At 43.8% G+C, this 288358-nt stretch overlaps 2 long non-coding RNA genes and 1 pseudogene across 18 annotated transcripts; 1 reads left to right on the top strand and 2 right to left on the bottom strand.

Moving 5' to 3' along the window:
* Window positions 1–73855: 73855 nt before the first annotated feature.
* Window positions 73856–278581, top strand: LOC138844427 (uncharacterized). 17 transcript variants are annotated; one of them, XR_016216316.1, is made up of 8 exons: window positions 73856–74190; window positions 97339–97398; window positions 185751–185932; window positions 193209–193360; window positions 195875–195985; window positions 238603–238812; window positions 239142–239267; window positions 247474–247776. It is a non-coding gene; the product is annotated as an uncharacterized LOC138844427 (long non-coding RNA). The 17 variants fall into 17 exon arrangements; XR_016216312.1 differs by lacking the exon at window positions 193209–193360 and adding an exon at window positions 243676–243708 and having other exon boundaries at window positions 73859–74190; XR_016216309.1 differs by lacking the exon at window positions 193209–193360 and adding an exon at window positions 182926–183046 and having other exon boundaries at window positions 73859–74190.
* On the bottom strand, window positions 208921–212200 carry LOC149123620 (uncharacterized). The gene is made up of 3 exons (XR_016216322.1): window positions 212115–212200; window positions 211272–211371; window positions 208921–209407 (listed from the first exon to the last, which is right to left on the bottom strand). It is a non-coding gene; the product is annotated as an uncharacterized LOC149123620 (long non-coding RNA).
* Window positions 241558–242963, bottom strand: LOC149123619 (signal recognition particle 19 kDa protein-like; annotated as a pseudogene).
* Window positions 278582–288358: the final 9777 nt, after the last annotated feature.

Raw genomic sequence — 288358 nt, 5'->3', positions numbered from 1 at the left:
CTCCTGAAGTGAAATGGACACTATGAGAAATGGTGACTTGATCAGCATAGCCCTGACTGCTAATGGACAACTTAATACATTATCCCTCATAGTATTTTTTTTTTGTCTGTTCTACTTAATATGACTGGTTTAATTCTGTAATTATCACACAGTTACTCTTAAGTGTTAAAAATTAACTGAAATGTGATCCCTGTTAAACATAAAAGTGGGAATAAGAGAGGGAAGAGATGTATAATTTGGGGCATGCTCGGGCTGACTTGCCCCAATTGGTAGAGTTGGAAACATACTAGGGGATTCCAATTCAATCCCATCAAGGTGGCATGTGCCAATGCCATCTCACTATTCCAAGTGATCAATTTCAGTTCACAATTGATCATAATGAAAGGACTAAGAGTCAAAGGGAGCACATAAACAAGTCTAGTATCTGCTAACACTAACCGATAGAATAAATAAAGGGGAGAGTGATCCAACATGGGAAGTGAGATACTCAGCAGACTCATAGAATGGCGGATGTCCTAAATAGCACTCTGGCCTCAGAATCAGCCCTAAAGGCATTCGGATCTGGCTGAAAAGCTCATGAGAGTATTTCAGGCATGGAAAGCCAAGACACTCTGGCAAAAAGATCTCTGTGAGTGAGATCCCAGTGGAAAGAACAGGTCTTCAAAGAGGGAGGTGCCTTTCTCTGAAGGGAGGAGAGAACCTCCACTTTGACTATGACCTTGTCTAAACAAGATAAGAGTCGGAGAACTCAAGGGGCTTCCATAGCCTTGGAAACTCATGACTGGTGCATAGGGAGATTACTGATGCCATAAACAGGAGTGTCAATTTGTAAAGTCAACAACAGGAGTCACTGTGCACTTACTCCTCATGTAGGATCTCTGTCCTTAATGTGCTGTACACTGAGGCTTAATGCTATAACGAGTACTCAAACAGTATATTTCACTTTGTGTTTCTATGGGGGTGCAAACTGTTGAAATCTTTACTTAATGTACACTAAACTGATCTTCTGTTAAAAAAAAAAAAAAAAGAAACTATCAATTCCCAACTTGACTCTCACTGGGATTAAACATGACAATAGGTCTGATCTGATTTCATCATCATTTAAAAAAAAATCATCTATTATTTTTCACTTTATGTTTCTGTGTGGGAACAAACTGTTGAAATCCTTACTTAAGGTATACTAAGCTGATCTTCTGTATATTAAGATAATCGAAAATGAATCTTGATGTGAATGGAAGGGGAGAGGGAGTGGGAAAGGGGAGGGTGGTGGGTGGGAGGGACGGTATGGGGGGGAAAGCCATTGTAACCCATGAGACGTACTTTGGAAATTTATATTCATTAAATAAAAGATAAAAAAAAAAATCTCTCTGCTCTTGTTCGCTTGGAAATTCTCCAGCCATAGCGACATGGAGAGGGGCTTCCAAGAGAGGGAAAAACCTGAAGCAGTCCATGGCAGTCGAGTTTTTAAGCACAATTTTGATTGCCAGTCAGTTACTAGGCGAGCACAAAACCCTTTTTGGAATCCTTTATCCTGTCTGGCTTGCTCCTGATAAAACAAAAAGCCATCACAGGTTTTGGATACCTAATTTGTTTTCATAATAAACTGGGAGCTCAGAGGGGTGGAGTCACAACTCCTCCGCAATTTGCAGGATAAGACTGGAAGCTCCCAAGGAGTGGGCAGGCAGGAACTTCTGACCTTGCTAAGGATAACTTCTGGGGGAAAACAAGCCATCTACACCCCAAATTTCCGCTGGGACTACCCTGACTTCCTGTTAACCCATCTCACTCTTTACACTGCCACAAGGTCTCCCTCCTGTTCCCTCTTTATAGCCATCTCAACCTTGGAAACCACTAATCCGTTTTCCATCTCTAATTTTATCATTTTTAATGGAAATGGTATTTCACAGTATGTGACTTTGAAATATGCCTTTTTTCATTAAGTATAATGCCCTTGAGATTCATCCAAGTTGTGTGTATCAATAGTTCTTTTGTTTTTTATTTCTGAGGTTATTAATCTATAAAATGGATGCGCCATGGTTTGTTTAACTGTCTTATTTGAGGACATTCTGGTTGTTTGCAGTTTTAGGCTGTTACAAAGCTGCAATGAACACTTGTGTATAAGTTTTTGTGTGGGCATATATTTTCATTTATCCTGGGATAAAGTTCCCATGAGTATAATTGCTGGGCTGTGTGGTTAAGTGAATGTTTACTACTTAAAAGAAACTGCCAAATTGATTTCTAAAGTGGCTGTACCATTTTAAATTCCAGCTAGCATTGCATGAAAGATCCAATTTGAGCATTTATTTGCTAGCATTTAGTACTATTATGATTTTTTTATTTAGCTGTGGCTAGTGATATTGAACGTGTGTTTTCTTTCCTTCCATGTTGGTTTTCATCTTTTTCTCATTTTCTAATTGGATTTCTGTTTTTGCTGTTGAGAGTTACTGCATTTTAAAATATATTCTAGATATTAATCCTTTGCCAGGCATGTGGTTTGTAAATGTTCTTCTTATTCCATGATTTATCCTTTCATCTTTTAAAAAATATTTTATTTATTTATTTGAGAGGTAGAGTTAGAAAGAGAGGGAGAGACAGAGAGAAAGGTCTTCCATCTGCTGGTTCACTCCCTAAATGGCCACAGCGGATCTGAAGCCAGGAGCCAGAAGCTTCTTCCAGGTCTCCCACATGGGTGCAGGGGCCCAAGCACTCAGGCCACACTTTACTGCTTTCCCAGGCCATAAGCAGAGAGCTGGATCAGAAGAGGAGCAGCTGGTACTCGATACTCGATGCCACAGTGCTGGCCTCCTTCATCTTTTTAATGGGTACACTTCAGAGTGAAAAATTATTTTGGTGAAGTCACATTTATCAATTTTTCATTATATGGATTGTGCTTTGATGTTATGTTTAAGAACTTAAAATTTTTAAAAAATGTTATTTGAAAAGCAGAGGGTGGTAGAGACAGTGAGAAATCTTTCATCCACTGAACTGATTCATTCACCAAGGGCCAGGATCCCAGAAGTCCATCCAGATCCTCTACTTGAGCGATCACCTGCTGCCTCCCAGAATCCACATTAACAGCAAGTTGGGTCAGAAATACAGGATCCTGGACTCCACCCAGGCACTCCAATGTCAGATACAGGCATCCGAAGGGAAGCCTTTTTTTTTTTTTTTTTTAAAGATTTATTTATTTATTTGAGAGGAAGAGTTATAGGCACAGAGAGGGAGAGACAGGTCTTCATCTACTGGTTCATGTCCCAAATGGCCACAAGGCCAGAGCTGAGCCGATCTGAAGCCAGGAGCTTCTTCCAGGTCTCCTACGTGGGTGAAGGGGCCCACGTAGCAAGCTAGACCAGAAGAGGAGCAACCAGGACGTCCATGTAGGATGCAGGTGCCCCAGGCAGAGGCTTAGCCTCTGCACCACAGTGCAGGCCCCGCAAGGAAAGTCTTAATTGGTAAATTAAATGCCCTCCCCTTGTTTGAGGGCTTTTAACCAAGCTCTAGATTCTAAAGACTTTCCCCTTTGTTTTCATCTCTAAGTTTTCCTAAGTTTTTCTTCTCTAAGTTTGTTAAGTCTATCTTAAGCTTATTTTTGTAGATGATATGACATTTTATTTTGTTATCATTGAACTACTTTTGCATCATTGTCAAAAATCAATTTGCTTTCTTTGTGTAGTCAGAACTTTAAATATGTGGGAATATTTAAATATATTTCATTCATCTATATGTCTTTCAAGTACTACACAACTTTGTTTACTGTAGCAATATAATCCTTCTTGAAACTGGGTCATGTGAATCCTCTCACTTTATTTTTTTTAAATTTGTCAACTCTTGTTTCCTTTGTTTTTCCAATTCAACAAATGGTGCTGGGACAATTGGATATGCACAGGCAAAAAAAAAAAAAAAAAAAAAAAAGCTAGAGCTAAATCTCATACTTTACACAAAGGTCAGCTCAAAACAGATCTTAGACATAAGTGTAGAACTACAAAAATTTGAGAAGAAAACATAGGAGAAAATCTTCAGAACCTAGGCATCATGATAAAGACTTTTGAATTGACACCCAAACCATGATCCATAAACAGCAAGATTAATACATTGGACTTCATTAAAATTAAGGACTCTTGTTCTGAACACATCTGTTAAGAGGATGAAAGACAAGTTGTGGAATAGGAAAAACTATTTACAAGTCAATTAATTAACCAACAAAGGACTGGCATCAAGACGATGTGGAAGCTCTCAAAAACTGGCAGTGAATTAAGCCATTCAATTAGAAAATGGACAAAAGATATGAGTGGACATTTCATAAACAATTAGAAAATAAGCATATGAAAAGATGTTCAATCTCATTAGCCACTAAGAAATGGGAATTAAAATGACAATAAGATTCACTACATACTTTTCAGAATAGCTAAAATAAAAGCTAGTGATAAACTCAAATGCTGGCCTGGATGCAGGGAAAGTGGATCACATAGACCTTGTTGATGTAAAATGATACAGCTACTTTAGAAAGTATCTTCGTAGTTTCTTACAAAACTAAAAACGGGAACTATTCTTTGGACGTTTATCTGATGATCAGCAGTGTTGCAGAACTAAAATTAGCTGTAATAATATGCCTATGTATTATCTTGGCTTTTCTAGGTAGAAAATGATTTCTTTTTTTTGTCATTTTATTTTATTTTTTTAAAACTTTTATTGAGTAAATATAATTTTCCAAAGTACAGTTTATGGATTACAATGGCTCCCCCCCATAACTTCCCTCCAACCCACACCCCTCCCATCTCCCACTCCCTCTCCCATTCCCTTAACATCAAGATTCATTTTCAATTATCTTTATATAAAGAAGATCAATTTAGTATGTATTAAGTAAAGATTTTATCAGTTTGCACCCACACAGAAACACAAAGTGTAAAATACTGTTTCAGTACTAGTTATAGCATTACTTCACATTGGACAACACATTAAGGACAGAGATCCCACATGAGGAGTAAGTACACAGTGACTCCTGTTGTTGACTTAACAATTTGACACTCTTGTTTATGGCATCAGAAATCTCCCTAGTCTCTAGTCTTGAGTTTCTAAGGCTATGGAAGCCTTTTGAGTTCGCTATGACAAGGTCATAGTCAAAGTGGAAGTTCTCTCCTCCCTTCAGAGAAAGGTACCTCCTTCTTTGATGGCCTGTTCTTTCTACTGGGATCTCACTTGCAGAGATCTTTTATTTAGTTTTTTTTTTTTTTTTTTTTTTTTTTTTTTTGCCAGAGTGTCTTGGCTTTCCATGCCTAAAATACTCTCATGGGCTCTTCAGCCATATCCAAATGCCTTAAGGGCTGATTCTGAGGCCAGAGTGCTGTTTAGGACATCTGCCATTCTATGAGTCTGCTGTGTATCCCACTTCCCATGTTGGATTGTTCTCTCCCTTTTTGATTCTATCAGTTAGTATTAGCAGACACTAGTCTTGTTTGTGTGATCCTTTTGACTCTTAGACCTATCAGTGTGATCAGTTGTGAACTGAAATTGATCACTGGGACTAGTGAGATGGCATTGGTGCATGCCACCTTGATGGGATTGTATTGGAATCCCCTGGCACATTTCTAACTCCACCATTTGGGGCAAGTCCGATTGAGCATGTCCCAAATTGTACATCTCTTCCCTCTCTTATTCCCACTCTTATATTTAACAGGGATCACTTTTCAGTTAAATTTCAACACCTAAGAATAATTGTGTGTTAATTACAGAGTTCAACCAATAGTATTAACTAGAACAAAAAAAATACTAAAAGGGATAAAGTATTAAATTGTGCATCAACAGTCAGGACAAGGGCTTCTTTGAATTATCTTTTGTCTATTTCTTTATCACCCTTTCCTATTTCTTTACTATCCTTTGCTTATTCTTTTCCAGATCTTGTATCAGCTACCCTTCTTATTGTGTGGGGGTGAGACCTCATATCAGCCTGTGGAATCAACTTGTACTTCACACTCCAGAGGAGATTCCCTGGTTTTTCAGTCAGATGCTCAGGTAGAAGATGATCTTCCTGGCTGCTGCCTGGGGCTTGTTCTAAGCCCCATCCCCCAGCCTGTGGTGGTTATTTTTAGGCTTCATTCTGAGTCCCACTTCTGGACTGGATGCGGCTGGACCACTGTGGCATCAACTCAAACTCTCAATATTTTGACTTTGAGGTATCTATTTCCACCATAGGGGGAAAGTGACTATTCTCTTCCTCAACTTTTTGGCCAGTGTCTGTTAAATTATTTTTATTGTTCTATATCATATCCCCAAGATTAGGGAGTTGGAGGAAGAGCTAACTCAGCTCAGTGTACTGTAGTCATAGAAATCCTCTTTTTTTCTGTTGTTTTATTTTTTAATAGAAAGCTTTTATTTAATATAAATTTCATAAGTACAACATTTTTTTTTTGACAGGCAGAGTTAGACAGTGAGAGAGAGAGAGAGAGAGAGAAAGGTCTTCCTTTTCTGTTGGTTCACCCCCCCACGGCCACTGAGGCCTGCGCACCATGCTGATCCGAAGCCAGGAGCCAGGTGCTTCCTCCTGGTCTCCCATGCGAGTGCAGGGCCCTAGCACTCGGGCCATCCTCCACTGCACTCCTGGTCCAACTCAGAGAGCTGGCCTGGAAGAGGAGCAACTGGGACAGAATCTGGCACCCCGACTGGGACTAGAACCCGGTGTGCTGACGCCGCAGGCGGAGGATTAGCCTAGTGAGCCGCGGCACCAGCCAAGTAGAACTTTTAGATTATAGTGATTCTTCTCCTCATACCTGCCCTCCCACCCCCAAACCATCCCACCTCCTACTCCCTCTCCCATCCCATTCTTCAATAAGATTCATTTTTAATTATATACAGAAGATCAACTCTGTACTGAGTAAAGATTTCAATAGTTTGCACCCTACAGTACCTTTTCCAGGAGAAAATATTTTTGGTTTCGAAAGTTCTGTAATATTGTAAGAAAATGTCATGCCAGTCTAAAGTGAATACCCTCGTTAGAGGTCCTGCCAGCTGAATTCCTGGACTCTTAGTGCCGCTCATGGGGTTATCAGGATGATTAAATAAAATAAAGGCAAGTAATAAGCTTACTCCAGTTCCTGGGCTGTGGTGGTACTCAGTAATTATTAATAATTATTATAGAGATGTAAATTATTAACTTCATCTAGAAGCACCTACTTCTCCATAACTGTTTATTGAAATAAACTGTTTTAGAATAGTTTGAGATTTCCAAGTGTGCAAACACACTACACAGAGTTCCCCAGGAACACTCAGCTGGCTTTTCCTATTGTTAACACCTTACAGATGTGTATTTGTTACGATGAAGGAAGCACACTGGTACTATTAACTGCATTCTACATTTCACTTGGCCTTTGCTAGTTTTTGCCTAATACCTTGTTGACTTCCATCTCCAGGGTAGTAGCTTAGGGTGGTCATCTGTTGCATTTTTCAAGCGCATAAACAGCCATAGCTACCACAGATTGAACCTCTTCCAAGTGATATGATACAGTAGATAAATCAACATATCAAAATTCATATCTAGATATTTCAAAAAGTTTGTGGAAAAGTGGAAATTAAGAGATCAGTTTGTTTTGATGCAAAGATAATTCTATCATAATGCATATTTTCACAAGCTCTTTGAAGTCTCTCATATGTATGTGTAAATGGTTGTAAATCCTGGAAAACACCTCATCCTGACAGGCTCTATTTTATCAAAAACAAAATGAGGTTTGGGAGCACTGGGTGAGGTGCCTGACAGGTGGGGTCCAGCTGGCCCCAGAGCTGGGCTTCTCGAGCTGTGCTATACTGCCCCCTACTGGCTCCATCCTCTGGTCATCCCTGACTAAGAGCCCCAGGGGTAGCAATGCAGGTAATGCTTATTAAACTCTCATACTTGCCCCAAGTTTGTTATTTTAATCTCATCTCCATTTTTTCTCTCTTGGGACAATTCACAGTTAAAATCCCAAAACACACAAGGGACACATGGCCGGCTTTCAGGGCAGCCTGCAGGAGGTTCTCTGGGGAGCTCACTCCTGCTCTGCACCCCAGACCTTGGAAGAGTGACAGCCTCCTGGGGAAAGAGCAGGGGCAGGGCTGGGAGGGAGGAAAAATAGCTGATACCCTAGAGACCAGCAGAGGTCTAGCCCAGGCCTGGGAAAGGACCTGGGAACCTCTGTCAATCATCTAGCAAAGGGCTTTTGGAATACATCTCTCTCCTTACGAATGCAGGATTGAACAGTAATTATGAAGATAATATTATCACTCACAGAGAACATAATTTCGCCCATGCCTCCGCATTCATCCCACTCTCCTTTCGTCGTCGCTTTGTTTACCCTCGTGGCGCTTGCTCCCAATTCAGCCGCTCTTTGCTGACAGCGCCTGCTCATTTCAGTGGCTGCAGTGCTGGGCATGACCGAGACAGTCAAGATTATCCACTTATTGATCAGCGTCTGTAAAATTCGCCCGTGGTCTTCTAAAGTTTGCTGCAATCTCATGTCCTGATCACTCCCTTATTACGTTTTCTTTGGACAGAATTACTAAGTCAAATTGAAATTCATGGTTGTTATGAACCATTTCCAAGACATCACTCAAAAGCAAATCAAGTGATGCTTCTCGCCTGCTTCTGCCCGTTAGATTTTGGATCAAGATTCGCACCCCATGCTGTGCCCATTAACGTGAGGTTGTTGCCGTATTTGTGTCTTTTTACTTTGGTTTGTTGTAGTCTATTTCTGTGGGTGCATTTTCACCGACTCATATACAGTTCTGCCTCTCACTCTGCACAGTGGTTATGCATCTCTGTGGTGTTTTATTTAGCAGATGCTTGGGCCAATTACAATTCCTTTGCTTTTTTTCCTTATCCCTCGGACAAGGTGGAGGAGAGTGAGTAAAATCAGGACTCTGTGTTTATTTTTAAACAAAAGCTCCTTAAAACTCAGAAACTATCTTCTTCCTGGAGAAGCTGGCAGCTGTGTGGCCCAGAGCCCACAATTACAGCTTTGTCATTAAGACTGGAAGTCAGCGATGGGTACCTCCTTTTCTTCTACAGTCTATGCTGATGGAAACTCATTTGCCAGAGCAGTGTGGAGTCAGGTGTCACCTCTTCTTTGGGGAGCAACTCGGACTAGACTGAGTTACTGGAATTAAGACTTATTCTATGCATCTGCTCTCCCACAATATGGCGCTGGGAGAGGAGGAAACAGCTTCTACGCAGCTGCCTCTTGCCAACTTGAGTGATGACCTCCAGGAGCTGATCCTGCTCCTGATTGGAGGAGAGCAGCATACTCGGCATGTGGGTAGCAGAGTTGGGATTGGTGGAAGAGGACTATAAAGGAGGAGAGAGACAACATGCACCAGGAACATCTAAGGGGAACATCTAAGAGGAACACCTGTGCAGCCCCCGAGAGAGCCGGCCGGCGGTGTGCCGCTCCCCTGCGGAAGTGGGGAAAGTGGCCAGGGGGAACCGCCCTTCCACGGAGGTGGAAGGGACGGCAGCCAACCCGGGAAGAACCAGCAGCAAACCCGGGGAGGGCCGAGCAGATGAAAGAACAGCGCAGGGTCCTGTGTCGTTCCTCCACGAAGATGGGGAGCGACACTTCTGTGTACAATGAGAAGGGGGAGTTTAGAAATGTGTCATGTTCATCCATGGGGAACCCCGCCTGTATGGGCTTCCTGACTTTGCCACCTTGCTTGTCACCTGCACAGAATTCAGCTCTCCATGGCCCCTTTGTTCTGTGGGTGTCAGGTGGTGCGGCTTGCTTTGTAGCAATGAGGAGACAATTCTCCAAAAGGAAAACAACACAGGGGCTGAGATCAGATCATCCTGAGTGCCGGGCCCAGCACCGTTGCGTCCCAGCAAGGTCCTTGTATCCTTGGGGGAGGTCCTTCGTATCCTGGAAACTGCATTTCCTCATCTATAAGCTAGGAGTTGAGACATTCAGTTCACGGTGTTTTGGGGGAAGGATCAAGCATGTTGATAAAAGTTCTCAGTACAGGGCAAGCCCCATTGCTATCCTAATATTTACAACAAAACCGGGGCTGATTAAGATGCCCGTATCCCATTTCAGAGTGCCTGGGCTTGAGTTCTGGCTTCTCTCCTGACTCCAGCTTCCTGCTAATATGTATCCTGAGAGGCAGCGGCTGATGATTCAAATAATTGGGTCCCCATCGCTCATGCGGGAGACCTAGCTTGGGATCAGTAAGCCAGTGGATGAGCGTTCTTTGTCTTTCTGTCTCTCTCGATGTCTTTCAAAATAAATGAGTTAAATTCAGAAATCTAAGCAAAAACAGACGAAAGCTTTGGGCTGCATGGAGGTACAGGCCCTTGGGGAGAGGGCCTAGACCTTGACATGGTTTGCTGGAGGTGACGTCTGTGAGTTCAGACCCTCGACGGTAAAGTCGCTTAAAATCCAGGAAGAGATGGAAACAGCTGGAAGTGAACCTGCATCCTAGAGCCGGGTCCTTCTGCTCTGTTGGGTGCGTTCCTGGAGTTGGGGAAGTCCCTGTGCCGTGAACACAGGGCCCTTCAGATCTCTTTCTATGGCTAGCAGAGACTCAGCGAGTCTCCTAGTCTTCATGGTTTTCATGGTTTCTTCACTCACATCCATCACCTGCCAGGTCAGTGGGACCCACATGCGTCTATTAGACCTCTTTGTATGCTTTCACCGAGCAGGAGTGTGCTAGTCCGTGGGCCTCACATTCCAAGTGTCGGGCCTCCTGGTTGTTGCCTCCCTGCCACATCTCAGCCCGAGAATGCCAAGCTGGTTTGCCCAGCAGCGCTCACCTCCCTGCTCTTCTGGCTAGTTTTACTGGCAGAAGTTGATAACTTAGTCCCCAAGCCTAGGCACTGCCATCTGTCACTGTATCTTGTACCCCAGAAGGGGGCTGAATAGCTCGCTGGCTCACAACAGAAATTAGGCAAATAGAGAGCCCTGGGCGGATGAGACAGAACGTGGTTGGCCACGCTGAACTGTGCTATTGGTGGGGGCATTTCAAGTGCGTGTGAGGCCCGTGGACACGTGACAGCTGTGCTGTCTGTCTGTCCTCACTGGGTGTGTCCTTGCTCCCAATTGTCCTTTTTCCACCTCCTTTTCCAGAATGTTCCATGGCCTGAGTCAGGGCATATGGATTCCTTAATGTGACATGACATCTGTTGTAAACTTTGGCACTAGGAAGATATGATCTTCCATCATGCCTCCCCACTTCAGGGGAAAGTGATGTGTGGTCTGTGGGCTGGATAAGGTATGTGAAATCATTTGGTCTGGCCCTGCCAAGGCAGCTGCAGGAGTAGAGTCGACAGGAATCAGTGTTGCTGATGGGGAAATGAAGCCTTATTTGGATGTCCTGCCCAGAACACCAGCTAGTAAGTAGCACAGTCTCATCAGGGCTGATTTATCCATTAGCGTTTTCCTCAGTGCTGGGGACCAATGGGGCATGGGACACAGTTTTTGCCCGGATAGACCACAGAGCCCGAAGAGGCGCAGTCCTGGTACAAGTAAACTGAGTACAGTCACTCGCATACGTGAGGGTGCTGGTTCTGTCCTCATTCAGAGCAGGCATTGGTCGCTTCCCAGGCTCTACCAGGACATCATGCTGTGCTTTTTCTTAATCTTCACACTTTTGGATTTTGCTTCTGCCATTAGCCCTTCATCTGTAGAGTCTCTCTGCCTACTGAAGTCTTATTCAGTCTTCAAGACCTATTCAAATGGACCCCTGTGAGGCTGTTTCTAAATTGAATGCACTTGGAAGTCCTGTCACAGAGTTCAAAGAGCGCAGGCTTTGCACTCAGGCCCGCCAATCACAACCCAGCTCTCCCACCTGGTGGGGCCCTCACTTTCCCACTTATCTCTCTGGTCTCCAGCTTCACTTTTTATTATAACGCTGACCTCATAGGGCTTTTGGGAAGAATAAATAGAATAAGGCACATTATGGTCTGGCATATGGAAGACATATGTAAATATTGCACTCATCTTTTCCTCCCCTTCTTTAATGCATATTTATTTTATTCTTCCTTGATTTAGAATGCCATCAGAATTTCTCTTTTTACTTCCAACTAGGGGGACGGAGGTCGATCCTCAATTTAAGGTGAAGTGTGAAAGTCAGAAGGCATGCACAGTCTTCTTTCTCTCTCTTTTTTATTTACAGCAAAAAGGCAGAAAAAAAAAGATGAAGATTGAGGTTGGAGTTTGATTGTAAGAAAAACAGAGCCCCAGAGAAGATTGTATTCGCCATCCAGGTAAGTGTGTTTTGGCAACGCCAGGCCCTGGTTGGGGAGGACTGGGACCCCTGGCACGTGGATGGGGGTGTCTGCACAACATCGCATGGATCCACTGTGTCAGGAACCCATTGTCAATCAGAGTGAGTGAGCAACAGGACAGGTGTGTGGCAAGACGGAGGCACCCCTGGGGGTAAGACTGTCCAACTCAATGTCAGGGGCCCCTCCCTGCAGGGACCTCCTTAGGACTTTAATGGTCTGAAGCCCGGAGGAGGCCTCTCCAAGACCAGGGACCATCTGTGGCATGTGTCCTTCCTGCACCTGGAGAAGACACACTGCTCCTGCCGGGGCTCTCTGGGTTCTGGAGGCAGCAAATCTTGCTCTTGGGCAAACTTCCTTGACTTACTAACCTGATGGCATGCAACTGTTCATCCTGTCTTGAATGAAGAAGCCACCAGTCACTGCCAGGCCGCCAGCCACATACACTAGATGATTTGGACTGATGAGTCCAACCAGGCTGTCATGGCTGCATCAATGCTGGCCTAACAATGGAGAACAGCAATGGAGAACCCAAGGTGCTGCCGTGGAGGCCATAAGTGGGCTCCGACCCCTACATCAAAGCTGACCTAGCCCTTGTGACAGCCAACATTTGCTCCATCAGAATCAGCGCAGCTCATCTGATTTGGTAGTTTCTAGAAGAGACCGACCGGCAACTTGGTGCCAAGTTCATGACATTGAACTCCTTCCACATTGGGAAGGGTTCATTTTTACTGGAATTCGCACCTGTGTGAGTTTGCCTTTCCAGCTTGTGTGCTGTCACCCGAGAGCTCATAGAGCACTTTATTTGTTGTTAAGAGTTCCCTGCATAATACTGCTTTGAATCAGGGAACACATTTATAGCAATGGCAGAGCAGCAATGGGCAGATGATCATGCGGTAATCTGGCTATGTGACTTGTGCACCGCCTGGCATGTCAGTGCTGAAATGGCCTTTTGAAAGAATAATGAGTAGAATACCTGGGGATGATATCATGCGAGGATGGATCCTCCAGTGTGCACTGCCTACCTACCCAAATAATAGTTTTTTTTTTGTGTGTGTATGTGCTATGTCTTCAGTAGGTTGCCTCAGCTACGTGAATCTGGTAACCAAGGGGTGGAAGTAGGAATGGCCCCGCTCACCACCAGTCCCAGTGACCCACCTGGGGGTTCGTGTCTCCCATTCCCCTAACTTGGCATCTGTAGTTCAGAGGTCCAGACTCAAAGAGGGGGAATGTTTCCACCAAGGCACTGAGAAAGATCTCATTCAATTTAAAATTTTGGCTGTCGCTTGGTCATTTCAGCCTCACCATACCAAGGGATGAACAGAAAAGTAAAGTTACCACCATCCTAGATTAAAGCAGATCACTCTCCCTAATGCGAGTGGGCCTCATCCAATCAACCAAAGACCTGAATGGAGAAAAAACACCGAGTTAGAAGGAACACTCCTGCCTGCCTGCTGGCTGGAGCTGGGGTCCTTTTGCTTTGCTCCTGGGCTTGAACTGAAGTGCCAGCTCCTCTTGAGTTTAGAGCCTGATGAGTCCATGTGGTCAGATCTCCTGAGTCTCCAGCTTGCTGACTCTTTGATTTTGGGTCATCTTAGTTTCTGCAGTTAGGTGAGTCCAATCCTTATTGTAAATCTCTTTATATACGCACACATATGTATTTATTACACATGTGTGTTTATGAGCTAGTTATCTCTATGTCTGTCTAAGGGGTCTTTAACAATTTCTTGGAGGAGCAGGCATTGAACATAGCAGTTAAGATGCCCTGTCTCATATGGGGGTACCTAGATTTGGTCACTGGATCCGGCTCCTGACTCCAGCTTCCTGCCAGTGCAGGCCCTGAGAGGCAGCAGGGATGGCTAGAATGATTGGATTCCTGCCACCTACTCAAGAGACCTCGATTGTATTCCTGGCTCCCAGCCTTGACCATTTGGGGAGTGAACTAGTGGATGGGATCTCTATGTCAGATAAGATAAAATAGTTCATGGAAAAACATGCATGACTGGTACGTGTAGGGGTACAAAGACTCAGTCCCCTTGCCGCAAGGCAGGGCAGCTCTGAAGGTGGCCCCAGCACCAGCGCTCCCTGAGGGATGGGCTGACACCTCCCTTGTGATGGTGTCACAACTCAGCATCTCCCTCTGGCTCTTCTACTTCCTTTGGTCCTGCACAGGGACCAACACACTTCCTTTATACCGACTCCCATCTCAGAGCCTGTTTCCCGAGAAACCAGACCCCAAGATATTTTTGTATTACAAATTTATAGATAATATGCCTACCTGAACACAAAATTAGAAAAGAAATAACTATGCTCCCTGACTCCAACATGAGGGAGAAATAAAAGTAAAGCTGTAGCCAATAAAATAATAATGCCTTTAATACTTAATATAGAAACAATGTATCAGGTGAAGCTGTCTCAGAAGATCAGAAGCAGTGAGATGCTGGGCCATAAAATTGCCATGAACTTGAGGGACACACGATTCAGGGATATTTTTCTGCTGATACCCCTTGAATGCAGCCAGCGGTCCTGCTGTTGGGGATATTTTTGTGAATTAGCTATTGACTCTTGGTAATTTCTGAACGAAAGTAATACGATATTCTCTTGATTTACATGGCAATTGTATCCCTGCATAGTTCTCTGTAAAAATAAGGCAAACATTGCTTCATGTTTTTTTTTTTTAATATGAAACAGAGAAGTTTCTCAACTCGGATAATTATAAACTTTTTTTTTTCACCCATACAGCAGGCTATGAGGGCTGCAGGATGGTTCTTGCTGTGTGGAGCTGATGGGAGCCTTGTCGTGCACCCAGCACAGCCATCGACACGGGAGCCCCCATCACTGGGACACGCAGACACTTCCTGTCTTCAGGTGGGTAAAAGGAAAAGAGATGAATGTTGAGAAGGAGCCCCCCACACGCTACTACAGCCTCCCGCTGGTCAGTGGGAGGACCCAGGTCTGAACCCAGGCCTGGGAGACCACACCCCATGCGTCTCCTCCCACGCCAATCCGCTTTCCTGGCTGGCTTGTTCCCATCTTCTGGTCCTCACTTAATTCAAGAATGCTGAAATGTAAAGGCTTTTATTTATTTAATTTTAAAAATGTACTTGAGAGGCAGAGGAAGGGAGGGAAGGAGAAAGGGACAAGGCTGGGCTGGACTAGGGCTGCAGCTAGGAGCCAGAAGCTCAATCCAGGTGTCCCATGTGGATGGTAGGACACCAGCTGCTCGAGCCCTCACTACTGTCTCCCAGGGACAGCACCAGCAGGAAGTTAGAATCAGGAGCCAGAGCCAGGATTCAAATCCAGGCACTCTGATGTGGAATCTGCTAGGCCAAAACCCTTCCCAGCAGGGAGCCTTGTAAAGAGGACCGTCCCCATTCAGTTTCAGGGGTCATCCCAAGGCTGTTTCAGGGACTGCCACGTACTCTCTGCTAAATTAGTAGCTTCTATTTTGAGCACCTTGATGGAGGGGCTTGGGCACCAGCCCTTCATAACTGCTTTGGCAGATGGGCCGCCAGGGCAGGCAAGCTTAGCGTTCGTGGCTGGACAGCCTGGTAATTGGTAATTAGTGGGCTCTTGCTGCATCTTTATAGTTGCAGAGGCCATTTGTGGGGCGATTACGGTGGAACAGCATACAATCCCCTTGGCTCTCTTTTCTTTCTTCTTCTGTTTCTCCTTCTGAGGCTCCCGTCTTTCTTTCTGCATGTTTCTGGATTAGACTGCTCCTCTCCTCTTTTGAAGTAGATCACAGGAGAGAGACAGTGAGAGAGAGAGAGAGTGTGTGTGTGCACGCACATGCCTGTGTGTGCCTGGGGAGAATGCTTGCTGAGGCTGTGCCTCCACGCCTTCCTGTTGACTGTGGTGATGCCTGAGAAAGCTGATGGTGCCCTTTGTCCTGTGGCATCTCTTTGGTAGAGGACCAGAGGACACCATGAGGCTATGGGAGGCAGAACTGGCCATAGAACTAACACACGAACCCTCTCTGCAAGGGTACATTCTTTGCAAGCAGCAGAGACGGAGCCACTAGTGCAGAACTGGTGGGAGCTTACTCACAGGCTATTGGGTGAGTCACGAAAGCGACGTGTTTGCTGAACAGTCAGCTGCAGAAAGGAACGAGACAGAACCGGGGTAACCCAGGATACCTCCAACATCAGCAGTAGGAATCCATGAACCGGTTGCATGGATCACTACATTTTAGGTGACCAACGACAAGTGCTTTCGCACACCAGGGGAAGCAAACCACTGTCTCTCGAAGCTCTGCTCACTACATAATGGACAAGATGGGTCTTTTCAAGCCCAGGTCGGATCACGTGGCTCCTTCTGCTCCAAGCCCTCTGCGGATCATCCTCTTAATGGGATGACGGTGGCCCCCTGAGCTGAGGCAGACTCTGTAGGCCCAGTCCCGTGCCATGTCACATGTCACATGTCACATGTCACACGTCTAGCCTCATGCTCATCCCACACCACCTCTTCCCTCTCACCACCCTGTTCCAGCCTGTCTACTCTCCCCGCTGCTCCTCCATGTGCCAGCTGGGCTCCTGCCCCTTACATGTCCGCATCTCGGCTGCCTTGCTCTTTCTCTTCCTTCTGCTTGGGACCTTGTCCCCAGATAGCCCATGGTGTGTGCCTCTCACCTTCACGTCTGCACTCAACTGTGCTCATCTTAACTAGACCTTCTTAGACTGCCATATTTTAAACTTGACCCCTCCCATGCACCCTTCCACTCCCCTACCCCATTGTCTTCTTGTTTTCTTTTCCTCCTTTCCCTGTATAAATAAGTTCTTTATTTGCTTGTGGTTCTCTCATCCTTCCCTGCTGTCTCCCCAGCATACACACTGAATGTGAGCTCTGTGAAGGCAGCCACATTCATGCCTGACCAGTTGGCCAGCACACAACAGGTGTAGAGTGTTTGTGGGATGAAACAACAGGGCGACAGGTTTAGTGTGGTTATTCAATAACCACACTAAATAACTGAATAACTTGGCCTGTGTCACCCAGTTATTGAACAAGGGTACAGGGTTCTAACCCACAGGTGTCCAAACGAGGGCCAGTGCCCTTCGTCCTCTGCAACGCTGGGTCTGAATCTCCTTGTGGGCAAAAGTACAGAAAAGATTCAGGGCTTGGACACGTTCAGCTGCAGGGTGGAGCGTTTTCATCTACTGAGTAAGAAAACACAGTGGTGAAGCCAGAGCCGGGTGTGGGTCCTGACCGCAACTCCATTTTCTCATCTGCGAAATGAGGAGGAGCCTGGTCCTTGGAAAATGAGGTCACGATGAGAATGCGGTCCCCACGGCACGGGGGCGTCTGGGGGAGAGTGGCAGGGATTTAGGGGCTACACTGTGAAATGGTACAAGTTGCTACTGCTTGGGTGTGCTCAGATTCTCTACCCCCTCCTTGTTGTTGAGATGAGTTCTGACTTAGTCATTTCAGTCTGTCTGTTCTCCCTGTCCCACCTAATGGAAGAGACACCCAGTGCATGTATTGAAGTTGTGTGAACTCTGCATGGAGCTCAAGACCTTACAAGTAAGAGCTACTTGGAGTTATTTCTAGCTGTTTGAGCCCTGCTCTTTGCTGCTACATTACTCCAGGAGCTAACCCCAGAGGTCTTAGCGCCATAAGAAGTGCACTAATATTATTGAATTTGTTCACTGCAATCCTCCCCTCCCATGGAGCCTGGTCTCCCTTATCCCTAACATATCCCTAATTCTCCGCTAAGACTCTGCTAGGCTTCACCTTCCATCACTGCTGTAAATAATTCACCACTTCCCTGCACAGCTAGCTCACTGCCTATTACTGTGAATTATTTACAGAAGAAATTCTGACTTGAGAAACTAAGATAATGGCACAAGTTATTTATGCAAAAGGATGTGAGCTTTGTCAGACTTCACTCCTGCTTCCCGACTTCCCTTATTACGATTCTTAGTACTTGCACAGCACTTTGGAAGCATTAACCTAGTTGATTTCACAGCCAATCTCCCATACAAATGGGAGAAGTTACTGTTCCCATTGAGCAGGGGGATAAAGGGATTAGCTCAGATGTGGAGTCTTGGGATGATGCCCCCGGAGGGGGAGGCTGATGTTTACAAGTGAAAGTGTAATGCAAACATGGCTTTTATTTCAATTTCTTTATCTCTTAGGATAGCAGAAAAGATAGCAAGGACTTTCCTTCTTGCCTTATACAAGCTCCTCACAATGTGAAGAAGAGTTTACCCTTTCCGAAAGTAGTTCTTGATCCCTCTTAAGGTTTTAGAAAGATATACTACCCTTAACATTTCTCTGTCAACCTGCGGAGGTGAGGAGTTTTATAAGGACCATAAATGACTTCCGGGTGGCATGTTCCTAAGTATTGTTCTCCGTGCTCCATCCCTGCCCCCTGGTCCTGTGCCCGAGATTTGAGAGGTGGGAATTAATCACACTTCTTTCTCTCAATGTTGAGTTCAGAACTGGATGAGATGGAGAAGTCAGACGACGGAAGGGCAAACTACCACTTTTACAGCGGATCCTGCGGAACTGGAGAGTGCGTTTTGGAGCCACAGGACAATCAGGAATCCCAGTTTTTAACCCTGTGTTGAGACTTTAGAATGGTGTATCCGAGGGAAAGCTGGGTTTCTGAAGCTGTCACCCAGAATAAGTAGCTTATGCTCCCATGGCCAAAGAATGAGACCAGAGTTGGGTGAGCTTTGAGACCTTCCAGTGGGATGTTAGCATGGGCCCCGACCCTTGGGTGCATGCCCATGGTAGCAGCACTGGAATGGGAATGCATTTGGTTTGTGGGTAAGTACATAAAAAGGGGCGGCCCAGGTGGGATGTATCCACATGTGTTTTTCTCTTTCCTGACATCACCTATCAGATATCCACTTCTATACCAAGAAAAGGTGGTAGAGAGATACTGAAATTCCAGTTCAGCAGAGGGGCGAAAGTTTCCGTGTGGAAACACAGAGGCAAGGGAAAGTCTGACCCTGATGTCTTTGTTATAGATTCTGGCCCCAGGCCCACTTTATCCCAGACCCACTTGTTGGGTAATATTCTTGTGGTTGTAATTGATTAAAGCTTCAACTAAAACGTGCTTAAGCAAGAGGAACTATAGTGGCTCATCAAAATGCCCAGTCCAGGGCTGCTCTTCACTTTGAACTTGGTGCCTTGGGAGTTCAAAGGCTATCCTGGGAACTCTGGATCCCTCATTCCCTCAACTCTGTTTCCCTCTGAGCTGGCCTCGTTCTTCTGGGAGATGTGGCACTTTTGGCAATGAGATGCCTGCTAGCTTCTCTCCTCTCCCTGATCCAGGTGGAGTAGGGAGGGATAAATTCTTCCTTCCTTAATAATTCTAACAGACATGCTGTGGGTGAGTCTTGTGGTCCTGGTCTGGGTCATGCACCCATCACCATAGCCATGGAGATCCAATGCTTTGACTGTCCAGGTGTGGGTCTCTCACTGGAGTTCCGCATTGGAATAAGGATGTGAGGAGGAGTTTTACCTAAACCACGTTGTGGACTAAGACTGGGTGATGTGCAGATACTTCAGGAAATATGGAGTGATATGACCAGGGAGGCACCCAGAAATAAAATCAATCTTTTTATCTTTTTGCTGATTCCTTTGGATTCTTAAAAAGTATGCTTGGTATTTTGATATAGTCTTAGGCTTACAGACAGATGGTGAAGATGTACTCCACACACAATTTCTTCTCCTATTAACATCTTCCACGACCACTGTACATTTGTCACAATTAATGAGCCAGCATTGATACATTATTATTCACTGAAGTCTGTACTTTATTCAGATTTCCTTAGTTTTTAGCAAATGCCCCCTTCTTTTGTGTTCCGGGATTTCATCTAGGATGTCATTTTACACGGAGCCATCAAATCGCCTTAGATTCATCTCAGCTGTCACAACTTATCAGAATTTTCCTTTCTTTTGATGACCTTGGTGGTTTTGCGGAAAGCTGGTCAAGTATATTATAGAATCTCCCTCTCTTGGGACTTGTCTGATGTTTTTCTCATAGTTAGGCTAGTGTGATGGTGTCAGGGAGGGAGAGAGCCGTTCTCACACATCATGTCAAGGTCACTGCTACTGATGTGACTTGCTCTGCTAAGTTTACCTTGATCTCACCTGAGGTAGCTTTTCTACTGGTCACTTACCCGTACCCCCCCCCCCCCCCCGGCCCGGCCTCTTTGGCAAAGAGCCACCATACACAAGCTGTACATGAGTGTTTGACATTCTTCTGTGCGGGAGATGTGTCTGTTCCCCCTCATTTACCTGATTATCCGGTCACTCATTTATATCAGTGTGGATCAGTGGCTACGGTCACCAGTGGCTCCTTTGGCTCCTGCATCGTCTTGGCTCATCCCTTCAATGTGTGTGTGTGTGTGTGTGTGTGTGTGTGTCTGTTTCCACAATTCCTGGCTTTTTGTTACTATGTGACGCTCCGGGCTCATCCTTTAGAATAGGCCATTTCTCTAAGAAGTCTTGATTCCTTTTATCATAAACTGATATTAGAGACCAACGTATGGGTGTTAGATGTACTTGCTGCTACTGAGTGTCAATGTTTCTAGGCCCTCACATCTGACAGAATAAGGCAATGCATGTTCATATACTCGTGTATATTATATGTGTATGCACATATGGATACACACATACATAAACATAGACAAACACATGTAGTCCATAAATATTTCTATATGTAGCCATCTGTATATCAACTTAAACATGAGTCCACACTCTCGTGTGAGACTCTGACATTCTAGCCTTGTCCCCTTGCTGGTGTGCAACCTTCTTGTCCAGTGGTTAGAAACCTGGTTTTCACCGTCTGCCGTCCACTTATGCAGTTGTTCAGTTTCACTATAAATGTATAGTTGTTTCAGAATTAGTAACCCAGCTGCCCACTGGATTTGATGTTTTGCTAGCAATACCATTTACCTTCGTTTTCCACTAGCTACACTATATCCAACCAAGTAGCCACCAATCACCTGTGGCTATTTAAATACACATTCAAAATAGTTTAAAGCCAATGAAATTAACAGTTGAGTTCTTCAGGTACATTAACTACATTTCAAGCTCTTTATTTCCACCTGTGACTACTGGACCGTGTAGCTAGATCCCATGCTCATTATCACATAAAGTTGTGTTGTAAGCCAGATCTTGTCTTTTTCTACTATGTGTGCTCGCTGCCACAGGCCAGTCTGTCTTCCTACCCTTGAATCTCAGAGATAACCTTGGCTCAGGTCAGATCTGAGAGCCCCTACTCACCCTAGGAGAAGTGTTGGGATGCTGTGTGCTGCGAGCTGGGAGACAACGATGCAGGCTCTGCCTCAGAGAGCAAGTTCTGTATACCAGAGGAGTATACAAGTTGTGATGATTTACAGAGGAATGCAGGACTGAGGCTGGGCGTTGATCAGAGCAGGCATCGCAAGAGGTTCAAGCTTGGTCTTAGGGATTGCTGCAGGAAACTCAAGATGGCCAAGGGCAGTCCCAGGGCATAGACTGGCGTGTGCGGGGTGTGAGGGCCTGCAAGTCCTGGTAGCGCTGTATTTGCTGAACAGCGCAGCAAAGAGTCAGTGTGTTTGGAACCATGTGTTTTGGAGCACAAAGTGGCAGGGCATACTCCTGGAGATTTGTCTGTGGCTAGATTGTATCTTGCAAGCAGCTTTCGATTTGATTACGAAGGTCGGGGGAAGTTAGTAGAGAATTTTAAGCTGGAGAGTGCTGTGATTTTATCTCTAGGTTGGAAATACCACTCTGGTGGCTGTTGGATGTTGTTATGGGTTGGGGGCAGGGCTGGAAATAGAAGATCTGGGATTTTTTTCCCCCAATTCTCATATCCTTTGACTTCCCTTTAACTCTTGCACCTCCTACTTCTTGAAACCCTAACCTCCAGGGATTTTCTCTCGTCTCTCCTAGTCTTCCCTTCCTGCCTATTTTTCTTGAGTGTGTGAGTTTTCTATTACTGCCGCCAATTTACGGGCTTAAAAACGGTATGTGTTTATCAGATTGACGTTCTGCCATTTAGGAGTTTGAGCCAGAGCTGGGCTGCACTCGGAGTCCAGCAGGGCTGTGTGGTCCTGGGGGTTCTGGGGCAGGATCTCTGCCAGTGCGCACTTAGTAGAGGCTGCTCACATTCCATGGCTCCCGACTCCTGCTGCCTTCTGCAACGCCGCCAGTGATGGGTCAGGTCTCAGGCTGCAGCACTCTGACTTCTCATCTGCCTCCATCTTCCACTACCACATGGGCTCACTGCTTTATCCCAGTCTCTCCCTTCAGCAGTCCCCAAGCTAATCACAACCTCGAAGTCCCTTTTGCCGTGGAAGGGAAGAAATTCCTAGGCTCCAGGAATGCGTGGATGCCCATCTTCGGGAGCCTTTTTTTTCTGCCCAATACACTGTGTGTTTCCTAGGTGTTTCTGGATTTCCATTCATCCTTGGCTCTTTACTTTGGTCCAGTCACTGGACTTAGCATTTGGAACCTTTTTTTTTTTTTAATCTCCGTGTTAAGTATCTGGGAAAAATCCTCATGTGAAGAAGGAAATGTGTGTTTTATAGAGCTGGTTACCAAGGAAAAGGGAGCAGAGAAATGGAGCTGAGGTTGGTCTCTGGCATGTGAGAGCCCCCGTAGTGCCCTGGCTGTGCAACACTGTCAGGTGTGTGATCCAGCCATGCTGGGGGCGGAGTGAAATATCCAAGTCCAGAGCCAGGCAGAGCCCACTGAGCGGCTTGCAGGAGCCAGGAGGGTAAGAGGTGGTTGAAGGAAAGATGCCAGTATCTGAGAAATGGGTGCCCGAGGAGAATGGGTGCAGAGAGCGCCACGTAACCTGGGGGACAGCGTGGCATTGGATTCAGGCATCTGCTGGGGGCAAATCAGGGCCCAGTTTTCCCCCAGAGAAATAGACTATTTTTATAGGAATAGACACAGGGAATTTTGGCAAAGGCTTATGCTTGCTTTGCAGACAAATTTTCCTGGGATACCAGACTTCATTACCTAGAACGACTAAGAGGAACGACTATGTATTCCTGTTTGTGTGTGTGAGCTCTTCCAGTTATCATCTCCAGTTCTCACTGCCATCTTGCAGGCTTTATTTACAGTTGAGAAAACTAAGGCTCAGGGAGATGGAAAACAGGAGCCAGGATTTATTTGAAGGTCTACATTGAAGATATAGCCTTGTTTATGTAGATCAGGAGACAACAGTATACTCTTCTGGGAAGGAATGTGTAGTAAATGCTTTAGGCTTTGAGACCCAAATGGTTTCTGTGTCAATTACTCAACTCTGCCTTTGTAGTGAGACAGAAGCCATAGATAAGACAGCAGTGGAGTAGCTGTGTTCAATAGAGTGCATTTATAAAATTGGGTAATAGGCCAGATTTGGCTCTGGGTAATTATTTGCTGACCTTTTATCTGGAATACTTATTTGATGAAAAACAATGCTTTCTAGTGACGTATTATCACTTAAACTTTTAATTACTCCATTTTTAAAATGTGGTGTGGGACCTATTTTCATCATTAGATTGGAAAGAACTTTAGGGCCAAGGAATATCTCCCTCTTTTTTTTTTTAATATTTTTATTTATTTCTTTAAGAAGTAGAGTTACAGACAATGAGAGGGAGAGACAGAGAGAGAGGTCTTGCATCCTCTGGTTCACTCCCCAAATGACTACAAGGGTCAGAGCTGAGCTGATCCAAAGCCAGGAGCCAGGAACTTCTTCCAGGTTTGCCATGCAGGTGAGGGGCCCAAGCTCTTGGGCCATCTTCCACTGCTTTCCCAGGCCATAGCAGAGAGCTGGATTGGAAGAGGAGCTGCCGGGTCTCGAACTGGTGTCCATTATGGGATACCGGCATTGCAGGTGGAGGATTAACCTACTGCGCCACAGTGCCAGCCCCGGAATATCTCCCTCTTTAAATGGCTTCATGAATCCAGCATGATGACTCACTCCAGTGCAATTAAACAAAATTTGTGGCTTTGAACAAAAAGTCACAGAATCACTGGTGTTCATGTTGGCCAGCAGGAGCTTTACCGATCAACTGGCTCAAACCCCCTTTCTCAGATAAGAACTCTGAAGCCCAGGTAAGGGTTAGGTCTTTACCAACCCTACGAGCTGCAGTCTCATTCTGCAGTGTGACATACCAGGGCCATTTGTACTGCTCGCACAGGAACTCACGCCGGGTGTGCTCTCGGCCAGGAGGAGCTGAAGTCACAGAGGAAAGGAGAACCCAGCCTCCCCTGTCAGGGAGTGTGTTGAATTGCGATAGGGGAGTCAGACACACCCACATCATGCCTCTCTGTGGACGCCTCCAGTAGTCAGCTGCAGAATACAAGACCAAGCCCAGAGACCACTTAGTATTAAACCTGCCATGTCCTGGAAGCTTCCACATACCTGACAGCATGTGAATCACCGTGGATGCATTTAATCCCCCCTGTCTTTGGATGCCCTCAAGCCCTCTTACATATTGAAATTTTATTGACGAGAACACAGCGTGGCATACACACCCCTTCCATTAAATGTGTTGCTTCATTATCTTCCTGCTCATAGGCAATGGGAGTTTCTGGGACACCTCAGTCATCAGCAAACCATTTACCCAACTAGGTGGGAAGCGGGAAGTTATTTCCAGAGTGAGGTCAAGGCCTCACTGTGTTTTCACTGCCAGGAACTCCGCTGGGCTTGCCCTCTGTAATCCTCTCAGGGAATGTCCTTTGGAGTTGCACCATCTTGCACCCACATGCACAAGGTCTCCTTTCTCAGTCCCGGGAGCCACATGCACCTGCTCATCCTTGCTATTCCCATAGCTCCATCTTCCAATGAGATTGTTTTGTATTAGTGTACTAGTGATGTGACTTTAGCCATTGCTAAACCAAATGCCCATCATAAATGGTTGATGAAGAAAGAAAGGCTAAGTAAACTCCTTTAAACCGTCAGCTACGCGTATGTGGTCTGGAACGTGTCATGAGTATGTAGGTATGTACTGATGGATCGTTTCTTTTCCGCTAAGTGTGTACTCTCACGGCATTTGTAACACAGTCAAATCTCTGCAAAACTACAGGAGCTTGGCCAGGTGCTCCCTTTCTGCCCCAGCTCCCTTGGGAGGATGTGTCATCTGTACCTGACCGTGAACATGCACCTTGGGGAACAATGGGATGGAGACCTTTCTCTTTTGCCCTCAGTCACCACACCTAAATTCCAGCTTGCCTTTTCCTGTCTCCATCTTGATACCCATCTATTGGCATTGGAGCCGAACAGACAGAGGAGGGAGAACCAGCGACATCACTGAGAGTCTGTTCTATGAAAGCTGTGTTCAAAACCAAGTTGAAGTTCACTGCAATGCAAGTTCCAGAGAAAAGGTGACATTCACCCAGTGTGACAGCATGGTGCAGTTTCTAAAAGCATAATCATTGTGCTGGCTGGAGCTGACCTAATCAGAACAGGCAGGGGCGGGGGAGGCAGAAAATTGCAGGTGGTCTGCTGCACCAGGGAGAGTAGTGGAGAGATGTAAGGATAGGGCTGGACTGGGACGACCAGATTGGTGACTCACAGCTGCTGCTCCGAGTGGGGCAAATCGCTGGGCTTCTCCCAGGACAAAGGAAAGAGCAGTGGAGAGGCAGCCATTAAATCTTCCTAATGTCCCGTCTTGCTCTGGTGTTGAGGGGTTCTCTGGAGCCAGAAAACGTCACTTTGATTCTGAATTGGACAAGGAGCCATCCTGTGGCAGATGAAATAGTCCTGCTCACTCCACCCTCCCTCTCTTAACCCCTGCAATCTATGAATGTGAACTTATTGGGGCACAGGTGTAATTCAGTTGTTTTGTTGGTTTTTGTAGTGTAATTAAAGTGCAGGAGATAGGGAGGTCTTCTGGGATTATCTGGGTAGACCCTAAATCCAATGACAAGTGTCCTTGTAGGAGAGACACACACAGACGAAAAGGCTGTGTGAAGAGATGGGCAGAAGTTGAAGTGTGGCCCTTGCCCGGGAATGCCAGGGCAGCCACTAGGAGCCAGACGAGGCGAGGGACAGCTTGTCCCCGAGAAAGTCCCACTGCTGGACGCTTCTGCTGACGCCTGGGCTTGGGACTTCAGGCTTCCAGAACTGGGGGAATGCATGTGTGCTTTCGTGAAGACGAAATTGGAGACGAATGGGGCACCTGGGCCAGGAATCAGCCAGGGCAGTGGTCTTTGAAGTTCTGTTTTTTCAGAATCAAAACCTTTGCACTTTTCTCCTGTTGGAACTTTCTGCCCAGTTACCTTTGTTCATGAGCATGGGAGCTCCTGGAATGTTGGAACAAGAGGGAGGCTGTGCTGAATCTGCCCATTCCCCACCCCTGGAAAGGTAGAAGAGCTTTACCTACCGAGGGCCAGGCGTCCAGAGGGCTCGGCACTCACAGGCTCCTGCGCTGTGCCAGGTTGGCAGAGGAGATGAGAGTGTTGTTAAAGCCGCCGAGACCAAGAGTGGTCCCTGACCCAGGTAAGAGCTCTGATGATGATCCCTGTGGCTTTGCAGGACATGCAGTGGCAGGCCTGGTGCCCATGCTTTGGCACTGGGTGTCCTGTCCTCCTGATCATACTTGCTGTCCCCTGTGAGTCCTGTCTTTGGCATTTCCTTTCCTCCTACAGAGGGGTGGAATAAGAAAGAGCTTTAGGGGCTGGTGTTGTGGAGTAGTGGGTATGGCTACCACCTGTCACTGGCATCCCGTATGGCCACTGGTTCGAGTCCTGACTGTTCTGCTTCTGACCCACTTCCCTGCTGATGTGCCGGGTAAAGCAGTGGAGGGTAGCCCAGGTCCTCAATCCCCTGCACTCTTGTGGGAGACCTGGAAGAAGCTCCTGGCTTCGGTCTGGCCCAGCCCTGGCCATTGTGGCCATTTGGAAAGTGAGCCAGCAGATGGAAGACTCTCTGTGTCTCTGTACTCAGCCTTTCAAATAAAGAGAAAAGGGCTTTAGACTCACTGAGATGTCAGTTCCTGAACCTGCCACCAGAGAAAAGGCCATGGAAGCCTTGGGGTACTTGTCTTCATGCAAGAAAGAATTCAGGCATGAGACAGCGGAGTGATAAGGCTTTATTGGGAATAGGGCATCCATCAGAATGGAAGGGACAGAGAGAGGGAGTGCCTAGTCACTCGGACTGGGGGAGAGCAAGGTTACATGGTTGAATGGAGAGAATACACCTGGCAGGCCAGGAGTGTGGCTCAGCAGAGGGGCAGAGGGCTGAGCGTGCAGTCTGTTTGGACTCCCTGGGTTTTAATGGAGTCTGTCTACCCACCTCCCCCTCTCCTCCAGGACAAAGGATGGGGAGTCCTGGCAGAAGGGTTTGTTGGGTGAAAATTAGCAAATTCCTCCCCAGATTGCTGGCACTGGGCAGTGTAGAGGGGCTTCCCTTAGGGCGTCTGAGAAGGTTTTATTGACCCATGTTATCAGCTCAGGTAGCCCATTTGGTCCCGAGGAGAGAATTTTCCTGGGAGCTTTCCTTGGGGGAAGGGCGGAGACCACCTGGGAGGTTATGAGGGTCTGGGCAGGACTTTGAAGTGCAAGATGCTGGGCTTCTGGAGCTCTGGTGGTAGGTGCTGGTCTTCAGGCCTGTCTCACGCACACATGGGCTCAATTTCTGACTTCCTACCTAACAATCCCACTCTGACCCTTTCCCCTGTGTGAGTCCTTGACCCTGTGGACACTTTGTGTCTTCAGCCACACTATGCAGGTGACAAGAGCCACCTTTCAGGGCCATCCCTGGTCAGGTGTCTGCTGAAATAATTGCGGCTAATCTTTGCTGAATATCTGTTATATGTTAAGGTCTATGCCAAGGACATTACAAGAATGGTCTTGTTTAATTCTTACCAGGATACTGGGGTAGATTTGGCCATTAACTGTATTTAATAAAAGAAAAGCAAGGACTGGAAAAGGTTAAATAATTTGCCCCAAATTATCTAACCCAATGTAGGGACAGAGTCAGCCTGGAACTCAGGACTCTTCCATAAAACCTGTTCTGTAACCTGTAAGCCACATTGCCAGCTGCTCAGTACATTTGTTGTGTAGTTGCTTTTGTTGCAGTCTTTTATTTATTTATTTATTTTTTAAAAGCTGATCTTATTACACTTCCCTCCCCCTATTGCTTTTTTTTTTTTTTTTTTTTTTTTGGACAGGCAGAGTGGATAGTGAGAGAGGGAGACAGAGAGAAAGGTCTTCCTTTTGCCATTGGTTCAACCCACAATGGCCACTGTGGCCGGCGCATTGTGCAGATCCGAAGCCAGGAGCCAGGTGCTTCTCCTGGTCTCCCATGCGGGTGCAGGGCCAAGGACTTGGGCCATCCTCCACTGCACTCCCTGGCCACAGCAGAGAGCTGGCCTGGAAGAGGGGCAACCGGGACAGAATCCAGTGCCCCAACCGGGACTAGAACCCGGTGAGCCGGCGCCGCTAGGTGGAGGATTAGCCTAGTGAGCCACGGCGCCGGCTTGTTGCAGTCTTAAGATTACTTTTCCCCCATGAGTCTCTGCAGCATCCTTTGCATTTTTTAATGAGCATAGGGAAGGTAATCAGCAAATTATGGCCAATGAACCCGATCATTGCTTTGTCTGCTTTTGTCAATAAGGTTTCACTGGAACACAACCCTGGTGCATGCTATCTGTGGCTCCAGGCTGCTTTTGCTTTACAACAGGCTGGAGTTGAGTGCAACAGAGATTTGCTGGTCCGCAAAAAGAGACAGTGTCAGCCTTGGAGTAGATGAGAGCCTGAGCTTCACAATGAGGAAGCACTGGGTTCAAATCCTCCTTTCGTCTGTTCTCGGCTCCATGGGTGCTGGACGGCCACCGGGGAGCTCTCCGGTTCTCCTCTTGGAAGCAGGCAGGCTGGTGGCTGACTCAGAGTTGAATGAGAGTGCTCAGCAGAGAGCCTGGAAGGAGGAGGGCTGCTCCCTTGTGTCCCCTCCCTACTTTCCATGATAAATCTCACCACAAGCAATTCCGGGAGGCAGCCTCTCCAGACTTCTCACTGTTTGCCTTTTCACTTCAGGGCTTCCTGGTCCTGGGTGGGCTGGAGGCTGCCCCACCTGCACCTGCCCCCACAGGGACAGGTCCAGCCCTGTCTGCAGGCTTCCTGGTCTCTTGTAGGCCCTGGGCCCTCCTCCAATGGAGAACTGGACCCGTCCAGCTGGTCCAGGTGCCCCTCCTTCCAGGCTGTGCACAGATCTGGCTTCCCCACAGTGAGCAGCCTTTAGATTCTTTGAAACACACTGTGGCTTGGCCACTGTTTTCTTTGACTCTCCGCCAAACCTATTACACGTGTCAGAGCAGTGAGGGACTGGAAGAATTATGATTTCCATTTGGCTTCTGCGGCCGCTTAGTCTAATTTGTACTGGCTTTGAAATACAGCGATTGCTGTTCTGTTATTTGGAGTTAGGGGCTGCTTCAAGTCTTGTCTCTTGCCTCTCCACCACTTCAGCTTTTATCCTTTCTGGGGTGAGGGTGGGACAGGAAGAACAAAAAGTGAAAGCCACGGAAGCTGAGCTGCCACCATCCGCACCCCCTCTCCTACGTGGACTCACTTGTTCCAGCACCAGGTTTCATTATCTGAAGGGCTACATTGCAAGGTGAAGCATGATAATGAGGTTGTAGCTAATCAGAACATACGGAAGGTTTTCACCATTAGCTCTGATGCCTGACTTGGGAGGGGGTGGGGTCTGGTGGTTTAAGGAGGAGTCTATCACCCACGTGGGGGTGCACCAACAGTCTCCAGGAGCTGTTGCTTGTGCCCATTGCCTCCCGCTCCTGTTTCCACCCCCGCCCTGTAGCCCCTGCAGGCTCTCCCACGGAGATGAATTCAAGTTCATGGAATCAAAGACTGCTTTAGACTCCCTGAGATGCCAGCTCTCCGTCCCACTCTGACCCTTTCCAGCTGTGTGAGTCCTTGACCCTGTGGACACTTTGTGTCTCCAGCCACCCATGCAGGTGACAAGAGCCGCCTTTCAGGGCCATCTGTGGTCAGGTGGCTGTTGAAATAATTGCGGCTAATCTTTGCTGGATATTTGTTATGTGTTAAGATCTATGCCAAGGACATTGCAAGAATGGTCTTGTTTAATTCTTACTGGGATACTGAATTGCCCATCACTCCTTGTTGCCGAATCCATTGGGATCACGTCCACCCTCTCCTGTTTGACTTCCTGGCAGCGTTTAACACCGTGGACGTTTGACATCAAATAGATTCTGAGACACTGGCCTCTTGCTTTTTTCTCCTGTTTCTCTGGCAGATTCTTCCCCCATCCATTTTCTCCAGGTTCACGTGTACATATTTAGAAGCAATCCCACTGCTCCCTACAATGAGGAAGTTGTAGGGATCAGAATTCCTTCCAGATGCTTGTCCAACTGTTCTGTTCCCTGGATCCCTCCTTTTCTCTCTCTCTCTCTCTCTCTTCGAAGAGACTTCACATGCCAGTTGCTGGTTGGGTTCTGGAGGGACAATGCTGCTGGCCTGGAGGACCTCAGCATCCATGTCCCGTGGTCCCAGTCCACGTGGTCCCAGTCCTCTCTACACTCCACTCTGAGTTCTCCACCAAGTGCATATTTATGGGCTGTAAGATGGCAGAGACTAAAGCATCATCCGAGGTTTAGTCTAATTAGAGAGACTCCCAATGAGTCTAACTTAATGGGAGTCTAAGACGCACGTCACAGAATGTGTACACTGGAAGGATGTTGTCAGCAATCAGCTTCCCTGACCACCATCCCCACCACAAATGTGTAATTTAAGAAATGTCATGGACTCAGCAGTGTTTGCTCCTGGTAGCCCTTTCCTATACGAGGCCCACTGCTTGGCCAGTGTACCCACCCTCCACTAGCCATCCCTTTCCAGCTACTGAGGGTATTGATTGCTAATAGCTCCCACTTGCCCTCTTGTGTAAGGATGCTTGCCCTTGGTTGACTCAGCCACCTGCCCAGAGATGCCTGGAAGATTAAGCTCCCTAGCCAGCTCAGGAGACAGCTGTGACCAACGCCTTTGTGTGGGAAGAAGGGACTAGCTCTCTTGCATTTGGGCAGCAGAATCTCCGTGCTACAATTTACACCCAGGGTTCCTAGAGAAATCAGCCCAAGTCTGGACTTCTACGAAGCCATGTTGTTGTCTAACTTCTTCCCTATCCCTATCCCATCCCACTCCCCTTTCTCCCTCCCTCCCCACCCCTCTCTCCTGTGGGGCCCTGGTTTTAGGAAACTTGCCCTGTGCCACGTGCCACTGCTGTTTGGCATGGGCCTCAGTGTCTTCATCTCTGCGATGAGACAGTTGGCTTACACAAACATGCTGAGGCTGTGCAGGCAGAAGGCATGCCATCAACACTTCTGCATGGTCTAATGAATGCACCTCACACAAAGAGGGGGCCTCTCGCACGGCCTTCTGGCCTGCTCTGAGAGCACCACAGACCCTTGAAAATGCCGGATGAGGAGGTATGGGGAGAGCGCTTCTCTGGGAGCCAGAAGAGGAAGAGCAGTGCTAATGGTTTGCCTGAAGTGGAAGTGGTTCTGGAAAGATTTGAAGCCAACACAAGGGCAGGCAGCCCTGTCTCTTCCGCCAAGTGCGGAGTGGCATGGACACGGCCATTTGGTTTCCTGGAGGCAGATGTGGTTTGGATGGTGGGAGGCAAGAGAAGTTGTCTCCATCTGAGGATCACTCAGAATTAAGTGATGAGAGGGGCCTGCATTTAAGAAGAGGAAGAACAGTCTGGATTGCATTCCAGCATTTTTCTGTTCTGTACTTCTGAACCCACATCCATCCTAGAATGGGGTAGGGGATGCTCACTGATAGTGCGTTATGTCCACAGAATCAGCACAAAGAAGTGAGTATTTTTGGAGAGCTTCTCTGTATGCCAGGGACATGGCAAGGGCGCAGGGAAGGACGGTCTGATGGGATGGTTGCACTCACATGCGCACACCAGATGATGGAATGGATCCCAGCATTGTTGTTTTATTTTTATTATTTTGACAGGCAGAGTTAGTGAGAAAGAGAGACAGAGAGAAAGGTCTTCCTTCCGTTGGTTCACCCCCCAGATGGCCGCCATGGCCGGTGCTGCGCCAATCCGAAGCCAGGAGCCGAGTGCTTCCTCCTGGTCTCCCATGCAGGTGCAGGGCCCAAGCACTTGGGCCATCCTCCACTGCACTCCCGGGCCACAGCAGAGAGCTGGACTAGAAGAGGAGCAACCGGGACTAGAACCTGGAGTGCTGGTGCCGCAGGTGGAGGATTAGCCTAGTGAGCCGAGGCGCTGGCTGGATTCCAGCATTGTTAAATGGGAAAGGTTTATAACTGGGAAGCTCTTGTGTTTCTCTCACATCTGCCCTTGGAGGGGCTCCATCTCCGTCTTCATTGCCAACTTCCCTATCGGAGCTCCGCGCCTTTCTTCCTGGACCAGAGTGGTATCCTCCTGTGGGTCTTGCCACGTCCCATCCTGCCTCTTCTCCATCAAGTCCCAGCGTGACACCATCTCACAGGCATAAATCAGATGGAGGCTGCTCCACTCTGAACCCTTCCTGGCTCCGCATTGTCTGTGTCCATCCCGCCACTGACCTCTGTCCGTGCTTGCCTTTGCCCTCCTGACCCCTGCTGTGTTGGCCTGTCGTAGCATGCAGCTTCCTGCCTCAGGGCCTTCCTCACATGCTCTTCTCTCTGCCTGGAGCTCCTGTTCCACCAGGGGAACCTTCCCTGCCCTTCGAGAGCAGGTCAGCCCACCCCTCCCTTTATGATCCCTCACGGTCCCCAAGCTCCTCCTTTGTAACATTTTGCATTGACTAAGGGACGTGAGCTTGGTGGTTTTCCTGCTGGGTTCCTTGCTGTATCCTCACAGTGCCATGCACATAGTAGGCCCTCAATATATTTTTATTGATTATTGATTTAACATAGATGTGAAATCAGACAGACCGATCCTATTGCACCTGCATGTTGATCTATCTCGCTATCTCCTTGATCTCTCTCACTATCTCCTCTTTTTCCTTTCAAATCCTTGGGCTGGTGTATTATGGCCTGGTAATAACTGTCACAGTAGCTTCAGCATCCACTGAGTTCTTTAAATTCCACATGATGATTTCATTTGCATCCTCTAATGTGACACTTGCCACAAGCTGATGAGGCAGTTAGCATTGTTCCTCTTTTACAGATGGGGACACTGAGAACAGAGTGTGTAGTAGTTGGCAAATGCTAGTGGCAGCTCTGCCACATGTTAACCGTGTGACCTTGGACAAGTCGGGAGAGTTCTCTGAGCCTCCCTTCCTTCGAAGGCAAATCAAGGTGTGGCTGTTCCCCCGGCACCTCTGCCTTCCCCATCGTGGTGCATTTCATTTCACAGTTTGAGTTTTTAAAAAGTACTTCTTGGCCGGCGCCGTGGCTCACTAGGCTAATCCTCTGCCTTGCGGCGCCGGCACACCGGGTTCTAGTCCCGGTAGGGGTGCTGGATTCTGTCCCGGTTGCCCCTCTTCCAGGCCAGCTCTCTGCTGTGGCCTGGGAGTGGAGTGGAGGATGGCCCAAGTGCTTGGGCCCTGCACCCCATGGGAGACCAGGAGAAGCACCTGGCTCCTGCCATTGGATCAGTGCGGTGCGCCGGCCGTGGCGGCCATTGGAGGGTGAACCAACGGCAAAGGAAGACCTTTCCCTCTGTCTCTCCCTCTCGTGTGTCCACTCTGCCGTCAAAAAAAAAAAAAAAAAGTACTTCTCTCTCCTATACCAGACCCAAAGCACAGTGAGGGCAAAGATTACATATTATTTATGGTTGCATCCTGGGTTCCAAGCTCCGTGCCTGGCACATCGTAGAACCTAAAAATGAACACTGAGTGGAAATCTCACGGGCCCACCCGTGGGGAATGCACCACGCATTGTGATGCTCACATGGTGACTGGCACATGGCACATGGTGACGCGGGTCTGCAGTGACGACCAGCCCCGCCCCGACTACAGCCAGGGCTGCTCTGCAGGGGAGCCTCCTGGCTGGCACGTGGAAGCCTATCATTTCAGGTCGCCACTCAAACTCTTCTTGCAAGCGCCAGAGGTACACTGTTTCTTGATTTGTACGAACCGCCCAAGTCTCTGATTCATTAAGAATCATTGAGAGTTGAGTGGGGCTGAGGCTGCCTTTGGAGCCCGTGATTGCAAGCTGGAGTCACTCAATCATGTCCCAGTTGGGTTTTCTCTTGATTTTGATTGTGTGTGTCTGGTCCTTCTCCATTTCCACCGAGTAACCCCATTAAACTCCCATTTTCCACACCCAAGAAAATGAGCAGAGATAGGAACGCTGGCGCCAAGCCCTTAGGTCTCTTTTGTCCTCAGGTGGCTCCCAGTGAAGTCTTCATCAGATCTGAAGAATTGTTTAAAGAAAATGTTAATTGTTTCTCAGCAATTGGGTATCTGCCAGCGTCTTTCTCCATTCCCTCCTATTTCATTAGAAAAGACTCTATCAGGCCTTTTGTCTTTAAAAAACGTGCTCTGTGTGTGTGTGTACATGTGTATGTCTCTGCATGTTCATGTGTGTATATATGTGTGTAGGTATGTGTGTAGATTTGAGGGCCACAAAGACTCCGTGACTTTGTGGCGTGACATCCATGAGAATCAAGGAACTGCACCAGGTTCTCTGTGTTTTTCAGAAGTCTAATTTCAGTTGGCTCATGTGTCTGGGTGACACTTGTTTACACAGCTCTGCTTATTTATGGCACATGGTGAAACTGGGCTAAGAAATGAATTTACAGCCTGGAATGAGCCAAATAAATCTCAGGAACAACATCTCCCCTAACAGCCCCATTAGGGGCACTCACATCTATGGCTTCGCTGCGATGGGCTCCAAGCACGTTCCTGGGCCTTAAAAAGCCCGTGCTTCCAGGAAAGCACTTTCCAGCGCCCACAAACCCTCCCTTCAGATGGACTCCATCTCCCAGGCTGCTCTCGGCTTCCCCCTCCGCACACGCTGTCCAGAACTTGGAAATCAGATGGGTGAAATGTAGGAAGCAGTACCCATGTAGGAGGAAATGCAAGTAGAAATTAAATACATGAGAAGACGTTCGGCCTCACTGGTTACTGGAAGAAAATACAGACGTCCCATTCTATCTCTATTATGTAATAAAAAATAGTGGCCATTCAGACAACCAGTGCTGGCTGGATAGTTATGTTAATGGCACAGTTATAGACTGTGTGTGGCAGTGCAAATTAGTAAAGCGTTTTTTGCAAGGCAATTTGGCAGGACACAGCCAGAACTATACGCTACCTCAAACCTGGTGGTGCAGAAATTGTCATCAATACAGAGAATGAAGAAATGGTCCCCTGAAACGGGAAGAATCCCTGACACATCAGATACTTTCCATCAGCATGGTCTATACTGCGTAAAATCAGGAATGCACTCCAGCAATGTGTGTGTGTGTGTGTGTGGGGGGGGTCATTAAGTGAGTGTACTTAGTCATTGAAGTCGCTCACTGAAACATTGCATGGTGATTAAAAATCATTATAAGGATTGCACAAACAATGCAAGGATGTGTACGACACACTATGAAGAGCAAGAAGAGGCTACAGATCTAATCTGTGATCACAAAATCAATAGGTAAATGGATATGACCTACCTAGAGGAGATCATTCAAAATGAGAATTGTTGCCAAAAGAACATGATATAGATCCATGGTTCCTGTGTAAGTGTGCACTGATAGGTATGTATGTCTGTGTTGACAAAATAGCAGGCATATTTTCTTTCTTTTTTTCTAGAAAATTTTTATTTAATATAAATTTTGAAAGTACAACTTTTAGATTATAGCAGTTTTTCCCCCCATAACCATCCTTCCACCCGCAACCATCCCATCTCCTACTCCCTCTCCCATCCCATTCTAGATCAAGGTTCATTTTTAATTATATACAGAAGATCAACTTAGTATATACTAAGTTGCAGCCACACAGACAGTTAAAGTATAAAGTACTGTTTGAATACTAGTTTTACCATTAATTCACATAGTACAGCACATTAAGGACAGAGATCCTACATGGGGAATAAGTGCACAGTGGTTCCTGTTGATTTAACAATTGACACTCTTGTTTATGGCATCAGTCATCACCCGAGGCTCTTGTCATGAGTTGCAAAGGCTATGGAAGCCTCTTGAGTTCGCTGACTCTGATCTTATTTAGACAAGGCCATAGTCAAAGTGGAAGTTCTCTCCTCCCTTCAAAGAAAGGTACCTCCTCCTTTGATGGCCCATTCTTTCCACTGGGATCTCACGGAGATCTTTCATTTAGGTCATTTTTTGCCACAGTGTCCCTAAAATACTTTCAATGCTAAAAATAATGGGTGAATTCTGGGAAATGTGATTTACATAATTACTAGTTTTAGAATTAAACAAGTGGTGAAATCTCAGCCACTTATTTTGTGCCCTTAAATTATTTGACCTCTCTGAGTCTGTTTTCACATCAGTGAAATGGGAGTAAAACATAATTTATTATTTTGGATAGTGATGGGAATTGAATAAGGCAGTGAATGCGGAGAACTTTTTACAATACTTGACGTCATTGACTTTCAGTGATAGCTTTTTGTTATTGTGTGTGTGATTATTGTCATCTATCTATCATCTATATCTATCTATCTCCATCTATCTATCTCCTTCTATCTATCTCCATCTATTTACCTACTTTTGAAAGACATAGGAGTTGACCACATGACATCCATTTTGTTTCCGATCATTAGCCAAAGCCAATCCTGGTATCCCATCCCCTTGCCAGTGCTGATCTAGACAGTGGTATGTGAACTCATCCCAACCAGAGGGACTTGAGGGGCAGAAGCACAGAAAGAATTAGTCTCTTTCTTCTGGGGTCAACGTCAGGTCTGAATGTGGCCTGGGGCAGCCTTCACTGTCCAAGGATGAAGACAACACTAGAACAGTGCAGTGAAGGGAAGAGTCTTTGCCTTCAGCTCTACCCAACCTCACTGCTTCCACATATATGAGCCTTACATTTTCCTAATTAGTTTAATGAGCTTAAATTAAGGCGCTCAGTCACATGCAATAAAAAATTATCACCTTATTTTGGAAGCTGGTGTTTGTCCTAGAGGATAAGATGTCTGCAGGTCATATCAGAGAGCTTGGGTTGTATTCCTGGCTCTGGCCCTGATTCCAAGCTACCTACTAATGAAGACCCTGGCAGCAGTGGTAACAGTTGGGTCCCTGCCACCCACATGGGAGCTTGGACTGAGTTTCCAGCTCCTGGCTCCACTCGTGGCCCAGCATCAGCCATTATGGGTGTTTGAGTGGTGAACCAGGGGATGGGAGCTCTGTTTCCTTGACTATCAAAAAATACTTTTTAAAAATTTAAGAAAAGATTCTAATACAATCAGGATATAGTCATTATCTTTCCTTGGGAATCCTGAACTTTTTAAAAAATTATTTAAGGAATACAAACTTCATGCATATCATAATACAAATTTAGGAGCATGGCGATTCTTCCCACTCCCCTCCAGTACTCTCACCTTCCTTCCTCTTCCCTCTCCCATTCCCATTCCCATTCCCATTCTTATTTTTCACAAAGACCTATTTTCAGTTAACTTTTGTGTTTTTTTTTGTTTAGATTTATTTTATTTATTTGAAAGACAGAGTTATAGAGAGAAGTAGAGACAGAGAGAGAGGCCTTCCATCCACTGGTTCACTCCCCAGATGGCCACAATGGCCAGAGCTGCACCGATCCAAAGCAGACCAGGAGCTTCTTTCAGGTCTCCCACGTGGGCACAGGGGCCCAAGGACTTGGGCCATCTTGTACTGCTTTCCCAGGCCATAGCAGAGAGCTGGATCGGAAGAGGAGCAGCCGGGACTCAAACCGGCGCCCATAGGGGATGCCGGCGCTTCAGGCCAGGGCTTTAACCTGCTGTGCCACAGTGCTGGCCCCTTCAGTTAACTTTATACTCATAAGATTAACCCTAGTTCAATAAATGCTATGAAGAAAAAAAACCAAAAAAATAAAATAAAAACACTGTTCCTCAACAGTACAGACAGGGGCTATTCAACATCATTGCATTCTATCCCTCCCCAGCCCCACCGTTTTTAGCATTTTGTTCATGTTACAGAGAGGGGGAGAGAGCTCTTCCACCCGTTCTTTCCCTCCCCAGATGCCCACAGCTGCCAGGACTGGGCCAGGCCCCCGTCCTGAACTTTTATGATCAGAAAACCAGGTGACCTCCAAACGGCGACTCGCTGCTCTGACGCCTCCCTCTCATTCTGTTCTCACTGAGATCCAGACCTTCTACGCATTGTCAACTTGACTGCTCCTCCTGAGTGTCCAGGAATACATAGCCTGGAGTAGGAAAAGCCTTCCCCTGTGGTGCCGGCATCCCATATGGGCGCCAGTTGAGTCCTGGCTGCACCATTCCCATCCAGCTCCCTGCTAATGGCCTGGGAAAGCAGTAGAAGATGGCCCAAATGGGGCCGGCGCCCCGGCTCACTAGGCTAATCCTCCACCTTGCGGCGCCGGCACACCAGGTTCTAGTCCCGGTCGGGGCGCCGGATTCTGTCCCGGTTGCCCCTCTTCCAGGCCAGCTCTCTGCTATGGCCAGGGAGTGCAGTGGAGGATGGCCCAAGTGCTTGGGCCCTGCACCCCATGGGAGACCAGGATAAGTACCTGGCTCCTGCCATTGGATCAGCGCGGTGTGCTGGCCACAGCGCACCAGCTGTGGCGGCCATTGGAGGGTGAACCAACGGCAAAGGAAGACCTTTCTCTCTGTCTCTCTCTCTCACTGTCCACTCTGCCTGTCAAAAAAAAAAAAATAAAATAAAAAACAAACAAAAAAAAGAAGATGGCCCAAATGGTTGGGCCCCTGCACCTGTGTGGGAGACCCAGAAGAAACTCCTGGCTCCTGGCTTTGGATCAGCTCAGCTCCAGCTGTTGTGGCCCTTTGGGGAGTGAACCAGTGGACAGAAGACCTTTCTCTGTCTCTCCCTCTCTCTGTCTGTAACTCTACCTCTCAAATAAATAAAACCTTTTTTTTTAAAAAAAAAAAAAACTTACCTTGAACAGGACTCGTGATCTCTCTCTTTCTCTGTGTAGTCAATTATATATATATATATATATATATTTTTTTTTTTTTGACAGGCAGAGTGGACAGTGAGAGAGAGAGACAGAGAGAAAGGTCTTCCTTTGCCGTTGGTTCACCATCCAATGGCTGCCGTGGTCGGTGCGCTGTGGCTGGTGCACCGCGCTGATCCGATGGCAGGAGCCAGGAGCCAGGTGCTTTTCCTGGTCTCCCATGGGGTGCACGGCCCAAGCACTTGGGCCATCCTCCACTGCACTCCCAAGCCATAGCAGAGAGCTGGCCTGGAAGAGGGGCAACCGGGACAGAATCTGGCGCCTCGACCAGGACTAGAACCCGGTGTGCCGGTGCCGCAAGGTGGAGGATTAGCCTAGTAAGCCACGGCGCCGGCCGTCAATTATATTTTTACTCCCATTTCACTGACGTGAAAACTGAGATGCAGAGAAGTCAAATAATTAAAGACACAAATAATTGCCTAAGATTTCACCACTTGTTTAATTCCAAAACTATTAATTCTGCACAGGTACACACACACACACACACACACACACACACACCTTTCTCCCATCATTCCTAGTCTCAGGGAGCACAACCATCATGTATCCAGATAACCAAATAGAAATCACGTTTCTTTGTCTTGAAAGATCCCATTCTTTTATCTACCATATTCACTCTGCCAATGAATATTATTGATTTTATTTCCTAAACGTTTTGGAATCTTTCGACTTTGCTCTGTCTCCCCATCACTGCCCTGGTCTCTCACTTGACCTGGGACGATAGCCTTATGATGGATTTCTCCGCATTGACTCTGTTCCCTTCTAAACTCCTTTGGAATCAGGCCGGAGATAATATTTTTGAAATGCAAATCTGTTTAGCTTACCTTTTTGTTTAAAAGACTTCAGTGTCTTCAATTTGCTTTTGGAGTAAAGACAAAAATCTTCAACATGGTCTAAGGGACACTGCATGGCCAGGGAGAGGACTCTGGTCTTCACCTTGATCCAAATGCTGGCCAGTATTGTCCAGTTTTGGTTTTTCTCTTTATGTCATGATTCTGTCTCCAGAAGGCTTTTTTTTTTCTTTTTTCTTTCTTTCTTCTTCTTCTTCTTCTTCTTTTTTTTTTTTTTTTTGAAAGGCAGAGTTAGACAGTAAGAGAGAGAGACAGAGAGAAAGGTCTTCCTTTTTCCGTTGGTTCACCCCCTAAGTGGCTGCTACTGCCAGTATGTTGCGGCTAGCGCGCTGCACTGATCTGAAGCCAGGAACCAGGTGCTTCCTCCTGGTCTCCCGTGCAGGTGCAGGACCCAAGCACTTGGGCCATCCTCCACTGCACTCCCAGGCCACAGCAGAGAGCTGGACTGGAAGAGGAGCAACCGGGACAGAACCGGCGCCCTGACCAGGACTAGAACCCGGGGTGCTGGCGCTGCAGACGGAGGATTAGCCTAGTGAGCTGCGGTGCCGGCTCCAGATCGCTTTTATGCATAGAATTTTCTGTACCATGTTGTACTGCACTGTCCCTTATATGTCAGCAGAGCTTGTGCTAATTTTTTACATTTTAGCTCAATTTTCATTTCCTTGGTGAAGAGTCCGCACCCAGGTCATCTCTTCCTGTCTTCCTGTAGCTCTCTAACAGGCGTTAACAGCAGCCGCATTAATTAGCATGACTACGGCTTCAAGGCTGTTTCTTCTCCCGTAGGTCTAAGTCTTACTACCCATAGATTCTCCCCCAGGAGGGACTCAACAGTACTTGTTGAGGAACTGATGAATGGGTGGACAGTGCCCTAATCCCGACGCTTCCTTTCCCTGAGCCGCAGCTGTAGCTGTATACAATGGCCTTTGTCTCTCCGGTTCTTCATTCTGCTCCCGTAGTACTGCCCGAGTGCATTCTGCACCGCAAGTTCCGATCGCAGTTATTTCTGCATCAAACGATCAAACGGTTCTCCACTGCATAGAGAACAAAGCGTGCTTTAGTCCCAACATAATTTCCCATGCTTGTCTCCCAACTCGTCATCCTTTCCACTGCGCTGTTTCTCTAGTTCTTTAACATGCAGTTAATTAAAGGCGCCAACTATTGCTCTGCTCTCACACTGTTGCCCTTCCTAGCATTGTCTATGCTGTTCCCTACAGCCAGGGCCTCCTAGTACCATTATGTTATCATAATTTCACTCATCTTTCTAAATTGAGAGCATGTGCCTTCTGCTTAAAGTTTTCTATAATTCCTTCACTTAGCATTAATTTCCCATTCTCAGGACTTTCATAGCCTACAAGGCAGTGCACACAAAATTGGCCAACAGTAATATGCCTTAACCACTACACCCAGGGGGCGTCGTGCACGGTGTTAAAAGTGAAGAGCCGCATGGTCCAGGTTTCTGTACCATAAATCATCCATTTTAACGTCAACCCTGTGATGGGCTGTGTTATGGTTCACAAATATTTCTTACCCTCATGAGAGCCTGAATCAGTCAATGGCCCTGGAGTTTAAAGTAGCAGAGGAGAGAGGAAGGAGAAATGGAGAGAGGGAATGTATGCACTTATACGAGTATATGCACGTGTGTGTGTGTGTGTATGTGTGTGTGTGTGAGGTCAGTGGGGTTCCATTCCCTCCCTGGGGATTATGAGCTAGGAAATCCCTCTCTCAAGGCTGTTGGGGGAGGGCCCAGCCCTGCAGGGCACCTGCATGTTCTCGTCTGCCACCTGTGTTGTGTGTCCCAGCCACTGCCTTCTCCACAGCTTTCTCTGGGTCCCTCCCCAAATATTTTTTCAACATGGAAGAAGGAGTTCTTCTTGCCTTTGACACAGTTTGAAAAAATGCATTTACCTAAGCACAAGTGAATTCACCAATGTGCAGAAAAGAATAACAGGTGATTGCTTGGCCATCGGCAGTCTGCACGTGCCTGAGGTCTAAGAAGCAGGATGGTGCCCTGTGCAGCTGTCTGCAGGTAATTCTGAATGTCAGCCCTCAAGCTGGCCTCCTCCAGGCCTCCTGGCCAGAAAGACTTTGAAAGAAAATTCAAGCAGTTACCTGCCATTTGGTTGTTCAGTCCCTTCTAATGGTTCTTGAGTTGTTGACTTTTCTCCCTTAAAAATAAGTGGGAAATGTCCTGAGCTGTCAGGTAAGACTTGATCTCCTCCTGGGAGTTCACTCTATGAGCAGGCGCTGGCTAGAGTCTTCGAAAGACAGAACAAAGGCAGAGTTTGAGAACGGGCAGGTAGAAATACTGCTGACAATGAAATTGGAAAAAGGCTTACCAAGAAAACAACGCTCTCACTTCCTCAGGCCCTCGCCTTTCTGTGGCAGAAAGAAACTCGCAGTAAATCACGCCACTGTCTTTTTAAATTAGACTTTTAGATCTTTGTTATAAAAAGAAAAATCCTGCAGCTCTCCGCTACAGAATGTAATGTGTTGGATAAAACCATTCAGCTTTGAGCCGCAAGGACTGCTCCTCCTCATTTCTGGAGGAGAGAGGGGCTGTTTGAAGACCCAGCTCTGGGCCCAGTGAGGGGGGACCACGGAGGGTCTGTTGCAAATTACTCTGTGTGGACAATCCTGTGGCACCTGGAGGTCTGGTTAATGGGCGCTGTGCCGTGGTCTTTCATTGCTTTGTGGACCTGACACAAAAGCTCCTGCCATCAATCTGGCAATTACTCCCCCACCCCATGGTGCTAACCCTTCAATTACCCTGTCCCTGTGTGCTAGCCACCAGATCATTAACTCCTGGGCTGCTCTGTGCTACATACCGCGTAAATTCTCTGTGATCCAATTCCAGCGTTTCCCCCGTGAGACCCGAGTGCTGCTTGCGTGCTGGGAGGGATGCGTCTATGGTATATTGGTGTGTCCCAGACTTCCAGTGTGCCTGACCGTCCGTCTACAATTGACTCCACTCTGTCTGTCCCAGTACCTCTCCTCTTCTTTGACGTTTCTCCTTCAGAAGTGTTTCTCACTTCAAGATACTCCCCCTTGGCAAGTGTCCCTTGTCATTGTTGTCCTACCTGTCTATGGTAAAGTCCTTGCAACAGCATCTACAGGTGACCCCTGGATGTCGGCACCTCCACGTCCTCCCCAGCACCCTGGATTCTGGCCTCTCTCCTCAGTGTTGCACTGACAACGCCCCCTCCAAGGTTCTCCATGAGCTCCCGGTGACTGAGACCAGAGGCTCATCCCATTTCTTATTGCCGCCCGAGCACTCCGAAATCCTCCCCTTCTTGAAATCTCCCTTCTCTCAGGGCTCATGACCCTGGTCTCACTTGATTTTCTTCTATCTCTTTAGCTGTTTATATATTTAGGCTTCTCTTGTTCTCTCCCCCTACAGTGTTGGTTTTCTGATAGTGCTGTTGAGATGGTAGGTGGCTGTGATTGGTACTTGATGCTGTTTAGTTGGGGCTCCTAGACAGGTCTGAAAACTGAAAATTGTTTGTTGGTCACCCCTATTCAGTGAACTTCCAGAAGAAGGGAAAGGTGGGGAAAATGTGACTTTTCTCATAGGGAGCCGGTACTTTGTTGACGACAGTGTTTGCCTTGGATGAAGCTCGTTTGAAATACTTGGCTTAGACGTGAGCCTAAGTAATGCTTCTCTTCTGTCCCCAAATCCAGTTTCACACCTTCCCTCACCCTGCTTCCCAGCCTGTACATCTAAGAGAACTGGCCTGCAATGTCACTCTGTAACCCTGTCCAGTTGGGCTCCTTCTAGGCACAGGGTGCAACTGTATTTCTTTAACCCTTGGAGGTTAGCCAAGACCACCTGGTAGGCTTTGCACAGGGAAATGTGAACCCTTTATGATCTGTTGTGCATTCTGCCACCACCCTTTCTCCTTCCCTTGGCAACTTCCAGGTTGCAAATGATTGTAGCTCCATTAGCCTGGGTCTCTGGAAGATAAGACAGGGATCAGAGCCCCCAGCTGACCCACAATGGGTGTGCAGCACAAGTATGAACTAGATCTTTGAGAGGTCATCGAGATTTTGGGGACTGTTTTCTACTGCTGCATAACTTGGTGCACCTTGATTGACGCACAGAGGAAGATGGTCAGGTCTGTAAAGGGATTGCTTTGGCTTAGTTTTCTGCCCACACAGAAGTAGGAAACTGGGTGAAGCTTGACACACGATCTTTCATCATTCAGTGATTTGTTTAATCTGTTTATTTAATGGCAAATCAGGATCCTAAAATCTTGCCAGATTGCGATTCTCTTCTCTTGGGGAAATGTCTTAATTTTCTGCTGGTAGGACTTCCAAGACTGGAGAATTTATTTTAAAATTTTAATTTTTTTAATTACTTAAGAGGCTGAGAGATGGATAGGGAGGAGGAGGGCGAAAGGGAGGGAAGGAGGTAGGGAGGGAGGGAGAGAGAAGGAGAGGAGAGGAGAGGAGAGGAGAGGAGAGGAGAGGAGAGGAGAGGAGAGGAGAGAGATCCCATATATAGGTTTACTCCTCAGATGCCTGCAATGACTGGGCCTGGGCAAGGTCAAAGCCAAGAACCAAGAATTCCCTCCAGGTCTCCCACATGGGAGGATGCGAGGCCAGACCCAAGTACTTGACCCATGACCTGCTGCCTCCAGAGTGGGCATTTGCAAGAAGCCACAGTATGGAGCAGAGCTGGCACTTGACCCCTGGTATTATGATATGGGTCATGGGTGTCCCAACCTACAGATTAACTGCTAGGCCAAATGCCACCCCAAACTGGGTAATTTGAAAGGACAGAGATTTGTTTCGGATGGTTCTGGAGGCTGAGAGTACAAGAGTTTGTGCCAGCTTTTTTTTTTTTTTTTTTTTGACAGGCAGAGTGGACAGTGAGAGAGAGAGACAGAGAGAAAGGTCTTCCTTTGCCGTTGGTTCACCCTCCAATGGCCGCCGCGGCCGGCGCGCTGCAGCCGGTGCACCGCGCTGATCCGATGGCAGGAGCCAGGAGCCAGGTGCTTTTCCTGGTCTCCCCTGGGGTGCAGGGCCCAAGCACCTGGGCCATCCTCCACTGCACTCCCTGGCCACAGCAGAGGGCTGGCCTGGAAGAGGGGCAACCAGGACAGAATCCGGTGCCCCGACCGGGACTAGAACCTGGTGTGCCGGTGCCACTAGGTGGAGGATTAGCCTAGTGAGCCGCGGCGCCGGCCTGTGCCAGCTTTGGTCAGTGCCTGCTTATGGCAGAAGGTGTTGCCTGGTGAGAGAAGGGGAGCGTGCAAACTCAGATCTTCTCTGTAACAAAACCCTTCATGCCATCATGGTCACCCCATCCTGATGGCCTCCTCTGGTCCTAATTACCCACCCCCAAGGCCCCACCTCCAAATGCCATCCACACATAGATTCGGCCATTGAGTTTCTACACCTGAACTTTTGGGAGATACATAGCAGGGAAGAGGTGAGGAAGTATGAATGTAGAGAAGTAGAATAGAGCAGCATTTTCTCCAATGTGTCTTTCCTGAGGGGTCATTTAGTTTTGTTGCTCTAGCACAATCCTTGGGTTATTCACCCCTACCCCCACCTCCAGACTAACCATCCCCTCCACCCTGACAACTTACACATCCCTGTACAGAACTCTCTTGTGAGCTCCAGACCTTTAAAATCAACTGCTTATTAATAACCACCACCTGTGAGTTTTATGGGCATCTAAAAGGCAACATGTCAAAAGTTAACATATAGCTTTCTCTCCAACCTGGCTCTGCCTTCCCAGGTTCCTCATTTCACTGATCACACCCATTTAACTGTAAACCAAGCACAAAACAGAGCAATCATTCTGAACCCATCTTCTCCTTTCATCTCCACATGCAGTTAGTCACCGTGTCCCGTGAATTCTCTGAGAATTTTGCCTTCTTCTGTTAGGACCCTCAACACTTCTGACCTTGATGATTACAATAGTTCCTGCCCCAGTTCCCTCCAGATAATCCTCAACGTGGTAGCCAGGGTCTATTTCTAAAATACACATCAAGATCTAGTGAACACGGCGCCGTGGCTCACTAGGCTAATCCTCCACCTTGCAGCGCTGGCACACCGGGTTCTAGTCCCAGTTGGGGCGCCGGATTCTGTCCTGGTTGCCCCTCTTCCAGGCCAGCTCTCTGCTATGGCCCGGGAGTGCAGCGGAGGATGGCCCAAGTGCTTGGGCCCTGCACCCCATGGGAGACCAGGAGAAGCACCTGGCTTCTGGTTTCAGATCAGCGCGGTGCGCCGGCTGCAGCGGCCATTGGAGGGTGGACCAACGGCAAAGGAAGATCTTTCTCTCTGTCTCTCTCTCTCTCACTGTCCACTCTGCCTGTCACAAAAAAAAAAAAAAAAAGATGTAGTGAACATCCCTTCCTTAAAAATCTTCAGTGGCTCCTGCTCTGCCTTCCCTGTGAAGCGTGGCCAACAATGCCATCCAGTGCCTGTCCAGCCTCCCTCTTTCAGTCCTTCTCCAGCACCATCCGTTAGCCACAAGGAGCCATGGAGTCCGCCTCTTGTCTCAGAAAAATCCCGATTCCCTTTGTTGGAATTTTCCTGCAAGCTGCATTGTGAACCAGGAGCGCTCCCCCGGTGCCTTCTTTCTTGGTTCTATGCCACTCTTCCCAGCACTCGGCTCACATGTCTCTCCTCCTAGCCACTCTTCCAGCCTAGGCTATGGGCTGTGGCCCTTGTGTAGTCCCCACAGCACCCTGTGATTCCTCTGCAACAACAATGGTCTTTTTTCGGACCAGACACCCCCTGCCGAATATGAAGTCTTTATAATGGGGTGGGGGGACTTTACACCTTATTCTATTTCTTAATCTTCATCCTAATGCAATGAGAGTGACTGAAATCCATCTGTGATTCCCTTGTTACCAGGACTTAAGAATCCATTAAAAACAGGATGTGGGGCTGGTGCTGTGGCACAGTAGGTTAAAGCCCTGGTGTGAAGCGCTGGCATCCCATATGGGCACCAGTTCTAGTCCCGGCTGCTCCTCTTCCGATCCAGCTTTCTGCTATGGCCTGGGATAGCAGTAGAAGATGGCCCAAGTCCTTGGGTCCCTGTACCCATGAGGGAGACGCAGAGGAAGCTCCTGGCTCCTGGCTTCGGATCGGTGCAGCTGCAGCTGTTGTGGCCATCTGGGGAGTGAACCAGTGGATGGAAGACTCTCTCTGTCTCTACCTCTTTCTGTAGCTCTGTCTTTCAAATAAATAGAATAAATCTATTTAAAAAAAAAAAACAGGATGTAATGGTTGTCACATCCTTACTCTCAATGGTTGGAATGGTTTCATTCATTTAATCAGTGATGCATATTGAGTATTTACTATATGTGGGCTCTTAAAAGGGGCAGGCATGGCTTCTTTTAAAAAAGATTTATGTATTTATTTTTAAAGGTTTATTTTACTTGAAAGAGTTACACACACACACACACACACACAGTGAGGGGGGGGGGGAGGGAGGTCTTCCATCTGTTGGTTCACTCCCCAGTTGGCCACAATGGCAGGAGTTGCATAAATCAGGAGCCAGGAGCTTCCTCTGGGTCTCCCACGTGGGTGCAGGGGGCCAAGGGCTTGAGCCATCTTCTACTGCTTTTCCAGGCCACAGCAGAGAACTGGATCAGAAGTGGAGTAGCCGGGACTTGAACTGGCACCCATATGGGAAGCTGACACTGCATGGGGCAGCCGTATCTGCTACACTACAGCACTGGTCCCTATTGATGTATTTTTATTCATTTGAAAGGCAGAAAGGGGAGGAGGGGAGGAGGGGAGGAGGGGAGGAGGGGAGGAGGGGAAAGGGGAGAGAGAGAGAGAGAGAGAATGAATGAATATCTTTCATCTGTTGGTTCACTCCCCAAATGGCCACAACAATTGGGTCTGATCCCGGCTGAAGCCAGGAGCCAGGAGCTCCATCTGGGTCTCCCATGTGGGTGCAGGGGCCCAAGCACTTGGGCCACTTTCTGCTGCTTTCCCAGGCACATTAGCAGGGAGCTGGATCAGAAGCAAAGTGGAGCACCTGGGACACAAACCAGCACTCACATGGGATGCAGGTGGTGGCTTAACCTGCTGTACCACAATGCCTGCCCCAGAATCATGGCTTTGTCTCATTTTTGTGCTGGTTGTGCTAATGTCTCCTGTTCTAACAATCCTTAGGTCCTGGAAGCTCTTCTCCAAAATTGGACTGCAGAAACTCCTGAGAGCTTTATTCATACATAAATTGCAAGGTCTTCCTCCTCACCACAGCACACCAATTCTTATTTTTTATTATGGAACTATTTTTGGCCACAAGAACTTGAGGAGCTTGTATCTAACAAACTGGCCTTCTAAAACTCAGTAGGGAAGAAAGGCTTTTCCAACAGGGGAAAATCTACCTTAGAACTGGGAGGGTTTGCCAAAGACACAGTTTCATTCTTGCTGAGTTGTCTCTCTGAGTAGCTTAATAATTAATACTTGCATTCATATTTTTTTTTGTTTTTGAATTGGAATTTGACTAGTAAAGATGTCTTAAGAAGAAAAAAAGTGTTTACAGTTTAGGGAAATTGAGAAACATTTTTTTGGTGAAATACATAAAAGAGAGAAAGAGAGAAAAAGGACACTCCCTTGTGATACTTTGTCAGTGCTCGGAAGAAGCGTGGAGCAAAAGCCCTGTGACCTGAGCACATCTTGACTGGTAGAGTATCATGGATGTTTTGATTCAGAGGTCCCTGGGCTCAGCACCCTTGTGTGAAAGGTTGAATGACTCGCCCAAAATTGCCTAACTGCTCAACAGTAGTGCTGCCAAGTACATCTGAAAGACTAAGAGGAAACAGTTTCCTGTGCAGAGAAGCCAGTCCCTCCTCACCTTGAAGCCCTTTCTACAAACTGCTCCACGCTGGCCTTGGAGGTGATGCAACTTCACACTCTCCAGGTCCCGTCCCCAAGGTCCCGGGATGGTGCTGGTTGGTGGGAAGCCAGTGTTGCTCCAAGACAGCACTTACTATTGGCTGGTTCTGACTGGTACACAGCACTTCTCAAAGCTTGTTCCTATGACAACCAGCACCAGGATTCCACGAGATGCTTATTGCAACTTCAGATCCTGGGCTTTGTCCCAAGTGTGAGGAATCAGAACTCTGGGGTAGACCTTGTAGTCTGTACTACGTTAGGACACCAATTTTGAGAACCTCTGCTTTGTGAACCTGCCTTTCCAACATAATCGTTTGTAATAGATTCAGGCAGACCTGGATTCTTACCTTTATTGGTTGGCAAATATCGGATATGTCATTCAATCCCTTTGAGTCTCTGTTCTCATCTGCAGAGGGAATGACAATACCTACTCTTTGGTAGTTCAGTGACACAGGAAGATACAAGATAGGACAGTGCTTGCTGCACATCAAGTGCTAAATAAGCCTCTGTGTTCAACTGAATGCAGAATTTATTTATGAATGAACCCAAGTGGTGACTTGGTCCTTGTCAAAAACAGAAAGAATTGTCAGGTTCACGGAAGTCTAATTCTCCTGATTATTCAGGAAGGGAAATCCCTAGAGAACCAATATGATATTGAGAGAAGAGAGTAAAGTTGCAACTCACTTGATTGAGGATCAAAGGAGATAGTGATATCAAGCTGCCTCCTAATGGGTCTTGCAATTCAGTAAATGATCACTACTGCCATTATTCTTTCTGTTGATCTTTGGGAAAGTTCTTCGCTTTTTTTTTTTTTTTTTTTTTTTTTTTTTACCAGAGGTTTGCTTTCTTCATTTGAAATGTGAGTTTAATAATGTATGGAACCAGGCAGATGCCTGCAATTTGGGTTCTTCTTCTTTAGTACTTCTATTCCTGAATATTTACATGCATGGTTTGTGTCTGGGGCCGTGGTCTCCTGCCCTTCGTAGTAGCTGTATGAAGGATCAGTGAGTCCCAGCAGAGGTTACCTCGAGAGGTTGAAAGATTCAAAATGATGTACAACAGATTCCATACCACTATTTTTATGGGATTTTCCATATTATGAGTGTTAATCAGAAGAGGATGCTTTTGTCAAGGTCATCTCAAACTTTTAGCTATGGAAGATTCTAGTGTTCAAGAGTGTAGGTCAGGGCTATCTGCCAGAGCTTCCCATGATGACGGAAATGTTCTGCAGTCTCTATCCCATGGGCTGACTACCAACCCAGCAAGTCTGCCACGTACACAAAATGTGGCTACTGTGACCGAGAACTGACTTCTTCACTTGATTACAATTTAATTAAAGACTGGTGAACCGCAAGTGGTTAGTGACTACTGTTTTAGGAGGGATAATATTTAAAAACTCCTATGTCCAATACCAAGATTTACTGAAAATTTCTCAAAAATTTCCATGTGTGTTTCAGATTTTTTAGAAAGAAACAAAACAGGGTAGATGCAGTTAAATTCCCCTTTAAATACTGCATGTCTCCCCACCCCCATTCTTAGTCAACCTCATTCTCAGTCTGTTGCATCCCTTCCCCCAGCAGATCCAACCACTCTTCTAAGTATAATTTACCATTTCCATGCACACTTTTATATATACTCAAACCATCGATTTATGTAAAACATATCCATAAATGAGATATTGATGTATTTTTGTTGATGTCATACTTTACATATGTCATATTTTACACATCTTTCTACAACTCATTCCATCCTATATGCTTTGGAGATCCATCTATTTTGATATAGGTAGTGCTATTTCATTTCTTTTGCCTCCTGAATTCTATTTCAATAAATGAATATATCAAGATTTATTTACTTGATCTCTTGCAAATGGACATTTCAGCGGATTGTGATTTTTCTCATTTATGAACAATGTTGCAGTTAACAGTCGTACGTGTCTCCAAGTGTGTGAGAGCCCCTCTTCGCCTAGGAGTGGGATCACTGGGTATGCATTGCTTCACCTTTGCAAGGTGTTGTCAAATTGCTCCCCAAAGTGGTTGTCCCACTGAGCCTTCCCGGAAGCAGCACGTGAAAGAGACAATTTCTCCACACCTGGTAGTTTTTAGGGAAATAAAGGGTTAGCTGGACATTTTTACATGTTGCGCCAGTGTATTCACAGATGGCTTGCGTCCAGCCTGCCTCTTACCCCAGTAACAAACTTTGCCAAACCCCGATTTGAGTGAGAAACGCAGATTAACCTGTTGCTCTTCCTTAGGGTCTGTATTCTTTTGTTAGATCAAGAAATTCTGTCTCCAGCATTGCTGAGACCCCTTCTTTACTCCCTCAAGCCCCCTCTTCCTCCCTCCCTCTCTCTTTTCCTCCCTCCCTCTCTCCCTGATTCTTTCTCGCTTCCTTATTCAGTAATCCAGTGAACACTCACAGAAACATCTAAAATATGAGGGGAGCAGCTGTGTTCTCAAGGAGCCCTTTTAGAGTTCTTATAAGACATTTGGGGAGAGATGTCAAATAGGATATTTGGAGAAATGTTCTGTCCTGTAGATACAGATTTGGGGTTATTTCCTTGATTTCTCCTCCTTTTCTCTTCCCCTACATTCCACCCAAGAGTAAGTCCTTTAAGCTTTCAGAACTCCTCCTGAACCTATTCGTATTTCTCCATTTCCACAGTTGCAACTTTAGCATGAAGCATGATGTTCTCCCACCTGGACCATTGCACTTGCCACCTGCATTGTCCATCTGTCTCTGGTCATTCCTTCCTATCGTCTTTCCTCCATGTAGAGGCATGGTCTTTTCAAAATGTAATCAATATAAAATGACTCCCCTATATATTCTTCCAGTGTTTCCCATCACAATTAGAATGAAGTTTAACTTCCCAGTATGATTGACAAGACTGCACATGTTCATGTCTCCACCTCCTTCTCTATCATGATCTTAAAGCATATTTGTCGTTTATTCATCCAACAAATATATTTTAAACAAAAAGAACATAGCAGGAGGTATTCTACTCCCTGACTTTAAAATACATTGCAAAGCTACAGTAATTAAAAAGGCATGATATTTGTATAAAAACAGGCACACAGACCAATGGAACGGAATAAAGACCCCAGAAGTAAACCCGACCATCTATAGACAACTGATTTTTGATGAAAGTCTAAGAATGAGCATGGACAAAGAGAAGTCTTTTCAATAAATGGGTATCCATGTGCAGAAGAATGAACCTAGAGACTCCTCTACCATATCTTGCCAGGAACAAAATTCAGCTCAAAATGGATAAAAGCCTAAATGTAAGACCTGAAATTTTGAAATTACTAGGAGGAAATACAGGGGAACTCTTTTAGGACAGGGGAATGGGTGAAGAGTTTTTGGATTTGACTTCAAAAGCATAGGAAACACAAGCATGAATAGATAAATTTGATTTTTTCATATTAAAAAGCTTTTGCACAGTAGAGAAAATAACCAACAGAGTGAAGAGACTATTTACAGAAAAGGAGAAAATATTTGCAATTTATACATCTGACAAGGAGTTAATAGCTGGAATATATAAAATACTCAAACAACTCCATAGCAAAAAAATCAATACTCAATTGGCAGTACATCTAAACAGATATTTTTCAAATGAAAAAAATAGAAACGGTGAACAGGTTCATGAAAAATGCCCAATCTCACTAATTATCAGGGAAATGCAAATCAAAACCACTGTAGCTAGACTGGCTATTACACAAAAGAGAAAAGTGGAGCTGGCATGGTGTAGCAGATAAACTGCTACCTGCAAAATTGGCATCCCATATGGGTGTCAGTTCAAATCTCAGATGCTCCTCTTCTGATCCAGCTCCCTGCTAATGTGTCTGGAAAAGCAGTGGAAGATGACCCAAGTGCTTGGGCTCCTGCCACTCACGTGGGAGACCTGGATGAAGCTCCTGGCTCCTGGCTTTGACTTGGTCCAGCCCTGGCCATTATAGCCATCTGGGTAGGGAACCAGCAGATGGCAGGTCTCTCTCTCTCTCTCTCTCTCTCTCTCTCTCTCATTGTCTCTCCATCTCTATCTCTGACATTCAAATAAATATATAAATAAAGCTTTAAAAATATGACAATAGATGGCAAGAGCTGATGATGGTGTGGAGAGAGGGAACCCTTGTGCACTGTTCTTGGGAATGTACATTGATACTACTGTTGTGGAAATCAGTGTAGAGATTCTTCAAGAAACTAAAAATAAAATACCAAATGATGCAGAAATCCCACTTCTGGGTATAAATCCAAAGGAAATGAAATCAATCTGTCAAAGGTATATCTGTACTCCCATGATTATTGCAGCACTGTTCATAATAGCCAAGAGACAGAAACAACAGAAATGTCTACTTACTAATGAATGGATAAGGGAATTGTGGTCCATATACACAATGGAGTACTATTCAGCCATGAAAGCAAAAAACAATCTTGCCATTTGACATCTTGTCATTTCTGTGAGTGGAACTGGAGGTCATCATGTTAGGTGAAATAATCCAGGCAGAGAAAGACGAATACTGCGTGATCTCACTCGTATGTGGAAACCTGAATAGTTGATCTCATCTAAGTTGAGAATATCCTGATGGCTCCAGAGGCTGGGGAGGGTGGTGGAGAAGGAATGGGGAGAAGCTGATTAGTGGGTAGGTACCATGTCATATTTAGATAGTAGTAAGAAATTTGGATGTTGAATAGAAGAGTGACTACAGATGATGATAATGTGTATTTCTTTTAAAAAATTCCAAAAGACAGAAGAAAGGATTTTTGATGTTTTTGTCATAAAAAGTGTCAAATGTTTGAGGAGAGAAATGCATTTACTCTGATTGAATAATACATAGTGCATACAATTATTGAACATCACATGGTGTCCCTTGAACACAGACTATTTTTGTATGTGAGAAAAAAAAATTAAAAAAAATTACCCTGCCCCAAGGTTTATTTAGCATCTACTACTTTTCTGGTGTCTACGAGACAATGGAGATGCAGTGACGAGGAAGATGCACAAGTCCTTGTTCTGATGTGGCTTACAGTTTAGGGGATAGGGACAGAAAGCAATCAATAACTGCCTACACAAGACGCTTCCAGGGATCACTGGGAAGAGAACGGAATAGAATGGCAACAATGGAGAGTAGCCAGGATTGGCTTAAGTGGTGACACAGATTGGACGGTTTTCATTCTGTTCTTAAATAGATCATTTGTTTCTGCCTCACAGTCTGCATTTGAAATGCCATCTGCTTGGATTCCTTTCCTCCCAGTTGTCCCCATGGCTGTCTCATTCTGTCATCTCCTCCATAAGGCTTTTCAGGCCACCCTCACCTGTCTTGCTTTGTTCAATGAGAGTCCCTAATAGGGGCACAGGTACCTGTGGTCCTAGAAAGAGGCTTTGCCCAATCTTCTGCCCATTTAGAGCTGTTGGGGACATCTTTAAGTCACCAAAGATGAAAGAGTGAAAAACAGAGATTAAATTAAAATCTGCAAACCAAGAGATAACCAGAGATACGGGTAATTTCTTCAAAGACCCAAATCAGGCAAAATGTCTCACTCTCTGTGTTTGGATCTCAGCGTTTTCATCTGTGAAATGAGAGCGATAGTCCAGGAGGCCTTGAGGTACCTTCTGTTTCTCTGGGTTTTGCCCGTCTGGAGCCTGGTGTTCAACGTAGTGCTTGCTATGCTTCTGGAGAGCTTGGGACCTGGAGGCCAGAGGAGGCGCCACTGCTCACCTGGGAGAGGTCCCTTCTCATTCAGTGACTTTGGGGGCTTCGGCAGAGACTCGGCAGTGAGCCCGAGGAGAACAGGAAGGCCCAGGTGCTACTTCAGTGGCCCTTTGGTCACCACAAGGAGGCCATGATGCGAGGGTGGCCCCAGGAGTTGTTTTGCATTTGAGGCTACAATTTGCTTTCTGGGCTCAGAGGAAGCTCTAATGGAAGACCTGTTGGATATGTAATGTAGCCCCTGCTGCCTTCTAGACCATTCTGTGAGGGACTCTGAGGGACTCAAGAGGAAGGCAGTGGAAGCAGGAATCATTTCTCCTGATGGGAGAGAGGTTTATAAGCATTGTCCAGACAATTCTGTATGTTGGTGGCTACTCCGTATTCTCTGTGGATCTCAAGTGCCCAGAAGGAAATACATGCTCAGTACATGTTGTGTGGGTGTTTCTCCCAGACCCCGAGTCAATCAGGAGGACTATTGCTTGCACACCTGCAGCAGATGGAGGTCAGGTCTACGATAGAATGTACCTGGGATATGAGCCCACGTATCTGGGGGACACTGGGGTGCAACCTTCTCCTCCCCTGGCTATACTAGTCTAGGCGCATGGACATGCTACCTGCCTCCATTTCCCATTCAATGCATCCTTTCAGGTACAGTTGGAGCTCTGTCCTGAATTTCAGCTTCCAGACTCTCTCTCTACCTCTTGGTAGTCCCTTGGAGTTCTGGCCATGTAGTCCGTACTCTTAGTGATGGCAGCCAGTGGATATGCCATACCATCTGAGGCTGAGAATGAGTGTCACACAGGCACACAAGTCCAGATCTATTAGACTGGGTTTTTGAGCTTCCACAAATAAGATTTATTGGATTCCATGTTGCTGGCTCCTACAGATGGGGCTACAGGATGCCAGGATGATGGGGCCATTTCCCCTGCCATCTATCCCCATTCCCTTCCCTTCCCTACTGTGGTGTGCTGCTGAAGTTCCTGTATTCGTTGTAGCCAAGCCCTCCTAAACTGGTGTCAGAGCTATGAAAGTCATTCAGCACTGAGAAAACAAGGCCCTCAACTTCACTGGGTTGTGATCCAGTGAAGAATTGATATGTTCACCATCAAGCAGAGCATGGCTTAAACCAGAGTAGCAGATAGAAAAGCAAGTGTCCTGGGGGTTGTGGAGAGGTGGCAAGCAGCAAATGGTCCATTCTGTTTGAAGACAGAAAGGGCTTTGCTTCCTCAACCATCATCTCCTCCCATCTTCCCCTTGCTTGCCTTGTTCCAGGTCTACTCCCTCCTGGTTGTTTCTTGAACACATGTGGTGGAATTCACTTTCCTAGAGCCTTCATGGGTCCTTTATTAATTTTATTAACATCTCCACTCAAGTGTGCACTGTCTCATCAAAGAAGTCTCCATTCACCTCTCTGTCTGCAGTGGTTCTGTCCTTCCCTCTACCCCATCCTGTCACTCTCTATATCACATACTGCTTGACCTCCTTCATAGTATGTGCCACCGTTTGACACAGCATGGGTGTTATTTGTCTACTTGTTTACTTCATCTTTTCCAACTAGAATATAACCTTCATCAGGGAAGGAATTGAATATGACTACTTCAAAATGTTCATGGAAAATGAAATTGAAAGATAAGTTTGGTGCAAAAGAATTTTGAAATGCATGTGTATGGGTATTGTTCACTGTTGAGTCCCCAACACCTGAAATGTCACCTATAATATTGTAGGTGCTAAGTGGAAACAGTCATGTGCTATCCAACAGTGTTGCAATCAATGACAGCACATTCAATGGTGGTCCCATGAGATTAAAATGGAACTGAAAGATCCTTGTCACCTTGTGATGCCTTAGCACAATGCATTACTCAGTTTGTGGCAAAGCTGGTGTAAACATACTGACTGCTCTACCAGTCATACAAAGAATAGCTCATACAAATATGAATAATACATAACATTGGATGATGACACTAAGTGACATTGCTGCTGGCTTGCATTTTTACTATATTTTTACCTTTATTTTAGAGCCATTTCCTTCTATATATATAAATATAAATATAAATATAAATATAAATATAAATATATATATAAAAATCTTACTGTGGAATGCTCTATCACGTGAGCAGCAAGTGCATATGAGAGATCTTTAAAAAGTTCCTGGAAAGTGTGTACTGGGAAAAAAATTATTCATGAATTTCAAAATATGCTTCTCTTTTAATTCCGTTTTTGAGAAACTTTTTGAAGCATCCTCACACATCTCATGTTTACTGTGTCTCTCGATACCGTCAAGAGGTGACATGGAGTGATTAACCTATCCCGTCTAGGTTTGCATAAATATACTCTGTGATGTTTGCACAATGACACAATTGCCCAAGGACGCATCTCTCAGAACATAGCCCTGTTGTTAAGTGACACAGGACTGTACTTGTTCAATGAATGAGTGAATGATATAAAAGGTTTCGTGCAGAGAGTAGGCCTTGAACTGACTTTGAAGGATGGATGGATGAAATCGGAAAGCGTTCCAGGAGGAGACATGAGTGTAGGCAAGTGGTGGAAAAGCTGCATGAGCAATAGAGCAGATGACGGGAAGTGGAAGGAGGAAGGACTAAGTGTTGGCGGGAAGGTGCAAGTGGGTGTGCACAGAAGCTCTCTCCTTACCCTGCAGTTGTTGTGGGTACCCACTCACCCAGCCTTCATGTTCCTTCTCCTTCCATTGCAAGCCCTACACAGTCTCGAAGCTCAACCAAAGTCTTGCCTCTGTAATAACCCATATGCTTTGCAAACTCATCTATTTTAGTCACAGCCCTGCCTTTGACACTTACCAGCTGGGTAGCTGTGCAGAGTTCTGTCTCAGAGCCCATGTGGCTCTTACAACCTGTGCAACCTATTGTAACTGTACTGTCTGGGAACTTGCCTCAGCATTTCGCATAATTTATTTCATAAATCATGACTCTTAGATTTCATAAATCATCAGTCTTGGAAAAAGCACTTAAAAACAACCCTCAGGACTGGGAGAAAAGCAGAGGAGTCCTGGTTCTACCTCCTTCACTAGTCATGCACCTGGGTGAGTCCCTTGACCTTTCTGGACCTCGGTGTCCTTGTCCTTATCCATACAGTAGGAATTAAGACACTCCCCTTGTGGGATTGTTGTGAAAATTAAATAGGACTCTATTTAAAGTGCTTAGCAAGGGGAGGCACACAGAAACAATTGGATCTTGCTTCCCTCACTGTCAGTTCCCACTTGTAACCATCTCCTCTGCCAAAGGTATCACAGCTTCCCCACGTGAATCTTCCCAGGCAGCCAACTCCTCAACTCCCCACAGGCCCTAGACCAATGCAGGCAGCCAGGGCTCTTGCTAATTAATGGATTCAATTTTCAAACAACCCTAACCTCTCAGAGGGGATCATCAGTCCCATTAATCAGAAGAGAACTTCCCAGGTCTCCTGTAAGGCAGCCTTGGGCATCCTGCAGAATTCATCACAAAAATACAAATGAGATGGCAACAGTGTGTTTCCGTTCAAAAGCCCAGAGTGCCCGTTTGCTGAGGCAGAGGTGCCATTTTTATTTGTTTATTTGTGGGTTGGTGTCTCTTCTTGAAATGGTGTTTTTATCCTTCTCCCAAAGGTTCATTGGAGCCCATCCAGCAAGTGGGGTGTATTTATTTGCTCTGAATCTAATTACATTATAGAGCACTCAGGAATGACGTCTTGTGGCTTTTCTGGTCTGCTTGTCTTCCAACACACTCGGAAAGGTGCATGGAATACAAATACAAAGGAAACAGTCATCTTCTTCCAGTTGGCAGCTAAGTGGGGACCCGAGGATATGAATGGGTCTACTTCTGAGAATGAGGAACAGCTGAGTCATCCTTTTTAGTGAGATGCCAGGGGAATAGTCCACATTCTGCTCACCTTGGTCAGTGAGTCTACAGGATCACCTTGAAGGAAGTGCTTCCTCTCCATAACTGCATAGTAGTAAATCACAATACTCCCGGAGCTCCTACTACGTGCCGGGCACTGCTCAAGGCGCCTTGGTTGCATTGCTTCATTTGATCCTCATCAAAAGCCATATTAAGCAGGTTGCTTCATTATTCTCATCTAATGGATAAGGATATTGAAGCACTTGTCCATGGTCAGCGAGTAAATTATTGAGCTCGGTGTCATAGCCAGATTGGCTCCAAAATATTACCCTTGACTGTATTGATATATTAACTCAACGCATGCATATCTGTTATTGATATTCACGCATTAGCAGTGATATGTGTTATAATTAACATATCAGTGAATTAATGCATATATCAATTGACAGATTATGATAGATAATTAAATGGATAGATGGTGACTGTGGCCAACTCTGCTGTTGGTTTCCTGATTCTGTTTCCTTCTTTCTGGCTGTCCAGCTCAGATTGTGCTTCCTAGCTTCCCTTGCAGTGAGATGTAGTCATGTGAGCAGGTGCATCAATGGAACCAGAGTGGGAGTACAACATCCATATCTCAACATCCGTATCTCTCGGCTACTAAAAGTATCTAGTCGTGTGGTCTTGCCTGTTTCTTCTCACTGATTGGCTGTTAGTGATGATGGGGTTGTTGGCTCAGGAGCCTCCCGCTGAGGGCAGAGCCACTCCAATCCTGCCCCAGCGTAGTTCCCATGATGCTCTTAGGGTGTAGAGCCTGTCCAGCTGCTCCACACTGTTGTAGGAGGAAGCTGTCATTTCTTAGCTGTTTAATGATGGACTCTTTGTTAGACCAACTGGCCTTCCTTCCAACTAGCATGGTGATTTTCCCCCCTTTCAAAGAAACCAAGAATCTCTGCCTATATGGGTAATCCACAGTAACTTTAGAATCCAGACACACTGTTGAAGACCTTTAGTCATAGATGTCTTATTTCCTCCCAAGCCAGCCCATTCTACCTTTAAAAGATCTATTATTAGAAAGACTTTTTAAAAATTTAAATTCTAAGCTAATATCATCACATTCACAGTCCCAGTGCTCTTTAAGTCCATATAAAACAATCACATTTTCTCTTCCTACACTGTGAATTTTCCATCTTCCAAAGACAATGATCATGCACCATGAGTGCTTTCCTGGGATAAATACTCTCCACTTCTTGAAACTTTCTTTTTACACCATCGTTTTGAGACCCAAGTGTCCACTTCAAAACATACTGCAGGGGATCCATCGTCCTCAGAACACACTGACACAGGACCGCTCCCAGCCTTGCACGTGGGAGTTCCTTAGCTTGGAGAGCAAGGGGAAAACTAGCTCCCTTACTCTCCTTTCCTGTTCATATCCATTCATCCCAAGCCTAAACCCAACAACCATTTATCCAGCTTTCTCTGTGTCAAAGATGCTCAGAGGCCATGAGCATGGTTTCTGGTTATGCCTAGCACGGTTGATTAACTCTGAACCCGCTGTGGGCTGCTCTGTCATATTGTCCTCCTCGTCTTGTCTAGGAGCATCTGGGTTTTGAATGCAAGTGTAGGACTTAACAAATATCCATATTTAATTCCATCCTATGACCTGGAGTCCCCACCCGGCCTAGTCAAGGTTGTCTCCTCTGATTCTTCCATCTTTTATTTGCTCCCTGGGAATAAGGTCTGTAATTGAGAGGTAGAGAGAGTTTTGACAGAGATCCTCTAAAGGCTAATAAGCTTTCATTTGTCATCCACCAACCCTAAGATTAGTAAGCCACCCGTCATGTCATTTCTCCCCAATGTAGTATTTAGTTTATGAGCATTAAAAATGACACTTTGAAAACCAGAGATGGCTTTAGATATGTGTTACTAAGATTGTTACTGTATGTGGTAATTCAAAGCTGTATACCGAGGCTGTACGTACTGACCTTTCGCCAGCGTACCTGATTAGCAGACACCCCCGCATCACAGCATGTAAATGCCTAGTTTCTCAGTATCCATCCCCTGACTGCTAAAGTCTTACCAGTTATTTCACAAATGCAGGAAAACAAGAACAAGAAGATTCAGGGCAAATCTCTTTTCATTACCAAAAAGCTGAGTGTCAATCAAGACCGGGTTCACTGGATGCCAGAAACAGTTTGTGCGGACAGTGTGGTGTGCTTACAAGAAGGCTTGTTCATTTAACACATATTTACTTAACACTGGTGTGTGCTAGATTTTCACGCTGGAGGCCGGAGAGTCCCGACACGATGAGCAACACCAAACACCACGGCTTTGTCTGTGCTCATCTCTGTCTTCAATGCCCTTCCTTTGCCCCCGTGTGTGCCTGGCAAGGGGCTACTTCAAGGTTGCTCCCATGGAATACTCTGTTGGATGCCCTCCCCGGTCTTCATAGGCGTAACAACTCTCTCCTGTGTGCTGTCCTGGTGTTTGTTGATGGGCTCCTTTCAACAACCATCACACTAGTTGTGAGAGTACTGCGGAGGGCTGTGCCTTAGTATTTGTCCCTGTGAGATCTTGTATGGGCCTCAGTAAACATAGATACAGAGTAAATGAAATGAATGAAAGAAGGTCTCTGGGACCTGCACTGTGGTGTGGCAGGGAAGCTCCTGGCTCCTGGCTTTGGCCTGGCCCAGCTCCGGCCATTGTGGCCATTCAGGGAGTGAACCAGCAGATGGAAGACTCCCCCCTCCCCGGTCTCTCCCTCTCTCTCTTTCTGTAATTCTGCCTTTCAAATAAATTAATGCATCTTTTTTTCTTTTTCTTTCTTTTTTTTTTAACAGGCAGAGTGGACAGTGAGAGAGAGAGAGACAGAGAGAAAGGTCTTCCTTTGCCGTTGGTTCACCCTCCAATGGCCTCCACTGCTGGCGCGCTGCAGCCAGCGCACCGCACTGATCCGATGGCAGGAGCCAGGTACTTATCCTGGTCTCCCATGGGGTGCAGGGCCCAAGCCCTTGGGCCATCCTCCACTGCACTCCCTGGCCACAGCAGAGAGCTGGCCTGGAAGAGGGGCAACCGGGACAGAATCCGGCGCCCTGACCGGGACTAGAACCCGGTGTGCCAGCGCTGCAAGGCGGAGGATTAGCCTAGTGAGCCGCAGCGCTGGTCAAATTAATGCATCTTTAAAAAAAAGGTCTCTGACATGGAAAACTCAGGGTCCAATAGGGAAAGGGTATTTCTTCCATCTATATCTTAGAAAAATAACAAATTGCAGATTTTATTATCCCCTTTTACAGAGCGGAAGCTGAGTCTTCCAGAAGCTCCAGGACACGTGCAAGGTCACCCAGAGAGCAGTCAGAGGCGTGGGGATTCAGAACCGAAGCCAGCATTCTTCCCATTGCTCCATGTCAATGCCCAGGGGCCATGGTAGTCTGAGGGTTCTCAGAGTCACATGAGCCATGATGGAGCCCGCACTGTGCAGGATGGAATACTGAGTGTTCTTCAGGGTCTGAGATAGATGGAGGAGCTCAGAGTGGAAATTCGGCAGGCTAGGCCTCTCGCTGATCAGATATTAAAGTGAGACTCTGATGGCGCTTGGGGCTACCTGGCAGAAGTAAGGCCATCGACCTCCTGATGCAACTCTGCCAAATGCACCTGCCCCCTCTGCCCGGGGGGCAGCCCGAGAGGCCTGGGGAGGAGCGCGGGCTGTATTAAACCCAGAATATCCATCTGGTGGATTGGAAATGCCCTGGTGTTTGATCTCATTTACTTGAGTAAGACTTTATATCCAGGCATCCCAGGTTCTAAATTACATGTCACAGGCAATTTTGTTCTCTGGATGTGACATGAGGAGTTGTCCTCTCCGGGCAGCCAGTGTAAGCTCAGCATTCAGCATCTCTGAAAGGGAAGCTCCTAGACTGCATCCATTCAGCAAACCTAGCTGAGCACCTTGGCAGGGCTGGGCCTGTGGTAAGGGCTGGGGATTCAGACAGGAATAAGACGTGGTTTGATCTTAAGGGGCTTACAACATGGCCGTGCGCATAGCTATTATTAGTTCTCTCATTTCTTCAGTACACATTGTGTTGTGTCGATTCTGTGCAAGGCACTGAGATTTGGGGTCCCTAATGGAACAGGAGAGACAAAAACCCCTGCTGCTGGAGCTATAGTCTAGCAGGGCAAGCGACTCAGTAATATTTTGAATTGCAAATGAGAAAATGAGGTAAGGTGTTCAAAGGTGATAAATGCTAAAATAGGGGGTAAGGAGGGCACAGAATTAAAGAGATGGAAAATGCTGAGATAGAGAGCGAAGGTTGAAATTGCAAATGGGGGAGCAGGGTGGACATCCTTGAGCAGGAAAGATGACAGAGGGTGTGATGAGGTGGAGAATGAACCAGGGAGATATCTGGGGAAGGTATGCTGGAAGCTGAGGGCACAGATTATGCAAAGGCCCTGAGGTAGAATATACCTTTTATGTTTTGAGGTACAGCCAGGATGGCTTTGTAGCTGCAGAGGAGTGGGTGAGCAGGGAAGAAGAGGATGAGACTGAAGAGGAAATGGGGTTGAGTAGAGCATGTGGGCCCTTGCAGGCCATTGCCAGGGCTTTGGCTTTGATCGTGAGCGACACCGGGAGCTGCTGGTGTGTTTTGCACAGAGAACAGTCACGGTCTTACTTCCAGGTAAGAGGGTCAGCCACAAACACCAACAGTGGACACAGGGAGGCCAGTGAGGAGGCTTTCATGTAATCTGTGTGTCTTCGTCGGTCTTGTGTTGCTATAACAGTGTTTCTGGGACTAAGCTGTCTATATAGAACATAAAGACTTACTTATTCCATTTCTTGAGGCTGGGAAGGCCAAGGCTATGGTCCTGGGTCTGGTGGAGGCCATCTTGCTGGCCCCATTCTACAGCACAAGGAAGAAGAACAAATGAGAGGAAGAGAGGGCTGGACTTGATTTTATAGCAAAACTAACTTTCATAAAAGTGAACCCACTCGGTGGTGACAGCATGGATGCGACCTTGACGGTGGAGCCCTCATGACCTGCTCACTCCCCGTTAGGCCACACCTCCCAACACCATTGTCTTGAGGATTAAGTTTCCAACGTGTGAACCTTGGGGATGCATCCCAATTGTAGGCCGAGTGAGTGAGGACAGGGCCTGGACCAGCCGGGGGCTGTGAAGGCAGTGAGGGGGGATCAGGTTGGGGATATGCTCTGGGGGTGGGACCAGGAGAGATCTTTATGGATCAGACAGGGATCAGCCTGGGGTCTTGGCCGCTTGCCATTGGGAGAAGGCTGTGTGGTGACAGGTTTCAGTGGGACATCACTTCATTGCATTTGGGACCCATTATGTTGGAGATGCCCTGTGGGTGTCTGTGTAAAGTCAGGCAGGAAGTGATTTGTGCAAACGGAGAGTTTGTTGGTGTGTATTTAGGCTGGGGGGATGGGGAATGGGGCTCGGAGTGGACTCACCAGTTAATGGGGCACTAATTGCCAGCAGTGCAGGAAGCATTTTATAACCATGATCTCACTGGATACTTTTTACTTCTTTAAATTTTTAAAAAAATATTTATTTATTCATTTGATGGAGTTATAGAGAGGGGGCAAGAGAGATACAGAATCTTCCATCTGCTGGTTCACTCCCCAGATGGCCACAATGGCTGGAGCTGCCCAGACTGAAGCCAGGAGCCAAGAGCTCTGTTTGGGTCTCCCACATGGGTGGCTGGGACCTAAGCAGTTGGGCCATCTTCCGTTGCTTTTCCCAAGCCATTAGCTGGGAGCTGGATCAGAAGTGGAGCAGCTGGGCCTTGAACTGGCAGCCATTTGGGATGCCAGTGTTGCAGGCAGCAGCTTTGTCTACTGTGCCATGACGCCAGCTCCATTTCTTCAAATTTTTAATTGAAAAATAATTGGGGGCTGGCGCTGTAGTGCAGTGGGTTTATGCCCTGGCCTGAAGTGCTGGCATCCCAAATGGGCGCTGGTTTGAGACCCAGCTGCTCCACTTCCTGTCCAGCTCTCTGCTATGGCCTGGGATAGCAGTAGAAGATGGCCCAAATCCTTGGGCCCCTGCACCCACGTGGGAGACCTGGAAGAAGCTCCTGGCTCCTGGCTTCGGATTGGCACAGCTCCAGCCTTTGCGGCCATCTGGGGAGTGAACCATCGGATGGAAGACCTCTCTCTCTCTCTCTCTCTCTCTGCCTCTCCTCTCTCTCTGTAGCTCTGACTTTCAAATACATAAATAAGTCTTTAAAAAAAAGAAAAATAATTGTACATATTCGTGGGGTACAGTGGGATGCTTTGGTGTAAAGTACATTGTGGCATGATTTTAAATCAAGTTAAGTACTATTACCATCAACTCACTTTTCTCTGTGTGTGGACATTTAAAATATGCTCTTTAAGTCATTTTGAAGCACACACGGATTATTATTGACTGTAGTCACCTTTCTATGCAATAGATTTCAAACCCCTTCTTTCTAAGTCAAACTTGTGGTCATGGAGCTCTAAATATGACCTTGGGAAGCAATTTTTCCCTATTGCTTGATGAGGAAACACACATAGTTCCAGGCAACTTGCCCAGGGCTATATTATTAAACAATTGTTGAGCCGGGCCTCAAAGCCAGTATCCCTCTGGGGTAAACACTGGCCATGCGTGCCATCGGTTTACCAGCCTGGGTTATGTTAAATCAACCGTTACACTGTGTTGGGCCCAAACTTTGGTTAGAGGCAAGTTTGTTGTGCTGGTGACAGTGGGTTCAAATGCAAAGAAAGCATCAAGGGCCAGCGTTGTGGTGCCGTGGGTTAAACTTGCACTGCCGGCACATCCCGTGTGAATGCTGATTTGAGTCCTGGCCGCTCCACTTCTCATCCACCTCCCTACTAATGTGCCTGGGAAGGCAGTGGATGATGGCTAGGGGTCCCTGTTATGGACCTGGGAGACCTGGATAGAGTTCCAGACTCCTGGCTTTGGCCTAGCCCAGCACTAGCTATTGCTATCATTTGGGAAATGAACGGCGTGTGAAAGACCTCTCCCTCCACCCCCTAAGAACCCTGCCTTTCAAATAAATAAATCTTGGAAGAAAAAGAAATGCATCACGTTAGATAAATAGAATGAGTTAGGTCCCCAGATGCGAAGGATTCCAAGCTGCTAAGGCACACTGAAGGAGGGCTGGCGTTGAGAGATTGACAGGCAGGACAGGACAACCAGGGGTTGTGGGATGCTTTGAGGATGGCCCAGCCTCTGCCCCACTTATGCTCCCCAGAGCCTTCTAGGTCTATGCTGGTGAGTCTGACACACAGAGGACGACATTTTATCTTAAATTATTCCCTATATAACCTCGTTGGGGAGTCAGCCGCACGACTTGGCAGGTTTGGAAAACAAAACCCAAAGGAGAGGTGTCTTCCAGGGTCTGCTGTATCTAACAGGCCGTCCGGAGGATGCCAGTGAGGCTCCGTGGCTCCCCGGAACCCCTGCCCTGGAGCAGGAAAATAATGGAAGGCAACTTAGGTGTCCTGTCCAGCTCTCCATACCTTTCTCAGCTCGGGTTTGTTTCTGTCTCCAGGAATTTCTCACTGTGGTCTTTCTTTTGAATCCTGGGAAGCGACCGGGCTGGGAATGGAACAGCCCAGAGAGCCTTCTCAGTCTGTCCTATTTATAGAATTTCAAAGGCAGAAGGACACGGGATGAGAATTTTCTACTGATGCATTAATCTCTCCCAGGATCCCTTGACACATCCCTTAATACACACTTTCAGTAATGGAGAATATTCTCAGGCCACTGATGGAGGAGAGAGTTTGTAGTGGAGCTCAAAGGGGCCTTGGGATGAGACAGATGTGGGAACAAATCCTTCTACTGTCATGCACGACCTGGGTCCCTTCATTTTTTCTTATCAAGTTCCTTAATTTTTGGAGCCTCGTGTCTCATCTACCCAACGGAAGTGGCATCCTCTTTCCAACAGGTGATTGTTGACGATCAGCTAAGGCAAGAGCAGTGGCTGGGCCGTCAGGAGGCCTGAGTTCCAACCTCTGTGCCGTGCCGTGCACTCCTGGACAGTTCCCTGAGCTCGCTTAGGCCTCATTTTGTTCAGATCTCACAGGAAAGTCAGAATAATGCCAACCCCATCAGCAGGCAAGGCTACTGCCATGCTACGTCGCTTGGATATGGGTGACAGAAAGGTTCTCCTTGCTCCTCTGCGTGGACACAGCTCCACACTTGGGCTCAAGGCTCCCTCTACTCCAGCAGGACATGCCAGCATCACAGTTCACGGTGCTGTGAGCCTCCCAGAACACGGTCTGATGCACACAATAACCACTCAGTTAACAATAGTAATTATTCTTATGCAAAACTGTTGGCTCTGCCGGAAGCCTGTTTCATTGCCGGGCAGCTTGGACTGTGTCCACTCGTGGTGTGGTGTGGACTCTGCCTTTGCGTCACTCTTGTTCCCTAGATGAGATCTGAGCCGTCCTCCGCAGCCTCAGTGCCTGGGTTGTTCTTGTCCAAGACTGATGACTAAAAGGCCTCCAGTGCTCCACCTCCCTCTACATCTGTGCCCTTTGCTCTTGGACTTGGCATCTCCTCTTGCCAAGAGATGAGGTGGAATCTGTTTTTCCACCCTTTGAACCTGCGCTGGCCTCTTGGCGCAAACTCCTGGGCTCCTGTTCACTCTTGGAACCTGGCTACCACCATCTGAATGCCTGAGCTAGCCTGCCGGATGATGGTGAAACATGGTTCCCTGAACTTCCTTGTTTTACTGAGAGCTGGCCAGCTGCCACATATGTGTGTCACCTGCCATCTAGATTCCGCTCCCCCCCACAAGCACACACGTGACCAAGCACAAAAGCAAGACCTGCGGAGATGGGCCAGGCCCGATGCCCAGGCTTGTGAGGGAAGGTCAGTGCTTATTGTTGTCTGCCTCTGAGCCAGGGCACTGCTAGTGGTGCTGCATTCGTGTGGCAGTAGATAACCGAGGCATAGCTGGGCTTCTTGTAGCTGCATCAATCTGTTCCATGTCACTCATAGCTTCCCCTGCCTCTGCCCACACAGCACTGAATATCTAAGACCTTCCCCTAGTCTCCCCTGGGCCCTGCCCCTAAGGCCAAAGTGATTTTCTGCTCCCCCGCATCCTTTGCTGTCATCCCCTGGATGAGACTGTGGGAGCAGACTTGGTCTGGGGGAACACAGTACAGCCCCCAGGCTGCTCTTCTGCTGGTCTCGATTTCAAAGGACATTTGATTCTGGCGCTGCCGCACTCAGTGCTGGGTTTAACGACACCTTAGTGCTCCCTGTAGAAAAGCCCTGGTTTTTCCAAGGGTATATAACTTAGCTATTATGACTCACTCTAGGGTAAAACTGGGCAAACAAGCCTACTGCCTGAAGGCGATTTTGATTTTTAAATTATGAAATAAATCATCCTGAGCTTTTATGTTTTCTTGGGGTTTGTTTTTGTTTTTCTCTTTGGCTTCAGACTTCCACAGTCGCTTTCTGCTTTGGGGTTATTTATCGCTTGGCTCTCTTCTCACCCAAACTCCATTTGTGCTGGAAAAATGACAAAGTGCCCCTGTGCACTCTGGGCTGCAACCTTTGCCAGGTGGAGCGTCTGGCATGGAAGGGGTTGGAGGTTAGCTTCGCCCCAGCAAAGGGGCCGGGGGCTCGGGGGTGAGAGAGCAGGGAAGTATCGTCAAACCTCACTGGTGAGAAGACAGCGTTTGAATACACATTTGCTCTATCTCTTGGTTATGACCGAGTCACTTTTCCTCATTTAACAAATCTCTTTAGAGTCATAGTTGAGACCTAATGTTTTAAACCATCTGTGGTTTCCAGATTATGGATCAGGCACTGCTCAGTAGCTGTGGCATTATTGTTTAGGGTTCTCAAATCCATGAATATTCCAGAGTTGCTGTAGAATAGCTAGATCGGGTGCCTCCAAAATTCATGTTTGTCTTTTTTGTCAAATGTGTTGAGTCATCAATGATCGTGCAGAATATTATTCGGAACATTAAGGCATCTGGAAACCCTTCCTAGATTTCGGTTGCTAGGTGCCTTTTCAGCTAGTGGATGATTCCGTATGTGACATCTAGCATGGAGGGTGGTTATGTTTTATTTTTGTAGATTATGAAGGAGTCTTTCTCTCTGGGACCTTTAGGATGAAATGTTCAGGTATGAAAAGAGTAAGGGTGCTTGGGTTGTACGGCATAGGGATGCTGGGAGGATCAGGTGTTTCTGTATTTTCCGTTTTGGGATATAGATGGGATTTATGCATAGGAATCCGGGTGCCTGCAAGGCTGGGGCAGGAACAGCAGAATGGTCAGCAGCAGGTTTCTGGTTGGCTTCGTCCACAGCCTCCAACTGAAGGTAGAAGTTCCAAAGGACAGAACAGGGAGAAGTGACCGACAGGCTGCTCCTTGGAAATTGTTAGAGACGAGCTCTCGCATGGGCGTGACTTCAGCTGCCACGTGCACAGTCCACATAGCCCTGGCCAGCCCCCTTTGGCAGTCCTGGATTCTCCCGGCCGAGCTTCTGCGATGATCTCAGCAGTTCACCCTGGTCTCTCAAATCCTCCCCCAATCAGTCCATCAGGGCCCATCGTGCCCCTTCCCTTCCCTGGAGCTGACGAATTCCCAGCCCACAGCTTCCCATCACACCCTCCGGTCCTTCCAGCCCCTCTTCACGCTCTCCTTCCAGAGCCCTCCAATCCTCAACGCTCCACCGTCTTCCTATGCACAGTCTGGTTTTGTCTCACCTGACCTCCTTTTCCAGCCTAATCCCTAAGACTCCAAGCCTGGATCCCCCTCTACCCCATATGTTTCATTCTCTTTCCTCACTCTCTTCTTTTTTTTTATTTTTAATTTATTTTTATTTTTATTTTTGACAGGCAGAGTGGACAGTGAGAGAGAGAGACAGGGAGAAAGGTTTTCCTTTTTGCTGTTGGTTCACCCTCCAATGGCCGCCGCGGCCGGCGTGCTGCGGCCAGCGCACCGCGCTGATCCGATGGCAGGAGCCAGGTGCTTCTCCTGGTCTCCCATGGGGTGCAGGGCCCAAGCACCTGGGCCATCCTCCACTGCACTCCCTGGCCACAGCAGAGAGCTGGCCTGGAAGAGGGGCAACCAGGACAGAATCCGGCGCCCTGACCGGGACTAGAACCTGGTGTGCCAGCGCTGCAGGTGGAGGATTATCCTATTGAGCTGCAGCGCCAGCCCCTCACTCTCTTCTTATCTCACCAGCTCATCCAGATCTCCACCCAGGAGCTCCCATCATGCACAGAGCTGGAGCTGGAGCTACCTTAGCCATGGCGCAACATAACGCACTAGTACTGATCTCCAAAGCTTCTGTCATGTAAGCTGGTCTCATGTCTTCATTGCTTAAGCCACTATTCTTTGTGTATTCTGTTACTTGCGATCAAAGTCTTCCTCATTGATAGTGTGGACACCCAACAAGCGCTCACTGACTATGAATCTCGGCTGCATTGTGGTCCTCGGGGGCACAGTGCTCCTCCCACAGTTGGGCTCGAAGTACGTTGGGTTGCATCCTCTCATTCTTCCCAAGTAGAAATGCTGTGCATCCAGGACTCATCCCACTGCTTCTAGCCTCTGCTCCAGACACCACACTGACAACAACTTTTCTCTAAACTCTTCCATGCTTCTCCATGGGTTTCCTGAAAAGGTAAAACATACATTTGTCAAGTAATTGAGTTTCTTGACTCCAACCTTTGTTTCCAATTTCCCCTTTCTCTGCATCCTGACCAGTCCTCTGTGCCACACCCTCTGGTTTCCTCCCTGTCCCCTCTCTAAGCAGGCACCTTCCAACGTTGTGATCCCAACATGGAAGACCAGTCTGCCTCCTTCAAGGTAAAACACAGACTCTCTAGCCACACGTGTTATACCCTAACCAGCAGGAGCAGTCTTGCTTTCTGGGGCTAAGATGGGTAGGATCGACACTGAAAGAGAACATCCGTAGGTCTGGGAGTCTGACACCTGGGCTGGAAAGACATTTCCGCTGCATCAGATACACTGGGGGCCTGTGAATTCGTCTACACAGTTGTAGGAATCTTCCAAGTCTGCTGCTAACCCTGCCTGTTCATTCAGGTGGGAGAAGACCACCAAGGACCCCCATGGACTCTTAACTTGCAAGGCCATGGAATCAGAAGCTTTTTCTGGGAAAACAGGTCTTGGATTGGTCAATGGTAACAGCTATGCTGCATTTCCACCAGGCTGGGGTCCCTCCTTCTACACAAGTACAGAAAAGCAGAATGAAGAACGGTATTATCCCTCATTGAAAGATTGTTCTGCACCTGTGAGTTGTAAACTCTCTGCTCCAGTGGGGGCCACGTGCCCTTTTACGTGAGGGCTGCTGGACATCCATGGCCACATGGGCAGCACTTGGCTCTGGCACTTGGCTGTTGACTGCTCTGGCTCAGTCGTGTGAGTGAACATATGCACATTTCTTCTCTTTTTTTGAGGGAAAGAAATCGAAGGCACTGAGTGCATAAAACTGCAATCCAAGTTCATGAGCAGAGAGTCGAGGAAAATTCACCTGAAATAATTCACGTCTCATTTGGTCAGAAATTCATTTGGAAGGGAAAATTTCATGAAAAGCCAGAGGCCAAGCACATTTCTTTGATGACCAAAAATGTGTGCAAATGGCATTAACTGTGTTAGCAATGGGAAATGGAAAGAACCAATACTCTGAGCTACTATGTTCAAGCACTGTGCATGTTTTCTTGGCTACTGTTTGTGAGACACTGAGGGGAGGGTGTCATGCACACATTTGCCATTTCACAAATTTGAAGGCTGAGACGCATGAGCTTGAAGTATTAGCCTGAGTGAGCTCATGGAGAATGGTGGAGCTGTCACTTCCATTCATTAAAACAAGACTCAACAGGTGCATCGTATGTGCCAGGCACCCGTATGTAGCACCCCAGAAATATGTCCGACTTCTTATTATGCACATCACCTAGGGAGAGGAAAGACAGGCTGCACAGGGCTTTGCCATTCAACTGTGTGATCCCTGGGATAGAATCAAGGCCCAGAGGGGTTAATTAACTTTCCCACGGTCACAGAGCTGGTAAGCGGCAGCATTGACACGGGAACTCAGTTTATTCTGGCTTCAAAGTCCATGCTGCCTTAATTGGAAGCAGGTACCAAGCTGCCAGCCCTTAGCCAGGTAGTCTGGTATCTCATTTCTGTACCCCACGATGAGTGTTCTCCTCCCCCCACCTCTCCCTTTCTCCCAGCTTTCTCAATCTAAGCTCTGCTTCCAGATGTCTCAGCCCTTCACTGCCCACCGGGTGGTTATTGAGCTGATTCAATAAATCACTCTATGCCAAGGTTTTAATGGGTACCTTAATGTCTTGTGGAGCCCAGATAGCACATTTGCATTTTAACAGCAGATTTTAATTCAGCCCCATTCACCTCAGCTTAATTCAGCAAATGCGATGAGGTTAGCTATGTACAAGGCACTTTGCTATGTGCTACGGGGAATATAAAATTTACAAAAAAGTACCAAAAAGGCTGGAGTCTCTCTTCAAAAGACTGCCAGGATCTTGGGAGGGAGGGAGAGGGGATGTAAACAGCTAACCTGCAGACACAGAAAGATCATGCGTGTACAAATTTAAAATCATGTTACAGGAACACAAAGAAGAAACGTTTTAGCTTAACCCCAATGACATGGCTAAAAGAGCAAGAAAAAAACAAAAACGAGGACCTTATCTCCTAACCCACACAAAAAGAAATCAGAATCCAAGTTCAAAAGCGTAAGACAGAGGTAATCTAGCCTCACAGAACAGAAGTTATCGGTAGATAAGGGCACGTGGTTCCAAATTAACCTCTGTTTGTAACACGATGACAGCCTTGCTACTGCCTTCCTGCCTTTATCCCTGACCTCTCTGGTCCCCTTCTCCTCTGCACAGCTGCAATGAGTTTAGGAAGTCTCGGTTCTGATCTTTATTCTCCTGCTTCAAACACGGCTGTTCCTCCAGGTGGCCGTCTGGACAACACTCACACTCCTGAAGTGGCTGTCTTGAAGCCGCAGATGGGATCGTGTTCCTGCCCCACCGTGCTCCGTGAATGTAACCACCCTGAGACCTTGCTATATGAAGGGTGAGGACAAACTCGAGGCTATGGAGAAGATGCTACAAGGATGTTGGAAGAAGTTGAACCTGTGTTATAAGAGAGAGGGAGAAAGAACCTGGAGGTGTTCGAAAAGTACAGTGGGGAGATAGGACAGTGATGGGGAGTGCAAAGACTGAGGGCTTCTGCGTGGCATTCAGGCCTCTGAAAGACTTCCATTTGGAAGACTTCATTCTGGAAGGAGGAGTCGAGCTCAGATGATAAAAAGTAGAGGGGCTAAGACAATGGCTTAACCAAAGAATACACTGCAAACAGAGCTGCTTACATGGGAGCAGAGGATCGGAAGGGGATGGCAGTTGACAGTTATTTTTCTGATACTCCACTTGCTTTGCATTACCCTGGTTTGCTTTCTCACTCTCATTACAAGTGTGGCTTGGAATCAATGGCCCAACTCCGGTTCTGAATGGGTCTGAACTTCTAAAGAGACAGTGATCTTGAGAAATAAATCATTTGTTATTATTGTTGCTTGAGAAAGGAAGTATTGCTTTTTAAAAAAATTCTGAATGCTAAGCTTGGTATTCAATATCAAGGAGAAAGTGTCTCATGTAATTGAGGTGGGAATCAATAGTTGGGATGAATGAATGTCGACTTAAGGCATCATTTTTACCACCGCTCATGCATTGATTTATTCAATAAATATCTTAGAGCCCCCCGTATTTGCTGTACTTTAGATACTTCAGAAGTAGAAATGGACAAAACAAAGGCCCCTGTTGCCATGGAACTTACATCTACTTGGTTGGACAGATGACAGAAGGAGGCTTGAAACACTGTGTTAGAAGTGAGACGACCTGCGGGGAAAATGCAGTTGGGTGCAGGGACTAGAAATGATGCCCGGAAGGGAACTGCAATGTGAGAAATGGACCTCAGGGCTGAACTTTTGGAGAAGTTGAGCTCTGGGCTGTCACATGAGGATGGGGCAGTTAGCCACTTGGGTGGGTGAAGACACAGTGCTCCAGGCAGAGGAATTGGCCGTACAAAGCTGAATTCGGGAGTGTGCTTGGCAAGTTTGTGTCAGTGGGGAGTAAGAAGGCCGCTGTGACTGGTGGGAGCTGTGGAGAGCAACTGGGAACAACTCGGACTAGACTAAGTTACTGGAATTAAGACTTATTCTATGCATCTGCTCTCCCACAATATGGCGCTGGGAGAGGAAGAAACAGCTTCTACTCAGCTGCCTCTAGTTCAACCAATAAACTGCAGGACCTGCTCCTGATTGGAGGAGAGCAGCATACTCGGCGTGTGGGTAGCGAGTTGGGATTGGTGGAAGAGGACTATAAAGGAGGAGAGAGACAACATGCACCAGGAACATCTAAGGGGAACATCGGGATAACATCTGAGCAGCCCCCGAGAGAGCCGGCCGGCGGTGTGCTGCTCCCCCGCGGAAGAGGGGAAATTGGCAGGGGGAACCGCCCTTCCACGGAGGTGGAAGCGTCGGTAGCCAACCCGGGAAGAACCAGCAGCAAACCCGGGGAGGGCTGAGCAGGCGAAAGAACAACGCAGGGTCCTGTGTCGTTCCTCCACGAAGACGGGGAGCGACAGGAGCAAACTCAGGGTGAGTAAAGGGGAGATCAGAACAGTGAGGGGGCCCTCGGGGGCTCTGTGGAGGGCCTGGTAGGCTGCTGCTCTGTCTAAATGGGAGCTCCTGGAGGGGTCAGCACAGGGGGAGTGTGACCCCACTTAGGTGTGAGTGGCAGCACTCTGTCTTCTGCTGAGTGGCAGTGGGGAGACCGGTTAGGTCCAATTGCAGTAAACCAGGCCAGAAATCCTGGTGGCCGGGAAGGGAGGATGGTATGGCGACGGAGCCAGGTGGGAAGAGTCTGGGGTAGGAACTAGTATACGTGGGCAGAAAGGAAGAGGAATTGTAGATGATAAGAGTGATAAGTATTTGACCTAGGAGTTCAGACACCAATTGGGACAACTGTGTACCAAGTCAGACCTCCTTTAAGTCCTGGCTCCAGTCCTGATTCTAGTTTCTGCTAATGCACACGGTGGGAGGGAGCTGGTGATGAACCAAGAAATCGGGTCCTTGCCCCCAGTGTGGCAGTTGGATTGCGTCCCAGATCCCAACTTCATCCTAGCTCATCCCCAGCTGTTGTGGCATCTGGGGAGTGAACGAGCAGACTTGCAAATAAATAGATTTAAAGATGGAAACAGAAGATGACTTAGGAGGTTTGGGGCTTTGAAGTCGCTCTCTGTGGAAGATTGAATGGAGCAGGTGCTGTGGGAGGAGGGGCCAGCAGGGCAGTTTCGTCCCATGGGGGTTTGAGCTGCTTGCCAGACATCCGAGCAGAGATTTGAGCAGGTGGAAGTCAGGATCTGAGAAGTCTTGTCTGGAGACAGGAATGTGGGAATCCTCTTTACGGAGAGATCTTCCGTCACCTCACCTGATCCTGGTCTTTTAAGAGAATCCAAGGTATATTAAAGCAATGTAAGAATATTTGCCTTTATTCGGAGTCAGAATCCAAGCTCAGGCGATTATAAACAGTGGCAGAGGTGCACAGGATGGAGAAGGATTCTTTGTGTGGGGTTATTTCCGATGCGGCAGGACATCTAGCAACGTGGCTCCCACAATGAAAGTCACGCGTGCTCCCAAGTGTAGTGACAGCTACAGAGAGCTTACTCACACCTCCAAGTTGTCTCCTGGAGCGGTTGTGGCATTTCCCTCTTCGAGAATCTCTGTGCATTCGACTCCAGGCTTGGATGGCCGTGTGTACACCGACGTCTCCGAAGCCCACGTTGCCAGGCTCCAACTTGTGTGCATTTTGGGCCCGATTGGCTGCTGACTGCTTCTGCTTGAAGGTCGTGCAGGTGCCTCAAGCTCAACCTACCCAGAGTTGCATTTATCTTATCATCCAGTCTCCCTACTAAGTCTGATTCTATCCCATCATTCCTGTAAGGGGCACACCCAGCCACCGTGGTGCCAAATCAGAAACCAGGACAATATGCTTGGCTACTCCTTCTTCCTTGGCACCCTGCTCCCCACTCAGCCAATCACTGAGTCTTACTCTCCCACCCTCCACACTTCCCACATCACCGCCTTTCTTCCACCCCTGCTGCCAAAATCCAGCCCAGGCCACCATCTGCAACAACTTTGAGAATCTTCAGATTCACTTCCCGTCTTTAGTCTTCACTCCTCCAATCCCTTCCACCCTCTGGAGATCTGGAGCGAGCTTTGGGAGATTCAAATCTGATCATTAGTATCCTGCTTAAAACCCTGAGTTACTCTCCATTGCCCTTAGGATAAAGCTCAAGTCTCTGGACAATTGTACATTCTTTCATCTACTCCTCTGCTCATGCTGTGTATGGGTAACTCCTGCTTAAAAAGCTGTTGTTCCCAGCTCTACGTATTTTTTTTAGAAGCAGTTATACTCCCCTGCCCAAAATCTGGGTTAAATTTCTCCTGCCTATGTCTTTAAAATGTCCCAATCTTGTGTCAGGCATTTATTCCCTTACCTTACAGTTGCTGTTTTATTTGTCCATTCTTTCATACAAACATAAATGACACGAACACAGAGAATCTCTGGCTTTTTTTTCCTGTTGTCTCTCAGTCCCTGAGTATGGAACGGTTCCTAGAACATGGAAGTTTTTTGTTGCAATGATTGGGAATGAAAAGTGGTTGGTTTGAAGAATCTATAGATGGATGAGCAAATGGGGAATGCAGGGATACTATTCAAATAAGTCAATGGGATGTGAGCACCTGCCAACCAGAATGGGGATATGCTGACTCCAAATTGACAATACAACCCCAATCATGTCCGCCTGTTGAATGGCAGCCCTTGATCGCTGGATGAATGTAGCACAGCCCTGAGAAATGGAGGGAAGTAAAAATACTGAGGAATAGGTCAAAAGTGTCATTTCTCAGGGCCCTTCAAAGAAGGCCTGGAAGGGAGGCCTTGATGTGAACATCTTGGCTATGATACTGTAGCTGGGCTTCTAGCTCAGAGGTCCGTGATGGCACTCAGAGCGCCTACAGTCCCCTGAAATTGCCTGCGATGTTTTCACTAAGCTCGTGGATTTCTGTACCATGTGACTCCCTAGCTTTCATAGGGTTTCCAGGGGGGGTCTGTGACCTAGAAAAGGTTAAGACCACTTCTTTAAAAACACCAGTGCATCAAAGGCTAGCACTGCCCTGCTCTGAAGCTTTGCCCCCCATGGGGGCTTTGAAGCTGAAAGGCCATTCTCAAAGGTTTTCAGACTCAAGCAGGGGGCCAGAGCCTCTTCTGATGAGCAGCTATTTTTGACTTCTCTGAAGCTTCCTGAGAATGAACCAAGCAGGTGTAGGGGTGAGGTGGGGGCTGCCTCTAAGTGTGAGCGATAGCTGGGGCAGGTACACAGCACCATTGGCCATGGTCCACTCCCTACTGGGAATTCTTATGAGCCCCAGAGGTGGGGAAGGCATGAGCCAGCTAGCTAGGCGTGGAAGTCTGTTAAACTGTGAATTCATTTGTAAATCCTCTAGGTTGTTTAAGAAAAGACCGTCCAGGGGTCCCCTGCTTTAGTCTAGAGAAGGCACAAAAGGCTGCCAGGCTCTGAATATGAGATTATGTTAAGCCAGTTACCAAGGACCTTAGTGTTGGTGTTGGCATGGCTCATTAGAAATGAGGTGGTCATTTGGGAAGGGGGCAGTGCCATTTCTGCTTCTGGTGCTGTGAATTAAAAACTCTGAAAATATAATGAAATGTAAAAGCAAAGTATGTGATTTGTTGAAATAGTAATATTTGTTGAAATATTGTGCTGTTGGGCTGGTGCTGTGGTATAATAGGTTAAGATTCTGCCTACAGTGCTGGCATCCCATATGGGCACCAGTTTGAGTCCTGACTGCTCCTCTTCTGATCCAGTTCCCTGCTAATGGCCTTGGAAAGCAGTGGAAGATAGCCCAAGTTCTTGGGTCCCTGAACTCACATGGGAGACTCTGAAGAAGCTCCTGACTCTTGGCTTTGGATCGGCACAGCTCTGGACATTGTGGCCATTTGGGGAGTGAACCAGTGAATGAAAGACCTCTCTCTGTGTCTCTCCCTCTGTCTGTAGCTCTGCCTGCCTTTCAAATAAATAAATAGATCTTTAAAAAAAGATGTTACCCAGGGAAACAGTACAAATATTACATGTTAATCAAAAATTTCTTTTTATTTATTTATTTATTTTTTTGACAGGCAGAGTGGACAGTGAGAGAGATAGAGAGAAAGGTCTTCCTTTTGCTGTTGGTTCACCCTCCAATGGCTGCTGTGGCTGGCGCGCCACTGCTGGTGCACCACGCTGATCTGAAGGCAGGAGCCAGGTGCTTCTCCTGATCTCCCATGGGGTGCAGGGCCCAAGGACTTGGGCCATTCTTCACTGCACTCCCTGGCCATAGCAGAGAGCTGGCCTGGAAGAGGAGCAACTGGGACAGAATCTGGCACCCCAACCGGGACTAGAACCCAGTGTGCCGGCGCGGCAGGTGGAGGATTAGCCTATTGAGCTGCAGCGCCAGCCATAATCTAAAATTTCTAAAAATCTGTGGCTGCATCCATTCTCAGCTTTCTTTCAGAAGGGTTGGTACAATATAGTTATATTTACCAGTAAGTACATTTTTCCAAGGAATTGCAAACATGATTATTGTTTTATAAATACATTTCTTTCCCTACAGTTTGAAGTGGCATCAGGCTTCTACAGTTCAACTTGACCTCAGGGGGCCTTGAAATGGCCTATCTAGGAAGGCCAGCTTGACCCTATGTAGAACAAGGTGCAGTCTTCCTTGATCCTAGGCTACGCTTCCTGCTCTCCAGCCATTTTCCTGTGTATGTGTTCACGGGCCTCCTTGGGTTAATCCATTCCATCCAGTATGCGCATGCTGACACACATGAAGAAAGTCATCCCCTCTCTTTCCTTCCAGACACTAACCCCTTTCTTTGTGAGACCCCAGGGTAGACGTCTGAAAGCAAAGCAAGCTCTTTATGAGATATTAGTTGTCTCCAGCTGGCTGGAGAGAGGGCGAGGCAGAGGTGGGGTTACCTGGATGCCTCTTCTTTGCCATGCAACCTGTGACTGCTGAGGTTCCTTCCTGAAGGCACGGGGCCAGACTTTAACTTCCTTCATTCTTCCTGGCCATAGCTAAGGAAACAACTAACCCCTTGGCAGAAGCGGCTCCTCTTGCTGTGGTCAGGAATTGTAGTGTCCCACCATTCCTGGGACTCTGCTCCTCTCTCTCAGCCTTTTGATTTGTGTGTCTCTCCGCTTTGCAGGGAGGCTGTGCCTGGCCTGACTTTCTTGAATTTTAGATTTTGTTTCTCCTTAATGTAGTCCTGGCTGGAATCTCTGATTCCAGAGCCCTTTCTTTGTGTGTGTGTGTGTGTGTGTGTGTGTGTATGTGTAGGTCCCATTTTATAGTCCTTCTGCAATGGTCTTTCTGGAATCTGTAGCATCCATGGAATGAGAGGGATATGAGAACACTGACCCAGTGTTCTTTAAGGGGTGGTGAAGGGCTCTTTTAGCTCCTAACCTTGCCCTGAATAGTGGCAGAAATTCCCGAGTTGTTTTCTAGAGCTCAGCAGTCCTCATTCCAGAGGAAGGCTTAAGGGTAAAGATGGAACTATCCCCTATCTAAGTGTACTTATGAAAGGAGGTGGCAGGGGTTGGATTATTTTCCTGGAGAAGAGTCAGTGATGTCTGGTAGAGCTCACAGAGCCATTGGGAGGCAGGGGGAGCCTTCTTATCAGTCTGTGTAGCCCTGGAGATGTGAGCTGCACAAAGCAGAGTAGGTGAAAAAAGTAATTTGCACATGGAACAGGGCTGGCACTTCCCCGAGGTGAGGTAGGAGTCTCTCGAAAGGGAAATGGAGAAGTGAGATGTTCTCCAGGCAAAGAAGGGGGCCGGCTGTCTGAGAGCCGTGGACAGCATCCCTGCTTCAGGTGGTTAGTTTGAAAAGATGATTTCTTAAAGCCCCAGAGTCTGAGATGTTATAAGAATCCCTGAGAGTGTGCTTACTTTCAAAGGATTAGGGGGAGGAAGTGAAGAGACTTGAGATTCTGCAGCCAAAGTGGGGTGCCATGAGCATGAAAGCAGGGTGCAGAAGTGTTCTTGGGAGCTGGAATTGAGCTGTTCCTGGTGTACTTCCTGAGCGGTTAAAGGGGGCCTGTGCGGACAGCGAGGGCTGGGATCAGATCTCACATTCTCCCTAGTGGAGATACAGAGAAGACTGAGGGGTAGCAGGGATGGGACACTGGGTGCAATCAGGAGAGCATGGAGGGTGTTCCAAAGAACTATAGCAGGGTGAATTCTATTTACAAGCAAACACTCCATGGTAGAGTGCCTGCATGTATGTCCTGACTCTGCTCCTAATTCTATTTCCTGCTAATGTGCACCCTGGGAGGCAGCAGGTGATGGCTCAAGAAGTTAACTCACTGTCACCCATGTGGGGGACCTGGATTGAGTTCCCAGCTCCTAGGAATTTGGGGGGTATGTTATTCAGTTATTGTTACTTTCACTAAAATATCTGAGAGTTTCTTGGGAAGGGAAAGGTTTGGAGGGTTGTAGTTCAAGAATGGGTCGTTCTACTAATCTGGCCTCTGGTAGAAGCTGGCAGTGACTGAGTGTGTGTGGAGGAATGATCTCCTGGTGTGTCAGGAAGCTGAGAGACAAGCTAGGCTGGACTCAGCTTCAATAAGCGATCCTGTCTTGAGAACTGCCTCCCAGAGGCAAGCCCCAGCTGCTTAAAGAACTCCCAGATGGCCAGCCTCCTAGCCACCATAATCAGTTCAAGTCTACCCTACCTTATCAGCCATTTGTATTAATCCATAAACTGCTAGCATGAGACTTTAGGGGTGTAAATTATTTGCATGAATTTGAGGAGCCAAGTCAAGTCCCATTCAATCTGTAACAGGGAGAGAACCAGGAGAAGGGAACTCTTTTTCTCTCTGTCTCCATAGAAACAAACAAAACTCTCTGCATGGACATTTCCCAACAGCAATGTCAGGTATTACGATTTTTGTTGTTTAGATATAAACCTATCACTTGGATTTCCCAGTAGACCATGGTAATGCGTATGTGATTTCCTCTGTGTGGAAATGGAGCATAGGACACTGGGCACCCCTGAGTATATCTCAGGGAACTTCTAATCTCCCAGTCTGCTCATCTCTAACATGCAAATGGCATATATGGTGGTTACAAGCATCAGGAGTTCAGTGTGAGCTTCAACCATCCAAAATCATGTCTCCTCCCCTCTGGGAAGAAACCCTTTAGAGAAAAAGAGCACAGTAAGACCCAAGCACTGTTGGGTTGAGCAACATTTAAATAGAGACCAGTCCCTGTGTTCAGGAGATGCAGGGTAAGACTCCTTGTGACCCAGGAGACCAGCCCTGAGCACACAGCTGGGGAACACTTCCCATATCTGTCCTCAAGGATACAAGCAAAGGATGCTCATGGAGTACTTTGTGGGACCAGGGAGATGGAAACCTCCTGGGTTTTCATCCTTGAAGGAATGGATAAGCAAGATGAATGAGTGCTAACTGTGGAACTGTAGTTGGCAGTAGTTAGTCATGTGTACACAACATGAATGGATCTTATGAATAGAGTGCTGAGTTACAAAGTCAAGAGAATCTGTTCCGTAGTACAACAGAATTCTGGTAAATTGCAGATACCCATCTTGGCCAGGGTTCACCAGAGAAGTAGAATCAGTAGGAGCTATTTATTTATATGTCTATATATGTCTATAAATGCATGCACACATCTTTTATATGTGTGTGTGTGTAAGTGTGTGTGTTATAGGAACTGGCTAACCTGATTATGGAAACTGATAAGTTGCAAAATCTGTAGCTGGCAAGTGGAGACTCAGGAGATAACAGGGCATGGTTCTCATCAGAGTCTGTAGACCTGAGGATCTGGAGAGCCAATGGTATAGCTCCAGTCTGAATACCAACAGGATCAATGAACAGGAAGCACAATGTTTCAGTTCAAATCCCAAGGTAGGAAAAACTGACCCCAGGCTATCAGGCAGGAGGAATTCCCTTTCTAGGCACGGAATGGTCATTTTTGTTGTTGTTCTGTTGAGATCTTTGATGGGTTGGGTGTATCCACACGCAGCAGGGATGGCCGTCTGCTATACTCAGTCCATTGACTTCAGTGTTAATGTCACCCAGAAACACACACACACGCCCAGAATAACGTTTGGTCACCTGTGCAGACCTTTCAGCCCAGGTAAATTGATAAAATGAACTACCATGATAGCTTTGCTTACAAAGCATAATTACATTCTTACAAAGAATCATATAAATTCAAGGACCAATAACAAACACAACACAGTGGCTGTTCAGGGAGGTGGGCAAAGTGAATTGAGAAAACAATGTTAAAAAAAAGATGGAAAATGAAGGAAATGGAAGAAATATGATAACAACAAAAGCCAGCCTAAAGGTCTTGCTAAAAATTCAGTCTCCCCTCTATGTAAGGTTACATCTGTGCTCTGTAGAGAGAACAGAAATGGGTCCTCATTGCATCCTTGATGTGAATAAAGTTCAGGTTTGTGTAGAGAATATCCTGGTAAAGATTAGGAAGAGCTGGGTCTGAGGCATGGTGCTGGAAGTTTTCTGGGTACCTCTGCAGATATGTCCTCACCCTTTCTCACAGCAATGAGCCTTAGGGGCTACCTTTTATGAACAGCATCCACCTGGCTCTCTTGGCCTTGGTTTCTTGCAGGTTTTGGCCAATGGGAGGACCTGGCAAGAGACAAGTGGGCTGGAGGAGAGGGAAGATGGGGCATCAATTTCCCTGAGTTCTTCCATACTAGGCCTCCATTTGGCAATGTCTGTGCCTTTCTCCTGAAAGTCATGGTTCCAACTGATCAGACCTCTTCTATGGCTTCAGCACCTGCCAGGACTGGGAGCTCTTCTCATCTTTTGTCCCTTCTTGACCTAGGAGCGGTTACAGCTTCCTTCTGCGTTACCCCTTCCTTCCTGGGTGCTTCACCCTTCTATGTTGTTGCTTCTGCTTTTGCCTGTGCATTTTAAATAGTCCCTTCTGTATACTGTTAGCCAGGGCCCTGGCCGATACTGTGACTGCACCAGAACCGGTCAAATGGGTTTCAGAGATTGGACTGCCGACATGTCTGATGAGTGTTCTGATAGCCTCCTTGCTGGGGGAAATGAGACACTAGCAATCCATGGCATGTGTTGGCATCAGTTGCTTACATTATTGCTGGTGGTTAGCATAGAGAGAGTGCTGGTGGAGGCTAAGATGTTGGGAGATCAAAGGACAGAGATACTTAGTCACTATGGCAACAATAGAGATTTCCAGGATGTGATATGAACAGATTGCATCTGGTGGCACTCAAGAGTGTAGACAAAGAAAAGGATGAATTGCAAGACCTGAATGTCCTTAGAGGGTGCAGGGATAAAATCAGAAAGCCCCTATGGTCACTTTAAATGAGTTCCTTATGTCTAGTTACAGCTTCTCAGGCTCAAGCTCACAGACCGACTCAGGGCTGTGGAACTGCAGAGCTAACATCTGTTGTATCTCCTATGCTAAGACAAGGGCATGGATGACCACATGAGACCCTGAGAAATTTGGGATGGGGATTTTTGGACTGATGCAGCTGCAACTGAGACATCCCCCTGAATATTCCCTGTCTGAGGAGCTGACTTCCCACGTATAAAATGTTTTCAATAATTGCTCCCTGCACAGTTGCTGGAGTCTCCTTAGCATCTACCTCCATTCTCATTGCCTCTAGACCCATAATGACAGTCAGAGTCTTGGACAGCCAGATGGAGAAGTCGAAGGGCTACTGTGGAAGGCACTAACTTGTTTTAGTTGAATGTGGAGAGGGTAACTCATTATCCTAACACTGACTAGCTTGAACTAACTACAATGGTTTATTAAGATTCTACAGGTTGGCTAGGACTCAATTAGGCAGTTCTTCTGTTAGGAGCTTTTCTGGGGCTGGAAATATCCCAGGATGGGCCTTTCTTCATGTGACCTCTTTAGTTGTGGTGGGATTTCTGACCCCGTGAGTGGATTAGAGGTGGAAGTGGTGAGCCAAGGTAAAATCTTAGGGTGCAATTTCTGAAAGACTGGCTTTGGTAGTTATACAGTGTTTATTACAAAATACAGTGTTTATTACAAAATATTCTGTTATCCAAATCGGATCACAGGGTCAGCATCAATATTTAAGATGAGGAATGACCAACCTCAGTTATTCTGTGAAAGAGGTTGTGTCAAAGACTGAATTGTATCCTTCCCAGATTCGTAAGTGGAAGTCCTAACTTCCTGCACTCCAGACTGACTGTCTTTGGAGACAGGCTCTTTACAGAGGTGATTAAGGTTAGATGAGTTTATTAATCCAAGGTGATTGGTGTCCTTCTAGGAAGAGGACATTAGGACGCAGACACACACACACATATACAAAGAAGACCAATTAGAGACAACAAGAAGATGCATGTCTACAAGCCAAGGAGAGAGGCCTCAGAAGAAAACAATACAGAAAACATCTTGATCCTTGGGCTTCTAGTATTCAGAACTTTGAGGAATAAATTTCTGTTTAATCCACCCAGTGTGTAGCAATTTCTTATGATAGCCCCAGCACACTAATACAAACAGCAAAGCATTTGTAGTTATCTTTACCATATCTATAAACAGTTATATTTTCAGTGTCTTGCTAATTATTATCAGCAGAAGTCTGGATGACAATACAATAATTGACTAGAGAGTTGTAGATAAAGAAGATCAAAATACAAGATTAGGTCAGAACAAATTTGGCAATGGGGTACAATGTTCTAGTATTTCAGATTTAATCTGTTGTCATAAGAAACCAAGCATGTCATTAACGATCTCCTGGATTTGCTGAACACTGAACACTGGATTGAACAGCACCTTCTATGTTGTCAAAGATATTCGAACACTAGAACTTTCTTGGCGAAGACGAAGGAGTCCTTTAAAAGCTCTGTGATGGTTGAGTTACTTAAGCTGTGATGATGATGATGGGAGATGCTGCAGTGAAGTTGGGCAGATTTCAGGGAATAACATGATCCAAGTATTGTAGAGGCCTGATGTCGTAGCTTAATTGTTAAAGCTGTGTGGGTTCAATCCTAAATTAAGCTATAGGAATAGAGTACCAATCAGATTGCTTTGATCTGTAGGAAACTATGGTGATGGCTGATTAATCGATGGGTCCCTAGTAATGAAATAGAAATGCAGCCCTCTAGGGTGATTCTTGACATACAAGTGGAAATGTTTTAGCTCTCATGGGTGTAAGCTTGACTTGAGTGCGTACTGGGGATTCATGACCTTATTCCCATTGCTACCCATGCTGGCTTATTCATAAGAGACCCTCACTTGAGGGGAAACCAGGCTCCTTTCAGAAAAGACCCTTAAAAAGCTTGCATATTGCATCTTCCTCCTCCCAAGCCTTCCTCTGAAGGATGCGTTGCTGTTTTCCAGGTGACTGTGAACTTGGGAAGTTATTGACTCTGAGCTTAGACCTAATCCTCAGAGATGTAAAATACCCCACTCAGAGTGGAGCTTATGGAAGTTAGGTGAGGAATTAAGTCTTAGCAGGAGTCTATCTTACAGGGCCTAGTTGTGAACTCATATTGTGGATATTTTCCTAGACCATGGATGTAATGAACACGAAAGTAGAATTCTAAGAATGATTCCCGATGACCCTTGTGCTTGTATAATGTCCTTCCCTCTGAGTGTGGAACTTGTGACTACCATGAACTGTCATTCCCCTGTTATTTTACATCGTGTGGCAACAGGGACATTACCTGGACTGACCTAATTATTCACTTGAGCCACTCAGATTCTGAGTGTGTTTTGTTCTGGCTACTTGCCAAAGAGTAACTCAAAGATTTGAGGTACAAGGGAGATTCTTTGATGGCTTTGATGATGGTTTTGATGGTGGAGGTGCCACATTTCGAGGGTCTTTAGACTCAGAGAACAGTCCTCAGACAATAAGGAAATGAAGCCCTTGGTCTTCCAGTTGCAAGGCAATGATTCCTGCCATCGACTGGAATGAGCTTGAAAGAGGATTCTTCCCCAGAACCTCCAGGAAAGAGCCCAGTGAACAGAATGGGCTTTGAATGTGGGAGACTCCAAGGAGAGAATCCAGTTTGGCCTGTCTGAAATTCTCATCTGTAGAACTGTGAAATAATAAACAGGAGTGTTTTAAGTGACTAAACTTATGGTGATTCATTATTCAGCAACAGAAATTGGGAATGCAATTGAGAATAAATAAACTTAGTAACTACTAGAATCCCTATATGACTCACTGACCCATAAGTGAAAGATATTTTTATAGTAAACAACTACCCACAATTACTTCCAAATAAAGAAGTAATTCCATACCCAAAGGGGGCATTGTGGCCATAAATGCCACCAAAACACATGAAAGAATCAGGGATGGTAATTCTGCTTAACATGACACTATGATGCAAAATCCAAATAGTCTTGAAGAGTGACCGGATTATCACACACATGTACAATGAGACAGTGACACCAAGTGTAGCTATGGTTCAGAATGAGGGATGTTTACTGGAACAAATCACTGTAACCTTTGACATCTAGAACATAGCTGTTGATATAGCAAAGATTTGATTATCTCCGATGTTCCTAGATAAAGGTAATTGGAAGCAATCTGCTTTCGTGTGGCTAGGACAGGAGTTAAAAACATTATCTTACCATGGGATTATGATAGCTCTCCTGCTTCCTGTTTTAATATTGTCATGGAGTAAATTGGGTAACTTAATAGCCTATGGACCATCGTGTTAGTCCGTTATATTAAAGAATGCTGCTAGTTGGACTCAGTGAGCCAAGTATCAAGTAATTTACATACCTTATGAGACATATGCTTGCCAGAGGATGAGGGAAAAATGGAAAACGGAAAATTCAGGAGCCTGACATATTGATAAGGTTCCTCTGGGACCAGTGGTTTGAAAAAATTCCCTTAAGAGTGAGATGCAAGTAGCTGCATCTTGTACTTCCCACAGCAAGGAAAGACACACCATCAGTTGGGAATCTATATATTTTTGAGGCTTGGCATAATAAGGACTTCGTCCTATGAAGGCTTATTTTGTTATCGTCACCACTGACTGTCCAATTTGCCAGCCACAAAGGCCATTGCTAGCCTTCTGATATGATAATTTTCCTCGGGGAACAAGCCAGTCACCTTAATATGGATTGATTACATTAGGCTTCTTTCCTAGTGGAGAAGTGGCAATTTGTCTTCAAGGGAATGTGTTTATGGGTATAGACATAGATGTGAGTATATTTGAAAGATAAATTTTACCCCCTTGTTTGCAGTGCCTCAGCTAGCACCACCAATCATGGACCCATAAATGTTTTATCTACGGCCATAGTGTCCCATACTGTATGCCTCTGATCAGGAAACTTATTTTATGATATAAGAAATATACCAATGAGTTCACATCTACCGGGATCCAACACAGAGAAGTTTGCTTAATAAGCTGCTGGAGGTGCTCTACTGCAGACTTGCCAATGGTGCCACCTGGAAGACAGCACCTTACGGAGTGAAAACTCACGTTGTGTAAGCCAGAGCCTGTGATGGTGCCGTCTCCCCTTGAGTCAGAAAACTTGAGTCCAAGGCTGGAAAACTGGAAGTAAAACTACACTTATAGAATTGTTGCTTCCTTTCCCTATAACCTTAGCCTTTGGTGATCCTTGTGCCTGAGGGTGGAATACTTCTAATAGTATTTTTCTTCATAAACGCAAGCACGAAGGATCTCTCAAGTGTACAAGTCACTGCCACAGTTCAGAAGGAATTATGGGGCTGGTCAGAACTCACTCAATCCCTTGGAGTCCTCCGATGCACAGCTTAGAATTTTCCTTAAAAGGAGAGCCTAGGCATTTGGGGCAGGGAAGTTGCCACTCAGAGCACCCACAGTCCATATGGGAGTGCCTGCTTGGATTCTCAGCTAGTCTGCTTCTAATCCAGCTTCCTGGAGGCAGCAGGTAATAGCTCAAGTGCTTGAGTCCCTGCTATGCACATGAGAGACCCAGACGAAGCCCCTGGCTCCTTGCATGGCCCTGTCCTAGCCCTGGCTACTGTGGGACCTGGGCAGTGAGTCAGCAGGTGCAGGATTTCCCTATATCTCTCTGCCTTTCAAATACAATGACAATAAAAAAAAAAGGAAAAAGGGGAACTGGCAAAATGTGTCCCTCTGCAGATCTTATGTTGGTAGTGAGAAGGGAGGGAGAAGGTGGGGATGAGGAACTCCTCTGGAGAGGTAACTTCAGGGAGGGAGGCAAAGAAGCTGGAAATGCTGAACACAGCTTTCTGCACGTAGCAGCTCTCCATCAAGGCTGCCCCTGGACTTCACCTTCAGTTTCCTTCACACAGGTGAGTGAGTGGGGCGGCTCTCTGCTCGTCCCCCCGAGAGCCATCACAGGCTGCCTTTCCACTGCCTGGAAGCTCGCAGGTGGGTTATTGTGCTCCACCTCCCCTACTTCCTGTCTGCTGAATACAGGCTGATGGTACTCAGGGCACCCAGAGCATCTCAGAAGAGACTAATTAGGTTTGCAAAATGCCTCTTGCTATTTTTAAAGCTTGACTTTCAGTCGACTTTAAAGCAAAATATTTGGATAAAATACTATCCTTGGCTTTGAGAAGCTGGCATGAGTTGGCCCGGCGAGGCACTTTTTGATCCAACTTCAGGCAAGTGGGGAGAGCTGTGGACCATAGCAAGTACAAGATTTCTTGAACGTCATTCCTAAGTCCTTTTAAGACTTGCACTCTGACCCTGGGGAAATACTTGCCAAAACACAGGCTTCCAAAACATCTATCTGTATATATGTTTTTCTCTTTTAATCTTTTCCAGAAAGACAGTCCCCTGAATTCTTTCCTCATTTTCAGTGGTCTTTGGCCTTTCCCTGAGTTTTGTAGGATTTGATGATATCTTTCTGGCTGATATCTATGATGAGCCCTATAAAGCAGTGTTAATAAAAATGCATAGAACATGATAAAAGCTTGTATAATAATGTTATGTTAAGTGTATAAAGGCATATACATGTTATAATCACAACCATTTAAAAGATGTTTAGGAGATACAATATAAAGTTTTTGGGAGGTGGGTAAAGAGAATTTTTATATGAAGGAGTATCATTTTTATAAATACTTTCATATTATACATATGCATATATTCATGTTCATATGTACAGTAGAAATATTAATTCAAAGTGAATAAAATAGGTTTGAGACCACCATTTTCACTTGTATCACTCGTAACTCACTCAGGGTATCGTCCAAAGGAGTGATCTATGGCTGAGTCTAGACCAAGCTCATCGGCAGCGTGGAAGTGTACACCTGCCCAGCTTATGACCTTTCTCTAATTTATCCCCCCGACAGAGTGTGTGTTCTTTAACTCCCAGAGAGGCTGTAAAAAGACTGCGTCTTAGGTGTGGGTGGAGCTGTTGAGTGAGTTGATCAGTCTCCTGACGGTGAGATTAGGGTCCTCGGTAACATCTCTAAGTACGACAACTGTGCTTTACATGTTCCCCATCCATTGACATCATTAGAAGCCCAGAACAACTGTTATATAATTGTGATTTGTTGGTTCCAGATAGAGCTGAGCAATTCAAATCCAATTTCCTCTGCTAGGAGGACATGCCAACTTTGCAGTCTAAAGAATAATTTCGGCAAAATGGTGTAGAGGTTTTGGATCATTCAGCCCAAGCTTATCTGGGCAAGTGTTGTTTTCAGAATGAAATTGGACCAACTCCTATCTGGTGCGAGCTAATCAGAAGTTTCTTTGCCTAGGTTCCCCAAATTGAGTTATCTGAGATGTTAATGAGGTTTATATTTACCTATGCACACGTGAATGATTTGCCAATAGTTTATTCTACATTTTATATAAAGGAGAATTAAATGAGATGCTTCCTATTTTCTTGTAGACCTCAAAGTCAAGAACAACTCAATAATCCCTGGTATTTCCACATCCTAAAGGGATGTGAGCTCCATGAGTATGAACCTGTTTATTCTCGCTCTAGTCCAGTACAATTCCAGCTTCAGTATTAGGGGAGGTAAATGGGATAAAAGACTTTGGAAAGGTTAAAGAGTGAAGATTTTCGAGAGAAACAGCTGTCCAGGAGCTGTGAGTCCTCACCGCACCCCCAAAGAGCAGGGGGATGGTTGCCCTTGTAACAAGGAGGGCTTCACAAAGACATTTGATGAGCTTGGCAGGCGTTCTCTGGAGTTGTAGAGTGTGGGACTTGGTATCTGATTCGCATTTGAAGAGGCTGAAGTTGAGAGCTTAGACTGAAGCTTCCCCAGATGACAAGAGAGCACGGAGAACTGCTACGGGAAGGGCCTGGACCCTGAGAGATGTGCAGTCAAGGGTGCAGGTGTATTGTTGGAGAGTCAAACGTGGACCGCTCTGGAGGGAGTATGCCTTGGAGGTCACAAGTTGGACCTTCCTCAAAATGACTACCAGGTGGGAGGTGGGGAGGTAACTGGAAGACAGGACCAGACAACTGGAAACCATGGAGCTGAGAGGAAGGTGTCAAGGGAATGGTGGTTGAGAAGACCCACTGACCCAGGGAGTAAATAGAGAACCTACAAAGACAGGCACAAAAGCAGTACCTTGGAGATCCCTCTTTGCTGTAGGGCTCCAATGCAAAACTCAGACAGTATGTGTCATCTCAGAGCTTCTCACCCTCTTAAAACTGCAGGGCTCTCAAACAGTAGCTGGTGAGTGGTAGAAAAAGACGTAAAAGCCAGGGAAACAGAGAAAAGGGAACTACCCTTCCTCCTCCCATTTCAGCTGCTTAACCTAAGGTTGACCTTATATGGGGGCAGAGAAAGGTTTTACACTGTTTGACAGTTGGAGATTCTATATTTTTGTTGGCTACAGTTTTTTTAATACCAGGGAAAAGGTTTTCTTTTTTTTTTCTGACAATGGAGTTAAGAAACCACGAGATCTTCTTAAGAGTTCATGACAGGCAAAAGAAGCCTGAGTCTAGAGAGAGGTTGAAGGCAAGCTGGCCTGAAAAGAACGCAGTGAGTTCAAGTCGTTGAATTGACCAGTTATGGATAGCTGAGCAGAACGTCCTGGTTAATGATGTCACCTGTTGGTAACCACAACTTGGCTTTAGGCTTTCTTTAAAACACGTTTCACTTTTTGCCTGTCATCTGTATGCCTATCAGTCATTTGTCGACATGAAAATCTGCACATGACTAATGTAGACATTGATGGGTTTGGAGATAAGCATGCACTCATGAATCCATCACTATAATCTTTATGTCATAAACCTATTCATAAATTTCCAAGTTTCCTCTCATCCCTCTTATTACTTTTGTGTGGCAAGAAAACTTAAGATCTCCCATCTAAGCAAATCCGTAAGTACATAGTGGAGCACTGGAACTATTGACATCACACTACACAGTGTATCTCCTGACTTACGCATCTTGTTTATCTGGAACCCTGTGCTCTTTGATGAGTACTTTCCCATTTCTGTTTCACGTCAGCTCCTGGTAAGTACCATTAATTCTGCACTCTGTCTCTATGAATTTTGCAGTTTCAGATTTGTCATCTACATGATCTTGTATAGTATTTGTCCTGTGTCTGATTTCACTGATCAAAGTATCTTTCAGGTTCATACATGTGATAAAAAGTTACAAAAGGATGAATAATATTTTATTGTTTGTATAAATCACATTGTCTTTATACATTTTTATGCCAGCAGACGTTTGTATTGATTCCATGTCTTGGATATTATGAATAATGTTGATTTGAAGTTGAGAATGCTAATATTTCTTTAAGATCTTGATTTCAATTCCTTTGGTTACATACCCAGAAGTGAGACTGCAGGATCATATGGTGTTATATTTTTAATTTCTTTTTTTAAAGATTTATTTATTTATTTGAGAGGCAGAGTTACACAGAGAGAGAGGGAGAGACAGAGAGGTTTTATTTTTTTTCACTTTTATTTAATAAATATAAATTTCCAAAGTACAGCTTATGGATTACAATGGCTCCCCCCCACCCCATAACTTCCCTCCCACCTGCACCCTTCCCATCTCCCGCTCCCTCTCCCATTCCATTCACATCAAGATTCATTTTCAGCTCTCTTAATTTACAGGAAATCAATTTAGTATATACTAAGTAAAGATTTCAACAGTTTGCACCCACACAGAACATAAAGTATAAAGTACTGTTTGAGTACTAGTTATAGCATTAATTCACATTGAACAACACATTAAGGACAGAGATCCTACATGAGGAGTAAGTACACAGTGACTCCTGTTTTTGACTTAACAAATTGACACTTCAGTTCTGTTAATATTGTCTTTATATATTCAGACAGTCCAGTGCTGGGTGCATATGTATTTGTAATTACAGTATCTTTTTGTTAAATTGATAAATCCTATTTATAGAAGGATCTTTGCTGTCTCTTCTAACAGTTTTTACTTAACATTTACTTTGTCTAAAGTGAATACAACTATTCTGCTCTCTTTTGGTTTCCATTTGTATGAAATACCTTTCCCCATCCCATCACCGTAAGCCTGTGTGTGTTCTATGCTAGATAGCATATAGTTGGGTCTTATTTTTATCCCTTTCAGCCACTTCGTCTTTTTATTGATGGGTTTGGTCTTACTACTGTCAATTTTTTTGCTTTGTGTTTTATAGTTCTTTTTTCTTTCTTGCTATTTTCCTTTGTAATCTTATGTATTTTTGTGGTAATAAGTTTTCACACTTTTCTTTTTATCTTTTTTGTTACAGCTATAGTTTTTGCTTTGAGGTTCCTGTGAAAGTTGCATAAAATTCCTTCTTGTGATAGCAGAATATTTTGAACTGATAACAACTTAAACTACATACAAAAATCACTATTCTTTTACTTTACCCTCTCAATACTTCATACTTCTTTTTTTTTGAAGATTTATTTATTTATTTGAAAGTCAGAGTTACACAGAGAGAGGAGAGGCAGAGAGAGAGAGAGAGGTCTTCCATTCGATGGTTTACTCCCCAATTGGCCACAACAACCAGAGCTGTGCCGATCCAAAGCCAGGAGCCAGGAGCTTCTTCCAGGTCTCCCATGTGGTGCAGGGGCCCAAGAACTTGGGCCATCTTCTACTGCTTTCCCAGGCCACAGCAGAGAGCTGGATCAGAAGAGGAGCAGATGGGACTAGAACTGGAGTCCATATGGGATGCCGGCGCTTCGGGCCAGGGTGTTAACCCACTGAGCCACAGCACTGGCCCCTACTTCATACTTCTGATACCAGAATTTATTTATTTTTATATTGTGTATCCTTGAGCCAATTTTTGTGGTTGTACTTATACTTCATACTTTTGTCTTTTAATTTAAATATTTATTTATTTACTTATTTCTATTGATAGATAACAATTGCACATCTTTATGCAGTAGAATGTATGTTTGGTACATTTGTGCATTTTGTACTCATCAACTTAGAATACTTAGGTTATGCATCATTGCAAATATTTACCATTTCTTTATGATGACAACATTCAAAATCCCCTCTTGAGCTTATTTTGAATGAAATGAAACAATACTGTTAACTATAATCACCCTTTGTAAAATAGAGTATGAGAGCATATTTCTATGATTGGCTATTGTTTTGCACCTGTTAGCTAGTCTCTCTCCATGCTACTCTTTCTCCTGCTGTCTCCAGTCTCTGGTAGCCTCTATTCTGCTCCCAACTTCCATGAGCCCAGCTTTTTTTAGATTTCACCCATGCATGAAGATATGTGGCAGCTGTTTTTCTAAGCATAGCTTATTTCATTTAATATTATGATCTTCAGATCCACTCATGTTAATCCAAATTACAGGATTTCATCCATTTTGATGACCAAATAATATTCATTGTGCACAAATCAAATTTTCTTAATTCATTTATTTGTTGATTGACAACCTCTGTTAATTGTTTATCTTGGCTATAATGAAGAGTGCTGCAATAAACATATCTCTTTGATATGCTAATTTAAATTTATCTCTATATATCCATTAATAAGATTTCTGTATCATATGGTTGTTATATTTAAAACTTGGGAGGGACTTCCATAATGTTATTCATGGCGACTGTATTAATTCATATTCCCACTGGGACTGTGTACGAGATCCCCTTTCTCCACATTCTTGCCAGCATTAGTCATTTCTTGTCTTTTTGATAGAACCATTTCACTGGGGGTGAGAGGACATCTCATGGTGGCTTTAATCTTCACATCCCTGACGAGTGGTGTTGAGCAATTTTATGAACTTTTTGGCCATTCGCATATCTTTGTTTGAGAAATGTCTATTCATATTACCTGCCTATTTTTAATTGGATCATGTCTCCTTTTGATGTCGAATTTATGTCTTTTGATCTATTGAAGATGATATATATTGGATAGAATTAAAAATGATTACATTATCTTATATTTGCCTGTATATGTATCTTCAAAAATTCATGAAAAATGGGTATTATGGAAAAACTAGGCATCGATTTTAAAAAAATATTACACCAAAATACCTCTTGTGAGAACATGTCTGAAGAAGACCTAGTTTGAGAAGAGCCTACATTAGCTTTTCATCACTTCAATGGCAGATGCTTGCTTTATAAAGAAAGATTTAGTCTGACTTGAGGTTCTGGAGGATCAGAGTCCCAGAGGAGGTGACCCCACTGGCTGGACCTGTGTGTAGACTTCTTGCTGGTCAATTCCTGCAGTGGCAAAGAGCATCATGTGTCAACAGAGAACCTGCTGGGGAGGAAGGATCACACGGTGGTCCAGGGAACAGAGAGAGAATGGCTAGGCCTGCTCAGTCCTATTTAAACAATCTCCTTATGAGAATGATATTCTCATGGTATATACCTGATGAGCTAAGGATTTCCCACTAGGCACTACCTTTAACTACTCAATTGGATTGCTTTCAACTATTCTGTACTAGTAGCTTATCACTTTGAGTCTAAAACATCTGCCTGAATTTTGGAGTCAAATTCTGCTCAAACTATAGCTGGGCCCATAGAAGAGGAACATGAATTCTGCTAAAATCCAAGCCAAAAAACTCACTGAAATTATGGTAAAGCAAGAGTAGAAGAATTGTGAAATCATTGATGCTTCCTGACAAGTTTATTGTGGGCAATTGGGATTCTACCTGATTTGGTTCCTTATAAATTCATTTGCTTCCCAATCTTCAAAAAATCTTTAAAGGACATCCATTTTTCTTCAGCTAATAATGAAAAAAGATTGTATTGTGTGGCTGAACTCTCAGAACCTTCAGTTCCATAGGGATGGACTATATAAATGGTATCATTGCTTATCAAAGTTTCTTGAACTTCATCGAGTTTATGTTGAGAAATAAAGTTTATAACTATATTTTATTTTTTATTTCCATTGTTCCATACAATTTTGGAAGTCTCCTCATATTATTTCATTCTTTCCTGGCCTGCAACACTTCTCATGAGAGGACCTCTGAGAGCCTTATGAGAGTTATCTTATATATGAGTCTTTTCATTTTTAGTGTTCATTATTTATTTTCATCTACTTGAAAGGCAAAATGACAATGAGAGAAAGAGACACAGAAGCAAAAATCTTCCATCCACTGGTTTACTCCTGAAATTCCCACACCAGCCAGAGCTGAGCCAGGTCTCCGTCTGGTCTCCCAGGGGAGGGGCAATGACCCAAGCTCTTGAGCTCCCCTCTGCTGCTTCCCAGACTGCATTAGTTGCAAATTGGATCATAAGTGGAGGTTCTGGGCCTCAGAGCGGCACCACAATATGGGATGCAGGTGGTCTGTGTGGCAGATGAACCCACTGTGCAACAATACCCACCCCCAAGACTTTTTTGTCTTTTGTTACTTTCAAAATCTCTCTTTGTCTTTTCCTTTGGTAATTTAATTATAGTGTATTCCCATGTAGACCTCATTAGACTCAACTTACCTGGGTGTCTCTGAGATTAATAATTTGTATAACCATTTCCCACCTCAGATTTGGAAACTCTTCAGTCATATCTCTTTAAATAAACATTCTGCCCCTTTTGATTTTTCTTTTGCTTCTAGGACTCCAATAACACCTACATTGATAGGGTTCCCCAAGTCTGTAGGCTTTCTTTTTTCTTTTTATTCCTTTGACTGAATACTTTTGTTTTTGTTTTTAATATTTTTTATTTGTATGTATCTCATAATTACAACATTAGGAACATAGTGATTCTTCCCACCACACCCGTGTTCCTACCCGCTCCCTCCACCCTCTTCCTCCTGCCTTTCCTGTTTGGTCCAAGAAAGAAAAAGAAACAGAAAGAAGGGAAAAAGAATAGAATAAAAATAAAACCAAGAGCTGTTCCCCAACAGTCCAGAAAAGGCTGTCCTCTGTTACTGCTTCTCAAAGGTGATTTCACTTTTCCCCTTCCTCTTCTCCCTTCCTTCCTCCTCCTCCTTTCCTTCTAGAAACTTAATTGTCATTAAAGAATCCAAAGATGATACATCTTTTGTGAGCTCTTAGACATAGCTATATCTTATGAGGCATCATAATATCCTCCATTCGATACAGTAGAAGGAAGTGATTCTCGAGAACAAGTTTACTGTTAAGTCTCATGATGCAACTCTCTGGGGACAGAGGTCCTGTATGGGGATTTAGTGCACAGTGACTTTTGTTTTTATTTAACAATTAACACTTATGTATGACATCAGTGATCACCCGAGGCTCTTGACAGGAGCTGTCTCAGCTATGGAAGCATTTTGGATCCATTAGTTTGAGAAGGCCATAAGCAAAGTGGAAATTCTCTCCTCCCTGCGGAGTAAAGTACCTCCTCCTTTGGTGGCCACTGAATGAATAATGTTGAATGAGCTGTATTTGAGTTGGCTGATTCTTTCTTCCAATTGATTATGCTGTTGAAGCTCTGAATTTCCATCATGATATTCTTCAGCTCTGGAATTACCCTTTGTTTCTTCTTCATGATATCCGTCTCTTTATTGAACTTTTTATGTATTGTTTTTCTAATATTGTTTGAAAGTTTTTCTGTGTTTTCTTAAAGCTCACTGAGTTTTTTTCCTTTTTTCTTTTTTTAGGATTTTATTTTATTTATTTTAAAGGCAGAATTACAGAGACAGAGAGAGGTCTTCCATCCTCTGGTTCACTCCCCACATGGCAGCAACAGCCAAAGCTGGGCTGATCCAAAGCCAAGAGCCAGGAGCCAGAAGCCTCCTCTTGGTCTCCCATATGGGTTCAGAGGCCCAAGCACTTGGGCCATCCTCCACTGCTTTCCCAGGCCATAAGCAGAGAGCTGGATCAGAAGAAGTGCAGCTAGGACTCAAACTGGCACCCATAAAGGATGCTGGTGCTGCAGGCAGAGGCTTAGCCTACTATGCCACAGTGCCGTCCCCCTGAGTTCCTTTAGTATTACTTTGAATTCTTTATCAGTTTTTACACCTTCAATTGTGTATGGCTGGTTGTTTGGAGCTTTTTTTTCTTCTTTCAGTAATGACATATTTCCTTTATTCATCAGGATTCTGGTAGCCTTGCCTTGGTGTCTGCATTTTTGGAAATGTAGTCACCTCTTCTAGTCTTTACAGACCAGATTCAGCAAGGAAAATCCTCCACTGGTTAGCCTTCCAGACAATCTGGGAAGGTCTACTTTTGGGGTACATGAGCAGGTGGTGGGTCCATACCGGGATCCATGAAGACAGACTTAGAGCCTGAGCCTGTGGGGGCGGGACCACAAAGCAGCCTGGGACAGGTCTGATGCCAGAATCCGTGGGGAAGTCAGATTCTCACTTTGTTTACTTTTCCCCACAGGAGAACTCCCAGCCTGGTAGATTTTTTTTCTTGAGAAAAAATCTGTACATACATGGGCAGGTAAGTTTCTCTGATCTACCAGGCCCTATTTCCTTGTAATTTTGCTTCCTTTTCTATTGTTTGTTCTTGTGACAAAGAGCTAGACCCTGTTGTTTCCATTGGGACTGATGGTGATGACTGCTCCCTGGCCTCAGGAAGAATAAACTGTTTTTCATATTCCAAAATGCCAATCTTGGCTGCTTTTCTAATTCTTTGGAGCAAGGGGTCTGATCAGCCCTTTGAAACAGGCTATACAATGGTTGTCTGTTTTGAAAACTGGTCACCTCTTTATGCTTCTGCTGATACTGCTGCCTCTAGTTCTGGTGTCACTGATGCCTAGATCTGTCCACATGTCCAGGAATCATACTTTAAGTGATCCGGACCACTCCTCTCTACAAGTGTTTCTGCTTTCAACCCCAGAGAGGAAGAATAAAACTCCTCCCCTCTCTGTTTAAAAATCCCAGTCTATTTCCTGACTTTGGATCAATTGGTTTTCCAGATTGACTGACAAGACAAATATTAATTTCCATCAGGAAAGTGCCCCATCAGCAACCACCAGGGTGTAATTTTGGTCTCCTGGATCTAGCAAGACAATAGCAAATTTTAGTTTTCCTTGGGATGAGATGATCTATGATTGCCTTTTTCACATAAGAAATTAAATATCTTTATGTACTAATAATTATGTGATAAACTATTTTTAAAATGTGTTCTGCTATACCAATCGACCACAACATTAATGTCAACTTAATATGTATAGCATCTTATCATTTTAGTACACTTTTGTGTTAGTATTCAAATTTTATTGCATTTGAAATAGTTTTGCAAGAGTACTTTAAAAATTTCTTGGAAACAGAGAATTAAGAGGTAAGTTTATTTTTATATAAAATCTTTCAAAGTCAATTTCTTCATATATGCATTTTCATAAACTTTTTGAAGACTCCTAATCTGATTCCAGCTTACTCTGCATGGCTCTATGGCAGAGGAAAGGAAGTCTGGAACCAATCATGGGGTTTCATGTTCTTCTATGTTCTTCCAACTGTGTCTGAATGAAGTGAGAAGGTATTCAGAACACAGTTCCAAGTTAAGATACACAAGTGCACAAGTGCACATTATAACATGTGAACACTTACCATTGTTGCATTTACATTCACACATGAGAGTTGTGACAATATTCAAATTATTTAATGGTTAACGTAGTTTAATAAATACTGAATGATCAAATGTATAGGGGCTGGAGGGTAGAGAGTAGGTGGAAATTGGCCAGGTTGTCTCAAAACCATGAGACCATGCACTCATGAATCTCTCCCCTACCGGGATGCCAGCGGCCGCAAGGATGAGCAACCAGGGTTTGCCTCAGTAGTTAAGAGCAGGGAGGTTTGGCAAGTGCCATGAAAGACTGTCTTTCATCTTTCTGCTTGAGAGGTACAGACAGAGCTGCAGTGACCATCAGGGAATGAGTTATGTTTGTCTTTCTGCATGAAGACTCATCGGTTATGGTTTCTATAAATGTTAACTGGGTACCCTACTGGGGAGAATGTGAAAGGTTTTAGAGATTTCTTTTTGTGTTACTTTTTTTTTTTTTTTAAAGATTTTGTTTACTTATTTGAGAGACAGAGTTATAGACAGAGAGAGGGAGAGACAGAGAGAAAGGTCTTCCATCTGGTTCACTCCCCAAATGGCTGCAATGACTGGAGCTTGGCCGATCTGAAGCCAGGAGTCAGGAGCCTTTCCCAGATCTTCCAGTTGTGTACAGGGGCCCCAGGACTTGGGCCATCTTCTGTTGCTTTCCTAGGGCATTAGCAGGAAGCTGAATCAGAAGAGGAGCAGCCAGGACATGAACGGGAGCACTGCAGGCAGAGGCTTAATCCACTACACCATAGTGCTGGGCTCTCTGTGTTACTTTTATTAGTTTTTCTGTTTTTTTTTTTCAATTATATACATATATTATATATATATTTACAAATTTCATGTATACGGATTTAGGAAAACAGTGATACCTCCCATCTTCCCCTCCCCTCCCTCCCTCCCCCCATGCTCCCACCCTTCCTCCTCCTTCCTCTCTTATCAGTAAGGATGAAGTAGTCCCTGTCTGGATGGGAGGGATAATGCACAGAGGCAGTGAGAAGAGCGAGAGGGAGGGAGGGAGAGAGAGGAAGAGGAAGGGGAGAGAGAGGAAGAGGAAGAGGGAGGGAGGGGGAAGAGGGAGGAAGAGGGGGAGAGGAAGAGGAAGGAGAGGAAGACAAAGAGAGAGACAGAGGTGAGAGAGGAAGAGGGAGGGGAGGGAAAGGGAGGGAGGGAGGGAGTGAGAGAGGGAGGGAGAGAGAGACAGAGATGTGAGAGGGAGAGGAAGAAGAGAGAGGAGAGAGAGGAAGAGGAAGAGGAAGAGAGAGATGAGAGAGAGAGATTGAGGCTGATTGATTCAGTGGAAACATAGAGTATTGAACACCAGTGTCGTGGGGCTGGCCAGAAGTGTGGAGCGGAGCAGAGCCAGGGCTGAGGAAGCCTTGAGGCTGGCGCGATGGTAGGTCGGAGGCTCTGCCTGCAAAAGGCACAGCTGCACCTCTGACACAGCTACTGCTGCTCACGCCTGCAAAGCACAGGAGTGGATCTGAGACGTCTTCCAAGGACAGGAGATAAGTGGTGTGGGTGGTCTGGGAGGCTGCTGAGCTGTGCGGGGTGGCTTTGCACACATCAGAAACAGTCTGGTGGGGAGCTGACTTCCTGCAGTGACTGAGCGCCTGCCCCAGCAGCCACTACCCACTTCTTACAGGATATGTGGGCAATTGATGTGACCTTAAACAGCTTGAATTTTTTCTCTAATAGTCATAGCTTGTTGTCTGGGAAAGAACATTGAAGGCCCTCAAGACACAAGATATTAACAATTCCTTTTTTCTCCCACTAAAGGAAAGTGATGCAGAGGGGGAAAGAAAGTGTGAGGATGGGTGGTGTAGAAAATTTGTTTGTTTTTTAAAGATTTATTTATTTACTTGAGAGGCAGAGTTACAGATGGAGAGAGGGAAAGACAGAGAGCTTTTCCATCCACTAGTTCACTCCCCAAATGGCTGCAACAGTTGGAGCTGGGCTGATCAAATGGCAGGAGCCAGGAGTTTCTTCCAGGTCTCCCATGAAAGTGCAGGGGACCTGATCGGTGACGACTGACTGAACACCAAGAGGGAAACCTGTTGGAGTGAGGTGGACACTATGGGAAATCAGCATAGCCCTGACTGTTAATGAACAACTTAATACATTATCCCTCTTAGTAGTTTTTTTATCTGTTCTACTTAATATGACTGGTTTAGATCTGTAATTGATGCACAGTTATTCTTAAGTGTTGAAAATTAACTGAAATGTGATCCCTGTTGAACATGGTGGTGGGAATGGGAGAGGGAAGAGATGTATAATTTGGGACATGCTCAGGCTGACTTGCCCCAAGTGGTGGAGTTGGAAGCATACCAGGGGATTCCAATTCAATCCCATCGAGGTGGCATGTACCAATGCCATCTCACTGTTCCAGGTGATCAGTTTCAGTTCACAGTTGGTCATGGTGAAGGGACTGGGAGTCAAAGGGAGCACATAGACAAGTCTAGTACCTGCTAACGCTAACTGATGGAGTAAATAAAGGGGAGAGTGATCCAACATGGGAAGTGAGATACTCAGCAGACTCATAGAATGGCAGATGTCCTAAATAGCACTCTGGCCTCAGAATCAGCCCTAAAGGCATTCGGAGCTGGCTGAAAAGCTCATGAGAGTATTTCAGGCATGGAAAGCCAAGACACTCTGGCAAAAGATCTCTGCGAGTGAGATCCCAGTGGAAAGAACAGGTCTTCAAAGAAGGAGGTACCTTTCTCTGAAGGGAGGAGAGAACCTCCACTTTGACTATGACCTTGTCTAAACAAGATAAGAGTCAGAGAACTCAGAGGGCTTCCATAGCCTTGGAAACTCATGACTGGAGCATAGGGAGATTACTGATGCCATAGACAGGAGTGTCAATTGGTAAAGTCAACAACAGGAGTCACTGTGCACTTACTCCTCATGTAGGATCTCTATCCTTAATGTGCTGTACATTGAGATTTAATGCTATAACGAGTACTCAAACAATATATTTCACTTTGTGTTTCTATGGGGGTGCAAACTGTTGAAATCCTTACTTAATGCATACTAAACTGATCCTCTGTAAAAAAAAAAAAAAAAAAAAGAAATTATCAATTCCCAACTTGACTCTCACTGGGTTTAAACATGACAATAGGTCTGCTCTGATTTCATCATCATTTAAAAAAAAATCATCTATTATTTTTCACTTTATGTTTCTGTGTGGGAGCAAACTGTTGAAATCCATACTTAATGTATACTAAGCTGATCTTCTGTATATTAAGATAATCGAAAATGAATCTTGATGTGAATGGAAGGGGAGAGGGAGTGGGAAAGGGGAGGGTTGTGGGTGGGAGGGACGGTATGGGGGGGAAGCCATTGTAATCCATAAGTCGTACTTTGGAAAATTATATGCATTAAATAAAAGTTTAAAAAAAAAAAAAAGAAAGTGCAGGGGACCAGCACTTGAGCCATATTCTACTGCTTTCCCAAACCATACCTGAGAGCTGGATCGGAATAGGAACAGCCGTGACACAACTGGTGCCCATGTGGGATGTTGGTGCTGCAGGCGTAGGCTTAACCTACTATGCCACAGTGCTGGCCCACATAGAGAATTTAAAAGAAATAGGTCATGATCTCCTGAACCATGTTTTGAAAAACTAGAATAATAACCTTCTACTCTAGGGGCTACTGGACAGAAAGAGTTTTTGTTAAAAGCAGACTCACCGATCAAGAGGGCTTTAAACTGAAACTTGAGAGGGATGTAAGACCGACGCAGGTGAAAATGATGCACCAGGAAACTGAAGTTTGACAAGTGTGATCCAGAACATTCCCAAATGGGAGACGCTTCAGTTCTTCATGGGGCTAATTGGGGTTCAGCTGGAAAGGGTCCTGTGGAGAAGTCAGAGTGGGAGACAGATTACACAAGGCCCGTGGGTTGCTTTGGGGAAACCTACCTCTTACACCAGTATGTCTGGTGACACTGAAAGAGAGGTTAGAGAACAAAGACCGCCATAACCTTTGTGACTATATTTCCTATGGACACCACTTACGGTGTCACAAAAAAGCTGGTGACCTATGGCACCTTGATTGGGAAACATTGATCTAGAAGAATACAGAATCCTTTTCATGTCTCTTCACAGTTCTATAAATCTCTGAGTAGATAGGCTACAGTTTGAACAACCTAAAGAAATAAAGACCTATTCTCTACTGGATTTTGGAGCCAGTTTGGAGACGAACAGCAACGTTAGAAACATGGACCTCCAACGGCACCTTTCTAATTTAACTAATCAAAGCTGAGTGGATGATGTGGATTTACATCTTTTAGTCATGTGGTTTTCTGGGCCGAGTTCTGTCCCCCAGAAATTCACCTGTAGTTGCCCCAACCCTTGGTGTGTCGTGATTGCACTTCACTCTTCTCCTGTCTCCTGAATTAGTCAACAGTACTATCTGTTTCTCTTCCCTTCCTGTCTTGGTGTGTGAGCCCCCTTTAACTTTATGTCCTGACAGATGCCAGATAAGCGGTCCCCCAAGCCGCATGCTTGATCTTGGATTCTGAACCTCCACAGCTGTGTGCAGAGAGAAACCTTCCTTCCTAGGACATTTCTATCAGATATTTTAGTTACAGTAGTGAAAGGTTGACTAATACGGGATACAAGGAGGAGAGTGAAGCGCGAGTTTGGGCCATGGAAAGAGCTGTGGACTTCAATAGTCATGGGCTGCACAAGGATGGGACCCATGACTGCATACAAGAATGAAATGTACGGATGGAACTGGCTTACGTAACACAGATCTATGACGTAGGTTTCTGGGATAGCACTCCCTTCCAGATCACCCACACCCACAGGGAAACAAGGCTTCTGTCACACTAAACCCCAGGTTTTTTTTTTTTGGACAGGCAGAGTGGACAGTGAGAGAGAGAGAGACAGAGAGAAAGGTCTTCCTTTTGCCGTTGGTTCACCTTCCAATGGCTGCCATGGCTGGTGCACTGCAGCTGGTGCACCGCGCTGATCCGAAGGCAGGAGCCAGGTGCTTATCCTGGTCTCCCATGGGGTGCAGGGCCCAAGCACTTGGGCCATCCTTCACTGCACTCCGGGCCACAGCAGAGAGCTGGCCTGGAAGAGGGGCAACCGGGACAGAATCCGGCGCCCCGACCGGGACTAGAACCCGGTGTGCCGGCGCCACTAGGTGGAGGATTAGCATATTGAGCCACGGTGCCGGCCTAAACCGCAGGTCTTTTCATACAACAGGAATCATCAAGATGCAAAATGGCTATAAAACCATTAATTAATTATACATAACTTGCATTACATAGACCTCTATCGGTTACACCACCATTGGGAATTAGTACTGCATGGTCAAAAAAAATAAGTACTGAGGTTCTCCTTTGTTATTTTAAAAAATACTACTTCTGATATTTGGATTCTAAGTTTATTTTAATTAACTTATTTATTTGAAATGTAGAGTGACAGAGAAGAGGGGAGGAGAGAGAGAGAGAGAGAGGGAGGGAGGGAGAGAGGGAGGGAGAGAGGGAGGAGGGGAGGAGAGAGAGAGAGAGAGAGTCGGTCTGCTGGTTAGTTCTCCAAATGGCTACAATGGCCAGCCAAAACCAAGAGCCAGGAACTCCATCCAGGTTTCCCATGTGGGTAGGAAAGTACTTGGGCCATCTTTTGCTGCTTTTCCAGGAACATTATCAGGGAGCTGATCAGAAGCAGAGCAGCCAGAACTCAAACCAGGGCTCTGTTATGGCACACCAGTGCTGCAAACAGCAGTTTAACCCCCGAGCCACAAGAGCAGCTCCAGGGGTTTCTTAGTTTACTCAGGTATGTATTACACGCAAAACTGCAGGACCATGGTGAAGGGCAACAGGAGAGACTACTTGTGAATTAAAGGGAAACAAGCGACTTTGAAACCTGGCTTTGAATCGTTTTTTAAGCCATTTATTATTCCTGGCTTGCAATAACATGACCAACTTTGAACTACTAAAACGCTTGTATTTCTGATTTTTTTGGAGGAAAAGCAGCTTTATAATTTTGAGTATGAATTTTTCTACTTCAAATTATATCTTCCCAAAAGAAACATTTTTTAAAGATTTATTTATGTGAAAGGCAAGTGACAGACAGAGACAGACAGACAGACATCCACTAGTTCAGCCCCTAAATGACCATAGTGGCTGGGGCTGGGCCACGCTGAAGCTCCATCTGGGTCTCCAATGTGGGTTCAGGGTGTCAAGCACTTGGGGCATCTTCTGCTGCTTTCCTAGGCACATTAGCACCTGCTGGATCAGAAGCAGAGAAGCTGGGACTCGAACCAGTGCTCTGAAATTGGCATCTCGGTATTCTAGGCTGTGGTTTCACTGCTGTATCACAATGCTGGTCCCCAAATAATTTTGTTATTATAACACAATTTTCATGTTTTACGGGAGAACAAGAGTAATCGTGTACCTCTGATATGCCAGGCTCATTCTCTACCCCCACCCCCAACCAGTATCTTACCTTAGATGTTCACTGTTCCAGGAGACCCTGTGCATCTCCATAACCATTGCTCGATTGGACTTTATCACATTGTCATCCATTTTTGTGTTCGTTGTTCCCTCTGGAAAAGATTTCACTCCCTTAATAGGCAAGGGCTTGTTTTGTTTATTGTTTATATTATGCTGAGTACAATATGGACTCTCAGTAAATACGGGTTAAATGAGCGAAATGAAAAAAGGGGTATTTTCAGTGAGATTAAAAGGGAAAATAAAAGTGTTGCAGGAGTCTGGATGAGCTCATTTGATCAAAGAAGTGACAAGGAGTAGGGACAGATGAACTGAGGAGGCATGGGGTGAGAAGGAGGAAGGGGAGGAAGAGGGGGGTGAGAAGAGCTCCAGACAGAATTAAATAGCGTGGCCAGGCCCAGAGAAAACAAAAACACAATGTGCTTCCTTCTGCCAGAACAGGAACTTAATGTTCTTGAAAAACTTCACATGATAAAAAATTCAAGTTATTAAAGTCTCATTTCAATGGAGAAAGAAGGTTAGAGGGTTAGAGATTTTCAGATCAAAATAACAGATGATGCTTTTTTCTGTGTAGATTTCAAAATATGCAGAGAATTAGGATCTTAAACCAGTGGGGATTTCAACTGGGCAGACATCTGCTAGGGGGCTAACACTGTGAAAAGACGTCAACGGGCGAAGCGCTAAAAAAGTCTAATAATCATTGCATGTTTCAGAAGCTGGACCGAACAATAATAAGAACAAACACTGCTTTCTGTGTGTTGTGTTGGAGATACAGATGAAGATCAATAACATTCCATTCATTTACGTCCCTCTTAGGCAAGGGGGAATATAGCTAACAAAATGTAACTAAAAAGTAATACAGGGAAGTATATATATTAGCTCAAACTGTGAAAATGTACATGAAGAGTTTTGTGTACACAGCCACATTGGATAGGGGGTGATTCTACTGTCAAGTTAGTCTGTTACAATGAAGAGGAACTTGCCCTTCAACTGATGAACTATAGAAAGGGCTTTTTTTTGGAATTCCAGATAGAGCAGACGGCTTTCCAAGACATATGGGACATGAAAGGGTATCATGGCATATTTGAGTGGATGATGAACTACATGGTGTATTTGATTTCAGGGGGTAAAGAAAACTCAAAAATAAGGCTGGAAATATTAAGCTTATCTGTCTTCAGACATGTTGTATGTGTTAGATGCATGTGAATTATACAATCAAAATAAATAGAATGAACAATTTTAAATGAAGGCATCCAATTATTAGATTTGCATTTCAGCTCATAGAAAATGACTGAGTGGTTTAATAGCATGAAAACGAGCCCTGAACATAATAAAATACAATTTGGTGCCTTACTTGGGCTTGAAGATAGTCGATTTGAAAGGTTTAGAAAAAGGAATAGTCTTACAGCTTCTGATGGGAAAAGAGAGAGCGTGTTAAAAGATGCCAATATATTGAGATAAAACTCTTGACACATTTATTTATGCAGCAGAGCTTTCTCAAGTAATGGCTGTGTGTCAAGGAATTATCCAAGACTCTAGGAAGAGGGGCATGAATGTGAATAAAATTGCTGTAATCTCTGCTGTTGTGGCGCTGTTAGTCTAGGACTCCCAGTAACAGCCCAGAAGTTGGCTGTGAAATGAATTTAATGGGTTCACTCCAGCAGTAAAATTAGGAGAGGAGATTGAAGAGGAGGAGGATGGGGAGGAAGAAAGACATTGGATGGCATAGAACAGAGTAGAACAAAGCGTGTCAGGGCATACTGGCATGGTGGGATAAAAACTGCTTCTTTAGGGTGCTGTTTCTATGGTACCCACACATGAATACATGTACAGCGTCATGCTGTAAGATGCATGGCTTACTGTTGGTCTCAGAGAGTTTGGAAAGCTATTGGTTTCAGGCATATCACTTTGAAGGATTCTTCTATTGCGACCGTTCAAGTCCCATTGTTTCTGAGACTTTTCTTTTCTTTTTTTTTTTTTTTTTTTTTTTTTTTTTTTTTTTTTTTTTTTTTGACAGGCAGAGTGGACAGTGAGAGAGAGAGACAGAGAGAGAAAGGTCTTCCTTTGCCGCTGGTTCACCCTCCAATGGCCGCCGCTGCAGCCGGCGCACCGCGCTGATCCTGGCAGGAGCCAGGAGCCAGGTGCTTTTCCTGGTCTCCCATGGGGTGCAGGGCCCAAGCACCTGGGCCATCCTCCACTGCACTCCCTGGCCATAGCAGAGAGCTGGCCTGGAAGAGGGGCAACCGGGACAGAATCCGGCGCCCCAACCGGGACTAGAACCCGGTTTGCCGGCGCCGCAAGGTGGAGGATTAGCCTATTGAGCCACGGCGCCGGCTTGTTTCTGAGACTTTTCTATTGATTCCATACCACCAGATTCTCTCTCTTCTGCTTCTGGTAACTTCTTTATTTTCCACTTTTTTCGGTCACTTACCCACTTCTTACAGTCATTTACCAGTTTTTAATTTTTAAAAAATATTTATTTATTTGATAAGCAGAGTTACAGAGAGAGGGAGAGACAGAGAGAGAGGTCTCTCATGTGCTGGTTCACTCCCCAAATGGCTGCAATGGACAGAGCTGGACAGATCCAAAGCCAGGAGTCAGGAGCTTCTTCCGGGTCTCCCACATGGGTGCAGGGGACTGAGTACTTGGGCCATCTTTTACTGCTTTCCCAGGCCATTAGCAGGGAGCTGGATTGGAACTGGAGCAGCTGGGACTCGAACTAGTACTCATATGGGATACTGGTGCTACAGGCAGAGGCTTAACCAACTATACCACAGCACTGGCTCCAAGTCTTTTACCTATCAGTGATATAGCTTGAGAATGATTGAATTAATAGACTCACATTTACTGAAACCCTTACATCATAATAAATGCTGATAATTTAAAGGTTATTTAAAACTAGTAAGACTCCCTAGCAGAATAGAGTTTATAATCTTATAGGGAGACAAACATCCATGAGAACATTACATAAATAAATACATAATTACAAACTGCTAAGTTCTGCCAGAGAGGAGTTGAGATGGTACACAGAGGGGCAGGGGTGGGGTGTTTCTGAATGAGCTGGGCGGGAGGGCATGGATCAAGGAAGATCCATCAGTTTTCCAGGGCTGTTGTAGCAAACTCCTACAAACTATGTGACTTCATATGTCCACAATTCATTCTCTCACAATGCTGGAAACCAGAAGTCCAAAATCAAGGTGTTGGCAGAGCCATGCTTCCTCTGAAGGGAGTCGGGAAGAGTCCTCTTCCCCATTTCTGGTAACTGCCAGAAATATTTGCTGTTCCTCGCCCGGTAGCTGCATCACTCCAACTTTTATGTTGTCACACAGTTAACATGCGACCTGTCCCTTTTTTTATCAGGACACCATTCATTGGATTTAGAGCCTTCCTTAATTCACTATGACCTCATCTAAACTTAATTACATCTATAAAGGTCCTATTTCCAAATGGGATCTAATTTCAGGATTGTAGATGGACATGAGCTTTGGATGATACTGTTGAACCCAAGAAGGCTTTCTTGAGCTAAGAGCTGAGAAGGGGAAATGGAGATTGGGCAAAGACAGGGGAGTCTACACAGAGGGAGCAGGGTGTTTTGGAAGAAGTGTGGGAGAGGAAAGCAAGCGAGATCAGAGTCTCAGAGAAGGGGAAAGCAGAATGTGGTAGAGGTTATGGTCCTCCTTATGGAGACCAGATCACACAGGGCCTGATCTGCTTGGGAAAGGGTTGAGCCTTAGGAAGAAGAGCAGGAGGAAGCCATAGGTGAGCTAGAGTGCATCTTATCTGTCCATTATTTATCTGTCTGTTTATTTGAAAGGGAGAGAGAGAGAGAGAGAGAGAGAGACAGAGAGAGAGAGAGAGAGAAAGAGAGACCTTCCATCTGCTGGTTTACTCCCCAGATGGCTACAATGGCTGGAGCTGGGCTGATCTGAAGTCAGGAACCAGGAGCTTCTTCCAGGTCTCCCAGGTGGGTGCAAGTACTTGGGCCATCCTCTGCTGCTTTCCCAGGTGCATAAACAGGGAGCTGGATTGGAAGTGGAGCAACCAGGACTTGAACTGGTGCTCATGTGGATGCTGGCATTGTAGGCAGTGGCTTAACCCACTGTGCCCCTTAGCTCTAAGTCCTGGATGAACAGAAAAAGCATTCCTAGGATTCCTGTCCCTGTGGCCCAGCAATGGATTGGATGTCCCATCCCAAGACTCCATATAACTCCCTGCTTCCTCCATCTCAGGACCTGTTAACATGGTGTGGAAAATGACTGCTGACTTGTCTCTTTCTCTGCATGAACGTGGGGACGTCCCCTAGGCAGGCAGTTGCCAAGTCCCGATGCTTGGCACTTGGTTTTAGTGAGAGAATAAATGAAGGAAGGGGTTGGAGAGGGTAAGATCATCTCGGAAGTGAGGCAAAGATTTCCCTCCCTGAAGCAGAGAATGGTTAACACACCTGTGTTTCCTTCAGTGAACTCTTATGTCTCTGTAGAACATCTTCTCTATCTTCCAGAAAAACTGTGCCCCAGTGGAGACTTGCCTCTTTCCAAGGCAACCCCTAGGTCTGTGCAATGCACTCTGTGTGTATGGGCTGAGAACTAAGTGGGGAAGGCCCTTGCTGATGGAACAACTTCTTCTGCCCTGCAGGCTGACAGAAACTGAACGCAGCTTGCGAGCAGAGTCCATTCCGTCCTAAATAGAAGCTGAAAGTGAATTGTGCTGTCACACACTGGCTTCTCATCTCTCAACCGTTCGTCTGCTTAGGGTTTCATGTTTTATCTTTCTAGATTCACTCAGAGATATGTGAGCTGGACTCACGCTCCTATCTGGGCTTTATTGATGAGTAGGACTACCGCTTCTTCCTGCACACAATCTCCCTGCTTCTCCTCTGCACTCACTTCCTTCCAGGCTGGGTGAAAACTGTTTCGTTTCTTCCATGTCTGTAAGGCAGATGCAAAGAAATCAGCTGGTCACCAATACCAATGTCATCCAGAGGTCACTAGCACAGGCCGAGGACTGCTGCTGGTTCCGTGGGTAGACAGGGAGGCAGGAAAGCAAGAAATAAGAATTCCCAGGCCCACAAGCTGTGCAAGTCCTTTGTAAGAGAAAGGCACGTAGCACGCCAGAGTTATTAGTGGAGGCAGACTCTGGCATTTTACGAAGACGATTAGAAATACCCCGTTAGCATTTGGGACTCTCAGAATTCTGCTTCTGCTCTCGTCATTCCAGCTTGGCTTCCAGGTCCCGTTAGATGTTCTCAGCTGTGGACGCAGGGAAGGTGGCTGGAGCGCTCAGAGCCAGCTCTCCTCAGGCAGTGCAAGACCCTTTTATTCCTGCCCCGTCCCCGCCCCCTTGGCAAAGCTTCCCTCAACAGCTTTTTGAGAAGGGCCCACTTATGCCATGGGCAGCTCATAGCTCTGAAGACCAAGAGCTCAGTAGCTTGAATAGGGTCATCCGTTCACTTGCCAACTACGTACTGCCATGTGATGCGTGCCAGCCTCTGTGCTGGGCGTAGGGAATCCGTGCATAACAAGACAGGCAAAATTCCTGCCAGCAAAAAGCTTCAAAATACAGATAACTGGTGTCTGTACAGAAATATGATTTTAGGGAGTCATTGGTGCCGTGGAAACTGTATATAGTGCAGGGCAGTTAGGAGCAACTCGAGGTTGATTTTAGGTGCTATGGTCAGGGAAAGCCTCATGGTAGAGAATGCTTTGTGAGCAAGAGTCAGGCATGAGGCTACCTGTGCAAGAGTGTTTCAGGCAAGGGACGTGTGTGAAATGCATAAGCTTGGCCTGCACAAGGGGTCGAGAGTGGCGGGTGTGGCTGGAGGACTGGGAGAGAGGACTTGGAAAGAGCTGTGTCTCAGGGCTTGGTCAGAGAAGCAGAACGGCGGCCAATCATACAAATGCGGCATTCGTTCTGGGATTTGACCTTGCGCAGCTGTGGGAACTAAGCACTTTGAGCTTGTTGCTTCTGCCCCTGGGTCGGGCCTGAATTGGGAACAATAGGCAGCTGGAAAGAAGCATAGGCATGTAGCTGGGGAGACCAAGGCCTTATGTGAGGAGCAGGGGGAGCTGGCACACCCTGGGTGGAGTCGCGTACACTGGTTCATGATTTGGAGTAACTGAAGGAGACCTGGGGAATGAAGAGTTGTTTCCACCTTGGCATCACAGGGAGGCAGCAGGGGAGTGACAACGTGTGAGTGACAAGGTGTGAGAGAGATGCAACAGCACCTGGACCCCTGTGGGGAGCAGGGTCCGTCTCCCGCAACATGGCGGGGCGCCCGGGAGACAAATGAGTACTGAGACTGTGGACTGAAACTAACTCTATGCATCTGATCTCCCAGCATATGGCGCTGAGAGAGAGTAAACAAATCTTACACAGCTGCTTCGTTAATTATCTGATTCCTGACCCAACCCCTGTTCGGAAGAAAGCAGCGGGCTCAGCACGTGGGCAGTGGAGCACGGATTGGTGGGAGAGGACTATAAAAGGGAGAGAGAGACAACATGCCGGGCCCCCTGAGAGAGTTGGTTGGAGAGCTCGTTGGTGCCGCTCCTCCGCGAAAACAGCGTCCGGTCCGGTCCGGTCCAGTGTCGTTCCTCCCCGAGTGGGGGAGCGACAGACCCTGTACCAGCATTCCAGCCCCCTGCCTTCTGTACCTCATGCAAGTGTCTCTTGTGCTCAGTGTACGCTAGAGTTATGCAGTGAGTTCTGGAAAGCCTTGTATCGGCTCAGTTAGGTCAGCCCAGTACAGAGCCCACAGAAGTCAGTTTTGGCATCCGTTTGAACGTTTTCCAGCCATTTAAAAATTCTCGGTAAAGATCATGGCAGACTAATGTTTCCATCTAACAGAAGCAACTGCCCTTTATATGCAACCCCAAGCACTCGTCTTCTCCTCCAAAAAATACACTTTTTGTGAAAGTATAAAAAGAATACATTTTGTAAAAGTATCCATCTTTTTGCAAAAAGTATAAAAGTATACTTTTTGTAAAAGTATGTAAAAGTATCCATCTTTTTGTAAAAGATTTTTTAAATTTAAATTTATAATTAATTGTTACAGATTCAATGTGCTTTGTAGTTACAATTCTAAGAACATAATGATTCTCTTCCTCCCTCCCTCCCCCTCTTCCTCCCACCCTCTTTCTTTTTGCCTTTCTTTTTTTTCAGTTTTTGAGAGAATATATTTTAAAATCACATTACAGTAAAAAGGCTTAATACTTCACTGAATAAGTTTAACAAGTAAAAAAGCAAAAATACCCTAGATTTGTGGGAATATAGACAATGGCCATAAACAATAAATGAATATAAGAATGACCATTTCATTTATATACAAAAGATTTTAAAGTAATCAAAGATCTTTAAAATTATAGTACTAAAATTAAAAAAAAACTATAGTAGTATGACAATCTTAACCATTGGTTTGACAAAGTTATAAAACAATGTTTTACAAAACTGTATTTGCAGAAATACTGGCACATAAATGTCTCTTTTGTTTCTTTTTTGTTTTTTTTTTTTTTTTTAAGTTTAACTCCCACAAATAAAGGAGACTATATGGTATTTGTCTTTCTGAGTCTGGCTTATGTCACTCAATTTGATTCTTTTTCATAGCTGGATAATATTGTGTATATATGTCACATTTCTTTATCCATTCATCTGATGATGGACATCTTGGTTGGTTCCAAATTTTGGCTATTGTGGACAGTGCTGCTATAAACATGGTGGTGCAGGTATCTCTTTGATACATTGTATTCAAGTCTTTTGGGTATATACCCAGTGGTGGGATTGCTGGATCATAGGGCAACAACTCTGTTTCAGTTTATTAAGAAAAATCCACACTGTTTTCCACAGTGGCTGCACTAATTTACATTCCCACCAACACTGTCTAAATGTTCCCCTTTCTCCACAACCTTGCCAGCATTTGTTATTCTCTGTGTTTTGGATTTTAGCCATTCTGACAGGGGTAAGGTGATAGATCATTGTGGTTTTGATTTGCATTTCTCTGATGGCTAGTGATATTGAGCATTTTTCATACATTTGTTAGCCATTTGTATTTTTTCTTTTGAGAACTGTCTATGGAAGTCCTTTGTCCATTTCTCAACTGGATTGGTTGTTTTTGTTGTTGAGTTTTTGAAGTTCCTGATATATACAGGTATTACTCCTTTGTCAGATAGGTGGTTTGCGAATATTTTTTCCCATTCTGTTGGATGTTTCTTCATATTGATTGCTTCTTTTGCTATGCAAAAGCTTCTGAGTTTGCTGTAGCCCCATTTGTTTAGTTTTGCTTTTGTTGCCTGTGCTTTGGAGGTCTTGTCCAAGAAGATGTCCCCTACACCAATGTCATTTTCTTATAGCAACATCATAGTCTCAGGTCTTAAATTTAGGTCTTTGATCCATCTTGAGTTAATTTTTGTATATGGTGAGAAGTATGGGTCTAATTTCGTTCTTCTACATCTATACGTCCAGTTTTGCCAGCACCATTTGTTGAAGAGATTATCCTTACTCCACTGTATGGTCTGAGCATGTTTGTCAAAAGCCAGTTGGCTATAACTATGTGGATTAATTTCTGGGTTCTCTATTGTGTTGCTTTGACCTGTTTGTGGTTTTTATTGCCAATACCAAGCTGTTTTAATTACTTTAATTTTGTAATATGCTTTGAAATCAGATATTGTGATGCCTCCAGCTTGGTTTTTCTTGTTCAGGATCGCTTTGGCTATTCAGGGTCTTTTGTAATTCCATATGAATTATAGGATTGTTTTTTTAAATGTAAAGAATGCTGTTGGTATTTTGATAGGGATTTAATGAATCTGTAAATTGCTTTAGGTAGTATAGACTTTTTTTTTAAAGATTTGTTTTATTTATTTGAAAAGCAGACTTACAGAGAGAAGTAGAGATACACAGAGAGAGAGGTCTTCCATCTGTTGGTTCACTCCCTAGATGGCCGCAACGGCCGGAGCTGCGCCGATCTGAAGCTAGGAGCCAGGAGCTTCTTCCGGGTCTCCCACATGGATGCAGGGGCCCAAGGACTTGGGCCATCTTCTACTGCTTTCCCAGGCAGAGAGCTAGATCGGAAGAAGAGCATCCAGGGCTTGAACCAGTGCCCATGTGGGATGCCGACGCTTCAGGCCAGGGCTTTAACCCACTGTGCCACAGCGCTGGCCCCAGTATAGACACTTAGATGATATGAGTTCTTCTGATTCATGAGCAAGGGCTATCTTTCTATTTTTTGTGTGTTCTTGATGATTTCTTTCATCCATGTTTGATAATATTCATTGTAGAGACTGTCACTTCTTTGGTTAAGCTTATTTCTAAATATTTTTTGTGCTATTGTGAATAGGATTTATTTCTTGATTTCTCTTTCTGTGAGTTCATCATTAGCCTACAAAAAAACTACTGTTTTTCTATGTTTATTTTATAACCTGCAACTTTACTGAATTGGTTTACCAATTCTAGCAGCTTTTTGGTGGAGTGTTTAGGTTTTTCCACATGCAATATCATGCTACCTGCAAATATGGATAGTTTGACTTCCTCTTTTCCAATTTTGATGCCTTTTATTTCTTTCTCCTCCCTAATTGCTCTTGCTAAAACTTCCAGCATGAAACTGAGTAAGAGTGATATCAATCTTTGAGTGTTGCCTGTTCTTTTCCTTCAGCTACATAGTATTCCTCTTCTGATATCCTGTATTGAAGATATAAAACTTCTTCATGCGAAACACATTTTACATTAGGTGTTATGAAAATGGGAAATGGAGAGAAACATTGGTAACATATGCATCTCAAAATAAGGAAGAAATATTTTAATGGCAATAATCCAAAATTCTAAATCTTGTTGAGTGGTTGTGGCTCATACTTAAAACTTCCTTTTACCACAGAAATTCTATATTCCTTTTGACCCCAGAAGGCAGGATGACTCCTTGTAGTTTCTGCTTGCTGAGTGACTCAGAAGTTTATTTCTGAGTGTTTTGGTCATTGGAAATCCTATACTGGGTTGTAGTTTTCCATTTGACTTTAATCACAGAACACGGAAGTACTAAGAGGCACCCCAGGATTGGTCTCATTCCAGACCCATTCTTCCTTCTCCTGACTGTATAAAGGCAACTGGGCTTTCTCCCATCTGGTACAGTAACCTCTTGTCTTTGCCCGTGGACTATGGGCATGAAAAACTGAAAGTGGCTTCATGGAAATCTCAACTTCCAGTTTTTTTTTTTTAAGATTGATTTATTTATTTGAGAGGCAGGGTTATGGAAAGAGAGAAGGAGAGATAGAGAGGGAGGCCTTCTGTCTGCTGGTTCACTCTCCATTGACTGTAATGGCCAGAGCTGGGCCAATCTGTAGCCAGGAGCCAGGAGCCAGGAGCTTCTTTCAGGTCTCCCACGTGGGTGCACGGACCCAAGGACTCGGGCCATCTTCCACTGCTTTCCCAGGCCACAGCAGAGAGCTGGATTGGAAGAGGAGCAGCTGGGACATGAACCAGGGCTGATATGGGTTGCTGGTGCCGCAGGTGGGGGCTTAGCCCACTATGCCACAGTGTCGGCCCCTCAACTCCAGTTTATTTGAGTCATTGCTGTGTCTGTGCCAGCATTCCTCCCTCTCTAAGACCTCCAGGGCAGCAGAGTTCAAAATGGCAGGAATAGAAAGCAAAAATTCCACTGGTGGCTATTAGGGCTGATAATAAAAGAAGGTTCTCTTGTTTATAAATTCTCAGTACATGTCTCCGGGCTATGGAAAACATATTGGATGTTGGTTGCTGACTGAGAACATACGCTGTGGCATGAAGGACATTTCCCCAGCCCTGCCACATGTCACCTTGCTATCATACAACATTGGCTCTAGTTATTCACTGCTGGATTGCGAATCATCATAGTAGCTTAAGGTGACTCCAATCATTTGATTGTTAGCATCTCTCAAGGTTTTGGGGGTTGATTTGCCTTAGCTGGGTAGTTCTAGTTCAGGGTTTCTCCTCTGGCTGAAGTCAGCACTGGGGATGGAATAATTTCAAAGCACTCCTCTTTCTCATGACTAGTGTTGATTCTGGCTGTTGTCTGTAAGTAAAACATGTGTTTGGGGCTTTTTCAAATGGCATGAGCTTTCTCATGGCATGGTAGCTGAGTTCAAGAATAATAAACATCCCAAGATTCATGGGAATAGAAAGTTCTAGACCTGGAACATAATCACTCCTGCCACAATCCTTTGGTCAAAGAAGTTGCCAAGCACAGAAGGAAAGCAAGGGAACCTGACCCACCTCTAATTGGGAGGATTGTCAAGAGCTTCTGGGACCATGTTTTACAACTGCCACAGAGAGTAACTGACAGTGCATTTCAAAATGCAGATCTTTCTAATTGCAAAGTTTGTTCATCTTCCACTTATTTATGTCTTCTTTGACTAAGAATTCTGGGCTTTATTCTATATGAGCTCCTGGCTAATTTTGTGATGCTGAACATGGCATTGTTTTCCAACTAATTATAAGTGGAAGTGGTGCTAGAGATAAAGAATTATGCCCCTTCAGTGTCCTGTGTACATCAATCACAGTCATGCTGATTTTTCTTCTATTCAGTCCTGCTTGGAAGCCTTTCCATTCCTTTTCATAACTGAAACACTCCAGGTGTTTATTTCCATAAGTAAAATGCCCCAGGTGAAGTCTTATCTCTTCTACTACTATGGGCTGTAATAGCGCTTTCTTATGCTGGTTAACATCTTAGAACGCAATGTCTTATCTACTGACTAATTAGTTCAATATTTCACCTTATTGCAAAGGAGATTTGGAATTTTACTCTTTAATGTCTTTGACTGTTTTGGGAAGGAGAAGAAAGCGCTAGAAAGAATTTTGGATCTGGATCCCATTCTGCCTTGGCTACAACGCACCTTTGAGAGTAGGAAAGTCCTAGCCTCTTCTCTGGACCTCTGTTTCATGGTCTCTAGGGGCTGGTGCTGCGGTGCAGCTGATTAAGTTGCTGCCTGCCATGCTGACATCCCATATGTGTGCTGAGTCAAGTCCTGGCTGCTCCACTTCTGATCCAGCTCCCTGCTAGTGCTCCTGGGAAATCAGTGCAAGATGGACCAAGCCCTTGGGCCCCCGCAAACCACATGGGAGATCCAGATGGAGCTCCTGGCTTCAAGTCTGGCCCAGCCCCAGCCACTGTGGCCATTTGTAGAGTGAATGCAGTGAACCGGCAGATGGAAGATGGATCTCTCTCTCTCTCTCTCTCTCTCCCCCCCCCCTGCCTCCCTTCTTCCCTTCCTCCCTTCCTCCCTTCCTCCCTTTCTCCCTTTCTCCCTTTCCCCCCCCTTCTCACTCTCTGTAACTCTGCCTTTCAAACAAATAAAAAATCTTTGAAAAGGATTATCTCTATGGATGCTTTTGATTAGTTTCTCAAATGTGTTTATGAGAAAACTTAGAAGGGACATGACTGACCCTTTTATATCATAGAGTTTTGCATACAGCAGGTGCTTAATGCATTTGTACCACCTACATAGTGACTTTGTTTCTCTTGTGGACATAGCTATCCTCAGTGAGATCATGGGCTCCTGAAGAAGAGGGACATGAAGAAATGCCACTTGTTGGAGACTTGCTGAGTTGACATTGAGAATTAAGAAATCAGTGGCTGGTCAGTGTAGGCTGAGATGGGTAATCATAAGAAATATAAAAAACACTGTGATTTCTCCCATTTGATTCATTACCCATTCCTGAGAGTCTCGTCCCCGCCAAACCCTGTTCTAGCAGCTCTGGGGACTCTGAGACATGGAGGAAGTGACCCTCGGCCTCTGGGACTTCTGAGACATGAGAGGCACCATGAAAGGTGCTGAAGGGTACAGCAAGGACATTTTGAACACACAATAGGCAGTATTAACCACGTGAGTGTGTCATTTGGCACACAGATGTTTATAAATGTTATCTTCACTGAATCATAACCCATAATAATACACCCTTATTTTCTCATGTTGTAATCTTTGTCTTGAATGTGATGTGATATTAACATATCCACCTCCGCCTTGTATTTATATTTCCCTGGTGTATATTTAATTCCCACATTTTGTAATTTTTGTTTGGGTGTAGCTCTTATATATAGCATATGGTTGGGTTTGCTTTGTGACCATTATGAAAATAATTTTATGTTAATATATATTTACTTTTTTAAAAAAAAACAAGTGTGATATCAAACTACTGATCTGAGGGACAGCATTGGTTCTTTTTTAAAAGATTTATTTATTTGGGAGACAGAGTTATAGGGAGACAGAGATAGACACACATGCACAGAGTGGGAGAAAGAGATCTTCCATCCACTGGCTCACTCCCCAAATGGCTGCAACAGCCAGAATGGGGTTGGTCTGAAGCCAGGATCCAAGAATTCTTCTAGGTCTCCCAAGTGGGTGCAGGGGTCCAAGCACTTGGATCATCTTCCACTGCTTTCCCAGGCCATTAGCAGGGAGCTGGATAGGAAGTGGAACAGCTGGGACTCAAACTGGCACCCATATGGGATGCTGACGTTGCAGGTAGTGGCTTTAACCTGCTATGCCACTGCAAAATCAGCCAAGCATTGGTTCTTAGAGGTGATAAAAGGTAACCATAGGTGGGGGAAGGACAAGACATCATGCTCCCAGGTGGGAAGCACCAAGAATGCTAAACCAAAAGGCAGGGTGTGCTTGATACTTGTGTGCACACAGTGGGTGAGGAGCACAGAGAACAGAAAGGGTGAATGCAGTGTTTGAGGCCCTGGTGTGCATGGCTAGGAACACCCTCTTAGGAATAGGAACCTTCACAGTGGATGTGATGGGGAGCCTTGGGTATCTCTGGGAGAGTGTGCTATGACCAGACTTGCACTGGGGGTGGTCCTCCCTACCTAGGAGTTTTCCTTGTGCCAGCCAGTGTGCTAAGACTGGAGACACAGAGGCAAATAACGCCTGGCCTCGGTCCTCAAGGAGCTCATAACATGCACACAAACAGATTTAGTAGGATAAGGATTCTCAGACTCCATGGATAAAGTGCAGGGGCTTGGAGGAATGGACCGGAACAGAAGTGGCAGGTAGGGGTCCTCTCAAGAATGTGATTCGGGGAGGGCAATGAAGGCAGAGGGAATACCTTGTACGGTTATTCTTTCCTTTCCTTAACAAGTGTCTATGAAGCACCGACTCTGTGCCAAGGTCGTTTTGTGGCTACTGGAGACAAGTGCAGAAGACAGGATCTTCTGCCCTCATAAAAATGATATCAGCATGGAAAGAAATGCACAATCTTGGAACAATGAAGTGGTAACAATAGTATCTAACACCCTTTGTTCTAAGTGCTTTCAGTGGGTCAGTTTAATCTTCTTGTCAGTGTTTTCAGGCAGGTGTGCTTATTTCCCCCTTTCACAGGTGGGAAGCTGCGGGGTAGAGTTAAGAGATCAGGTAGCTTTCCTGAGGTTTATATAGTAAAGTCATGGAACCACGACTGGAATGTGGAGGGCCTGACACCAGAGATCAAGGTCTTTGCAATAGAATCACATGATCTCTTCACTAATAAAACCGTTTCAGGGAGTGAAAGATACTTGAATACAACAACAACAACAAAAAAACACCCCAGGACAGTGGGGTGGAGAGTGGCTGGGTGGGGTGGGGGCAGTGTCACAAGAATGGGGTGCCTCTGGAAGGTCTTAGTTCAGATGGGCTGTTTGGATGACAGGGAGGGCTTGGCCTTGAAATGGTCCCAGCAGGAGGGTCTAAAGGCTTCCACTGGACCATGGAGAGTGAAGGAAGAACAAAAGCAACAAAAATGCAATTTGCCTCCAGGCTGGACTTCATAAGGGGGGGGGGTGCGCTGGAGATGCTTTAAGGAGGCCCAGCACAGACCTGCTTCCCTCGTTCACCCAGAGGCTTCAGAGTTGCCCTGAACCCCAGCCCACCATGAGCCCCCCCGCCCCGCCCCAGGTCCTGTTGCCCTGGACCCCAGCCCACCATGAGACACCTCCCCCCACCCAGGTCCTGTTGCCCTGGACCCCAGCCCACCGTGAGCCCCCCCACCCACCCCAGGTCCTGTTGCCCTGGACCCCAGCCCACCATGAGACACCTCCCCCCACCCAGGTCCTGTTGCCCTGGACCCCAGCCCACCATAAGCCCCACCCCCGCCCCAGGTCCTGTTGCCCTGGACCCCAGCCCACCATGAGCCCCCCGCCCTGCCCCAGGTCCCAGTCATTCCTGGCTGATGTTTGCTGGCCTGGTGCTCTGGCTGAAAGCTTAGTGATACACACGGGCAGCTTGGGCCGTGGGCGGGCAAATGTGTCTCTCCCCGTTCTGCCAGAGCGGAAGCCGAGTCTCAGGGGGCGAATATAAACCAGGTGTCTTTGGATGGAGCCAGACATTAAGGCTTGCAGCAAAATGCTGAGGCGTTTTCTGCTGGTCAGAAGGCCAGAGCCTCTTCTGGAAGATTCTGAGGGAGGCCAGGTCTTTGGGAAGAACTCTGGCTAAATTTCTGATAGAACAGGTGGCGAACAACGTTGTAGCTGGAGCCCTGGGTCAGGAATTTGGAGTTCTCAATATTTTCACAGTTTCAACCAGCAGATTACCGTGTGATCTGGACCAGGCCATCATCTCTCTCTGGCCCTCATTCTCTGTCAAATTAAAGGCCTGAATTAGGGCAAACTCTAAGCTTCCTGGCAGGTGCCCCGCTTCTAGGGTTCCAGCACCCAAGACCCGGGCTGAGTTTCATCCACACAGAGTGTAGAGTAGGGAGTCCCAGTTAACAACTGCTTTTCCAAATAATTTGATTTTTTTAATATTTCATCAAACGCAGCCATGTGACTGTCCTGCGGGAAAGTGTTGTTCCTTACAGAACAATGCATGTTTTATCAGCAGGCTTAACAGCAGGGCACGCGGGGGTGGTGCCCAGTAGTGTTGGGTGCTTGAGTAATCCCTGTCCATTGCTTGCTCCTGTTTCCCCCTGGAGCCGGATTTTGTACTCGACTCAGAATTCAGCTCGAAGGTGGAATCAGAAAGTGTGAATTCTGATTCCTGATGCTGAACAGCACTTGTTCTTCCACCCTATGGTGTTACACCATCCCTGTTGCAACTGAGGTGATTCTTTCCTTACAGGGGCCCATGGCCAAGTGACCACTCTGCTAACTAACCTCAGATGGAGCAGGCTGGGGAGGGACCAGGGGGTGCAACCGGCAGGTTTGTCAGCAGCACGTCCTTACTCAGGAGAATGGATATGGCTGTTTTACATTTGGAGGCTGAACAGGATGGTTTGTTTTGCTTTGTATTTAAAAAAAAAATTTAAAAAGGGTTTTTATTTGAAAGGCACAGTTAGAGAGAGAGATATTCCCCACACTTCCCCACACTGGTTCACTCCTTAAATGGCCACAATGGCTGGGGCTGGGGCAGACCAAAGCCAGGATCCTGACACTTGATCTGGGTCTCCCACATGGGTGGCAGGGGCCCAAGCACTTTCCCAGGAGAATTAGCTGGGCGCTGGATCAGAAGTAGAGCAGTGAGGACTCAAATCCGTGCTCATATGGTTTGCCAGCCTCGCAGGAGGTGGCTTTACTTGCTTTGCTGCAGTGCTGGCCCCTGGCTTGTCTTGGATGACCTGCTTCTCCGAGAGAGATGAGGACAGATTGCGATGAGTAGGGACATAGCAGAGAAGCTCACAGGCTGTCCTGGGCAGCGCTTGCCCAGTGTCCACCGTGCTCGGGCATCACAGCCCAGTCATTTCTCCCCCGGAGGGCTCGTGAGCCAGAAGGGGGCTTGCCCTGAGGTTAATGAATGAAGCTGAAAGCTCAGGCTGCTCACTCACTCACCTGCACAGGATCTCTCTGAGGCTCCTGGGGGAGCCCTTACCATGTGTGTGCATGAACTTATCCTGTTCTTAAATTTGCAAACATAAGAGGAGTCAACCATGACAGACGAAGCTCCGTGTCCCTCATGCTGGGGGACTGTTGGCCTGCAGTGGCCCCCGGGGCCCTTGGGCATCTGACAAAGGGGAAGTTGTGATGGAAAACACCCTGTTTGCTTCTGTGGAACCAAGTTGTGTGTATTTGGTTGCAACTACTTTGTGTGCAATCCCGTCATTGGGAGTCATCTTGCGGTCAGTTGCCTTCTGGGGATAACTGACCGCCTGCTCTGTCAATCCATTTTGCTTTGTGATCTGAAGACAGACCTAGGGCCTAATGTGCTATGAATCTGCCCTAGAGCACTGGGATATGGGAGGTACACGGGAAGTGGGAGAAAGACTGTCGCTCCCCCTCTTCGTGGAGGAACGACACAGGACCCTGCGCTGTTCTTTCGTCTGCTCGGCCCTCCCCGGGTTTGCTGCTGGTTCTTCCCGGATTGGCTACTATCCCTTCCACCTCCGTGGAAGGGCAGTTCCCCCAGCCACATTCCCCACTTCCGCAGGGGAGCGGCACACCGCCGGCCGGTTCTCTGGGGGGCTGCACAGGTGTTCCTTCAGCTAGATGTTCCCCTTAGATGTTCCCGGTGCATGCCGTCTCTCTCCTCCTTTATAGTCCTCCTCCGCCAATCCTAACTCGGCTGCCCACACGCCGAGTACGCTGCTCTCCAATCAGGAGCAAGTCCTACAGTTTATTGGTTGAACTGGAGGCAGCTGTGCGGAAGCTGTTTACTTCTCTCCCAGCGCCATATTGTGGGAGAGCAGATGCATAGAATAAGTCTTAATTCCAGTAACTCAGTCCAGTCCGGGCTGCTCCCCACAGATCCCCCTTTCTTTTTATTTTTTGGCGTTGATACGTGCCTGTCTTCGGTGCCCCATGGCACACACTCTGCTCTGCTTGCTAGAGTTGCCACAGGTTCTTACAAGTCCTATCAATCAGGAAAACCGAATCCGGGTCCTCTCTTCGCCATGTTGTGAGGAGGTTTTTAGGCGCTGATGCGTGCCTGTGTTCGGTGCCCTGCAGCACATGCTCTGCTCTGCCTGCAGGGGCTTACAAGCCCTAACAATCAGGCAAACCGAATCCAAGCCTTCTCATTGCCGTATTGTGGGGGAGACTTATTAGTGTTGGTTCGTGCCTGTCTTTGGTGACCTGTAGCTCATACTCTGGTCGAGCTGCTTGCTGGTGCTTACCGCCTTAATCAGGCAGACCGAATCCAAGCCTCCTAATTGTTGTGTTGTGGGGAAGCCTTACTGATGTTAATTCGTGCCTGTCTTCGGTGACCTGCGGCGCATAAGCTGATGGCCGCCGCAGGTGCTCATCGCCTCACTTAATCAGGCAGACCGAATCCAAGCTCTCACATTGCAGTTGTTGTGGGGAGGCCTTTCTCTTTCTCTATTTCTCTATCTCCGGGCATTCCTATCTCTCCCATTTTACTTCTGTCTGCCAACATTCCCATTTCTCTCATTTTACTTCTAAACTTTTGTTTCTCTTATCCCTGCGGCTTTCCGGCACCCGCCCTGCCGGCAGCTCCGCCCCGAGGCTGCTTCTCGGCGGCTTTCCGGCTGAGCCGCTTCAGCCCGCGTCTCTCTCATCTGCGCGGCTCGGCTTTGCGCGCACACTCCGCGGTCTCGCACTTAACCCTTTCGCGTCTGAACCACGGCCTCGCGCCAGCCCCGCGTTCCCTATGTACTTGAGCCCCGCACGCTCTGTCTGCGCGCGGCAGCCTCCACGAGTCACACAGCGTAGCTTACGTGTCCGCCACTAGCATTCAATCTAAGTTCCCCGGGCTAGCCTGGCGAATTCAACCCAGCTTACGTCTCCGCCCCACGGTTTGGCTTCCTGTCCTTTGCTCCCTGGGCTAATCAGACGGATCCCAATCTGGCTTACGTTTCAGCTTCTGGTTTCAACTTTTCGCCCCCTATTCCCGGGCTAACTTGAGAATCCCAAAGTGGCTTTCGTATCCGCCTCGGCCTGCCCCCCGCGGCTTCAATTTCCCTAACATTTTTCTCTACCCGGTATGTTTCCCCAACTTTCCTCCAACAATACTCCTCCCTCATTTCTCCTGGCCTCTCCCCACAGTCCGCATCCGAGTCTGTTTGTTCTAGCTTTCACTTTCGCTTTCGACCTTAGAGATTTCTCCCAGCTTCCCCCCGTAGTCCGTATCCGAATCTATGCCTAGGCTTTCAATAGCTTCTTCCGGCACCTTTTTCGTCCGGCTTTTCCCTAGGCTGTTTGCTAGTTTCTCTCTCCGATATTTTCCCAGTTCTTCCCGTTTCTTCCCTCCTAAGTTTCCTATCCATCCTAGGTTTCCTATCCGAGTCACGGCACCATTATGTCGCTCCCCCTCTTCGTGGAGGAACGACACAGGACCCTGCGCTGTTCTTTCGTCTGCTCGGCCCTCCCCGGGTTTGCTGCTGGTTCTTCCCGGGTTGGCTACTATCCCTTCCACCTCCGTGGAAGGGCAGTTCCCCCTAGCCACATTCCCCACTTCCGCAGGGGAGCGGCACACCGCCGGCCGGTTCTCTGGGGGGCTGCACAGGTGTTCCTTCAGCTAGATGTTCCCCTTAGATGTTCCCGGTGCATGCCGTCTCTCTCCTCCTTTATAGTCCTCCTCCGCCAATCCTAACTCGGCTGCCCACACGCCGAGTACGCTGCTCTCCAATCAGGAGCAAGTCCTACAGTTTATTGGTTGAACTGGAGGCAGCTGTGCGGAAGCTGTTTACTTCTCTCCCAGCGCCATATTGTGGGAGAGCAGATGCATAGAATAAGTCTTAATTCCAGTAACTCAGTCCAGTCCGGGCTGCTCCCCACAAAAGACGAAGTCGGAAATGTACAGGGCCAGAAACTCCCTCGCTGGAGGCAGAACATTTGTGAATGGAGGATGGACTCACATGTCATCAAACCCTGGCCAGCCTGACAGTTCCCTTGTTGGAAACTTGCTCGCTAAGGCAGCATGGGCAATTATAAACAATTGCATTCTACTTCAGGGAAGGAATTATGGAAAACAGAGTTTATTATAATTTCTATGCTTTGAGGGCACAAATAGTGAATATATCCATAACAATTCATAGGCAAAGCACATGCAATAAAAGATTTGCCAAATTCTGACTCTAGGTATAAACATTGATATGACATTAGCGATTTTGAGTTGTGATGCTGAAAGAACCTGTGTATTTATAGACAATTAAATTGCTTTGATTAATTAGGAAGAAGCCTAATTACCTCTCTGTTCTTTCTGTAGAGTAATACTACAAAATTCTTGTCGTATGGAGAAACCTGTCACGGAATTTGCACCAAATGATAAGGACAAAAAGAGCATTGTAGAAGGAGTCAGTTAATGAAAATATTTTATTTCTCTGATGTGGTGGTTTTTTGATGTTACTTTTCAAAAATGCTTATTTGTTTTTTCAAGTACTCGAAAAAGGGGTTGGTGAGAGGAGAGAGGGGGAATGGGAGAGGGAAGGGTGGGGAGAGGGGAGAGGGGAGAGAGAGATATTTTTATTTGCTGGTTCACTGCCCAGTTGACTGCAACAGTCCTGGCCTGGCCAGGTTGAGGCTGGATCTCTCATGTGGACAGCAGAGATCCAAGCACCTGAGCCATCATCTGTTGCCTCCAGGAGGCATAAACAGGACGCTGGAAGCAAAGCAAAGCAGCCAGGACTTTTACTAACTCTGATATGAAATGCAGCGGTTGCATACGGTAGCTTAACTTGGTGTACCGCAACACACCCCACTCCCTACAACACACACACATGCACCTTTTTTAACTCTTGAAATTCTGGTTTAAACCTAGTTTTGTCTCCTGTGTTTACAAGAGGACCCAATCATGCATGCTGCATGCCCAATAGAGCGTGTGTCCATGGCATCCTTGGCTGTGGCACGGAGTCCTGTCCAGTGGCTGGTAGCCCAGAGACACCCCTGAGCAAGCCCCTGATGTCCATCAGCCACATCCCTTCTTCATGTCTGCAGAGGCTAGGGTGCGGCCCCTCTCAAGTTTGCGCTAGACCCTGAAGTGACACCTGGAGTCTTCTGCTGCCTCTACTGTTTCCATGTATCTCAGCCAGGGTTGGCGCCAGCTTCCCAGAATTAAATCCCGAGTCCTTGAATGACAGAAGCCCCTCCCCCAGCCAGTCCTCTGCTCTATACCCTTGGCCGCCGCCAGAGTGACTCTGCTCTAGTGTCTGGTCCCCGGTCCAGGCTTGATCCAGTTCTGGCCAGTGTACCCACCAGGCTTGGGGGGAGGGTGGAATGAATAGGATGTCGCACTAGGAACCTGGGGATGAATAGCATTGAGCAAGAGCCCTGCCCTGGTACTAAGTGAAGTCACACACAGCACCATGCAGTGTGGTGTGAGCACTCCTGGAGGTCACCTTAGCCATTTGTAATAGAGATGGTGCTTCTGCTTTACCTATCACTAATACTCACCCTCAGAGGCAGCAGTGATCAGTTGTGAGTTCCATCTGTGCAGAAACCACACCGGTGTGTAACTCAACACACCTGTCGCATCTCGTCTAGAACCTGGTGTGGAGCAGGCACTCAACAGATTCCGTGAAATGACTGAAATGAGTATGTGAGTGCTTTGTGCTAGCGCCGTGAAAAATACTCTTCGTGTGCCATTTGATTTAAACCTCCAAACAATCCTCCGATAGATGGGATGAGAGCGGCCTCTTTCACAGGAGAGGAGACTGAGGTGGGTTTGTAGCTTCCGTTGCCAAAGTTCCCAAAGGAAGTTGGGCGAGTCCTGAATGGTGCTCAGTGTTCTCGCCCCAGGCTGAGCCTGGCCAATTACCTTCCTCTGTTGACTCCATTCCCAGCCAAATCTCATTTGGTTGGAGCCTTGGCACCCCAACTGCCAGTCCTAAGCCTTGCTACCTGCAGCGACAGGTGTTCTGGTGTAAGGCTAGAACTGCCAGCTCCCAGTGCCTGGGCTTGCTACCTGGCCTTGTGTCGTTGCCTGGCTGGCTGGATAAGATCAGCTTCTGCAGTTAGGGCCCAAGCAGCTGCCAAGGCTCGATCCACAGCGTGTGCTCAGGCTGTCCTGCCTAACAGTCTGGAGTCACATCTTTCTGCCACCTGCTCGAGTTGGTTTCTGCTGGGTCCAGCTTTCTCTGCCAAGCTGCCCACACACACAGCACTTTGGAAAGCTGCTTGTAGTTTGTCCTCTTAGAAGCATCCTTAGTACTTTTGTCCTGGCTCTCCCTCCATTACCGGGGCTGGCAGGGACTCCTCATTCATAGGGTGGCATCTTCTCAGGATGATCTCAAGCCTGGTTTTGCCCTTTTCTGGCCACTGATCTTAGGCAATGATCTAACCTCTGTTTGCTCACCTGTAAAGCAGGGGCTGATAACTGTGTGTATTTAGTAGACTTGTCATGAGGAATAATCTAGTCCATATACTTTATTTATTTATTTATTTATTTATTTTCCTCCAAAGAAACCTTTTATTTAAGGAATACAGACTTCATGCATTTCTTAAATACAACTTTAGGAATACAGTGATTCTTCCCACCATACCTGCCCTCCTACCCCTCCTCCTCCTCCCTCTCCCATTCCCAGTCCCATTCTCCACTAAGATCCATTTTTGATGAACTTTATACACAGAAGACCAACTCTGTACTAAGTAAAGAATTCAACAACTTGCATGGAAAAAAACAAAACAAAACTGTTCCTCAACAGTCGAGACAAGGGCTGTTCAAAGTCATTGCATCTTGAAGTTAATTTCACTTGTTTTTTTTTTTTTTTAGAAACTTGATTAACTTTAAAGAAGCACCCAAGAATGACAGATTTTTTGTGAGCACCCAGACATAGTCATCACACAACTCTTTGAGAACAGAGGTCATGCGTGGAAAGTTAGTGCACAGTGACTCCTGTGGTGTCAGTATGTTTTAAAGATATAAAGTGGTGCCTAGCACAAATAAACTCTATCAACGTGAGTCATTTTCAGTGGTAGTCATGGCCATGCAATTTCTTTCCTTCCCTTTTAGGGTGTTAATAGTCTGTGATGCATTTTAAAACCAAGTCATCTGCTAGTTGGTGTGTTCCTCTGCTTCTTGTTTTTCCTTTTTAAAAAATATTTATTTGTTTGAAAGACAGAGTTACAGAGAGAGAGAAGACACACACACACACACACACACACGTCTTCCACCTGCTAGTTAACTCCCCAAATGGCCACAACAGCCAGGGCTAGGCCAAGTTGAATGGGTGCAAGGGCCCAAGCACTTGGGTCATCCTCCGCTGCTTTCCCAGGTGCATTAGCAGGGTGCTGGATGGGAAGTAGAGCAGCTAGGACTTGAGCCAGTGCCCATTTGGGATGCTGGCGTCACAGGAGGGAGGTTAACCCACTGTGCCTCAATGTCAGTCCCTGGACAAGTTGTTGCCTCAATCACATTTTATAAATGCCTTCATGTTAACAATGATTGGGACATTTGTGATTTTTAGCGTGATTTGGGTTGCAGACCTTTTGATGAATCTGATGAGCTGAATTCTGCCTCAGCTTGCAAAGGCCCAGGGGCCTTTATATTAAGGTTTTCACAGAGAGCAAGGGCTCTCTGGTTAAGAATATTTAGCCTGTCTCTAGATATGGCTCTGTTAATAATTTGCCATGATTTACTGGACAAGTGATTGTCCCTCTCTGGATTTCTGAAAAATTAGGGAGTTCTAGGGACCTATGGATCCTCTGATAGACATTCCACACTTTTCATCCTCTGCTGTACCTAGAACTCCTTCTGCATCCCCTTAGCTCAGACAGCAAAGGGAAACACACACACACACACACACACACACGCACACACCCTGATCATATTGCAGCTAAAATCTTTCCTGTCTCTTCATAGTGTTTTAGAAATGTAATAGAAAGAGAGAAAGGTTCATAAATCCCCAGTAATCCCTGAGCTTGTCTAAAGTAACTGCAAGGAAGGATGGGAAGCGCAGCTTGGTCCCACTGGCGTGCCCAAGTCAGGTTCCTTTAGTTTTCATAAAGCAAGAGCCAAAAGAGCTCCCCAGTGTGTCAGCCTCACCCCAAAACATGTTTTAGGTCAATGACTGCTTTGTGGTAGGGCAAATCAGACCTCAGGGACCTGTTCTCCCCATCAGTGTGGGGCCCCTAGGAATTGTGGGTGCTTGGGGGGATGTTTTAAAGTTTAAGAAAGTGAAGCCAAATTCTTACAAAAAGTCACATATTGTATGTACTTCCCCAGGACAAACAGACATATAGGAGGTGGAGAAGGCAGAATGACAGATTTAGAAAATTGACGCAGAGTAAGGGGTTGGCATAGGTTGATATAGGAGCCTTCAGACTTTTCAGCTTCTGCTAAGGAATCAGCATGTCTGTGGACACAGAGCCAATATTTACCATGGCATATGCCAGCTCTGGGCTTGGCGGGCTCTCTGATAACAATAGAGCCCCAATAATAATTCCCAATGTTTACTGAGTATTTATGTGCAAAGCAATTTGTAAAATAATGGATACATCTTTAATTCTCTCAACAGTCCTGAGAAGTGGTTTTGTTATGAGCCTGACTGAGAAACTGAGGTACAGACAGAGTGAGTAGTTTGCTCAAGTCATGTAGCTAGCGGATGGTGGTCACAGAGCTTGCAGCTGGTGGTCGTAGAGCTGGCCAGAGGTAGTTGTATGGCCAGCAGTTGGTGGAACCAAATATGACCCCCATGTCTCTGATCTCAGAAGTCTTCATGGGTCATTGATATCAGCCCTTGGATTTTAAGGGTCAAAGAGGTCAACAGTGGCAGAAAAGGAAACAACATTTATTTAGAACCTACTGTGAACAGGGCCCTGTCCTTGGTGCTACTATCTGTTGTTCATAATTCCCAGAAAAACCACCGGAAGGAGGTATTTCTATTTTGACTTTATAGATGACATGCTCAAGGTTCAGAAAGGTTAAATAGATTTAACTGGGTCATAGACAAAGTGTTTGAGATAGGATTCTTACCAAGGCTAAAGTTGTCTTTCTGCAACATGCACTGGTCAAGAAGTTAAGGAAACTCAAGTTGTGAAAACAACATGAGAAGAGCAAGTGCAAGTGTGAAGCTCAGAGTTCATGGGACAGGAGCCTCAGCCAAGCAGGACAAGGGCCACGGCCAACCAGAGGGGATGTGACCCAGAAGAGGGCAGTGAAGGGCACACCATCTGGGGTGGCAGCTTCCCCACTGATAGGAGGAAGAGAGCCACTGGGTTGCAGCCTGGGGTAGGGCATTCTTTTTCCTTTTTTTTTTTTTTTGACAGGCAGAGTGGACAGTGAGAGAGAGAGACAGAGAGAAAGGTCTTCCTTTGCCGTTGGTTCACCCTCCAATGGCCGCCGCGGCCAGCGCACCGCACTGATCTGAAGGCAGGAGCCAGGTGCTTCTCCTGGTCTCCCATGGGGTGCAGGGCCCAAGCACTTGGGCCATCCTCCACTGCACTCCTTGGCCACAGCAGAGAGCTGGTCTGGAAGAGGAGCAACCGGGACAGAATCCGGCGCCCTGACCAGGACTAGAACCCGGTGTGCCGGCGCCTCAAGGCGGAGGGTTAGCCTAGTGAGCCGTGGCGCCGGCCCATGGGGTAGGGCATTCTATGGGTGGGTGGGGGTGGGAGCCACGTGCATTCTTGGTAGGCTGCACAGCTGCCACAGGGCAGCCCTGCTGTTCACTTGGCTCGGTCACTTGTTTATTCATCCACTCATTCCTCATCTCTCTTTCTTCATGGTGGTGCAATGCCCTGAGGTTGTCACAGAGAGTGAAACTGATGTTGTTCCTGTCCTCAGGACCTTGTAAGTCTAGTGGGGTTGGCAAGAATTGAATAAAACTTGCAGATTAAACACTGAATATCATAGAAGTGCATTTAGCCCCATAAACGGATGTATGCGTCATGAATAAAGGACCATGATTCCATTAGAGCAGAGAATCTCCGTGTCCTTTGGGAACTGGTGCTTAACTGGAGAGGGGAAGGGTTGACAGGTATGTCCAAAGTTGTGATTCATCTGAGGGACGAAAACATGCAAAGGCCCTGTGGTGGGTGTTATCCCAGACTTTAAAGATGACCAGAGTAACTGGACACTGAGAGGTGTGAGGTGGAATGTGGCCGAGGCCAGTTCTTATGTGTTCTTGAACTTCTGCTGTAGCGTGTTGGTGCCTAAGGGAATTCAGAAGCCTGCTGACTAGTTTCATGGAAGACTAAGGGTGGGAACAGTGGCTTGTGTTCATCGGCAGGCTACAAAGCAGGATGTCTTAGAGGAAGTGGGACGTGCCAGTTTCCCCAGGAAAGACTCCAGCCTCAGGTCATAGGTGGGGCCGGAGCTGAGACTGGGACCAAGGTTATCAGCAAAAGCAGCAGTGGTCTGCTAAGGTTGTGATTAAAATAGAGATTCCTAAAACCACTTGATGTGAATGGAAAGGGAGAGGGAGCGGGAGATGGGAGGGGTGCGAGTGGGAGGGAAGTTATGGGTAGGGGGGAAGCCATTGTAATCCATAAACTGTACTTTGGAAATTTATATTTACTAAATAAAAAAAAAAACATATCCCTTCTGCTTCCTAGCAACTGGATAAGCTGTGGCTTACGTGTAGGCAGAGATAACTGTGACTTCAGGTGGGGACACCAGGGCTGCAGGATGGGCTATGGAGGGCTGGCCGTGGAAAGCCCAGAACAGGCTAGAAACCAGGCCGTGTGTCTAACAGACCTAGGCCTGCTGTGGTCTTTGAAGACATGTGGAGGCAAAGCAAGGTGAGGAGGAGAGAGCAGTGTTGAGTAGAGGGCTGGTGATAGGTGGACAGGCTGTCCTGAGGTCACCTTGTCCACACCTAGGGCAGGCCCACTTCTCTGTCTTTAGTGTGTTCGCATTCAGAATTTTCTAGCTGAGTTCTCATTCAGATCACTATGATGGACACATTGTCTGGCCTTCAGTGGCTCTGCATTTCCCAGACTCCCTAATGGGCATCTTCTGCTTCCTTTGAAGTTGCGCCATGAGAAAGGCACAGTGGATGACAGGGTCAGGATCCTTCTTTCCATTCTAGCCCCCAAGCCCCTTCCACCCAGAGTTGCCTCTGAATTTTTCACTGTGATTTCCATTAGCTCAAGAGCGCATTAGAATTGGGGGCTTTTTCGGGTGCGTATCTTTAGCAAGTACCACTCCGTGCAAGCCATACTGGATAGGGGAATGAGATCATTAGTTTTGGGGGGAGAAGGTGTGATGTCCTATAGAGAGACAGAACCCCAGATTCGGCTTTTCATTATGCCATTTCTCATCTCTTTATTTATGTGAAAGCTTTGCTATAGTATTTCTTAAGTGCTAGACATGGACCATTCCCTTAGGATTTTTAAGGTCCAATGGTAATGATATCATCATATGGACTTATTTTAGTACCTCCATTTATTTGCTGAAACAAGCTAAGGGAGTTTAGGGAGACATAAATTTCTTTCACTTTGGGTAAAATCAAGAAATTCTTCATGGAAGAAATAGTATTTGAAATAGAACTTGAAGGATGGAAAGGGGCTGGGAAGTTCTTTTATTAATAAATTTTATTTGTTATGTTTCATATATACAGATTTAGGAACATAGTGACACTCCCCCCCCCCCTTCCCCCCAGCGCTCCAATCCTTCTTCTTCCTCCCTCTCCGGTTCCCAATCTTAATTTTTACAAAGATCTATTTTCAGTTTACTTAGTGATCGTAAAGTTAACCCTAAACTAAGTAAAAAAGTTCAACAAATAGTGTGAAGAAGAAAAAGCACTATTCCTCAATGGAAGAGACAAGGGTGTAACAATCATCAAATCTCAAAATGTCCATTTCACTCTAATATATTACATTTCAGGTATTCTACTAGTTACCTCAGATCAAGGAAAACATATGATATCTACCTTTTTGGGATTTGCTTATTTCACTAAGTATAATAGTTTCCAGTTGCATCCATCTTGTTGAAAAAGACAGGATTTCTTTTTCTTTCTTTTTTTTTTTTTTTTTTACAGCTGACTATTCCATTGTGTATATATACCATAATTTCCTTATCCAGTCTTCAGTTAACGGACATCTGAGCTGATTCCGTATCTTAGCTATTGTGAATTGTGCTGCAGTGAACATGGGGGCACAGAAAACTCTTTCATATGCTGATTTCTTTTGGTTGGGGTAAATTCCCTGGAGTGGGATGGCTGGATCGTATGGTAGGTCTATATTCAGATTTCTGAGATAGCTCCAAACCGTCTTCCACAGTGGCTGCACCAGTTTATTTTCCCACCAACAGTAAGTTACCTGTTTCCCAACATCCTCGGGGACTGGGCGGTTCTTAATGTGTTCTGGAATGTGTTGCTCATCCTTCTTTTGTCACAGTTGCTGTGCAGATTTGTAAAATGAAAAGCTCGAATCTAGGTGCATATACTGATTAACTTTTTTTAAAGATTTATTATTTATTTTGAAAGAGTTACACAGATAGAGAAGGAGACGCAGAGAGAGAAAGAGAGAGAGAAAGAGAGAGAGGGAGAGAGAGGTCTTCTACCTGCTGGTTCACTCCCCAGGTGGCTGCAACAGCAGCAGCTGCACTGATCCAAATCCGGGAGCCAGTAGCTTCCTGAGGGTCTTCCACACGGGTGCCGGGTTCAAGGACTTGGGCCATCTTCCACTGCTTTCCCAGGAAATGGCAGAGAGCCGGATTGGAAATGGAGCGGCTGGGACTTGAACTGGCACCCATATGGGATGCCAGTCCTGCAGGTGGTGGCTTTACCTGCAATACCACAGTGCCGGCCCCTGCTGATTAAGTTTTAATGAGTGCCTACTATGAGGCAAGGACTGATCTAGATACTAGGAATAAAATAAAATAGTATGAAGTATATGAGCTCCTAGTAAACAGCCCCCAAGGATAGCACAGTATGAAGCATAAGGGTGACTTGTGGAGCCCTCTACTTACCAATTTGTGACTTTCCCAGACAGGATCAAATCTTGATTTCAGGACAAAGGGTAGTGTCATCGAGTTGTTCACCTGTCACACGTTTCCAGCATGCATGCTTAGTCTTCAGATATTTTATAGACACAATAAACACCATCATGTCTGGTAAGAGCTAAAGCAGAGAGTGGAAAGTTTTAGCAAGAAAAAGATCATGATTGTGAAGGGAATAAAAATAGGAACCATAAAAAAGAGAGGGTGAAAAATGATGGATGCTGTCTATATGGGATCATTTGATTGCAAAGATAACTCTGAAGGGCAGAATGTGTACCATTAGACATGCAAGAGACTGCAGTACTCACTCACAAGGAAGAGCAGTAATAGAGACGCTATTAGAACACCCAAGATTTGGCAGGCAGTTTCTAAGTGCTCTATTTACACATTAGCATGTTTATTCCTCACAGAGATCTTTGGGATGTGAATGCTACTCTTAGCAGTATCTCCATTCTACAGGCACAACAACTGCATGACAGAGTGCTTAAGCAACTGTCCGATGTCATACAGTTAGAAAAAAAAAAAAAGTGTGTTCACACACATCCCCCAGTAAACAGACAAGATTTAACGTAAGTCGAAGCTGTACCGTGTGCCCATCATTGTTCTAAGCTCCATTCACTCATTTCCATACAACTTCCATTTCTTGACCCCACATCCCTATGGACAAGGCTCTACTTTTAGCTCTGAGCCTGAGATTGAGAGAGGCTAAGGAACATGTTCAAGGAATTGGGGGTGAGAAAAGAATCCAGCCTGCCTGGTTCCAGAACCCCTCTTCATAAAGGATAACATGAAGGCAGAGGTGATGTTTACAGAGAGGAGCGGCTCAATCTGAGACATGCTCAAGAGGTCAAACCCAGTGGTTTTGTGGCTGAAGACAGAGAACAGGGTGGAGCCGAGGTCTCTGTGGGATTTCTCTCTGCTTCCCCTCAATACTCAAAGAGGGAGGGTAGATTTGGAGCCCACACTGGCTGTCTGGTGCTTGGGAAGCAAAGACTACCCTGGCCTGTATCCTGAAGGCTGCTTCTGTTGTATGTCCAACTGCTGACTTCGGGAAAATTATTTTTACTTCAGTGAGTATGTGTCCTCATCTGGAAAATAGAGGAAATAAGATATGATTTTCACTCGCTTTGCATCAGTATTTCTCAGATAGAAGACTTCATTATCCAGAATGCCATGTCTCATCTGTCCCAGGGGAGAGCTCAAGCATGAGTAAGTAGCATCTGCAAATTCATTAATTCACTCACTCCCTCCTTCCAGGATCATAGATCATAGACTCTCGTGGCTAGAAGGAATATGGAGGCTCATCCTGCCAGCTCCCCCAAAGCAGGAATCCCATTCAAAGTTCCCCCTGGTGGGCCTCTGTGGGAACACCTTCAGTGATATCTGAATGCTGACCATCATTTAAAAAGGTGCCAATGGAGAAAGTTGCCCTTCCATTTAACTGCAAATTCCCCTCAATAGCTTTCTCCTTCTGTTTTTAGTTTGTTTTATTATTTTAAAAATCCATTTATTTATTTTTTTAAATTTTTTTATTTAGTAAATATAAATTTTCAAAGTACAGTTAATAGATTACAATGGCTTCCCCCCCATAATTTCCCTCCCACTCACACCCCTCCCATCTCCCGCTCCCTCTCCCATTCCATTCACATCAAGATTCATTTTCAATTATCTTTATATACAGAAGATCAATTCAGTATATATTAAGATTTCATCAGTATTTTAAAAGTCCATTTATTTTAACAATATTTTTATTTAAGTTATATGAGTTTCATATATTTCATATATACAGATTTAGGAACTAGGTAGCACTTTCCCCCAACCCTCCCTCCTACCCATGCTCCTCCCCCACCTTCTCCTGCCTCTCAGATTCCCACTCTTAATTTTACAAAGATCCATTTTCAGTATACTTAATGATTGTATAGATAACCCTACTCTAAGTAAAAAGAGTTCAACAAATAATATGAAGAGAAATAACATAAAAGAAAACAAAACATAAATGAAACACTGCTCCTCAATGGAAGAGACAAGGGCCATATAAACAATCGTCGATTCTCATTATGCATATTACATTTCGGGTACTCTGTTACCTTGGATTAGGGAAAACGTATGATATCTGTCTTTTTGGGACTGGCTTGCTTCACTCAGTTTAATGGTGATTCCCAGGGTATGCATTAGCAGAAAGCTAGATTTAGGAATGGAATCAGGACTGGAACTCAGACATTCTTTTTTTTTTTTTTTTACAATTTTGTTTAATGAATACAAACTTCATGCTTTCATATATACAAATTTAGGAACATAGGGATTCTTCCCACCCTTCTTTCCTCCCTCCCTCCCTCCTGTACTCCCATCCTTCCTCCTCTTCCCTCTCTCATTCCTATTCTAAATTTTACAAAGATCTAATTTTCAGTTAAGTTTATATATATAAGATTAATCCTACACTAAATAGTTCAACAAATGGTAGGAAGAAAAAATAAACATAAAAAAAATCAACCAACCACACACACAAAAATTGTTCCTCAACAGTCAAGACAAGGGCTGTTCAAAACCATTGCATCACAGTGTCAGTTTTACTCCTATAACATACCTTTTAAGTATTATATTGGTTACTGCAGATCAGAGAGAACATATGGTATTTGCCTTTTTGGAACTGGCTTATTTCACTAAGTATAATGGTTTCCCGTTGTAGCCATTTTGTTGCAAATGATAGGATTTCATTTTTTTTAACCACTGTGTAATATTCCTTGGTATACATATCTGATCATTTATCCAGTCTTCAGTTGATGGATATCTGGGTTGATTCCATATCTTAGCTATTGTGAATTAAGCTGTAATAAACAGTGGGGTACGGATCACACTTTCATATGCTGATTTTATTTCCTGTGGTTTAATTCCCAGGAGTGGGATGGCTGGATCATATGGTAGGTCTATATGTAGATTTCTAAAGTATTTCCATTTTGTATTCCGAAGTGGCTGCACCAGTTCATATTCCCACAAACCATGTTAGGGTACCCTTTTCCCCACATCCTTGCTAGCATTTATTGTTTGTTAAGTTCTGCATGAAAACCGTTCTGACTGGGGTGAGGTGAAACCTAATTGTGCTTTTAATTTTCATTTTCCTGATGGCTAGTGATCCTGAACATTTTTTCATGTGTCTGTTGGCCATTTGAATTTCTTCTCTTGAAAAATGCCTCTTCAGGTCCTTGGCCCATTTTTTCTTTCTTTTTTTAAAAGATTTATTTATTTATTTGAAAGGCAGAGTTACAGAGAGGCAGAGGCAGAGAGAGAGGGAGAGAGACAGAGACAGAGAGAGGTCTTCCATCCACTGGTTCATCCCCCAGATGGCCGTAATTGCTGGAGCTGTGCCGATCTGAAGCCAGGATCCAGTTCTTCCACACGGGTGCAGGGGCCCAAAGACTTGGACCCTCTTCCACTGCTTTCCCAGGCCACAGCAAAGAGCTGGATTGGAAGTAGAGCAGCTGTGTCTCAAACCAGCGCCCATATGGGATGCCAGCACTGCAGATGGCAGCTTTACCGACTACGCCACAGCGCCAGCCCCCATCCTTTGCCATCTCTTGACTGCATTGTTTTTGTGTGTGTGTGTTGAGTTTCTTGAGTTCTTTATAGATTCTGGAAGTTAATCCTTTATCAGTTACTTACTTTGCAAATATTTTGTCACATTCTATCAGTTGTCACTTCACTTTGCTGATTGTTTCTTTTGCAATGATTGCCTTGCTTCTGGGATCTTTTCCAAGAGGTCTTTCCCTATGCTAATGTCTTGTAGGGTTTCCTCAGTGTTCATTAGTAATTTGATGGTATCCAGTCTTAGATTTAGGTCTTTGATCCATTTTAAGTGAGATTTTTTGTAATTTGTAAGGTAGGGCTCTTGTTTCATACTTCTGCATGTGTATATCCAGTTTTCCCAGTACCATTTGTTGAAGAGAATGTCTTGGCTCCAGGGATTGATTTTAGCTCCTTTGTCAAAGATAAGTTGATTGTAGATGTTTGGATTGATTTCTGGAGTTTCTATTCAGTTCCATTGGCCTACAAATCTTTTTTTGTGCCAGTACTAGGCTGTTTTGATTATAACTTCCCTGTAGTATGTTTTGAGATCTGGTGTTGTGAAGCCCCCAGCTTTGTCTTTGTTGTTTAAGATTACTTTAGCTCTTCGGGGTCTCTTGTGTTTCCATAAAAATTTTAGCATCATTTTTTCTAGATCTGAGAAGAATGTTGGTATTTTGATTAGGATCACATTGAATCTATAAATTGCTTTTGATAGTACAGACATTTTGATGATATTGATTCTTCTAATCCATGAACATGGAAGATTTTTCCAATTTTATATGTCTTATTCTGCTTCTTTCTTTAATGTTTTGCAATTTTCATCATAGAGATCTTTGACATCCTTGATTCAATTTATTCCAGGAAATTTAATTTTTTGTAGTTATTGTGAATGGGATTGATCTTAGAAATTCTTTCTCAGCCGTGGCATTGTCTCTGAATACAAAGGCTATTGTTTTTTGTGTGTTGATTTTATATCCTGCTATTTTACCAAACTCTTTTATGAGTTCCAATAGTTTCTTACTGGCATCTTTTGGATCCCCTGTGTATCGAATCATGTCATCTGCAAATAAGGATAGTTTGACTTCTTTCTTCTCAATTTGTATTCCTTTGATATTTTTTTCTTGCCAGATGGCTCTGGCTAAAACTTCCAGGATTATTTTGAATAGCAGTGGTGAGAATGGGCATCCTTGTCTGGCTCCAGATCTTAGGGGGAATGTCTTCAATTTTCCCCTATTCAATAACATGCTGGTTTTGGGTTTGTCATAGGTTGCCTTGATTGTGTTGAGGAATGTTCCTTCTGTACCCAATTTGATTAAAGTTTTCATCATGAAAAGATGTTGTATTTTATGAAATGCTTTCTCTGCCATCTATCGAGATAATTATATAATTTTTGTTCTCCAGTTTGTTAATGTGATGCATCACATTTATTGATTCGCGAATGTTGAACCATCCCTGCATACCAGAGATAAATCCTACTTGGTCCAGGTGAATGATTTTTCTGATGTGTTGTTGGGTTCTATTGGCTAGCATTTTGTTGAGGATTTTTGCATCTATGTTCATCAGAGAAATTGGTCTATAGCTCTCTTTGTTGTTTCTTTTTTTCTCATTTAGGAATTAAGGTGATGCCGGCCTCATAGAAGGAGTTTGGGAGGATATCTTCCTTTTCAATTGCTTTGAATAGTTTGAGAAGTATTAGAATTAGTTCTTTTTTAAATGTTGGGTAGAAGTCAGCAATAAAGCCAATGGGACCTGGTCTTTGTTGGGAGGGTCTTTTTTACTGGTTCAATCTCCATCTTGGTTATTGTTCTGTTTAGTTATTCTATATCTCCAAGATTCAATTTTGGTAGATTTGTATGTGCCCAGGAATCTATCCACTTCTTCTAGGTTACCCAGTTTGTTGGCATATAGCTCTTTGTAGTAATTCCAGATGAGTCTTCTTATTTCTGTGGTATCTGTTGTTACCTTTCCTTTTTCATCTCTGATTTTATTGATTTGGGTCTTCTCCCTCTATTTCTAGTGAGTTGAGCCAGTGGTCTGCCAATTTTGTTTATTTTTTTAAGAAACCAGCTCTTCATTTCACTGATCTTATGTGTTATTATTTTTTATTTCAATTTTGTTTATTTCTTCCCTAATTTTTTTAAATATTTATTTTACTTATTTGAAAAACAGAGGTGCAGAGAGAGGAAGATAGAGAGAGAGTTCTTTCATCTGCTGGTTCACTCCCTGAATGGCTGCAGCGACCAGAGCTGAACCATTCTGAAGCCAGGAACCAGGAGCCAGGAGCATCTTCTGGGTCCCCTACGTGGGTGCAGGGGCCCAAGGACTTGCATCATATCTGCTGCTTTCCCAGGTGCATTGGCAGGGAGCTGTATTGGAAGTTGAGCAGGCAGGACTTGAACCTGTGCCCATATGAGATGCTGGCACTGCAGGCTGTGTCTTTAACCAACTGCACCACAGTGCTGGCCCCTTCTTCTCTAATTTTTTCTTTCTTCCTTCTAACTTTGGGTTTGTTTGTTGTTTTTCTAGGTCCTTGAGATGCATCATTAATTTGGTGCCTTTCCAATTTCTTGGTGTAGGAATCAATGCTATAAACTTCCCTCTTAATACTGGTTTTGCTGTATCCCAAAAGTTTTGATATGATGTATTGTCATTTTCATTCATTTCCAGAATATTTTAAATTTATCTTTTGATTTCTTCTATGACCCACTGTTCATTCAGGAGCATACTGTTCAGTCTCCACATGCTTGCATATGTTCTAGACATTCTTGAGTTGTTGACTTCCAGCTTCAATCCACTATAATCAGAGAAGGTGCATGATATGATTTCAATGTTTTTGAATTTGCTTAGACTTGTTTTATGGACTAGTATGTGGTTTTCTTACAGAAAGTTCTATTCTTCATTCTATATTCTATATTCTATATTCTTCAACTGTGGTGTGAAAAGTTTTATAGATGTCAGATAGGTTTATTTGGTTCTATAGTGTTTATTAACTGTTGTTTCTTTATTGATTTTCTGTCTGATTTATCTATCTATTGATGAAAGTGGGGTATTGAAGTCTCTCATTACTATTGTATTGTAACTTTAGATCTGTTAACATTCCTTTTGATTAGCTAGCCACCCTGTAATTGGTTGCATATACATTCATTATAGTTACATCTTCCTGTTGAATTGATCCCTTGATCATTACATAGTACCCTTCTCTGTGTCTTTTAACAGTTTGTGTGTGTGTGTGTGTGTGTGTATGTGTGTGTGTCAAAGTCCATTTTATCTGATACTAGGATGGCTACTCCAGCTCCTTTTTTGAATTCTGTTGTCATGGAATATCTTTTCCCATCCTTTCACTTTCAGTCTATGTATGTCTTTGTGGTGAGATGTGTTTCTTGTAGACAGCAAACAAATGAGTCTTGTTTTTTTTTTAATCCATTCAGCCAGTCTGTATCTTTTAACTGGAGAGTTGAGACCATTTACATTCAAGGTTACTATTGATGAGTAATGACTCGGCCCTGCCATTTTTCCATAAATATTCCTATTGTTTACCTTGGTTTTCTTTTGTACTTTTATGGAGGATTTTCTACCTTTAAATTCTTTCACAATGATGACTATCTTTTTGTGTTTCTGTGTGTAGCACATCTTTAGCCATCTTTTCTTAGGCTGGAAAATTGGTGACAAATTCTTTCAGTTTCTGTTTGTTATAGAAGCCCTTTATTTCACTTTAATTCTTAAATGAGAGCTTTGCAGGGTACAGTATTCTGGATTGACAGCTTTTTTATTTTAAGACTTGGAATATATCTCCATTCTCTCCTAGCCTGCAGGGTTTCTGATGAGGAGTCTAATTGGAGATCCTCTGAGAGTAATCTGACATTTCTCTGGTGCATATTTTAGAATCCGTTCTTTATGTTTTACTGTGGAGAGTTTGACCACAATGTATTATTGTGTAGATCTTTTCTGATCATGTCTATTAGGAGTTCTATGTGCTTCCTATACATAGGCATCCCTTTCTTTCTCCAAATTGGGGCAGTTTTCTGCAATTATTTCTCTAAATAGGCCTTTTACTCCATTCTTTCTTTCCATACCTTCAGAAACTCCTAAAACCTGCATGTTGGGTCATTCGATAGTATCTCCTAAATCCATAACATTGTTTTTAAATTTTTTCTTCTTTTTTAAAAGATTTATTTGTTTGTTGGAAAGTCAGAGTTACACAGAGAGAAGTGATGGCAGAGAGAGAGAGAGAGAGAGACAGAGATAGAGACAGAGACAGAGAGAGACTGACTTTCATCCAATGGTTCACTCCCTAATTGGCCACAATGGCCAGAGCAGTACCGATTTGAAGCCAGGAGCTAGGAGCTTCATCTGGGTCTCCCATGTGGGTGCAGGGGCCCAAGGACTTGGGCCTTCTTCTACTGCTTTCCCAGGCCACAGCAGAGACCTGGATCAGAAGTGGAGCAGCCAGGTATCTAAGTGGCGCCCATATGGGATGCTAGTACCTCAGGCCAGGACGTTAACCTGCTGCGCCACAGTGCTGGCCCGTTTTTAATTTTTCTAATTTCTTTTTTTCTTCTTCTTCTTCTTCTTTTTTTTTTTTTTGGTCTGATTGTAAAATTTCGAGAGATTTCTCTTCTAGCTCAGATATTCTTTTTTCTTTCTCACCAAGTCTGTTTTAAGACTTTCTACTGCATTTTTTATTTATTTGATCTATTGAGTTCTTAATTTCTAATTTTTCATTTTGATTTCCCTTTAAATCTTAATTTCATGGGAAAATGTTCATTTATATCCTGTATGGTTTTCTATAATTCATAGATTTGCTTCTGATTGCTTCTGAGTAATCCTATGATTAATCTTTTGAATTCTACTTTAGGTATTTCATCAATCTCTTAATCTTAACATTCTGATGTTGAAGTGTTGTTATGTTCCTTTGGGGATTTCATGTTGTCTTCCTTAACGTTGTTTCTTGAATTTATGCATTTATTTTGGGGCATTTCTGGAGATACCTGTTGGATTTTTCCTCTGTTGGTTTTTATCTTTGGACTATGCCTCTGTGGCTTAGGGGAGTGTCTGCTCTTTCAGTGAATACCCAGAGGTGTGTGCTGGGTGAACCCAGGGAGCTCTGGTCAGTGCTCTGGGGTGGGAGTGGGGCGAGTATGGAGGGTAACACCCAAGTTGGGCGTGGTAAGTCTCCTCTTGCTAACAGAAGAGGGGGTTGGTTACTTCTTTTGGCTTGACCACACCCTCACCTTCTCTCTTCCAAGGTAATTAGTGCTGAGTGTTAGTCCTTGGTGGATGTAGTACTCATCCGTGCTTCCACATGGACTGCCATGTCTGCTTTTCCTCAGTGTGCGCCTGGATTCCATTGCAGTGACCCGCCCCATCAATAGGGAGCTCTGAGCATGCGGAGCCGCTCACAGTGATTGCCAGAGACACAGCCCCCAACCCCTTTACACAGTCACAGTGTTTGCACAGTCTCTGCACTCAGAGCCCCCATGTTCAAGGAGTGCAGGAAGATCCACTCCTCCCTGCTAGCCTGTCCCATCCACAGAGAGACTGAGGGGTTCCCAGAGTCACTGTCTGTCTGTGTTCCACCCAGCTGAGTGGTCCCTGGAGCCTGTGATTTGCCAAGAGGTTGGGGGCACCCCACAGTGTATGTGGGTTCCCAGCCCCCTGTAAATAGGCCCCTCCAGACTCAAAGTCAGTGGGGAGCATGGATTTTTCCCTCTGGTAACATCCCTGGATCACACATATGCACAATACCCCCACCAGCCTCAGCCCCACTTGTTTCACAGTTGTGCTGGGCGGGTACAAGAGTCCCTGCAGGCAGCTCTTCCATTGGAATGGCTCCCTCTCTCCACCTGTTGCCGGCTGGGCACAGTGGAGATGCTGATGTTGCCCCACTGACAAGGTGGAGACCGTCACAGCCAATTGTACCTGAACTGCCATGGTTGCCCCTGCCAACAGGATGGAGACTGTCCCCACTAGTTGCTGGGTGTGCACACAAGTGTTGTAGCATCTGCAACCTGCATATGTCCAAAATGGTGCCAGCCCTCCCACAGCTGGCTGCAGGGCACTGTTTTGGAGGGAGGAGATGAGAAGAGGGAGACATGCTGTTTTTTTTCTCCTCTGGGTGAGCAGTCATCCTGTTCCTCTCAGGGTTCTGGACTGGACTCAAAGACAGTGTAGTCCACTAGGCTCTCGCTTCAGCTGTATCAACAGTGGCACAGGCCTGGTGCAGTCTGACCTCACCTTGCTCTCCAGAGCAGGTGCTTTCTCCAGACCAGGGCTGCTGGGGTTGTTTATTATCTCATGCTCATTGCTGTGTATCTGCACCTTCCACACAGATCCATGGCATCTGCACTGCTTCCACAGAGTCTCCACTGCAGTTTTCCCTGCGACTTTCCCTTGAGAGTTCACTTTCTCTACTTTTTTTCTGCTACTTTCACCTAACCTAGGGCAGACCACCCTGTCACTATTCCACCATCTTGGAACTCAACTTCAGACTTTCTCATATGAGCCATGGGCACTGTAAGCAGTATCTCAATTACTGTGCCAAATGCCCACCCCAGTTTATTCATTTTAAACATGATAATTGATGTCCCAACATAGCCATGTGCTAGACGCTGTGGAAGGCTCAAGAGAAGAAGTCATTGGCATTGCCCTTGAAGAGCTTCTAACGTGGTTGAAGATGTAGGATGCACGTTCCTAAAGATCTACAGAGGAAGTGGCAAAAAAATTAACAGTGTCAAAAGGCTGAGTCCTACAACAGCCATGTGGAAAGTCTATAGGGCAAATGCCCGAGAGAATCAGAGGAGAAAGGGAAGCCAGTGTAGATTGAGTGACTGAGCAGATGAGCTGGAGGTATACTTTCAGGGGAGTGTTAGAAGTGGAAGATTTGAACAGGTGCAGAAGGGGCAGCATCTTGGGAAGGAGATCACTGGCCCAAGGACAGAATGCAGACAGAAGGCTCATACTGTCCATCAGAGTCCCCCCTATGGCGAGGAGGAGAAAGATCAGACTCCATGTTTTCTCAAGATTTAAAGCGAGAGCAAAAGCTGAACAACCTAGATGGCAAGGAGGCTGTAATGAAGGCTCTGGGACTTCAGTGGAATCAGAAGTGTCCAGTGGTTAAAACTGCAAGCTGAGAGTCACAACAGCAGGGGTGAAGCCTTACTGTTACCTCTCATTGCCTGTGGCCCAATGCAAATCCCTCAATATCTCTAAGCCTCAGTTCTTCCATCTGTAAACTGGGTCAGTCATAGCACCAATTCACAGGGCTGTAGTGAGGCTAAAATGAGACATGTAAGCAGACAAAGTACTTAGCACAGATGGAGGCACATACAGGGGTATTCAAAAAATTCAAGAAAAATGGAATTAAAACATACATTTATTTTGTTATAAAGAAATTTAAATCCATGCAGCTTTTTTTTTCAAAATATGCTTTTCTCATGAACTTTTTTAAGATTTCTCTCAGATGCATGTTTTTCAATTTTTTGCACCAAAACAGACTTACCTTTTAAATTTTCCATGACCTTTTTGAAGTTCCGTGTTCCTGAGAAGTTAGTGAATATGAGCTGCTATTGTTGATTTCAGGGCATTTGTGGTCTTATCTATGCTCTCAGTAATGTAAAGACATCAATCTTCGGTAAACTTCAGATTAGCAAGTTTTTCTTCCTAGTCAAAGCAATTCATCTTACTAAGACCCAAACTGGCAGTAAGGCTCTTCTCTTCTGATTGCTTCAGTCCCTTTCTGGCTGGAGATGGTAATGATACGAGAAATGGCTGAGAGACCCCTTATCTTGAGGAAGGAGGATGAAACCGGAGGAGCAGAGGGAGAAATGTAGATGCTCATCTGGGCTTTGGCACTGACTGTGGGTGAGCTGCTCACCCTCTCTTGCCCAATTTTCCTCGTCTGTCGAGTGAAGATCTTTGTCCTGGCAGTTGACAAGGACCATTTCCCCATGCATTACCATGGGTGCAGCCGCAGTCCCCAGCTAGGATGCGCTGTGAATCATTGTCACTTGTCACCGTGAGAAGCATGGCTGTTACTTACATGTTCTCTTGTAGTTAGGTAGCATTTCTTACACTCCATGAGGCTTCCCCCTCAGTGATTTCATGTGTCTCTTCACAGCCCCACAGGGCAACCACGGCAGCTGCTGTTGCACATCTGCCTTTGAGAGATGAGGAGACAAAAGTCTGGAAAGGAGTAGAAGGAGCCCGAATCTCCAGACAGGACTTTCCATTGCTGGACAGATTTCATCCCTGGGGAACCTTTTCTTTCCTTTTTGTTTTTAAACGTTATTTTGTAAATGGAAATCTGTTTTCTTTTTGCCAAATGAAACAGTATTTAAGTTCTCCTGTGACAGCAATCATTATCCCTAATTCCTCTAAACCTTTTTCTTTGCACTTGCCAAAATTTTAGGTTGTTTGCTGTATAAATATTAATTTGACTAATGAGACTTGAAAATGACCTGATCACATTTTCCGGTAATTACTGCACTATAGAAGTGAAAGAAACATGCAAAGAATGTGATAACAAAGCAATAGAGATATTTCCTCTTAAAGAAAACCTTGATACAGCTGGAGACCTCTGAATGGGTGAGAAAGTTAGATTGGTATCTATACCCATCTCGGCTGAATGAAACCATACTGGGAGACTCCAGTTCAAGTATGCTTGAACTTGAAATGTTGATACTTGGAATCGCAGAGTTTAAAGGTATGATGATTGGCAAACACAAATGAGGTTTTTGTCTTTATCACCATGTGAGTGCTATGGAAAAGGTCATTCAGGTTTTCTAACTCTCAGTCTAATCTTCTTCAAAGTAGGGATTCTGTAGTCATCACACTGGGACCCTTCTTGCCCTCTAACTGAAACTCTGCATCCTTTGATCAACGTCTACCTGTTCTCTATCCCGCCTCTGATGGTAACCAACTGGCTACTCCCTGCTTTTATGAGACTGACTTTTTTAGTGCCTGGTTTATTCCACTTAGCACAGTGACCTCCAGGTTCATTCATGTTGTCATGAATGAAACAATTTCCTTCTTTGAAAAGGCTGCCTGGCTCTACATTGTGTGTACACACTATGTTTTTATGTTTTGCTTCCTTATTTTGGCTAATGCTGAAGTTAACATGGGAGTACACATATTTCTTTGACATGCTAGTTTAAATTCTTTTGGGCATATATCCACCAGTGGGAATACTGGGTCAGATGGTATTTATACTTTTAGTTTTTGCATGAACCTCTGAACTATTTCGCAAGATGACTGTACTAGTTTACCAACAGTGGTCCAGGATTTCCTTTGTTCACATCCTCATCAGCCCTGTGGTCTTTTGTTTTATTATAATAGCCATTCTGACAGGTGTGAGGCAATGTTTTATAGTGGTTTTAATTTGCATTTACCCAGTGATTACTGATGTAGATAACCTTTCATATATCATTGGCCATTTGTATGTCTTCTTTTGAGATAAGTTTAAGACCTTTGTCCAATTTTTAAAAAAAATTAATGTTTAATTAGTTTTTATAGATTCAGTGTTATTCATATATACAATTCTAAGTGCATAATGATATTTCCTTCTTCCCTCTCTGCCTCCTTCTTCAACTCTCCCTACCACTCTCTTTCCTTCTACCCCCCTTTCATTAGTTTTTTACGTATTTTAAAATTGCATTACAGTAAAAAGGCTTAATACTTCACCAAATAAGAAGTCTAACAAGTAAAAAGTAAAAAGACCCTAATTTAGTGGGAATAAAGATGACATCTATAAACAGTAATTCAATGGAAAAAATGACCATATCACCCATATATAGTAATTTTATTTTATTTCTAATATTCTATTTTAATTTTAATTAGTTTTTAACAGATTCAGTATGCTTTAAGGATACAATTCTAAGAACATAATGAAATTTCTTTCCTCTTTCCCTCATCTTTCCCCATTTCCCTCTCACTCTTTTTCCTTCTCTCTTTTTTTAAAGTTTTTGAGATAATGTATTTTAAATTTACATTAGAGTAAAAAGGCTTAATAGTTCACTGAATAAGAAGTTTAACAAGTAAAAAGCCAAAACTATATTCCCCTAGCTTAGTGGGAATATAGATAATAGCTATAAACAATAATTGAATGGAAAAATGACCATTTCACCCATATTCAATAAATTTTAAACTAATTACAGATTATTAAAACTATAGCAGCATAATTTTCTTAACCACTGGTTTCACAAAAGTATAAAACAAATGTTTATAAATTATATTTGCAAAAATACTGATATACACAAGCATTTCTTTTTTCTTTCTTTATTTTTTGCTTGTTTTTTAAATTTTAGCTCCCACTTATAAGGGAGAACATGTGGTATTTGTCTTTCCACGTCTGGATTATTTCACTCAACATATTTTCCAATTGTGTTCAGTTTGCTGCGAATGGTAGAATTTCATTCTTTTTATAGCTGAATAATATTCCATTGTGTATCTATACCCCATATTCTTTTTTATTAATATAAAGGCAATTGATTTTATGCTTCTATAGGTATAGTTCCAAGAAGACAACCACACTATCCTCACTCCCCCTTCACAACTATATACCACATTTCCTTTATCAGCTCATCTGATGACAGACACCTTGGTTGGTTCCCAATTTTGGCTATTGTGGACAGTGCTGCTATAAACATGGTGGTGCAGGTATCTCCTTGATACATTATGTGTCTTTTGAGTATACACCCAGTAGTGGGATTGCTGGATCATATAGCAAATGTGCTTCTAGTTTTTAAGCAGTTTCCACACTGTTTCCCACAGTGGCTGCACTGACATTCCCACCATCAGTGTATAAGTGTTCCCCTTTGTCCACATTCTTGCCAGCATCTCTTACTCTGTGTTTTGGATATTTAGCCATTTTGACAGGGGTGAGGAGATATCTCATTGTGGTTTTGATTTGTGTTTCCCTGTTGGCTAGTGATGCTGAACATTTTTTTTCATATTTTTTTGGCAATTTTTATTTTTTTGATATCTGTCAGTTGAAGTCCATTGCCTAATTCTCAACTGCTTTGGTTATATTGTTGTTGAGTTTTTAATATTTGGGATATGAGTCCTTTTTCAAGTATGTGTGTTGAAATATCATTTTTTCCCATTCTGTTGGATGCTTCTTCAGTTTATTGAGCATTACCTTTGCTGTGCAAAAGCTTCTGAGTTTGACATAATCCCATTTGTTTAGTTTTGTTTTGTTGCCTGTGCTTTGGGTGTCTAGTCCAAGAAGTCATTCCCTACACCAATGTCTTGGAGTATTTCCCTCACGTTTTCTTCCAGCCATGTCATAGTCTCAGGTCTCAAATTTAGGTATTGAATCCATCTTGAGTTGTTTTATGTATATGGTGATAGATGTGGATCTAATTTCATTCTTCATAAATACATACTGTTTTGCTGACACCATTTGTTGAGGAGATTATCCTTACTCCAGTGGTCTGACCATTTTTGTCAAAAATCGGTTGAGCCGGCACTGCGGCTCATTTGGCTAATCCTCTGCCTTGCGGCGCCGGCACACCGGGTTCTAGTCCCAGTCAGGGTGCCGGATTCTGTCCCGGTTGCTCCTCTTCCAGTCCAGCTCTCTGCTGTGGCCAGGGAGTGCAGTGTAGGATGGCCCAAGTGCTTGGGCCCTGCACCCCATGGGAGACCAGGATAAGTATCTGGCTCCTGGCTTCGGATCAGCGCGGTGTGCTGGCTGCGGCAGCCATTGCGGGGTGAATCAATGGAAAAGGAAGACCTTTCTCTCTATCTCTCTCTCACTGTCCACTCTGCCTGTCAAAAAAAAAAAAATCAGTTGGATGAAAGTATGTAGACTAATTTCTGGGCTCTCTATTTTGTTGCATTGACCTCTATATCAGTTTTATTGCCATCCCAAGCTGTCTTAATTACTATAACTATGTAGTGTGCTTTGAAATTGTGATACGTACAGTTTAAAACCAAGCTTGCCCAGGATTGCTTTGGCTATTCAGGGCCTTTTGTGATTCCATATGCATTTTTAGGGTTGTTTCCTAATTCTGTAAATAAGCCATTGCTTTTTTTGATAGGGATTGCATTGAATCAGTAGATTGCATTATATAGTATAGACTTTTTAATGATGTTTGTTCTTCTGATCCATGAGCAAAGAATATCTTTTCATTTTTTATGTCTTTGATGATTTCTTTTATCCGTGCTTGATAATTTTTATTGTAGAGATTTTTGACTTTGATTAAATTTATTCCTAAATATTTGATGTTTTGCGGTTATTGTGAATGGGATTTCTTTTTCTGTCAGTTCCTCATTAGCATACAGCAAAGCTACTTTTAAAAAGACAGATCGATCGATTGATCGATCGATTGATCTATCTAAGAGGCAGAGTTACAGACAGAAGGAGAGATAGAGGTCCTCTATCTGCTGGTTCACTCCCCAGAGAGTCGCAATGGCCAGTGCCATGCTGGTCTGAAGCCAGGAGCCAGGAGCTTCTTCTTGGTCTCCCATGTGGGAGCAGGGGCCCAAGCACTTGGCCATCTTCCACTGCCTTCCTAGGCCATTAGCAGGGAGCCTGATTGGAAGTGAAGCAGCTGGGATTAGAACCGGGACCCATATGGGATGCCAGTGCCACAGCTGGAGGCTTACCCTACTATGCCATGGTGCCAGCTGAGAGCTACTGGTTTTTGTATGTTTATCTTGTAACCTGCAACTTTACTGAATTTGTTTAACAATTCTAACAGCTTTTTGGTGGAGTGTTCAGGTTTTTCCATATATAATATCATATCATCTGTAAACATCTGCAGACATGGATAATTTTACTTCCTTTTTTCCAGTTTTAATGTCCTTTATTTCTTTCTCCTCCATAATTGCTCTTGCTAAAACTTCCAATATAGCATTCAATATAAAACTTATATTGAGTAAGAGTGAAATTGGACATCCTTATCTTGTTCCAAATCTGAGGGGAATTCTTTTCAGTTTTTCCTCATACAGTATGATATTGACTGTTGGTTTGTCATACAATGGCTTTATGAGGAATGTTCCTTGTATACCTATTTTTGATGTGTTTTTATTGTGAAGAGGTGTTGAATCTTACCAGATTCTTCCTATGCATCTATTGAGATGACAATATGGTTTTTGTTCTTGATTCATTGATGTGATTTATGATGTTTATTGATTTGTGAATGTTGAACAACTTGAATTTCTGGGATAAATCCCACTTGATCATGATGTATTATTTTTTATGTGGTTCCGAATTTTTTTTTTTATAGAATCTTCGCATCTATATTCAATAAGGATATAGGTCTGTTGTCTTTGTGTCATGTCTTTGCTTTGTTTTGGTATCAAAGTAATGCTGGCCTCATAAAAAGAGTTTGACAGAATTCCATCCTGTTTAATATTTTTGGAATAGTTTGAATAATATTGGAGTTACTTCCTCTTTGAATGTTTTGTAGAATTCAGCTGTAAATAAATCAGGTTCTGGACTTCTCCTTGGTGGAGGAATTTGATTAGTGCTTCAATCTCGTTGCTTGTTATGGGTTTGTTTAGATGGTCTGTATCTCCTTGATTTACTCTTGGTAGGTTATATGAATCCAGGAATTTACTCATTTTTTGAAGGCTTTCGAGTTTATTGACATATAGTTCTTTATAATAGTTTCTTATGATCCTTTATATTTCAATGGTATTGGTTTTAATGCCTCTTTTTTCATCTCTAATTTTATTTATTTGAGTTTTTTCCTCTTTTCTCTTTGTTAGTCTGGCTAGATGTTTATTTTCTCAAACAACCACGTTTTTGTTTTGTTGATCTCTTGTTATTTTTTAGTTTCAGATTCATTTATTTCTGCTTTGATCCTCCTATTTCTCACTCCGATTGATCTTGGGTTTTGTTTGTTCTTGTTTTTCTTCTTTTCCTTTAAAAAATTTCTAAAATTTTTTTATTCATTTGGAAAATTGACTTACAGAGAGAGGGAGGAGGGAGGAGAGAGGAGGCCAGAGGGAAGAAGAAGAAGGAAGGAGGAAAGAGAGAGAAGCGAAGAGAGAGTGAGAGCGAGAGAGAAAGAAATATCTTCCATTCTCTGGTTTATTTCCCAAATGACCTCAATGGCTGGGGCTGTGCCAGGCCAAAGCTAGGGTCCAGGAGCTTCTTCCAGGTCTCCCATGTGGGTGCTGCTGCTTTCTAAGGCTCACTAAAAGAAAGCTGGATTGGAAGAGGAACAGCTGGGGCCTGAACCAGCACCCATATGGGATTCTGGCATTATAGGCAGAGGCTTGTTTAACCCATTGTACCACAATGCTGGCCCCTCTTATTTTTCTAAATCTTCAAGATGTTTTATTAGATCTTTGAGACATTTTCTTTGTTAAATGTCAACACTTAGTGGTTTTGAAATGTGATGTAATTTCATTTATTTCAAGAAAGCTTTTGATTTAATTTTTTTTTTTTTGACAGGCAGAGTGGACAGTGAGAGAAAGGTCTTCCTTTTTGCCGCTGGTTCACCCTCCAATAGCCGCCGCAGCCAGCGCACTGCGCTGATCCGAAGGCAGGAGCCAGGTGCTTCTCCTGGTCTCCCATGGGGTGCAGGGCCCAAGCACTTGGGCCATCCTCCACTGCACTCCCGGGCCATAGCAGAGAGCTGGCCTGGAAGAGGGGCAACCGGGACAGAATCCGGTGCCCCGACCGGGACTAGAACTTGGTATGCCGGTGCTGCTAGGTGGAGGATTAGCCTGTTGACCCACGGTGCCGGCCTTGATTTACTTTTTAATTTCTTCAACAATCTGTTGATTATTCTGTAGCATGTTGTTTAATTTCCAAGTATTTATGAATGTCCTATAGTTCTTCTTGTTGATTTCTAGATTTATCCCTTTATGGCCTGAGATAATACAAGGTATGGTTTCAGTCTTTTTAGCTTTGCTGAGACTTGGCTTCTGTCCTAATATGTGTTCTGTTCTAGAAAATGTTCCATATGCTGGTGAGAAGAATGTGTATTCTGTAGGTGTTGGGTGAAACGTCCTATAAATGTCTGTTAGGTCTATTGCTTAACAGTGTGTTTCAACTCCCATGTATTTTTATTGATTTTTTGTCTGGATGATCTGTCCATTGATGAAAGTGGGATGTTGAAGCCACCCACTATTATTGTATTGGAGCCTATCTCTCCCATAGGGTCTAATGATATTTTGTGTGTTATCTTGGTGGTCTTGTGTTGGGTGTATGTATAATTATGATTGTTACATATTCTTGCTGAATTGAACCTTTTATCAAAATATAATGTCCTTCTTTATTCTTTTTTATAGATTTTAATTTAAAATCTGTTTTATCTGATATCAGGATAGCTAAGCCTTCTCACTTTTGGTTTCCGTTTGCCTGGTATATCTTTTTCCAACCCTTCACTTTCAGTCTGTATGTATCTTTTTTTTTTTTTTTTTTTTTTTTGTGAAGTTTCTCATAAGCAACATATAGGGGGGTCATGGTTTTTTTATCCACTCAGCCAAGCTAAGTCTTTTGGTTGGTAAATTTAATCTGTTTACATTCAAGGCTACATTCAAGGATAAGAATTAAGATCTGTCATTTTGTAGATAGGATAATGATTCTACCTGCTCTGCTAGTGAATTCGGTGATACCGTGTGTTTTCTTGATGTTTATTCCTAATCCAGGATGCCCTTCAGAACTGCCTAAGGCTCACTTTGTTTTTTCCCTTCCCTGTGCTTGAGGTCACCTATTTTTCAAGGATTCCCTAAGCTCATTTTAATGGGATAACAAGAAGAGATGCTAGATATAATGTCTCTTTAAATGTCTCTTGAGTAGACCAGGGCTAGACCACGAACATCTGGAACATGTCATTTTGAGTGCAGAGGGAGAGGCCAGGGTGTCACAAGGGAACAGCAGGTGAGCCTGTCTTGTCTTGGAGATGGCATTTGAGCTTAGACCAGACAGTTGAACCATTTAGAGAACGTGGCCCATAAGACTTGACGTGCTCTGAACAGGATATAACTTCATGATCAAATCCTTCTTTCCAGATTTCTCCAGAATTTGTTTTCTTGTGATAGTGGTTGGCTGGTGGTACTTTCTCTCGGTTTTTGCTTATCTGTAAAACACTTTATTTCTCTTTCACTTTTAAAGGATAGCTTTGCTGGATATAATATTCTTGATTGGAAATTTTTTTCCTTTTAAGGCCTTGAATATATCATCTCACTCTTTTCTGGCCTGTAGGATTTCCACTGAGACATCTGATGTTAATTTAATTGATTTTCCTTTACATGTAACTTTCTTCAGTTTTTAATAAGTTTATTTTCTTGCTATTGAGACATTTGAATGTTTTAGACGTATTTTGAGATTAATTTCTATTACATTTATGGTTTGCAAATATTTTTAGATATACTCCATTTTGAACATAGTTAATTATAGTGCATTCTATATTTAAAATTACTAAAAGAATAGATTTTAATATTCTCACTGAAAGCAATAATTTGGCAAAATGATAGATGTGCTAGATTCATTCTAAAATTTCTGTTACATATACATAGACCAAAAAATCACATTTTATTCCATAAATATACAGAAGTTTCATTCATCAATTAAAAAGACATCAGTTTTTTAGATAGTGATACCTACAGCACCTTCCTTATAGGATTGAATTTATTCCTTTTAAAGTGTAATATGCTGTGGCCTAGTAGGCTAAGCCTCCGCCTGTGGTGCTCTCATCCCATATGGGCTCCAGTTTGTGTCCTGGCTGCTGCACTTCTGATCCAGCTCTCTGGTTACGGCCTGGGAAAGCAGTAGATGATGGTCCAAGTGCTTGGGCCCCTGCATCTGCGTAGGAGACCTAGAAAAAGCTCCTCGCTCCTGGTTTTGGTCTAGCCCTGCCGTGGCCACTGTAGCCATTTAGAGAGTGAATCAGCAGATGGAAGATCTCTCTCTGTCCTCCTCCCCCTAATTCCCTCTCTCAAACAAATAAATAAAAGCTTTAAAAAATAGTGATACACAAATAACAATTTCAGTTTACAAATCACATAAAATATTTTTGTGTCATTTTTATATAATAAAGTAAAAATGCTACTTTATTAATGTGCAGCTTTGATCATACAAATCTAACTTTTTTGCAAAATAATTTTTTGGTATCAATATTTCCGCTAACAGTGTATAATAAATCTAGCAACTTACTTTTAATTAATATACTTTAAAGCAGCGGTAGTTGCTCTTGGCAAATCTGAAATCACAAATAATTTCTTAATAATTTTTAATTTTGAGAAGGATATTTCTGGAGGTGTGACTATGGAGCTTTAAAAATTTTTAAATACTGTAGCAATATTGGGATAGATTTCTTAGATACTGTTTTAAAATAGATTCTTTATGTGTTAATGGCTTATGATTCTCATGGATCAGATTATCTAAAATCTTCTATTGACACAGTAACTATGTTTTTGTATGATACATGTAATGTTTTAATATATGTAAAACATGAGTAATTGTCAAATCAGGGTAATTTCCATATCCACTTCTTTGATCATTTATCATTTCTTTGTAGTCAAAACATTAAAAATCCTTTCTTCTAGTTTTAAGACATTTAATGCATTATTACCAGCTGTAGTCACCCTACTATGAAATAAATATCAGAATCATTTCTGCTCTCTAACTGTAACATTGTACTCATTGATCAACCTTTCCTCACCTTTTGTTCCCCCATAACCTTTCCAGGTTCTGGTAACCACTATTCTATTCAACTTTTTTTTTTTTTTTGGACAGGCAGAGTGGACAGTGAGAGAGAGAGACAGAGAGAAAGGTCTTCCTTTGCTGTTGGTTCACCCTCCAATGGCCGCCATGGCCGGCGCACTGCGGCTGGCGCACCGCGCTGACCCGATGGCAGGAGCCAGGTACTTCTCCTGGTCTCCCATGGGGTGCAGGGCCCAAGTACTTGGGCCATCCTCCACTGCACTCCCTGGCCACAGCAGAGAGCTGGCCTGGAAGAGAGGCAACCGGGACAGAATCCGGTGCCCCGATCGGGACTAGAACCTGGTGTGCTGGCGCCGCAAGGCGGAGGATTAGCCTAGTGAGCCACGGCGCCGGCCTCTATTCAACTTTTATAAGAGCAACTTTTTTTTTTTAAGATTTCACATGTGAATGGGACTGTACAGTACTTGTTCTTTCCTGGCTTATTTCATTCACCAGAATGTTCTGCAGACGCATCCCTGTGGTTGAAAATGAACAGATTCACTTTCTTTTCTTAAATGGTATTCCATTCTATACATGTATATATTATATATCTATCTGTCACATTTTCTTTATTCATCCTTTGATGATCATTTATGTTGATTCCTTATCTTGACTCTTGTGAAAAATACTGCAGAAGAAAATCCTTGTATTTCTGCTTTTTTTCCAGAATGTTATAAATGTATAGTTAGAATCATACAATATGGTTTAACCTTTTCAGATTGGTTTCTTTAATTTAGTAATACATTTAAGATTAAGTAATACATGTAAGTTTCCTCTGTGTTATGTTGTGCCTTGGTAGCTCCTTTCTTTTTAAAAACTCATTCATTTTTATTATTGAATGAGATTACATTATATGGGTATACCATAATTTGTTTATTCGTTCTCCTTTTGAAAGATACTGGATTGCTTCCAGTCTTTGACAACTATGAAATAAAAATGCTGTAAACATTCACTTGCATTTTTCTCTGTGGAGGTAAGCCTCCCAAACATTTGAGGAAGTACCTAGAAGTTTATTTGCTGGATAGTATGATAGGACTGTCATACAATTTTATTATGTTTATTATTTATTTATTTAGGTTTATTGTTATGTTTATTATTAAGCACAATAACAAACTGTCTTCCTAGGTGACTGCCATTTTGCATTCCTACCAGTGAGCAATGGTTCTTGTTGCTCCTCACCCTTGCAGTGTTTGGTGTTGTCAGTGTTCCGGCTTATTCCATCCTAATAAGTATGCAGTGGCATCTCATTGTTCTAATGTACAATTGCAGGGTGACATATTATGGGGAGCATCTTTTCATATGCTCAGTTGCCATTTCTGTATCTTTTTGATGACAAATATCTTAGATATTTTGCCCATTTTTAATATGGTTGTTTATTTTCCTATTGATGAATTTTAAATTTTCCTTTTATATTTTGAACAAAAATCCTCTATCAGGTATTTATTTTGTAAATATTTTCTCCTAGCTTGTCTCCTGGCTTGCCTTTGTAATATCTTGACTCCTTTTTGCAAGTAGAAGTTTTGAATTTTCATGAAGTATAACTTGTTAATATTTTCTTCTATGGATCTTGCTATTTGTGTACTTAAAGTGTCATTGTCACATCTGAGGTCATCTAGAGTTCCCCTATGCTATCTTCTAGAATTTTCATGGCTTTATGTTTTACATTTTGGTCTGTGGTATATTTTAATCTATTTTGTTAAAGGAGTAAGGTTTACATTTAGATACATTTTTTTTTTTTGCATGTGGTTATCCAATTGTTCCAGCTGAAAAGACTATCCTTTCTCCATTGAATTGCACTTGTTCCTTTGTCAAAGATCAGTTGAAAATATTTTTATAAGTCTATTTCTGGGCTCACTATTCTGTTCCAGGGATCTTTGTGTCTGTTTTTCCGTCAATAACTTACAGTCTTGGTTACTGTGGGCTTATAGGAAGTCTTGAAGTCAGATAGTGTCAGTCTTCTGATTTTGTTATTATTTGTTCTGGGGTTTTTGACAACTCTTGGGCATACCTGCCATCCAAATGTTGACTCATAAAAGATTTTTGATAAGTAGCACACATGCAAGAGTGATGGGTGACCCTAGTTACTCATTCCACACGGAAGTGTATGACAAGTTCTGTCATACCCCATAACCAGCAAGCATAATTTTCCTCATGCTCCCACACTCACATGAAGTTGTCTAAGTCTAATGTCCTTTGATAGCAGATGGGGTAACTTATAAGAGTCTGTGACAGTGGACCAGCAGTGTGCAAGAGGGATGCGGGGTGAGAGTGGCCACATTTATATATATGGCTTACTGTGAACCTTTTCACTCTTTGTTTCTTATATTCCCCTTTTTACTGCGGATCAAGTCACCACTCTATTTTCAGGGATGGCTGGGTGGGAGCTGGTGACTCTACACATACATATTCCAGGAGTCTCCAGAGTCCTCTGCAACCCCAGATGGTAGAGTTCTGCCATCTCTACTCTAGTGGCAGAACTAGAGGCACAGATACCTGCAGCTCAGCTAAGCATCCTAACCAGAAAGTTGTCAGTTCTCTTCCCAGAGGCACACCCAGGATCTTGGTATAGTTCTCAGAGATACTATTTTACTTTCATTAGAGTAGGAGTAGTCCTCTCTCATGATGAGGGTGGGAAAATGTAACCCTGTTGGTCTGTACATGATAGCAACACCTTTTCCAAAATTTTAGTCTTCTCTGTGGGCTGGTTGGGATGATGGAGATAAGGATGAAAGCATTGGGTCTTCCATTTTTTTGAGAGGAAAGATGGCAGGTTCCAGCAGGTGAGCATCCTTTGATCCTACTGTTTTTAACTGTGAGCTGTTGGTCATGTACTAAGGTCACAGAGGAAGTGTCCATTGATATCCCGTTCCAAGAGAGCGTGCTTACCTGAGTCCCCTTCTCTGAACCCCTACATTTTAACTGTAAGTTATGAAGGGCTCTGCAAGTCAGGCTCTGACTTCCTCCCCCAACTCAGCACCCTCCAGTTCCCACTAGCATATTCTGCCCTAGCCACGCTTGTTCCACACTCTGGTCTCATGCACATCAAACTCATGCTGCCTTGCTCTCTGTCCCCTGTGTTTGGGACTCAAACTCTTACATGGCTCGGATTCTTCATGAAGAATTCTCTAATGAGTCCTCTATAGAGTGGTCTCCCCTAGCCACATCCTTCTGCTAACTCTGCACTTAGCGGAATGTGCGTTACAGTGTCTATCCCAACCTCTTTGAATATAATGTCCAGAAAGGTAGGTATGTAGATATTGTGTTTATTTCTAGGACTTCAGTGCATAGGACAATACATGGAATGCTAAAGGTAATCAACAAATATTTGTCACATATTGAATTCACTAATTACCCTGGAAGTGTTAATTAAATGCCTGTTACGGGTCTTGTCTTTTGTTCTCATCTCTGTTTTATATCTTGTATTTCCCAAATCATTTTAATTGTACAGTAGAAATTATTATTATATAATTGTTATAGGATCCAGTACAGAGCTGAGTTCTTGCTAAGAACACATGATGTTTATGGATAAAATCCTCTGTATAGGACATTTGTTTTAACATTGTGCCTTTTAGCTGAATATGATATATGAAATATGTGTATAGAGCCTATAGAATATTAGGGGTTCTAACAGCACTTATTAAGGCGCTTGCTGCTGTACTAATTCTCTCAGCTATTTGTTAAATTAATTCCAATAATGGCTTTTCTTTTACACCCTCACTGCCTTGCTTTTATTGAGCAGATGTCCTCATTTGAGCAGATGTCTTTACTGAACTTTTGGGGCTGAGTCTAAACTCTCCCTTGGGAGTCTGTCTCTAATTCAACTCATTCCAATATGCAGAGAGAGTCACTGTTTTCCTTCCAGTACACTACACCAAGCACTTGTCTATATCCAATTTTATAATCTACTCTATTGGGTAATACCAAATTTTAAAAATTCATAGGGTTTGTTAGAGTTTTCCTTTGTCACAAATCCTTTTGAACTGAATGGAAAGTGTCACCTTTACATAGGTCTGATTTAGAAACTTGGCCTAATGGGGTCCATTATTTATTTATTTATTTTTTTGATTTGCTACACATGTGTGTTTGGGAGGCGTGGACTATGTGGGAGTTCAGGGTGTCATGGCTGGGTGCTGGGTGCCTAAGGTAGGAACCAGGGTGAGGGATTCTAAACTGACTCAGCCAAAGGCACTGAGAACCAGAGAGTCATATAATATCATAGATATACTAAATTCAGACACCAAGCACATCAAGTTAAAACTCAAACCAGAGTTCTAGAGGCATGGATGAAGACAAGCTCTTAGAGCCAGAGCTGACAGCTTGGTGTTCATAAGATGAGGGAAGAGGAGCTCAGACTTCCACTCTGGATGTTTCCAAACAGAGTTTATAGACCACAAGTTTTGTAATGATAGAAATGGACCAAAACCAAGGATAATTATCACTTTTTTTTTGACAGGCAGAGTGGACAGTGAGAGAGAGAGACAGAGAGAAAAGCCTTCCTTTGCCGTTGGTTCACCCTCCAATGGCCGCTGCGGACGGCGCACCGCGCTGATCCGAAGGCAGGAGCCAGGTACTTCTCCTGGTCTCCCATGGGGTGCAGGGCCCAAGCACTTGGGCCATCCTCCACTGCACTCCCGGGCCATAGCAGAGAGCTGGCCTGGAAGAGGGGCAACTGGGACAGAATCCGGCGCCCCGACCAGGGCTAGAACCCAGTGTGCCGGCGCCGCAAGGCGGAGGATTAGCCTAGTGAGCCGCGGCGCCGGCACTTTTTAAAGCTCTATTTTATTTTCCTTTGTGGCCAAAGCAGTCACACTGACATTTGAATCTTGATGTGGGATTTATGAAGAATTGAAATACTTATTTTATGTGACTAATTCTGTAAGTTAGAAATAAGTATAATATTTTTTCATAGCTGAAAAAATTAAGACAGAAAAATTCTGTGAATGTCCAAAAGTCACATAGCCAGGAACTGGTTGATCCAGGTTTCAAGCAGAGTTATCTTCAGTTTAGAAGTTCTGCTGCCAGTATGGTACTGGGGAGAAAGTTTGTGGTGAAAGGTCACACACACACACACACACACACACACAAGCAGGTTCTGAAGATCGCACTTGACTACATCTATCCTGTAGAAGATGGAATCATGGATGCTGCCAATTTTGGGCACTTTCTCCAAGAACCAATCAAAGTGAATGGAAAAGCGGGTACCTCAGGGGAGGGGTTGTGACCATTGACAGGAGCAAGAGCAACATCATTGTGCCTTCTGAGGTGCCTTTTTCCCAAAATGTATTTGAAATATCTCACCAAACATATTTGAAGATGAGTAATCTACTTGATTGTTTGCATGGGGTTGCCAACAGCAAAGAGAGATACAAATTGTATTACTTTCAGATGAACCAGGATGAAAAAGAGGAGGAAGATGAAGATTGAAACTCATTTTGTGTGGAATATTTTGCAAAAGTTCTTAAATAAAACTTGGCAACTGAAAGAGAAGAAGAAGGAGGAGAAGAAGAAAGAGAAGGGAAGAGAGAGGGAAGGAGGAGCCAGGAGGAGGGGGAGGGGGAGGAAAAGGAGGAGGAAGTTGCTTGTCCTTTTATTTACTCCAGAGATGCTGTTTGCTTAGTCTGACCGTCTGCCATACACTGTCCTAGATGCTCAGGAAATGACAGTGACTCGGGAAGACAGGGCATTTGCTCTCTGAATCATAGACTCTCCATTATAGCTCCCACATGCAGACCTTCCTGATAAGATCTTAATCCTGTATGGTGACCAACATGCCTTCATGGAGAAGATGTTTCCAAGCACAGTTTAGAATACCAAGAGCCAGCACTTAGAGATTTATCACACGCCAGTCACTGTGAGAGGCACTTCGTATGCTATAGCTAATTTATCTTCATGGTGACTGTCTGCGGCAGGTACTATTGCCATCACTTTTCAGATGAAGAGACTGAGGCTGGAAGGCATTTTTAATTGGTTTGCACAGCTGGTTACAGTGGAGCTGGATTTGTACCTAGGAGAATTTGACTCCAAAGTCATAATATAGCCTTAGAAGCTCTCTTAGAAACTGCTATTAGAAATTGTTTATAGTAGCAAAGTTAGAAAAAGCATGGTGGAGCATTTAGTTAGGTGGTTAAGATGCCTGTGTCCCCAATGAGCGTACCTGGATTAGATTTCCAGATCTGGTTCCTGATGCCAGCTTCCTGCTAACGTACACTCCAAGAGACAGGGGTGGTGGATCTGATGATTGGATTCTGACTACCCATTTGGGAGACTCTGTATGAGTTTCTGGCTCTTGGTGTTGGCCCCAGCCCAGTCCCAGCCATGGTAGGTATTTGGGGAATGAATCAGTAGATGGTAGTTCTCTCTCTCTCTCAATAAGGTAAAATGAACAGAAAATAAATCAATCCAACAGTGGGACACCACACTGCCTTGACATCTGTGAGAACTGTGCCTGTCCTCATCCTGATGCATAAGCCTGTGGTTTCACAGGAATTTCAGAAACAACATGGTGTACCCCTCCCCCAAGAAGGTACAGTGAGATTAGAGTCAATCGAAAATCAAACTGGCCCAGTGACTTTTGTTCTATAGTTGAAAAGAGGGTTCAAATGTAAAAGTATCCACAAAATAAATAAAAACCTATCAAATATTTAATATAAACTATGGTCTTCAGAAACAGAACTCTTAAATCCTATAAGCAAAACTGGAAAGCTGGAAGAGGTATTCAGGAGGAAGGATGTATATTTATGTCTTCATTATAGAAGTAAGTAATTATGACTTAATTCTTGAAGTGACAAGAAAAACATAGATTCATTTTTATAATTTTCAAGAGATTTAACATTAAAGATGCACTTGTCTCCTTTCCTCAACATCACACTAAAGGAAGGGTGTCACACACCATGAATGGAATAGAAGGCTTACTCGCAGAGGAAGGACTTAAAGAAACCCCAGAGGAAGAAGTGGCAACTAACATAGCAAGGTGGAGGATTTGAAAGAACAGTTAATTGAAAGGAGGAGTGAAACAAAACCTGACAATTAAAAGCTTGCTCCACGTTGGCAAGAATTTAAAAAGACAGGCAATTAGGAACTCTAAGATAAAAAAGCAAAACCCCATAAAAAACCCTCTAAGATAAAAGCACAACTTCTAGAACTGTAGTGAAAAAATATTTGCAAAGTCCTAGAAATAATAAGTGCATTTACTGATTTTTCCATTTAGGATCAACTCTAGGCAAGGCATTGGAAACATACATATGGCTTAGATTTTTAAATATACTCATTTTGGCAATATAAGAGTAAAAACAGAGTTAAAACATTGGCAGTTAAAGGGGAAGAGAAGGACTGTTTAAAGAAAAGGTAGGGAATATCTGAAGCAACAAAGATTGTCAGTATGTTTCTTAGAGTTTAAGTAACCAATGAAAAATATTCTTGCCATAGTATCAATTATTGCCCTTTATCTTGGCATATGTATTAATAGCACTCTTTCCTTTTAAAAATGTGCAGATTAGGTAATATATAGCAACCCTACCAATAGAAGAACTAAAACAGAGTGATACATAGATAGGTGAGTGGGCAGATAGATTGATAAATGAGGTCTAAAATTTGATAGATCAAGAAAGGGCATTAGATACTCACCTTGTGGTTATGTGGGATTAATTAACAAACAAAAATGTTAAAGGATTTGAAGTGGTTGCCATTATAAAGTACACAACACAAGGACAGGAACTTGATTTTATTCAGCGTTCTATCCCCAGTACCCAGGTTGCCCAGAATACAATAGACACTGAGAAATATTTCTTCAATAAATAATATGGAGGTGAACATACATATTTTAGAAGAAGGTAAGGCAGAGGACAGTTCCTTTCAATCCCATGTATACATTGCTTAGACATTTTTCACTTACGGAGTAATGTATTTACCCCTAACTCACAAATATTCTCAATACATAGGATCTGGAGAGTACTGAATTATATATAAGGATATAAGAAAATTCATCTGTAATGTTAATATTCCAAATGATAGATGTTAAGTTTATATGTATTTTGTTATGATATGTAATTGTGTTTTAAGAATAATGAACAACAAAAAAGAGTACTACACTATTTTGTAGTTTGCAATTAGTTAAGTTTTTTATTAACTACTTTCCCTGCTAATGGAAAGTAAGAGACCAGAATGACTTCCAGCTTTCTTGGTCTGCCAGACAATTATATTTGAAGGAATTAAGATGCATTACATGTACATTTGTAGAGAACTTTATTACATGTTAGGCATCATTCTGGGTGTTTGGTATATTTCAGTGGTCCTAACAAAGAAACTTTGATCTCCTCAATCTACCTTCTCATTCTTAAAAGGCCTTGGTATTCCATCACTCACTGATCTTGAGTCTGTACACTATCAGGAAATGAAGGTTAAGGCAGGATTCTAACTTGCTTACCAGAGTATTGAAGACATGGTCACACACACACACACACACACACACAGCAAAATGACTGGGAGATCTATCAGTTTGAAGAAAGTAAGAAAAGTTGTGACTACTGTGCTAACTGAACAGAGATTTCAAAAGCCACAAATAACAAATACTGACTTTGCAAACTAAGTCTAAGGAAGGCATTAAGCAAACAACAGCAGCACCAGTGATGACTGTCAATAATGACAAAACTTGAAGGGGGAATCTGATTTCCAGAGTTGCTACATTATGTTTAGATGTAAACAGAGTCCTGTAAGTTGAGATGAAAGAACACTAGACAGCAATTTGAACCCACAAAAATAAACAACACTGGTAACTGTATATAAAATATATTACAAATGTATGTTAGTAACATTTTCTCCTACCTGATTTAAAATACAATAACATAAAATATATGCCATATATATAGATACAATTTTATGACAATAATAACAATACAAAGGAATGGAGATACAATGGAACTGTACTGGAGCACATTTTTGTTTTCTGTTGAAATTATGTTGGTATTAATTAATCTGAACTAGTTTCCTTCAATTTAGCATCTAATGTAGGAATGGTGGTATAGAACAGACATAATACAAGCAGAAAACAAATTGTAAATGGCAGCGGTAAATCCTGTATAATCAGTAGTTACTTCTGATATAAATGGATTAGCATATCATAAATGAAGGTATTTAGCAGAATAAAAACATATGATCCAATTCTATGCTGTCTATAAGAGACACAATTTAGATTCAAAGACACAAATTGTTGAAAATAATAGGATTGGAAAAAGTATACAATGCTAACAAAAGAGATGTGGAATGGCTATCCTAGTATCAGAAAAAATAGTTTTTAATTTGAAAATTGTTATGAGTCAAATAATAACATTAAAATTATAAAAAGTTTAATTCATAAAGATGGAAGATCAGTTATAAAAATATATGCACCTAAAATAGAGACCTCAAATACATAAAGCAAAACTTACAAGACTGAAAGGGCTCATGTGGTTGGAACTGTGTATGCTTCCTGGTTTTGCCATTGTGGTCATTTATTCAAATGCCCTTGATACCAACCCAGAGGACAGGCACTGGGAAAGACTGACTGTCACCAACTAGCTGAGTCATTTTTTCTACCTGGATATTTAGTTTCCATCCCATGGTAGATTTTGATGCTTGCCTACTTTGTCTAACCATTTGCTTCTAACTCAGATCTCCTTGTCTTTGGTTTATCAACTGTTTTTTCTTTTCTTTTTTTAAATTTTATTTATTTGAGAGGTGGAGTTACAGATAGAGGAGGAGACGGAGAAAAAGGTCTTCCATCTGCTGGTTCACTCCTCAAATGGCTGCAGTGCCTGGAGCTGGGCCTATCCAAAGCCACGAGCCTGAAGCTTCTTCCAGGTTCCCACGTGGGTGAAGGGGCCCAAGCACCTGGGCCATCTCCCACTGCTTTTCTAGGCCATAGCAGAAAGTTGAATCAGAAAGGGAGCAGCCGGGACTAGAACCAGCACCCATATGGGATGCTGGCACCTCAGATGGAGGCTTAGCCTACTACTGTGCCACAATGCTGGTCCCTATCAACTGCTTTCCTTCCAGGACCCTGAAAAGCCAACCCGTCTATTAATATGTGCTCACTGCAGGTGGGCTGCTTCTCCTTTGATGTAGCTAAATGTCCAGGTACACACCCAAGGCTATACCAATTTTGAGAATTTTCCGTTGGCTTTGCCCTTCAAGGCCGTCTCCTGAGAATGGCTGCAATGAAGCTTGTGTCTGTTTTTGGCTGATGCAAACTAGGGTGGCCCCTTTTTCTAATCATTCAGCTGGCCATGTGAGAATGTTTCATATTGCCACAGAGAGTACCTGAGGTAGAGAAGATGCTGGTTCAGCCGGAGGAGATGATGTGAGGTCTGGGCTACCTGGATGGGCAGGTGCCTTGTACTTCCTGGTCCCATTAAAGCTTGCCCCAAGTTAGGCCATTTTCACCTCATGATGAATTGATTGCTAATGGGTCCACATACCTGTTATTCAGTACTGGTTAAAATGAATAGTCATTTGCTATCCTGTGGTCAAACATTCTGTCTTTACAGTAAGAGCTCAGTAACGCAGTATGAGCTGATTTCCAGTAATCATCTGATGAAGATTGCATAACCTTGCTCCAGGAGCCTCGTAATTCTCCTACTGTTGTTTGCTGGCCATAAACTCCACATTTAACCTTCCACCACTAATATTTCCAAGTAATAAGGTCTTCTAGATCACATGGCTTCCACTCGGGGACTGATACCTGAGCTGGAGCAGTGTTTCTAGGAATAAAATGTTATCTCCGTAACATGAATAAGCCTGGCAGAAACTGTACCTCCTTATGTAACACAGGAAGCAAATGCAGACATTTGTCTTGGGGACATCACTACATGCCCCTAAGCACTGGACCTCTTAATACATTTATGAAACAGCAGTTTCTTGCTTCTTGTAGGTTTTTATCTCACTCACAGGAGTACAGGGTCTTAGCTCATCCTGCCTGAGCAGCATAATATTTTTGATGTGATGGTTTAATGTGAAAATCGCAGGATTTCTAAATGGTCCAGATCTCTTCAGACTATATTACGAAAGGCTAGGAAAGTTAACATGGTCCTAAAGCAAAACTGTGAGTAAATACCATTTCTGTTTCATGAGAATGTGAACTGTTTCTGATAGTCTTTGCTGATTGGGTTAGAAAAGAAGTCATTTGCTGAGTCAATGGCTGCCTGGCATGTGTCTGAGGCTGTGTTAAGTTATCTGCTAAAGGACCATATCTTAGAACTGTAAGCAGGCTTAATAACGCTTGCCTGCGGCTATGGAGGGCTGCAGGCGTTTCCCGGGATCCATCTGCCTTCTGCCAGACTGGCCAATTAAATGGAGTTGTATAGGGACCATTGCTTCTACATCTGCTAGGGCTTTGAGAGAGTCACAGTCTCTGGGGTGTTCCCTGGGACTCAGTGCTGCTTTTCATCTATAGTCTTACCCTGCAGTGGCAGATTCAGAGGTTCATACTTCTCCCTCCTCACTGTAGTACAAAAGGTCTTCAAAAAGTTCATGGAACATAGTGATGTTTCCTACCCTACCCTCCCTCCCTCCCATGCCCCTACCCTTCCTCCTCATTCTTCTCTTATTCCCTCTTTTACAGTGATCTACTTTCATAGTAGATGAAGGTTTAAACTCTAAAGTTTACTTTATACTTATCAGATTAACCCAATGCTAAGTAAAGAGTTCAACAGATGGAAGAAGAAGAAAAACACTGTTCCTAAACAGTAGACACAAGGGCTGTAAACAGTTGTAAGATCTCAAAATGCCAATTTCACTCCTTTACATTACATTTTTGGGATGTGTATTATAGAAAAACTGTACATGACTTCCAAAAGATTCTTGCACTAAAATATACTTACCTTTGAATTCTATTTTCCACTAGGTTTTTGAGGTACTCTTATCTCTTACTATTCAGGCAAAGAACCCAACGTGAGGGTTATTATACCTGACAATTGTCAATCCCAATTTCGCACTCAGGGGAAAAGAGCACCTTTTGTGGGTCTGCTGACTCTGTGGAAACAAAAGTTGGATTTTGGCCAGGACTATATTTATAACGTGAGAGTCGGGTACTCCCATTCTAACAGGGGAGCCATGAGGAGAGTTAGCACTTCAGGAATGAATGTCCGTTCAGAAAGTGTGTCCAGTAATCCTTAAAATGTTTGATAGTTCCTTTGCTCTTAGTACATTTTCTGTTGATGTAGCCGAATACCTGAGGCTGTGTAATTTACAATTTATTTTTACTCATAATTCTGGAGACTGGAAAGTCCAATGGTATGGCTTCTGGTGAGGGTCTTCTAATGCTTCAACTCATTTTGGAAAGCAGGAAGATAAGCGGTCATTTTAGCACAGTACAATGCGAGGGGCAGCCTCACTTTATCATAGCCTCCTTCCATGGTAACTAATCCAGTACCACAGAATGAGAACTCACTTCCACCAGCAAGGCACTAGTTTCTCTTAGCAACCTAATCACTTCTTAAAGTCCCTATCCCTGAAAAGCAAGCAAATCTCACATGAGTTTTAGAGGGGACAAAGCATGTTCAAGCTATAGCACTCTGTCTCCAGTGTCCTGTCACCAGGGTAAGTGCAACAGATCCCTTTGTGGTAGGACTAGCACAATGGTTAAAATATATACCTGATGTGGTATGTCCCCTGGACATCAACTAACTCCTCAGTGAATGGATTTGAAAACCAGGACATATCTGGATTTTGTGATTTTTTTATCTTTTTTTTGTATTGGAGTGACCATCTTGAGTCTCTCACTTTTCCATGCTTTCTTTCTTTCTTTTTTTTTTTTTGTATGTATGATATTTCAACAAGTACCTTTCTTGGCTGTCCATCTAAATCTTTTATATCTTTTTCCACTCTGGATATTGGTCTTTTGGACTTCCTATTTTTTTTTCTTGATTGACATCTCCAGATATAAGTTTTCAATTTGATTATATTTTTAAATAGATTAACCTTTGGCTTTTAAAAAATACTGTGTACTAAAAATTAAATATTTAGCAATAAATATGGTCAAAGAAGCAAAGTTTCTCTACAATAAAATTATAAAACACCAATAAAATAAATTATTAAAGACACATAGAAAAAGGGAAAGATATTCATTATTCATGTATTGGAAAAATTGATATTAAAATGTCTATACTGCCTAGAGCAAGTACAAATTTAACAAAATCTCAATAAAACACCAATTGCATTCTTTACAGAATTAGAAAAGACAATCTAACATTCATAAGTAATTGAAGACCCGGACTAGCCAAAGCCATCTTGAGTAAAAAATAAAGGAAGAAAAAGAAAGAAATAAAATTAGAGAAAAATGGCAGGAAGGGAGGAAGGAAGGGAGGGAGAAAGGAAGGAAGGAAAGGAGAGGAAGAAAGAAAGAAGCTGAAATCAATACCTAATTTTAAAGAATACAACAAAGCTATAGTAATTAAAACAGTATGGTACTGACATAAAAATGTACATACTGGTGAACAGAACAGAGAGAGAACCCAGAAATTGATCCCTGTATATCCAACCAATTTATTTCTGTTGAAGGTGTTATGAACATACATTGGACAAACAATAGTACTTTCAATAACTAATGTAGGCAGAACTGGATATACATATGTACAAGAGTGAAATTAGATCCCTTATTCTTACATACATTAAAATCAAATCAAGAAGGATTAAAGCATAAAATGTAAGACCCAAAACTAGGAAATTGTCTGAAGAAAACACTTCAAGAAATTGGTGTAAGCAGTGAGTTTTTGGATAAGGCTCCAGAGCTCAAGCAACAAAATGAAAACTAGACAAATTGGATTATATTAAACTTAGAAAATTTCACCCCAACAGGCAGATTCAAGGCTATAAATTTACTTCCTTTTTTTTTTTTTTAAAGATTTATTTATTTGAAAGGCAGATTTACAGAGAAGCAGAGGCAGAGAGAGAGAGGTCTTCCATCCGCTGGTTCACTCCCTAGATGACCACAATGGCTGGGGCTGTGCCAATCTGAAGCTAGGAGCCAGGAGCTTCCTCTAGGTCTCCCATGTGGGTGCAGGAGCTCAAGGACTTGGGCCATCTTCCACTGCCTTCCCAGGCCACAGCAGAGAGCTGGATTGGAAGTGGAGTAGCCAGGACTCAAACCAGTGCCCATATGGGATGCCGGCACTGCAAGCAGTAGCTTTACCTGCCATGCCATAGTGCCAGCCCCAAATTACTTCTAAATATAAATTTAGTGAAAAATACTTCCTAAGTCCCATTGTGAGTTTCCCTTTGATTTCAGGGTTAGGTCAGTCTGATTATTACTGGTAGCTGGCTCATTTCCACACTGGCCAGAGAACCTATTCTGTACTTTGAGTCCACCCAGCTTCGCAGAGACTTGCTTTATGATCCATTGTAGTGTCAATTTGGTCAACTTCTCTCTATGCCCTTGAAAAAAAATATAATTACAATTTTAAAATCTTTTTTATTTCTAAAATTAAGTAAGCACCTGTTAATTTCAAATTATAATGCTGGATAGTGGGGGGAAAGAGCTTCATTTAAAAGTCATAGTGTCTCACCTATTTTAAAGTTTAACTTTTTCTTATTAATATGTAATAGTTATTTTTGTGAGGCATAGTGCTGCATTTCAGCACATGTGTATAGTGTTAACTGATCAGTCCCGCAGTCAGCCTCCCCCTCTCCATCCTTAATGCATAATACATTATGTATATATATGTATATGTAGTACCTTACTGTGGTCTATAGTCGCCCCGCAGCCCTGTGCAACATTAGAACTCACTTCCACCATGCTGTATTTTGCTGTCCTTTATTCAATTGCCTTCTATTGTAAAGAGCTTACAATCCAGTTCACATGACAGTTTGCAACATAAGTTCTTTATATCCTTGTTATCATTATAGATAACAAAATCAACTGTATGTAACAAAAATATTGGTATTCTATTTAATTTGTCCCACTCCCCCACCTCTGAATATCCGCTACTAATGTTACCTGTAGCACTAGGGCAATCTCTCATGTTGCTCTTCCCACACTTTGGATACCTTCACAATGTCTGTGCACGCCCACACTCCTTAGCCCTGCTCTGTGTCCTGAGAGTCTGGCAGGTACGGATACATCAACAGTTGCCCTTACTTTGGCTTCCACTTGGCATTCGCCAATGAGGAGGCCCAGTAGGAGATCAGAAAGAAGAATTAAAATGATGGTGGGTTATTTTTCTCTCCTTAGTCCCTTCCTGCAGGTACAACACAGGCTGGCTTTGTTCCTCTGGTGAAGGTGGAGGCTTCTATCAAAGATGTCTTCTCCACAGGACATTTTCCGGTAACTTTCCTTTTCTCTTCTCTCCAGATTGAGAGCGAAGTCAGGTCTCTCCATCTTTCTCATTGTAGTCCAGAGGGGCCGTGATTGTTCTCATCACCCTGATCTGTTACACTCATGATAGTACAGTCATTGTATGGTTAGAAGGAAATAGCAGGGGCCAGCACTGAAGCCTGGTGAGTAAAGCTGCACCTGCAGCATCAGCATCTCATCCAGGCACTGGTTCAAGACCTGGCTGCTCCACTTCTGATCCAGCTTTTTTTACATCTTTTTTTTTTTTTTACATTTTTTTTACATCACATTTTTGCATCTTCTAATGTGCTTGGGAAAGCAGTGGAGGATGGCCCAAGTACTGCACCTGCTTGGGAGACCCAGAAGAAGCTCCTGATTCCTGTCTTCAGCCTGGCCCAGCCCAGGCTGTTGCAGCCATTTGGGGAGTGAACCAGCAGATGAAAGATCCTCTCTCTCTCTCTCTTTCTGTGTGTGTGTGTGTGTGTGTGTGTGTGTGTGTCTTTTCCTCTCTCTGTGTAACTCTGACTTTCAAGTAAATAAATAAATAAATTTTAAAAAGAAGGAAACAGCAATCAACCCAAGTACCTTAATGAGACACATTTATGTCAGATGGTAGAAGATAAATCCTATTAAATTTCAGATGCTTATCACATTAATAAAGTTTCCATGGCCCAACGGCCCTATGCTTCTGAGCATATGGCATTGACAAGAGAAGTTTTCTCACTTTACATCATCCACCATGAACAATGAGGCACAACACTTGCAGCCTTTTGAGGTTTGCAGGCAACATACATCAAAGGGGGGCCTGCTCCTCTGACCTACTTAACAAGTAACTTACGATGGCAATGGTTTTGAATGAGGTTCAGAGCAAAACCATGCTCTGTAACAAGTCCAATCTGCACTGCAAAATGTGATAGAGCTCTTAGATGTTGTAGCCCCATTGGTACTGGAAACACCTCCAGCAAACGGTGATGCTGTGTGGAACCTCCAGCGAGTCACAAAAGGTGCTTGGTTCCTGCGGTTTGTAATGAGGGCTTCTGTGACAGCTTTTCTCTATTTTTTTAAAAGACTTATTTATTTGAAAGACAGAGTTACAGAGAGAGGTAGAGACAGAGAGAAAAGTCTTCCATCTGCTGGTTCACTCCCGCTATAGCTGCAACGGCCGGAGCTGCGCCAATCTGAAGCCAGGAGCTTCTTCCAGGACTCCCATGTGGATGTAGGGACCCAAGGACTTGGGCCATCTGCTACTGCTATCTCAGGCCATAGCAGAAAGCTGGATGGGAAGAGGAGTAGCTGGGACTCGAACCGGCACCCATATGGGATGCCGGCGCTTCAGGCCAGGGTGTTAACCCACTGAGCCACAGAGCCGGCCCAGCTCTTCTCTAATTGAAGAGCAGCTGCTGAACCCTTGTGGAGACTGAACATCCCCCCAGCCATGACTCTGAGACCTGAGCTCTTCCTCACGAGCTTGATGTTATTTGTGGCCCCGAAACATAAAACTGGCTCAAACAGCAGTATTTCACGACAAAGAATAAATGGAAGATATAGGACTGGGTCTGAATTGTTCTGGATGCGAGGGTACTTTTAAAAGTTTGTGGGAAATGGAAAGAGAAGTTTATTTTGGTGAAAATATTTTTTATTAAATCCGTGCATACAGAGATCTTGAAAAATGTCATGGAAAATGCATGTTATAAAAACCTACGACTGGAGACAAAACATTTTTACATCAAAATAAACTTGTCTTACAATTCCATTTTCCATGAACTTTCTGAAATAATTTCATGCATGTGTACTGCACTTTGGATGGTACAGATTCTTATAGAATTTCCTCCTCTACTTTGCTGCCTCTTCCTCAGTATCTTTGGTTTCATGGGGAATTCCCTATGATCAGCTGATGGAGGAAGAAAAATTGTGTGCCCCGTTTGATGACACTTCTGCTAAGTGTGACAGCATTAGCTGGCTGTGGTGGCTGCTGTGCGTCAGCCCCCCTTGGAGACATCTCCGAAAGAGAGCGATGAAAGAAAACATCTCAATGGACAAGACCTCAGGCACCGTATCTGGTTATCCAATCAGGAGAAGGGGAAGATAGTCCAGTCACAGATCAACAATGACTGATGAGCAGTGGCTAATAGGCTAGCAAGCCGCTGAGAGGAAAAACCAAGCTGTGAAGATAAAGCAAGCCCCAGATCTTATCTTTTGAGATTCCGGTCTCACAGAATAGGAAGTTGGTCAGGATCACCATCGTCCTGAAATCCTAGCAGAATGGAAGAGAAATGGGAAAAGTGGAAGGTTGATTTGATCACTGGTGTAGACCGGTGGTTGGTGCATAGGTGCATAATAATCAGGGTTTTAAGTTAATGTGTTTTCATCTTATTCCACCCAAAGCCCAGATACCTTAATGTGAAGGGTTCTTGTTATGCTGAGTGCTGAAATAGTAACTGAAAGTGAGTTCAGGGCACTGTGCAATGATAGGATTGAGGATGGACTTTGTGTGGATCCTGGGCTGGGATAACAACTTTCCAATAACATGACAGACAACAGTGACCACTGAGCTTCAAAGACAGAGGACTGATATTTCACACTTCCTTGAATGCCTGCAGTGGGCCAGACGCTGCATCCTGTGATGAGATACAGAGGTGAAAGGAGATCTTTCCCACCTTTGGAAGATTTGAAGAAAAGGAGGATTTGCCAATAATCTTACAACTCTCATGTGAAATTGTCTAGGTAACGATACCCTAAGGACACGTCATGCACTGCTTTTCTCATGGGAGCAGAGGCCTTCACTCTGTCTCTGTCTGGCTGTGCTGTTCTTCCTCTGGCCCACACCTCAGGTGGCTGGCACAGATGTGGTACAGCAGTGGTTAAAATGCTGTTTGGAATGCCTATATCTCCCATTGGAGTGCCTGGTTTTAGTTCCAGGTCCTCTGCTTCTGATCCAGTGCCATGTGAATGCACAAAGAGCAGTGGATGATGGCTCAAGTATGTTGGTCCCTGCTACCACGTGGGAGACCTGGATTAGGTTCTGGGCTTCTGGCTTCGACCTAGCCCAGCCCTGGCTATCGCAGGCTGGAGTGAACCAGCAGGTGGAAGATCCTTCTTTCTGTATCTACTTCTCTGGGCTTCTGCCTTTCAAATAAAAATGAAAGTAAACAAAAATGTAAAAATACATTTTAGCTTAGATTCTGCAAATTGGAAATACAGCTCCAAATTATCTGAAATCTTTTCAAGTATCTTAGTACAAATGCATACTACTCCATGCATTATATAAATGTGATAGTTTCTCTGTAGTTTTATATGCATTGGATGTTCTTATTTTAAAATAATTTTTCCCATTCTATAGTTTTAAAAATTTATTCTAAATTTTAAAATTTATATTCTCTTTTTTAAAGGATTTATTTTATTATTTGAAAGACAGTTACAGAGAGAGGTAGAGACAGATAATCTTCCATCCACTGTTTCACTCCCCAGATGGCTGCAATGGCTAGAGCTGAACTGATTTGAAATCAGGGATCAGGAGTTTCTTTCAGGTCTCCCATGTGGGTGCAGGGGGCCAAGGACTTGGGCCATCCTCTGTTGCCTTTCTAGGTGCACTAGCAGAGAGCTGGATTGGAAGTGGAGCAGCCAGGACTCAAACCAGTGCCTGTATGGGATGCTGGTGCTTCAGGCCAGGACTTCAACCTGCTATGCCATAGTGTCGGCCCCTACATTCTCTTAATTAGTAGTGAGCTTAGATCTTCCCCCATGTGCTTGCTTTTCAGATATATTTTCTTATGTGAATCTCCTGTGGGTATCTTTGCCATTTATTGTTCTAGTTCTTAGCATTCTTTTATATTGATTCATAGGAGCCATTTATAGGACAGGTTAACACTTTGTTAATATTTGCTACAACTGTTATTATTTCAGTCTGACTTTAGCTTTTGTACGTTTCTGTGTTAGGATTTTAAAAATTAAGCTCTAAGTAGTTGGATCCGTTGATCTTTGTGTTTTATTCTATTGCTCTAAGCTTGGAAAGTTCTTGCTCCTCTAGAGATTGAATTCTTTTTTTTTTAACTTTTATTTAATGAATATAAATTTCCAAAGTATAGCTTATGGATTACAATGGCTTCCCCCCCCATAACTTCCCTCCCACCTGCAACCCTCCCCTTTCCCGCTCCCTCTCCCCTTCCCCGCTCCCTCTCCCCTTCCATTCACATCAAGAATCATTTTCAATTCTCTTTATATACAGATCAGTTTAGCATATATTAAGTAAAGATTTCAACAGTTTGCACCCACATAGAAACACAAAGTGAACAATATTGTTTGAGTACTCGTTATAGCATTAAATCACAATTCTTATTCACTATCCTTTTTTTGTTGAGTTTTTCTAGGGCTTGATATTTTTTATATTTAATTCTGTGGCCCATCTAGAATTGATTTCTCTGCATGATGTGAAGTGAGGGCCTAAAATTGATTTTTCCCCCTAAATTGCTATCCAGAGGTCCCAGCACCATTTGTTAAATAATCCTTCCCTTTCTCATTGATGTGTGATGTCTCCTTTATCATATATTAAATTCTCATACATACTGGGATCTATTTTTGGGCCATCTATTTTGTTCCATTGATCTGCCTGTCCACTCCTGTGCCAGCATTACACTGTCAAAAAGGACTTCTTATTTGTCATAAGAATACACACAGGAAAGAGATAGACCGACCATTTGAGGCCCATGTAAATTTTTGATATAACTAAGAGCAAACTATGCTGTTTATTTTTTCATCTTTCCCTTTGGCTTTCAAAGAAATATCTCAATTTTTAAAAAGGCAGTACCAATATAATTCAACAGAATGTTAGAAGCTAACAATGGGTGAAAAGTTTTACAAAAGAAAATAAATAATTTCATTTACTTATTGAAACTAAGTGGATGGGGCAGGCGCTGTGGCGCAGTGGGTTAACGCCCTGGCCTGAAGCGCCAACATCCCATATGGGCGCCGGTTCTAGGCCAAGCTACTCCGCTTCCGATCCAGCTCTCTGCTTTGGCCTGGGAAAGCTGTAGAAGATGGCCCAACTCCTTAGGCTCCTGCACCTATGTGGGAGACCCAGAAGAGGCTCTTGGCTCCTGGCTTCAGATCGGTGCAGCTCCAATCATTGCGGCCAATTGGGGAGTGAACCATTGGATGCAAGACTTCTCTGTCTGTCTCTCTGCCTCTCCTCTCTCTGTGTAACTCTGACTTTCAAATAAAAAATAAATAAATCTTAAAAAAAAAAAGAAACTGGCCGGCACCACAGCTCACTAGGCTAATCCTCCGCCTGCAGCACCGGCACCCTGGGTTCTAGTCCTGGTCAGGGCACCGGATTCTGTCCTAGTTGCTCCTCTTCCAGTCCAGCTCTCTGCTGTGGCCCGGGAGTGCAGTGGAGGATGGCCCAAGGGCTTGGGGCCTGCACCCACATGGGAGACCAGGACAAAGCACCTGGCTCCAGGCTTTGGATCGGCGCAGCACCAGCTGTAGTGGCCATTTAGGAGGGTGAACCAAGGGAAAAGGAAGGCCCTTCTCTCTGTCTCTCTCACTGTCTAACTCTGCCTGTCAAAAAAAAAAAAAAAAAAGTGGTATTCTCTGTGGTCCAGGAATTGCATCTGAATCTTAAATAAATTTGTGAGAATATATAATCCCTATCTGTCATATCTCCAAAATATTTCTGGCCTCTCCAGAACCAACTGCATTCAAAATAGAACTGCAAGAGCCAGAACAGAAAGTAGTGTTTCTCTGGCTCCATCCCCTAATGCAATGTAGGAGTCATAATACTCTTTACAATTTTACAAATATATGCATAAAACCCACGGTAAGGTGTGCTCCATCATCCTCCTACAGCATCTTGCAATTGACTTCTCCTGCTCCAGAAATCAGAGAGAATGCTTTACCAAGACACCACTAAATACTGTTGAAACTCGCCAATATCCAGCTTACGGCTGCTGATGCCACAGGGGATGGGAACTGATCCAGAGTTGGGGAAATGATGCTGGGGATTATCTCGGTTTGTTCCTGTTGCTGTAACGAAATACTTGGGACTGGTTAATTTATAAAGAACATAAAATCATTTCTCACAGTTCTGGAGGATGGAGGTTCAAGATCAAGTCACTGGTAGGTCTAGCATCTAGTGCTCCCCTCTTCCAAAATGATCCCTTGTTGCTGCATCCCCATTTGAAGGAAGGTGGAAGAGCAAAAGGGACAGATGCTGTGCCCTCATTGGGCAAAAGAGATGGAAGGACTGAACTCACTTTTGTAGAGTATTTATCCTGTCCACCGGAGTAGTGTTCCCATGGCCTGACTACCTCCTAAAGGTACCACCTCAATGCTGCTGCTTTGGGGATTTGGTTTCAACATGAATTTTGGAAGGACACAAACATTGAAACCATAGTATTTTTCTCCTATATTCTCAAAATGCATGTCTTTTTCACATACAAAGTGCATTCATTCCATTACGATAGCCTTAGTCTTACATCACTGTAGAGTCAGATTTAAAGCCCAAATCCAAAGACTCATCAGAGTCAGACTTGGGTGAGAGTTAGGGTACAGTGCATTCTGAATTACATTATTTCTCTTTCCAGCTGTGAGCCTCTTACATCATAGCCATGTGCTTTCTAAATGGGACACAAGTAGACTTTCTCATTCCCAAAGGGAGAAATAGGCAAGGAGAATGGAGTTTCAGAACTCAGCTGAATCCAAAATCCAGCACAGCAAACAACATTCAATCATCAGCCATGAGAATAGTTTTTGACTCCACATCTTGCCTTCCAGACACTCAGGGGCAGGGGTTGGGTCCCCAAGACTCCAGAGGCCCCACCTCCAAGGCTTTCCTGGGTATAGCCCATACTATTGCTCTCACAGGTTGGAGTCTTGGGTCTGTGGCTCTCCCAGGCTGACATGGCATGCTGAAGGCTCTATAATTCTGGGTATTCAGGAGCCTGCCTCCATGGCTCCACTAAGCATTGCTCTAGTGGGAGCTCTCTGTGATGGCTCTGATCATGTGATAGTTTACTGCTGGTCTCAAAGCTCTCAGAGGCAACTTTTGAAATCCAGGTGGAGGTGGCCAGGCCCCATAGCTTGGACACTGTGTGTAGAGTTGGCACCATGAATCTTTACTACTTGCATCCTTTGAATGGTCAGCCCATATCACAGCTGGGCCCACTGGGAGCCACCATCTAGCGGTGGAATTCAAGGATCAAGAACTTGAGGTAGCCATGGATAGTGAGCTTCAGGTTCTCATGGGTGTCCTAGGCTCCTTCCTTGAAATGGTTCTGGCTTCAAGGTCCTGGCCCTCTGTGCTTGAGGTGATAGTGGCCATCTCAAAGGTTTCTGGAATGTCTTTAGGGTCAAATAGCAGCTGACTTCCTCCTAATCAGATGGGGGCTTGGTAATATCTTTGGTGCTCTGTCTCAAGAACACATTTTCATTCTTTATTTCAATAGTCTTAGCATTTTCCAAATCTTTAAGTTCTGTTTCCATTTGGATTTTAAATTTCATCTTTAATTTCTTCCTTCCATCATGCACTTTAAGCAGCCAGGGGAAGTCATTCAGCTCCCTGAACACTTTGCTTAGAGATTTGTTTCCTGCCAAATATCCACTTAGTCCATTGCTTGTAAGTTCTACCTTCCACAAAACACAAGGATGTGGACACAATTCAGCCAAGTTCTTTGCGGCTTTGTAGTAAGGATGACCTTTCCTCCAGTTTCCAGGAAGATGCCCTACATTTCTGTCTCAGAGCCTTCAGAATGGCATTCATAGTCCATTGTTCTACCATCATTCATTCCGATAGTGAGCACTTAGTTCATCTCCAACAATGTTTTGTCTCAGAAGTTCTCCTCTCCTGGATCTACAACAGAATTGCCCTTAAAGCAACCTAGCTTTTTCTAGCAACCTAGGCTTTTTCTAGTACTCACTCCAAACTTCTGACCTTACCCACTACCAGGTTCCCAAAGCTGCTCCCAGTTGGTTACATATTTGTTAAAACAACACCCCAGACATAGCTCATCACCACGGTCTCCCTTTTACTAAGCACCACAAGGCTCTGGGCATGTCCTCCTTTATCTCCAGCTTTCCTGTTTCCCTCAAGGATCCTCTGGCTATGCAAAGCCTCGAGATTCTCCACCTCCTTCCCATTTCCTTAGCACACAGATATTAACATCATTGATTTATCATTTGGTGCCTTGCTGCATTGTGATGGTTCCCCTACAGTGTATGATTTGCGTGAGCATACTTCAAAAAATTAATGGAGGACATGTATCATGAAAAAATACATGGATTTAGAAAGGCTTTTGCACCAAAATAACCTTATCTTTCCCCAAAAAAGGTTAAAGTATCACAGGTTAATAAAAATGTAAAAAAAAAAAAAAACAAAAAAGTAGAGATTTTCATGAACTTTTTGAAGTACACTAAAATTTCTATCCCTAGTTGAATATAATCCACATGAGGTTCTTTTCTGGTTTGATCATTGCTAGCTCCCAGGCACCTAGAGTAGTTTTAAACTCATTGGAGATACCCAATACATTTTTTTTCAAATGCATGAAAAACATACAAGCTTAGATGCATTTCATGTCCGTCTTTCTCATTGTGTTGACACTATCCAAATCGAGTTCTTGTGGAGTTATGCATGACCATTTATCTTCTCCTAAATCTAAACTTTGGGGTAATCATGCAGAACATGAAACTTTGGAACCTCTCCTTTAATCCCTGTTAGTGCTGCAGCTATGGATAGGAAATACCATTTCTCTCTCTCTCTCTCTCTCTCTCTCTCTCTCTCTCTCTCTTTGACAAGCAGAGTTAGTGAGAGAGAGAGAGAGAGAGAGAGAGAGAAAGGTCTTCCTTCCGTTGGTTCACCCCCAGATGGCCGCTATGGCTGGCGTGCTGCACCAATCCAAAGCCAGGAGCCAGGTGCTTCCTCCTTGTCTCCCATGTGGGTGCAGGGCCCAAGCACTTGGGCCATCCTCCACTGCCTTCCCGGGCCACAGCAGAGAGCTGGACTGGAAGAGGAGCAACCAGGACAGAACTGGTGCCCCAACTGGGACTAGAACCCGGGGTACCGGCGCCGCAGGCGGAGGATTAGCCTAGTGAGCCGGGGGGGGGGGGCACCAATTTGTCTGTTAACTACTTTGTTCCTGGCCTTTCTTAGATATTTTGTGTATGTATATTGTCTTACTTAATCTCCACACTACCACATGAGGTAGATATTAGAGCTCCCATTCAATCAAGGAAGAAATTGAGGGTCAGAGAATCCAATGCAAGGCGACATGGTTAGTGGAGGTCTTACTGGCATTCAGATATTTCTTCCCATAACTTTCCATATATATATGGTCACTAGACGGTCAGCTCCCCGAGTTCATGGTCTTGATTTCATTTATTCCTGTATCTGTAGAGCCTAGCATTGAAGACCAATGCATACCTGTTGAATCAGTGAATTACTGCAAGAACAAATGAATGAATGAAGCATACCCCCTCTCTAGTTCTGTTTCAGAAAGAACAATTACCATTTTTCACTCAAGTCACATTGATCTGAATTTTCCTATACACGTTTTATCTCACTTTCCACTTTCTTCTTGGTTTAATAGAAGTATTAACATGGCAGAATCAGAAAGATTTTAAGATTCTATTCAGCCCCCTCACTCCGGAAATCCCTTTTTGTAGCACCCCAGACAGATGCTCAGCCAGTCTCTCTCTCTCTCTCTCTCTCTCTCTCTCTCTCTCTCTCTTTTCTTTCTTTCCTTTTAAAGATTTTATTTATTCTTTGAAAGGCAGATTTACAGAAGGGCAGAGAGAGAGAGAGGGAAGTCTTCCATCCCCTGGTTCATGCCCCAGATAGCTGAAACACTGGTGCCATGCTGATCTGAAGGCAGGAACCAGGAGCTTCTTCTGGGTCTCCCCTGTGGGTGCAGGGGCCCAAGCACTTGAGCCATCTTCTACTGCTTTCCCAGGCCATAGCAGAGAGCTGGAATGGAAGTGGAGCAGCCAGGACTCAAACCGGCGTCCATATGAGATGCTGGTACTGCAGGCGATGGCTTTACCTGCTGTGCCACAGCACTGGCCCCCAGCCATTCTCTTTCTAAATGCTTCTAGTAACAGAAGACAAAAGAGACTAGGAGATGGCCTGTTTCATTTTAGGGGCGCTTCTGATGGCTAGAAACATTTTCATCTGATTGGACTGGATTCTGCTATATCAGTAAGAATTGTTCATGTTGCAAGAAACAGAAAGCACAGCTGAAGATGGCTTTAAATATAATGAGAATTGATCAACTCAGTAATTGAGAGGTTCAGTGTTAGGGTGAGTTTCAGGTACATTTTGAGTCAGAGGTTCGCAATGTCCTCAGGGCTCTGACCCCACTGCTCGGTAATTCTTTATGCCCTGACATTCGCTGTGTGTCAGCATTCTGTTTGGGATACTTTTTCTCTGTAATAAGAAAAAAAATGACAAGAGCAACTTTAGAGCCTTCTAGCCACACACTATTCTTAGAGGAAGAGAGAAGGAGCTTTTATTTCAGTTAATCAAGCTTACTCTGATGAGGCAAAATTAAGAACTATTAATTCATGGGGCCCGGGGGAAGCAGTATAGGTGATTCACCTTAGTGGAAGGCTGCAAGGCGGTGGTGTTGTGGAAGCCCTGGAGTTCTTGTCTTCATGCAAGAAAGAATTCAGGAGTGAGACAGAGAGCAGAGTGATAGGGCTTTATTGGGAACAGGGCATCCATCAGAACTGAAGGGACAGAGAGAGAGCACCCAGTTGCTGGGACTGGGGGAGAGCGAGGTTACATGGTTAAATGGAGAGAATACGCCTGGCAGGCCAGGGGGGCAGCTCAGCAGAGAGGCAGAGTGCAGAGCGTGCAGTCTGTTTGGACTCCCTGGGTTTTTTATGGAGTCTGTCTACCCACCTCCCCCTCTCCTCCAGGACAAAGGATGGAGAGTCCTAGCAAAAGGGTTTGTTGGGTGAATATTAGCAAATTCCCCCCCAGATTTGCTGGCACTGGGCAGAGCAGAGGGGCTTCCATTAGGGTGTCTGTGAAGGTTTTATTGACCCATGTTATCAGCTCAGGTAGCCCATTTGGTCCTGAGGAGAGAGTTCTCCTGGGAGCTTTCCTTGGGGGAAGGGCTGGGACCACCTGGGAGGTTATCAGGGTCTGGGCAGGACTTTGAAGTGCAGATTCTGGGCTTCTGGAGCTTCCACAGTAGGTGCTGGTCTCCAGGCCTGTCTCACGCACACATGGGCTCAATGTCTGACTTCCTACCTAACATAATGAAGTAGAAGTGTGTTCTGTGTAGTAGAGAAGTAGACACTGTGAAGGCCCCACAGCCTTCCCAGCCCTCCAACAGAAGCCAGGGTGTGTGTGTGTGTCGACTCATTTGCCATGTGGCTTATGCAACTCAGTGGACACGCCAGCCCTGAGTAACTTCCATGGGTAACTTCTGATTCGCTTCATCCAAGCACTGCGAGAAACTCTGCTGGTGACTGCGATTGCTCTGGAGATAGACCAAACCTAAGCTGAACCAATAAGACAGAAGGGGTCGCCTCCTAGGCCTAGGAAAGAGGCTTCTTTCTCTCCCTGATAGATAGACAGCAAAGTGTGCAGTCCTGTTTGCTACCAGCAGTCACTTTGTGTCTGCATATAATGGTGTCCACCTTTGAACAAAGCTATCGCTGCTGTCATCAGAACAGAGAAGACAGGAGGAGTTGTCAGAGATGCTGTGAGTTCCTACGCACCCCATGCTTGCTCCCCTTCGCCCCCAGGGCACTTGACATCGAGGGATGTGAGATGATAATATTGTTATTGCTTAATCCCATTTGAGTTGAGTTTGTGCTTGTTGAAGGGAAGGTATCCTTATTCACACAAGTAGAATGGAGGTTGGAGAGACAGCCAACAGGCAGGCACAGCTTCGTATGACTCCTCTGCTATCCACCCGTTTGCTCAATTTATGCCACTCAAAAATCACAGGTGGGTAACAGTACTTTAGGATGGCTGACATGCTGCCCATAGAACTCTAACCTTTAGACTACTATCCCCGGGCCCTGGATAATTCCCCCTACAACACAGCATCTAGATGCCTTCTCTCTTTGGGCATTCTCTGAAAATAAAATAAGGCGTACAGATTTGAACACTCTGTTCCAAATGTGGCCTGTCTTTCTCTGGATGCCATGAAACACAAGGGTACTTCAAAAAGTTCATGGAAAAGGGAATTAAAAGTTAACTTTGGAAATCCATTGATAAGTTTTTTTTTGTAATGTGCATTTTCTATGAACTTTGCATATATATGGGTTTCAAAATTTTTGATAGGAAAATAAATTTATCTTTTAATTTCCTTTTCCATGAACTTTGTGAGCTGCTCTCATATCGTGTTCCAAAATATATGATTCACCTGGGTGTAACACAAATAAAACTGGAGTAAAAATGCCTGTAATGAATTGCAGTCCAGGATCCATCCTTGTTAAGTAGATCTTTTAGCCACACTGAGCCTCAGGTTTCTTCTGGATGAAATGGGGATAGTAATCCCTGGTTTACCTCCAGGCATTGCTATGCAAACCAGAAGAGATAATGCATGTAAAAGTTCTTCGTAAATTGTAAAACTACCCAACATGAGAAATGATGATGGATGCGTCTGAAAGTGATGTCAGCTTCCTTCAGCAGTTGTATTACACAGTTTAATTATACCCGGCCTTGTTTCAGAAGGAATTTCAGGCATCGTACAAGAGAATATAAAAAAGGCAAGATAGCATAAATTAGAAGTGGAATTTCTTCTTAAAAATGGAAATGAACGCTGCAGCCAGGCATCGAGAGAAGCTGGCCCAGGGTAGGTACTCAGTAAACATTTCTCAATGAATATTTGAGTTGATCGAAAAATTTCCTCTGAGCTTTCTAGAAGCCAGTGTGATTATAGAAATTGTGTCTGTTATGCAGTTTTCAATTCCCATGAAATAAAAATAAATGTGAGCTCTCTGGGGTGGCTTTTCTGGATTTCCCAGCTGAAGAGACACATTATCATCACATTCATTAATATCTCAGAAGTCACGTCTACAGAAGTCTCCTTTGCAATTAAGGACTTTGAACCTCTGAGACGCTGTTCTGCAGGCCCAGACAGAGCCTAGAGGCTTCTCCTGGGGCATGTCCTTGTCCAGCTTCCAGGTCAGCGTCATCCTTGATCAGCCCCCATGCTGCCTCCACAGGTCAAGGGACCAGGCAAACCCTTTCCTCCATGACAGGGTCCTTGGTCATGTCAATATTCCCAGCCCTGAGACTAAGTGCCTAGTGGCTCAGGGGGAAGATGCTTTCTGCCTTCTCAAATCAAGGCCACCTTTTGCACCCCCAGCTTCACCCCTGGATTTGCTTTGTCTCCACAAACCAGCAGTTAAATGGTCTCCTTCTTGCAGGAAAAATCAGAGCAGTGTGACTCTCTGGTGTCAACAGGACAGCTCTGTCAACATGCAGACTTTGACTGTTAGTCCGGTTCCCTGGAATAGGGTTATTCAATTCTCAGGCTGAACTTTGCTTTTCTAAGCTGACGTTCATGCTCCTTGAGGTCTCAGGGGAAGACCAGACCTGCCCCTCTAAAACACACGCATGTTGAATAAAAGTATGAATAAATGACACCCACGATTCAAAGCAACTCTCTGAGTTGCATTTGTGTCAACAAAATTCTTAAATCTGCCAAAATGAATGTGGCAACTACTGAATTCCTTTTACAGGGTTCGCTTCATTTTCAAGGAAATGTTGTAAGTAAATGTATCTGGAAGGAATCAGGATTGCTGTAGATAGCAGCCCCTCCAGGCTGGGGGAGCTAGTGAGCAGTTTATCGGAAGGCTTGAATTCAGACATGTTTAATTGGAAATTCTATCACTTCACTGGGTATTACTGCAGCTGTCTAGGCTCTCAATGACTAGAAGCCTGGATGAATTAAATCAACAAACATCTATTGAACTCGTACCATGTCCTAAGCTTTGTGTTTGATCTTTCTGAGCTATTAGTTATTTTTCATTAATGTATTCATCAATCATTCCAATAAAGACAATCTTTATTGTCATCTTCAAGGAAACTTCCTGAGACTTGGTACCAAAATGACCGATGTGGTGTGAATACAGACATGTCAAACAAAGGGGGGCGTGGTAATTCCTCCCTCCCTCCATGCTGTACCCACTCACTTTATGTATTATTTCACATTTAATTAGTCTGGGTAATTCCTTCCAACTGCTGCCGGTCCTGGGAATGATCATTCCTTGTTTTTTTCTTGGGTGGTTCTGTCATCTGTGCTTAGGGACCTCCATCTTTGATTTCTGTACAAGACAAAACAATGGCACCTGCCAAGGTTTTGCTGACTCCTGTTGGAGTCTGGGACTGACATGGTCACAGATGGGGCTATTATCTGAGTTTCCCAGAGCCAGGAGTGAGTTGGAGAGAGAGGACAAATCCCTGAAGACCCGAAAGAGTATGCACAGGGTTGTGTTTGTTGGAGGTGTGCAGCAGAGAGAGTGTAAATCTGTCAGATAGCTGAAAATGAATACAAATCAGCCCTCATTTGTATTCATTTATTCCAAAAGCAAGCGGGTCTGAGAGCTGCACAGTGCAGCACACTCCAGACGAGGGGAGAAAAGCCTGGTTTCTGGTCTTGACCGTGTCACTAATTTATAAGTGAACTTGGGCATGTTGCTTGCTGACTGAGCCTCGGAATCTCTATCTGTAAGGCAGGCTCGTTAATAACTGCCTGCCCGTGAAATAGCTGTTGTCTTAAGGTCTCCTGTGCAGCCCGGCTCCACCACCTGCTAGTTGAGAACCGCTAAACATGTTACTCAGCCCTCTGAGACTTCCCATCCTCATCTGAACAGTGGGTGTAAGGGTAAACACGGTTGGCTCTCTCTATTCCTCCAACCATCAGTTGAAATTACTTGAGAAGAAACTGCATCTGTGCCAAACATTTACCGATGACTTTTCTTGTCATTATTCCCTAAAAAATACAGTATAACAACTACTTATGTAGGGTTGACATTGTATTCGGTATTATAAGTCATCTGGAGACAAGTTGAAGTATATGGGAGAGTGTGTGTAGGTTATATGCAAATCCTATACAATTTTTTTTAAATAGAGGACTGGAGCATTCAAGCATTTTGTTATCTTTAGAAGAGTCCTGGGCCAATTCCCTGTGGACCCCAAGGTACAAGTGTACTAAATTCAGAGCAGCACTGTGGAGACTGAATGAGGTAGAGCAAGTTAAGTATTTAAGGCAGAACGCGATAAGCAGAACAATGTGAGTTGTTCTCATCTGTACTATTCTCTTAGTAGACTGTTGTAAACAGCAAATGAGACTGTAAGCATATTCCCATTTGATACAACCTCATGAAGTAATTGTAATTATATATGAACAGTAAAACTATATTATGGATTTAAAGGATCATTGGCGTTGAGTACCTTCTCTGCGCCCAGCAATATAGTAAGATAATAGACACACATATCTTTGGAGTAATAGGATTTCTGAGATTTTCTCATTCTGTTCTCTTGCTTTATAGGTGCAAACACTGTGGCACAGTGAGACAGAATTACTTGCCAATATCCAGAGCTACTTAGGGACAGATTGAAACTCGAAACCAGATTTCATCAGCCATAATATGGTTTTATTTCTGTCTGTTGCATTGTACAAACGAGGAAGTCAGAGCTGGAGAGAAAGAACGAGTTGCCCACAGTCATAAAGGTAAGGAGTGCTGGAACTAGCATTCTTATTTGTAATAGCTCACCTTTATGGCATGCTTTGTATACATCAACCACTGCTGGCACGTACAAGCATACTCTAAAAAGTTCATGGAAATGGGATTAAAAGATAAGCTTATTTTGGTGCAGAAAATTCGAGGCAGGCATTGTGGCACAGATGGTTAAGCCTCCACATGGGATGCCCAATCCTATATGAGAGTGCCAGTTAGAGCCACAGCTCCTCTACTTCCAATCTGGCTTCCTGCTCATGTACCTGGGAAGGCTGCAGATGTGGTGCGAGTGCATGGGTTGCTGGATGGAGTTTCTGGCTCCTGGCTTTGGCCTTGCCTAACTCTGGCTGTTGCTGACTTTTGAGGAGTGAACCAATGGATGAAAGACATATCTCTGTTTCTTCCTCTCCCTCCGTCACTCTTTCTTTAAAATAAATAAATAAATACTAAAAAACTTCTTTGAAATCCATTCATAGCTTTCTCATGCATACATTTTCCATGAAATTTTGAAAACTTCTTGTGTGCATGGATTTCACTTTTTTTTTTCTTTTTTGGCACCAAAAGCAGCTTATCTTTCAATTCATTTTTCCATCAACTTTGTGAAGTGTCCTCACATCCTATCCAAGTCTTTTTTTTTTCCCAAAGATTTATTTATTTGCTTGAAAGGTTACAGAGGCCAAGCAGAGAGAGAGAGAGAGAGAGAGAGGTCTTCCATCTGCTGGTTCACCCCCCAAATGGCCATAACAGCTGGAGTTGGGCTAATCCAAAGCCAGGAACTTGGAACTTCCTCCAGGTCTCTCATGCCGGTGCAGGGGCCTAAGCACTTGGGCCATCTTCTACTGCCTTTCCAGGCTACACCAAAGAGCTGAATCAGAAGTGCATCAACCAGGACTCAAACTGGTGCCCCCATAGGATGCTGGCACTGCAGGCGGCGGCTTTAACTGCTATGCCACAGCACCAGACCCTCCAACAGTCTAATGAGTTAGTATTAGTGTGGGGAGCAACCGGACTAGACTGAGTTACTGGAATTAAGACTTATTCTATGCATCTGCTCTCCCACAATATGGCGCTGGGAGAGAAGTAAACAGCTTCCGCACAGCTGCCTCCAGTTCAACTAATAAACTGTAGGACTTGCTATTGATTGGAGGAGAGCAGCGTACTCGGCGTGTGGGCAGCCGAGTTAGGATTGGCGGAGGAGGACTATAAAGGAGGAGAGAGACGGCATGCACCAGGAACATCTAAGGGGAACATCTAGCTGAAGGAACACCTGTGCAGCCCCCGAGAAGAGCCGGCCGGCGGTGTGCCGCTCCCCTGCGGAAGTGGGGAATGTGGCCAGGGGGAACTGCCCTTCCACGGAGGTGGAAGGGATAGCAGCCAACCCGGGAAGAACCAGCAGCAAACCCGGGGAGGGCCGAGCAGACGAAAGAACAGCGCAGGGTCCTGTGTCGTTCCTCCACGAAGACGGGGAGCGACAGATTAGGGCCTCCATATTACAGATACGGAGATGGAACTACAGAGAGGTCCAATAAATTGCCCAAGGATGTGCAGGAGGCATCAGGATTAAAACTCAGACAATCTGGCGCTAGAATAGCACACTTTACTGCTCTGCATGTTCCAAGATTCAAACTCATCTCTTTTTTTTTTATCTTTTATTTAATGAATATAAATTTCCAAAGTACGACTCATGTGTTACAATGGCTTCCCCCCCCATACCGTCCCTCCCACCCACAACCCTCCCCATTCCCACTCCCTCTCCCCTTCCATTCACATCAAGATTCATTTTCGATTATCTTAATATACAGAAGATCAGCTTAGTATACCTTAAGTAAGTATTTATTTTTGTTCTGCTCAAACTGATGAGTTTGCACTTCAGCGGGGGAGATAAGGTGGGATGACAAGAAGCAACGTCAGTAGCCACACAGGTCATGGGTGACGAGAAGATTATACTGTGTCTGCCCAGAGGAAGAAGGTGGGGGGTAGGGAGGAGGCTAATGTTCCCCTCGAGCCTGTTGCTTGCAAGTTCCAGTGTTATTAGACCCTTTCTAGTGAACCGAAACCAACCTGACTGGGCTGGGGTCCAATTATTGAAGGCAAAACTGCCTCCAGGGCTCACCCTGAAGAGGGAAGACCAGAATGTCCATCTGGCCTCGACCTCCAGGGCTGGATGATGATGGGGAGGGAGAAGGTGGATTCCTGGGACTGTACCAGCCAGAGACTTTCCCTCTTCCACACTCAGCCATTTGTGGGTCTGGGGACAGGCTCAGTGTGAGAATGCTGAGCAAAGAACTAAAACTTAAAAACCCAAGATTCATTAAAAAGTAATGATAGGATGGCCGGCGCCGCGGCTCACTAGGCTAATCCTCCGCCTTGCGGCGCCGGCACACCGGGTTCTAGTCCCGGTTGGGGCGCCGGATTCTGTCCCGGTTGCCCCTCTTCCAGGCCAGCTCTCTGCTGTGGCCAGGGAGTGCAGTGGAGGATGGCCCAAGTGCTTGGGCCCTGCACCCCATGGGAGACCAGGAAAAGCACCTGGCTCCTGGCTCCTGCCATCGGATCAGCGCGGTGCGCCGGCCGCAGCGCGCCGGCCGCGGCGGCCATTGGAGGGTGAACCAACGGCAAAAGGAAGACCTTTCTCTCTGTCTCTCTCTCTCACTGTCCACTCTGCCTGTCAAAAAAAAAAAAAAAGTAATGATAGGAAGAACTCAGAAGCCTGTTATACTGTGTTAGTCTATTAACCAAACAGCCCACAAATTTTACCACTTAAAGACTGCAAATTACTCCACCTCCTTCTGCCTCCGTTTCCTCACATGTGAGATGGGATTAATACTTGCAGGTGACCTGTGGACTGAATGCATGTGTCCTCTCTCAGATACACACCTGATCCCCAGTGTGAGGCTACTGGAGATGGGGCCCTTGGGAAAGTTAGATGGGGTCATGGGGGCGGGGTCCTCATAATGGGAGCAGTGGCCTTAGCAGGTGAGCTCCCTCCTTCCCTCTCAGCATGCACACTTCGGCAAGGCCAGGTGTGGGCACAAAGGGAAGGTGGCTGTCTCCAGGTCAGGAAGAGAGCCCTCACCAGGAACCAAATCCTCTGGCACCTTGAGCTTGGACTCTCATGATTTAGGGCCCCCGATCTATGGTGGTTTATTATGGCAGCCAAAGTAGATTAAGATAGTGGTTATGGGGCTGGTGTTGTGGTGCAGCTGGTTAAGCTACTGCCTATGATGCCAGCATCCCATATGGCCACCGATTCAAGTACTGGCTGTTTCGCTTCTGACCCAACTCCCTGATAATGTGCTTGGGATGGCAGCAGAAGATGGTCTGAGTGCTAGGGCCCCTGCTACCCATGTGGGAGACCTGGATGGAGCTCCTGGCTCCTGGCTTCAGCCCAGCCCAGCCCTGGCCACTGTGGTCATTTGGGTTGTGAGCCAGTGAATGGAAGATCTTTCTTTCTCTTTTTCTATAATTTTGCCTTTCAAATATATCTATATCTATTTTGTAATATATTTATATATTTTCTATAATTCTGCTTCTCAAATACACACACACATATATGTATACATGTATAAAAAGCTAGTGGTTATGTACAGATATCATCTGTGCACTAACAGATATCACCCTATGCTTGGCGTGTGTCTGTGTGCTTCAGTGTGATATGTGTGTGTTTGTAGGTACACATATAAACACACATATATAATTAAAGAGCATGGGATGCCTTTGGGAAGTCAATACCAACCACATCCCTCACAAGCATCAAGACCAGCACCTGCTGTTCAAGTGTGGCTGTGCCTGGGGCTGGGCCCTTGGTGGCATCCTGAACTATAGATGTGCATTCCACTGAGGACAGAGACTGCCTTTGCTATCCACTTCTGTGTCTTGGGCCAAGTGTTGCTGGATGAGCGTTGCACCCCTGCAGCAATAGAGGACAGTGTGTGAGGCAGGGCCAGGTTCTCCCGTCAGCCTGCGCTGAACAGCAGTGGGCAGTGGGGCCCACCTGCTCCCTGGGAAGCATCTGGAGCAGTGCAGGCTCTTTGGTGCTGCTTAAGCGTCCTTGCACCATTCAGGGGGCCATGGGGAGAGTCCCGGTAGGAAATTTTGTGCTTCTTAGCAATCTGGGCACATAAGGAAGGTTGAGAAATTAATTGCACTATTAAAAGAGATGTGACTTTATTTGTTCTGCAGCTAGCTACATGAAATAATAGTAGGGGCCTTTAACGAGCACTTAGATGCTCCAGGCACAATATTAAGTCATTTATATAACTCATCTCTCTGGATCCTCACAGCACAAGAGAGGAGGCTCTGTTATACACATTTACAAGAGAGCCCCGAGATACACATTTAAACACAAGGTAGCTGAGCCCCAGGAAAGGGAATTGCCTGTGCAAGGTTACAAGGCTGTAATGTGGCAGAGGCTGAATTCAGAGTTCAGGTTCATGCTATGACGGCCAGATCCTTCTGCCTGTGAAGTGCAACTGTGCTGTGTTAGAAACACGGTGGGCAGGAGGCTGCAGGAAACGTGTATTCTTTCAGTGGGTTCTCTGGCTGGGGATGACCTAAGCTGTGGGGAGCAACCCGGACTAGACTAAGTTACTCGAATTAAGACTTATTCTATGCATCTGCTCTCCCACAATATGGCGCTGGGAGAGAAGTAAACAGCTTCCGCACAGCTGCCTCCAGTTCAACCAATTAACTGTAGGACTTGTTCCTGATTGGAGAGCAGCGTACTCGGCGTGTGGGCAGCCGAGTTGGGATTGGCGGAGGAGGACTATAAAGGAGGAGAGAGACGGCATGCACCGGGAACATCTATGGGGAACATCTAAGGGAACATCTAAGGGGAACATCTAAGGAGAACACCTGTGCAGCCCCCGAGAGAGCCGGCCGGCGGTGTGCCGCTCCCCTGCGGAAGTGGGGAATGTGGCCAGGGGGAACTGCCCTTCCACGGAGGTGGAAGGGATAGTAGCCAACCCGGGAAGAACCAGCAGCAAACCCGGGGAGGGCCGAGCAGACGAAAGAACAGCGCAGGGTCCTGTGTTGCTCCTCCACGAAGAGGGGGAGCGACACTAAGCCTTCAGTGTAACTTGCCCTGAAGTGGTAAAGTTCAGTGGAAAAGGCTGGTGTTCAAATGTGAAGCATAGCTCTACTGAGCTTATGAGTTCACCAGGTGAACGTGGCCAAGTCAATTTTCCTTCCAGTCTAGAGATCAGCCCACCTGGAAAGGGAAGCCTTTTTCAGGCAACCCAATCTCATCACGGAGCCAGGCTTTGTCCCCGGGAAAGAAATTGCCACTAAATGAGAGGCAGGAAGGCTCCTTCCTAAGGCAGGAATTACTCCAAGGCTGTGTGAGGCCCCTGTGCCAGGAGGCGACGCAATTAGCAAATCCTGACACCAGGGCTCCTGCTCTCCTGGGCAAGGTCTGTGTCGGAGCCAACATCTGTCGGCTTACCTTGCCCAGCCAGGACGGACGCTGTGCCAAGACTGCTGCCTACCTGCTCCGTGCCAAGCACAGTTGGCAGGGCCCCGCGTTCCATGGGGCCTGCGTGGCTATCTTGAGGAAGGGACAGCCTCTAGTCCTCCAGGTGGTTCCACAATCAACACTGATGCAGCCAACAGAGCTCCTGGCCTGTACATACTGCCCGTGGCCCAGAGGATGGGGTAAGCACGATAAATATGATTGAAGTGGACACCAGACATATTCGAATGTCTTTGCTGCAGGGTGCCTGCAGAACTTGTTTGTTCAACAAAACTAATAATATTAGCTCCCTCTCACTGAGCAGGAACTCCATGCACTGTCTCTTCTAAGGGCTTTGTTAAATTTGGTGCCATTATCCCAGCCGATCCTTACAACCATAGGGAGAGCAAGGCATAATTACACCTTTCACTTTATGGATGGGGAGACCTAGGCTCAAAGAGCCTAAGTCCTTGGCCAGTGACATTTTAAGTGACAAGGCTGGGTAGAATTGTAATTAGGGTCAACTTTAAAAATTCTTCACCCACACTGCTCCCCCCAACCTGCAATTCTTTTTTTTTCTTTTTTTTTTTTTAAATTTTTGACATGCAGAGTGGACAGTGAGAGAGAGAGACAGAGAGAAAGGTCTTCCTTTGCCATTGGTTCACCCTCCAATGGCCGCTGCGGCTGGCACGCTGTGGCCGGCGCACTGTGCTGATCCGATGGCAGGAGCCAGGTGCCTCTCCTGGTCTCCCATGCGGGTGCAGGGCCCAAGCACTTGGGCCATCCTCCCCTGCACTCCCGGGCCACAGCAGAGAGCTGGCCTGGAAGAGGGGCAACCGGACAGAATCCGGTGCCCCGACCGGGACTAGAATCCTGTGTGCTGACGCCATAAGGTGGAGGATTAGCCTGTTGAGCCATGGCACCGGCCCAACCTGCAATTCTATCCTTGGTAAAATGAAGCCTGAAACACATATCCCTGGGAGTCCTGCCCTTTTAATAAGAAGACACAAACTCAAATCCATCTATGTCATAGGATTTTATGGCTTTATATATGCACACTCGCGATGAGCTAACATCTTAGTCTCTTAGAAATGATGACTAGATGGGGCCGGCACTGTGGCGCAGTGGATAAAGCCGCTGCCTGCGGTGCTGGCATCCCATAAGGGCAATGGTTTGAATCCCGGATGCTCCACTTCCAGTCTAGCTCTTTGCTGTGGCTTGGAAAAGCAGTAGAAGATGGCCCAAGTGCTTGGGCCCCTGTACCCGTGTGGGAGACCTGGAAGAAGCTCCTGGCTCCTGGCTTCAGATTGGTGCAACTCCAGCCATTGTGTCCATCTGGGGAGTGAACCAGCAGATGGAAGACCTCTTCTTTCTGTCTCTCTGTAACTCCGTCTTTCAAATAAATAAATAAATCTAAAAAAAAAAGAAGTGAAGACTAGATTGTAACTCTGGTGAAAGATGTAATTCTTGAGTAAACTAAATTTTGGAATTTTTAAAAAAAGAATGTGTGTTCTTTTCCTCTCTGGACCTTAACTCCCTGCTGCTTCCTCCACGTGGCCTTTTCCTCCTGTCCTGTCTGTCCAGATATTCTCGAGAGCACAGTCCCGTCTCGTGTATCATCTGCTGCCTGAGGCCTTCGAGAAGCACTGAACTAGAAAGGCGCTTCTTTTCCCTTGAAACCGCAGGAGCCCATCAACACATGATTCAATATTGTTCTGGAAGTTTTAGCCAGAGCCATCAGGCAAGAAAAAGAAAGGGGATACAAATTGGAAAGGAAGAAGTCAAATTATCCCCATTTGCTGATGACATGATTCTTTTTATAGGTGAACCAAGACTCCACAAAGAGGCTATTAGAGCTGATAAGAGAATTCAACAAGGTTTCAGAATACAAAATCGACCCACAAAAATCAATAGCATTCTTATACACCGACAATCATTTGGCTGAGAAAGAACTTATAAGAACAGTTCCATCAAGGTTGGTGCTGTGGGGTAGTGGACTAAGTCTCTGCCTCTGGTGTGGTCATCCCATATGGGTACCAGTTCGAGTCCCAGCTGCTCCCCTTCTGATCCAGCTCTCTGCTATGGCCTAGGAAGGCAGTGGAAGATGGCCCAAGGGCTTGGGCTGCTGCCCCCACATGGGGGACCTGGAAGAAGCTCATGGTTGCTGGTTTCAGATAGGCCCAGCACTAGCCATTGCAGCCATTTGGGGAGTGAACCAGTGGATGGAACACCTTTCTCTGTCTCCATCTCTCTATCCGTAACTCTACCTCTCAAATAAATAAAGGTCTTTAGAAAAAGAACAATTCCATTGACCATAGATGCAAAAAAATGTAAATGCCAGGGCCTGCACTATGGCAGAGTGGGCAAAGCTTCTGCCTGTGGGGCAGCATCCCGTGTGAGCACCAGTGAGAGTTCTGGCAACAGCACTTCTGATCCAGCTCCCTGCTAATGCGCCTGGAGAAAGCAACAGAGGTGCTTAGGCCCCTGCATGTATGTGGGAGATTTGGAAGAAGCTCCTAGCTCCTGGCCTGGGACCAGCTCAGTTCTGGCCATTGCATCCACTGGGGAGTGAACCAGCAGATGTGAGTCTCTCCCTCTGTTTCTGTCTCTGTCTCTCTCTCTCTGTGTCTCTCCTTATCTCACCCTCCTGTAACTCTGACTTTCAAATAAGTAAATATCTTGGGATAAACTTTACCATGGATATGAAAGAGCTCATCAATGAAAATTATAAAACATTAATGAAAGAAATAGAAGATACAAAATATGGAAAAATATTCCTTGTTCATGGATTGGAAGCATTAATATTAATAATAAAATATTATTAATAAAATGTTCATACTACCCAAAGAAATTTATTGATTCAATGCAATCTCTAACAAATTCTAATGACATCCTTCACAAAACTAGAAAAAACAGTCCTAAAATTCATATGGAAAAATAAAACACCTCAAATAGCCATAGAATTCTTAAAGAACAACAACAGCAACAATAACAGAAAAAAGCTAGAGATATTCTAGTACCAGATGTAAGACAGAGTGCAGGGCTATCATATCCAAAATAGTATGATACTGGCATAGAAACAGACATGTAGGACAATAGAAACCCCAGAAATAAATTAGCACATCTAAAATCAACTAATTTTTGACAAATGTGCTAAAAATGTTCCATGGAGAAAGGACAGTCTCTTCCACAAACTGTTCTGGGAAAACTGAATTTCCACATTCAGAAGTTTGAGCCAAGACCCCTACCTCACAGCCTATATAAAAGTAAACTCAAACTGGATTGAAAATCTAAACCTAAGACTGGAAACTCTCATATTACTAAAGGAAAACAGAGGAAATGCTGCATTGGCTAGGCAAAGAGTTTTGGGAAAAACTCAAAAGAAAAAATAGACAAATGAGATTATATCAAGCTAAGACGTTCCTGCTCAGCAAAGAAAACAATTTACAATGTGAAAAGACAACTTACAGAAAATATTTGCAAGCTATGCATCTAAAGGATTAATACTCAGAGTATATATGGAGATCAAGAAACCTAGCAACAACAAAATAAGCAATCCAGTTAAGAAATGAGCAAAGGGTATGAATAGACATTTTTCAAAGTAAGAAATACATATGTCCAATAGACATTAAAAATGCTCAGGATCACTAAAGTTCAGGAAAATGCAAATAAAAACCATAATGAGGCCTCATCTCACACCATAGTTAGAATGGCTATTATCCACAAATAAACAGAAAATGCTGGTCAGGTTGTGGAGGAAAGCATACCCAAATACACTTGTGGTGAAATTGCAAATTAGTACAACTATTATGGAAAGCAATATGGATATTCCTCAAAAACTAAAAAATTCATCTGCCATATGACCCAGCTATCCCACTACTGGGAATACAGCCAAAGGAAGTGAAGTCAGCATATGGAAGAGATACCTGCATTCCCATATTTACAGCAGCCTAATTCACAATAACAAAGGTTTGGAGTCAACCTAGATGTCCATCAGCTGATAACTGGGTTAAAAAAGATTACATATACATTGTATTTATAAAATGTATATATATATATGTAATAGAATATTAGCCATCCACAAAAAAGGATGAAATCCTTGCATTTGCAACAAAATGAATGGGACTAGAGATCACTGTGCTAAGTGAAATAAGCCAGATACAGAAAGATAAATATTCTATGCTTTCTCCTATATGTGGCAGCAAATATATATAGATAGTGTATACAAATTATGTGGATTTCATAGTATTTGGTATATAGGGAGTTATAACTAGTCTTCACTGAATTATAGCATATACATGAAAATATAGCCATCTTTCCTCACTCTATGATCATTGTCATGAATCCCACTTTATGTGATATTAATATCCCTGTTTTTAGAAAAATAGTATATATATGTGTAACATCTACATATGAAGTGAATATGGCAAAATGCTAAAAATTGTTCAATCTCAAATTTGTTATTTTTTTTTAAATATAATGCTTCTAGGATCGCAAAGAGAAGAAACCCATGTGAACTTTGCCATGAAGGAGTGCCCTGTCTACATTGTCTTGTGCACTACTGAGAACTCCGTTTCCCCCCACCTGAACATGCCAGCAGGTATGAACAAAGCATGCTCATGGAGGTGAGGCCGGGGGCAGGGATGGAGTGAAGGACTCTCATGTGGGCACCTGGGGAATACAGGGGACGGATGACTGGTGGTTTCTATACTGTGAGATGCTGGGGAGAGGGATGCCAGCTTTAAGGAATCTTAGGAATCCTTGGAGTCAGTTGCATTCCTGTTCCTTCACAGGTTTCAGTAGGAAGTCTGGGAAAACTTGCCATTGACTACCTCTTGCAGTGAGACCCTTCCTGGAATGTGACCCTGGGTAGTGAGGGGGCCGCGTGGAATGCTGTGGTTCACGTGGTATGCATCAGTGTTGGCTGACGTTGTATGTAATTGATTATGGTGATTCCTGATATGCTTGAAAGCCATCTACCTCCCACCGTGAATTTGAGACTTGCCCCGTTACCTGTGGTGCCCTTTGTGACAACTTGCTTTATTTTTTTTGCATGGAATTCCCTTTGTTTCCACTTTCTGGAAATCATCTTTTTACAGTTACCACAAATATCACTTCCTGAAGGCTTCTTGGATAGCGTAGTCAAGCAGAGCCAACCACTCAATTCCATATCTGCAGGATAGAGATGTATCGTGGCTGGGTGCCCTGGTCTGAATTCCACTGATTTTTTTTTTAATAGGTCAGTCTTTTCCATCACACAGTGAGCTCCTCGAAGGCTGAAATTACATTAGAAATATTGTATGATTTCAGTACTCGGTAAACGCAGAACTAGAAAAGGTAAGAGTGTTCAGGGCTTCTAGTACAGATTTTTGCACATGCTAAATAATAAATATTATCTTGCATTTATTCAGTCTTTGCTGTGTACCAGAGAGTATATCAATGCTTTCATAGGATTATCAGGTTTAATTTGTTTAACCATTCTATGAATAACCTTGTAAGGTAAGTATTATTACCATCATCAGTTTACTTATGAGAAAAATGAGGTTTAAGAAGGAATTAAGTGTGTAGTTCAAACCCCTGTGATTAATAAGTGGCTGAACAGGAATCAAAACTAAAATGGGCTCATGTATTAGACCCCAGGGTTATAGTGCATAAAAGGAAGAACATGAAGAAAGGAACAAATTACATATAAATGAGACGAGGCCCAAAATATTATCAATATGTAATAATTAAATATCATGCCTACATTTCATATAAACGCTTCACCTTATATATCCAGATGCTATTGATTATATTTACCATGAAGGGTTACACATGGTTGATTAGAGTCCCTTTCTCAGGCAGTCACCCAGGGAAGCTGTGGGTATACTCAAATAATAATCCATGATTCAGAACACTGCTGCTGCCTCTAAGACTGGCATGTTCTCTTGCATTTCTTCAGTAAAAGCAGCCATCTCTCTCTCTCTTTTTTTTTTTTTTTTTTGAAGATTTATTTATTTTATTTGAAAGAGGTATAGCAAGAGAGGGAGATGCAGAGAGAGATAGAAAGAAGAGAGATCTTCCAACAGCTGGTTCACTCCCCAAATGACCACAGTGACCAGGACTGGGCCAGACCAAAGCCAGGAGCCAGGAGTGTCATCTGGGTCTCTCACATGGGTATCAGGGGCCCAAGCACTTGGGCCATCCTCCGCTGTTCGCCCAGGTGCATTAACGGGGAGTTGGATCAGAAGTGGACTCAAACTGGTGCTCCTATGGGATGCCAGTGCTGCAGTTGGCAGCTTAACCTGCTGTACCACAGTGCCGGCCCCAAGAACAGCCATCTCAAATGTATCTTTGTGGCTGGCGCCACGGCTCACTAGGCTAATCCTCCGCCTTGCGGCGCCGGCACACTGGGTTCTAGTCCCCGTCAGGGTGCCGGATCCTGTCCCGGTTACCCCTCTTCCAGGCCAGCTCTCTGCTGTGGCCAGGGAGTGCAGTGGAGGATGGCCCAAGTCCTTGGGCCCTGCACCCACATGGGAGACCAGGATAAGTGCCTGGCTCCTGCCATCGGATCAGCGCGGTGCGCCAGCCGCAGCGCGCCAACCGCGGCGGCCATTGGAGGGTGAACCAACAGCAAAAGGAAGACCTTTCTCTCTGTGTCTCTCTCTCTCACTGTCCACTCTGCCTGTCCAAAAAAAAAAGTATCTTTGTGTACCAGGAGAGGACCCCCATCTTGAGTCAGTTGAAAGTCAGTGGAAACCAAGCCTGAGAGACACAGTAGACTACCAGGCAAGAAGAAAACTCTATTCCCTTACCTCATGAAAAGAATGTAACATTGTGGGAAGGGAATGATCTTTTAAGCCACAGTTTTTATTTCTTAGCTGATACTTAGAAAGCATGTTATGGGGGAAGTTACTTCTGTTTCATACAATAAAACAGAAATGAGAATAGCATCTACTTGGTAGTGTGATTTGGTGTACAGCTGAGGCAAGCTAATGTATGTGAAGACTACAGCACAGTGCCTGACACACAAGAACATGGGCTAACACCCTGACAGGTACGGCTGTAGTGTCACAAGCCTGATCTCCCAGTGTACACGTGAGTGAGTGTACACTGATGTAGAGTACACTCATGACTGTTCCTAATAGGGTGTTGAGAAAAGGCAAGATTGTACCATGTTTCCATGTGTGATCTGCAGAGGGTTCCCTTTGAAGGTGGCTATTAATCCCAGTTCATTAACTCAGATAGCTTTTGAATCCACAAACATCATACTTTAGACACACCTCATACATCTCTGTACCCTCTAAGGTGCTTTGTGCACAATAACATCTCAACAACGACTTGGCTCATTGACTCATAATTTAAGAACTTGGATGGAGAGAATGGTGGTGGGAAAGTGAATACTGTAGAATGGCTTTCTCTCTGGCAACTTCCTTCAACTATTTTGTGCTGAAGACACCGAAATACTAAAAGTGGTGTTTCCTGGGCTCTCCTATTGCTAAGATTTTGGATATAAGTTTGGTTTTGTAATCAGATACACTTGGCAAGACTTGTATCATGGCTAGGCAGGAAAGGCTATGAAACAGAAGACATTCTGTTTCTGTTAATGACCTTGCAGTCTTGCCATGACCCTGGGACTGAGTCTCTGCGGTGCTAGATGCCAGCCTTCTTGTTGTGGTAGAGGGGATAGTTCCCTTGGTGGCCACTTTTGCAGTGTTAATTAAGAAGTCATTCTTGGAGCCAATATCATAGTCTGCTCAATTCCCCTGATAATCGCCTAGATTAACTCTAAAAAAATTGTTAAAGAAGTAGCCCGGTCATGTGCAACAAGGCTCTGATGGATACAATCTGTGGTCCCAGAAATAGTGACGTGTATTAAACTCCTGGGGTGGAATTCTGGTATAGGTTGTCCAGTCTGGCTGGTTTGAAGGCAGTGAAGTCCTGGGTACTATTAGACAAGAGAAAATGGGTGACCTAGAGTACTCACTGGTAGAATGCACTCCAGTTGTCAGTACCTACCATTTCACAGAGGCGCAGTGAACTGAGCTGGTGAAAGGGCTGCTAGGTCCTTGCTCTCTGTTTTGCTTTCTGCCAAGGCAGCAGCAGCTTTCAAGATCTGCATACTCTCCCCTTAACAATGTTTGACATTTGTTTGTCATTGCTGGAGGCTCCATGTGCTATTCTTCTGAATGAATTACTGTGGATTTGGATAAGTGACCAAGCCTGTGTTTATATAGGCAAAGGGGTGTGTGTGAAAATATTTACTAACATAAGAAAAATTCATCTGGGGGGTGGCGGAAATAGAGCTGAATTTATGGGTCTTTAAAAGATATGTTATATAAATACATTTCAGTTTTTCTCACAAATTCTCTAGCTCAAACTTTGAGAAATGCCAATCTGTGAAAGGAAAAGGAATAACCTACCAGAGATCACCTCTTTTACTTTTAAAAAAATATTTATTTATTTATTTGAAGGCAGCGTTACAGAGAGGCAGAGGCAGAGGTGGAGAGAGAGAGAGAGAGAGAGAGAGAGAGAGAGAGAGAGAGAGAAACAGAGGGAGGGAGGTCTTCCATCCACTGGTTCACTCCCCAAATGGCTATAATGGCTGGAGCTACACCGATCCAAAGCCGGGAGCCAGGAGTTTCCTCCAGGTCTCCTACACAAGTAGAGGGGCCTGAGGACTTGGGCCATCTTCTACTGTGTTCCCAGGCCATAGCAGAGAGCTGGGTTGGAAGTGGAGTAGCTGGTACTAGAACTGGCACCCATATGGGATGCTGGCATTGCAGGGAGCGGCTTCACCCACTGTGCTATAGTGCCGGTCCCTGCCTCTTTTACTTTTAACCATCTTCTAACACTGGAAGATGCCTGATGTCTTTACCCCTTCCCAAGATGTTTGACAAGCCCCACTCGTTAGGCGATGGGGACTTATTGACTGTCATGCAAAACAGGATGTTGACTATATATGGACGAAGAGCCCCCAGCAGCACTTTCTTACAATATGGAATTGTGTCTACAAAAACTTGTACCGACCATCCCTATTTTTGTGCCAGATAATATTGTCTACGCAAGAACAAATGGAGCCTCTGCCGTGCAGTAATTGCCAGGCGACCCCAGAGTTGATGTGTTTCACTATGCAGTAGAGATAATGTTTCTCCAAGGACCAAGTCTCAGCATTTTTGGCAAATTTAATTTCATATTCCGAGTTTTTTTCCTGCATTACTTCTTTTAAAAACAATAAAAGTGCTGTAACCACTTTTCCTTTTGATAAGAGTCAGGCAGCCCTAGTTTGGTCTTCCCTTGGGTCCTCTGCACAGCAGTTTTATCTCCCTACCTCCTGGCCATGGGACAATTGGGAGATCAGGGCTTCTGCAGACCCTCTTGTCTTGAATGGAGGAGAGGAGTGAGAGGCTGGGCTGTTGGATATGTAAATCTTGCCCCAAAGGCAGTCTTTGTTATCTGCTCTTGGTATGGGAGGCTCATGGTCTCTAAACCCAGAGCCCAAAATGCTCAGAACAAGGTTCTGTGAGTTGTTCATGGAGAGGCTATTGAAGCTTAAAAGAAGGAAGCTCGAAAGAAGCCCAGTGAAAAGGACTTGGCTGTGGTGTTTTCATTTCTAAAGAGGAATGGAAGCCCTGTGTTGAAAGAGAGGGAAGATGCATTACTGGCAAAAAGGACCTCAGAATGTTTGGAGACTTGGGACTTCTCAACCGGCCAAACAAGCTGTCCTCTCCTTCAGGGCTTTTGGCCCATAGACCCAGGCAACATCCGCAATGACTGCAGACGGGCAGAATAAACAGAAGAGTGCTGGCTTCCAGGGCACCATCAGTGGTGTCTGGATTTGAGCTCTCTACCCTGATTTCCATTGCTCAAGGTATTCTTGTACTCTTTTCTATTCTTATTGATTCTCGCTTTCCAAAAGTTCCTTCAGTGCCTCTGCCTAGGCCCCCACCCCAACCCTCAGCCTGACTGATGGGCTTCTGAGAACCTGCCTGTCCATTTCTGTGTCTTCAGTGTGTCTTCTTCCACGTTACAGGGGCTCGTTTATATTTGCAGAAGGCACGGACTGATGGCTCTTGGCTTAGGAGATAGCCCAGTCATGCTTTAATCTAGGTTGGCAGGAGCTCCATTATTTCTACATGAGTGGCTCCAAGTTGCCGCCTCCTGAAACTTTTGCTGGGCTCCCTGCTCACCAGATTCTTCCCCAGGATTAGTGATGTCAGCTCTCATGAAACTGTCTACAAACTTCGAGTGTGATACAGCTTTATCTGAGACCAAATGACTCTCTGTCCCCCTGAATTCATGCTCTTTTTCACACTAAGGTCTTTGCCTTTTCTATCCTGTATGCCTGAAATGTTTTTTGCCCCATTCACTTGGCCTACTCCTGTCAAGTAAGACCAGTCCATGCCATGCCTCTTATTTCACTTAGTCTAAGAAGGAAGGATTTTGGGGCCGGCGCTGTGGCATAGCGGGTAAGCTGCTGCCTGCAGTGCTGGCATCCATATGGGTGCCGGTTCGAGTCCTGACTGCTCCACTTCCCATCCAGCTCTCTGCTACGAGCTGGGAAAGCAGCAGAAGATGGCCCAAGTGCTTGGGCCCCTGTACCCACATGAGAAACCCAGAAGAAGCTCCTGGCTCCTGGCTTTGGATCGGCACAGCTCCGGCTCTCTCTTTCTGCCTCTCCTCTCTCTGTGTTACTCTGACTTTCAAATACATAAATAAATCTTAAAAAGAGGAAAGATTACCTTTCTGCCTCCCCTCCATGCTGGCTCTGGGTTTGAAGCTCTTCTATTACTCCCACCTTCTGCAGTACCAATCTGTAGTCTAAGTACCCATTCATTTGCTTCCCTGTCTCCCCTCCCCCAGTAATCTTTAAATTTTTTGAGTTTGGGCTATAGCTACCTCGTTTAAAAGTATGTCCTCAATACACAAAAGAGTCTCAAAACTATGTGCTGAATTAGTGATTTTAATCCAAAAATTTCATTGAGCATATCAAAGCATTGGAATAGCCCCTCATAATTCTGTGCCCATTGTTTGAGGAGTTAGGATGTGGTAGGGAAGGAAGCATAAAAGAAGAAATGGAGGGAGACAGGAACAGAAGAGGAATTTGGAAAGAGGCAGGTTCTCCCAAGAGACAGCAGTTGTCTCTGTTCCAGAGCTAGAAATTAGAGGTTGTAGGCTTTATCTGGGTCAAGTAGTGATAGCTCCTTTCAATGGGCCATGACCCTTCTGACTGAGCAGAACCCACAGTGGCACTGTGTCTCCTTTTAGTGTAGCGCCTCCTCCACCATTTCTTGGGGGTTGTGTTATAGTCATCAAATATTCCTTCGTGCTGGGAACAGGTATTCAGAGAGTAGTAATGATATGGCCCCTGCTTTTAAGGAATTCATTTTCTGCTGGGTTAGATACACATGCAAATCAGTATTTCTAAATAGACAAATATTATAGAAAAATTTACAACATGAAATTAGGAGAACATTGTGCTAGAATACAAAGAATAAATAGGAATTTCATTGAAGGTGAAAGGAAGGACAAGTCACGTATGCTGACTGGCATGTGCCAAGACGTGGTGCTGTGAAGGAACGTGGCGTTTTCAGGCTACATGTGTGGCTGGTGCAGAGGGGTGGGATGGAGAGGTGAGCTGGGTGCTGGGGTTAACAATGAGAAAGGTCTGAGTGATTCTAACACAACGGCAGGCTATGCCATGGGCCCAAACTAGCCAACTGCCTGTTTTGGTAAATGCCAATTTTATTGCAACAATGCCAAGGCTATTCATCTACTTATTGTGTCTGGTTTATGAGCACTGCAAGGGCAAGGCTGTGTAGTTGCCACAGAAATTGTCTGGCTCACAAAATCAAAAACAGATACCAAGTGGCCTTTTACAAAAAAGTTTTTGGGCCGGCGCCGCGGCTCACTAGGCTAATCTTCCACCTTGCGGCGCCGGCACACCGGGTTCTAGTCCTGGTTGGGGTACTGGATTCTGTCCCGGTTGCCCCTCTTCCAGGCCAGCTCTCTGCTGTGGCCCGGGAGTGCAGCGGAGGATGGCCCAAGTACTTGGGCCCTGCACCCCATGGGAGACCAGGAGAAGCTCCTGGCTCCTGCCATCGGATCAGTGCGGTGCGCCGGCTGCAGTGTGCCGGCCGCGGTGGCCATTGGAGGGTGAACCAACGGCAAAGGAAGACCTTTCTTTCTGTCTCTCTCTCTCACTGTCCACTCTGCCTGTCAAAAAGAAAAAAAAGTTTTTGTACCCTTCTCCTGAGCTGGGGAGTGACATGGCCAACCTGACATTTTAGAAAGGTCACTCCAACAACTGTGTGAATCTCTACCTAAGACCTCATTTGGAAAGATAAAAGATGAAGTGTCTAGAACACTTGAAAACCTCCAGCTTGCTCAATAAAATACAAGACCCCCGTCACATGGGGTATTATTATGATTTCTTCACAACCCCTATTACCATCACCAACTTAGAAACCTGTTGATATATGAGTTTCTAAACTCTAGTAAATTCCTTTATGGCAAAGCATTTTAGTCTTCTGATTTCTTCATCTTTCTATCCAAGGCCTTTCACTGCTTGCAACTTACAGCTTAATAAATGGATTTAATTGAATCATTGAATGACTGCTCAACTGACGTAGAGACTTATCACCTCTGAGCGTCCCTGCCCGGGTGTCTATTTGTAGGTGGGAAATGCACAACAGAAAGACACGGTTCTTCACCCTGTGTGAGGCCCCATGAGTGGCTCTGGCTTGAAGACAGTTTTTACACAGATGTGTCTGGATCTCTTTTGCCATCAGATGCTTTGAAAGGGTCTTTTTTTGAGGTTTCATCCAGGATGAAGCCCCTGGTAGACATGTCCTGGGCAGCCCTGGTGAGAAGAAAGCAAGGTGAAGGTTGAGTTTGCTTCTGGCCACCAAGAGTTCTTTATGAGGCTAATGAACATTTGCAAATGAAGATTAAGGGCCAGGCAAACAACTCAGCAAGTGATAACTGCAAAGCTGAGTTAATCTTAATGAAATCTGCAACGTATATTTATATAAATCATAATGACTCTTGCTTGCTTTCTGTGTAATTTGCTCAGATGGGTTTGGAATGAGTTTGGAATGATGCAGCCAATTGTTTTGCCACTGACTTTGTCCTATTTTGAAGAGCTCCTCCACAGCCCACACTCTTCTAACAATGACATCCAGCTGCTCCCGTGGGACCTCCAGCCTGCTGAAAATGTGTTATGTTTAACTCCTCACCCTCCTAGGAGAGCCAGGAGTTGTCTTCCAAACTGAACCTCAAAGAGGATGGGTTGGAAGGAATTGTGGGTGGGATGACTATTACCAGGCCCCTATTAGCAGAGATTTCCTTTCATCCCATAACAATTCTCCATCCTGATGTCTCCAGGGATTCCAGGATCCCCCAGAATCAAGTTCCTTAGCAATCACTGCTGTCGTTATGCCTCAGCTTGCCCTTCTGAGCACAGAGATGCCAGGTCCAAGCACGACAAGGTAGAGATAGCACACTCGTGGTATGTGCTAACCTCTTCCCTCTGATTCACTCTCCAGCCTAATCCCCACCCCCTCATGCCCTTCTGTGCTCAACTGCAGCCCTCCTTTTAATTCCATGGTTCTCCAGAAATTGTTCTGAGGATGACTTGCACTAAAACAAGCTAACGTGTTTATCTAAAATGCTCCAAATCTCATAGAATGAAGCCCAAGAATGTGCATTTCAAAAAAAAAAGTATTTCAAGAGCATAATGACAGAGAGGGAGAAACAAAGTTCTTCCATCCATTGATTCACTCCCCAAGTGCCTGCAACAGCTGTGCCAGGCCAGAGTCAGGAGCCAGGACCTCCCTCTGGGTCTCCCACTCAGATGGCAGAAACCCACATACTTGAGCTATCGACTGCTGCCTTCCCAGGGGCATTAGCAGGAAGACGGGTCAAACAAGTGGGCAGGGCTTGATCCCAGGCACTCCGATTTTGGATGCCAGCATCCCAAGTGGCAGCTTAACCTGTTGCCCCACAACACCTGCCCCAAGAATGCACATTTTAACAGACTCCCTGGGTGATTCGAGTGCTATTTCAAGTTTGAGAACTGTTGAGTTTAACCTAGATATTGAGAAGACTGCTCTCAATACCTAGGATGTGATGGAGTGTGCCTTGGTCAGTTCTGATTTTTGTCTCATTCTTTTATTTCTGGACTCTTGCACTTGTCACTTTGTCTAGTTGAGCCCAGTGGCTCCCATCATTCTGCAGAGCAGGCTGCATCTCATTTTCCTGTTAGATCTCAGCAGAAATGTCCCTTCCTCAGAGATGCCATTTAAAGTACATTTGAAGCTCTTCTTACAACTTGCTTCCAGTCGCATCATACTGTGTCTTTTCTTCAGAGCGTCTGTAATTATGCAGTTGCTCAGTTACTCGTGTTTACCATGCTGTATCCCAAGGGAATGTAAGTTTTATTAAGGGCAGGAACCTCGTTTGTCTCATTCCCTGGTGAATTTCCAGAACCTAGCCCAGCACCTGACATGTTGTAGGCACTCAGTGAATATTCGCCAAATGAACATTGCTGTATTCAAGGAAGGTGGCAGATTTTGAGAGGAGAGGAATTGAGTCCCTCATGCCATTGCGAGGAAATGGCCCGGAGCTTCCAAATGACAGAACAGAGGCAGCTGTGCTATGCTGTTGCGTACCGTTGGACAGCTCTGGTTTGTAGGACTCCTACCACGTCACCCTGATCTATCTTTGTGGCCAGTCTCTCATTACTTCCCCCTATGAGCACCCTGTACTCAGCTTCACATTTCCTGTTCCTGCAACTTGCTCTCACTTTGCCTCCTAGACCTTCCTGCAACTGGTCCCTTCCCAACATGGTGTCCTAATTCTAACCTTCCACAATCTGGCTCTAAGGTGCAATCAGTAAATACAGAAGCATTTAGTGAGGGACTTATTGGTGCCTAGCATTGGGTCTAAAGGACTGAAACACTGTCAGTACTTCTGAGGAAGGCACTTCCTCTGCTGGGTCTCACTTGACTTACCATCGCTGCCCAAGGTGTTTGTATGGTTCCACAGGCTCCTCCAGTCCTGGGAATTCTCTGATGCTAGTAGTGGAGCCAGGGGCATTGTGTCAGGCCATAGGAGGGAAGGGGTATCTGGATAGACTTTCTGCAGCTCCTCCAAGGCTGCTGTCTAGAAAAACCCCACTCTGTCTTTCATGGCTCTTGTCATCTTTCGCCTCAGTGCCTCTCAGGCAGCTGGGCAATGTTTAACATTGGGCAGAAATCAATGCAGCCAATTTCTGAAAAAACACACAAACAGTCCCAGTGTCATGTTGAGGACAATAATAGATTAGCAGCACCTCGGAATCAGAGGAGTCATTAAATATTGGGTTTCCCCAGAGCCTTAGCAGGAAAGGAGCTTCCAACATCAATGTCAGCTTGCCCTCAGTGGGAAACCTGAGGCTCAGGTCTTCTCTCTACTGGAAGACAAATTTGTGTGTGTGCGAAGCTGCCAAGAGGGTCATGGCTACACACGTCCCACCCAACAGCATTCTACCTGCTCTGTGTGCCCTACCCCTGTGCAGGAGCAAAAGATGAAATTTGAATGAACTTGAATTGTCCTTAGATCCACTTCCTTTCAATGCACGTCTGAGCTGGGTAGGAATAGACCTCTAAGGACTCCCCTCTCCACCAAAATAAACAAAGGCGCACATGAGCTTTGGGGACAGACAAAGCTGAGTTGGAATCCTGAAACCTCCTTTGATTGGCTGGAGGATAATCGATCACATCGCTATCTTCTTGGGCTTCCTCTTCTGCCGAGGGACTATTGGAAAGATCATTAGCTGTCACACTTGCACGAAGGGCCTGCCAGCTTGCTGGGGATGTTGCAAGTGACCAGCAAGCAAAGCTTTTTTTTTTTTTCTTCCATTTGTCAGTCATTCAGATCAGCACTTTGGGCCTACATGGTCATCTTTAAAAATAAAAATATTACCACCATCCCCCTTCAGCCTCAGTTTGAAGTCCCAGTGCTTGGTGGAAGGTGTAATGCTGTTTGTCACAGGCCAGGTTCATCCACCTGACTTCTGATCATGCTCATCACCATGCATAGCCCTCTACTGTGGTGCTTATTAAATCGATCACAATTGCTTGAGCCGTGTCCCAGCTCCCCTCCTGAGAGAGAGAGTTATTTAAGGACCTGAGGATTGTGTTGGTTTCTGGATCCCTATCACCAGGCAAAATGCCTGCTACACCAGAGTGTTCTGATTTCCTGTGTCCTAGAGATTAGGAACCGCACACTGGAAGAAGGGGAGATGTAGTGACAGCAGCAGATAAAACAGCCAATAGTGGGGCAAAGAGGTCAAGAGGGACTCCTGGCTCTATTATTTACAGAAATCTAATATATAACAGCAGAATTTCATAGGAAAGAAATGACTTTTTATTCTCTACACACTCATCCATCTGACAAATATTTATTGAACATTAATTTTGCATGAGACACTGTGCACAGAACTAGAGTGAACTCCTCAGACAGGTTTCTTCAATGCAACCCATTCAGTTAGGAAAGGATGGGTCAGATGGCCCTGAAATAAGAGTCACTACAACACCGCAGACATCTGCTTTGTCTTCAAGAGGCTCAAAGTCTGACCAGAGAGATGAGATTAAAAAGCAAGGAATAATTACATATTTAAGATAATAACCCTATTAATCTGTTGTGGCAAATATTTTGTTAGTTCACTCTTTGCTTTTAATTCTGTTTACATAGATTTTGACATGAAGGGTCTTTAAATTTGTATGTAGCTAAATACATCACTCATTTTCTTTCAGCCTTTTGGGGGTGTATGTGTGTATGCTGTGAAGGTTCCGATTGTCTCTGTGTTGGTGGGATGTTTGTTGTTGTTAATTGGCAATTTTTACTTCTATCCATTGGCATAATATTGAATTTGCAATATGAAAATAACATTTTTAATTTTGCAAAGGAAAACATTATAAAATCAAACACAATACACAAGGATTGAACAAAGAACTTAAGTATACCCAGGAAAAGTATAACTGTTCCAACTCACCTGTTTACAAAGGCAAGGAAACGTGTATTACTTTCTTTGAGAATTAGTTCCAGGAAAAAAAATGTCAAACTGAAAAAAATCCTACTTCAGTCATATTGAAAATTAATCTCTATGGACTAGCTGTTTTACTGTTTTATTTAATTAAATATTTTTCTATTAGACAGACAGACAAGAGTGAGCTCCCCAGTGCTGGTTTACTGCCCAGGTGCCAGCAATGGCTAAGACTGAGCTGAAGTCAGAAGTCAGGGACTCATCTAACTGTTCCGTGTGGGTAGCAGGGACTTACTTAACTGACCCCTCGCAGGTGGATCCAGAACCGGGTATTGAACACAGGTTCTGTGATACGGGACACATTCATCTTAACCTCCAGGCAAAACAGCCACTCACTAACTATTTTAACATGTAAGATAGGTTGTAAAAATGAGGTGCGCATGAGGAGTGAGAAGTATCCTCCTAGGAGCTGTGCCACCATAGGACTGGCTGAGAAGGGAAAGAGTCACAGAAATGAGCCTGCAGTCAGATTCAAGGAGCATTTATTGAAATTGCTAAAATATAGCTCATTAGCCAGCACAAGTGTGTAGATGTCCGCTTTGATTCCCATTTTAAAGGTGAAAAAAACTAAGAATCAGATACCAAATTATTCTCCTAAGACGTGTGACTACTGAACAGTACATTTGAAATTCAGACCTGTAACTCCAGATCAAATCCATTGGAGACCCGTGAGGAGGTCCCCATCATGGAGCCTGAGATCTCTGGCCGTGTTTTTCCTCCTGCAGGCGGCGGCTGTGCCCCACACTGCCCTTGCCAGCTGCTTCGTGGGCAGTAGCAGCTCTGGGGCTCTGGGCACCAGCACAGTTGATGATTCCAGACTTCATGAGAAATCGGGGTGAAGATGGTTCACTGAACATACTTTTTATTTGTTTCCTCCTGTGACCCGATTCAACTCGTAGTAGGGGGACATTTTTCAAAGTTTAAACCTACCAACGGAAATAGAAAAAGAAAGCCCTGTGGGCAGCTGAGAGTCAGGAGGATCCAAGAAAGCCAAGGTGAACTGCAAACAGATCCAGCAGTCAGGAGGGCCCAGCAGGAGGGCCCCGGTCCACATAAATAGGTGGAGAGTGCAGGGCTGGAGACAGTGACTGAACATACACGGAGGAGGAGCCAGTGTTAAGCCCATATGAGCGCCGATTTGAGTCCTGGCTACTCCACTTCCAATCCAACTCCCTTGGTAACGTGCCTGGGAAAACAGTAGAAGGCGACCCAAGTACTTGGGCCCCTGCCACCTATGCAGAGACCCAAATGAAGTTTCTGGCTCCTGGCTTTGGCCTAGCCCGGCTGGGGGTGAACCAGGAGATAGAAGAACACTCTCTCTCTCTCTCTCTCTCTCTCTCTCTCTCTCATTCTCCTTTTCAAATAAATAAATATTTTTTTTTCAAAAAGAAAATATATGGAAGAAGGATTTAACCTCACCCCTCTCCCTATGGGGCAGGAGAGCTGTGTTTGCACTCTGGTGATGGCAACAGGGAGTGAAGTGGGGGCTTTTGGCCCTTTTGGTCATGAGGCTGAGCAGGAGCAGCAGGTACCGGGAGTTAACACGGGGGCTTCAGGGGGAATGGGCATGATGGGCTCTGGTCCTATTCTGACTTCTGACTCTCTCGGCACCTCGGATCCTGGATCCTGACCGCAAAGTGTTCTGCTCCTGCAAGCAGGAGATGCAACAATTCTCCTCGGGAGTGTGGGCTGCCTGAGAGAAATATGTAAATATGCCGCTGTCAAGGTCTCCTGACCAAGTGGCAAGCACATGAGCCTGGCCAATTAGCATTTGCCCTATCCAAAGGAAGCTTCCAACCAACTGTTTAATGCCTTACTGTCTTAATATGGAGTAGAAGAAAACTAAATTCTCGTGCAGGTGGTGGTGGTGGGGGATACTGTGTCCACATGAAAAAAAAATAGGAAGCTATAAAAAAGGATCATTCAGAAAGCAAAAAAAAAAAAAAGGACTCTTGGAAATGATAATGATGGCAATAGAATTAAAACTTAATGGCAAGCACAAATAATAAACTTGAAGTTAGACTTGCAAAATATCAATGGAAATGAATAGAAGTTCTAGGAAGAGAGAATATAGAATAGCACAGGAGGGAAAGCTATAATATATGGTAGAGATAGAGAGAGAGATAGAGATAGAGAGAGAGGGAGAGAGGGAGGGAGAGGGGGGGGGGAGAGAGGGAGGGAGAGAGAGAGAGAGAGAGAGAGAGAAAAGAGGAAAGTTTCCAGAACTGAGAAGGCATGAGTTTCCAGACCAAGTATGCAGCCTAATGGATGAGCAAAATGAACACAAAGGCAAATCATGGCATTTTTGAACTCTGGAGGCGAAAAGATCCTTAAATCTCCTATAAAGAAAAAAAAGTCACCCTCAAAAAAACCAAACATTGGAACATCATCAGAATTCACAACAGCAAAGGGGGATGAAAGACAAAATTACTATCCCTGTTGAAATCTGAAGGACAGTGTCATCCAATCTACAGCTCCGTGTCTACAGGAGTCGATTCCGTGTGAGCACTGATAAATGCTTAGCTCTTTACTTCCTCTACAAACTTCCTCTGGGACCCAGGAGACAGAGACAGGAGAGCTAAGAAACAGTAACCCAGGGAGGAGCAGGAGGTGGGTTCTCCAGCTCTGATGTCCCTGAGGAGCTGATGCTTAAGAACATGATGGTGTCCGAGTGTGTCCGGGGGAGGTTTACACAAGCATTAAAATTTGGGAATTTGTGATAGAACATAGGAGAGTGTGTGTCAGGATGACAAAAGGTAGCTCCACCGTGGAAGATGGGACATTAGATAAGAAAGGATATGGAGTCGGAGTAGCTTACCTGACTCAGCTGTGAACGTGTCCCACAATCTTCATTAAAACAGATGGTGCCAGACTTAGGAAGGTTCTACATTTTTTTTTTTTTTTTTTGCTTTTTGATGCTGCAAAAGTCATAGAAGCCAGGCGTTGAATTTTGACTTTGATTATTTTCCAGGGTTACTGATACACAGTGCTAGTCTCTTTCCTGATTCTGGGCAGCAGCAGTGAGCTCAGCTCCCAGTCAGCCCCCAGAGGTGAGGGAAAACAGCCAACACCAGACACCGTGCTGTATTGCTGCACTAGGCTATCCAAAATGTTAGCTGCATCCAAAGTTGATGGGTTTACCAGAACATGACCCCATGCTAAGTTCAGGAGCATCTGTGCCAATATGGGGTAGCTTCTTATCCTCTGAAAGTGAGGCACCAGTATCTGATAACCATATCTGGGAGATTATGACCTTGCAAAGATATAGGTATCCTATTTTGAGATATGAAAGTGAGTGTTCAAAACGCAGCTAGAAGAATTGCAAATGATTGCCTCTGGGGACAGGGTTGGATGAGGTTGGGGCAGGGGCAAGGACAGTGGTAAGAACTGCTGTTTTTCATAAGTCTTCAGAGTGATTTGACTTCTCCTATAATGCTCATGTATGAAATTAAAATTACATTAAAAACCAACACCTGCAGGCAGAGGGCAGGGGCCGCATGGGTCATGCAGGGTGATGGTTTTCACTGCATTTGATAGGAAATAAAGGGAACGGGAAAGGAGCAGGCATAGTCTAGCAATTTCTCTTTTGTGGAAGTAAACCAAGACTCAAAGTTTGGTTAGGAGCCCACGCTGTGGTGCAGTGGGTTAAGCCATCACTTACCATGCTGGCATTCATATCCCATATCAGAGTGCGGGTTTCAGACCTGGCTGCTTGCTTCTGATCCAGCTCCTTGCCAATGTACCTGGAAAGACAGTGGAAGGTGGCCCAAGTGCTTGCACCCCTGTCACCCACATGGGAGACCCAGATGAGGTCTCAGGCTCCTGGCTTCAGTCTGGCCTAGGCCCAGGCATTGTGGTCATTTGGGGAGTGAACCAGTGAATGCATGATTCTCTCTCTTGCTCGCTCTCTTCATTTCTCATAAATAAATAAAATCTTAAAAAAGAACCCACAAATTTTGGTTGATATCTGAAGGTAGGTGCACCAAGTTTGGAAAACGCTATTCAAAACTGCAAAGCAGAAGCACACACATCTCATTTGATTCTCCAGCGAATCTATTATCATCATAGGGAAATGAGGGTAATAATTTATCTCCATCTTGCAAATGAGGAATCTGGAACTCAAGATTAAGTGACTTGTTAAGGGCACCTGAGTTCTGAGTTGAACTGGGGCATTGGAAGCCCGACTCAGCACTTTCTCAGTTTGCAGGGCTAGTTACTCTGAAGTAACAGGTGCAGCCTGAACCTCTGTGAAGGCTGGAAGCTTGGCACAGATAGTACGCAGCCCAAGAGGGGCGTTTATCTGGGTAGTTATTGATTAGCCATCTATGTCCATTCAGTTACGCAGTGCTCAACCCGGTGGCCAGCAGTTACTGCTTTCCTTGACCTTGCCAGAGGAATTGGTAAAATGTGGCGACTCCAGCAGCAGCGGCTGTGGCTCGGAGTAAGGGCTGCCTGGGACATCTTGCTCTCCATCAAGTCTCTCCTACTTGCTTTCCATTTGTCGGCATTCCCTGTACTCCAGTCTCATGAAGTGGCTTGGAAATTGAATTCTGTGGTCCTGGTGATTGTGACCAACTTGTCCCAGCTCAGAACTGTCTTGGATTTAGTACTGGAAGTCCCACACCCAGGTGGGAAGTCCCACACTCAGCTGGAGAGTGGCGGTTTGTATCCATGGGGAGGTGATAGTTGAGCACCTTCATGAATGTGTGCTGGGTCAGTCCACACTCTCAGACAACACAGCACCTTGTGAGTAGCTCTCTGGGAGCTTGTGGCTTCTCATGTCTTGGCTTCAGCTGACTTGGAAGCAGGGGTGCTGTGTGCTATTCCCACCCCTCTTGCTTTCCATCACCTCTGCTCTTAACAAAAACCTGGCTTCAGGCTCCTGAAGTTTCTTGATGTTTTTCTGTTTACTTTATTCCCCCCAGAAACCTTTTATTTAAGGAATACAAACTTCATGTATATCATATATACAACTTTAGGAACATAGTGATTCTTAAAATTTATTTAAATTTATCTTAAATTTTAAAAAGGATAAATTTCATGTATTGTCGCTCCCCCTCTTCGTGGAGGAACGACACAGGACCCTGCGCTGTTCTTTTGTCTGCTAGGCCCTCCCCGGGTTTGCTGCTGGTTCTTCCCAGGTTGGCTACTGACCCTTCCACCTCTGTGGAAGGGCGGTTCCCCCTGCCACTTTCCCCACTTCCGCGGGGGAGCGGCACACCGCTGGCCGGCTCTCTCGGGGGCTGCTCAGGTGTTCCTTCAGATAGATGTTCCTGGTGCATGTTGTCTCTCTCCTCCTTTATAGTCCTCTTCCACCAATCCCAACTCTGCTACCCACACGCCGAGTACGCTGCTCTCCTCCAATCAGGAGCGGGATCAGCTCCTGCAGGTTACTGGTTGAACTGGAGGCAGCTGTATAAAAGTTGTTTTTACTCCTCTCCTAGCGCCATATTGTGGGAGAGCAGATGCATAGAATAAGTCTTAATTCCAGTAACTTAGTCTAGTCCGAGTTGCTCCCCACAATGTATTTCGTATATACAGTTTTAAGGGTATAATGTTAGCTGACGCCGCAGCTCACTGGGCTAATCTTCCACCTGCAGCGCCGGTACCCCAGGTTCTAGTCCCGGTTGGGGCACTGGATTCTATCCTGGTTGCTCCTCTTCCAGTCCAGCTCTCTGCTGTGGCCCAGGAAGGCAGTGTAGGATGGCTCAATACTTGGGCCCTGCACCCGCATGGGAGACCAGGAGGAAGCACCTGGCTCCTGGCTTTGGATCAGCGCAGCACCGGCCCTAGCAGCCATTTTGGGGGGTGAACCAATGGAAGGAAAGCTTTATTTCTGTCTCTTTTTCTCTCACTGTCTAACTCTGCCTGTCAAAAAAAAAAAAAAGGAGTATAATGTTATCTTCCATACCCCCACTCCCATGCTCCCTCCTTCTTTGTACTTTTAATTTTTACAGTGACAGACTTTCAATTTACTTTACAGTCACAAGTTAACCCTCCATGAAACAAAGACTCCAACAAGTAGTGAGTAGAAAAACCACTGTTTCTCAAGAGTGTAGACAAGGGCTATAAACAATAATCAAATCTCAAAATATCAGTTTCACTCCTATACATTGCATTGTTTGTATTTCAACAGCCTCAGGTGCCTCAGTGGGACTAAGAGGGTTTCATAGGGATGATAAAAACATTCTGCTATCTATCACATGTTTACTATGTGTCAGAGGTTCTATTAATTCCTGTCTACATGTTGTCACTATTTAGTTGCATAATTTTTGTCTCTCTTCCATAAAACATAAAGTCCATAAGGCAGGAATGTGAAGAAAACATTTACTACCAGTAAACGTGTGTGTGTGTGTGTGTGTTTGTATTCACCTATATCCTGCATATGTGTAAGTTCAACACATGAATGGCTTTATTTTATCTTACATGATCTTTTTAAAAAGGTTAATTTATCCATTTGAAAGGCAGAGTTAGAGGAGAGAGAGAGAGAGAGAGAGAAAGAGAGAGAGAGAGAGAGAGAAAGATCCTCCATCTGCTGGTTTACTCCTCAAATAGCCACAACAGCTGGGGCTGGACCAGGCCAAAACTAGGAGCCTGGAGCTTCATCCAAGTCTCCCATGGTGGTAGGGGTCCAGGCTCCTGTACCATCCTCCCCTGATTTCCCAGGTGCACTAGCAGCAAGTTGGATCAGAAGCAGAACAGCTGGGAGTGAATTTGTTTTACTAATAACATAGTTGTTTATTATCAAATATTATGTATTAGATGTAATCTTTTATATGACTGGCAGAGCAGGAGGCTATTTGTAAATTTTGTATTTGGTTAACATGCAATATTTGTACAGTTTATGGGAGACAGTGCAACACTTCAGCACTCGTATACAACATAGACCAATGCCATCAGGCAGTCAGCACCCCCACCTCCCTACCCCTTCTCCATGTTTGGAGCCTATTGTGACACACTGGGGTGAGTTGTCACCTCCCCACTGTGTTGTGAAGCACTACTATTAGGTCTGTCTCACTGCGTTTCAGTACCTGTTGTCCTGCCCCTCCCCCACCCTTTCTAGCCTCTAGTACTCACTAGCCTAAATTAATACTCATTTTTCTAAACATTTGCACAAGAGAGAGGACAATTTAGCATTAGTCTTTCTGTGAATGACTTATTTCATGTAATGTAATTAACTTCAGTCCTATGCATCTAGCTGCAAGTGTCAGGATTTCATTCTTTACGGCTGAATATTCCATTATGTACATACACCACACTGTTCTTTTCCATTCATTCAATAATGGACAGTGAGGTTAATTTTATAACTTGGCTATGATGAGAATGCTGCGATAAACATGGGGGTGCAAATACCCCTTTGATATGTTGATCATTTCCCCTGGATAAATGCCCAGCAGTGGGATTGTTGCATCCTATGGTAGATCTGTTTTTACTGTGCTGAGGAACCTCCTTACTGTTCTCCATAATGGTTGCACTAATTTGCATTTCCATTTACAGCATATAAGCGTTCAGTTTTTCTTCGCATCCTTATCAACATTTGTTATTTTTGTCTCTTTGGTAATAGTTATTGTAACTGGTTTTGATCTGTATTTCCCTGATGGCTAATTATATTAAACATTTCTTCATATATTTGTTGGCCATTGATGTTTCTACTTTTTAAGGTCTTATTCTATTGTGGAGGGAAGGGAAGAATAGAAGAAGGGAGGAAGGTAGGAGAAAGAGAGATGGGGAGGGAGGGAGAGAGCGAGCGAGTGCAATCCCAGTCACTGGGTCATTCCTGAAATGTTCACAGAGGCTGGTGAACTCATCTCCTAGATGGATGGCAGAAACCCAGCCACTTCAGCCGCCACCTCTGCCTCCCAGCATTTCCATTAGCAGGAGCCAGACCAGGGCATCAAACCTAAGCACTCCAGTGTTGGCGTGGAGGAGTCTTAACTGCCGTTTTAACTGCGAGGCCAAACTCCTGCCCTGTGCTTTTACCTTTTGTGAAAAGTATTTTTGGAGGTTTTTCCCATTTCTTTATTGTATTTTTATTGTTGAGTTATTTATGTTTCCTTTATATTTAAGATAGTATGTGGGGAGCCATTGCACCGCGCCCTAAAGATGGCGCCGGCTCCTTTCTCCCGGAAGGACTGGCGAGAAACAAACAACTCCTAATAAGGAGATGGCTGAGCTCCCTTCCGGCTTCCGCATTGCTGTACCTATCAATCCTTGCCACTTGGCTGCTTTTGATTGGTGTGCTGATGGCTATAAGAGGGATGGGAGAGGGAAGGAGGCGGAAGAAGAAGCTTGTTCAAGGTTCCTGAATAAACTGCTTGAAGAAGAGTTCGGGTCGCGTCTTCCTTGCTGGTCGAGGGACGCGACAATAGTAGTCCTTTGTCAGATGAATAATTTGCAAATGTTTTCTGCCATTCTATTGCTTCTCTCTTCACTCTGTTATTATTATTATTATTATTTTCTGTCATGTAGAAGCTTGATTTGATATAATCCTATTTGTCTGGTTTTGCTTTGGGGGGTTTTTATCTCAAAATGTTTGTCCAGAATTCATTTCCTTTATCAATTATCAATGTCTTGAAGCATTTCTCCTATATTTTTACTAGTAATTACATAATTTTAGGCCTTATATTTATGTATTTGATATATTTTGAGTTGATTTTTGTGTAGGGTGGAGGATGGAGGGGGTTAAACTTTCAGTCCCAGACATATGACTATCCAATCTAGCACCATTTATTGAAGAAACTGTCCCTCCACAGTGTGTATTTTGGGTACCTTTGTCAGAAATCAATTGGCTGTGGATGTGTGAATTCATTTGTTGAACTCCCATTCTATTCCATTGGCCCATGTGTTTGTTGCTATGCCAGGTTTTAGTTAAAACAGCTCCATGATATGTCTTGAAACCAGGTATTATGATGCCTCCAGCTTTGTTCTTGCTCGAGATTGCGTTGGCTGTTAAAGGTCGTTGTGCTTACATTGTGAATTTTAGGAGAGTTTTTCTAGGTCTAGGAAGAATCTCTTCGGTATTTTGGTGGGGATTGGATTAAAGTTGTAAATTACTTCGATGGAATGATATTTTAGCAATATTATTTCTTCCAATCCATGAACATAGGAGATCTTTCTATCCTTTTTTATCTTCATTTTTCATTAATATTTTATAATTTTCATTGTAAAAGTCTTTCACATCCTTTGTTAAAATTATTTCCAGATTTATTTTTGTAGTTAAAATTTCTTTTCAATGAGTTTTTATTGTTGTATAAAAATTCTACTTATTTGTATATGCTTATTCTGCAGCTACTGAATTTTTAAAATCAGTTCTAATAATATCTTGGGGAAGTCTTTGGGTTTTTTAAAAATATATGGGACTGGCTGGCACCACGGCTCAATAGGCTAATTCTTCGCCTAGTGGCGCTGGCACACCGGGTTCTAGTCCTGGTTGGGGTGCCAGATTCTGTCCCGGTTGCCCCTCTTCCAGGCCAACTCTCTGCTGTGGCCTGGGAGTGCAGTGGAGAATGGCCCAAGTGCTTGGGCCCTGCACCCCATGGGAGACCAGGATAAGCACCTGGCTCCTGCCTTCGGATCAGCGTGGTGCGCCGGCCGTGACAGCCATTGGAGGGTGAACCAATGGCAAAGGAAGACCTTTTTCTCTGTCTCTCTCTCTCTCTCACTGTCCACTCTGCCTGTAAATATATATATATATATATATATATATATATATGACCATAGCATCTGCAAACAGGGACAACATGGCTTTCTCCATTCTTTTATGTGCCTTTTTTTCTTTCTCTTGCCTAATTTCCCTGGCTAAAACTTCTGGTACTGTATTGAGTAGGAGCTGAAAGGGGCAGACATGGGAGGCAGTCGTCAAGATGCCAGTTGGGCTGCTTGCATACCATGCAGGAATGCCTGGCTTTGAGCCCCAGTTCAATTCTACTTCCAGCTAATGCACAACCTAGGGGTCAGCAATGATGGCTGTGATGACTGGGTCTCTGCCACCCCCATGGGATACCCCATTTGAGTTCCTGGTTCCTAGTATAGTCTGGCTATTGCAGACATTTGGTACGTGAGCCAGCAGACAGGAGCATCTCTCTCTCTCTCTCCCTCCCTCCCTCCCTCTCTCATTCTATCAGCTATCTATCATCTAACTCTCAAATAAAAAGCTTTTTAAAAACAGAGAAGTGGGGGTGGGCATCCTTGTTGGTTCCAGATCTTAGAGCAAACACTTTCATCTTTTATTCTACTTGGCCATATTGAATAGTCTTTTTCATGTGCTGTTGGATTCAATTTGTTAACATTTTTTGAGAATTTTTGCAGCTGTGGTCATCAGGAACATTGGTCTGTGGTTTTCTTTGTTGTTGTGTCATTTTCTGGTTTCAGTACTCAGTTACCTACAGAAAACATGAAGGTGGCTATACCCGTTTTTTTTTTTTTTTTTTTTTTTTTGACAGGCAGAGTGGACAGTGAGAGAGAGAGACAGAGAGACAGAGAGAAAGGTCTTCCTTTGCCGTTGGTTCACCCTCCAATGGCCGCCGCGGCTGGCGCGCTGCGGCCAGCGCACCGCACCGATCCGATGGCAGGAGCCAGGAGCCAGGTGCTTTTCCTGGTCTCCCATGGGGTGCAGGGCCCAAGCACCTGGGCCATCCTCCACTGCACTCCCGGGCCACAGCAGAGGGCTGGCCTGGAAGAGGGGCAACCGGGACAGAATCCGGTGCCCCGACCGGGACTAGAACCCGGTGTGCCGGGGCCGCTAGGCGGAGGATTAGCCTAGTGAGCCGCGGCGCCGGCCCCCATTTTTTTTTTTTATCATTAAGACATTGATACTCATAAAGGTTCAGTAACTTGCTCATAGGCATGAATATGTGGGAGACACAGAATTTGAACTCAGGTTTTCCCAAGCCAAAGATGAAGGCTTTGGTCACCCTCCTGAATGGAGGTAACATATATGAACCACCAACACAGTACTTGGTCCCTAGTAGGGCAGTAAATCCCCTTCCTCTGGCTCCTGTATGTCTTACTGTTTATTGCTATTTCTGCAGACAGCACAAAGACCCATGGGCTATAAATCTGAAGCCCTGGAAACTGCTTCCTCTCTGCCTGCCTGGCACATTCAGGTCTGTTCCAAGGCCAATGGAGTGGCATTAATTGCTGGTGATGAGTGTGTACATCCAAACCAAGGAAGTGGCATCTTCCATCAGCACCTGTCTCTTCATATCACACCGAGCGTAATCTGACCTGACATCCCGTCACCATTTGACAGAAATGTTGCTGCCTGGAGACACAAAAATAATACACTGGAAAGCCCAGCAGAGTGACAGCCAGAACTTCTGAGTGTGACAATTGTGAGTGGCCCGCACAAGTGAGGCTGGACACATGCTGGTGGTTGCTCACCCTGCTCCTCAGTCTAGCATGCCCAGTATCTGCATGTCAAGAGTATGAAGAAGGAGCACATGCCTCTCTAGGTTTGCATTTTGGCTGTGCTTCTGGATAGCTATTCGCTGGCACTCAAGACATCCCTGCCACTTGCCTTCTCTTAATTCTTCTCATAGCTCTCCCAAAACCCTCTGATTGTTTGGGACTTTGCAGTGGTTCCTTTGTTCTTTCTTCCATCCTTAGTACCCATTTGCTTGTGGGCATCGCCCCTTGTCTCCACATTTCTATCCTTCCCCAAATAAGTTAAAAGAATACATGTGCGTGTACGGGCAGGTGTCACAGAGCCATTGGTGCTCATATTGGACTCCTCCTGCTCCACTCTCATGCAAAGCTCCACCTTGCACTGTCTTGTCCCTTTCTCTTCTCTCTCTATTCCTTCTTTGCCCTTCAACTCCTCCCTCTGGACCCCCACATTCCCTGCCTTGAAGATGGCTTGAAGATGGTTGAGGTTAAACTAGAAAACAGCTATTGCTTTATTATTAATATTAATGTCCACATTGTCCTTTGGGACATACCCCTCTCTCCTTCATGTACCTGGAGCAAGTTGCTTCAACTCCCTCACCTCAGTCAGAGTCAGAGCTGAAGGTGCTGCCGTCTGCATTACAGAGCTCTCCTGCAGTCACTGGGCAAACATTCATCCTCTGTATCAGGCTTAGCAGAGAAGTTATGCCAGCCTTGAATGCTGTGGCTATTTAAGTTAGTTATGGTGGGGGAATGGCATTAAGTCCTCAAGTGGAATTAAGTCCATGCTCTATTGTATTGAACTCATCACGTTGTTGTCTTCCTTTGCCGTTGGTTGGTTCACCCTCCAATGGCTGCCGCGGCTGGTGTGCTGCGGCCAGCACATCGCGCTGATCCAAAGCCAGGAGCCAGGTGCTTCTTCTGGTCTCCCATGCAGGTGCAGGGCCCAAGGACTTGGGCCATCCTCCACTGCCTTCCCGGGCCACAGCAGAGAGCTGGACTGGAAGACGAGCAACCGGGACAGAATCCGGCGCCCCGACCGGAACTAGAACCGGTGTGCCGGCGCCACAGGTGGAGGATTAGCCTAGTGAGCCGCGGCGCCGGCCACCCTTTACTTCTGATGAAAACTGGCCTTCTGCCTATTGGCTGATTCCTCACGACTTCCTAGACTCTGCTCACATTCTCTGCCTGCTGGGTCTTTTGAAACCATCCCCTCCACAGTGAAGATAAAAAGTGCACATATAACAATGTGGATTCATGAGGTGTTGCACAATTTATTTGTGGAATAAGTGTTAAGTGTAATAAGGTATAGCTTATGAATTGCTAAGGATTCCCCCATGTTTCTTTCTTCCTCTTCCTCTAGCCATTTAGGAGAATTTTGTGTTTTTCTCACTCAGCTCTTTTCTCCTTTCCTATCCGTTTGGGGATTTTTATATTGTCTTCAGAGATCTCTAAGCACATTGTGTGCAGAATCAAGAATCTGCATAGATAGAAAGAGAGAACTAGGGGGAGTGGATATGGGAGTTGTTGACTGGTGGGTTCAATTCCCAGGGTCTCTTTTGTTGCAAGCAATGAGTGAATTGGATTTAAGCAAGAATTTGAAGGACTGAGGGGTGGGAGACTCTACATCTGTGCCATCTAATACAGTAGCCACCAGATACACACAACTATGAAATGCAAACCTGGAGGAGGAAGAAGGGTAGGAGTGCTGATGGGAGGGCGGGTATGGTGGGAAGAATCACTACGTTCCTAAAGTTGTATTTATGAAATGCATGAAGTTTGTATACCTTAAATTAAAGGTTTCTGGGAAAAATGTAAACCTAAAGTAAGTAGAATTAAACATGTACTTCATTTCTTCAGTTATCCGAGCCACATTTCAAGTGCTCAATAGCCACAGTGCCAGCCCCAATCCATTGAATTCTAACATAGACATTGGGAGTTGAACATCTACATCAATTTATAACGTTTAGCTACTATATGGAACCATGCAGAAGTAGAACATTTCTATCATCACAGAAAATTCTTTGGACAGTGTTGATCTAGAGCTGTTATAGGATGTGAGAAAAATTAGAGAAGAGAAGGAATATCTAAGAAGTGTTACTGTGAGGTATGAATTAAATTTTCTTTATTTTTCTGTGATATATATATATATATACACACACACATACATATATAAATGTTGGGCTCTCTGATGGCAGGGATACTTTTGATGGTTGATCTCTATTTTTTCTGTAACTTGGTGTAGAGTTGGTCTTCAAGAGTATACGGTGATGACTCTTATTACAAATGATTACAAAATGGGGCTGCCAATTGGGAGCCATAATTTTGTAGGAGAAAGGCTATTTAAGTTGGCTTCAGAAAATCTAAATACAAAGTCTAGCTCTTCCACTTTTCACTTATAGTCCACAGATGCTGGTTGATAAGAATGGCTAACTTTCCCACTGTTTGCATATTGTACAGGAATATAAATGTCAGGCAGTGATCATTTACTGAGTTTCCATCAAATGCATAGTGTCCAACAGTTCAGGTCTGATAACAAATCAAATGTGAACAAATGGCTCTTCCAGAGGAATTCTGATCATAGCAGACAAAATAGGAAAAAAACAGACCTCAATAAATCTTCACTTAAATGTATAGACATGTACGCAATCTCAATCTCAATCTCAATCTCAAAGAAATTCAGGAATGCAGATGGGACTTGGCGTGATCCAGGTCGAGAGGGGTTAATTGGCTTTGGTTCCCTTTAGCTCTGTTCCATCTCCATGAAACTATCTATCCACCTCTTAATTGTCTATTATGTGTATGCATACAGATAATTATATATATATATATATATATATATATCTGTTAAGTCATAACACGTGCTTTTTTTTTTTTTTTGACAGGCAAAGTGGACAGTGAGAGAGAGAGAGAGACAGAGAGAAAGGTCTTCCTTTGCCGTTGGTTCACCCTCCAATGGCCGCTGCAGCCTGCGCGCTGCAGCCGGCGCACCGTGCTGATCTGAAGGCAGGAGCCAGGTGCTTCTCCTGGTCTCCCATGGGGTGCAGGGCCCAAGCACTTGGGCCATCCTCCACTGCACTCCCTGGCCACAGCAGAGAGCTGGCCTGGAAGAGGAGCAACCGGGACAGAATCCGGCGCCCCCAACTGGGACTAGAACCCGGCGTGCCGGCACCGCAAGGCAGAGGATTAGCCTAGTGAGCTGCGGCACCAGCCTTTTTTTTTTTTTTGACAGGCAGAGTGGACAGTGAGAGAGAGAGGCAGAGAAAAAGGATAACACTTATTGATACTCAATCTCACAGACATTTCAGGCATTCATTGGAACAAGTAAGATGAATTCACTTTTGCAGAGACCATCGCCAGATAAAGACTTGTACCTGGAGGCTCCCCAAGTATGAAATGCTGTTTAGATTGGCTTTGTCAAATCAGGGATTTATCTGGCTTGCCTCCTGTCAGTCTTTTGAAACTTTTGTGGGTCTGCACGTTTGGAAAACGAGGGTGGTTATTTGACAGTTTCTTTTTGAGTTTGTTTGAAGACCTGGATGCTTGATAGAATGATCTTGAATTAAACCACTTAGGAAATCCTATATCCTTCCTTTGCTTTGACTATGTCATTGAATCATGTTTCCAAAGGGTAGCAGAGAAAACATACATCACGACTGCACATCTAAACTCCTCCCCAGCCCAGTGCTGGGTACAATTCTTTCTCTCTATTTTATGACTTGGAGAAATGAAAGTGTGTACACTGAGGAGATCCTGTTAGGCAGGCCCTAACAAAATATATCTATAAAATGTTTTACAGAGTCTTTGATAGTGAGCCTTAATCACTCTCAAATATCCATTGACTTTTTCCTTGCAAAGAGACCCCTCGTGTGTAAAGAAAAGCACTATGCTCAATGAATAATTCTTACTTCAAGTCTCCCATGTAGGAGGTTTAGAATATGCCATAGTTCCCCCAAACAGCCAAAATAGTAATCCTAATACAGTATATAGGATTAGCTAATTTTCATCATGTGACTCTCTACCCATGGTTGATGTCAAGTCATCAGTGGTGTAACAATTGGCACATAACATACCAAAAAAAGTTTTAAAATATACTCTTCCAAAGCAGGTACAAATCAGCTTTGGGAGTTCATTGGTTCTAGCCAATGAAGTGTTAGCTGAATTCTGCAGGGATTTCTGGAAATTTTTCTACATTTTGGGAAAAAGATAAATGCTATAAACTCATGTAGATGTTTAAGTCCCAAAGTCATGTAGTTGGTGGACTGAGGCTGGTGCTGTGATGTAGAGGGTAAACCTCTGCCTGCAGTGCCTGCTTCCCAAATGAGCACCATTTCTGGTCCCAGTTGTTTCACTTCTGATATAGATCACTGCTAATGTGTTTGGAAAGCAGCAGGAGATAGGCCAAGTGTCATGTGGGAGACACGGAAGAAGCTCCCGGCTTCAGATTGGCCCAGCTCTGGCCATTGCCATCTGGGGTGTGAACCAGTAGATGGAAGATGTTCTCTCTCTTTCTCTCTCTCTCGCCCTCTCTCGCCCTCTCTCGCTTCTCTCGCCCTCTCTCACCTCTCGCCTCTCACCTCTCACCTCTCACCTCTCACCTCCCTCTTCTCTCTGTATAAAACAAAAACAAGCCAATTTAAAAAACAACAAAAAAGTTGATGGGTTAAGGGTAGATGCTTGATCTAATTTTGGCACCTGAGAGGTGGACTTGGTGGAAAGTCTTTAGGGTCACCAAGGGCTTGTCTTTTGAAAGTAGCCTTTGTGCAAGGGTAGATTACACAGGAAGTATGTACTCCCTGTGTCTCTATGCTTCCTGGCTTACCATGTGATGGTTCTTCCATTTGATGGAGACCAGATCTCAGACTAATGGAATTGCCTAATCTTGGACTGTGAACCTCCAAACTGTTAGCCAAAATAAACTTTTCCTTCCCAAGAAACTCCTCGCAGATATTTTAGCTAAAATAATAAAAGCTGATCAAAAGAGAAGTACAGCAGAAAGAACCTGTGACCAGAATCAGAAAAGCTAGGCTTCATCTACATTTGTCACTAACTTAACTCCATGAGCTCAGGCAAACTCCCTTTCTCCTCTGACCATTTCCTATGAAGTAGAAGTGTTGGGTGGAAAGATCACTGGAATCCATTAAAACTTGGGTGTCTGTGAATCAAGTGCTACTTTTTATGATGAAGAATTATTTATTCCACAGCTGTTTATAAAGTATCAGCAGTTTGAGGCATTGAGTTAGGTACTGGGACCATAAAGCTGAACAGAAGTGGAATTTTTTGTCTTTGATAATTTTCTAGTCTGGAGAAGAAAGTCACTCAAGTACGTAGTTGTTATCAGCTTTATTTCAATTTGATAGATGCTCTGATCATACCATAGAAATATAAAGAAGGACCAAAACTGTGTGGGAAACCTGAGAGCTCTCTGCAGATGTGGTGAGAGCCAAATTAAAACTCAAACAATGAGATGTCAACCCTAAAGGTTATGCAGGGGTCACATGCTAGACAAAGAGTATAACAGATGTGAAGAATAAAATAATCAAAAATATGGAGGAATGAATCAATATAGTGGATTGAGGAAGAAAAGACAGTTCTAGGTGGCTGCAGGATGGCCATGTTGGAGAGACTGGTGGGATGGGATCTGTGCAGTTGAGCAGGGAACAAGCGAAGGAGAAACTCTACTTTCCACCGGGTTGCCATCATCCTGGGAGTCCCTGGAGGGTTTTAATAGGGAAGTGGTGTGATCGTAATTACCTGTGACACCGACATCACTTACGGGCACCAGTTCATGTCCCTGCTGCTCCACTTTGGATCCAGCTCCCTGCTAATGACCTGCAAAAGTCATAGGAAGATGGCCTCGCAAGGGAAAGCTGATGACAGCCAAAATGTGGTGGAAGCAATTAGTGGACACAAGTTACTCTCCCAGTAACTTTGTGCCTTACCGGTTCTGTGATCTTAAGAGGCCTTCCAGAATATTCACGGTGGGGCCAGTGTTGTGGTACAGCAGATTAAGCCACTGCCTGTGAGACCAACATCCTGTGTTGGTGCTGGCTAGCATCCCAGCTGCTCTGCTTTTGATCCAGTTCCCTGATGATGTGCCTGGGAAAACAGCAGAGCATAGCCCAAATCCACGGGCCCCGGCCACCTGCAAGGGAGACCAGGATAGAGTCCCTGGCCCAGCCCTGGCTATTGCTGGCATTTGAGGAGTGAACCAGTGAATGTAAGATCTCTTTCACTCTGTCTCTTCCTCTCTGTCACTCTGCTTTTTGAATAAGTAATAAATATAAAACAAAGAATAACCATGAGTTATGTTTGACTCTTGGACAGACTTTTATCAATACCTGGAGGAAGGGTTAAGAGAAAAGCAATGTCTAATTTGGTTTCCGTTGCAGACACTGGAGAGGTGATGGTGGCATTAACTGAGATGGAGAGTGTGGGAAGTTGAGCAGGTGCCTGCCTATGTGTAGAAGGAAAGGGATGGTCTGAGAATGAGTAAGTGGAGAGGGAGTGTCTGTAGGGTCACCGCATGCGCCTGTCTAGTGACTGCAATAATCACAGCCAACACTTAATAGGAGCCTGCCACTAAGGGTTTTACCTCTGTAGTGAAGCCCTTAACTCCCACAATGGCTTCCCTGGGAAATTCTATTAAGTATTTAAGGAAGAAATAATAGCAATCTGTACGATGTTTTAGAAACCAAATATAGAAATCAAAATCTTAATCTCTACCTCATAAAATAAATAAAATGGATTACAATTAAATGTAGACATTGAAACTGTAAACTTTCTAAGAAAAAATAAACACAGTAGAAAAATTGTCATGGTCTGTTTAAAGACAAATATTTCTTTGAAAAGCACTCAAAACTGCAGGAGTCATAAAAGGGAAGTATGGAAAAGTTACACTGTGGTTCTTCAAAACTCATTGGTTTGAAAAAAAGGTAACTACATGTGATGATGGATATATTAGTTTGCTTGACTGTAGTAACTTTTTGAACATCTATATCAAAACATCATCATGTATACCTTAAATATATATAATAACAATTTTAAAAGGAAAAATTAATATGTAAGCCACTAACTGGGACAATGAACCATTATGTAGATATCAGACAGAAAACTTGTATACAAATTCTTTAAATAACTTCTAGGTACTATTATTGCTCCTTCTTACAGAGAGGGAAACAGGCACAGAGGGTTTGCATAAGCAGCCCAAAGTCATTTATTTAATAAATTAAGACTTATAACTTGAACCCTGGGGGCTGGTGTTGTGATGTAGCAGGTAAAACCACTGCCTGTGATGCCAGCATCCCATAAGGGTGCTGGTTTGTGTCCCAGCAGCCCCACTTCTGAACCAGCTCTCTGATAATGCACCTGGGAAAAGCAGCAAGTTCTTGGGTCTCTGCTACCCACATGGGAGACCTGGAAGAAGCTCTGGCTTCTGGTGTTGGCCTGGCCCAGTGCTGGCCATTGCCACCATCTGGGGAGTGAACCAGTGAATGGAAGATCTCTCTCTCTCTCTCTCTCTCTCTCTCTCTCTCTTTCTGTAACTCTGACTTCTGACTTTCAAATCAATCAATCTTTTCTTACAAAAAGAATTTGACTTATGGTAGATGGACTCCAAAACAGTGCCTCTAAGCACTGGGCCATACAACCATGAGTATAGGTGGGTCTGGAGTAGAGGTCTCTGAAGTAGAAATGTGGGCTGGGCAGCATCAGCATCTTCTTCATAGCATGACGCACTATTAGACTGAATTCAGTCATTCAAGGAAGGAGATTAGAAGAGGGCTGAGTATGTCCTCTGGAAAGCATCACTCTTCAAAATTGAGTCAAGATCTCCAAAAAAAAAAAAATGCAGCAATTAATGTGGGTGATACCACATAAGGGAAGCAACTGATGACATGAAACGTAACTGAGTACTGACCAACCGGCAGGTCTGGTGCTATCTGTTATAATCCTTTTCCTTGCAGGTGTTTATTGGGGGTGAACAGACATACCAGTGTGCAATTACCCAAGATCATGTGTTCAGTAAGGAGTTTTTCTATAGCCTATCATGGAAGTCCAGAGAAAGGAGTCCTTAAATTACCCTGGAAAGTTCAGGGAAGATTTTACTTATGTGGGAGCAGTTAGGCAGAGATTTAAAAGAACAGGAGTTTTCTTGTCTGACCAGAAAATCAAAGAAATGATGTGTCTGGTTGATTAGGACTCATGTTTTTCAGCAACAACAAATTCAACAAATAATGAATTATTTAGAAGCAGGCAGAGATAAGCAATCCAATGTCAGTGTTGGTGGCTCCACAAGGCTGTAAGGATGCCAGGCTTTTTTCATCCCCTCTCTCTTTCCATTCTTAGTGTTTTGTTCTATTTGTGGTCTCCTAGTCCCAAGATGGCTGCGACACTTCCAGACTCTGATGTTTGCATTATAGGCAAAGTGGTGAGAAAGGGCCATGCAGAGTCTATACTTGCTAAAATCACTTTCCAAACACTTTGCATGATCAATGCAGGCCCCCATGGCCACACTTAGCTTCAGAAAAATATGAAGAGGAGAGTATTATTAACTGGACATGTTGTTGTTCTCATAATGTGAAGAAAGAGATAATGAACATTGGGTAGGGAATGATGTCTACCACATTACTATGGAAGAATTGTGGATCTTAAATACAGGAAGCCATGACATTAATTGTTAGTAGCCATGTTAGAAACAGACTCCATGTCTCAATTTTGCTTTATGTAAAAGCTCAGCATAGCAACATGGATCCCACTGAAGTCACACAATTACCATTAGCATCATTGTAGAAGACACATCACAAAGTGTTCAAGACAGAAAGTAAACAGATTTGTCTACATAGACAGTATTGCAGTGGTTCAGTGGTAATTTTGAGAGGGCTCAGGACATGGGCCACCATCCATTTGGAAAATGTTTTCTGAGGTACCAAGGAGTCACATATTGTGTGTTTATCTCTGCGGTAGGCAATTTTAGCATATGCACCCAATATTTTAGACTCAATTCAAATCGTTGTAGCAGATAGTCTTTTTCAGCAGTCAGAGATAAAGTATGTATTGTTGGAATGTATTGAGACCAGATTAATCTAAGGCATAACAATGAGAGAAGCAGGAGGCTGTTGTGCTGGGAGCCTGTCACTCTAGGGGGCTAAGTAAGCGGGGACAGAGGGACCGAGAGGAAGCAGATAATGCTCATATCTGATGTGGAGGATGTAGTCCGTGGGGCCGCTGCCTCCTACAATCCCAGCTTCTTTCTTCATTTCCTGAACAATTCTGTGAGTGGCAGGGAAGGAACAACTGGCTTTCTTGCTCTCTGCCTGCTGAGCAAAGCCAGGATGATTAATTTTCCTTTGCAGAAGGCTGAATTATCTCTGCCCCCCACACGCTGGCACAAAGAGTTCAGTATTCTTTTTTCCTCCAAACTCATTGCAACAGGGTCCATCTAGGACTCTGGGTCCAAGTCAGGATCACCAAATGACTGTGTCTTTTGGGAATTAGTAAATTTGCCTGAAGATGAGAGTTAACAAATATTTGTCATTAATATTAGTAACAGCTAACAATGAGCACTTACTTTGTATTGGGTTTCAGTGGGAGTGGCTAGACAAATGAGAAAACTGAGGTTACCTAGTGCCCAGTAACATGGGGGTTGGGTCAACCCCAGCTTTCTCTGATGCCTGCAACCTTGACCTCTGATACATGGTGACCAGACCAAGCATGTTCTGTAAGCCAGGCATTAGGTGAGCTTGGGGAATGCTCTTCCTGACTATGACCATGAGAAGACAGGCTTATAAATAAAAGTGGTGTAAATGCTCATTGACTTCTGAGTGGAAAACAGACACAAAGAGGAAAGTGAAAAATTCCGGCATGGAGCAAAGAGAAGATCATGAGAAAGGAATTGCTTGCAGTGTTTCTTACTGGAGCATGAACCAGGACCCTGAAAGCCATCCCTTCCTTATTCTAGTGGTTGTGTGACAACCACTAGACAACGAGCGTGTGGCAGCTAGTGGTTGGGCAAGGTTTTGTCTTTCTGAGGCTCAGTTTCCCCGTGGGTAAGATAAGGAGCAATGCCTTGACCACCAAGCTGAATGATGGTGAGGCGCTATTATGTTGTGAGTCACAGCTGATTAGAGAGTGCAGGCTCCACAGCCATGGACTTTCTTTTATTCCACTGGATGGTGGGAAAAAGTAGAAAAATATTAATTCTAAATCTGTTCCTTAACTTCCAAGCTCTTCCCTCGTGCCTTGCCCATTACCGTGTTTCACTCAGAGGAGCAGGTTGTGCTCAACTGCCTTTCCCTATACTGCAGACGGAGCAGCCTGGACACACCACTGCCCAGTAAGACGACTTCATAACAGTCCTGCTGATGTGAGTCACTCAGGCTGTTGGGTGGGTACTGGCGGGCTAGGCAATCAGCTGGTGGTGAGCCTGGATACCTCCTTCCCCTCTCATCTCAACTCGGCTTTGCTCTTTTTAAGATCTTAATAGAAAAGATATTGAAGGGGGACAAAGTGGACATTGATTGATTGATCAATTGATTGAGTCTATAAATATTTATTGAGTTCCTGCAGTGCATCAGGGGATCTTTTAGGTCCTAAGGATCCAATGGTTAAAAAGTGACAAGGAACTTGCTAATATGGGACTAATATTCCTGTGATAGGGTAATTATAATAAATAAAGTATTCAATAAATGGGGATCTGAGAAAATTTGTGTGACAGGTCCTTAAGGCACTGTTTCTTTCTCTCACTGTCTGCATCATCTTCTCCGTAACCCTCTACATGACTGCTCAGAGTGCTTTGACAGACCTGGCTTCCCCTTGTCGCTGCTGTTTGTGATGCAATCCCCTGTCTCCCCCCTCTATTTCTTCCTGCTGGATAACTCCCACTCATCTTTAACATCTAAACTTAAATGCCACCTTAAGAGAGAATTTCCTTTCTTCTTCCACATTCACTCTACACTTCTCCTAACATAGCATATCTCACGATAGATAGGATATGCTGGTGTCCTATCTCAAGAACCGGTCCAACTCATACAGACATCTGATGATAATCAAAGCATTACAAATGACAGTATTCCAATGCATTTATAACCTCAATGAAATGTTCATTCTTTTAGAAATATGCAAATTAATAGACAGAAGAGGAAATAGGAAGTGCACAATTTTTTAGAATCCAAATATAGAAATCAAAATGTTCATTCTTACATCTTAAAATAAAAAAGGGAGAGAATGATCCAACATGGGAAGCGAGATACACAGCAGACTCATAGAATGGCAGATGTCCTAAACAGCACTCTGGCCTCAGAATCAGCCCTTAAGGCATGCGGATCCGGCTGAAAAGCCCATGAGAGTATTTCAGGCATGGAGAGCCAAGACACTCTGGCAAAAAAAAAAAAAAAAAAAAAAATGACCTAAATGAAAGATCTCTGCGAGTGAGATCCCAGTGGAAAGAACGGGTCATCAAAGGAGGTACCTTTCTCTGAAGGGAGGAGAGAACTTCCACTCTGACTACTACCTTGTCTAAATATGATCAGAGTCAGTGAACTCAGGGGGCTTCTATAGCCTTGGCAGCTCATGACAAGAGCCTAGGGTGATTACTGATGCCATAAACAAGAGTGTCAATTTGTTAAGTCAACAACAGGAGTCACTGTGCACTTACTCCTCATGTAGGATCTCTGTCCTTAATGTGCTGTACATTGTGATTTAATGCTATAACTAGTACTCAAACAGTATTTTTCACTTTGTGTTTCTATGTGGGTGCAAACTGTTGAAATCTTTACTTAATGTATGCTAAACTGATCTTCTGTATATAAAGAGAATTGAAAATGAATCTTGATGTGAATGGAAGGGGAGAGGGAGCGGGAAAGGGGAGGGTTGCGGGTGGGAGGGAAGTTATGGGGGGGGGGAAGCCATTGTAATCCATAAGCTGTACTTTGGAAATTTATATTCATTAAATAAAAGTTAAAAACAAACAAACAAACAAAGAAATGCATGGAGTTTGTATACCTTAAATAAAAGTTTTCTAGAAAAATAAAGTGGTTGCTTGAGAAAAAAAAAGAAAAATATTTGTAGAATCTTTATATAAAAACATTTTTCATAACTTGATTGATTATAGCCCAGCCCTAGAACTAGCCTGTGTATCTATCATTAAGAGAATGGATAAACACACTGTGGTATGTGGATGCTATAGAATATGATTCAACAATAAAAATAGAGAAATGCTGATGAAAACACAGATATGGGGAAGTTTGAAGGCCTCCTGCTAAGTGAGAGGAGCCTTACACGAAAGAGTACATAATGTGTTACTGCATTTTGTGAAGTCCTGGAACAGACAAAACTAACTTATAGTGGAAAAAATCAGCATAGAAGATGCCTTGGTAGTGGGAATAGAGGTTGTTTCCAGGAAAAGGCATGAGAGATTTCTGGAGTGATGTACTGCTTTATATTTTGAAAGGGGTTTGGGTAACAAAGAAATAAATGTTTGTTAAAACTCAGAAATTGCATGCCAACCATTTGTCTGTTTTATTGCATGCTAATTTTACCCTCAAAGAAAATACTAGGAGGCTTCAAATAGTTTGTGGAAAAATAGAATTCAAAGATTCTTCTCATTCTTCATGAGCTTTTTTAAGGCCCCTCAAGTGTGAGCAAATATTACAGGTGGATTGGTAATATGTCCTGAAGTATTGAGGAGGATGTCTAATGATGTCTTCAGTATGCTTTGAAATGCATCAGGAAATAAGATCGATTGATGGACATATAGAGCAAGCCAAGTCAAATGTTAATGGTAGAATCTAGGCGGTGAGTAGGCCGGAATTCACCATAAAGTTCTTTTAACTTTTTTTGCATTTTTGAAAATTGTTAGTACAACATTGGAAACAATCTCAGTGGGCTGAAGAGGCCACGACCAAAGAGTATGTGCAGTATAATTGCACTGATGTGTACTTCCAGGGTAGGCAAAATTAGACTGCGGTAATAGGAATCAGATCAGTGCTTACCTGGGCTGGGAAGAAGAGGAGCTTATTGGGGGAAAGTCCAGAGGAAGCTTTTTGGGATGATGGGAATATTCTATGCCTTGATTGGGATACTGTTTACATGGGCATATGCATATGTCAAAATATTTCAGAGTGCTTGCTGAAAATGGATGCATTCATTTGTACGTGATGTCTTCCTTATTTATATTCTATGTGAACACATTTGGCTGACAATTCTAATCCTCTGTTACCAGGTGCTCATACACATGCCTTTTACAATTTTTTTTTGCACCAAAGTAATCTGATCTTTTAATTCCATTTTCTACAATCTTTTTTGAAGTCCCCTGATGTTCTTTCCAACAGTGTGTACAGTTTGGGGTGGGTGGTGGCATGTAACTCATGCCTCCCATATTAGCCTCACTCTGTGGAGATTCAAATCTCCCACATGTTCCTACCGGTAACCTCCTTCAGCACACTCATCCCTGGAGGGATGACAAGGATGCCCCATTTAACGACAGAGCATCTCAGAGGGAGTCCAGGGTGGCCCCTTCCTTCTCCTCTGCTCCCTGGGGCAGATGCAGGCGGTGAGAAGCCAGCCATGGTGGGTTGTGTCTAAGGAGCAGGTTGGGGCTTATGTGTGGCATCTGGTACAGAGAAGTAGAAGCTGACTGGAAGCCCTTGAAGGCAGGACTGGGACACAGTGTCTGAAACTGTGCTATTCATTCTGGATACAGTCATGGACTTGGAAACAATGTCCTATAATCTACCCATGCAGCAACCACATTCAAAGGAAAAAGTCAGTTCTGGGTTGACATCAAGTCAGGGCATCAGGATGAAGGTCCACTTAGTTCTCATCTCTGGATCTAGTGGGTTTTATGTTAGAACCTCAGTACACAGAGTCAGATGCCCTCCTGAGGATGGACAGAGACCCCATCCCTTGTAAGGAAGAGCACCTGCGGTGACCTCAGATTGCACTGCTGTTACCCCTCTCTACTTCTGAATGTGAGAGTCTCTGCTCTCTAACTCACGGACCTCAGCAAAAGTGTGCTGTTTCCTGACACCTTCCTTGATGAAGTGAGGAGCACAAATGTATCCTCCCATAGAAATCTACTCTATTTCTTTGAATATCTGTATTTCTCAGGAGAGTCTCAGATTTTTTAAGATTGAAATTGTGTCCTGTTTGTCTCTACCTGTATAGTGCAGCATGAACCGAGGTGATACTGCCTGGATAAGCCTTTATTTTCTGTGCACTCCCTAGATATATAAACCATCATTAGGGGCAAAATAAAGAGAAGACATATTGCTTTTTTTTTTCTCAAGGCATGTGTTTTCCTGTCACAATGATAAAACATTTTCACATAAAACAGTTAGGAAAAACACAAGTGAGTACAGACTTGGCTCCTGGCCTCCTGACAGTCAAATTCCTGCTATGGGAAGGCAGAAAGTGGGGGTGATCTGCCCAGCTGCAGTTCTGAGGAACGTTGTCATAGAGGGAGTGTAGTTTGACCTGGTACTTGGTGGATTGGAGAAACAGGGAAACCACCTGTAACAACTGCTGAGTTACTGCTCAAGTCAGTCACTCCTGGCCACCTCCTTGAAAATTAGCCCAAGGATCAACAGCAGACCATGAACCCAGAGACCATTCTAGTCTACATTCTTAGAGGAAACAGCATTGTTTATAAACACCCCACTCCACGCTATGCATCTTGTTACCATTCACCCTATCCTGTCTTTTTTTTTATTTTTTGACAGGCAGAGTGGACAGTGAGAGAGAGAGAGACAGAGAGAAAGGTCTTCCTTTGCTGTTGGTTCACTCTCCAATGGCCACCGTGGCGGCGCACTGCGGCTGGCACACCACGCTGATCCAAAGGCAGGAGCCAGGTGCTTAACCTGGTCTCCCATGGGGTGCAGGGCCCAAGTACTTGGGCCATCCTCCACTGCACTCCCTGGCCACAGCAGAGAGCTGGCCTGGAAGAGGGGCAACCAGGACTAGAACCCGGTGTGCTGGTGCTGCTAGGTGGAGGATTAGCCTAGTGAGCCGCGAGGCCGGCCCCTATCCTGTCTTGATCTCTCACCTGGCTCCCCTCAACTCACAGAAGAGCTACCTTGCTCCTGATAGTGCATAGGCACTGATGTATTCTGGTCTGAGTGCACTCCACGCTCTGCAGATCCAGGGGTTGTGGGCTTGCTTTCTTCATCATTGGATTACAGCTTTCTAGGGCATTGCTGGTGCTATAGTCAATATTTTTTGCCCAGGGATTGAACAAACTTAATCGTGTGCATGTATGATTTCCCTTACAGGAGGGTAAGCCCCTTGAGAATGAGTTCTGTGATTTATCACTGAGACCAACACCTAACACCAGGCTCAAAGCCACATAGAGATTAAAAACTCAGTAACGATTATTTTCAATGAACCAAGGTCATCAGAATGCAGTGATCAATTTTGTGGTTGTTATGGCAAAGCCTCCCGAGAGCAGTTTTTGATTTAGTAGAAAGAAAGGAAAGAGAAACCCAGGACCCCATATTCGAAAACAAAGGATGGTTCTTATCATGGTATAAAAGAGGCATAGGGAATGAACACCACGAGGCTATGAGTGGGATTACAGGGATTAGAACCCTTTACACGTTGACCAAAATCAGTCTCCCACCTCACTTATGACTTCACTGAGGTTCAGTCCTACAGACAGCAAACAGCAAAGATGCCTGGGTTCATGTGCATTAATTTTAGTGTTAAAACTAAAAAGTCACCATGCCCATAAACAAGGCCTACAGAGGCCTGGATTTGAATTCCGGATGTGTTAGTTTACCTTAACGACTAATTTCAGGCCCTTCCCTGTACCCACACTGGTTGTGATGAAACTTTGCAACTTATCTTGTTGATCCAGAGCTCGTCTCTTTGATCTTTTAGTTAGCCAGTAGAACAAGGTGCAGGTAATCATGTTTCAGTTCCAAGACTTATTTCCAACAGAATGAGACAGAAATGCCCAGGTACCAGCTCCAAGACCATGTTCCTGTTCCACTTGTTCTTTTACCTGGATAGTGGCCATGGAAGGAAATTTTCCTCTTGATTGCAGCATGAAGGATGAAAGACTCACAGAAGAAAGTTACCCTCAGCAGAAGCCAGCCTGGAAACCGATCCCTGACACAGCAGCAGATGTGTTAGAAATCACAAGTAACTAGTGCTTAAGGGGCTAAGCTGTGGAGTGGTATTTCTACAAGAAGTTCTAGGGAAAATAGAATTAAAAATGTGTTTATTTTGGTGCAAAAATTTGAAAATTTATGCACAATTTTTTCATAATGCATTTCCAATGAACTTTTTGAAAACCTCTAAAATAGCAATAGCCAACTGGTATACCAGTATTTTCATCTTAGTGTGGATGAACATACCACAGACTGGGGTTGATTTCTCACAGTTGTAGAGGCTGGAAGGCCAAGATCAAGTGGCCAGCCAGTATGGTTCCTAGTGAGGATTCTCTGGTTTTCAGATGGCTGGCTGTCCTCTGGCCTCTGTGCTCGCAGCATCTTTCCTCTTGGGGTGGGAGTGGAGAGACAGAGAAGTGGGAGAGTGCCACTGAGCAGTCTGCCTAGTGTCTCACAAGGACAATAATCCTAACATCTCAAAACCCCACCCCTGGGGTCAGCATTGTGCCATAAGGGGCTATGCCACCATCTGCAATGCTAGTGAGTGCTGGTTTGAGTCCTGGCTGCTCCACTTCCAGTCTAGCTCCCTGTTAATGCACCTGGGAAAGTAGTGGAAGATGGGCTAAGTCCTTAGGCCTCTGCACCCTCATGGGAGAACTGGAAGAAGTTCTTGGCTCCTGGCTTTGGCCCGGCCCAGTGCTAGCTATTGTGGCCATCTGGGGGAGTGAACCAGCACATGGTGGAAATCTCTCTCTCTCTCTCTCTCTCTCTCTCTCTCCCTCTCTCCCCCTCCCCCTCCCCCCATCCTCCCTCCCTCTCCTTCTCTCTCTCTCTCCCTTTCTCCCTACCTCCCTTACTCTGTTTCAGTGCCTTTCAAATAAATATAAATAAATCTTAAACCCATGGCCTCAGTTAATATTAGTTACTTCCTTAGAGGAACAGTTTTCAAATGCAGTCACACCGAGGATCCAGGTTTTCCACATACGAATTTTGGAAGGGCACAAACATTCAGTCCCTAACACGTCCCTGAGGACTTCTGTCCCCATCTGAAAGCCCAAGAGTGCCTGCGTGGTATACACATTCAATGACTACTTATCCAGCTGAGGAGACTGAACTAAATGATTTCTGAGATCATTTTTTTTCTTCTCTTTTTGCTACAATGTCATCCAGAGTTGATGTTGGAGGGAAAACATCTTTCTCCATGAATATTAAACTGCCAGGGAGTAGGGAGGAGTGTGGAGATGCCAGCATTTAAGTACATGGGAGTACACTTAAGCTTATTGAAAAAGAGACTCAAGTAGTCTATTCAATGTTTTTTTTCCTCTGGATTCTAAGTCAGTGTTGGGCATAAAATAAACACCTCAGGTAGCTATTGAATGGAAAAGAAATGATTGGTTAAGCTAATGAGTCCAGTAAGGACTGGAACTGTCCTGAAATAGTGGATGAGGCAGAATAAGGTCTGAGTCACCGGAGAAACTGGGTTCCCTGCTTGACTGATAGGACTTGCAGGATGGAAGCAGAGGAGATGCTGAGCTGTCCTGATGGCTCAAGAGTTGCTTTGGGGCAGTCAGCAATGTGGGCCTCCTTCCTGTGCCCCCGTTCCTACCCCATGTCCCACAGGTATTGCAGCTCCAACGGACTCCAAACCATTCTCGTTTTTCTCCTCCTTTCTCCAATCCTCATCGGGCTTATCCGCAGTATCCACTCAGCTGTCCACCCAGGAGCTCTGAGTCATCTTCTATGCCCACAGCTCCGTTTCTCTACTGAAATAGTGAAATGCGACTTGGCCCTACCTACCACCCCCACACTACGATCACCAGGGATTCGCCGCGGGCCAGGCACTGCTCCACATGACGCATCTGGAAGATTTGATCGAACAATCACAATATCTTCATGACGTGGGCATCCTTTTTATAATACAGAGAATAAGTAGGGGTGCAGGGAGTTTAAATGACTTTCCAAGGTCACAGAGGGAGATAATGGGTTTTGTACCTAGCCTGATGGACTTGTAACAGCCCTATCCACCTCACACAGTCACATGATCCTGGTTCAGACATCCCCCATCTTCTCTGTACTCTCCACTACAGCTCTTATCTTATGAGAAGGTGATTTTTCATCTGCTGGCGCTGTCTTATTCTTCCATCCAGTCCCGTTTTTAGCTCATTGTCAGATATATGTAGTACCTGTTCCATAAATTAATGAAATCTCTTCATGTCTAATGATTGAACATGCTCCCAATCAGGGAGTAGGGGGTTACGTCTCTTCCGCATTTGCCCTGATGTTGAACTCACTTTGCCCCCAGTTTGCCAGGGTTCTCCCCAGGTGCTCCTGCTACCCAACAAGAGCCACGTCCACCTGCTGCTCCTGAAGGAACGAGCCGACCAGGGAGCACACGGGGAACCCAGCTGGGAGGGCTGGGTGAGTCAGAGCCCCCCTCCTTCCAAAAGCCGGAAGCAGCTTCACCCTGATTTCTTACTGAATTTTACATATCTGGACGCCAACAAGACATTTGCTTTAAACAACAATGACAAAGAAAACCGTAACCTTCGGCTTACTGTATGTAAAATACAGGTTCCTCCTCTACACTTGTAACTTTACTTCCTTTTCATATCACAGTTTGACTTTTGTTGTAACCATGCTATTTTCTCTGTATTGCAGAATCCACGCCTGGGCTCTAGGCAGATTCAAGAAAAAACTTTTCAAAATTACCTACTGTTCCAAAGAGGGAAAATAAAGCAGGACAAGCCTGGTTTCCTAAACAGGGGGGAGAGACAGACATCCTGACTGCCAATTCATTCCAGCGTTCAAATAATCCCTGAATTTGTCTGGCAAAAAGAAAACCAGCAATTACCCAAGACAAGAAAAGAGGTGAGTTTTGTCCTTGCTTGCTTTTTTGCCTACGGGAGAGAAATGACTATAAGATGTTTATCTTGCTCTCAAAATAACAAACCTTGCCCCAGCTGGGGGAAAAAAAAGCACTGCTGTGTTATGTCCTGTGCTGAGAATATTTCTAGGATGTTTTTAAAGAATAAGGTACGGACTGGGAAGCTTAGGAAACTATGGAGTTGCAGCTGGCGTGAGGCGGGGAGGGCTGGAGCTTAGAGAAATTGGCTGTTTCTGTGGAGAAAGTAAGGGCTTGTTTCTCATTGTCTGAATTTCTTCAGACTCATCTCTTTCTCATTCCCGCAACACCTTAGAATCTCGGGGACATGCGCGCAATGACTTCCACAGCCACCTACCCAAATGCCATGGTGTGTCCTGAAAATTGGTGTGTTGGAAACTGATTTCCAAGTAATCGTGTGGAGTGGCGGGACTGAGAGGAGGTAATTAGGTTGCGAGGGCTATGTGCTGAAAAAGGAATTGATGCAATTATCTCATGGGTGGATTTGCTGTAAAAGTGAGTTTGGTTCCTTCTCTTGTGCACGTGTGCCCTTTGGATCCTCTTGCTTTCTGTCATGGGACGAGGCAGGGAGAAGGCTCTCAGCAGATGCTGGGAGCTTGCTAGTGGCCTGCCCAGCCTCAGAAGTTGTAAGGAATAGCTCTGTGTTCTTTATAAATTACCCAGTTTTGGGTGTTCTGTTACAGCAGCACCTGAGGTTTGAAGCCACCAGAGATGAGCCAAACATCTCAGGTCAAGGGCGATGTTGTCTGTAGGACTGTCCTGACCTTTGAAAGCAGCCAGACATCTGGAGTTTCCAGGCTCTGCTCACTTATGATCAATTGGCAGCAAACTCAGGGGTCCCCACACCCCCTTCTTGCTGCACCAAGTCAAAGAACTCACACAACAGTACCCCTTATTCACGGAGGATGTGCGCCAAGATGGCCAGTGGATGCCTGCATCCACAGGTAGTATGGATCCTATATATGCTACATTTTCTTTTTCTTTTTTTGACAGGCAGAGTGGACAGTAAGAGAGACAGAGAGAAAGGTCTCCCTTTGCCATTGGTTCACCCTCCAATGGCCGCTGCGGCTGGCGTGCTGCGGCCAGCACATCGCGCTGATCCGAAGTCAGGAGCCAGGTGCTTCTCCTGGTCTCCCATGCAGGTGCAGGGCCCAAGGACTTGGGCCATCCTCCACTGCACTCCCTGGCCACAGCAGAGAGCTGGCCTGGAAGAGGGGCAACCGGGACAGAATCCGGTGCCCCGACCGGGACTAGAACCCTAGAACCCAGTGTGCCGGCGCCGCAAGGTGGAGGATTAGCCTATTGAGCTGCAGCGCCGGCGCTACATTTTCTTCCTATGCATATTTACTTAAGATAAAGTTAAGTTTCTGAAATAGGCCCAGTTAGGGATTAGCAACAATAACTATTATTAAATAGCACAATTATTTTTGAAAGATTTATTTGCTTATTTGAAGGGCAGAGTTTCAGAGGGAAAGAGTTAGAAAGAGAGACATCTTCCATGTGCTGGTTCACTGCCCAAATGGCTGCAACAGCCGGGGCTAGGCCAGACTGAAGCCAGGAGCCCAGAGCTTCTTCCAGGTCTTCCGCATGGGTACAGGGGCCCAAGCACTTGGGCCATCTTCTGCTGCTCTCTCAGGCTTATGAGCAGGGAGCTAGATTGGTAGTGGAGCAGCCAGGTCTTGAACCAGTGCCCATTTGGGATGCTGGTGTTGCAGGCAGAGGCTTTACCCACTACACCACAACACCAGTCCCTAATAGAACAATTATAACAATATACTGTGATAGAGGTTCTGTGGTTGTAGTCTTTCTCTCCAAATTTCTTATACTGTAGATCGTAACAACCTCAGCATATGGTTTTTTCTGTCCTTTTTAAGTCAAGAACTTTCACCTTTTCACTTAAAGGAAGCACTTGACAGCTTCTCTCTGGTCTCTTCAAATTGCAGTATCACTACCCGTACTCCTTGGGACATTATTAAGTAGAATAAGGGTTGCGTGGACACAAGCACTGTGATGCTGCTGCAGCAGTCAGTCTGGCAGCGAAGACGGCTAGTAAGTGACTAACGGGAATACAGTCCATACAGCATGGGCATACGGACAGAAGGATGACTCATATGCCGGGGGGTGGGGCAGAGAGGGATAGCACAAGGTTTCCCCATACTACTCAGAATGGTGCACAATTTAAAACTTCAAGAATTGCCATTCAAGTTCTGGAACTTCCCATGCAATATTTTTGGACTATGGTTAATGACAGGTAATTGAAATCATGGATAGTGAGACAACTGTACTTATAACTACAGCGTTTCTTTAGCAAAAAATAAATAAATTATAATCAACCAAAGGGAGAGACACAGAGATTGGGGTCTGGAGGGCTTCTGGCATCCTCAAGTGTGGGCTATATTTCTGGTCCGTTGGGGAACTGCCAAACCGAAGAGTTCACAGCTTTTTGATGTAGTCTCATTGTGTGGGCATGATTGATCAAATAATTGGCCACACGTTGAACTCAATCTCCAGCCCTTCTACCTTCTGGGAGGTTAGACTGATCTCACCTGGCACAAAGTCCCAACCCTCTAATCATGTGATAGTCACTTTCTCTATGGCTAGCCCCTACCCTGGGTTTCATACTAGCATAACTGTGTTCAGGACTTGTGTGGACACAGGTCTTTCTTTTCAGTTAAAATTTTATTAAAAGATGAACAAAATGTGTATTTCAAATCTTACCATATCTGTCTGCAGCATGTTTACATAGAAGGAAAAGTAATATAGGATTTCGAGTTTCTTATAGTACAGCCCACTGTCCATTTAAAAATGTTCTTTCCCACAAAAATTGTTATTGAAGGACAAAATAATTCTTCATTGTACACTGCATAAAAGCCAGATATAACTTCTGGTGTGCATTTATTTCACTGTCAAGTCTGACGCTCACAGTTCAGTGAAACGATGCAGGCAAATGGCTTGTTCCCCTCAGCTACAAATCGGAGGCTTCCACTCGCGGCCCTTCCACTGGCATCGTCTACTCGAACCTCAGACCAGGTCTTTTCTTCTTCTTTTTCCTTTTTTCACTTCCCTCTCCTTGTTGAAGACTTGGGTCACTGCTTCCTGCTTTATGCCTCTTTCAGCTTAGGTATCATTTCTGCTACAATGTTACTGATTTACTGCACAAGACAAGGCTGCCATCTTCCTGTTTGAGATGGAGCCGGATTCTGCCTCTGTATTGAACATCAACGATTCCATTCTCTCTGTTTTTCTTGAGAAATACGTTAAATCCCACTGCTGAGCATACATCTTGAATCTTTGTATCTATAGGATTTTCAACAGCCTTTTTTTTTAATTAAATTTTTTTTCAACAGCCTTGCTGATGGAGATCCGCCTCCCCTCCATGATGGTTTTCTTATTATTTAAGAATGCAGGCTAGATGCAAATAATCCTGTTCTGGTTGGCTGGGGACTGTGTGATGGCACAGGCTATCTCCACCAAATCACAGACACCACAACTCTGTCAGGAGTACACCAACCAGTTGTGAACAAGGTCTTTGAATTGTTTAGGGAGAACACTGGATTATACACACACACACACACACACACACACACAAAACTGAGTGTTGTAAGCTACTATGAAATTGTCTTCCAAGGTGGTAGTAGCATTTTCTTTTTATTTCTATCAGCAATGAGTAAGAGTTTCTGATGCTGAACAGCCTCATGAACATTGGTGTTGTCGGGTTTGATTTTGCCATTTTAATACATGTATGGATACTGAACATCTTTCATAGCATTGTTGGACATCTGCTTTTATTCTTTGGTTAAGTCTGTTTAGATATTTTGCTCGTTTTAAAAAAAAAATATGGTTGCCCTCTTATTGTTGAGTTTTGAGATTTTTTTTGAATATTTTGGGTATATCTTGTGCAAATATTTTCTCCCAGTTTGTGGCTTGTCTTCTAATTCTCTTTGCAGTGCTTTTCACAGAGCATGCATTTTTAATTTTAATTCAGCACATCAATAATTTCTTTGATGTTATAGCTAAAAAAAAAATCTTTGTCAAATCCAAGGCCATCAAGATTTACTTCTAAGGGTTTAACAGTTTTGAATTTTATATCTAGGTCCATTAGGTCCAACATATCCATTTTTCTTTTTTTTATTTTTATTTATTTATTGACAGGCAGAGTGGACAGTGAGAGAGAGAGACAGAGAGAAAGGTCTTCCTTTGTTGTTGGTTCACCCTCCAATGGCTGCCGTAGCCGGCGCACCGCGCTGATCTGAAGCCAGAGCCAGGTACTTACCCTGGTTTCCCATGGGGTGCAGGGCCCAAGCACTTGGGCCATCCTCCACTGCTTTCCCAGGCCACAGCAGAGAGCTGGCCTGGAAGAGGGGCAACCAGGACAGAATCCGGCACCCCGATCATGACTAGAATCCAGTGTGCCGGCGCCACAAGGCAGAGGATTAGTCTAGTGAGCCGCGGCGCCAGCCCAACATATCCATTCTTCAAAGTTAACTTTAATGAATTTTGTAAGGTCTGTGTCTAGGTTTGTGTTTTTGCATGTGATATCCTGTTTTTTGTCAAGTATCAGCTGACTGATATTTGATTGGGTCTATTTCTGGGCTCTGTATCCTGTTAAATTGATAGATTTTTCTGTTCTTTTGCCCATACCACACTGTCAGGATTAATTTTATAATAGTCTTGAAGTTGGATTAACATTAGTCTTCTCACTTTTTTCTTCTCTTTTAATGTTCTTGCTTATTATGAATTTTTTTCTCTCCATATTAACTTTAAAATTAGTTTGTCAATTTTCACAAATAACTTGCTGTGATTTGACTGGAATTGTGTTGAATCCACAGATCAAGTTGGGAAGAACTGACACTTTGACAATAGTAAGTCTTCTTTTCCATGAGTATGAAACAGCTCTCTATTTATGCAGTTCTTTATTGCTTTTATAATTTTAGTTTTTCTTATATAAATTTTATGATGTTTTATGAGAATTATGCTTAAGTATTCTAATTTTTGATGCTAATACAAATGGTATTATTTTTTAAATTTCAAATTCCAATTGTTCACTGCTAATATATAGAAAAGTGATTGACTTTTGAATACTAACCTTGTATCCTACAAACCTTACTCTTATTGTCTCTTAGTTCCAAGAGTTTTTTTCTCAATTCATTTGCATTTTCTACATTGACAATCATATCGCCTGCAAACAAAGACAGTTTTATTTGTTCCTTCCTGTTCTTATATACTAATGAGATGTGTGTTCCATTTATAAAATAATCAACCGTCACGGAAGCTATAGAGCAAAAAGTAAATGTTCCCCTCCCATCTCATTCGCTACAAGTAACAATTACTATTTTGTTCTCTTCTGATCTTTTCCTATTTATATATAGGCTTAGGTATGGCTGTGTCCTTTTTTATTTTATATAGAATCTTATCTTAGATATGCAGTTTACAACTTTTACGTTTTCCCTGCTTATTCACCTTAGACTAAGGAAATTTTCCAGCTCCATAGTAATTCTTTGCACATTTATACTACAAGAAATTTAATCAGTATCCTATTGGGAAACCATTAACTGCTCACAATCTTTTAGTATTTCTGTACCTGTATTTTCTTCCCGTGTTCAAGAGTGCTTGTAGTGTAAAATTCCTTGTAGAAGAATTGCTAACCAAAGAAAGTCCTAATTTAAATTTTGATTAAAACTTGACACTTTGGCCGGCGCTGCGGCTCAGTAGGCTAATCCTCCGCCTTGCAGCGCTGGCACATCGGGTTCTAGTCCCAGTTGGGGCGCCGGATTCTGTCCTGGTTGCCCCCCTTCCAGGCCAGCTCTCTGCTGTGGCCAGGGAGTGCAGTGGAGGATGGCCCAAGTGCTTGGGCCCTGCACCCCATGGGAGACCAGGAGAAGCACCTGGCTCCTGCCTTTGGATCAGCACGGGGCGCCGGCCGCAGCGCAATGGCCACGGCGGCCATTGGAGGGTGAGCCAACGGCAAAGGAAGACCTTTCTCTCTGTCTCTCTCACTGTCCACTCTGCCTGTCAAAAAAAAAAAAAAACAAACCAAACAAACAAACAAAAAAACCTTCACACTTCATCTTTGACATGGAAAAGTCCAAATCATTTGTTTTGTGTTTTGTCCTTCAATAAAAAACTGAAACTCAATGAATTTTCTTGGAAGTTACCACCTTTCTATGGGTTTTAAGAACAGGAACTCTTTTCAGAGACTTGCTGTTTCTTGAAAGAGAAAGGGGGGATAATCGCTGTGAAACACAGCCAAAAATTCCGCTAGGAAAGCTTGATTTTCAGAGGAAAGACTGTGCCAGAGCCTCATTCTACATGGGGGAAGGGAATACCTCCCACTATAGCTCCTTCCAATCTTCCTGTCTCCTATAAGTGGAAAAATATAAAGATGGGATTAGAGTTCCAGTAAATAGATTGGGAACACCATAGCTAGAAAACAGTGTAGAAGGCAGGGTAAAAATTACAGCTCCAGTGCATAAACCCCCTGGAAGAGTGATTTGAATTAGAAGACTGTAGAGCCCATCTCTCATATCTTACCATTACCACCACAGTATTTCAATAAAATAACAGTAAACTGTATTTAAAAGAGATAGAAGTCACATATTCTCCTCTCTGAGAGGAGTGGTTAGGGCAGTCCAAATAAAGAAGAGAGATAAAAACTTGACAGAAGAATTTCAAGTCTCTGACATCTATAACTAAGGGAATTTCAATTGAAGACCAACTCCAAGCCAGATTTGTGGGTATCTTTACATTAGAGACCTATTTACCTCTATTCCTACTACTTCAATACAAATTAATGCAGTCTCAACACAGAAGTCTGACAGAGGGCCATCTAAAACCAAACAAAAACCCCAGTTTGAAAAGACCAAGCAGTCATCAGAACTAGACTTGCAACTGATTATCAGGGAGTTCAAAATAACTGATTGGCCGGCGCCGCGGCTCACTAGGCTAATCCTCCACCTTGCGGCGCTGGCACACTGGGTTCTAGTCCCGGTCAGGGCACTGGATTCTGTCCCGGTTGCCCCTCTTCCAGGCCAGCTCTCTGCTGTGGCCCGGGAGTGCAGTGGAGGATGGCCCAAGTGCTTGGGCCCTGCACCCCATGGGAGATCAGGAGAAGTACCTGGCTCCTGCCATCGGATCAGCGCGGTGCACCAGCTGCAGCGCGCCGGCCACGGTGGCAACTGGAGGGTGAACCAACGGCAAAAGGAAGACCTTTCTCTCTGTCTCGCTCTCTCTCTCTCACTGTCCACTCTGCATGTCAAAAAATTAAAAAAATAAAAAATAATTGATTAATATATTAAGAGCTGTAATGGAAAAATACACAGTTGTAAAAAGCAGATGGGAACATGCATGTAAGCAGATCCCTCTTAGTAGTTTTTTGTTCTACTTAATATGACTGGTCTAATTCTGTAATTAATACACAGTTATTCTTAAGTGTTGAAAATTAACTGAAATGTGATCCCTGTTAAACATAAGAGTGGGAATAAGAGAGGGAAGAGATGTATAATTTGGGACATGCTCAAGCTGACTTGCCCCAAATGGTAGAGTTAGAAACATACCAGGGGATTCCAATTCAATCCCATCAAGGTGGCATGTACCAATGCCATCTCACTATTCCAAGTGATCAATTTCAGTTCACAATTGATCATAATGAAAGGACTAAGAGTCAAAGGGAGCACATAAACAAGTCTAGTACCTGCTAACACTAACCGATGGAATAAATAAAGGGGAGAGTGATCCAACATGGGAAGTGAGATACTCAGCAGACTCATAGAATGGCAGATGTCCTAAATAGCACTCTGGCCTCAGAATCAGCCCTAAAGGCATTCGGATCTGGCTGAAAAGCCCATGAGAGTATTTCAGGCATGGAAAGCCAAGACACTCTGGCAAAAGATCTCTGTGAGTGAGATCCCAGTGGAAAGAACAGGTCTTCAAAGAAGGAGGTACCTTTCTCTGAAGGGAGGAGAGAACCTCCACTTTGACTATGGCCTTGTCTAAACAAGATAAGAGTCGGAGAACTCAGAGGGCTTCCATAGCCTTGGAAACTCATGACTGGTGCATAGGGAGATTACTGATGCCATAAACAGGAGTGCCAATTTGTAAAGTCAACACCAGGAGTCACTGTGCACTTACTCCTCATGTAGGATCTCTGTCCTTAATGTGCTGTGCATTGAGATTTAATGCTATAACGAGTACTCAAACAATATATTTCACTTTGTGTTTCTATGGGGGTGCAAACTGTTGAAATCTTAATGCATACTAAACTGATCCTCTGTAAAAAAAAAAAAAAAAGAAATTATCAACTCCCAACTTGACTCTCACTGGGATTAAACATGACAATAGGTCTGCTCTGATTTCATCATCATTTAAAAAAAATCATCTATTATTTTTCACTTTATGTTTCTGTGTGGGAGCAAACTGTTGAAATCCTTACTTAATGTATACTAAGCTGATCTTCTGTATATTAAGATAATCGAAAATGAATCTTGATGTGAATGGAAGGGGAGAGGGAATGGGAAAGGGGAGGGTTGTGGGTGGGAGGGATGGTATGGGGGGGAAGCCATTGTAATCCATGAGTCGTACTTTGGAAATTTATATTCATTAAATAAAAGTTTTTTTTTTTTTTTAAAAAGGAAACACTTGAGGCCAGGATTGTGGCACAGCGGTTAAGCCATCACCTGCAACACTAGATCTGTATGGGCACCACTTTGTCCTGGCTTCTCCACTTCTGATCAAACTCCCCACTCATGTGACTGGGAAAGCAGCTGAAGATGGCCAAAGTGCTTGGGCCCCTGAACCCACATGGGAGACCTGGAAGAGAGCCTCTTGGCTCCAGGCTTCTACCAGGCCCAGTCCTTGCTATTGTGGTCATTTGGGGAGTGAGCCAGCTTGTGTAAGATACCTCTCTCTGTCACTCCATCTCTGTAACTTCGCCTTTCAAATAAATAAATTTCTCAAGAATTTTTCTATGTTTTGATAAAGAAGCACTAAAAGTCAAAGGGCAAAGCTTTGTAACAGAAATGAAGGATGTCTTTGATGACTTCATCAGAATGGAAGTGGCCATTCAAAAAATAGATGAGACTGGACATGGATAAATAAAAACTTTCCAAACTGAAATTGAAAAAGCAGAAATCAGTCAAAAACAAATGAGAATAGGATAGTTGAACAGCTCTCATACAGAAATCAACAAACGACAAATGCTGGCAAGGATGTGGGGAAAAATGTACCCTGGTCCACTGTTGGTAGGAATGTAAACTGGTACAACCACTGTGGAAGACAGTATGGCATTACCTCAGAAATCTGAATATGGACCTACCATATGACCCAGCCATCGCACTCCTGTGAATTTACCCAAACCCAAAGTTATCAGTATATGAATGAGTTATCTGTATACCCATGTTCAATGCAGCACAATTCACAGTAGCTAAGATATGGATCAATCCAGATCTCCATCAACTGATGATTAGATAAAGAAATTATGGTATATATACACTATGGAAGTCTACACAGCTGTAAAAAAAAAAAAAAAATCAAGATGGACGCAACTGGAAACCGTTATACTTAGTGAAATAAGCCAGTCCCATAAAGACAGATGTCATATGTTTGCCCTGATCTGAGGTAACTAATAGAGTACCTGAAATGTAATGTATTGGAGTGAACTAGACATTTTGACATTTGATGATTGTTTACAGCCCTTATCTTTTCTGTAGAGGAACAGTGTTTTTTTCTTTTTCTTCATACTATGTGTTGAACTCTTTTACTTAGTGTAGGGTTAATTTTATGATCATTAAGTAAACTGAAAATAGATCTTTGTAAAAATTAAGAGTAGGAATGTGAGAGGGAGGAGGAAGAAGTGTTGGAGAATATGGGCAGGAGGGAAGGTGGGGGTGGAAGTGTCACTACGTTCCTAAATCTGTATATAGGAAATACATGAAACTTATTTAACTTAAAAAAATTTAAAAATAAATAAAAATTATAAGACAATTTCAAAAAGTAAGGCACATGTATAAGTGTAATACCAGAAAAAGAAGAGAGACTGGAACAGAAGAAATATTTGATAATTTTTTGGAATTGATGGAATTTACTAAATGACAGAGTGCAGATTCAGGAAGCTTAGAGAAGAGCAAGCAGGATACTTTTTTAAAACGAAAAGTGCTGAGGCCGGTGCTGTGGCATAGTGGGCAAAGCCGCCACCTGCAGTGCCAACACCCCATATGGGCTCCGGTTCAAGTCCTGGCTGCTCCACTTCCAATCCAGCTCACTGCTTTGGCCTGGGAAAGCAGTAGAAAATGGTCCAAGTCCTTGGGCTCCTGCACCCATGTGGGAGACCCTGAAGAAGCTCCTGGCTCCTGGCTTTGGATCGGCACAGCTCCGGCCATTGCGGCCATCTGGGGAGTGAACCAGTGGATGGAAGAACTCTCTGCAAGTCCTCCTCTCTCTCTGTAACTCTGACTTTCAAATAAATAAATAAATCTTTTTTTTTAAAAAAAAAGGAAAAGTACTGTGCAAAAGCATATCATTGAAACCACAGAAAACCAACGACAAAGAGAAAATCTTCAAAGAAACCAAAGGAAAAAATAATTGTACCTCTAGAGGAACAAGAATAATTACAGTAGGTTTTTTTTTTATCAGAAACCATACAAAAAGAGAAGTGCTGCATGTAAAGTTTTTCTGAAAAAAAAAAAAAGATCTACAATTCTATATCCAGCAAAATTATCCTTCAAAAATGAAGAAGAAATAGAAACTTCTTCAGACAAAAAAAAAAAATATGGAAATATATTGTCCATATATCTGCCCTTCCAGTTAAAAGAACTTCTTAGATAGAAGGTAAGTGATATAGGCAGAAATTTGAATGTATAAAGAGTATCCGAGGAAAATACGTGAAAGTAAAATGTATTTTCCTTACTCTTAGCTGCTCTAAAAGATAATTTTTAATAATACATTGGTACTATAAACGATAGTAAAGTCGCAGAAGATGGTAAGGGGTATTTGAAAATACGGTGTTTTAAGGTAACTGTGATGCATGCTCAATGGCATTGAGCTATGTGAAAGATAACTTAGATATATTGAAAATGAACATTGCAATCTCTAGGATTATCAGAAATTTTTAAAGAAGCATAACTGATATGCTGATCAAGAGGAAACATGGAATTTTATAAAAAGCACAAGAGAAAGGAAACAAAAATAACAAAAAGGTATTCCAATTTTCTGATAGCAGACTTCTCAGCAGAAAACTTGCAGACCGGGATGGTCTGGGATGAGGTAGGAATAGGTCTGAAGGAAACCACTACTAATGAGAATACTGTACCAGCAAAGCTATCCTTGAGGTACAAAGGAGAGATACAGGCATTCCCAGACAAAAGCTGAGAGAATTTGTTACCACCAAACCTATTCTGCAAGAGACAAGAAAGAGAATTCTTCAGACTAAATGAATAGATACTAATGAATAAGCAGAAAATGTTGGAAAGTATGAAATTCATTTGTAAAAGCAACTCAAGAAACAAATTAAGAATGCTCTAATACTATAAACATGGTATACAAGTAACTTGTCAGTATGAAGACTAAAAACAAATTAAGAAATTAAAATACAGACCAATTTCTCTCATTAATAGACTTTTTGGAAAATCTTCAATAAAATATTAGCAAATTGAATTCAAGAGTAGACAAAAAGAATTGTGCTAAAGGACAACTTGTAATTAATTCCAAGCATACAAGCTTGATTCAACTTTTGAAAATCAATAATTTCTTTATCCAGTCTTCTGTTGATGGGCATTTAGATTGATTCCCTATCTTAGTTATTGTATATTGAGCAGCAATAAACATTAATGTGCAGACAAGCTCTTTTATTTGCCAATTTAATTTCCTTTGAGTAAATTCCAAGGAGTGGGATGGCTGGGTTGAACGGTAGGGTTATATTCAGGTTTCTGAGGAATCTCCAGACTGACTTCCATAGTGTCTTTACCAGTTTGCATTCCCACCAACAGTGGGTTAGTATCCCTTTTTCCCCACATCCTCACCAGCATCTGTTGTTGGTAGATTTCTGAATGTTAGCCATTCTAACTGGGGTGAGGTGAAACCTCATTGTGGTTTTGATTTGCATTTCCCTGATTGCTAGTGATCCTGAACATTTTTTCATGTGCCTGTTGGCCATTTGGATTTCCTCTTTTGAAAAATGTCTATTGAGGTCCTTGGCCCATTTTTAAGTGGGTTGTTTGTTTTGTTTTTGTGGAGTTTATTGACCTCTTTGTAGATTCTGGTTACTAATCCTTTATCTGTTGCATAGTTTGAAATATATTTTCCTAATCTGTTGGTTGCCTCTTCACTTTCCTGGCTGTTTCTTTTGCAGTACAGAAACTTCTCAATTTGATGCAATCCCAGTTGTTAATTTTGGCTTTGACTGCCTGTGTCTCCAGGGTCTTTTCCAAGAAGTCTTAGCCTATGCATATATCTTGCAGGGATTCTCCGATATTCTCTAATAATTTAATGGTGTCAGGTCATAGATTTAGGTCTTTAATCCATGTTGAGTGGATTTTTGTGTAAGGTGTAAAGTAGGGGTTTTGCTTCATGCTTCTGCATGTGGAAATCCAGTTTTCCCAGAAGCATTTGTTGAATAGACTGTCCTTGCTCCAGGAATTGGTTTTAGCTCCTTGATCAAATATAAGTTGGCTGTAGATGTTTGGATTGATTTCTGGTGTTTCTATTCTGTTCCATTGGTCTATCCATCTGTTTCTGTACCAGTGCCACACTGTTTTGATTATAACTGCCCTGTAGTATGTCCTGAAATCTGGTATTGTGATGCTTCCAGCTTTGTTTTGTTGTACAAGATTGCTTTAGCTATTCGAGGTCTCCTGTGTCTCCATATGAATTTCAGCATCATTTTTTCCAGATCTGAGAAGAAGGTCTTTGGTATTTTGATTGGTATTGCATTGAATGTATAAATTGTTTTTGGGAGAATGGACATTTTGATGATGTTGATTCTTCCTGTCACTCCCCCTCTTCGTGGAGGAACGACACAGGACCCTGCGCTGTTCTTTCATCTGCTCGGCCCTCCCCAGGTTTGCTGCTGGTTCTTCCCGGGTTGGCTACTATCCCTTCCACCCCCGTGGAAGGGCAGTTCCCCCTGGCCACATTCCCCACTTCCGCAGGGGAGTGGCACACCGCCGGCCGGCTCTCTCGGGGGCTGCACAGGTGTTCCTTCAGCTAGATGTTCCCCTTAGATGTTCCTGGTGCATGCCGTCTCTCTCCTTTATAGTCCTCCTCTGCCAATCCCAACTCGGCTGCCCACACGCCGAGTACGCTGCTCTCCTCCAATCAGGAGCAAGTCCTACAGTTTATTGGCTGAACTGGAGGCAGCTGTGTAGAAGCTGTTTTCTTCTCTCCCAGCACCATATTGTGGGAGAGCAGATGCACAGAACAAGTCCTAATTCCAGCAACCTAGTCTAGTCCGGGTTGCTCCCCACAGATCCCCCTTTCTTTTTATTTTTTGGCGTTGATACGCGCCTGTCTTCGGTGTCCCGCGGCACACACTCTGCTCTGCTTGCTAGAGTTGCCACAGGTTCTTACAAGTCCTATCAATCAGGCAAACCGAATCCGGGTCCTCTCTTCGCCATGTTGTGAGGAGGTTTTTAGGCGCTGATGCGTGCCTGTGTTCGGTGCCCTGCAGCGCATGCTCTACTCTGCTAGAACTGCCTGCAGGTGCTTACAAAACCTATCAGGCAAACCGAATCCAAGCCTTCTCAGCGCCATATTGTGGGGAGGCTTATTGGTGTTGATTCGTGCCTATCTTTGGTGACCTGCAGCTCATACTCTGGTCGAGCCGCCTGTTGGTGCTTACCGCCTTACTAATCAGGCAGACCGAATCCAAGCTCTCTCATTGCTGTGTTGTGGGGAGGCCTTATTGATGTTAATTCGTGCCTGTCTTCGGTGACCTGCGGCGCATAAGCTGCTAGCCGCCCGCAGGTGCTCACCGCCTTCCTAATCGGGCAGACCGAATCCAAGCTCTCTCATTGCTGTGTTGTGGGGAGGCCTTTCTATTTCTCTATTTCTCTATCTCCAGGCATTCCTATTTCTCCCATTTTGCTTCTATCTTCCAGCATTCCTATTTCTCTCATTTTACTTCTAAACTTCCCGCGGCTTCTCCTATCCTTGCAGCTTCCCGGCGCCCGCCCCGAGGCTACTCCTCGGCACCTCGCCCCGCGGCAGCTTCACGGCTCTGCGCGGCTTCCCGGCGCCTCGCCCCACCGGCGCCCGCCCCGAGGCTGCTTCTCGGCGCCTCGCCGCCCCGCGGCGGCTTCCCGGCTTTGCGCCGCTTCAGCCCGCGCTTCTCTCATCTGCGCGGCTCGGCTTCGCGCGCACACTCCGTGGTCTCCACGCACTTCGCGCCCGCACCACGGCCTCGCGCCAGCCCCGCGTTCCCTATCTATTCACGCCCCGTGCTCTCTCTGCACGCGGTGGCTTCCGCGAATGTTTCCGCCACCACCGGCATTCAGTCCAAGTTCCCCGGACTAACCTGGCGAATTTCAACCTGGCGGCCCACGTCTCTGCCTCTGGTTCCAGATTTTCGCCTCTTGCTCCCGGGGGTGACTTGAAGAATTCCAAGGTGGCTTATGTCTCCGCCTCGGCCTGCCCCCTGCGGCTTCAATTTCCCTAACATTTTTCTCTACCCGGTATGTTTCCTTAAGTTTTCTTCCAACAATATTCCTCTCATTTCTCCTGGCTACTCCCCACAGTCCGTATCCGAGTCCAAGCATCCTCCAGGTTTCACTTTCGCTTTCAATCTCCTAGCTTCCCCGCCATAGTCCGCATCCGAGTCTATGAAAGCTTTCACTTTCACTTTCAATCCTAACTTCTTTCCCACAGTCCATATCCGAGTCTATGCCTAGGCTTTCAATAGCTTCTTTCGGCACCTTTTCCGTCCAGCTTTTCCCTAGGCTGTTTGCTAGTCTCTCTCTCCGGTATTTTCCACTTCTTCCCATTTCTTCCCTCCTAGGTTTCCTATCCGAGTCACGGCACCATTATGTCGCTCCCCCTCTTCGTGGAGGAAACGACACAGGACCCTGCGCTGTTCTTTCGTCTGCTCGGCCCTCCCCGGGTTTGCTGCTGGTTCTTCCCGGGTTGGCTACTATCCCTTCCACCTCCGTGGAAGGGCAGTTCCCCCTGGCCAGATTCCCCACTTCCGCAGGGGAGCGGCACACCGCCGGCCGGCTCTCTCGGGGGCTGCACAGGTGTTCCTTCAGCTAGATGTTCCCCTTAGATGTTCCTGGTGCATGCCGTCTCTCTCCTCCTTTATAGTCCTCCTCTGCCAATCCCAACTCGGCTGCCCACACGCCGAGTACGCTGCTCTCCTCCAATCAGGAGCAAGTCCTACAGTTTATTGGCTGAACTGGAGGCAGCTGTGTAGAAGCTGTTTTCTTCTCTCCCAGCGCCATATTGTGGGAGAGCAGATGCACAGAACAAGTCCTAATTCCAGCAACCTAGTCTAGTCCGGGTTGCTCCCCACACTTCCAATCTATGAGCATGGAAGATTTTTCCACTTTTTGGTATCCTCTTCTATTTCTTTAGGCTTTTGTAATTCTCATTGTAGAGATCTTTGACGTCCTTGGTTAAGTTTATTCCAAGGGATTTGATTGTTTTTGTAGCTATTTGAATGGGATCGATTTTAGCAGTTCTTTCTCAGCTGTGAAATTATGGGATATGTACTCTATAGAATACTATACAGCAGTAAAAAAGAAATCCAGTCATTTGCAACAAAATGGAAGAATCTGGAAAACATCATGCTGAGTGAAATAAGCCTGTCCCAAAGGGACAAATATCATATGTTCTCCCTGATCGGTGACAACTAACTGAGCACCTAAAAAGGAAACCTGTTTAAGTGAAATGGATACTATGAGAAATAATGACTTGATTAGCCCTTGTCCTGTCAAGAACAACTTATTATTTTATTCCTTTTAGTGTTTTTTTTGTTCTACTTAATACCATTGGTTGAATTCTTTAATTAACACACAATTTTTCTTAGTCATTTAAATTTAACTGAAAAGTGATCCCTGTTAAATATAAGAGTGGGAATAAGAGAGGGAAGAGATATACAGTTTGGCACATTCTTACTTGGACTTACCCCTAATGGTAGAGCTAGAAACGTGCCAGGGGATTCCAATTCAACCCCATCAAGGTGGCATGTACCAAAGCCATCTCACTAGTCAAAGTGATCAGTTTCAGTTCATAATTGATCAAAAAGATAGGATTAAGTTTCAAAGGGATTACATAAATAAGACCAGTGTCTGCAAATAATTGATAGAATTAAAAAGGAGAGAATGATCCTACATGGGAAGCAGGATACACAGCAGACTCATAGGCTGGCAGATGCCTAAATAGCACTCTGGCCTCAGAATCAGCCTTTAAGGCATTCGGATCTGGCTAAAAAGCCCATGAGAATTTCGCAGGCATGGAAAGCCAAGACACTGTGGCAAAAAAAGAAAAAAAATGATCTAAATGAAAGATTTCTGTGAATGAGATCCCAGCAGAAAGAATGGGCCATCAAGAAGGCAGTACCTATCTCTGAAGGACGGAGAGAACTCCCACTTTGAATATGGCCTTGTCTAAATAAGATCAGAGTTAGTGAACTCAAGAGGCTTCTGTAGCCTTGGCAGTTCATGACAAGAGCCTCGGATGATTACTGACGTCATAAATAAGAGTGTCGATTGTTAAATCAACAACAGGATTCACTGTGCACCTGCTCCCCTGGGAACTCTGCCCTCAATGTGTTATACTATGAGAATTAATGGTAAAACTACTACTCAAACAGTACTCTATACTTTGTGTGTCTTTGTGGGTGCAGTCTGTTGAAATCTTTAGTTAGTATATATTAAGTTGATCTTCTGTATATAAAGATAATTGAAAATAAATCATAATGAGAATGGGGTGGGAAAGGGAGAGGGAAATGGGGTGGTTGTGGTGGGAGGGAGGTTGAGGGAGAAAAGCTGCTATAATTCAAAAGTTGTACTTTGGAAATTTATATTAAATAAAATTTGAAAAGAAAAAAAATCAATGTAATTCACTATATTAACAAGTTAAAGAAAATACATGATAATATTAATTCTTATAGAAAAAAATAAAAATCTACCAACTAGTTATAATAAAATGTCTAACAAACTATAAAGGAGAATATCTTCAATGTGATAGAATTCTATCACCTGTATACTTACCTGTACACCCTACTTAATGGTGAGGGACTGGATGTTATACCAAGATTGAGGAGAAGGCAAGGATGTTATTTTTGACCACTCTTACTGTATATTGTGTTAGAACTCCTAGCTAATGTGATAAGACAGGGAAAAGAAAATATACAAATTAGAAAGGATGAACTAAGATGTTCATTTGAAGATACAATGATTGTCTATGTAGAAAATCTCAAAGTATCTATAAAAAACTCTAACAAAAGAGTATAGAAAGGTTGAAAGACACCAGGTCAACTCAAGTCAATTGTTTTCCTATTTATCAACAATGAAGAATTGGATTTTGAATTATTAAAACAAGTCTCAGTTTTTGCTGGTGGGAATGCAACATGGTACAGCCAATTTGGAAGGCAAGCAAATGTACTTAACCTTGCCAAAATATCAAGTTGTGCTCCAAGGAATTAGCAAAATTGACTTACAACAGAAGTCCTGTGCACCCTGAATGCAAATATTTATAGCAACTTTGTTTAAGCATTTTTATCTCCTCCTAAATTTTCCAGGACTCTTGTTCTAGACAATTCCACCTACCAGAAAGTAAGCAGTATTCTGACATATATCACATAGTGAAAGGCACTCAGTGTGACAAGTGTAGGGAGCAAGAGTGATGGGACAAAGGAGACTGCAGGGGTAGCAGGTCATAGATTCTGGAGACTTCCTTTTCAAAAAATATTTATTTATTTATTTATTTAGAGTCACAGTGAGAGAGAGAGGAGAGAGATCTTCCAACCACTGATTCATTCCCCAAGTGGCCACAGTGACTGTGGTTGGGCAAGACCAAGGCCAGCAGCCAGGAGCTTCTTCTGGGTCTCCCAAGCACTTGGGCCATCCTCTGCTGCCTTCCTAGGCACATAGCAGAGAGTTAAATCAAAGTGGAGGCCAGTGCTGCGGCTCAGTAGGCTAATCCTCCACCTGTGGCACCAGCACCCTAGGTTCTAGTCCTGGTTGGGGTGCAGGATTCTGTCCCGGATGCTCCTCTTCCAGTCCAGCTCTCTGCTGTGGCCAGGGAGTGCAGTGGAGGATGGCCCAAGTGCTTGGGCCCTGCCCCGGCATGGGAGACCAGGAGAAGCACCTGGCTCCTGGCTTCGGATCAGCGCAGCACTGGCCGTAGCAACATTTGGAGAGTGAACTAGTGGAAGGAAGACCTTTCTCTCTGTCTCTCTCTCTCTCTCACTGTCTAACTCTGCCTGTCAAAAAAAATTTAAAAAAAAAAAAAATCAAAGTGGAGCAGCTGGCTGTCAAACCTGCGCCCATACAGGATGCCAGCGCTGCGGGTGGCGGCCTTAATCTGCTGAGCCACTGTGCCAGGGCATTCTGCAGACTCTTGAGGAAATGGTTCAAGACAGACTAATAACGATTTTTATTACTATAAATAAAACAGATTTGATGTATTTCATAAGTGCAATTCTAAGAAGATAACCACATTTCCTTCCCTCCCTCCATCAGTCCTCCTCCTCCCTTCTTTTCTTTAAAAATTTTTACTCAAAGATAATTTTAATACATTCTATAATCACAAGCTTAATGCACCACTAACCATAAAATTCAACATGTAGAAAGTAGAAAGACCACAGTTTCATAGTAGCATAGACAAGAGCTAAAAACTGCAATCAAATAGGAAGATGTCCATTTTGTTCTATACATTTTTTTTTGTATTCTACTTGACCTAACTGAAAAGAGTTGCTCTTGAAGACCAGGAAAGAAGTTTTCATGAATGGACTATGTGCTAGCAGCTACACTAATTGAAGGGAACTGTACCTATGGAATCTGTTCTGTTTATTTTAATAAATTTAATTTAATAAATTTAATTTAATAAAAAAATAAAATTTAATAAATTAAATTTTAATAAATTAAAAATAATAATAAAGGAAATATGAAAAAAAGAGTAGAAATAAAGGATCCAGCTAGGAAGCTAATGCAATATTCCAGGAGAAAAGGAATGCTGACACGGGCCTAGGAATAGCAAGTAGATGAAGACAATTCAGCAGACTTAAGAAGTATTTTGAAATTCATGGACAATGAACATTTGCGAGCTGTATTATTTCAGCAGATGCCATCATTCAAGAGTTCTTGTTGCATTTAATGTTCATGTTGTCAGCTGCTCTAAATCTATTCCTCCAATTTTAAATGGCACTTGCTATTTTCTATGTCAGCAAGGCATATTTTCTGATTCATATTAGTTTTTCACCTACAAAAGAAATATTACTTAGAATTTTCTGTAATATTTAACCTAATATTTTTCTGTTGTTCCTTTTCAAAAATTTTATTTTGATTGACATCACATATTTATGGGTATACAGGGTGATACTTCAATACACATATACAATGCATGCTGATTAAATTAGAGTGGTTCCATTTCTAGCTCCTTACTTACAATTTCTCGTATTTGAAGCCTTCAGGCTCCTGTCTTCCAGATCCTTATACAACAAATAGTAGACAGCATCTTTACTCAGAATAACTAAAAGCTGGGGGCAACCGACAGGTGAATGGATCAGTAAATGCTGGTGCATCAGACCTTGGAATGGCATGTGACAGTAAAATGAAATGCGGTGCTGAGCCTCAGAAAGACATGTGTGAGTTTTGATGTACATTGTGACGTGGAAGAAGCCAGTGTGGAAACACTACATACTGTCTTGACTTTTGTAGAACCTTCTCGAGAAGACAAAACTGTGGAGAGGATACAGAGAACAGTGGCTGCTAGATGAGGTTGTGAGAGGCGGGTGATCAGGTGAGGAACAGATTGTGGGCACTGGTTTATATCATTCTGTGCTGCTGTCATCAGTCTGCTGTGCATTTGCCAGAACCTATGGAACATTACAGTGCCAACAGTAGACCTGAATGCAAGAAAAGATTTTCAAACACCTTTTCAAAGGTTGAGAGATCCCAGGATGGAATGCGGAATGTTACAGAAAAAATCTAATTGCATGAGAAGTGTATGCAATGACCTACTGAAGGAAGTAAGGGAAGGAAATGCTGACTTAAGTCACTTTGGAAATGAACGGAGACAAGACTGAAGACAGAGTGAACTGTGCATAAGGCTTCCACTCTAGTCGATAAGCTTGTTTTCCCGGGAGATACGGGCCAACAATTTTAAAACCACTCTACATGTAAATTGAACTGCAGCTGCACAATTAAGTACATGGCTGGCGGATGGTGGGAGTCAGTCTTCTTGCTGCAAAAGTGGGAAGTTGCAAATATTCAACAGAAGACACCTAGAGTGATTCGTGTAGTAAAGGTGTATACCTGGAGGCATCGGTATGAATTCATGTTTTGCATGCCATAGATATGACTGTTTACGTATAGAAGCATACATAGGTATTACCTGGGTACTTCAAAATGTTCTTGGAAAGTGAAATTTAAAGATTGGCTTGTTTTCAAGGAAAAAATTTTGAAATCTATGCATTTTTTTTCATAATATGTGTTTTCCATAAACTTCTTGAAGACTCCTCAAAGGAAGCTGGGAGTGTCTAGTAGTACTAAAAGGAGGAAAATGTTTATTTAAACAAAGAACAATGATGGGGCCAGTATGTGGCCCAGCAGGTTAGGCTGCCCCTTGCAGTGCTGACATCCCACTCAGAATACCAGTTCCGGTCCTGGCAACCCTGCTTCTGATCCAGCTTCCTGCTCATGTGCCTGGGAAGGCAGTGTAGGATGACTCAAGTACTTGGGCCCCTGATACCCTTATGGGAGAGCAGGATAGAGTTATTGGCTCCTGGCTTCAGCCTTTCCCAGACTTGGCTTTTGTGACCATTTGAGGAGTAAACCAGCAGATGGAAAAGCTTTTTGTCACTCCCTCTCTTGCTGTCACTCCACCTTTCATGAAAATAAATAAATCTCAAAAAAAAAAAAAACAGACAATGATAGGAATATGTCAAAGAGACCCAGAGGCCAGTTGAAAGAAAGGAAAAAAATGAAACAATTTGAGAGACAAAATTATTGAAGTATTAGATTTGTAACTTAGGCTAAAAAAAAACCTATAAGTCAATACTGATATAAGTAAATCAATTGAATGAATACATAGAGAAAATAAAAATCTCCCACGTAGTACTGCAATAATTTTCTGTCGATAACCTACAATTGAGGAGTTGGTGCATCACGCTCTGCTACTGATGTGTGGTCTGCACACACCGACTTCTTGGAAAATAACATGGCATTGAAGATGGAGAAAGGAATGCAGGAGATGAACCTCATAAGCCCTGCCTTTGCAAGGTGATCAAGAGTAATGTCGGCAATGATGAATCCTAGGGAAGGCACAAGGGTTCACCTGAGATGAATGGTGGGATGAGAAAGGTATTTTACCTCTTTGTGATCAAGAGCAGAGAACCACCACTGAGGCATGAGAAGAACATCAAACCATCTCAGTTGAGAAATATTCCACAAAATTCCAAACCAGACTTCAAAACCGTCAAGGTCAAGGCCATTCAAGGTCTTTCAAAACGAAAAATATGGAGAACTGTCGTGCCCCAGAGGATCCTAAGGGAACATAATGGCTAAACATAGTGCGGTGTCCTGAATGAATCCTGAAACACAAACAGTGCAGTAAGTAAAAACAGAAAATCTGAGTGACATAATGATGTCAACTAATCACAATGCATCATTAATTATGACCAATATGCCACAGTCATACGAGACACACATAATGGGGGACACTGCCTGTGGGATATACACTATCTCCTGAATTTTTCTTAAATCTAAAAGTATTCAAAAATTTAAGATTTATTAAATTTCAAAAATTCACCTTGACAAATTACTCCATAAAAGTTGTCAGTGCTCACTTCTGCCAGCTATGTATGAGGTTTTCTGTGCCTTTGACAAAATTGAATATTAGCAATCTTTTAATATTTGTAAATTTGAAAGCTGACAAATGACATCTGACTGTTTGAATTTGTATTTTTAAATTACAATGGAGACTGACTGACCATTTATATTGCTTTTCCTGTTGCTATCCTTTGCTCATTTTTCAAACTAGTTGTCAGTCTTATGCCTGTGTAGAAGTTTTGGTAGGATAAAAAAAATCATTTCATAGTTTTGCAAATCCCTGTTCTGTGTTCATTTGACATTCTCTAAGTTTTTAACTGTAGAAAATTTAAATGCTTTATGTAATCAGATTTCTATATTTACAGTTTCAGGGTTTAATCACCCATTTTATTTCCAAATTGAGTCCTTAGTGGCTTGATTACTGAAAGTGGGTCCCCTCAAGCTTGTCATTTTAGTTGCTCTTGAGAGGATGTGTTTGGTGGGTTCACAACCCACTGTCAGCTGAAATTCCTTCTGAGATTTGGACTCCTGCCAGGCCACTTGTTTTCTGAAAGCAGGTAGAGAAAGCAATCTGTGCCTACCTTGGAGACACAATTGCTCATCCAAGAGACACATTCTTACCATAACGGGTGTCTCCTTGTCTAAATCTCTGCACTCGTGGAATCTAATTTTAAAGATGTTTTTAATTATTTGAAAGAATTACACAGAGAGAAGGAGAGCTAGAATCTTCAATCCACGGCTCACTCCTCAAATGGCCACAATGGCCACGGTTGGGTCAGGTTGAGGCCAGGAGCTTCATCCTGGTCTCCCATGTGGGTGAAGGGGCCCAAGTACTTGGGTCATCTTCTGTTGCTTTCCCAGGCTCATTATCAGGGACTTGCCTTGGAAGTAGAGTGGCTAACCAGTGCCCATGTGGAATGCTGGCATTGCAGGTGGCAACTTTACTGGCTTTACCGCAACACTAGACTCTATTTTACTTTGTAACAATGTATTTACTTATTTGAAAGACAGTTATAGAGAAGTAAGGGGGAGAGATTTTTCCATCCACTGGCTCACTTTGCAAATGCCTGTAACAGCTGGGGGCTGGGTCAGGTCAGTTCCAGGAGCTACAAATTCCATCCAGGTTTACTAGGTGTGTGCAGGGATCCATGCACTTGGGCTGTCTTCTGATGCTTTCTGGGGTGCATTAGCAGGGATCTGGAGTGGAAGTGGAGCAGCCAGGACTCCAACTGGCACTCCTATGTGATTCTGGTACCTCAGGCACTTGCTTAACCCACAGTATTAGAATTCTCACAGGCCCTTCATGGAATCTCTATGCTGTTCTGATTCCTTTGTATATGCACAGGATGGGAAGCTCTGATTTTCAAAAGTTGTTTTAGTTAATTGATTAGAAAGACAAGAGATGGAGAGAGAGACAGTTAAAAAGACAGTTCTCCCATCCCCTGGTTAACTCCCCAAGTGCATGCATTGGCCAGGGACTAGGCACGGTACGTCAGAGCTCGGAGCCTGGAATGCAATCCAGATCTCCAATGCGGGTGACAGGAACCTAAATATTGAGCCATCATTGTGACTTCCCAGGGTCTGCAGTGGCAGGAAAGTGAAATCTGGAGCCAGAGTCGGGAATCAAATCCAGGTGCTTTGATATGGGGTGCAAGCATCTTTTTTTTTTTTTCAGATAGAGTTAGACAATGAGAGAGAGAGACAGAGAGAGAAAGGTTCTCTCTCTGTTGATTCACCCCCCAAATGGCCGCCACAGCCAGCGCCCTGCACCGATCTCCCATGTGGGTGCAGGGGTCCAAGCACCTGGGCCATCCTCCACTGCATTCCTGGGCCACAGCAGAGAGCTGGACTGGAGGAGGAGCAACCGGTACTAGAACCTGGCACCCATATGGGATGCCAGTGCCGCAGGCAGAGGATTAGCTAAGTGAGCCATAGTGCTAGCCTCACGGGCTGCAAGCATCTTAATGGCTATGTTGAATGCCAGCTCTCTAAGTAGACTCTTAGAACAAACAGGAACAAAATAGAACATGATTTAGTATTTTAATCTAGGGAAGTAGAGGACACAATTCACACACACCACATCCCGCATCCCACACGGGGCCCCTGGGGATGGAAAGGAGTGTAAATGGAAAGGAAGTGATTTCCATATCCCTGCCCCAGCACTGCTCACTACAAAAGCATGGCTCCTTAACATTTCCCCAGGAATCTCCCTAAATGCAGTCCTCGTGCTGTGGTAGTAACAGGTTCCACTGCTAGGAAGCAGCAAGGGCAGGTGAGGGTACAGAGAGGATGTAGGGGTGCATGGAACTGCCTTGAAGAAGATGCATTGGGGTATCCCCAGGAGCCCCAGTATCTGACCCACAGGAGAGAAACTGAGGCTCTAGAGCTAGGACCATGTTTGGCTCCTGGGAGGAGGGACGCTCTCAGGACCAGTAGCAGATATTCCAAGGTGACACACTTGACACCCTTAGAAAACATGGGCACCACCTCCAGAGGGTGTCTGGGCTGTGACGTCAGTTTTCCTGGGCTCCCTCCGGAGCTCCAATCTACTGTTGAGTCAATTTCACTTTGATTGACACAAAGTTGTCCCCATTGTGGCGTCCTCAGAAAGCACATCCTTTAAGCCCATAGAAATCTGAACCTGAATTCCACCTCCATCAGTTCCTAGAGGCTGGCTGACAGCTCTGAGACTCAGTTTTTTGTCTGTACATTGGGAGCAATAATACCTGTTTCCAAGAATTTAAATTATTAAATGAGAGAGCATAGGTATAACAGGAATCTACATTTGTCCATCTTTGCTCATCTAGATAGAATATTCTCGCATCAAAAAACCTCTCTTTTACAAGCTTCTGGAGAATTCCTGAAGTATAGAAACAAATATTAATTCATAGGAATGGAATCTTTATCACTTGTCATTGATACCTACACCCCCACCCCAATATGAGCCTACTTCAAAAAACTTGTGGAAAATGGAATTAAAAGGTAAGTGTGTTTTGGTGCAAAAAAAGTGAACTCAAGCACAAAGGTGATTTCTGCAGTGCCTACATCAAACCGAGATCTCCTCATTTCCTTCTCTCTTCAGCAAGGCAATCTGGCTTCTCAGGGACCACACTACTTGGCTGGTCCTCCGGGAGCCATCTCTGAATAGTCCTGTATTCCTCACCTCTGCTCACCAACCAGGGAGGCCAGAATATTCCTCTGCTTGTCAGCGAAGGCAATAGAGTGTGCCAGTCATGCTCACCGCTCTGCTTTGGAACCCTTGCCCTCCTTCAATCCATTCTCTCTCTAACCCAAAAGTGCCCCTTTAAACATCGGTGAGGATCTCCTCAGCTACAAGCTTCCAACGAACCGCACCCTTCTGAAGGGTACACGTGGAGGACCCTGCACCCACTGGCAAGGCACCCCCTTTGTTCTTCCCTCTGCCTCCTGGGTTACAGCTCCCTTCTCTGGGATGATACATAGGCAAGAGTCATATGTGATTCCTTTAATCATTGCACTACTGGGTTAGCAGAAGACTCTTCCTAAATAATCAGGCTTACTGCTTCATTCTTGTCTTCAATCCGTCTACTTATTTGTATTTGTTTATTGGAGAACACTGCAGAGAGTGACTGAATTCATGAGCTCTAGGGCCAGATGTCTGGCTTCACCTCCCAGCATCTGTGTGGCCCCTGTAAACTAAATCTCCTTTTGATTCATTTTATTTATAAAATGTGGATCATATGTAACATCTCTAGTATAATACTTATCACCTAGCAAGTAATATCTAAATGTCAGCAGTGTTTGCTGATTTGTATGGCAGAACCCAGACTCCTTATTGTATCATGCAAAAGCCTTTTTAGTATGATTTAAGCCTGTCTCACTTTTAGATTCCTCTTGTATCTCTGTCCTAATGGATAGTGTCCTCCAACTATACGTGTTGTCATTGTTGCCGAAGGGAAGCTTATTTTTCCTCTTGCCTTGATATTTAGCACACACTACTCTTGGTGTCCCTTTCTACCTGGAAAGATTCTACTCAACTTTCAAGACCCAGTTCAACAGTTGGGTTGAGCTGTTAGGCTGATTTCACGGGCTTCTTAGCCTTCTGGTGGATAAAGAAAATATAGGACATAGAAACAGTGCATGGAATTTTGTCATTTGCAACAATGTGGGTGGAAATTGAAGTCATGTTAAGTGAAATAAGCCAAGTACAAAAAAACTAGCACATGATTTCATTCATATATATGGCCTAAAAATGTTGATCTCGTAGAAGTTGAGAGTACAAAGGTGGCTACCTGGGTCTGTGGAGAAGGATGAGGAAAGAATATTGAACAAGTGCTAAGCTGCAGCAAAATAGGAATAAGAAGGGCTGCCGTTTGATTGCACAGTAGGGTGACCATAGGTGAGATACTGTATATATGTATTTTTAAAAACTGTAAGGAAAGATGTTAGATGTTTTTATCATAAAGAAATGATAAATGTTCAAGGAGATAAATATGTTTACCTTGAAGGAGCATTACACGAATATACATGCATTGAAACATTACACAGCGCCCTATAAATATGTATAATTTTTATATTTGTTTATATTTTAGTCAAAAACTTAAAAACCCCAGCTAAATGTCATTGAGCATTAAGGAAAAAATTCCTTTGAATGGTGGAAAAGACAGTGCAATAGAAAAACCAATACATACTTAATAATGCTGGAAAATGAGAGAAAAGGCCAACCATGAGCTTTAATTTTGATGTATATTTAAAATATAGAAGCAGGGGCTGGAACTGAGGCACAGCAGGTTAAGCTGTTGCTTGTAATGCCAGCATCCCATCTGCCATCTCAGTGCCTGTTTGAGTCTGAGCTGCTCTGCTTATAATCCAGTTCCTTGCTTTTGTGCCTGAAAAAGCAGTAGAAGATGGCCCAAGTACTTGGACCCTTGCCACCCACATGCGAGACCTGGACGGACTTCCTGGCTCCTGGCTTCAGCCTGCCCCAGCCCTGGATGTTGAGGCCATTTGTAGAATAAACCAGCAAAAGGAAGATCTATTTCTCTGTCATTTCTCTGTTCTCTCTCTCTCTCTCTCTCTCTCTCTCTCTCTCTCTCTCTCATTCTGCCTTTCAAATAAATAAACAAACCTTAAAAATATAGAAGCACTCAGAATATTTCTATTTTGCTCTATTGATACTTTCTGGAAGACTTATGAATAAAAATATAGAATTGACTAATAAAATGTAGCAAGCATTCTTTTAAATGCATAGCTAAGTTTCCACCTTTGAGGTTCTCAAATAGGGGCGCCTGAAGATCGAAGCTGCGGGATGTCACCTGTGTAGTGACTACCCTGGGAGCACTTGCCGTGTTTACTAACCTAGAAGTTTGAGTTTAAATGGCTGCCTGGGAAGAAATAAGTCCTTTGATCTTGGAAAGGTGGAAGCTGGACCTGAGACCCAGCATAAACCTGAAACCTTCAAGGAGCTATACTGTAGTTAAAAACAACCAGAGAAAATTTCCTCTGTTAACAAAGAGCACTAAAAGGAAACGTGTCCATCCCAGCATAGGCTTTGGGAGGGAAAAGGCATCCCTGTGCATTATGACTACAGATACCCTTTACAGTCAAGTGGGACTCTGAGAATTTCCAAGCATGCCAGGGCCCCTCTTGAAGCAAATGAAAGTCCTCTTGGGTGAGAAAGACCTACCATACTTCAGTGGGTTCCCAAAGCTACAGATGCACTGACAAAGATACCTACATTCAAAAGGAAAGCATAAAACCATGAAAAGTTAAGCCAGAGAACAGGATTCAGCAGAAAGAACAAATACCAGGATTAGACCCTTGACAACCTCAAATAACTTAATTATTGGGTGTGGAATATAAATAGGAAAAAAAAATTAGAAGTGGCACTGCAAACCTATGAAATAAATAATACACAACAAAAGACAAAACCTAGAAACAAACACAGAAAACAAATGATCCCATTTGAAAAATGGGCCACATGGCAAATAAAATATGAAAAGATGCTCTACATTACAGGACAGTAAGAAAATGCGAATTGAACCAGTGAGACACCAGCACATAGCTACTAGCAAAGCCCAGATCCAGAGCCCTGGAAAGTTAGGAAAGCTTGCTTATTCATTGCTGGTGGGAACGTAAAATGGTACAGCTACTTTACAAAACAGTGTGGCCATTTCTCAAAAACACTACGCTTACTCTTACTGTATGATAGAGTAGTTCTCTCCTTGGTATTTACCCAAAGAAGCTAAAAACTATGTTCACATACATAGATATTTATGTAGTATCAGTTTATTCACAATTGCCAAAGCTTGGAAGCAAGATATCCTTTTTTTTTTTTTTTTTGACAGGCAGCATGGACAGTGAGAGAGAGACAGAAAGAAAGGTCTTCCTTTTGCTATTGGTTCACCCTCCAATGGCCACCGCGGCTGGCGTGCTGTGGCCGGCGCATCGCGCTGATCCGAAGCCAGGAGCCAGGTGCTTATCCTGGTCTCCCATGGAGTGCAGGGCCCAAGCACTTGGGCCATCCTCCACTGCACTCCCTGGCCACAGCAGAGAGCTGAACTGGAAGAGGAGCAACCCGGAGAGAATCTGGCGCCCCGACTGGGACTGGAACCTGGGGTGCCGGCGCTGCAAGGCGGAGGATTAGCCTAGTGAGCCTCATGGCGGAGGATTAGCCTAGTGAGTCTCAGCACCAGCCTTTTTTTTTTTTTGACAGGCAGAGTTAGACAGTGAGAGAGAGACAGAGAGAAAGGTCTTCCTTCTGTTGGTTCACTCCCCAAATGGCTGCTACGGCCGGCACTGCACTGATCCAAAGCCAGGAGCCAGGTGCTTCTCCTGGTCTCCCAGGGTGGGTGCAGGGCCCAAGCACTCGGGCCATCCTCCACTGCCTTCCCAGACCACAGCAGAGAGCTGGACTGGAAGAGGAGCAACCTGGACAGAATCCGGTGCCCCAATTGGGACTAGAACCCAGTGTGCCGGTGCCACAGGCGGAGGATTAGCCTAGTGAGCCGCGGCGCCGGCCGCAAGACATCCTTGAGTAGGTGATAAATGAGCTGCAATGCACCTGAGCAATGGAATACTATTCAGTGCTAAAAAAAAAATATGCCACCAACCCATGAAAAGAAATGGGGAAAAGTTAAATTCGTGTCACCAAATGAAAGAAACCGAAAAGGCTACTTGCTGTATGGTTCCAGCACTGTGACATTCTAAGAAAGGCAAAAATGAGGGCGACGGGAAAACAGTCAGTGGTTGCCAGTAGATCTGGGGAGGAAGGTCTGAACAGGTAGGGAACAGGAGACTTTTAGGGTAGTGAAAATACTCTAATTCTCTTTCTGTTATTATTCTCTCTGTCTCTCACTCTGCCTTTCAAATAAATAAACAAACCTGTGTGTTTAAAAACTATGAAAAAAGATTGGCAAACAACCAAATAGATCTTCTGAAAGATAAACCACAATTATCAAAATAAGCAATTTAATAAATGATTTTCAAAAAAGTGGATACATTTCCAAAGTTGAATAGAAATTTGGAAATTAGAATGAAGCACAGAAGGTAAAGGAGAGCAGAATAGAATGAGGAATTTATAGCACACACCTAGTCAAATTCTGGGGAAGAAATTGAGATAATGTGAGTGTGACAACTTTGAAGATATAATGGATAAGAATTTTCTAAAATCAATGAAGAAATCTTTTCATATTTAAGAAACACATTGAACATCAAAGAGAATACTTTTTTTTTCAAAATTCCACATCTAACCATATTGTTATAATACTGAAGACCACAAAAACTAAGTAGAGAATTTGCAACAAGTGAAAAGGAAAGATAAAAACAACTTTCAAAATAAATTTATGACATTATTTTTCAGGGAAACAAAACTAGTTCACCCCCCAAAAAAAGGTCCTTATTATCTGAGTATTTGAAATACATGTCAGGAAGAAGAAATTTGGTCCAGAGGAAAGACTTGAATACCAGAAGTAGTAGTGAGAAAAGTAACAGATCAATGCAGTATAGATTTTTAAAAGTATTATTTATATGAAACATGATAGCAATAATGACTAACCTAGAAAAATGTGAAAAACAAATTAAACTTCCTCCTTTCTGATATGTATCCCTTTGATTTCATTTTCATGCTTATTGACTCTGTCTAAAACTCCCAAAATTATATTGAATAGTCATGGTGAGAATGGGCATCCTTGTCTGGTTCTGGATTTTGGACGAAATGCTTCCAGCCTTTCCCCATTCAGTATGATGCTGGCTGTGGGCTTGTCATATATTACCTTGATTGTGTTGAGGTATAATACTTCTATACAAAGTTTACTTATGGTTTTTATCATGAAAAAATGTATTTTATCAAATGCTTCCTCAGCATCTATTGAGATAATCATATGGTTTTTATTCTTCAATTTGTTAATGTGATGCATCAGGTTTATTGATTTGCATCTGTTGAACCATCCCTGCATCCCTGGAATACATCCTGATGGTCCAGGTGGATGATCTTTTTGATATGTTGTTGGGTTAATTAGCTAGTACTTTGTTGAGGATGTTTGCATCTATGTTCATCAGATATATTGGTATGTAGTTCTCTTTCTTTGTGTATTTTTTTCTGGTTTTGGAATTAAGGTGATGCTGGATTCATAGAAGGAATTTGAGATGCATTGTTAAATTTTCTATTTGATACCTTTCCAATTGCTTGATGCAGGCAATAATTGCTATAAACTTTCCTCTTAACACTGTGTTTGCTGTATCCTATGTTTTGATTTGTTGTGTTATCATCTTCATTTGTTTCTAGAAATTTTTATTTTCTCTTTTTTTCCATGACCAGTGTTCATTAAGGAGAGTATTGATTGGTGTCCATGTGTTTCCATATTTTAGAGTTTCTTATGTTGTTAATATTCAGCTTCATTCCATTGTAGTCAGAAAAGGTACATGGATAGATTTCAATCATTTTGAATTTGTCGAGACTTATTTTATGCCCTACCACATGGTCTGTCCTAGAGAATGTTCCATGAACTGATGAAAAGAATCTGCATTTTGCAGCTGTGGGGTGAAATGTTCTATAGATATCAATCAGATCCATTTGGTTGATAGTATAGATTAGATCTGTTGTATTTTTTTGATGTTTTGTTTAGTTGATCCATCTGTTTCTTAAATTGGTCTTGAACTCCCCCATTATTATTGTATTAGAGCATATGTCTCCCTTTAGATCCATTAACATTTGTTTTAAATAGCCAGGTACTCTAAAGTTTGTGCATATATGATTACTATAGTCATCTTCCTGTTGAATTGATCCCTTAATCATACATAATGATCTTCTCTGTGTCTTTTATAAGAGAATTTGGCAACATTGTAAGATATAAAATCAACACACAAAAATCAATAGTGTTTGTATATACAAATAATACCATGGCTGAGAAAGAACTTGTAAGATCAGTACTATTCACAATAGCTAAAAGAATTTTTTTAAAGCCTGGGATGAATTTAAATATGGATATGAAATATTCTAAATGAAAATTAGAAAATATTAGGAAAACATGTAGAAGACCCAGAAAACTGAAAAATCTTCCATGTTCATGGATTGGAAGAACTAATATCATCAAAATGTCCCTACTTTTCCAATTCAGTTTAAAGAGTCATTATGATCTCAATTAAAATACCAAAGGCATTTTTTATCTAGAAAAAAGATCCTAAAATTAATATTGAAACACAAGAGATTTTAAACAGCTAAAACAATATTAACCAATAAAAACAAAGCCCAAGGCATCACAATACCAGATTTCAAGACATACTATATGCAGTTATAATCAAAACAGTCTGATTTTTGTACAAAAATAGACATGTGAATCAATGGAACAGAATAGAAGCCCCAGAAATTGATCAATGCATCTACAACCAACTAAGCTTTGAGAAATGAACTAAAGTAACTCCCTGGAGAAAGGACAGTCTTCAAAAACTCATGTTGGGAAAATATGAATGCAGAAATATGAAACAAGACCCCTACCTTATACTCTAAATAAAAGTCAACTCACAGTGTATCAAGGATCTAAATCTATGACCTGAAGCCATCAAATTACTAGAGGAAAACATAGGGGAAACAGTGCAAGACATTGGCATAAGCAAAGAATTCTAGGATAAGCCTGCAGAAGCATAGAAAATTAAAGCCAAAGTAGACAAATGGGATTATATCAAGCTGAGATATAATCTTACAAAGGAAACACTCAACAAAGTGATGAGGCAACTGACATGGGAGAAAATGTTTGCAAACTATACATCTGATAAGGAATTACTATCCAGAACTCAAGGAGCTCAAGTTGGATCGTTCAAGAACTTCTAGAAGGAGCTCAAGAAACTCAGCAACAACAAAACAAACAATTTAGTTGAGAAATGGTCAAAATATATGAATAGATGTTTTTCAAAGGATGAAATACAAATGGCCAGTAGACACATGAAAAGATGATCAGGGAAATGCAAATAAGAAACATCTGAGGTTTCACCTCACTCCAGTTAGAATAGCAACCACTCAAAAATCAAAAATAACAAATGCTGGCAAGGATGTGGAGAAATAGGAACCCTAATATACTCTTGGTGGGAATGTAAACTAGTCTAACCATTATGGAAGACAGATTCCTCAGAAATCTGAAAATAGATCTACCATGTGATCCAGCCATCCCACTCTTGGAAATTTATGTGAAGGAAATTAATCAGCATGTAAAAGAGTTAATTGGACCCCATGTTTATTGAAACTCAATTCACAATAGCTAAGATCACAGAATCAATACAGATGTCCATCATCTGATGACTGGATAAAGAAAATATGTGGTATATATATGCGTTATGGAATACCACTCAGCCATAAAAACATTGAAATCCTGTCTTTTGCAACAAAACAGATCCCACTGGAGACCATTATGTTTACTGAGACAAACAAGTCACCAAAAGACAAATATACATTTTCTCTGATTTGTGATAGCTAATATACAGAGTACCCCCCCCCCAAAAAAAAAACACACTTTTGACACTTTTGAATGTTAGGAGTGAAATAGGAGTGAAATTGACATCTTGTAATTTGATTATTGTTTATAGAATTTATCTATATTCCTGAAGAACAGAGGTCTTTCTATTTTTAATTTTTGAACACTATATGTAGTGGGGCACTAATCCTATGATTATAAAGTAAAATGAAAACATGTTACTGTAGGGGCTGGCACTGTGGTGCAGCAGGTTAAAAGCCCTGGCCTGAAGCACCAGCATCCCATATGGGTGTCAGTTCTAGTCCCAGCTGCTCCTCTTCTGATCCAGCTCTCTGTTAAGGTCTGGGATTGCAGTAAAGGATGGCCCAAGTGCTTGGGCTCCTGCACCCATGTGGGAGGCCTGGAGGAGGCTCCTGGCTCCTGGCTCCTGGCTTCGAATAGGCACAACTCTAGGCTAGCTGTTGTGGCCATCTGGGGAGTGAACCAGCTGATGGAAGACCTCTCTCTCTGTCTCTACCTCTCTATGTAACTCTGTCTTTCAAATAAATAAAAAAATTTAAAAAAAAACTTTAAAAAAAAGAAAACATGTTATTGTAAACATTAACAGAAAAAAAGAAAAGGAGGGGGGTGTAAAGAATTTTTATATTCTTATAATTGTATTATGAAATATGATCTCTTTAATAAAAAAGCCTGAGTGAATTAAGCCAGTCCCAAAGGGACAAATATCATATGTTCTCCCTGATCGGCGACAACTAACTGAGCACCAAAGGGGAAACCTGTTGAAGTGAAATGGACACTATGAGAAACAGTGACTTGATCAGCTCTTGTCCTGACTGTTGATGTACAGTGTAATACTTTATCCATTTTAGTATTTTTTTTCTAGTACTATTGGTTGAATGCTGTAATTAACACACAATTATTCTTAGGTGTTTAAATTTTAACTGAAGAGTGATCCTTGTTAAATATAAGAGTGGGAATAAGAGAGGGAGGAGATGTACAATTTGGGACATGCTCAATCGGAGTTGCCCCAAATGGTGGAGTTAGAAACATGCCAGGGGATTCCAATACAATCCCATCAAGGTGGCATGTACCAATGCCATCTCACTAGTCCAAGTGATCAACTTCAGTTCACAACTGATCACACTGATAGGTCTAAGAGTCGAAGGGATCACACAAACAAGTCTAGTGTCTGCTAATACTAAGTGATAAAATCAAAAAGGGAGCGAATGATCCAACATGGGAAGCGGGATACTATGAGCAGACTCATAGAATGGCAGATGTCCTAAACAGCACTCTGGCCTCAGAATCATCCCTTAAGGCATTCAGATCTGGCTGAAGAGCCCATGAGAGTATTTTAGGCATGGAAAGCCAAGATACTCTGGAAAAAAAAAAAAAAAAAAAAAAGAAGACCTAAATGGAAGATCTCAGCGAGTGAGATCCCAGTGGAAAGAATGGGCCATCAAAGAAGGAGGTACCTTTCTCTGAAGGGAGGAAAGAACTTCCACTTTGACTATGACCTTGTCGGAATAAGATCGGAGTCAGCGAACTCAAAAGGCTTCCATAGCCTTGGCAACTCATGACTAGAGCCTAGGGAGATTACTGATGCCATAAACAAGAGTGTCAAATTGTTAAGTCAACAACAGGAGTCACTATGTACTTAGTTCTCATGTGGGATCTGTCCTTAATGTGTTGTCCAATCTGAAGTAAAGCTATAACTAGTACTGAAACAGTATTTTACACTTTGTGTTTCTGTGTGGGAGCAAACTGATGAAATCTTTACTTAATATATACTAAATCAATCTTCTGTATATAAAGATAATTGAAAATGAATCTTGATGTGAATGGAATGGGAGAGGGAGTGGGAGATGGGAGGGGTGCGAGGAAATTATGGGGAGGGAAGCCATTGTAATCCATAAACTGTACTTTGGAAATTTATATTTACTAAATAAAAAAAATTTTATAAATCATACACTAGATAATAAATTGAGTACAATATAGTAAAATAATTCTTTCTTGTATAGTTCTGAAGATTAAAACTTAATTTTAAATTTAGTATAAAAAGATTAGTATATAACTTAAAATGAAAAATAAAAATTTTAATATTTAATGAAGAGAAAATAATATAAGTAAAATAGATAGCAAAAAGCTGATAAATTCAAATCTATAAGTAATATTTGTATATTACATATACTTACATCTTTGCATAAATGTTTACAAGTCTGTATATAAGATAATAATATATATATACATACACATACACACACACATATATACATGCTGGATTGAATTTTGTACACTGAAATTAGTTTAAATGGTGATCTCAAGTACCTCAGAATGTGACCTCATTGGAAATAGTGGAGATGTAATGAATGATGATGAGATAGTATTGGAATAGAGTATGCACTCCAACATGACAGGTGCCCTCAACAAAAGGATAAATGAGGGGCCAGTGCTGTGGTGCAGGCCAAGCCTCTGCCTGTGGTGCCAGCATCCCATATGGGCACCGGTTCATGTCCTGACTGCTCCTCTTCTGATCCAGCTTTCTGCTGTGGCCTGGGAAAGCAGTGGAAGATGGCCCAGGTCCTTGGGCTCCTGCACCCACATGGGAGACCTGGAAGAAGCTCCTGGCTTCGGATTGTCCAGGCTCTGGCCATTGTGGCCATTTGGGAGTGAACAAGCAGATGGAAGGCATCTCTCTCTGTCTCTCCCTTTCTCTGTCTGTAACTCTGCCTCTCAAATAAATAAATTAATAAAAATAAATTAATTAAAAAATTAAAGCATTTAAGAAAGATAGATATTTCAAGAAAGAAAAAGGAATAGAATATTGTAAACACCTATACTACACATCATATTTTATAGACTACTACTAAAGTCTCAACTAGAATAAAACAAATGTTCTTAAAAATTATGCTCAAAATCTGAAAATTGATGATGTAAATATTAAGAATTTATAATTAAATAAAAGTTTAAACAAAATATGTAAATAAGGGGAATAACAAGACCATGCAAAGATAAAACAGAAAACAAATTTAAAAAAAGGTACCAAATAAAATCATTTCAGAAAAAAATAAAATAGGCAAACTAATAAATAAAGTGGCCTGATTTTTCAAGAAAAGAGAGATAAGATGTAGGTAAATTACATGAATGTTGAATGGAAAAAAGAGATGCAGCCATACATGAAGTGAATATTGAAAAAGTAAGTGAAAATGCTATTTTTAAAAAGTTTGGAAAACAGGTTTGAAAACTTGTATTAAAGGAAAATTTCCTAAACACAAACAAGGTAAGGCTTGTTTGTAAGAAAAAAAGTCATCATAGGCTAGCACCATTAAAGAAATCAAATATGAATTGAAAGAGTACCACTATAAACAGATTTACAGGTGGGTTTTAATGAAGCAAACAGGAAACATAGAATTCCCATGTTATAGAAGTCAAACAGGGCGTTAATGCGATACTGTCAGTCTTACTTTATGCAAATATCAGGACTTTTAAATCAATACCAACCTGTAGTACAGTGAAAAGAACATTATAGTTCTATCTAATGAGCATAGTGAGCTAAAAGTGATCAAAATTACCTAGCAAGTCAAATGATGCTTGTTCTTGCTCTCTCTCTGTATCTCTAAATATACATAATTATAATGAAGTTGAGTGTATTCTGTACATATAAGGGTTTAACTTTGTTATCTATCAGTTCAATGCATCATATTAAGAAACTACAGAGAAAAAATTAGCTGATCCTCTCATTGGAGAGTGAAAAAAACTTTTGATAAAGGTTAATACACATCAGGCCAAAATTCCTAGCAACTTTTATGGAATGAAACTGACCTACCTCCATGAAATGTTATGAAAAATCTGAGGAAAATATCAGATTGGTGGGCAAAGCGTTAGAACCCATTCCTGATCACATCAGAAATACGACAAGGCTGCCTGGTCACTCTCGGTCACTCTCTTCTGGAGGTCCTTCCCGGGGCACCCAGGACCACTGCCGTGCACATGTGCTGGGTGTAAGTGGGATTCTCTGCAGTTTCAGGACCCAGTGTTTATCTGGCATCACATAGAGGCCTTATTAGCAGAATGACTCAGGCTTACGAAACCAAAGGCTTAAGTGTTTGTCCTGATTCTCACAGGCTGTGACTGTCTGTTCCTAAAATTGAGGAGAATCAATAAACAAATTATTGAAGCTAGTAAAAGCTTAAGATCCTCAGACAAAATGCATTTCATTTCTGTATATCAACAATGAACAGCTAATTAGATGATCCCTATTTTATAAGGCAGGAAAATAATTATATATACAGAGGGGAAAAAACTAAAGATGTGTAATACATTTATGATGCATGTTCTAAATGGGTAAAGGATATTCTATAGGATGAAGGGGTGTGGGGACATTTGATTTTATATATACAGCAAAATAGATCACTAACTCATACATAAAATATGTAGTGTTATAGTTCATTTGTATATGTACAGGTGAATTAAATACTGAAATATAAAATCAGATTTTAATCTTGAAAAAAAAATTATATAAGCTCATGGAAGCAATTTTTTAATTTTATAAAATATGGAAGCTCAAGGCAAATTTATACTACATTAAAACCAATAACTTTTACAAGTCAAAAATGGATGGAAATAAGGTTAAAGGCCACGAGTCAATGAAAGATATCCACAATTCAATATAATCAATAAGAATTGCTCACCAGAATAGATAAGAAATCTTTAATCAATAACAAAGTTAACCAATGAAATATTAATCCACAGAAAGGGTAAAATGCTTATTACAAATTAAAAAGACACTGTAACTTGCCAATATTCAGGAAAATGGAGACTAAATCAATACTAAGGTCCCATGTCATGGCTTGGCAGTTGGGCAGAATTCAGAAGGTGTGATGATACTGGCATTGTGAGGATGCAGAAAATGTTAACTCTTACATACTGCTGTGGGAGTAGGGGTTGTTTCATTCTTCTTAGAACAGTGTGGAAATACCTACTCTCCTTGAAGATGAGCAGAATGAATGACCCAGAAATTACACTTATGGTTATAAATCATAGAAAAGCAAACAAAAAAAGGAAAGAAAAAGAAAGCAGGTTAGATTGTTATAAGGAGAAATAAGGACACAGAAAATCAATTTGGGGGAAAAGAAACTACTGAAGTTCATTTTCCCCAAATCTCCATAGAAATGCCAAGCTAAGAGTCAGCAAACACAAAGAGCTGGAGGGGAATGGGAGGAGGAGATGGGGAAATAATCAGAGAAATTAATTAGAGGATTAAATTGGAAACAGCTGCTATCTTGACCTTCTCGTCCTCCTCCATATTTAACATCTGGTGGCGATGGCTTTTGCCCAGGAGAAGTCTTGAGAACCAATATATAAACAAAATGAATAACTTTTCTTGAGAGGGCTCTAGCCTGAGTACTGGTACTAAAGCAACAAACATAGGAGAGCTGGAGACAAATCTGTAAGAATATATACACATCCATACAGCAAGTCTTAATTTTTGAGTTGCAATTAAAGCCTCCAACAAAGTACTCCAAAGTGTAGGCTTCACTTGCTGGACTTAAAGAATATGTTGCATATCCAGAGAAAAAAATACACTACTCTCAAGAAAAAGCGCACACAATTTTGAATCGGTGTCTTTCATGGACAAGTTTTGGTAATGTCTAGGTGTATTAGATTTAGATTAGTAACAAGTGAACATAGGTATGCATTTAGTCTAATTAAGTATGCTTCTGCTTCCTATATTGTTCCCATACTTCTACCTACAAATAAGAACAGCCAAGAATCACTAAATATTAGAAAAAACATGTACCTTGAAAGGTGCATTGGCCTAAGTAATCAGAAATATTAGCCTTCCCCCTAAAAAATGTATTTAGCCAATACCAGTAATATATAAAATAGTTCAGAATATATATCTCAGGGAGATTAAAAAATAGTCTGCTAGGAGGCGAAACCGTATTTCTGGATCCCAGAAGTAGGGTAACGAGAAGAGAGTGCACGAATCAAGAGCAGAGTGAAAATAGCTGAGTTGTCGGCTAATGAGCTGGAGATGGAACGAAGCAAATGGCTGAGAATCTGCAAGGAGACAAGGAGATGGAAGGTCTGAGAGGGGAGTTAGGAAGTGTGGAGAGGCAAACGTTCCAGGATCTGTCTATTCATGTTTCCAGAGGAAACAGACAGATGCAGAGGCGGCAGGGTAGGAGGGATCGTGAGCTCCAAACATACTCGTTTTCTAATGCCATAACCTGCACACGTGCTGTGTGACGTAAGCTGCTAGGCTGAAGAATGGCCTCTGAAACTGGTGCACGCTGCGCCTTGACACTCGCGAACATTACCTTATCTGGGGAAGGGGATTTTTGCAGATGTGACTAAGTTAAGGATCTTGAGATGGGGAGTTACTTAGGTGGGCTGTATGTTCTTCCTGTGGTCCCCAGAGCAGAAACGCAAGAGGAGTCAGAACAATGGAGAAGGAGATTTGACGAAGAAAGCAGATTTCAGTGATGGTGCCAGGAGCCAAGGGTTGCTGGAGCCTCAGAAGCTGGAAGGGGCAAGGAACAGCTCTCATGTGGAGGCTCAGAAGGAACCAGCCACGGACATCGTGACTTTTAACCCTGTGAGATTCACTGGGAGCTTCTGGCCTCCAGAAATGTAAGAGAACATAGTGTGTTGTTTTTTTAAGCCACTAAATTTGTAGTATTTTGTTATAGTGGTGAAAGGAAACTAGAACGCACCTTCACAGATTAAAGTTGAAAATCAGCTGACCTTAAACATTCGGAAATGATTATAATTCAACATATTAACAAGCTAAAAAGGAAAAACCTATGATAATCTCAAAATAAGAAAAAAACCTTGAAAATCCCCAAATTCCTGACAGAAGATCTCACTCAGCCAACTAGTAACTGTGTACTTTATCTTACCTACAAAGTAACATATGATAATGAGACTAAATTGTTTTCCTTGAAGATAAAAAAAGAGCAAAAATATCTTTAAAAGTAATAGCTGACAAAACTAAAGCATTCCCTAACACCAAGTAATTCTACTCAACAGCAATGGATACAGGATCAGGCATTTGGCCTAGCAATTGAAGACATCCATGTCCCATATCTGAGGGTCTGTGATACCCACCTCCATTCCTGCCCCCAGTGCCCTGCTCATGCAGACCCTTGGAGCAAACCGTGATTGTTCACGTGGCTGGGTCTCTGTCACCCACGTGGGGGACCTGGATTGAGTTCCTGGCTCCCAGCGTCAACTCATCACCCCATTGCAGATGTGTGGGGGAGTGAATCACTGGTTGAGAGCTCTTTGTCTCTTTCTCTGTCTTTCTGCTTCTCAAAGAAATGAATTATTTTTTTTAAAGAAATACATATGTAAAAGCAAGGATTAGCTGGAAGCTGGATTGGAAGCAGAGATCAGATGGCAGCTTTACCTGCTGTGCCACAGCGCCAGCCCCAGGGTTAATAACCAGAATCTACAAAGAGATCAAGAAACTCCACAAAAACAAAACCAACAACCCACTTAAGAGATGGGCCAAGGACTTCAATAGACATTTTTCAAAAGAGGAAATCCAAATGGCCAACAGGCACATGAAAAAATGTTCAAGGTCACTAGCAATCAGGGAAATGCAAATCAAAAGCACAATGAGGTTTCACCTCACCCCGGTTAGAATGGCTCACATACAGAAATCTACCAACAACAGATGCTGGCGAGGATGTGGGGAAAAAGGGACACTAACCCACTGTTGGTGGGATTGCAAACTGGTCAAGCCACTATGGAAATCAGTCTGGAGATTCCTCAGAAACCTGAAGATAACCCTACCGTTCGACCCAGCCATCCCACTCCTTGGAATTTACCCAAAGGAGTTTAAATTGATACACAAAAAAGCGGTCTGCACCCTAATGTTTATTGCAGCACAATTCACAATAGCCAAGACCTGGAACCAACCTAAATGCCCATCAACGGTAGACTGGATAAAGAAATTATGGGATATGTATTCTTTAGAGTACTATACCGCAGTAAGAAACAACGAAATCCAGTCATTTGCAACAAAATGGAGGAATCTGGAACACATCATGCTGAGTGAAGTAAGCCAGTCCCAAAGGGACAAATACCATATGTTCTCCCTGATCGGTGACAACTGACTGAACACCAAAGGGGAAACCTCCTGAAGTGAAGTGGACACTATGAGAAATGGTGACTTGATCAGCATAGCCCTGACTGCTGATGGACAACTTAATACATTATCCCTCATAGTATTTTTTTTTGTCTGTTCTACTTGATATGACTGGTTTAATTCTGTAATTATCACACAGTTATTCTTGAGTGTTGAAAATTAACTGAAATGTGATCCCTGTTGAACGTAAGAGTGGGAATAAGAGAGGGAAGAGATGTGTAATTTGGGGCATGCTCGGGCTGACTTGCCCCAATTGGTAGAGTTGGAAACATACCAGGGGATTCCAATTCAATCCCATCAAGGTGGCATGTACCAATGCCATCTCGCTATTCCAGGTGATCAATTTCAGTTCACAATTGATCATAATGAAAGGACTGAGAGTCAAGGGGAGCACATGGGCAAGTCTAGTATCTGCTGACACCAACCGATAGAGGGGATAAAGGGGAGAGTGGTCCAGCATGGGAAGTGAGATGCTCAGCAGACTCATAGAATGGCGGATGTCCTAAATAGCACTCTGGCCTCAGAATCAGCCCTGAAGGCACTCGGATCTGGCTGAAAAGCCCATGAGAGTATTTCAGGCATGGAAAGCCAAGACACTCTGGCAAAAAGATCTCTGTGAGTGAGATCCCAGTGGAAAGAACAGGTCTTCAAAGAGGGAGGTGCCTTTCTCTGAAGGGAGGAGAGAACCTCCACTTTGACTATGACCGTGTCTAAACAAGATAAGAGTCGGAGAACTCAGGGGGCTTCCATAGCCTTGGAAACTCATAACTGGTGCATAGGGAGATTACTGATGCCATAAACAGGAGTGTCAATTTGTGAAGTCAACGGCAGGAGTCACTGTGCACTTACTCCTCATGTAGGATCTCTGTCCTTAACGTGCTGTACACTGAGGCTTAATGCTATAACGAGTACTCAAACAGTATATTTCACTTTGTGTTTCTATGGGGGTGCAAACGATTGAAATCTTTACTTAATGTACACTAAACTGATCTTCTGTAAAAAAAAAAAAATTATCAATTCCCAACTTGACTCTCACTGGGATTAAACATGACAATAGGTCTGATCTGATTTCATCATCATTTAAAAAAAATCATCTATTATTTTTCACTTTATGTTTCTGTGTGGGAGCAAACTGTTGAAATACTTACTTAAGGTATGCTAGGCTGATCTTCTGTATATTAAGATAATCGAAAATGAATCTTGACGTGAATGGAGGGGGAGAGGGAGTGGGAAGGGGGGGGGGGTTGTGGGTGGGAGGGACGGTATGGGGGGGGAAGCCATTGTAACACATGAGTCGTACTTTGGAAATTTATATTCATTAAATAAAAGATAAAAAAAAAAAGAATTTAACACACACAACGTTTGCACGTATGGGGTCCTATGTGGTGTTTCATTACATGTATACATTGTACAGTGTTCATTTATGTAAATGCATTTACCCTTTCTAGCATCCAACATTACTGTATAATGAAAACATCCAAAATCCTGTATTCTAGCCTAGCTGTGGAGAAATATACAGTATGTAAACAGTATCTGTAGTCTCCCTACTGTGCAATAGAACTGCAGAACCTCTAACTCCTCTCTACCTATAAACTAGGATGTGTCAATCAACCTTCCCAATACCTGCTTCCCACATCTCACCTTGGCCACGGGTAAACACCATTACATATTTGACTTCTGTGGGATCACCTACCTGTTAGACTTTACATATGAAGATGATCAAGTGACTTTTCTCTTTCTGTATTTGGTTTATTTCACCTAATATAATGACCTCCAGTCCCATTCATGCTGCTACAAATGATAAGTTTTCATCCTTTTTATGGCTATTATTCCGTGTGCAGCATACCAGAGTGTTTTGGCCATTCATCAACAGATGGCCACTTAGGTTGTTTCATTTTTTTTTTGATTATTATGAATAGTGCTGCCATAAACATGGGTGTGCAGTGTTTCTTTGGCAGGTGGACCTCATTTCCCTGGAATATGTTCCCAGGAGTGGGATTGCTGGATCATATGGTAGTTCTATTTTTAGTGATTTGAGGAACCTCCATCCTGTTCTCCACAATGACTTAATAGTTTACATTCCCACCAACAGAGTGCAAGCGTTCCCTTTCTGCCACATCTTCACCAATCCTTGTTATTTTTTGTCGTTTTGATAATATCCAATCTTATTGGAGTGAGGCGATATCTCACCATGTTACTGATTTGTGTTTACCTGACAATTAGTGATGCTGAACATTTTTTCATGCACTTGTTGGGCATTTGTGTGTCTTTTTGAGAAATATCAGATCCCTGTGTATTTTAAATTAGATTGTTTGGGGCTTTTACTATTGAGTTATTTTAGTTCTTTATATATTCTGAATAAAAGCTCCTTGTATCTGTAGCTTTGCAAGTATTTTCTGCTATTCTGTAGGTTGTCTCTGTACTCTGTTATTTCCTTCGTGATGAAATCCTCCCACGTGTGTTTTTGCTCTTACTTTCTGTGTACATGGGGTCTGATCCAGAACACTTTGCCAATCCAGTGTTCTGAAGAGTTTCCCCTATTTTCTTCTAGGAATGTTTTGAGTATTGGATTTATGTCTAATCATTTTCAGTTGGTTTTTGTACATGGTGATAAGTAGGGGTCTAGTTTCATTCTTCTATACATGGATATCCAATTCTCCCAGCATGTTCTTAGCATGTTCTTACCCATGCTTGTAGCATCTTTATCAAAGATCAGTTGGTTGTAAATGTGTAAGTTTGCTTCTAGGGTCCCTATTCTGTTCCACTCATCTATAGATCTGCCTTTATGCGAAAACCATGTTGTTTTAATTACTGTAGTTTTAGTATATATTTTAAAGTCAGGTTGTGTAATGCTTTCTGCTTTTTCTTTTTGCTCAAGATCACTTTGACTATTCAGGGTTTTTGTGGTTCCATACAAATTATAGCAATGCTTTTACTACCTCTTTGAAAACTGTCAATGAAGTTTTTCTAGTTCTGTGAAAAATGTCCTGAAATTTTGATAGGGATTGCATTGAGACTGTAATTCTCTGGGTGGTATGCACATTTTAGTGATACTTATTGTTTCAGTCCATGAACACCTATGTCTTTCTATTTCTTTGTATTTTTTTTAATTTCCGTGAAGTTACAAGGGTGTATTAGCATCATAAGAATTCACTGTGTTTATGCCATACACAGTTTTCTGGGTGGATGTTATATTTAAATATAATTTATTTATAAAAGTAATGAACTTAATATAGTAATTTATATTTATTTCTAGGCTGTTTAACTTTAAAGTGAACACAATAAAGAATTGCATAAACAAGAGAGAAGGAAGAAGCCAAGTCTTTCTTAGCTTATGAATTAATACAAATTCTAGGAAAGCCTAAGTAGGGAGTCCTGTCAGGGGAGCATGAGGACAGGAACTGGATACTTTGCACGTATGATCTTTCTGAGTAGGTACTGAGAGAGGCTCTCACTGCCGTGTGTCTGCAGAAGCTGTGACGTTGTGGGCAGATCGCAGTCACGTTTCTAGCATGCTGGGCAGAGGGAGTGACTAGAAACTGGAATCCTTGGTATCCAGGCTGGATAAATGTGATACAAATTTGTAATTATTACCATTTTCTAGCTCAAAAAGGACTCTGGTTCTTTGTTGCACAAAGTTCATTAAAGATTTTCCCCTTGTAAAAAAAAAAAAGGAAATGGAACTGGATACTGAATAGATGAGAGGCAGAGCTAGAAGGCAGAATTTTTGAGATTTTGGGACAAGTGAAATAAAAAAAAAAAAAAACACCTGAAACTTGCAAAAAGAAAATACAGCTGGAAGGAAGAAAAAGAAGGAGGCATAAAGGAGGAAGAGAGCCTTCTGAAACTGTAACCAGGGGAGAGGTGTTTGCTCCTGAATGTGAACAGATTTCCAGGGGAGGATCCCAGCACTCTGTGGTGCTAAGAGCCGAGAATCATGTTCTGTGAGGGAGCAGTTTGATGGGTGTCAGGAGCAGCTGTTTCAGGTAGAAATTTCCAAGTCCAAACGAGTTGTTTGTATGCTGACAAGTGCATTTTTTCTTGCAAAGTGTGGAATCTGCAGTAGGTAGATACTGGGTGGGGTCAATGACACAGCAGTGCCTGGGCACTGTCTCTGGATTTCCTTGGCTTTCAGCCTGTGCTGTTGTCTCGTGGATTCAGGGTAGCTGCTGCACCATGGACCTGCCTGTCAACAACCACGAGGGAGAAGAGAGAGAGAAAAAAGTCTGGAGTCTATATGGTGGTCAAGTCTGTGTCTTTCAAATGCTTTTTTTGGAAGTTCTTCCCAAGAGTTGGATTAGGCTAGAACTTGGACTTGTAGCCACGCCAGGGTGTGTGGTAACCAAGGAGGTGCAGATTCGGGTTAGGAGTATGTGAGACAACCAACAACCTGCTGCTGCATGCAATGCTACTTCTAGTTGGTGGATTTGATTCTGTGTCAATCTTTTCAGACTGGACTATTTCCTTGCTTAAAAGCTTCTGTGATTCCCATAGCCTTAAAATATAATCAGTCTCCAAAAGACGACAGTGAAGGCTTTCCTGATCTGGATCCTATCTTACTCTCATCTTCTGTCACCCTCTGAGGGTACATTAAACTCTTTTGCTGAATAATTGTTATCTCCTCTACACGCTAGGCCACTTCACTTCCTGTCTCTGCTCACATGCCATTCCTTCTGCATCCAATACCTTTTACTCCTGTGTCTAATTTATGGTTATCTCTCCTGTCACCTCTTTCAGGAAGCCCTCCCTGACCCAGCACTGAATACAAAAGGCACTCATCCTCTGGGTTTCTGTATCACTCTGTACAGTGACTACCAGGGGAGCTACCACCTTAATTCAATTGTCTGCTTAAACACTCCATATCCCTTATTAAATTGGGAGTTTAAGTAGTAGAAACTATGTTGCTTATCTTTGCAATCACAGTTCCCAAGATAGTAGTTGCTAAATTATTGTTTATTGAGTGAATAAAGGAAAGACAAAGGGAGAGAACATACCAGCTCCATAATTTTACCAAACACAAACCTCAAAACACATGGAGAAGGCATTCCTCTCCCACAAGATAAAGCAACATCTGGCAGGCATCTGCAAGTCCCCCTCTGTCGAGAAGCCTCTGGGAAATCAGAAAAGCGTGTAATAAAAGGCTTGGGCTTTCTTCTTCCATAGAGTGTTCACTGAACCCCATGGAGAGCTATGGGGAGGAGCTCGAGACAGCAGCCAAGCAGAACCTGATTATAGATCAGGTGTCAGATTGCAGAAGAAATCATGCTCAGGGTGGACAGATTGCTTGCTGAGGATCATTAACCATTTAGGACACACTGTAGTTTTTTTCCCCTTGAAATTGCTTTCTAACCCAGTGATATGAAAATGAAACCCCATTATGACAAAATCATCTTTCATTCTTTATCAGAATCTCATCCTTCAAGTGTGATTAGGAAGAATTTGAGGTTATCTCCCACTCCTTGATTTAGGCCAGGATGAATAAAATGGTGATTTTCTTAGATAGGGGATGAGGGTTAATTTAGAAGGGTAGCCCCTATCTAATTATATATATATATATATATATATATATATATATATATGTATGTATCTATATACACACATATATACATATATATATATCCTACTATGTGCAGAAAATGTTACATCCCCTATTTATTTATTAACAAGATGGCATAGCTAACATCATAGTGAGGATAATGAACCTCAAGGTACATTTGAGCTCCTACTGTGTGCAGAAAATGTTACACCCTTTATTATTGTTACAACCCTTATGATATTGATTCTTAACAAGATGAAACAGTTAACATTAGAGTGAGGAAAATGAGCCTCAGAGTAAATAGGCAGTGTCAGAGCCTGGATTAGGTATTAGTTTATTCATGTAACAAATAAATAATTGTTGACTGCTAACTGTAAGTTCTATTCCAGGGAGCTAGAATTTACAAAAAAACAGTCTCATTTCATAATATCTAGTAGCACACAACCTCTGGCCCAGTAAAGAAAGAGTATGAATAGAGTATGAATGACAATGAGTTGTAGTACTGGGTACTGTAGCAACCTAGAGTCAAGGAGGTTATTCTGTGGATTAAAGGCCAACTCCCTTTGTAGGTACCTCCTACACAGGGTATAAGCACTAACACTTTAGCTGTGGTTGTCATGTCATCTGAACAATGGCACTCTTGAGAGTGAATGATGTCATTTTCATTTATTTTATTTTTAAGGCTTTTACTTGAATGATGTCATTTTTAATAACTCTTCTGGGACAACAAGCAAAAACTGGGACTTTCACCTATATTTAAAGCCCTAGAACAAACCTGTGAGGTAGATACAATTATTATCCCCCTTGTGTGGATGAGCAAACTGAGGCAAAAGGAACTTTAATTTACTCAAAAGCAGGATAAGCATGCCCCTCCAATTAGCGACATTTCAGATCTGCCTTTTTTGGAAAGTTTTGTAATTGATGAAACAAATATGATTGATTTTCCACCCTGGAGATACAGCAGTAAATACAAGAGACATGGCATCTGCCTTAATGGAGCTTCATTGTGGTGGAATGGAGCCAATGGAGTAGAAGACCTCTTACGAGTCAAGAAGACAAGCCAAGGAAAGAAATGTGTAATGGAAAGTCCAACAGCGGTTACTGCTAGGAAGGGTAATGAGACAGAGCAGTGGTCCTCAACCAGGAATGACTTGCTTCCATCTGGGTTGTTTGGCAACGTCTGAAGATGTCTCTGGTTGTCACAGGCAAAGGAGGTGGTGCTAGCTAACATCTAGTGTGTAGAGGCCAGGCATATTGCTCACCATTAGATAGTACACAGGACCAGTACCTCTGCCCCATAAGAAGTGGTATCCAGCCCAAATGACAATGGTGCTTAGACTGAGAAACATGGACACACACATGTATACACACGCACAACACACAAGTGAAAACCCCACTCTATTCATCATCCAGCCCATGGCTAGAGATTTAATTTATTAATCATCCCTCCCTAGCCTTATCTACTACTAGATTATTTTTGAAATAAATCCCAAACATCATAACTTCTAGAATGTTCAAGTACACATTTCCAAAACAATAAAACTTATTTTAAAACATAAGCATGCTATTGTGACACTTAAAGAAAAGAACAATACTTCCGGCCAGCGCCGTGGCTCAATAGGCTAATCCTCTGCCTGTGGTGCCGGCACACCGGGTTCTAGTCCTGGTCAGGGCGCCGGATTCTGTCCCGGTTGTCCCTCTTCCAGGCAAGCTCTCTGCTGTGGCCCGGGAGTGCAGTGGAGGATGGCCCAAGTGTTTGGGCCCTGCACCCCATGGGAGACCAGGAGAAACACCTGGCTCCTGCCATCAGATCAACGCGATGCGCCGGCTGCGGCGGCCATTGGAGGGTGAACCAACGGCAAAGGAAGACCTTTCTCTCTGTCTCTCTCTCTCTCACTGTCCACTCTGCCTGTCAAAAAAAAAAAATACTTCCTCAACATTTTTGAACATCAGTGTTAACATTTCCTCAGTTAGATCCTATTTTTATTTTTGTGTTGATTTTATACTTTTTGTTTAAGGCATGTTCCAAACGGAGTTGTTACAACTGAATCTTGACTGTTAATCTCTATGTCTCAATGGAAGCCAGAATTCTGTGGTAAGTTTTTGTAGGAGCCGAAGCCGAGGGCATGGTCTGGCTCTGGGGACTGGGAGATGGGTGGTGTTTATTGAGAAGGTTTAATAAAAGAGGAGAGATAGGTCCAGGGTTGTGGTGAGAGGTGGAGAAAGATGATTTCAGCTTTAGTGGACCCATGAGACACACAAGGAAAAATTTTGCAGTTGGAAAAAGGAAGAGCAAACAGAACCAGAAAAGAAACTGAAGTCCCAGCATTGGAGGAACATTGAAAAACCACAGCTTTGAAAGGAGAACAAGTGTCCCCAGAGAAATAGGAGGAAAACCAAGAGAAAAACGCAAAGGATGGGAAAGCTTCTGTTGGTCTCTGGCCGGTAGGAGGACACACACAGACACACACACACAAGCACACCCCTCACAACCACCACCGCCCTGCTGCTCCCCATCTCTTGTAAATACTTGGAAACTGAACAATGTTAACTTCACGTTAAGAAGATCAAATTTTAATGAAATAATCTAGATTGTGCACAGCCTCAAATTAGTAGGAAAAGGTGGGATTTAGGAGATTAAATTGCTTTTTATTAATTTAACCCCTTTTAAAGTTTCTCTGAGCAATCTGCCATGCAGTTAATAATTGCATGACAAAGGTAAGCACTGAGATTACTGCAGGAAATGAGTAAACTGTAGGATCCTAGGACTTTTTGAGATGTTTTGGCTTGAAATTTGGAAGAACCCCCTTCCCTATTGACACCCAAGAAGATATCAAGGCATTCTTGTTCCGAGGAATAGGGAGTTAATCATTTTGCCAATTTTAAGAATGAATAACA

Source organism: Oryctolagus cuniculus, chromosome 11, assembly GCF_051225735.1.
Source record: "Oryctolagus cuniculus isolate XC-2025 breed Fujian yellow rabbit chromosome 11, ASM5122573v1, whole genome shotgun sequence".
In the NCBI taxonomy this organism is placed as follows: Eukaryota; Metazoa; Chordata; class Mammalia; order Lagomorpha; family Leporidae; genus Oryctolagus; species Oryctolagus cuniculus.
This window is presented reverse-complemented; position numbering and strand designations above follow the sequence as displayed.